This window comes from Labeo rohita, chromosome 6 (genome assembly GCF_022985175.1).
Source record: "Labeo rohita strain BAU-BD-2019 chromosome 6, IGBB_LRoh.1.0, whole genome shotgun sequence".
Lineage (NCBI taxonomy): Eukaryota > Metazoa > Chordata > Actinopteri > Cypriniformes > Cyprinidae > Labeo > Labeo rohita.
This window is the reverse complement of record NC_066874.1, coordinates 6,197,182-6,413,221: the sequence shown is the minus strand read 5'-3', so window position 1 is coordinate 6,413,221 and position 216,040 is coordinate 6,197,182. Positions and strand designations below refer to the sequence as shown.

Genomic DNA, 216,040 nt, shown 5'->3' with positions numbered 1-216,040 from the left:
CAACCGAACAATGACCCTTCGCACACAGCAAGAGTGGCTTATAGACAACTCTGTGAATGTCCTTGAGTGGCCCAGCCAAAGCCTGTGCTTGAACAAAATCAAACATTTCTGGAGAAACCTGAAAATGTCTGCCAGACCCCATCCAAGCTGACAGAGCTTGAGAGGTGAAGAGGTGCGCAAATGCAGATGTGCAAAGCTTGTCGCATCATACCCAAAAAGACTTGAGGCTGTAAAGGTGCTTCAACTAAGTACTGAGTTAAGGGTATGAATATTTATGCAATGTACTTATTTCAGTGTTTTATTTTTTAATAAATTTGCAAAGTTGTCACTGTAAACTGTCATTTAAAGCAGTTTAACAAGGCTGCAACATAAAACTTCAAACCTAAAAATTAAGGGGTATGAAATACTTTCGCAAGGCACCGTATATTTAAAAAAAAATTAGAAATACAAAAACATACATCTGTCATGACAGTGGCAAAGTATAATTAACGCGGAAGCAAAGCCTTTGATTAAAAAACAGGAGCTTATGTGGTCAGATTTGGCGTATTTTACCAGACTTTTTGTCTGTAAATAGAATTTGGAGCAGGAGCAAGATCACCTCAAAGCCACCTTATCTTTTCTTTTAAAATAAAACTAAAAATTTAAAAAAAAAATTTTTTTAAAAAAATTATTTAAACATATTACATATATTTCATTGGAATGTATGATAAAAAAAAATTGGGGTAAATAATAAAGTTACGTCAAACAAACAAAACCCTGGTATGACGTAAGCTTGGCCAACATGATCATTCATATTTTACCGCCTACCGCAAGACGGCGCTCCCGCCCATTTATTGTACTTCGACTTTGATTGTTTGGAGTTAAGTGGTGAGCGCGGCTTCGAGGCTATAATTATAAACTTGCTCAGGTGGGTTCAGTTAATTCTTCTGTTTGTACTAATAACTGATTTAAAACTAAATTACACTTTAGTGGCTAATATTTGAGCGTTATTCAGTACATTCTTGTCTGGCAGTAGTACACAGTCGTTGTTTTAATGTGCTAACGTTACCTATTGGTAGAGCAGGTCAGAATGGATCAGTTTCAACTGTTTATGTTTACAGTTGTTTCTAATCATATTTAAAACGATTCATGCTGACGGATTTTATTCCCTCATGTGTATGCAGTCTCCTTGCAGATAGTTCACATGGTTATCCAGTAGAGGGAAGCAGAGTTTCATGCGTAAAGGTAGGTTAGTACACTAATTTATTCCATATTGTCTGGCATCATCGGTCTGGAATTCATTTTTGGGATCCTGGAAACAAATATATACGGGTTACCTCATGACTACTTCCTAAAACAACTAAATAAATTATTTTACAAAAGTAGCTCTGTTAAATGAGACTTAAATAAGACTCCAAATGAGAAAACAAGACTCCGTTTTCCATGAGAGAGAGAGAAAAAAAAGCTTTAGCTCACTCATCATCATCATTTACAGTTCTTACATTATTTCAAACCTGTATGACTTCTTTCTTCCATGCAACACAAATAAAAAAAGCAGGATCCTCACTCACTTGTATCCTTCTTAATGATTTTTTTATTGTTTTATTATACAAAAAAGAACATATGGATCATGGAACACAAAAAATATTTATTATATCATGCAGGAAGTCCATGCCGCTCTTTTCCATGTAAAGAAGATGAACGGTGAACAGTAAATAAACAGTAAAAGTCTAAAAATAATGAAACTTTTTGACATGTACACTATATTTCAAGTCTTATGAAGGCATTAGCTATCAGATCTCATTCAGATTCGGATTCGGATTATTTCATATCTGCAAAACATAACTGGAGTGAGTCACAATGGTCAACTAACCAATGATGATTAATCATCCAGTCCTCCAGCAACCAAGTTTGTTTACTAGTCTAAATTTTTCCCCCTACTTTTAGTTTAACATATTTTAAATACTTTTGGGTTTTTTAGTTTAAATTTTACATTTTTAACATTTGTTTTTCAAGGTTCATGTCAGGTTAAAATGACAGCCAGCTGTTTTGTTGGTATATATATATTATTTTTGTTTACACAAATGAATTAACCAATCCAAAGACTAAAAATAGTCATGTATTTGAATGGGATCCATTAAGCTGGAGCAGTTGAATCATGTGGGTTTTTTTCATTTAAGAAACCCAACCATATCCTTCTCCGGCACATGGCGTCTCATCTACAGGCGTTGCTTCTTCACGTGATATTTTTCCTTGCCTCTCCCTCCCTGTTTGACCCAGTAACCCAAAGAGAAACAAGAAACATACTCTATCACTGCCCATGTCCTGATGCTGTTGATTAACCTACTTAAATTATCCCATCTCTCCGGTGTCACGCCTGGACATGATACAGCAACTGATTGGAAACACACTGCTTAGATACTTCTTAGAACTGTTCTATTTTAATTCAGCGCCAGAAGGCGTTTGAAACGAATTGCAAATGAAAGAAAAAGCCGTCTTACAAAGTGCAAAGGACGGTGTGTGATATTAAAAAAATTTAATTTTCATGCTTTGCATTATGAGTCATGTAGACTCATATTTTTAATTTGCTCATATGCTGTTGTCATACATGATGATGTCAGTATAAAAATAAACACTTGGAATGTTGGAAAGCACTCGCCACACGGTCAAGTGCGGTTAGTTTACAGTTCCAGTCAGTTTGAGAGTCCCGTTGGTCTTAGTGAGCGTGTAATTATGTGTTGACTTGTGTTACCTTTAGTTTTGGAGTCTGTTCCTCGGCTGACTCACCCTCACGCAGAGCGTCTGGCCTCATGTGAGCCCTCGGTCACATGTTTGCACCTCCCAGGTGTTTGGATTAGAGCGAAAAGAGCAGGACGGTTTGGACTGTGGGCGGGAAGCGCTGGAGAGGATGAGAAGAAGATGTGGGCACGGGTGAAAGAGTACTGTTGTAAACAGCCTTCTTTTGTTGTTCCTGTGATTCAGAGAGCTTCCTTCCAACAGCTGCCGGCCACTCTAGGCCCTGGGTTGTGTTTAGTGGGTTTGTTTGGCTGCAGATGTGAAGCTCTGTTACCCATTATCATGATTCCCTGAGTCACTTGTGAGACAGCACAGCTGCCCTTAAAGAAATGCCTTATTTGGCCTGCTCTGAGTGTGTCTGAGTGAACAGAACGTGCAGACGAGAAGTGGATAATATGGAACAAGATGGTCTCTAAAAGACAGTTTACAAAAATACAGACCATTTGACTGGCAGGAAAAGAGGAAGCCATATGAATATTTAGATTAATTGATTTTACATTTCTTTTATTTGTTAACTTGCATTTCCATGGTATGCATTCAGCTAACAAAAATGTTCTAAGAACATTTATACTAACATTCCCATTAAGTTTTAAAAAAACATTATTTTTAAATGTTTAAAATGCAGTTTTTTAAATGTTAAAAAAGTTTGCCAAACATTCCATTTGATCAGTTTGCAAATATTATAGGAATGTTAGCTTTGCATGTTCTCGGAACATTCTGAAACAGTTACTTAAAAAAAAAAAAAAGGTTCAGTGGATGATGCATAAATATCGTTTTTATGCTAATGTTTTAAGATCATTATTATAAACCAGGTAACTTTGAACAAACATTAATTAATGTTAGTAAAAGAACATTTGTTCATAACTTTGAGAAAACATTGCTAGAACATGAACAAGTTGTGAGAATGCTTACTGTTGGCTGAGTAGCTTAATATTTAGGTAGTTGACAGTTTTATGGAAATGTACTTTATTTTTTGCAATTTCAAGTTTGTATCTTACGATTCTGATGTTCTTTTTTTGCAGTTCTTGCTTCACAAATTCTTAGATGTAAACTGACAATTCTGAGCCCAAAAGTCATAATTTTAAAATATGAATTCACAATTACTCTACCAGTCAAAAGTTTTTGGACAGTAAGATTTTTTAATGTTTTTTTTTTTCAAAGAATTCTTTTCTGTTCACGAAGCCTGCATTTATTTGATCCAAAGTACAGTAAAAACAGTATTTTTTTTTTTTTGTTTACAATTTAAAATAACTGTTTTCAATTTAAATATATTAAAAGTTATTCCTGTGATTTCAAAGCTAAATTTTCAGCATCATTCGAATATTCTGATTTGCTGCTCAAAAAACAATTATTATTATTATTATTATTATTTTGAAAACAGTATATTTTTTCAGGTTTCTGTGATAAACAGAAAGTCCAGAAGAACAGCATTTATCTGAAATAGAAATCTTTTCTAAGAATGTAAATGTCTTTTTCCATAACTTTTGATCAATTTAAAGCATGCTTGCTAAATAAAAGTATTAACTTCCATAATTTCTTTCTCTATATATATATATTTCCTATATATATATATTTTAGCTTTTGAATGTTATAGTGTATAATGTTGCAAAAGCTTTTTATTTTGGATAAATGCTGATCTTTGGATCTTTGTATTCCTCAAAGAATCCTAAAAAAATGTACTCAAATGTTTTAAATATTGACAATAATATAATAATAATTTAATAAAAAAAAAAAGAAAATTTAAGAAAAAATAGGTAGGCTATTCGTCGTAAAACTGGTTAAAGATTACATGTAAAATTGTTCAATAGTTAGTGGTTAGTTTAAAGTTTAGTGAGCACTGGAAGACGGCGAAGGTAATCTAAAATATACAATTAGGGGAAATGAGCTTGTACAATTAAATAGCCAACACTGGCAGATAGTGAGAAATGAATTAAAAATAAAATCAAAAATTGTCAGATAACTGATATAATACTAGTATATTGTGCATCACAGCTTTTTAGCAGTTCACTTAAATCGTGGTGTGCCAAATTATTTTTAGAAGTCTTTCAATTAATATTAGGTCATAAAAAGTTTAATGTCAACAACTCATCTGGAAACATGTAGCCTAAATATTAAAAATCAAAGATATTTGAGTTTTCAGTCAAATACAGTAGTCAACTTTGTGGATCAAAAAGTTCATCAAAGTTGTCGTAAGACAAGAACAGGTATTGTTTCCGTTTTAGGACAACTTTGATTAAAGATGCACTTCAAATGTTGATTAGTATAGTTCTCATTTCATGTTTGCTCAGATTTGGATTTTCTGTCATTTCCTTTATATTAAGAATACTTTAAGTTTGCTCTCTTCCTCATTAAATCTGTTATGGCTGAAAGTGCCTGTGCTCTAAAGAAGCAGCTTACAGTTGTAGAATGGTTCTACAAATCAGCATCATGTCTACAAGATTAGAGCGTTTTTCTGTTAGCATGTGCATGTCTGCAAGAATGTAGGTCAAGACTGAGCCTTATAATAGACTAGTGTTGTGCTGGGCTGTACAAGGGGATCTGACAGGTTGTCGGCTGCAGGTAACTGGACAGAAGGAGGAGACAGATGCTTATCTAATGGATAATCGGGTTAATGTGTTTGTGGCACTACTGAACTTTAGCTAGAATGTGACTAACACTGTCTAGTTCCAAGGGTAAAAGTGACCTCAGAGAGATTTAAATAGGTGTTTGAATTAAGGGGAGCTAGTGGGGCCCGAGCCCCCCTAGTTCCAGTTATAGCCCCTCTGTTATCTTTAAAATGCAGGGTGAGGGGGGCTGCTTTACTGAACATTGGAGTGTATTTTAAATTTGTTACTACAGCAGGAGGCCAACACCGCCATGACGTTGGACTGTGATCGGTGGTTTTAAGTACTAAGTTCACATTACAAATTACGCAAGTTTAAAGTTTCTTTTTCAAGTAGCTTTTTCTCATTCCTTTACTAGCTCCTCTCCTGTCCCTGTGTTGAGAGAAGTTGGAGTGATGTGCAGAAGCAGAGGTACTTCCTTCAGCCTGAGGCTTATTAATTACACTTTTGCTGTGAAGGGCCTTTACAGTTTCCAAAAATATAACTTTTGTTTTTTTTATTATTAAAAATAAATAAGCAGCCCAAGCTCAGGTGACAAAAAGTAACACAAAAGTAAAGTAATGCATTACTTTCCATTAAATGTAAGCAGTTATTAATTATTTACTTTTTTTATGGTGTAACGCAATATTGTAATGTCATTTTAAAAGTGTAAAATTAAATTTCCCCAATTTTGCTGATTCAATAGGGCCCTATGATTTCTGTAATGCAGAAAACCCTTACGGAATAGCGGAATCCAGTCATAAAAATTGAATTGAATGTATAACGCGGAATGTCACGAAATTTGCCAAATTTTGGACAAATGAAAAAACGTATGTGTGACTAATACATGTGAATATTACGATGCAAAAGACTATTTAAATATAAATCCTTCATGTTCTGTGTGTGAATGAATCACGCAGATGCACAGTTTCATGTACTACACAAGTAATGAAGCGTGCACGTTTTCAACATCTGTATGCCAGTGTATGAGTACACAAACACACGAAAGTTACTTCATGAGCATTTTACTGTTTCTTTTAAGAAGATCAATTGTCATATGACATAGAAACGTAAACTTCTTCACATCAACCCTTTAAATAAAAGTTTGGTTTAACTTGAAGAAACTGTGACAGGAATATGGCTTAATGTAATGATAGTACTACTACTACTAAAATTGTTTTTAAAATATTATTTTTAAAGGAATATTTAGTAGAACATTTGTTTACCAGAAAATACCACTAAATACACAACACAGTATTTTCTGGGAAATAAAGAAATAAAATAACTATATATATATATATTCATATAAAAACAATTAATTAGAGATGCTTTGATTATTAAATTTAATGAAACCATTAAAATGGAATCCAGAAAATTAATGGAAAACAGAATTTGGTAAAAATAAAACTAAACTAAACAAATGTTATTTTTGTAAAACCTTTAATAAATTTCTGTGAAATTGTGGAAGTTTCATGATTTCAATTAATTATACATGCTTTCTGATTAATAAAATGTAATTTAACCATTAAAACAAAGTCTAGAAAAATTAAAACAGAAAAACAGAATCCAGAAAAATGAGAACGGAAAAAAATGAATTTGGAAAAAATTCAACAGAATTTGGGGAAAAATAAAACAGATATCATATATAAGGCCCTAGTTTAGTTTAAACTTTAGTTTTAACTTAATATATTTGGAATTTTTTTTTATGTTTTAAAAAGACGTCTCCTGTATGCTCACCAAGACTACATTTATTTGATTAAAAAACAAACAAACAAAAAAAACAATAAAAACAGTAACATTGATTGATTGAATGTTTGTAACATAAACTCAGTTTATTCATTAAATATATTATAAAATGTATATTTAGAAATAATAAATTAAAATACATATATATATATATATATATATATATATATATATATATATATATATATATATATATATATATATATATATATATATATATATATAAATGTATTATTTTTCAGTTGAAATTTTTTAATATATTTAATGAATAAACTGAGTGAATAATAAAAATAAAATAAAGTTTTATCTAGGCCTCACAACATTATTATGTAGAGAAAAAATTATGTTCATTTTGAGACATGCTAAAGATTACATTAAACAGTGTTATTGAATTATTATGTAATAATTGGAATTATTACAGAATAAAATAGTGATTTAGCATTTTGGAACTCTTCTTAGAATGAGTTATATGTGAATAATTATTGTCCATCTGTGAGGAAAAGGTTTCATATGTAAACTCCTGAAATAATTGCGATCACATGGCGATAATTCAAGAGGAAAGTGGTCTGGACTTTGTAGAGCTGAAGTGCTGCTCTGTTAATATGAAGTGTCCTTGTAAGTGGAATATTGATGCAGAAACTGTGTGTGCACAATGTTTCACACATTCTGGGTGTATTGATTTATGATTACAGAATAATGCTTATTTAATGAAGTGCTTTTATTAGAGCAGTTGGAACATATTTTGTTGCCTTTCACATTTAAACAATAATATGCAAAGTAACACAATCTGCCTACAAACCTTATGGTCCTCGGCCTCACACTGAAGGCAGCTGTTCCATCCCAAGAACATATGTCAGTCATGTTCTCACATACGCAGATGCGTACATGCAAAACAACCTCCCCCCTTTCTCCATACCCGCTCCTTCCCTCATACGCACACAGTGTGGCAATACCCCGAGTGCTCGCATTGCATAACTCTGGGCTGACTCATTGCTCTAGTGGCCTAATTCATGCTTCGCATTTAATGGATGAGCAGAAATCTAGTCCTCACTTACACGTCTGCCCCACTTTCTTTGACTTTTTCAAAGTGTAACCTCAATCACGCACTTTATTTACAATCCCAGCCTCTTTCCTTTCATTATTTCAGGACTGAGACATTCTTTTACCCATTCTTTTATGGGAGTTATAATCTTGGCCTTGCTTAGATAATGCACTGATCTGATGTTGTCTGGTGTGCATGACATAATAAAGAGCTGCTATTGAGGCTGGCGCTTTTATTGATGCTGATTATGTATGAAGCTCAAATGGCGTACAAGGGCTCTTATGCATTTGCAGTTTGTCAAGGTTAGGTGTGCGCTCGCAACCTCTTATACTTAAGATAGTTAAACATGGCAATACATTTACTGTATGGAATGCTTAAATCAACAGTTTTATAATATGTAGCCCTGATCTTTTTAATTAAAAGGACCTGTATTACCTTGTAAACGGGTGCTATATATACCTTGAAAGTCACCTCTGAGAACAATTTTCTACTCTTGATAGGAATGTAGAAATGTGCATTTTCTGTATAGCTGCTATAAAATGATACTTATTGTGAAAATTGGGACTTAAATTGAGCTATATATCTCATGCTGGATAATAGGCACTGATAGACATCTCTTCTTTCAAAAATAACAATTTAAGTCACTGAGTGCAGCTGTCTGTTAAGACTACAGCTCCTTTAACTCACTGTTGCATGTAATCTGCTGAACACAGTGGGTGATGTGTTGCTATGATAGGAACATTTCTCAATAGGGCATCCGTCAATATCATTTCATTCTTTGTTTGGGAAGATTTGGGTTTGATTAACTGATTACAAAAGAGAGGATAATGACAAGAATTTGGCATGTAATTGGTGATTGTGCAACAGGTGCAGTGGAGGATGGAGACTGATTTATAAAGAGTCAAAAGAGTGAGGATGATCAAGCGAAGTGATAAGATGAACAAGATTTTTACCATTTCTGAGGAAAATGTGTGTGGTGCTTACAAGTCACTGCCAATATACTGGTGTCAAGGATGTTATGACGACATTACTGCCACTTGTGATATTTTTAGCATGTTGCTATGCAATTGTTAGTGTATTTTCAGTTATATATATGTGACCCTGGACCACAAAACTAGTCTTAAGTAGCACGGGTATATTTGTAGCAATAGCCAAAAATACATTGTATGGGATTTTTCTTTTATGCCAAAAATCATTAGGATGTTGAAAAAAAGTAAAGATCACGTTCCATGAAGATATTTTGTAAATTGCCTACTGTAGATATATCAAAACTTAATTTTTGATTAGTAATATGCATTGCTAAGAACTTTATTTGGACAACTTTAAAGGCAATTTTCTCAACACGTAGATTTTTTTTTTGCACCCTCAGATTTCAGATTTTCAAATAGTTGTATCTCTGACAAATATTGTCCTATCCTAACAAACCATTCAGCAATGGAAAGCTTATTTATTCAGCTTTTAGATGTATAAATGTCATTTCAAAAAAGGGATGCACCTTATTTTTTCTATAAAAGTGGGCACGGCCATTTGCTAATTTGATGTGTCTGGCTTCTGATGTCATCTACTTCCAGCTGTTTTTGGTTTAGTTTTAGTATAAGACAGTTTTGTTTCTTACCATATTATTTTAATGCATTGTCTTAATTATAAACACACCGGTTTATAGCGCAAACAATTTTACCATTTACTTTGTTTTTGTTACTTCCCTACAGCGGCTAATAAATTTGGAAGTCTTGCACATTCACAGAAAATTTGCATTGAAAAGTAAGGTGGGTACTGTATATTTTATTAACCAATAACCTAAACCAACCCAAAATGCGCTAGCAGTCAAATATCTTAGGATACAATATCCTGGTACCATATTGGTTATCAACTGACGTTTTAATATTTCAGTATTGGCTGATGCTGTATATTAAATGTTTGATTGTGACCCTGGACCACAAAACCATCCTTAAGTAGCGCAAGTATATTTGTAGCAATAGCCAAAAATACATTGTATAGCTCAAAATTATTGATTTTTTCTTTTATGGTAAAAATCATTAGGATATCAAGTAAAGATCATGTTCCATGAAGAGATTTTGTACATTTCCTATACCGTAAATACATCAAAACTTAAATTTTCGTTAGTAATATGCATTGCTAAGAACTTCATTTGGACAATTTTCTCAATATTTTTTATTTTTTTTTTTTTTTTTTTGCACCCTCAGATTCCAGATTTTCACATAGTTGTATCTCGGCCAAATATTGTCCTATCCTAACAGACCATACATCAATGGAAAGCTTATTTATAGATGATTTATAAATCTCAGTTTCAAAAAATTGACTCTTATGACTGGTTTTGTTGTCCAGGCTCACAGTTGTTAATTATAATTTAATGCTAGGGGTGGGCAAAATACTGGTAGACACAAATAACCGGTAGAAATCTGTCAACAGGTAGAGATTTTGGACTATTGTCTCTATTACAGTTACACACGCACATATAGCTGTGCTCACAAAAACACATCTTTGCACATGTTTTTAAGCATTGCCATTTAAAAACAAGTGAATTCATCATGTTAATCAAACAACAAACAAAACAAAATCTCTTACTTATCTTGACTAAATCACTTTTGCAACTTCAGTAAGAAGAAATACATATTTAATTTACACAGTGAAGAATATGCAGGGGTTTTTTTTAAATACATTTGATTATACAATGTATGTAGCATTTCTTATTTGTTCTAATGTATTTTATGTTGCAATGTATTTCTATTGCTTGTAATTAGTTTCTTATTCTTTTTTTTCATCATTCTTCAGTGAGCTTGATTTTTATTTATTTATTTATTTATTTATTTTTCTAGTAATTTTTTTGTGATATTGACACTGGTGACAAGAATTATGAAATATCAAAAATTTTGATATTATAAAGACCTTATTCAAAGAAAAAATAACTATATTGTGATATAGATCGTTGCTGTGAAATAAAATTACTTATATTGTGATATAAGATTTTGGTTATTTCGCCCACCTCTATTTAATGCTTGAAATTAATAATAAAAAAAAAAACACTCTTTTTTTTTTAGAACACTATTAAATGTACACTACCGTTCATACGTTTGAGGTCAGTTTTATATATATATATATATATATATATATATAATATATATATATATATATATATATATATATATATATATATATATATAACATATATATATATATATATATATGTATAATATATATTTAACAGTATGCTCACCAAGGCTTCATTTATTCGATTAAAAATAGAGTAAAACAGAAAAAGACATTTTTACTGTTTTAATATTTTTTAAATGTTATTTATTGATGGCAAAGCTGAATTTGCAAAAGTGTTTACTCCAAAAATTGCATTTATTTGAAATTAAAATCTTTTCTAATATTATAATTTCTTTACTGTCACTTATATGAATATTAATAAAAGTATTCATTTATTTAACAATGAATTAAATGAATAAATATTATTATTTTAATAATGACAATAGAAAAGTGTAAACAGTATACAGTGTCAGTTATTATTTATTAAACACTTATAAAATTGTCCCAGTAAGCACTGAAGAGAGCATAAAGATTAAGATAGTGAATGAATGTCGAATGACCTGAGGGCAAATAAGAGAGAACAAAACTGAGAGGGTCATACGCATTAGGATTGAGGGAATGGGGTGTGGGCAGGGCTGGCTGACCTACATTTTGCTGCCCTTTCACTGATCTGCCTGTGTGAATCACACTACCTCTTTTAAACTCCAAAAGTTATTAGATACTCACACATACTCTCATTAATACACTTCCTTTGTTGCCGTTATGTATGATACCCACCTGCTTATACGCACGCAGATTGTTACGTTATAATGATTACTGTTCCACATGACGCACGTACTCGCTCAGATACTTCTTCCCTTGTTTGCGCTCTCTATTTTTTGACCTACATCTTAGGCAGCTCAGTTACGTAACTCGAGTTATGTTGTGCTCTGGAATCCCAGCGCTCCTGCAGATGTTCGGAGACAAAACATCTTCTCTTCCCACTACATTCCTCTCTCTGGCCTCTTTTCCTTCTTGTTTTTCCTCTCCTCATTTAACTTTTCCTTCTTCCCTTCTCTGCCTGCTTTTTGTTCTAGTTTTCCTGCTTGTTCTGCCTTTTTCATTTATTCATACAGTGGGCTCCAAAAATCTGAGTGCATCTAGGTGCAATCTAGGATTCAGAATCTAACTAGAATGTTTTCGTAAACAGCCATAAAATGAATAAGAAATGGTTTATAATTTGCATTATTTCTAGGTCACCAATTAAATGTGTGACTGTATGAGCCTTTGTACAAAAGGTCAGATTTTCATGCTTCCTTTGAAGCATAAGATGTTCTTGGAAACATTCTCAGATAACATGGATCATCAGGTTTTGCACAAACCTGTGGAGTTCAATACTAAGCCACAATACAATAAAACAAAATAAAATAGTTTGGACCCCAGTGTGCAAGGAAATGTATTATTATATTTCATTATTATATAATTTGTAACAAAAAAAAAAAAAAAAAATAAAATAAATAAAAATTTTTGGACACCAATGTGCAAAGCACTTTTGCAGGAAATGTGTTATTGCTTTATCATATGATTTATAACAAAAAATAAAAATCAAATCAAATCAAATCAAATAAAAAGACCCCAATGTGCAAAGCACTTATGCAGAAAATGTATTATTATATTTCATTATTATATAATTTGTAACAAATAAAATAAAATAAAATAAAAAAAGACCCCAATGTGCAAAGCACTTATGCAGAAAATGTATTATTATATTTCATTATTATATAATTTGTAACAAATAAAATAAAATAAGATAAAATAATTTGGACCCCAATGTGCAAAGAACTTATTTAGGAAATGTACTGTTATATTGCATTATTAAATAATTTGTAACAAATAAAAAATTTAATTAAATTAAATAAAAAATGTGGACACCAATGTGCAAAGCACTTTTGCAGGAAATGTGTTATTAAATTGCTTTATCATATGATTTGTAACAAATTAAAAAATGAATAAATAGAAATAAAATAATTTGGACGCCAATGTGCAAAGCACTTATGCAGGAAATTTATTATTATATTGCATTATAATATGATTCATAACAAATAAAATCAAATAAAATAAAAATGTGGACCCCAATGTGCTGAGCACTTATGCAAAAAAATTTATTATTATATTTCATTATTATATAATTTGTAACAAATAAAATAAAATAAAATAATTTGGACTCCAATGTGCTAAGCACTTATTTAGGAAATGTATTATTATATTGCATTATTATATGATTTTTAACAAATAAAATATAATAAAAATAATTTGGACCCTAATGTGCACAGCACTTTTGCAGGAAGTGTATTATTATATTGCATTATTATATGATTTTTAACAAATAAAATATAATAAAAATAATTTGGACCCTAATGTGCACAGCACTTTTGCAGGAAGTGTATTATTATATTGCATTATTATATGATTTGTAACAAATAAAATAAAATTAAAATAAAATAAAATAAAATAAAATAATAATTTGAACCCCAGTGTGCAAAGTACTTGCGTAGGAAATGTACTGTAAAAATAAATTAGCTTTGCCTTTCATTGATTTCTCAAAGCCTCCAATGAATTTTGAGCATTAAATGAGCGTTAATGATAAATTATTCTTGTTTCTTTCTATATTATTTGCATTATGTATCATTTTCTATGCAAATAGTCTGTGTTTCCTTTAAATAAGGTGTATGAGTCATTAAAGGACTAGAAGTTAATCATTAAAGAATTCTTTGACGTTTCTCAGCACTGCAGCACTTAAATATGTGTGTTTTTGTTGTTCAGTATTGAATTGAATAGTGTTCAGGCTTGCACATGTGTGTAGTGTTCAGTTATTAATGAGATCACAATGCAGCTTTCTGCTTACTCCTCTTTAAGCTCTCTGCAGGCTGGATGACGTATCTGCACCTCCACCCTCTCTCTCCTCCCCAACCCTCACTCTCTGAATTCCCCTTTTCTCATCCCTCTCCTCCCCTTCACACTGACCTACTTTTCCACTGACCTGCTTTCGTAAGGTTCCGCATACTCCGAACAAAAAAAAAAAAAAAAAAAAAACGAGGGAAAGAGGGGAAAAAAGACAAGCGAAGAGAACAAAGCACTGCAGCTCTTGCTAAAAGTCACCTTGCTTTTGTTCTTGCGTCGGCTCTCGCTACCGTAGCAACCGGTAGTGCGGCACAGTTCGGTGCTTGTTTTTATGTGATGTCATCAACATACGCACACACTGAATTAGACACCTTCTAATGAATTTAGTCACAGCAGATGTCTGTTTTGACATGGCCTTTCAGTTGTAGTTGAAGAACAGGTAGTACTTAGATGAAGGCTGTACAGCAGGTTGTGTAAGTGCCATTCATATTACTTAGGGTAAATGATATAACTCTCCGTCTAGCAGGAGCAATGAATTAATATATGAATGACAGGTAATCGTTAACGCTCGAAAATGAGAGACGTAGTAGAGTATTAGTGAGATGTAATTTCTTGGGACCGGGGAAGGGGGAGATGTTGAAAAGATTGGATTATGACCTGCGCTTCAAGCGCCTCTTTTTATAACGTCAGTTGATATCAGAACAGTTACATAACTTGTTTTCTCCTCTGGTCTATTTTTTTTCTTTGAATTAGTGCCTGCACTTTCAGTATATTTTCACGACCAGTGAACAGTGCGACCAGCTACATCATGTTCCTTTCCAGTTATCACATGTTCCTTCAAATTTGGTATAATTTGCTGCTGACGCTGGTAGTTTAATCCATCAATGCATATTTGGAAGAGAGAAAATGAAGGCATTTTTATGTGTACTTCTATGCTGCGTGTGTGTGTCTGTCTTTGGGCTGTGACACAAGTGCTGTGACTTGGCCAGTGTTACATCATATTGGATGACTCTTGCGCCCTGCAGGAGTACAAAGTGTCCCTATGCATTCAAAGAGCTCTCGTTTCAATTAGTTTATAGTGCTAGGAGAGGAAAAGTCAGAAGCTGGAACCATAAAGTCTGTTTGCTTTTCCGTTGGTCTGGTTTTCAATCTTGTGCAAGTGCAGGCTGGTATTGTTTATGGAAACAGTTTATTTTGGGGCATTAAGGCTTGTGTGGGCATAGCTAAGAGGTATAAACAACATTAGGCAATGTAAATTGAACATACAACATGTTTTATTTTGCTTTCCACTCCTTTAGTGTCATTCTGAGCACCTGGATAGGCACGCCCACCTCTTTTAACAAACATCTTTCTTTTTTTTTTTTTTCTTAAAACTTCAGTAAATACCACACAATTACACCAGGGTACAGAGGTGAAATAGATGAACAGGACATGAAAATACATACATACTGTATCACATTGAGGTGAACAGACAACAGACACGAGAAATATTAACCCGAAAAAGAATAATAGCATTGGAATATAAAATAAAATATTAATAATAATAATAATTATTATTATAGAATGCCAAAATAAACTTGATACAAACTTAAAATACTCAAAAGAGAGAATTTGTCTGTACACTTTTTACATAATGGCCAGTGCCAGGCACCTGTTTGGGAACAATAAACACAGACTGTATAAAATCTGATGAAAAAAATTCAGTGCAGAAGCAGCTTTCAGCTGTGGTAAATTCTACAAAGACAACTAGTGGGACTGAATTTGTGTCTAGGTAACACTTAGTCGTGTGCTGCAGCATTTTACCGTGTGTTAACGTTTATACGCAACAGTTAATGGGTGTGATGATGCAATGGGCTACACGCACCAAAGGAGAAACTCTCCAGTTCTACGTAACCTCAACCGTTTCTTCTCATGAGGTAGCATGTGAGGCGTCTCTGAAACCTGACCACAACGACCATCTTGAGACGGCAATGATGTATCTTACACTTTGTACAGTTCGCATATTAATTCGGCCGCCTTGACGTTTCCGAAAGGGCTTTTACTCTAATTTGGCTAAATGTCAGGTGAACGTTTTCAAAAAATGATTGGTCACAGTGACCTTTGGAGAGGGTCGATCCATCAGGCTCCTTTACAGTGATACAATATAGTAATGTGATGTACAAAAGGTGATTTTTCCACCGGTTAACCTTGACCTATGAATGAAACACTATGAAGAGAACGTTCTCTCGAACGGTGTGATACGGGGACATAAATACGATGATTTCAAAAATATAATGGAAGCATCAGATATGAACATTAGGAAAGGACTATACAGTAAGAAGTAGACAGTGTTCGTAGTCTTTCTCCCACTTTTCTACTCCTGAAGATTGACATGTCACCTTTTTCATAAAATATATTGAAATATGATATGTTTAGTCATGTCACAGTATTATAATAATCCAAGTGCTTCAATAATGCTAAAGTCTGAAGGCAGAGGAGAGAGACAGGCATAAATCTGCTGAGGTTTTTCCTCCTGAAATCAGTAGGGAGATGAACTCCATGAACTTGTGGCGCAAACTACTTGGGCTCAGAGACTACCCATCGATTTAGCTACGAAACATGTAAGGTAAATTCAAAGGTTGCTATACAGAGTTTTGTAGGTTTGTTTTGAAAGAGGAAAGAGATCATTTGAAAGAGCTCAGTTTCCTCTTCGCAACTTCTTCGAGTTACATTTAAGTGCTTATGAAAGAGAGTAAGAGAACAGAGCTGCATTAAAAGGTCACAGAATTGCTCTTGATAAACAGACCAAGAACACAACGAGTTACTTTCTTGTTGCTGATGTTACGTATAAGCAATAGACTTTCATGCAATTGGTACCGTTTTCATTTTTCTTTCTATAAGGATGGTAAGGTGACATTTATCAAGTCCCGTCTTAATTAAAGGATTTGATGTGCCAGTTTCAGTCACGTTTCTTGTTTCTGCTACCTCGTCCTCCTGAGCTCCTCTTCCCACTTTCCTTCTCTCTGGAAGGAGACTGTTGTGTGCAAAGTTCATCTGTTGTCTCGCTCTCCCCCTCCTTGCTTCCAGAGCTGCTGCCTTGCTGCTGGTTAACCTGCGCTAGCGCCAGGTAGGGGTGCTGAGGCAGAGCGTGATCGGGTGACGTAGCGGCCGCCGTAGCCAGGACGTCTTGGGAGCCACCATTAGATAGTGCTCTGTACTTGAGCCTTAGCTTGTGTGGCAGAGCAGTGCCTTTCATTTCACCTTGGTTGTCTCCGTACTGGTACGCATCACTGGCGACCATCGTGGGTGAGGATGCTGACTGGTGGATGGCGTGATATCCACCGGTATCAGAGGAAGAGGATGAGGGGGATTCATCATCAGTGGAGGCTTCTTTATCCGAGCTGCGTGGGTCTCCATCGCTAGAGGAGGTGTCCTTGCCTGAGGAGGAGTGCTCTTGGTAGAAACCATCTGCTTTTGGGCAGCCTTCATACGTTAGCACTGGTGGCTCCTCGTTTAGAGTGCCGAGGTAGGGATTGGACCGCTGGTATACGTGGGCTTTTCCAGCCTCGTTGAGCAAATCAGGAGCAAAAGAGTTTGGAGTGCCCTCTTGAACCTGACTTCTACTCAGGTCTTGTTGCTGTATGACAAACCTCCTGCTCTCCCCGGCATCCGCCTTGAATTCGTAGTTTGGTGAATCCAAAGACCTCCTGGCTAGCTGTTGTGCAACCTCTGAAAGAGTCTCTAAACCATCAGGTCTGATTGGTAGATTGCACCCTGTTTGAGTAAAATGAGTGATTTGGCCATTATGTTGCGTTTGGGCAACCTGCTGCTCCATGTCCTCAACCCTTTGGCTCTCAACCGGGTACGAGCTGCTTCCGGAACGAAAGAGGATGACGCTTCTTTGGGGCGTGGCGGACGGGGGCGCTGGGCTGTTGACACCTTCGTGCTGCTCCATTTCTTGCGTTTGGTGATTCTCCAGTTGTCTAAGACTTTGATGGCCATTGAACATGCCATTAAGAACACTTGCCTCAAGCCTGTTAATGTCCATTCCAGAGCTCTCGTGTTTGATGTCAAAGTTGATAGGTTCAGGACTGTCCCGTGAAGATCCGTCAGACATGTCAGACAGTGAGCCACGCGGGGAGTACTTGGATAACGTCGTGTGGCGTTCGCTCCTGCTTGGCTGCTCAGCCTCTGAGGAATCAGAGTTCATCATGACCTGAGAAGCACTGGAGTATCCACTGCTTGAGTAATATGGATTTCCGGAAGTTGGCCCGGTACCATTAGCTCCATTAGTCGCTGCCTCTGAACTACTGCTGATCTGCTGGGTCTTCTCCATGTAAGACGCAGAGCTTATAAGTCCAAATCTTAATTTCAACTGCAGGAGTTCCGTCTTCAGCCTCACGTTTTCCTCATTCAGTGCTATTACCCTGTTCTCCAACACCATGTCGTTGAGCCGGCGCTTCTCCCTTGACCTTTTGGCAGCCTCGTTATTCTTGCGTCGTTTTTCCCAGTAGGATGCATCTTTTTTTTCATCTGAGATGAACTCCCGCTTTCGCCGACAGGTCGTGTTGGGTTTTGGTTTTATGAGTCGGCCTTGACGTGGAGGGCTGGTCATTTGAGGTGATGGTAAACTCTCACTGTAGTTTGAGAATGTCTCTAATGTTTCCAAACTGGAACCGCTGTTTTGGGTAGGAAGATTCAGGCTTTCCATTGTGGTCCTGTTAAGGCCAGTTTGTATAACTGGCACTCAGTGGACATTGAAAAATGTTGTAATACTGAAGAGTATTTGTTTCTTCCAAATCACACGTAATTGTCAGTATGCTCAATGACGTATGAGGTTCTGTTTTTTTTCCTCCAAAGAGGAACTGTATGTATTTCTGATTGATGCCTTTTTCCTCCTACTTTAATCAGCCTTCAAATCTTTCAAGTGTCCAGATTGGTCAAAAAGATTAGAAAAAGATGAAAGGCAACAAAAACAACCGTCATTGGACAGATGTGATAGAGCTTGCTTTCAGTTCTTTCCGATTTTAGACAGTTCAATTTGTTGACTTGGCAAATCTCCTCGTTTTTTTTAATGGGTGAGGTGGCAGTGTAGGCTGGGATAGCTGTTGAAGAATGAACTTTTTTTTCCAAGCACCTTTGAAAGATGTTGATCATTCATCAGATCCGTCTCAGCTCAGTGTTTTATCCAAGTCGTTGTCGATCTGTAAAGACAATGAAACAAGATGAGTTTACTGAAAATGTGTCTAAAATAAAGAATAAAACAACTGTGTTAAGGTTAAAGGTAACAAGACTTTATCAATCTACTTGTGACATTGTCATTTCTTTATTCTTTTTCTTTACTCTGTTTTAGGTTTGAGTATGTGGTTTAGAAGTTATTTCAAATCCCTTAAATTAGAACAAGCATTTAACTTTAATTTAAGGGTTTTGTGAATTCTCCCTTACAATTTGCATTCAAAGGTATCTACTTTGATAAATATCATAGATGAATGTCAAATGACGCAACAGCAAAATGTATTCTCAACTATTAATTTAGAAACATCCCAGTGTTCCATTTCCAATCTTGGCAGCAGCTGAATTGTTCTGCTTATGCTCTGTCCTATGAGCTCTAGAGAAATGTAGGTCAGTAGAGTAGCGTAGCACAGCGAGTAGATCACGCCGTGCTGCAGTAGGACACTTATTGTGTAAGATACTGCACTGTCACATAATCAGAGACACCTGACTGACTGCCAGGACTGCAGGCGAAGGAAGCACCATAGAAGGGAACTAAAGGTGTGGAGTATCCGGAATAACCCTCATTCTCTTTTTATCATTTATTTGTGATCCAAACATCATTTATTGACATTGTAACTAAGAACAGTTGGCGTACTAAAAATAAGTGTACACAATGTACACAACTAACTTTTAACTGACTTATTGTGCTTTTTGTTCCTAATTTGTTAGCTCATCCAATTTTGCAGCTTATCGTGAGAATCTGAAGTCATGTTACATAACCACACGTAGCTATTGCGCCATTGCTTAAACACAACCTCAACACCAGGCATTCTCACTAAAAAGAGGAAGAGGAACAAAAATGTACAATACAAACAGCCCATTGTTCTCAAAAGTAAACACAGAACTTTGCATACGCCTGTTTTGTTTAAGCCCGACTGAATTTTCCCTTATCTTCAACCACACGAGTGAGTATTACTACGTATTTCTACATTTGTGGACAACTTTGTCCATTGTGGTAAGGCTCAGAACACTGAGGACCGAACATCCTGAAAACATGGAAGCACAAAGTATTTGCTCCATGCATGATAATTTTTCCGTAGGAACGCAAACGAGAGCACGGGGGAGGGCGGTGGACGTTGCGCGTGTGTCCCACTGACCTAGAAACCGGCTGCTCCGTAAACACTGTGCGTGCGCGCGCTGGGTCCAACGCTGTGCTGTAAAATAGGTCAGTGGGGCGGCAACGGTGTGTACGTGCGCGGGTGTGTGTCTGTGCGTCTGAGCAAGTGGGGAGGAATTATAGTGCCTACCAAAAATAGTGCGCTTGGGTGAGGGAGGAGTTAAGGATTCCAATTGGGGGACGAGACAGGAATTTACCAGCACTGCAGAGGTACGAAAAAAGAGTGAATACGTCAGCATCAGAATATTAGATTAAACCAGGGTATGAATCACACCAGTGATGCACTGAAGTGCATCAAATGCACTAGCATTTTCACGAAACGCAATGAAAGGGAGGAAGATTTAAAAATTAGGGATTCTGCTCAGATGTGGTCCAGCTTTTGTAATATCACTCATCAGCCATGAGGTACTGCACAGTTCAGATTGCAGGTTGTGGCTCGATGCCAGATTGTTATCACAGTCCAGGATCATTTTAGGACATGCTGAGCTAAGTTCAGCCACTGACGTTACTATAAATATAATTTCTGTAAACCTTTTAATATATGGTAGATTATTGATTTAAGAACATAATGGTTTTCAAAGAACAAGACGAAAGACATAACCGCCCTACAAATATTTAGACCACATGCACATTTGTGTTATTGGTTCCCTCAGCTTGTTTACTTTTCCTCTTCCAAGAATGAGTCCACAATTAAGAAAAAAGAGCTTGAGGTCCAGTCAAACACAGTTATGCACCGTTCCACATGGATAGTGTTTACAACTGGAAGCCTCCCTGCATGTGTTCGCCCAGTCACATGCAGGCAAAACTGTTACGCCTCCAAGTCTTCCTTCCAACCTAAAGGCCAAGTAGGCCAGTAAGGCTGTGAGACAGTGTGTTGGCTAGACTCTTAATTACAGGGGTTAATGCTGAAATCATAATAGCTGTCTATCACAGTTGAGTTGTCAAAGACTACGACACTCTTTAGACAAGATTATGCTGTGTGCATGTAATATGTTTTTTTTTCTGAAACAAAAACCTTATTTTGTTTAAGGAGTGATGCTTAGTATTGTGAGAAGTTTGGGAGAAATGTGAGGCAGTTTCAGATTCCTGGCATTGCTGAATGGGGAGTGGTTGAATTGTTAAGGGGCAAAGTGTACTTGGTTAGAGAGTAGGTCAGCCTTTATGAGCGGAGTATTGCATCACAATGAGTTATGATAAATGATTAAACATTTGGAAGATTTGCACATTAGTTCTCTAGTATTGCTTGTGACTAAACCTGCCTCTGTCTTTCCCAACCAAAAGTTTTACGTCGCTTCGCATTGCACAACAACCTACCAGACACGAACTCACATGACAAGAATTTAATTCGCTGTGATTATTATCGAGCATCTGAGGAAGGTCTGTCTCTGTTCGCCACTGAACATTGTGCAACCCCTCGCATGGCATCGGAACGCATTATCCTATCGGGATGCAAGTCGCCACGCGTTATTTTACAATCGTATGCTTTGTAAGAACGCTGACTCGCAACTTACTTATTAAAATGCAAGCGGGATGGTGGCACCGCAATGCACAGACATTAACTGACCCCACAGCCACTCGTGCGTTTGGATTTCGTAATGATCACCACCTCCCCCACGCCACGACCGTCTCGCCTTGACATTGAATGTGAATATGTATGCAATGCACAATGCGAGATAATCTGTTGCTACCTTACAGTTGACAGTTTAAAAATGAACAATAAAGAAGAAATCATTGAAAAACAAAGAATTTGTCAGTCAGCGAAGCATTTGAGAGTCATGCCGACCCCGAGTCCGTTTCCATGTGAACAATAACATGCCCTGACCACGTTGCAAGGTAAGAGCCTAGCCTACAACTGCTTAGCCTGCTACAAGCTGTGTAAAACACAAAACATACAGCACACATTGTGAAATATTACATGATAAACCGACTGCGGTTGAACTCACCTAAGTGAAATAGCGCATTCCTTTCGTGAAACGAACGAATCCTCTCGTATTCTTCAATAAATCGCTCCTCCGCACCTCTAGATGCGGTTTCTCGTCCCGATTCTGGTCTTTCTTCCTTTTACAACTTCAGACTGGGCTGAAAATGTCCCGCGTGGGTCGTGATCCACTCACCGGCTTTGTGTCGATTAATGTGACTCCCTGAATGTGCTGCTATTCGCCGTCTATCTCTCCCTCCCTCTCCGTCCTTATGTTATGTCGGAGGCTTTGCTCCAGTTTTCCTCTCTTACACACACGTACACACACACACACTTTCTCCTCTCGTCGTCCTCGAATGTGTGTTAGTAGGTCAGCGGTTGCATAACACGGAGCTTTGGGTGCCTAGTCACGTTTTTGTTCATCATGACGATACACAAGCCTCCGCTCCTAACGAAATGACCGAACAGGGACGGAGCTGGTCAAAATAGCTATTCTGCCGTTCACCGTAACGACACTCACCCCGTACACCGAGCACATATACGGCAGCAGCAGTGTGCGGTTGCTCCAACACGCCTCTGTGTACTCAACACTTCAGCTTCTGTAGAACAAGGAGGTTACGAGACTGTTAAACTGTTGCGTAAATATTCACAATTACATAAAAGACACTTTGGCTTAGAGAAAAGTCTCAGTTGATTACAATCTACCTCACCATGTTTTTTGAAAAGTTCTTTTTGTGTTCTTTCTTTTTAACATTCTATCAGAAAAAAATAAGATATTAAATTGGACTGTTCCATCTCAGACGTTTTATTGTGCTTTAAAAAAAGTTACAGGGTTGTTGTTTTTTTATTAATAATAATAATTATTAGCAAATTAAAATTGTAATCTTGAGAATATGTATTATAGTAGTGTAATTATATATAAAAAAATAGTAGTTACTTTAATGTAAGTACAGTGTAACAATATGCACATTTTAATACATTAAGTAGGTAGTAGTTAATCTAACATTGAATTATACTTAACTGTAAGTGATAAGTCTAAATAAACACTTGCGTATGATTTAGTTTATTAAGTTCCGCATCGTGATTTTTAATCGCCCAAATATGCAGTTCATTGCTGGCGGAACAGCTTGTTAAGAAGAATGTATGTCTGGTACATAACCTGTCTCTTTCAAAACATGATACAGGCCAAGGATACAGTCCCAGAACAGGAAGCCACGTTAAAGTTACATTCTTACAAACTAACATTCTGTATGCATTGCTGCATTTACTCACATTTCGGTTATGTGTACAGTTCTCTGTGTGTGTGTGTGTGTGTGTGTGTGTGTGTGGTTTTTTTTTTTTTTTTTTTTTTTTCCCCCAAGTCATTATTACACAACATGAATCAGTAGGTTCTTCCTGTTTTACTCTAAGTTCTTTGACCTGAACAATGTTACGGGCAGCAGTACAGTTCCCAGAAGGTGCTAATTATACCTAAACAAACTGGTAACGTAATCTCTTCGAGAACAACTGTAGGGTATTCCAACTGATTGCTTGGTTTGAATCCTTACTTACCCGATTAAGTAATCACCTTAAACATGTAAATGCACTTTTGTTGGAAGCTTGTTCAAATAAAATACATTCACAACCTCAGTTCCCTAAAGGAATTGTTCACCCAAAAATGAAAATTTGCTGAAAATGTAATCAGGCTCTCAGGCCATCCAAGATGTAAATGAGTTTGTTCATTCAGAAATTTGGAGAAATTTAGCATTACATCACTTTGAGTACCAATGGATGCTCTGCAGTGAATGGGTACCGTCAGAATGAGAGTCCAAACAGCTGCTAAAAACATCACAAGTAATCCACACCACTCCAGTCCATCAGTTAACCATCAGTGAAGTGAAAAGCATGTTTGTAAGAAACAAATTGATAATTCGGATGTTTTTAACTTCAAACCCAGCTAAAATACGAGTCCTCTATCCATAATATTGCTTTCTCCAGTGGAAAAGTAATCTAATTTGAATCAGAAGAGAAATATGCACTGATCAAGCACCGTTTACAAGCTGAAACAGTCCAGAACAGTTCAAGTAGTTCACTAGAGAAAGTGTTATTATGAATTATGGATTCATATTTTGGCTAGAAGTGATGGTTTAGGGTTGAAAACATCCTGAAAGATGAAAAATCATTGAACATTGAATTAAGGAGCTTTTGGTACAATACTTAACTGTACGTGCATTTTTACCTGTGGCACAAATAATGTCATACTTGTGACCTTTTGCCCTGTCTTAAACCATGCTAGAATGTTGAATCCTAGTGAAGTGCTAGGATCAAGAGGGTCACGGTAAGAGACATGTCAGTTTTAGGCCTCCGCCGGCAGCCCGTGTGCTCCCCCTTCATCTGTTGCGGTGCTGACGGACACTACGCAGACTGGGGGTGTTGGCCTTGAACTTGCCTTTCCCTCCCCCTCCGCATTCTCCCCCATTCACTCACAGCTGCGTCTGCTACAGTTCCCTAGGCAACCGTTATGCTGCCTGCCTAGCAACTGGTTTTCCCTCCCCCCTCCCTCCTTGCAGATAGAGAGGGGTTGATGAGGGGTGCTGGGAGAGACAAAGAACCCAATGTGTGTTTATCTAATGTGGATCATGGAACAGGAAGCAGCGTAGGCATCCTCTGTGGAGCTGTATTGTCTGAGCAACCACACTCGCCGGTCCACTAGTAGATCTGAGATCCAAGGGGAGCAGATGTTAGTAGTTATGAGTGGGGGCAATATTTTGATATCCTGCCACATCTTCATTCATAAAAGCAGAATGCCTCATAAACATTACACCTCTGTTTACAAATCAAGACCAGCTTTAGATTGTAGAAGTGCATATTGCTTAGTGGTATGTTTGTAGTGTTAAAGTAGAGGATGCAAAAACACAATTTATTACATCATAGTCAACAGCCAATCAATAAATATATAAACAAAGTGTGGTAGTGCCCCCACATGGTAGTAAGTGTTTTAAAGCAATAGTTCACCCAAAAATGTAAAATGGAGAATGTATTCACATTGAGGTGATTCAAGATGTAGATGATTTTGTTTCTTTTTTAGAACAGATTTGAAGAAATTTAGCATTACATTACATTACAATACACTTGCTCACCAATGGATTCTCTGCAGTGAATGGGTGCTGTCAGAGTCCAAACAGCTGATAAAAGCAACACAATAATCAACACCACTCAAATCCATCAATAAAAATGTCTAGTGAAACAAAAAGCTGTTTGTAAGAAACAACGTCAAATGACAAAACAATGTTTTGTCTGAAGCAGAGAAGAAATATGCACAGATTGAACACTGTTTATGAGCAAAAACAGTTCTAAGCAAATACGTCTATGGATTTAGATGTTAGGGGACAACATGGGATGGACTTTTTGACTAGAGAAAGTATTATTATGGATTGAGAACTGATATTTTGGCCAGAAGCAATGGTTTAAATTTAAAAAAAAAAAAAAAAAAAAAAAAATAAAAAAATATATATATATATATATATATATATATATATTTTAATTACAAACATGCAGTTTTTACTTCACAAGATGTAAACTGATGTACTGGAGTCATGTTGATTACTTGTGGATTATTATGATGTTTTTATCAGCTGTTTGGATTTTCATTCTGACGGCACCCATTCACTGCAAAGGATCCATTGGTGAGCGAATGATGTAATGCTACATTTATCCAAATCTGATGAAGAAACAAACTCTTCTACATCTTGATTGGCCTGAAGGTAAGTCCGAAACTTACTTTAAATTTTGTTGATTGAGAATAATATTAATAATTATTTACAGACAACAATAACTGGTAAATAAAAGTTTTTATATTGTATATAAATTTATAAGAATATATTATCATAATATTTTTCTTAAATATATACATGCATGTGTGTATTTATATTTACATAATAAATATACACAGTACACACACATATATTATGTAAACAGAAACTTTTATTCTGGATGCAGTTAATTGCCATTAATCATTTGACACCACTGTTAATTTCCATTTTACACTTTTCAGATTGACCTTTTGACCCCTCCACCCCCTTTTAAAAATGCTGCTTGCATATTAAATTAATAAGTGTATTCCTGCACAGATAAACCAAGCACAACCTGCAAACATCTGCCCAAAAGCCATGATTTTAAAATACAGAATACAGAGCAGAATTTAGGCAGCTGAGCCTGTAAACCCTTTGTTTCGATCTGCTGCTGCTTGCCTGTGTCTTTTTGCATTGCTTGCATGTTTAACGTTCAGCATAAATGCATTCGTGAATCAATAACTTTGTCTCTCGCAGCCTAAAATAGCAACAGAAGTGCTGATGTTGACATTGAACATGTAGCTGCGATAAACTGTCTAGCAGACAGTGAGACTCTGGGAATCTCTAGAGGAAATAAATTCAGAAATTGTTGTTTCTTTCTGCTCTACTACTCACTCCTCAGTACAAGAACACCATTCCCTGCAGAAAGCCAATGTTTCTTTTAGCTTGTATGTTGAAGTCACACCTTACTATAGGGAATCAATGACGTTCACTCTCACATCTTTAAATAGCCGTTTAGGTGCTGACGCTGCCGTTGAAGTTGTTGCTGTAATCAGCCACTTAGTCTTCAGCACGGTGAGAGCCAAATATACTGTTGCCCTGCTGCTTGTGATCACGCAACTACTGAGTATATGAGAGTCATGTGTTTTGTTTACCAGAATTATATATTTAAAATGACAAAAATGTATTTCACTATGAATATGTTCAGTTCTGCAAGAGGATTAGTCTAAAAAATGAAAAAAAATCTAAAAAAAAAAAAGAATATATTTGAAATAGAAATATTTTTTAACATGATAAATGTCTTTACTGTCATGTTTGATCAATTTAATCTGTCTTTGCTGAATAAAATTATACCTTTATTATTCGTTCATCTTCAGAACACATTAAGATTTGAAATCAGAGAGCTTTCTGACCCTGCAAAGACAGCAATGCGACTATGTAGTAAGGATATCCTCAAAATAGTCTAGGGGACATCAGTGGTTCAACAGTAATGTTATGAAGCTACAAGAATATTTTTTTGTGCGCAAAGAAAACAAAAACAATGACTTTATTTCAACGTATGCTCATAATAGTACCACAACTATTGATGTCCTTACTACCTTTCTGGCCCTTGAACCTGTCAGTTGCGTTGCTGTCTGTGCAGGGTTAGAAAGCTCTCAGATTTCATCCAGGGTTTTGGCGGGTCCTTAAAAGGTCTTAAAGGGGTCATCGGATGCAAACTTCACTTTCTCATGTTGTTTGAACATTAATGTGTGTTGGCAGTGTATGTACAAATGTACCCTATAATGATAAAAATCCATGCAGTGGTTTTTAAATTATCTGTAAAAATAATATCCCTTTTTCAAATCGAGCCATTCTCAGATTCCTGTCGGTGTGCCGTCACACTAACAGAGGCCGCTCCCACGATAGTTGATTGACATGAGCTCTTACCTCAGACCAGCTGTCACAGTCCAGTAACTTTCCTTGTTTCGATGCCAAAGCAGGGATGTAAGTTAGACAAGAATATCTCAGATTGAGCGTTTGAGGTGTTGTGTTGCTGGATGTAATAATGAACATAGTGGTCGTCACTTACTCCCGACATCTGAGCTGCTGAAGATGCAGTGGATTACATTTGTTTGTGAAGGGAATGCGCCTCCCGATCTATATATATCCGTCTATGTTTGCGCGAATCATTCGTGATCTAGCGTCACTTACAGCAGAAGTGAGTATAAGCGTTTTTCATGAATCTTTGTGATCGCCTTTCCTTATAATGTGGTAGTTGGGAAGTTTAGCGGCTAAACGCGGCTAAATGTGGCTAATGTAAACAAACTCCTCATTCCACAGAGAAAAGAGAGGGGCGGGCCGAGCAGAGCTCATTTGCATTTAAAGGAACAACCCCTCAGAATGAGATGATTTTTGCAGAGCTCATTTTGACAAGGTAAAAAGGGTGTTGTTTTACAAAACCATTCAGAATTTTTAATCAAAGTATATTAGAGACTTTTCATCAAGACCCTAAAGAATCTTATCAACTTGTGGAAAATGGGCATCTGATGACCCCTTTAAATTGTACAAATTACAATTTCAAGAGGTCTTAAATTTGGGGAGAGAAAGAACAGAATTGCAGTTATGGCTCAATGTGACGATTAAACTTCAAAAAGCTATGAGTTCGTTGAATATGAGCTGAATATGAAAATCATTATATTCCTGCTGTTTCTAAAGCGCCACCTGCTGGCAGGGAATGAATATGCAATTTCAATAAGCCTGTTTTCGTTCAGACCAATGCAAAAATGAACCAATGTTTTTATGCTGCAAACACGTAGAACTGTAAATGTGAACTGGCGGATTGATAAAAAGATAATGGATTATAAAAATCTAAACAGTAAAATGTATTTATATGTTATTTAAAGGAGAAATCCGCTTCCAGAACAACAATTTACAAATAATTTTCTCACCCCCTTGTCATCCAAGATGTTCATGTCTTTCTGTCTTCAGTCGTAAAGAAATTATGGTTTTTGAGGAAAGCATTTCAGGATTTTTCTCCATATAATGGACTTCATTGGTGCCCCGATTTTAAACTTCCAAAATGAAGTTTAAATGCAGCTTCAAAGGGCTCTAAACGATCCCAGCTGAGGAAGAAGGGTCTTATCTAGTGAAACAATCGTCATTTTTTTCGGAAAATAAAAATTTGTATACTTTTTAAGCACAAAAGCTTGTGTAGCACTAGCTCTGGGATGCACGTCCACTATGCTACGTACTATTGAATCACGTCGAAAGGTCACGCGGAACGTAGGCAGAACTAAAGACCCAGTGTTTACAAAGTGAACGCGCAAAGATTAAAGAAGTGCAAGTAGGTCAAAAAGTCTTTAAAAAGTCTTAAATTTAAGCTAAAAATCCTGCAGAAACCCAAAAATATCTTAATTTGTGTTCCGAAAATGAACAAAGGTCTTATAGGTTTGGAATGACATAAGGGTGGGTAATTAATGACAGAATTTTAATTTTTGGGTGAACTGTCCCTTTAATTTCTTTAAATCTTACAGATTTTTGATACTGTATTTTTGGTACTGCAGGTACACTAACAGTATTTTGTGTGTGTGTTTATATTAGCTTCAGGCAGCCTAAATAATAAAAACACATTGATTATGATATATATGATATATTTTTGTTCTTAATTTTGAAATGACCATCTTAGAGATTCTGGATATTTTATTTCTGAACAGAACTATATACAGTGCTTTAAAATGTTCAGTTCATTCTCTGTTGAGTTTTATAGATGATAAAAATGGAAGCAGATGTAGCCTTGGTTGTAAAGAACGTGGGTTTGTATAGAAATCAAATATCATCATAAAAATCCTCTCGTATGTCATTGTGGACTTTTGTATGTTATTCTACTGCTTTCACCAGAGGCTTTTTATCTCACATCTTTTAATAACAGGCCTGAGATATAACATTTCACTTTCATTCCTTCTGGGTAAAAAACAAAGAAAGTCCACACTTATTTATGAAATGAGAGCACATATTTGTGCCAGATGTGTAAAATTAATGTGAAAAAAGAAAAATACTTTGAACCCCAAGTGGATTTAAACAAACTGGCAAAACCAAAACAGAGATTTAATGAAACATAACAGGCACTGAACAGAAAAGGTACACAAAAAAGGTTTAGATTTAATTACCATTTGCAAAGTCTCAATATGACCGATGCCACTTAGCTTAAACAAAGCACCATACAACAGTAGACACAGAAGACAGCAGAGCTTTTCACAATATTTTTCATTTCATTCAGCATGTAATGAAACAGTAGCGGAGCAGACGGCCATATGAAACTTTAACATAAATTAAAAATCACTTAGATTGCCAGCTGTTCCAGAGAGCAACCAGCTGGCTTCTTATATTTGTCTGTTGTAATCAGAAAAATGGGCCTCTTTCTTTGGATAGGTCAGAAGACAGGTGGGACAGATTATTTCAGTTCACTTTGGAGAGCTGATGCTGAGACAACAGTTTTTTGAGCTGGGCCACTTCTTCAGTCAAAGCGCTGATCTGGAATCTAATAGCGCTGTGATTTTCTGTATGCCTGTGAATTGAAGAGTTATTCTCATTTGCCGTTGAATAAACTGATGATGTTTGTGGCCTCCATAAGCCCTCTGTGGACTGAGACTGTGATGTGTTCTCCACTGGATGAAGGACCTTCAAATCAGCACCTTCAATTCCACATGGCGTTTTAAAACGCAGTTTATGAGGAAGACCTTTCATGTTGTTCGCTTGCCATCCTAATGAATCTGTCTCAACTGCTGTGGTACCACTTGGCTGTTCGCCAGGGGATTTTTGAATATGTTCACCTCCAGCATCATCTGAAAGCTCTGGGCTCCCAATGCTTAAACCTCCAGGCATGAAGAACCCATAGTTTTTACCATTTGGACCGCTATGATCTGAGATCAACAACGGATGATTAAAAGTAGATTGTGGGTTTGTATTAGAGCAGTTGTAGCGTATTGCTGGAAGTGTTTGGTTATGTGTACCAAAGGAACAGATCTGTGATTCTGTAGGATCTTTGATCAAACCGAATTTGAACTTAAGAGCCAGTAGCTCAGCTTTCAGACGTGCATTGTCTTCAAGAAGAGCCAGAACTTTGTTTTCCACCACCTTGTCGTTGATGCGCCGTTTCTCACGCGAACGCCTAGCAGCTTCGTTGTTCTTTTTGCGCTTGTCCCAATAACCATCGTCTTTTTTCTCGGCAGGTATACACTCACGTTTGCGACGCAGAGTGATGCAGCTGTCAGTCTCAGAGCTTTCTTGGTCTTTCAAACTTCGGGGATGGATAAGAAAAGAGCGGGCCAGCATGCTGCTGGACGTTAATATGGACACTGTTTCTTCTGTGAAGGATAAAGCTCTGTCCTGACTGACTGGGTCAGGTGTTTCTTTAGGATACATCACTCTCTGTTCTGCCAGCGTGATGCTTTGGTCCTTCATGCTTTGAGTCAGTGTGTGAAATAACAAGACACACTCACAGTAATGTTGGCACTCAAACTCGTTGCTGCCGTCCTGAAGACTGTTGGCTCCCTCTAGTGGATGAGTGTGGAAATAAAATTGAAGAGTTTATGTAGGTTCACATATTACATAACAGCGAAGCAATATGGCTGCTATAGAAATAAAGGAATGCTGTATAATACGTGTGAAGCTAAATTATACAGACAATAACGTTTTAACATTTTATACATAAATCCATGGTAATTCATTATGCAGATTTTAAGTTCTAACTAATTAAATTTGACCCTGGACCACAAAGCCAGTTGTTAGTAGCACGTGTGCATTTGTAGCAATAGCCAACAATACATTGCATGGGTCAAAATGATCGATTTTTCATTTATGCCAAAAATTATTAGGATATTGAGTAAAGATTATGTTCCATGAAGATATTTTGTAAATTACCTACTGTAAATACATCAAAACTTAATTTTTGATTAGTAATATGCATTGCTAAAAACTTCATTTGGACAACTTTAAAGGCAATTTTCTCAATATTTTGAGTTTTTTTGCACCCTCAGATTCAAGATTTTCAAATGGTTGTATCTTGGCCTATTGACCTATCCTAGCAAACCTCTAATACATCAATGGAAGGCTTATTTTTTCAGCTTTCAGATGATGTATAAATCTCAATTTCAAAAGTTTACCCTGGTTTTGTTGTCCATGGTCTCAAATAATAGTTTCTGAAAGTTGTGGTTTAAATATCACTTTTAAATTTAATAATTAAATAGAAAGAAAACTTTAATATAGGCCAATCTAAAATAATTCAAATTACAGTTGCATCATAAAATAATAGGCTACTTAAAAAAAAATCTTGATGGCATGACTCAAATTTAAAACAAACATGTTTCAAAGAATTTTATATAATTTATATATATATATATATATATATATATATATATATATGTATATGTATGTGTGTGTATATGTGTGTGTATATGTGTGTGTGTGTGTGTGTGTGTGTGTGTGTATGTGTGTGTATATAATGTGTATGTGTGTGTATGTATATGTGTGCGTGTGTATGTCAGACATTTTGCGTCTCTCCATTGCAATTAGGCTACATTAACAGTAAGCTAATTTTTATTTTTGCACACGTACACGCTGTTGCTGAACGTGTCCTGGTCTTTAAAGCGTGCTTACTAAAGAATGTTTGCTTTCCGTGATTATTTCAAAGTCTGATGTTTTTTGCAAGTAGCTGCTACGTGCAGATATACCGTCGTTCACGGTCAATGAATTTATTAGATCTGCTTACCTTCTAGTAAAACGCTTAATGGTTCACTTTCAAATCACCCGCTGCAGCTGCATGCCTGGAGAAAGTTATGCGGCGATGTATTGTAATAATTACTGAATTATACACCGCATTGCTGGCGTGCTGCTCCTCCTCCTTGTAGCGAGCTCAGGAAGGGGTCTGTGGTCATGTGTAGACCGCTGCACATATCTCTCTTCCTCTGAAGGGTTCAGCTCGGGTCGCGAGGTCAGCTGGTATCAGTTCTGCGTCAGACAGCCGTGCGCTTAAGATGCACAACAGCGCTGGATTACACACAAACACGCACTAGATGCAATAAATATCTTCGTTTCGAAAAATCGTACCACAGTAGTAAGGGCAGCAATATACAGTTGTTCAAATGGCGGCAGTGTTTTCATTACAGTAGTGTTGAATTATTTTGTGCAGTTGCTTGTGAATGCACTGTATTGCTGTTGTAGTTAATTATGACATAATATGTAATAGTCTTACGCAATAAATATTTATGGTCATGCTGATATACTTGGCTATAACAGAAGCAATTTAACTCGTAGACCAGAAAAGATTATGCTGGATTTAATACAGATTGTTTTGCGTGTTTTTTTTTTTTTTTTTTTGTTTTTTTTTTTTCTTTTTAAAAGAAAAGGAGGGTCAAGTTACAGTTCTTGTTTTGGTTAATGCACTATAACAGTACAGGTTAACTTGTACTGACCCTTGAAGATTCTTTTAACTAAAAGCTTGTAGCTGATCTTAAATTCTGAATCGGTCGAGCCTGCAGTCACAGATCTGTTTTACAGGGCGTGTTTGTAGTTTTGGTTTTCTGCAAAATGTTAAATATATGTGACCCTGGACCACAAAAACAGTCATAAGGGTAAATTTTTTGAAATTGAGATTTATACATCATCTGAAAGCTGAATAAATAAGCTTTCCATTGATGTATGGCATTAGGATAGGACAATATTTGGCCAAGATTTTACAATCTGGAATCTGAGGGTGCAAAAAAAAAAAAAAAAAAATTTAAATATTGATAAAATCACCTTTAAATTTGTCCAAATGAAGTTCCTAGCAATGCATATTACTACTCAAAAATAAAGTTTTGATATATTTACGGTAGGACATATACAAAATATCTTCATGGAACATGATCTTTACTTAATATCCTAATGATTTTTGGCATAAAAGAAAAATCTATCATTTTGACCCATACAATGTTATTTTTGGCTATTCATACAAATATACCCATGCTACTTATAATTGGTTTTGTGGTCCAAGGTCACATAAGTGCTGGAATATCTGGAAAACACCCTAATCTGCATTCTTAGCTTAATTGTTGTTATAGAGTTCACCCACAGTGATACAACATCACTTTTTTATGTTAAAATCTTTGTTTAAACTCAATGAACCTGCATTTGTGATAATAGCCATGCTGAATGGAGAAAGTGACGGCAAGACAGAAAGCTTAGGAGCAGCGATTTATCTGATGTGTAATCCTGCAGAGCTCCTTACCGGCCATTCTGTCTGCATTTCATAAACTGTGACATTATGTAACAGGACATCCCTGGTCTGTCTCCCTGTCCACTATGGGTCCTTGACCTACAAATGTCTAATTGGGAGTAAATTAGAAAAATATTCTAATCTAGAAAGGACGGCTGTTAGAAGTTAGGAAACATTACGATTTTTAAATGTTTTTAATGAAGCCTCTTATGCTCTCAAGGCTGCATTTATTTGATTAAAAATATTAAAAAAACAACAATATTGTGAAATATTATTAGAATATGAAGTACCTCATTTGTATTTGAATATATTTTAAAATGTCATTTATTCCTGTGATGCAAAAAAATTTTCAGCATCATTGCTCCAGTCTTAAATGTCACATGATCCTTAAGAAATCATTCTGATATGCTGATTTGCTGCTCAGTTATTATTGCGGCTTAGTTTTTGGTGCTTCAAATATTGTGGAAACCTTTTTTTCAGGATTTTTTGATCAAGAGAAAGTTCAGAAAAATAAAATTTATTTGAAATAGAATCTTTTGTAACATTATTGCTAAATGTTTTACTGTCACTTTTCAGTTTTATGTATATTTGCTGAAGTAGAGCATTTATTTCTATTAACACAGACACACATACACATAAAATTGTGGTAAATCATGGTTTCTGCATACACATTAAGCAGCACAACTGTTTCCAACACTTATAAATCAGCAAATCAGCATATTAGAATGATTTCTGAATGATCCTGTGATCCTGTGATGTTGAAAATTCAGCTTTGGATCACAGAAATTTGTTGCATTTTAAAATATATTGCAATAAAAACCAGTTACTTTAGATTGTATTACACTCTTTAAAAATAAAGGTTCTTTATTAGCATTGATGATTCCATGAAGATCCTTGAACATCTGTGGAACCTTTGAAATGCAGAAAAGGTTCTTTATAGTGGAAAAAGGTTCTTTAGTTTTTTTAAATGTTCTTTAAAATGGTTCATTTAAAAACTGTGAACTGAATGGTTCTTTGGGGAACCTAAAATGGTTCTTGTCGCATCACTGCAAAAACACCCCTTTGGACTCTTTATTTTTAAGAGTGTGCTATTTCACACTATCAGTGTGTTTACTGTATTTTTAAGCTCATAAATGCAGCCTTGGTAAGCATAAGACATCTTTCCAAATTTTTGACAAGTTCATATATAGTCTTGCATAGGGCCTGTCTTGGAAAAGAAATGTCCTTAGGCAGTTGAAGATAAACATCATAAAGTCCCTTTGTAAAGCAGTCCTTATTGAGTTACTGCTGTAACAAAATGTACAATGAAACCTTATTTCTCAGTCTCCCAGTCAGACACAACTATTACTGTATTTCTTTCCTTAAAGAACCTTCGCCCTTAACTAAAGGAGTATACACATGCAGCCAATTTAATCTGATGAATCAGAATACGTTGCCAAAATATGCTGGAACAGAGAAATTTTTCATAGAGTTGCATTCTTTTCTCTTCTTATGCAGTATGAAGGCCAGTTAGCAATTTTTAGTGTTATAAAAGTGGTTTTATTACTGCAGTTCTGCATAATAAGGACAAACACATGCTCTGGTGTGGTTTGTGACGTCCACTTCCAAATATAATGTACTCACCCCCTTGTCATCCAAGATGTTCATGTCTTTCTTTCTTCAGTCGTAAAGAAATTGTTTTTTGAGGAAAACATTTCAGGATTTCTCTCCATGTAATGAACTTCTATGGTGCCCCCAAATCTGAACTTCCGAAATGCAGATTAAATGCAGTTTCAAAATGCAGTTGTAAATGATTCCAGCCGAGGAAGAAGGGTCTTATTTAGCGTAACGATCAGTTATTTTCATAAAAAGAATACGATTTATATACTTTTTAATGTCAAACGTTTGTCTTGTCTTAATCATCCTATATCGCCGTTTTACCTTTTTTGTTAAGGGTGTTTGATCTTCTTTGCATGTTCACTTTGCAAAGACTGGGTCAGCACTTCTGCAGCGATGTAGGATGATTTTGAAATGATTTTTGATGATTTTCAACATACCCTAACTGTCTTGAGCCAGAATACACAGAGTTCAAGGAGAGTAAGGCAAGACGAGCATTTGTGGTTAAAAAGTGTATAAATTGTATTATTTTTATGGAAATAACCGATTGTTTTGCTAGATAAGACTTCTCCTCAAAAAGCATAATTTCTTTACGACTAAAAAAAGAAAGACATGAAGACCTTGGATGACAAGGGGGTGAGTACATTATATGTGAATCTTTGTTTTGGAAGTGGACGTCTCCTTTAAGGCAGTTGCTTAAGTCTGAGTCACTGAGACACACACGCACACGGATATCACAGGGTGAGTTGAGGACAGACTGATGTCAGCACTTACTCATCTTCCTCTCTCTATCTCTGTCCAGTTTTTAGTGAATGGTGCATACTGTGTAAGTCTGCTAGTTGTTGTTTTGAAGAAACTTAGTCTGCTTAGTCTGGTTAATCTGCACAAATGCATTTCATCATAGAGAGCAAATGCAAAGTAGCAATTAAATGCAAGCTGCTAGTACCCTTTAATCTCCAATGTACAATATGTGGCTTAGTTTACTGTTATTAAAATATTGAAAAATATTTCACTACTTTCAAATATTCTATGTATTAAAACTTTCCTGGCTGATTTATGAAAATGTACATGATATGCAGCAAAATAAGACTAAAGAAGGGAATTGTAAATAATGATTTTGCATTCATATTTCTGAATGTTATTTTGCATTCAGTGAGCTGTTGTGCTTTCAGAGCCTGTAAAGCAACCTTAATTCTTTATGCCTCTCATCTTTCTCCCTGTCTTTCATTATGCTGATCCTTGTATAACATCATTTTGTTCACAAAGGTCTTATTAGGCCACTATATTGTTCATATCTAAATTGATGTGCTATGTGACAGAGCTGAGGACAAGATGTTTTCATTTTTTTTCTACTAACATAAACTATTAATGGTTAACATTTCCACTGGAAAAATATCAGAACATACTAACTGAGAACATACTGTAGACAAAGAGTCATGTAAGTACACCCTCTTAGAATTCTATGATTTAAGTATCAGGACATAATAAAAACAATAATCTGATCCTTGGCAGATCTTCAAAACCTCAGATGTCGGTGAAGATAGCCGAGCGGTTAGCGCATCGACATGTAGTGCAACTGCACCTCTGGCGACCCACAGTTCGAGTCCAGACTTGTGGTCCTTTGCCAATCCCATTCCCAACTGTCCACCGCATACATTCCCGTCAATCTCTACTGTCCTGTCAGTTAAAAAGCATGAAAAAACACAGATTAACAATACGCAGCATGATACACTGTGTCATCATTTAGCTAAATATGGAGAAGCAATGTGTGAAAACCCTGATGGCTCAATAGGATTTAGCGATAACATAAATTGTTTTTTGTTTTGTTTTGTCTCACATCATTGCAGAGGAATTTTGACTCAGTAAAGTGTTGCTTAAGTTTTTTGAGGTTTGCAGGCACTTGTTTATGCACCACCTACTTAAGGTCCCACCACAGCATTTCAATCGGGTTGAGGTCTGGACTTTGACGGGGCCATTGCAACAGCTTGATTCTTTTCTTTTTAGGCCATTCTGTTGTAGATTTGCTGGCTGTCCTGTTGCATGACCCAATTTTGACCAAGCTTTAGCTGTCTGACAAATGGCTTCTCATTTGACTAAACAGAGAAGTTCATAGTCGACTCAGTGACTGCGAGGTGCTCAGGTCCTGAGACTACAAAGCAAGCAGACCATGATGAAGTTTTTTATTACGTCCTAATTAGGGCTGTCAGTCGATTAAAATTTTCAGTCCAATTAGTTACATGATGTTTCAAATTGCAAACTAAATTTGGTTGTGAAAATACCCACAAAAGATTATTTAAAGCTATTATTGTGTTAAAAGTTTGAAAGTAGCAAGTAGACATTGCAAATAGTAGCTTTAGAAAGAAATATTTTATTCAGCATAAGATTTATTAACATAAACATTTAGTCTGCAATGGCCTAACGTAAACTATGAAACATCATTTTTGAGAAACATCTCAGTATTTTTTTTTTTTCATTCAATGAAAGTCATTGGTAACCAAAGCAGCTTTGTTAAAACACCTTCTTTTATGTTCCACAAAAAGACATGAGGGTGAGTAAACAATGACAGAATTAAAATTTTTTGGGTGAACTATCCCTTTAATGTTTTTATTATTTTTATTATTATTATTATTATTATTATTATTATTTTATAATGAAATTATACTCTAAATAAGAAACTAAATCTGCCAGCAGGTGGCGGTAAATGTTTTCATGAGTCATTCATTCCATTTGTTAAAACGGCTGATTGATTCTCTTTATAAATGGGCCTTTGAATCATTGATTCACACTATTCATTCAAAACGCGGATTCATTCAGTAACTAAACACTGCTGTGTTGCTCGGAGATATGCAATAATTCTGCTATGGCAATAATTCTGCTGTGGCTTCAAAGGTAATATGTTCTCTGCAAAGTTGAGCAAAAACACAATATTGTGTTTAAAATATAACACAGTATCAACTTCTTATTTACTGAACTGTTGTATAAAATCACATTTAAACCCGTTATAGATCTGGATAAAATCAGCACTCGTGTCATATTGTGATATTGATATTGTGTGATATGTGATTATATATAAATATGAGACAAAACACATACAGGGACATTTTTTTGCACCAGTATCTTCCATTTTAGGGCATAACTGCATTTGTGGAATTGTTGCCCTGCATCATATTTTCCAACAGTCAACTATATGAAATATAACATGATATACAGGTCTGGGGGTGTGGCCAGCGTGTTCACTGCGTTAAAATATTTTAATCGCATTATTTTTTCATAACTAATTAATGAAGTTAACGTGTTAAACTGACAGACCTAGTCCTAATACATAAAACCATGTGATTTAAAGAGGGTGTAACATTTTTTTCACATGACTCTGTATGAGTTAATTGAGAATGTCCTTAAATGTCTTGAAAGGCTGGTTTGATCAGATTCAGCAAACTTCTAGGAATTAATTTGTCCCTAAAGTATAAGTCAATTAAAAACGTTTTTTCATTAACAAGACTTTTCTTATCATTTTATGTACAGTATGTGTTCTGGAGAGGAAGTTAGCTATGCTAAATTGGTATGTGGTAACAGTCTGCTGCCTTCCAGCTTCCATTTGCTGTGCCTCTCAAACAAGCGTAATATCTTCTAACCAGATCCACAATGCACCGTGTCCTCAGATGGCCCCTTGCAGTGATCGCATAAGTGCATGTGTGACGTGTGTCTGACGCTCAAAACATAACCCAGGATAATCCCAGACTGCTTAATCTCAGTTGTATCCCCCCAAACAGGTTTAACCAAGTAAACCGACTAGGGCCAATAAGTCTTGTGGTCACTGTGGGTCTTTTTGAGGGTGTTTTGTCAGGTTTCTTCTTTTTTGCTTTAGCTTTTATATAATTTGGTATATATAAAGTGATAAAACGTCAAGGTATTTCTCCAGGGGTCCAAAATAAATGCTATTAAATCTAATAATAATAATAACATTGATATTTTGTCCAGTGCATTGGAGCAGTAGATGCACATATAGTGTTGTGCATTAGTTTGCCATCTGTTGGTTAGAAATGAGACTTACAGAAAGTGCAGGTTTGCAGTTGCTTTATTAGTGAATAAGATCACATAAATAGATGATCATATATTCAGTAAAACAATATATGCTTCACAAAAACATTAATATTAGCATGAAAGGCAAAATATATTTATTTTTTATCTTGATGGTATCCTTTTATATAAATAGCAAAATTACCATTACCCATGAAGACTCTTATGACTTTTGGTAACATTTAAAATGCCAAAGAACTCCCACACAATAAGGACTACAGACAATAAATAAGAAATAAGATCAAAAACAAAACAATATAAAATAATACAAAGCACACCGCTGACCTGAACAGCAACACATAATTCTTTTTTTGTCATTTTCTGTAAAAACCACACTTTTAGCTACATATATCTCTGCATATTTATGTACATGAGCTAATTCCAATTCATTTCGGGAGTTTTCTTACATTACAGCAATGAGAGCGTTTCACGCTGCCCTGCCTCTGTCTTTTTTATTTTTCACAGTAACCCATTTTTGATGGGTGGGTTCCAATAATTTCTTTACCGTTTTCCAATTCATACAGTTTAGCTAAAGGGTCCAGATTGGAAATAAGTCTGATGTTTTTACTGTCAGTAACCACAAATTTGGAGCTCTTGATTTTATCGTGTAACCTACTTATGATTATAATTTCATTTGAAAAAGAAAAAAATGACCAACTCATCCCCTTTGTCATATAATGTACAGTATGTACATGTCAGTTGTATGTTTATGCAATAGTGCTTTATGTATTAACAATGTCCAGCACATCACCTGCTGAACACAGGTCCTCTCAAAACCTCTGAAATGCCCTCACGGACTAACCTCAATGTGTGGAGTGTGGACTGATTTGGTTTTTGTGTTTTGTTTATGTTTGGTCTCACACATGTCTCTTCATGTGTAATGCCAGGTGGTCGGACCGGCTGAAGGCTCTGTGGCAGAGCATACACTCATATGGCTTCTGTCCCGTGTGTTTTCGGAAATGCCTCGTCAACTCATCCGAACGGGCAAACTTCCACCCGCAACCTTCCCACGTGCAGTGATACGGCTTTTCACCTGAGGACAACAGAAATGAAAGAAGGTAAAGACATGGGCTGCATTTCTACATAGTCTCAGCCTCTGCATATTCTGTATATAGTTTTGAATGTTTTCAGCATTTTTTACATAATAGTCTGTTGTGGAATAATCTACTTGCCCCTAAATGGCTTATAAAAACAAAATGAACTGTGATTAGATGGTTTACAAGTGATTCAGATGTTCTATTTCTTTCTACAAATGCATTTAAACAAGGCTTTGTGCATATGAAATTTGGACACCACAACAAAGTAGCAATCAGCAACAGGATATGTCACATTCTAGGGTTTGCATGTGTCTAAATGGAGACAAATGTCCTGCATTGCGGTTATTGTTAATTAAACTAAAACTATAAAACATTGTTTAGTTAATTGAAATAAAGCTAAAATAAAACAAACCAAAAAAAATCAGATGATGTTTTTAAAAGTTGGAAATTGGCAGCTAACTGAAGTACTGAAATTACTAAAGTTTATTTTAGTTTATTAGTTTATTTAGTTAAAGTTTATTAGTAAGTTAATTACTAATAAATAATATAATGTATAAATGATTCCAAATTAACTAAGATAACTGCAGCAGATTTGCAGTAATAAACATGCCATTCTATAACATTCAGACCCTAAACATAGACATATGACATATGCACCCTGCACATGCTTTTGTTAAAAGTGTGTATTCAGATTACCTGTGTGTGTTCGGAGGTGTGCTTTGAGATGAGAGCTCTTGGTGTAGGTCTTATGGCAGCCTGGGTATTCACAACTGTGAACCGTGGCTTTCCTCTTCAACACCCCCCTCCGTATGCGCTTCCCTTCCAGACCTGCAGGTGGCACTGTGGAGTCAGGCACCATGCTCTGTGTGGATTGATAGTGGCTGGCCTGCTGCCTGTGCACGTAGTTCACTTGCGGTTGGTAGAGTCTGGTGTGCGAGTAGTTTTGGATGAAGTTATAGTGATGGTGTGAAGGAAACACCAAAGCGTCCATGGCGATCCCAGACGTCTGGACGAATTTCGGGGAGTCGGGGAAGGGTATCAAAGGTGCTGCAGGCTGAGGATAGTGTCCAAAATCCCACGACTTCATCTTCCCCATGTTTCTCTCGTTTTCTCTGTTGATGTCATTAGCAATAGGGAAACCACTGAACTGATGGGGGTTTTCTGGTTGGGTGAATGATTTTGCAGTTTGCTGCTGTTGCAGCTCCAGATATCCTCCATTAAAAAGGTCAGGCAACGAAGAACTTAAAGATGCTTCTTGAGGAAGCAGCTCAGCCAGTGAACTTGTAACGGATGTTTGGTGTCTATTTGATCTTGGACCATTTAATCCATTTGGTCCATTCAGCTCCTGGACCTGGTAAAGATCAGGACTGTGAACCTGGTCCTGGAGCGGCGGCCGCTGGGAAGTGTAGTTTTGAGAGTTGGACCGTTCAGGTGATGCACTGTCCCAGTCAGACAGCAGGAACTCCATATCCCAGCATCCCTCACTGCCATCATGGTGTTCATCTGACAGAAACTGAGAAGGTTTATAGCTGCCGGTGCTTTGGTGTAGATCCTTGGAGTCCAGATCCAAGAAACCTTTTTCAAACTTCCAAGCCTTTGGAGTCATCAAAAATTTTAAAATTGATTTTTAAATTTGAATTCTGAACCATTTTTGAATTTTAAAATCAAACATGTTTGTTTATAAACAACCGTATACAAAGACCTCCCTTCAGTTTTATTTTCTGAAGGGAGATTACACATTTAGTATGAAACTAGCCAACGGTTAAAAGAGATTTTATACGATTAAAGTCACTATCAAAATGAACAGTTGTAATTACCTTAAAAATAGTAATTAATCCAAGTTTGCTAAGTTAAAATAACTGAAACAAACATACCTTCATGTTTTCGGAGGCGTTGCAGAAGTTCGAAAATGAAGGCAGTACGGCTTGAGTCACAGCCATCCGTTTGGTGCCCTTTTAGCATTTATTATCGAAATAACTTATAATATGTGTCGTCTTGTCCAAAAAGAGTCTTGGATGTGCAACAGACAAAGGGCAGAAACCCAGAAATTAGTGTTAAATAAAAAAAATATTTACAAAAAAGTTCACAGTGGCATTAGTGCTGGTTACCCTTTCCCTCTCTTTCTTCCCCCCTCTCTTTCTCCCTCTCTTTTTCTCTCTATCAGTGATAAACTTACGTTTAAGACCCCTGACAGTTGTGATTGTGGGTGGAGTTTAAATTTGTGTCCAAAAATTTAAAAGTGCATTGGAGTCAAGTTAAACTCAACCAAAATAACAGCAGAATGAAGCAATGTGGATAAACATACTAAACAGAATTTTGGTATCAAAACATCATTTATTTCTGCTGAGCCATTTGGAGAGGGCAAAAAAAAACTCACTCTGAACTGTAAAAATATTGTTTGTATGACTGTTTACTCTAATATTTGTTTATGAGAGAAATTTGTATTTATTTAAAAAAATAAATGCAGTTATTAATAAATTATACATGCAATTAAAGTCATATTTAAAAAATAGTTTTAGTAAAACAATGTTGAAATAAATATATTATGCTTTTAATATACAGTACTATATACAACTATATGTGATGATTTTGAAAGCTAAGATGTGTGGAACACTGTTTACGAACAGTATCAAGGGTGTTAAGTGAGAGGAATTAGAATATACAGTGTCTACATTTGTGCTCAGAGCTCTAATTTCATGCGATACATCTCCTGTGAAACGTATAAATTCACTTAAGTGTCTGTGTGAGTGTGCGATTCTCAGAAGGCCGGTGTTCAGTAGGTGATTATGTTCTGGAGAGCGGTTATCAGCGTGATTAGGCTGATGACAGGCCTCCTGTCCTGTATGAGATAATAGAGCTCTGGGTCCCTCTGATGCCTCTTACCCTGCAGATAACAGCACACACATACATTTACACCGTCAGACCTCGCTGCCGAGTTGCCTTTGTTGAAAGCCACTGCGCTGACTCATTTGAATGAGAACACATCATTTTCCTATGCATTTTTACCGTGCCTGCGTGGGTCCGTGAGAGCAAAATACACAAACAGATCGGGTAAGGTCACTCAAATGAAGTGGCTAAATAAACACAAGCAGATCTGCAACGTCAAAATGTCTTAAAATCCATTTGCATAGTAGTACCTGAAAACAAGCCTGAAAGTAAAAAGTAAGTCATTCTTTAGTCACTATGATTACACACAACTGACTTATTTTACTATGATTATTTAGAACTTTTCATTAGACAAAATAAATATATATATTATTATTATTATTTATTTATTTATTTATTTTATTTCTGTGTACTCTAATGTTTTTATTCTGTGAGTCAATTTTCTTGCATCTCCTTTCTTGTATCTCCTTGAACTGATGAAAAGCGTGGCAGACAATTATGTAAAAATAAAATATATAATTTAAATTTGATACGGGTACTACAAAAAAACCCAACTGTTTTCAACATTGATAATAAGAAATGTTCCTTGAGCAGCAATTCATCATATTGGACTGATTTTTGAAGGATCATGTGATGCTGCAGACTATGCCACTGAAGGAGTAAAGGTAAAGAAGTGCTTAGGCACCTATTGTATCTGTTTGTCGTCTTTTAATCTCAAATGCTCGTCTTGCCTTGCTCTGAATGAACTCTGTGTATTCTGGCTCAAGACAGGGTATGTCGAAAAACTCCAATCGTATTTTCTCCCTCAACTTCAAAAATCATTTCAAAATCATCCTACATCGCTGCAGAAGTACCTACCCAGTCTTTGCAAAGTGAACATGCAAAGAAGATCAAACACCCTTAACAAAAAAGGTAAAACAGCGATATAGGATGACGTTGAAGTTGAGGTAAAACACATGAGATGGGAGTTTTTCGACATACACTAACTGTCATGAACTGAAAAAAAAAACAAACAGTCCAGGCAGAGTAAGACAAGACTAGCGTTTGACATAAAAAAAAAAAAGTATATAAATTGTATTATTTTTAAGAAAATAACCGATCGTTTCACTAGATAAGACCCTTCTTCCTTGGCTGGAATCGTTTACAACTGCATTTGGGATCGTTTGAAGCCGCATTTGAACGGCATTTTGGAAGTTCAAAACCGGGGCACCATATCAGTCCATTATATGGAGAAAAATGCTGAAATGTTTTCCTCAAAAAACATAATTTCTTTACGACTGAAGAAAGAAAGACATGAACATCTTGGATGACAAGGAGGTGAGTACATTATATGTGAATCTTTGTTTTGGAGGTGGACTTGTCCTTTAAGTTATCTGCATGATTGCAGGCTTTTAGCCTAATCCATTACTTCATATTTTCTGTACAAGTGGCATCTCATGAAGTTGGTTTAGAGAATGCCTAGTGCTTGCACTGCTGTGATCTGTGCAAGAGTGGCTGCATTGCAGAAGCTAAAATATAAGGCAGTTTTGCTTTGTATAACATGTTTTGGTCAAAACAAAATCCCCACATTTCCATTTGTGTTATTTCATGTTTATTAAACACTTACTCTAATTTTAAAATGAGGAATATAGAAATTTCAGAGGATGCATGGATGTGTCCAAACTAGTACTGGTACTATTTTTATTTACAGCGGAATGTTTTAGAAACGTCCCACAGAGTTCTCATAAAATGTCAGTTCCCTAAAATAGTTTCAGGATATCACATACAAAGTAGCCAGTATGTATTTATACAGTATACAGAAAGGATGTTGTGCCATTTAACCTCAAGACTAAAAAGATTATTTATAAAAGTTATTTTTAAATGTATCTGAGTATTACTATGGTATTACTACTGTGGCAAACAAATTCTGATGGTTATTATGATAAAAGATAATGGTGCTTGTTGATTATGAAAGTTTTATACGAAATTCTGGAAGTAACACAAGACTGATGAGTTACATAGGTTTGAATTACTTAAACTTTGGGTCAAAGGTCATTTTTAGGTGGTCTCTCCTAAAGACAATTCACAATATATGGATCAAAAAAGCTCAATGCTCGAAGATTATGAAAAGGGAGAAAATGCACAAGACAAGAAACAGAAATGTCAATATTTGTTTTCCTGTCCGTGTGACACTGACAAAACAATCAAATGACCACAGTTCCTCCCAGCTGCAGTAAACATGATGTTAGAGTTAAAACACAGTTCCTGCATTACTATCTTAACCACATGTTCATGGTTGAGAGGAACACAAAAAGAAACAATATTGGTCCATATCAACCACTAATCTGAATATTGGGTGGATGTGTCATCCTTAGTGGCCAATTCTGTTTTTAGGGTGAGAAATGGAGGACGTACACACTCAGAAATATCACATTTAAGGTGATTTGGAAACAGAGGACACACAGATGAGTGAGTTTTGCACATGAATACATCAATTTCCTGTCATTGTCATATGTGGTATTAGCTAACATGGGCCACTCGTGGGAGTGTCTTTCTGCCTTTCTTCTTTGCTGTGATGGAAGGATGTGGTTTTCTTAAACATATGAAACCTGTTCGTTGGCGCTTTTCATGCGTGGATGAGGAAGCTTGCGCAAGTGAATGGGAAGGGAGGTTCAGATTTTACACATCTGTCTGCCACTTAATCCACAAGTCATAAAGACAGATGCTTGTATAAATATATACACAGACTGTAAGACTTTCTGAAGCTCTAATAGCTGTGAAGAAACTGGACTTAGGCACTGGAAGAATGCCATTTTGTGGTTATTTCCTCACAGCTTTGATCATCCTCAAGCTGCATTTTAGTGGTAAGTGTGTGGTTTTTCCACATTTATATTTCTATATGAGCACAATATCTATCTCACTGTAATCTATTGTATAAAAACAGTGTAAACAATATCTAAATATGTGTCTTTAAAGTTTAATTTTAATATTAAGTTGCTTTTGGACCACTTATGGTTGAAATCCCTGTTCTTATGAATATATTTAGATGAACAGGACCACAAAACCAGTTTTAAGTTGCACGGGTATATTTGTAGCAATAGCCAACAATACATTGTATGGGGCAAAATTATCGCTTTTTCTTTTATGCCAAAAATCATTAAGATGTTAAGTAAAGATCACGTTCCATTAAGATGTTTTGTAAATGTCCTATTGTAAATATAATTTCTGATTAGTAATATGCATTGCTAAGAACTTCATTTGGACAACTTTAAAGGTGATTTTCTCAACATTTAGATTTTTTTGCACCCTCAGATTCCAGATTTTCAAATAGTTGTATCTTGGACAAATGTTGTCCTATCCTAACAAACCATACATCAATGGAAAGCTTTTTTTTTAATGTATTCACTTTCCTTGATGTTGCAGCTGCTGAATATTCTGCCCCACCAGCTCCTACACTTAACCAGACAGCCGTCGGAGGCTCATCTGTTGAGTTGGTGTGTCAGGCTCCAGAGGGTTATGGTGGACTTGTATTTAAACTTTACAAAATGCAACAGCTAATAGATAAGGTTGAGCATCCAAGCGAACAGCAAAGGGCTCACTTTATTCTTAGGGGAAAGGATACAGAAAAAGAGAACCTATATTGCTGTCAGTATGACAGAAGCATGATCAGTTTCTATATGCAGCCAGAGCCAGAAGGTGAGTGTTTCTTTATTATATTGTTGTGTTAAGTACACACACACACCCACACACCCACACACATGCAACACTGGTTTTTATGTTTTATGGGGAGATTCCATAGACATAATTGTTTTATACTGTACAAACTGTATTTTCAAACCCCTTACCTTAAACCTACCCCTCACACAAAACTTTTTGCATTTGTAAATTTATAATTTATGTATGATTTATAAGCTTGTTTCAAGAAGACCAAAAAAAAAGTCCCCACAAGGTCAAAATGTACATTTGATGTATATACAGTGCTGCTTGAAAGTTTAAACCCTTTAGAATTTTCTATATTTCTGCATAAATATAACGCAAAACATCATCAGATTTTCACACAAGTCCTTAAAGTTGACAAAGAGAATCCAATCAAACAAGACAAAAATAATTTGTCATTTAGTTATTGAGAAAAATGATCCAGTGTTAAATATTTCGAGGTGCAAAAGTATGTGAATCTTTGCTTTCAGTATCTGTTGTGACCCCTTTTTAAAGCAATAACTGCAGGTAACATTTTCTGTAACTGCTGATCAGTCCTGCACAACGACTTGTAGGAATTTTAGCCCATTCTTTAGTACATAAACGCTTAAACCCTGAGATGTTGGTGGGTTTCGACCTAAGAACTGCTTGCTTCAGATCCTTCCACAATGTTTTAATTGGATTGAGCTCCGGACTTTGACTCTGCCATTACCTTTGTTCTTGTTTAACCATTTTTTGGTAGAATGACTTGTGCCGCATGACACACTTTCTCTTTAGATTTTAGTTCATGGACAGATGTCCTGACATTTTCCTTTAGAATTTGCTGGTATAATTCAGAATTTATTGTTCCATCAATGATGGTAAGTCATCCTGGCCCAGATGCAGCAAAACAGGCCCAAACCATGATACTACCACCACCATGTTTCACAGATGGGATAAGGTTCTTCTCATGCTGGAATGCAGTGTTTTTCTTTCTCCAAACATAACACTTTTTATTTAAACCAAAAATTATATTTTGGTCTCATTCGTCCACAAAACATTTTTTCACTAGCCTTCTGACTTATCCACATGATCTTTATCAAACTGCAGACAGGCAGCAGTGTTTTTTGGAGAGTTGTGCCTTTCACCTTGCAACCCTGCCATGCACACCATGGTTGTTCATTATTCTCCTGATGATGGACTCATGAACTTCAACATTAACCAATGTGAGAAAGGCCTGTAGTTGCTTAGAAGTTATCCTGGGGTTCTTTGCAACCTCGGAAAGGAGTGATCTTTGTTGGTCGACCACTTCTGGGGAGGGTAACTGCGGTCTAGAATTTCCTCCATTTGTACATTTGTACATCTGACTGTGGATTTGTGAAGTCCAAACTCTTTAGAGATGGTTTTGTAACCTTTTCCAGCTCTTTTTCTGAGGTCCTCAGAGATCTCCTTTGTTTGTTGCCATGATTCATTTTCACAAACAGATCCCTGTTCTTTAAATAAAACAGGGCATAAACTGACACCTAATTGTCATCCTACTGAAAACATTTCTGAACAAACAGATTCTAATTTCACCTTCAAATTAGGTTCATCCTAGAGATTTACATACTTTTGCAACTCACAAATATTTAACGCTGGATGATTTTTCATAATAAATAAATGATAAAGTATATATTTTCATCTCATTTGTTTAATTGGGTTCTCCTTGTTTGAAAATCTGATGAACTTTTTGGTCATATTTATGCCGAAATAGAAAATTCTAAAGGGTTCACAAACTTTCAAGCAGTACTGATTTTTTTATATATATATATATATATATATATATATATATAAAATACAGCTAACTAACACAATTAAAAAAAAAAAAGTTATCTGTTTTTTGCAAATATATATGCGCATGAATCTCTGTTGGCTGAGGCACAGGTTTAGGCAGTTTGCACTGCTGCAGTGAGAAGTGTTTTGAGGTCACAATGGTGTGACGGTTAAAGAAACAGCCATCTACAGTTGAAAGCTAGTAACCACTAAACCAAACTACTCCACCCTGCAGTGCTTTACGTCTTTAGTGTTGTATTTCAATCAGTATGTTAGTATTTCTGTCACTTAGCTTTTTTTCCCACCACACATATATTCTAAAAACACTAAATGCTGATAACTTTCTTCTTCTTGACGTAGTCTCTGTCAGTCCCCCTCCATCGCCTCACTTGATGGTCGAGCCCTCTAGTGGGCATGTCAATCCTGGTGAGACGCTGTCATTCCACTGCCAGGCTCCACCTGACCCTCAGAAGCAGCCTCCTGAGGCTTTCCTCTTGCTCCGGAGAGCCAAAGGAACACCAGGCTCCATGGTTGCTCCAGCTCAGCTGGTGTCTCAGTCCCATGAAGCTCATTTCAGTGTGAAGACAATGGGACGGGAGGACGGTGGGGAGTATGTCTGCCTCTACCAACTCAAATCTGCGAAGACAGGACAAGTGAACTCCACAACCAGTCAGCCGGTACACATTACTGTCATAGGTGAGGAGACAATTGTCGGATTGATGTGCATGCTATTCTGATTACATCTTGTGTGCATATCACATGTTTATCTTGGATTTTATACAACTATTATACAACTCTTATACAGCTATGTCCAAACACTATAGTATTCATAAAACAGTAGGTGTAAAATACTCAGATGACCTACTGCTAATATTGTAATACATCAGGTAATCATGACTATTCCAACATGGAGTACATATCATGTTTGGATTGTATTAATGTTTACACGCATGCATACTTATAGAACATAATTATAGTATTGATAAAAATAGTTTAAAAAAAAGTGCACTATATGTATTGGTGTACAATATGTTTTTTACACTTGGAGTTGTTAACTTGGCAACATGCTGTCATTGGTCTGTGAATTTTGGTGAACAATATCCACTCATTTTAATAAAAAACATGGGATTTTATGTAAGCATTTTATGTACGATTTTCCTGCACAAATTTCACGTCTGGTTGAAGTGAGCCATACTGCAAATTTTAGCTGAAATTTGCTGCATTGACCAACCAAAAGCTGCTTGATTTAAGTGACTTCTGTGCATGCTATGTTTCTTACATCACAACCCTAGTGACAATAGACAATGGACATTTTGCCCATTATATATCATAGAAATGTCTCTAACATAACCACACCTTTATGAAGTTACATGATTTGTGATGCTGCCTATACGTACGGTCAAATTTGCCATTGCTCTGCAATATTTCACAAGTGAAATCCAGCCATTCCAGTAGGAATCCCCTTGATCAGGAGTTAGTTCACCCAAAAATGAAATTTTGCCATTTACTCACTCTCATGTTGTTCTAAATTTGTATAAGTTTCTTCTGTTGAACACAAAGGAAGATATTTTTGAAAAACAGCCTCTATAGTATTTTATTCCATACTATGGAAGTCAATGGCTGTCGTCAGCTATTTCTTCAAATTATCTTTTGTGTTCAAAACAAGAAAGAAATTCACACAACTTTGGAATGTAAGGTGAGTAACTGGTGACAGAATGTTCATTTTTGGGTGTAGGCAGTATAAGACATCTCACTTTGATGTGTAACTACTCTTGCAAATTTGTTCTATTAGGCAAATGTTCTCACGTCACTATATGTGTTTGTGTTTCCTCTCTCAGAGCTCCCAGTCCCCACTCTGTTCTGGTCCCGACACAAAGGTGAAGTTCTAGAGTGTGTTGGGTCACCTTCATATCCGCAAGGCTTCTTCTATTTATATCGTGTGGGCAATCTGTCACCTGAGGTGACTCATCAGGCTTCCCTAACCCAGCACAGTGCTAGATTTCCTGTACCCACCCATAATGAACATGGTGGACAGTATCAGTGTCAGTACAGCGTGTCTTTGGGCAACTCTAAGGTGTTCTCTAAAATGAGCTCACCAGTAAATATCCCATGCATTACAGGTACTAAATGTATTATACTGAATGTGATATGATATCTCATAATGTTACATAAATAAGACCTTAAAATCTGATTTACTGTATATTTTTCAGGATATCACTCATGCACATCGACCTCTACAGGTAACATTTAAGTCTCGCTTTGGATTTGCAAGCAAATCAAATATTCTGGTATCTAAAAACACTCTTTGTTTTCATTTATGTCTGTGGAAATGCAACACAGACCTGGCTCTGATTGTTGGCTCGGTGTCTGCCGGTGTTCTGTTCCTCATAGTGGTGGCAATCCTTGGCTTTGCCATGCACAGACATAGTGAGTATTAGATATCCGGTCTCTTATTTTAGTTGCTCGTAAGTTTACATTAGTTAAGTCTAGTCTCTAATGAACTATAATACCCAGTGGTGATTATCTTCTCAATCCATTTAATTAAATACTGGAAGAAAACAAAGTGAAAACACCCGTTGTTTGTTTTTCATTCATGCATGTAATCCTCATTAATATAAATTGAAATGCAATCTCTATCCATTTATTTGCAGTCAAAAACATGGCAGAGAGAAGGAGACAAAGGTGAGACACAATACTGAAGACCGTACCTGATATTTGATCAAAATTGCAATTACGTTTATTTATTGGACAGACATTTTTATCTCAAGCGACTTGCAGAGTATACATTATTACATCACTATCTGTTCCCTGTCTATCATTGTGCTCAACTATTTAAGTTACAATAATAATAATTATCTAAATAATTTAAGTATACACTACTCTTCAGTATTATATATACTTTTATTCAGCAAGAATTCATTAAATTGATCAAAAGTGGCAGTAAAGACAAAATTATTGATTTTTCTTATATGCCAACAATAATTAGGATATTAAGTAAAGATATTTTGTAAATTTCCTACCATAAATATATCAAAACTTAATTTTTGATTAGTAATATGCATTGCTAAGAACTTCATTTGGACAACTTTAAATGCAATTTTCTGTTGTTGTTTTTTTTTTTGCACCCTCAAATTCTAGATTTTCAAATAGTTGTATCTTGGCCAAATATTGTCCCATCCTAACAAACCATTTATCAATTAAAATGGAAAACTTATTTATTCAGCTTTTATATTTTTTATTTATAATGTGTTTTGAATAAATACTATTTTTTGTAAGTTTTGTAACTTCTATTAATCAAAAAATCCTAGAATTAAAATAAAAATATTAAATGATTTAAAAAATTAAATATTAAAATAATTTCTGAAGGATCACGTGACACTGAAGCTGCTTAAAATTCAGCTTTGCCTCACAGCAATAAATTACATTTGAAATAATATATCATACAGTATAAAAGTTATTTTTAAATTACAATAATATGTCACAATATGAAATATTTTTTATATATTTTAAAATTAAATTTTAAAAATTAAAAATTAATAAACTTTTGAACCGTAGTGTATATTTCTATAATTATTTTAATATTCTGTAAATATTTATATAGATATTTTAAACACTGATTACATGATTATATATTATATTAGATGATATTATTAATTATATTAATTAATTTATATTAATTTATAATATTAATAATGTTAATAATTAATTTGTAATTAATGTTAATTTTATACATTTAAATTATAAGTTATTTTAATATTGTAGTACACTCCTAAAATGATATAAAAGTTATAAAATAATAATAAATATAATAAACCTCTTTCCACAGAGATCAAGAAAAATTTTGGCAGCATGTTCATGCCAGAGATCATATTGTTGGTAAGTGATTGTGACAATCTCTTCAGAGCAAGTAACATGTCTACATCGCTACATACATCTCCTATCATTATATAATAATAAAAATAATAAGTATTACAGATTTGAGTTTGCGTTCAAATTTATTGAGTCTCTCTCACTATGACTTATTTTTTCATCAGACCTCACTCTGCAGCGTGTTGATACTGAATCTGAGGTAAAGATGCAGCATTTCAAACCTTCCCTTTTCAAAAGACCCCACTACAGTAGTATCTTATATCTCGTTCTAAATACTGAGGTTACCAGTATGCTGATTTCTTTAGACAAGAATGACAGAGCAAGAATAAGACCATGGAATAAAATGTCTTTGCATCATACAGTGTTTGCCAACATCCTCAGCATGTTGCATTATGTCCGCTATGAGAAACTTGTATGACTTGTTACAGCTCTTACATGATTTTAACACGCACGTGTTTCCCATTTACAGGACAACAGACAAATGCTTAGAGGACGACCCTCATTTTCAGAGCCCATCTATGACACTCCCATGGCAACCTTTAAGAACCCCTCACTTTGCTGATATCTATCTATCTATCTATCTATCTATCTATCTATCTATCTATCTATCTATCTCTTTGGGTTAACCAGATGCTGTATTTTGTGCTACATGTACATTTTGTTTGACATATTCTGTATATTGTGATGTTAATTTAAACACTGAAACATTTTGTATATTTGTGAATTAATGTACGAGTAAACAATCTACTGTATAGTTCATAGTATTTGTTAATTAAGATATGTTTTTTTTTTTTTTTTTTGTTTTTTTTTTCTGTCAGCAGGGGGCTCTGGACATCTAGATATTATGTGAGATTGATATTTCAGTGAAGCACTGGCAGTTTTGCATGTTGGATATTAAATCTTTACAATTCATTTTAAAGATTTAATCACCTAAAGCTGAAAAGTCATAGCTTTTATTTGCACTTTTTGTAATGTCTTACTAATGTTACTTAGTTCAAGTGGTTATTAAGAACTTCTTTCAGTTCCTCTTTGCTTATCATGAAACTTTTTAAAGGAAATTCATTTGACAGTCATGCCAGAGCTACATTTTTCGTAAGAAAATTAAACATCTATTAATTGATACTAGTTTTTTAAAGACTTTATTTTGTTCATATTTATATTTTCACATAGTCTGAAACTATGTGAATTCTTACCATAACTTATTATCAAACCATAAACCATTTATAGCTCTCTTACAGCTGGAGATAACCGTAATTGACCTTAGTTTAGCTGCTTTGTCCTGTAAAACACAAATGAAATTCTGTCATCATTTACTCACTCTTCACTGCTCCAAATCTGTACGACCTTCTTTCTTCTGAGCACAAAATAAGATATTTTGAAGAATGTTGGTAATCACACAGTCGACAGTAGCCATGATCCCCTTTCACACAGTAATTCTAGTAAATTGCCGTAAAATTACCGGAACGAATTTACCGGTAAATACAAAAATGTGCTGTTCTTACAGGCAGTGGCGTATAAAGTACCTGAAAGCCATACTTCAGTAAAATAAATTACCAGAAAATGACTTTGGTGGAAGTTGAAGTCACAGTTTAGAATACTACTTGAGTAAAAGTCTTAGTGTGTGATGTTTATTGTACTTAAGTACAAAAACTAGTTTTTAAATCTTAAAAGTACTCAAGTATTGAAAGTAAAAGTACAAGTAATGCAAAATGGAAAAGAAGCAAATAAATATATATAAAATGTTCATACACAGCTTAAGTAGCAAGATTGTGTTCAGTTTTAACTCTTCCTTTTATTTTGTATTTTTGGGTAAGAATAAGAAGCACTTCATCCGGCACTTAGTGTTTTTCATTCCGAAGAAAACATTTCTGGAATCTGCATCTGAAATTTAGATGTAGGCCTGTTGACACAGTTTAATGTATCTCAGAGGGGACATGGATGCATTTAAACTACAGTTACAGATGCATAAATAGGCCTGATGTTTTGTTTTTAACATAAAATAAATACTGATATTTGAAATTATTTAAGTCATGAAAAAATAGTCAAAATGTGACATTAAAACCACCAGTAGGTGGCAGCAAGTGTTAATGAGTGAATCATTGAATCATTTTTATCAACCGATTCGTTCAAAAAGGTGATTCATTCAATAAGGAAACACCTTACATTGCTCAGAGACGCAAAACAGTGCTGTGATCTTTGTTCGGAACTATTTTCGTTGGCAAAAACAAGTAATATGTCTAAAATGTAAGTCACTTATTGTTTTACTTAACTAAAATGATTATTAAATGTGTTATCATGCTGATATCTGCAGAAAAACGGTACTCTGTGTGATATAGATTGTTAAATTATATAAATATGCATAAAGCATATAGAAGCATTTTTGCCGACTACAATTTAGAATGCTTGAATTTTGAGTTTTGAGTGTCAGATAGCACATCATAACAACAACACTTACCATATTATGGCAGACGATATACTGTATATCGCACCCCAGCCTCGACTTAAGTGGAAAATGAATCATCCGCCGTTGTGCTCGAACTTGTTCGAAAAAAGTAAATGGCTGCAAAAGGTTATTGCGACTTATCTCACAATTCTGACTTTTTTTTTTTCTCAGAATTGTGAGATACAATTGCGAGTTATAAATTCGTATAAAGTCGTAATTCTGAGAAGTGAAGTCAGAATTGTGTGATATAAACTCGTAGTCTTTTTTTTCTCCTCATAACTTGACTCACAATTGCAAGTTTATATATCATAATTCTGAGAAAAAATGTCAGAATTGCGAGATACAAAGTCGCAATTGCGAAAAAAAAAGTCAGAATTGCAAGTTTATCTCGCAATTCTGACTTTATTTCTTGCAATTGTGCTTATATCCCATAGTTCTGACTTTATATCTAGTAATTCTGACTTCATAATTTGCAACTGTGCATTTATATCTCACAGTTCTGAGAAAAAATGTCAGAACTGCAAGTTTATATGACAATTCTGAGAAAAATTCTGACTTGCGAGATGTACATTTGAAATTGCGAGGAAAAAAAAGTAAGAATTGTGAGAGAAGTCACAATTTCCTTTTTTTATTTGGCGGAAACAGGCTTCCATAAGAAACTCATACACATTTGGAACAACCTGAGGGTGAGTAAATAATGACAGAACTCAAATCATTTTTGAGTGAACTGTCCCTTTAACCCTGTATTTACATAGAAACGCTTAGGCTGGAACAAAACAAAGCTTGGTCACTAGAATACTGTCAAACAAATAGCAATTAGATGTTTTGCCAGAAACTACCCTTGTGTCACTAATCATATTTTTGTTTTCCTAAGAGTACTTGTCACAGAAGTATTGTTTATTGGTCTTAAAGGTCATTTGGATTAGGCTCATTGAAATCTGAAAGCAATGGGCAGCCTTTCTCCAGTAGTATCGATGCAGCAATATTTGAAATGATCATTCCCATGCAGCCTTGGCTAATTGTGCTGAGAAAGAGTGAATGAATAATTCACAGGCAACTAGAGGGTCAGTAAAGCGTGCTGCGTGTGTGTGTGTTGTGATCTCACTCATGACTAATCTCGCTCGGGCTCGGACGTTTTCTTTGTACCTTTCCTACAGTACCATCATCACCATGGTGACAAATTTGAATGCCCACTGGCGTGTTGAGTCACGGCAGTCGAGTATTCATACCTCACAGCACGGGCTGAGTATGCAGGTTAGAATGGACTGTGATGTCATTGAACAAGCAAAGGGCTTTGAATGTTAGACCATCGCCCTCATTAATTGTTATTTTGAAAATCTCACCCATTGATATGGCGTAAACATTACATCCTGGTCATTGTGCCTGTTGTGAAGTCAGTTATCTAGTTTCGGACCTCGAGGGCCAAACCTTTATCATAATACTAACAATGAGTCACATTCAGCAGTTTGAGTCTTCGCAAATAAAAAGAAAAGCTGATTAACACTTTATTTATTTGATCATTTTTATCATATATGCATTAATAAAGCCATTTCCCAGTATAATTTAGCTTTTCTACTCAGTAATGAAATATCTATCCAATAATGTTCATTTAAATATAATTATTTTATAATCTTACAGTATTCCAGTGTGTTTTATTACTATGAGATAAGCAGCTATGTTAACTGATTATACATATCTGTATAACTGTAAAGCAGAGAATTACACTGACATAATTATTACATTTGAAATCATTAGAGCCTATGTAACAAGAATAAACACTGCCATGCCTACTACCATTAACACCAGTTTGGCTCATTTGTTATTTACACGGTGTGTTTTGTGGAATATCAGATTGGATAACTATAGTCTCTTTTCTGAGGCAATTGATGCTCTTTATCCACCCGTAATGGCACGTGGTACTCAAACTGGTTTCCTTTCGGATAGGTTTGTGGGAAAACTGATCATTTGTTCGTACGCTTTACTTTAGCCCAGTGTATTTAGTTGACTGGGCTTCATGTTGTTTATATCAGGATGCTGTAGTTGGGTTTCATTCTCAGTCGTCGTCTTCCACATGGCCGTTCACCATCCCTGACTCCCAGCGCTCGAGTAATGGATTTCTCTGCCTTGGGATCTTTACCGTTTTCTGTATTTATCAGAACATTAGAATAAGAACATTAGTAAGTGAATTTGAAATTGAGCACCTTTAGCTTACGTAACATACCCCTAGTGAAAAACTAATATACTAAAATGTATTTAAAATACATTTATTTCATGCTAAGTATACTATGAATACATATTATGTGCTTAATAAAAATACCCTGCAATTGTACTTTTAGTATGCTGGAACAACTAATTTTGTACTTATAATGCACTTTAATTGTGCAGACATAGTGCTGAAGTACAACTAAAAACATACTTCAGTATATTTAATTGTGCTAAAGTGGAACTACTGCAAGTATACTTTAGGTACACTTTAAATATTTTCCATTTAAAGACCGATATTATTTAAAGATCACACAGCCCTCAACAATAGTGACATTAAAACATATTTTAGGCTTAATATTACATAAAAGATGAAGTGACGGAAGAGCGCGGTGCAAACGAAATGTGCATTGTGCACAAGTAGTACTCCAAATAAAGTTTAATTACAGCCTTTTTTTATTGTTTTTGTATCAGTAACCCCAGTGAAAAAGTGAAAGAAAAAAAAACTATATATATATATATATACTACAATTTATTTAAAATTAATTTAATTCATGTGAAGTATACTACAAATACATTTACTTATTGTGTACTTAATAAAATTCCCTGCTGTTGTACTTTTAGTATACTAACCTGGTATATTTAAAGTCTGCTAACAACTAATTTTGTGCTTAATACACTTGAACTGTGCGGAAGTAGTACTGAAGTCCAACTAAAGATTACCTAAGTATATTTGATTGTGCTAAATTGTAAGTATACTTTGGGTACACTTTAAATATTTTGCATTTAAAGACCGATATTATTTAAAGATCAAACAATCCTCATACGCACTGACATTAAAACATATTTACACGTAATATTAAAACATGTGCACTGTACACAAGTAGTACTCCAAGTAAAGTTTAAAACTTTTATATCAGTAAGTCTCAAGAAATATGTCAGTAAATATACTTAGTATAAAATAAATGCGTTTTAAATCTGTTACTTTTTACTAGGGAGCCTCTCATAAAAAAAGGTACAACAGCTGTCACTAGGGCGGGTACCTTTTTGAAAGGTATAAAAATGTGCCCTTAAGGTACTAATAAACTTAAGGTACTAAAATGTACATTCAGTGTACTTAAATGCACCCCTTACACTGTAAAAAAAAAATTTTTTTTGAGTCAACTTAAAATAATTTGTAACCTGGCTACCTTAAAATTTTAAGTTCAGTCAACTCAAAAAAAGTTTATTCTACTTGAAATGTTAAATTATACTAAGTGACAACTTAGATATTTGATTTGAATCAGCTTAAAATTTTAAGGCAGCTGGGTTACTTACCCATCTGTTAAGTTTAGCAAACACAAATATCTAAGTTGTTACTTAGTACAACTTAACATTTCAAGTTGACTAAACTTATTTTAGACTGAACTTAAAAATTTTAAGGCAGCGGGGTAACAATTTATTTTAAGTTGACTCAGTTGTTGTTTGTGTTTTTTATTTTTTACAGTGTAGTGGTAAATAACGTACAAGTATGTACCTTTTGAAAGGGTACTGCCCCAGTAACAGCTTTTGTACCATTTTTTTTGTAGGCTTTTTGTATTATAACTGACTAAATCATGCATTGTTTTAAACACATTTGACATTTTTCCTTAATGAAGGAGATATTCTGAAGAATCTTTTACAAACCAAATGACAAAACACATTATTAAATTAGTCTTCTGAAAGCAAACGGAGTTGTTATTCACTGAAAACTGTCTCAAATATCATCCATATTTGTGTACATTCAAATATGGCATATCGAAATGTCACACAAGATTTGATGTCAGTGGTGCCATATTGTAACTGGTTTTCACATGCCACGTAAGTGATCACAACACACCAAATTTGAATATGCGTACATTCAAATAAGTACATTTGAGTTTGAATTGAAAAGTGAATGCATTTGACTTTTTACTGAATAACAATGTAAAGGTAGCATAGAATGCAATGCACAAACATAATTTTTTTTTTCTCATTTTTGTAGCCCCTGGTCACCTTTTACTTGTCTAACATCTTTTTGTATTTGACAAATGAGGTCATAAAAGTTTACAAAGACTTTAGGGTGAAGGAATGATGACAGGCTTTTCATTTTGGGTGAATTATTCCTTTTAAATGGAAACAAACACAGGAGCAGAGCATGCAATTTTAACTTCGTCATACATCAAGGTAGGCACTTTTCTCTAAGCAAACAAGACCTGAGATTAACTGAAATACAGCCTCTTCAGATAAAGCCAGTGTTCACTTGGCAACACCTATTGGTTTTGACTGTGCTGGTTACATTATACTTTCCTGGCTGAGGAGAATGATTCAGTGGTAATAGTGATAATACAGTCATGACATAATCTTGATTCTAAAGAATGCAGCTAGTATGAACTCTGCTCTCAACTCTCATTATACAAAGAAAGATAAGCCGCTTTTCCAGCAGCGTCACATTTCTGTGTGGTTGTATTTGCACAGGGTGGGTGACTGAAACTTTGATACTCTTTGATTACCGTTTGACGGTTATAAAGAGCTTTGGTATCTGTTTATTGTTCAAGTAAAACCTCAACTCATAGTCTACCGAATTCAAAATTTGAACCTCAGACCTTTGGGTTGCCACCAGCCCAAAACTTTCACCATAACAGAAGTCTAACTGCACATTTAGTATCGGAAATTAAGAACACGATGGCTTTTAAAAGTGTTTCAAACAAAAAGTAATTTACCTCTGACTGTTGTCTTTGTCCTTCGTCAGATTGTGGTGGTGGCCATGTTAGGTCCAGTTTTCCAGTGGATTGACGCACTATAAGCAGAAGACAAATGTTTATTTCAGTAAATGTACTGTATAATCCATGAATGAACAGGACAGTCTCATCCTTGCATAATGATCATTGAGTGAGAAAACAACAAAGTACAGACAAGTAGGCACATATCTTTCTTAGTATTATTTTAACATTTCTCTAAAAAACTTATTTCAAGTGTTTAAACATGAAGTATCTTCAAATACAGCAGAATTTCACACTATGAAGGGCAATGTAAAAATAGCCGTACTATGGCATTTTGGCAGAAATATTGTGCTAAATAATTTTATAGGATTGCCCTTGTGAATAAGTATTGTTTTTTTTTTCAATTAAAAATAAGTCAGATGCTAAAGTGAAAGTAGATATGAAAAAAAAAGCTTAAAAATTACTCGGAGGTGATTTTCGCTTCCCCCTCAGTTTAATACTAAATCTGAGTCAGTAATTGTTAGCATAAATGCTTGGATCATTTCTCTATATGATGACTATCAGGCATTTCAACAACTTAATAGTTAAAAATAAATTCAAGAAGTCACAACATGCTAAAAAGCACACATGCTGTATTTCACAAATGCATTATCTGCACCTTTCCAGACCACAGTACTTTTAGTCGTACTTTGCTAAAGTCAGAGCATTTGACTAATAACACAGAAATTTCAATATCCGGTTTACGTTAGTACTGGTGACGTAACCCCATTTAGCATTTTGGCTATTTGTTTGTTCACTGCCATGGTGAAGCACAAACTACCAGCATCCAATCAAATCAAATGTTTATGATCATATACACCCACAATAAAGTGTTGGAGTCACACTATTTAAAAATAGCTCAAATTGGATAGTATTGGTTTGATTCCTAAGGAATGTATACATATATCTTGAATGCAATGCAAATCATTCTGGATAAATGTATAGCCTTTAAATGAATAGTTATTTTTTAGAATTTGTTACAAATCTCATGTGTTTGCTGCATATGTATCCTCTGTTTAATAAACAGTAGTGTGTGGTGCTAGCAATGCAATAATTATGGATTTGTTCACAGGAATAAGGATGAACTGATAAAATGTATAATTTGAATGCAACAGAATTTGAATGACAAATGCTTCTTTTGTCCAGGTTGAGCATGGTGTTAGAAATGCAGAAGTCATTTGTTTGATTCCCAGGTAATGCATGAACTGCATCTTTGAGTTTTCAGTTACGTTATTCATTTATCATCCAATGCATATTATCCCTACCTTCAATATGTTCTGTTACACCTACAAACTTCAGAGCACCAATGGTGTGGACTTCTTCAGTTGACTTGAACTGCTCTGTGAACCGAAACCAAAATTTTACATGCTGCTTACGATGACTCACCTGACGTACTAGTGGTGATCGTCTCTGTTTGGCGGCCTGCTGGAGTCAAATTTGTCCGTTGAGGTGGGGGACTCTCTTGCCAAGAGTTTTCCCTTTCCTCGTTCACTCTAATGTCTGTCCTCAAATCCATTCCTCTTCCTTCTTCTGTATACATGGCTACTCTTCCATAAAGACTGTTTCTCTGTCTCTGTAGTTCTCGTTCCCTCTCCTTAGCCTCCTTAATGTCCAGCTCCACCTGAGACTGCAGACTCATAGAAGAGCGGAGCTTGAAGAAAGGGTTCTCCTTCACTAAACTCAAATCTTCATCTTCAGTCACTTCTAAATGTGGGCTTTGTCTTGATCTAATAGGCTCGGCAGAAGAAGCCCTCACGTTTGGTGAATTCACCGCTTTTGCAGATCCTCCTTCTGTCCATGAGGTGGTCTTATAACCTCCGTTTGGTCCTCCCATAGTTATGGGAATAGTGTTGGCCTCTATGATGATTATCTGGCCCTTGATTCCCTCAGATAGACCAGGTCCTCGAGCGGCAGGAGGGCTGCCGTTGGAGCCTCCATACTGGGCTGGTGGCGTGGGAGACGTTTGTGAGAAGTGCGTTAGGCGTTGTTTAACATCAACAGCAGAATCAACTTCTTGTAATCCAGCCGCAGACTCTAAAGTGGGAGATCTTCTGCTAACAGCTATCGCTGATTCCTTCGGCTCTTGGAATGACTCAAAGAGCTGCTTTTTTTCTTGAAGCTGTACCTCTGAACCCTTGTCATAGAAGCCAGGTAGTCGGCCCAGTTCAACCAGAATCTTCTCCCTCTCTGTCTCCGCGCTGATTTCCTTCTGCATCTTCTTTCCGGCAAACTGCCGGTCTTTGCTGTGGCTTGGGTTGGGTCTCATCTGGAGGTCCTGGGATAGAATAGGCCTTCTCAGTGGAATTTCCACATACTCGTTAGTCCTGTCAGTGGTGTCGCCCAGTCCTCGAGAACGCCTTAGACTCTGCTCTCTCTTCATGGTCAAACGGATCTCCCTCTCAATGGGAGTTTCGTTAGGTGGAGATTCAGACGGCTGAGGAGCATCATTATCATGGCCCTCCAAGACATCTGCTATACTGTTAGGAGAGAAATCTGCTGATACGCCACTATCGCTCTGGCTGTCATCAAAATTTTCCACCTGCATTCTGTTGACTTTCCCTTCTTCCAGATGAGGCTTTGTGCTTGACTGGGACTCTGCTCTCTGTCCGTTGTTTTCCCGTTCCTGTCTTTGATCTTTAACCTCCCCCAGCTGCTTCCCTTCAGTCCCACCTGTTTCTGTGAAACACACTATTTGCTTTCGCTCTTCACCTGTTTCACTACCCTCCCTTTTACTGTCCCTCCTCCCCTGTGGCATTATCAATGGCTCTTTTACTTCACCAGAGTTACCTTGCTCTGGATTGGCTGGATCGCCTGCAACTGTTTCTAGGGGCGGAGCATCACCACACACCTGTTGTACCACCTCATTCTCATTCAGATCGCTTGGGTTGTTTACCTCAGGCTCCCCCTGCTGGATGCTCTCCACATTAACCACAGCTTCAGTTGTGGATTTACTTGATGAAGGTTTGGCCTTAGTGTGAAGGCTTTTTGAAGAGCTCTTTGAATACGTCAGGTTTGACGGTTCATCGCGGCTGTCCCGTCTCACCCACTGCTCTCTGGTGGTGGCATAGTCCACCGGTTTGCTGTCTATGTTTTGTTCTTCACTGTTTTCTGACAGAAACACAATTGAGTCAGAGTCACCATGTGATTCTAGCTCATGTCCCTCGTCTTCATTGGCCACCTTTGGTGTTTGCAATGAGCCTTTGTCTACCTGTGTTATGGTAACAGGTTCTTCATTCTCAGTTGTCTGAAAATCTTCACTAGTTTCAGTGTTTTCCTTCACCTCATCCTGAAACTCAGTGGCCTGACACTCATTCCTCTCTGACTGGATGTCTTCTTCTAGTCCTGGCACTGGTGGCCACTCTTGATCACCATTCGACTCACTTTCAACTGTACTGCTCAAATCTTCCATTGCCTCAATGGCTACATCTGGTGGTGAGGAGGTGGGATGATCGTGAGGTTGAGGAGGGAAACTGCTGTCAGGTGTTTCTGTCTTTTCTAACCCACTAATAGCTTTGCTGTCCTTGTTTTTAATATCTTGTGGGTCTGCGGCTGTATTTGCTGCTTCCCTATCATCATTGATGTGGATTTTTCCTTGTTCACTAGTGCATTCATCGTGAGATTCAGATTTCTTAGAGCAAGTCACAGAGTCTGTTTCCATTCTGCAATAGTTCTGTATGAAATAAATGGCAAACTGTGTTACAGAATAACAGAATGACAAACTAGAAAGTTGTCTCTTTCTTCCCAGCCGTGCCTTACAGATCTTCATCGCTCTTCATTTTTATGGCATAGAGGTGAGACCCCCGAAGGCCTTTTCTTTGTTAAGGAAACACTTATAGCTTTTTTGCTGATTTAGGAAACTATAATCAGCTTATGTTTCAATCCCAGTAGCTAAAGCTCATACTAAATTGAGTTATAGTGTGAGTGCATGGAACCTTTTTCACCGTTGCAGTCGTTGCTTTTGGGTTTTGGTTCACTATTCTTTGACCTCTGTCTAAATCAAATTCATTAGGTCATTTATTCTTTAACACCCATGCCTCCGAGTCAGATTAGTGTCTTTTCACATTAAGCTCACCTTGAAGTTGGTCACCTAAAACAATTATTTCTAATATTAATTTTACATTTTTTTCCTTTGCACCAGTCTATAGACAAGGCATTTTTTTTTCTGTAACTCTTGTCTTGTTTTGCTATAATGTCATTGTCCTGCACATTGATCTGTACTGTTTTTATATATATATTGGCACATGTGACTTTGAATGATTAACAAAATAACATGAGTGGAACTTTTTTCACCTTCACAGTCGATGAAGTTTGTCTCTATTCTTTAAAAAGTAAAAGTTTAACCAGGTCTTCTGAGAATCACATTTACTTGTATACAAAATCAGATCTCCATGTAATTCATGTCATAATTTTTTTGTTGACAGTGAGTTGGACTCTGTATTGCATTTTCCACTGGACGTAGAAGAAACTCAAGGACTTAAATGTGTGTCATAGCATAATGCTAATTACACAAGGAGCAGATTAATACCGTAATCAGATTATACTGTGGACATGAGTGACAAAACAACATGGAAAGCCTGATTCAGGAATAATACAGCAATAATAGTGAAGTATTCTTAGTGTCCTCATAAATTATAAAACAAACAAAGTTTGTGAATGACTTTCAAAAGGATGGAAAAGATTGTTGTAAAATTGAAACATTAACTATATAAACAAACTGCAAGTAGCACACATCTATCTTTAACTACAGTATGTTGAAAATTTCTTTCAGCTTCTATAAATCTCAAGACACCTACAGTATCACTAAACATGGATAAGGGCACTTTTTGCACTTGATGTGTTTCTATGTAAACTAGTAACATTAAAGGCTTTAGATGAAATAATCTTACAATATTCTTTTGATGAACCCAAGCTGCAATTCCTGATATTGTAACACATGTATACTACTGAGTTAAAGAGCTACATCTATTACATGACTCATAAAATAAGGAAAATAGGCCTACCAGTCGATGAGATGAAAGAAAGGATGGAAGGTCACCTGAAAGACGCAAAGAACTGAAATCGTCCACCTGATACACCAAGAAGTGTTGAAATCTGTCCTTCTCACCTTCTTACCCTCTCCTTCTTCCCTTTATTTCCCTGGTTTCATTCTCTCTCCCTCTGTACCTCCACCCCCTGCTTAGTAATCAAGGTTAAAATCTGTGCAGTTCATTTCTCTCCTACTTCCACACAGCACTAAAGCTGTTGAGTAAACCACGGGCCTGCATCACTAATCCAAACAGCTCTCAAAGCTCTCATGAACAGGGGATCTCTTTATGAATAACTTTTAGATTCAGCCACAATACTGCAAGATCTATGTGTAACTACTTTACAATAACGTTACATTAGGTGAACAATGAACAATAATTTCACAGCATTTATTAATGTTCATTTATGCATATTTTAATATCAGTTATCAGCATTATTTAATGTATTATGCATGAACATGAGTTCACAATGAATGATGGCAAATTTAAGCATAATTACCATTTTATTTGCACTGAATAAATGCTTGTTCATGGCACTGAATTCATTAACTCATGTTGATGACTTAAACCTATTGTAAAGTGCAATGCAGCAGCATAAAAGTTAATTAAATATTTAAATATAAATATGCAAACAGTCCAAGCTATTGAATATTCAAAGAAGTGGCACTGCACCACTGAATATATAATATTCTTTTCATGTATCATGATAAAAGGATTGTTGCCATTGTTTTTTAAAGGCATTACTATTGGATTCCCTTTATACATTTGTACATAACTTACAAAAGAATACTGTTTTATCTTTACATGGACAGTATATGTAGTCAAACCAAAATTTATTCAGACACCTTCAACATTTCTCACGATTGCAGTTTATTCGCTATAGTTTAGAAAATGGTAATAAAATATGACAAGAAATCGGAGTTAAGCTGTGTCAGAACAAATTCATGTTGATAATTTCAGATAACTTTGATAGAAAAATATGTAATGGCTTACAATCAACCAAAAATTCAGACAACTGTTAGTATGACAATATTTACACAACTATCAATACTTTGTTCACCAATTACCAAGCAATGTTTAATTTTGTTCAGTCTGTGGTGTAAAAAGGTTACATTAGCAACTAAAAAAACTCTTAAAGGGGTCATCGGATGCACATTTTTCATAAGTTGATATGTTTCGGTAGGGTCTTAATGAAAACTCTATAATATACTTTGGTTAAAAATTCTCAATGGTTGTGTAAAACAACGCCCTTTTTACCTTGTCAAAATGAGCTCTGCTAAAAATCATCCCATTCTGAGGGATTGTTCCTTTAAATGCAAATGAGCTCTACTCGCCCCGCCCCTCTCTTCTCTCTGTGGAGTGACAAGCTGCTCTGAGAGATTGTTTACTTTAGCCGTATTTAGTGCGTTTAGCGCTTGCTAACTAGCACGTTATTAGGAAAGGTGATTGCAGAGATTTATAAAAAAAAAAAAAAAACCCTTATACTTACTTCTGCTGTAGGTGAAGCTGGATCATGAATGATTTGCGCGAACATAGACGCATTTATGTAGATCGGATCGCATTCCCTTCACAAACAAATGTAATCCACTGCATCTTCAGCGGCTCAGATGTCGGGAGTAAAAAAGACGACCACTATGTTCAATATTACATCCAGCAACACAACACCTCAATCGCTCAATCTGAGATATTCTTGTCTAACTTGCATCCCTGCTCTGGCATCGAAACAATGAAGGTTGGACTGTTACAGCTGATCTGAGGTGAGACGCTCATGTCAATCAACTATCGTGGGAGTGGCCTCTGTCGGCGTGACGCCACACCAAATTAATTAAAAACCACTGCATGGATTTTTATCAATATAGGGTACATTTGTACATACACTGCCAACACACATTGATGTTCAAACAACATGTAAAAGTGAAGTTTGCATCCAATGACCCCTTTAAGCAAAACATGGTCAGGTCAAAGTGTCTGAATATTTTTTGGTACCAAATTTTTATCAATTTTACTGATAGTCCACTGAAGAATTTTTAGGTATAATATGTATCAGTTCACTTTATTTTGTTATCCTCAATTGCATAAACGAACTATAGTGTCCTGCACCCACTAGTAAAAAAATATCAAAAATTATATCTAAATAATTTTTCGTTTGACTGTATATCCTAATTTTATACCTCCTCAATTATTTATTGTTTTAACTTATTTTAAGAAAAAGAAAACAGCCTTTGATTAAATTTCTTCAGTTTATTAATCCTGCAGCTCTTCCAATGTAAGCTTTCTGTACAAAATCCTCGCCGTTTCTCATTCAGCTCTTTATTTAAACTGTACAAACAGGCACTCAGTTAAGGCACTGAGAATTTACATCAAACTTCCTACTCTGAAAAAAAACATGTTCCTGAATCCAACTGAAAACTTTGAATAGCATTGATTACACATGATGGTATGAATTTTAAATCGCTGTCACGCACAACTGAAACAACATTAACAAAAGACAAAAGGAGCAGTCCTTATAGAAATGTCAGTTGAAGAATGAACCTAAAATTGCTAATATTGATAAAGCAGTTTATGCTGTATACTGTATACTGGTCAGAAGTATATTAAGTACTGTTCATAGTGACACATTAAAGGGATAGTTCACCTAAAAATGAAATCATCATTTACTCACCCTCATGCCATTCAAAACATGTATACGTTTCTTTCTTCTACAGGACAAAAATATCTCTTTTTTAATCATAAAAAGCTGTTTTGGAACTCTTCAAAATATCTTTTGTGTTCTGCAGAAGAAAAACACTTTTCTTTAGAACAACATGAAGTGATTTTCATCACAGACATGTCAATTTTGGGGGAACTATGCCTTTAAGGTCTAAAAACACTTCTGTCGGGTAGTTGAAGGCACTGTAACAATAAAAGCAATCAAACTGAAACTCAGTTCACATCAGCAATAAAAAAAAGAAAAAAACTCTGAAGATGTTACTGCATGTATAAAATCACAGGTAACCATTCCGTCTCTTTGTTTTGATTGATAATGAAGGCACACAAATGGTTTACAATTGAGAACGCCACAACTATTGCAGTTTGAGAATTATTAATTGCCCACGTGGGTCAATTCCCACGGCGCTGAGAAAAACAAAATATTTTTATATGGTAGTGTTAAAACCGTCAAGGCCTCTGTGGGTCGGCAGCCAACACTCTAGAGTCGCCAGACATAAAAACAGGATCATAATCAGACACCAGAGGCTGGGAATGCAACCAATGGTGACACATCAACAACAACATGCACACTGAAGCCTTTTCCAGTCCATTCCTGCAAGGCAATGTGCTTTTCAAAGCTTCTTTTTACACAGATACGAGTTTTGGAAATCCAATTCAGTGAATGCGATGAAGTCTTTAAGGCTTCAGCTCATTATAAACACTTTGTGCTTTGATGCCACTGCAAAGCAGCAAGTCTACTGTGGATGTGAACAGCTGAAGATCAAAATATGATGTTATGAAATACAAACTCTATATTCAGAGTAACAGTCGAGATGATAAAGTATGGAAGATAAGTCAAACGTCAGCAGATTGTTCACATGATCGAACAGCATTGGCAGGTTTTTCGTTTTGGTGCACCTGCGTCCTCTGCTCGATTTGCGGCGCTGGTATCCAGCTGAGCTGCTGTTTTGGAGACAAGTAGAGGCTCTTGTTCAGCTTGCTGTTTCTCTGTTTCTGCCTTGGATTCTGCCGTTTCTCCAGTGCCATCCAGTGGAACCTCTTGAAATTGGCTGAGCGAGAGGCGTGTGGGGGGTGTGATCTCCTCGTCTTTTGGGGTTTGAGATTCTGTTGTGTTCGCCTCATCTTTCGGCCTGATGTTTGGAGATGGTTGTGTTGTGGAATACACTGGAACCTCTGATGCCTCAATAGCACCATCTACTATCACATTCTGGGGTTCGACTGTATCAGTGGAGTCGGGAAGATCTTTCTCCTCTTTCTCAAGATCTTGAAGATCTTGTGTTTCGCCTTCCACTTCTACATCTGTTGCTACAGTCTCCTCAGCAGGAGGATCTTCATTCACTTCTGCTTGCTCTGGTTCAGCAGAAGCTTCCGGAGGATGGTTCTCCATCTTCTCCTCAGCACCATTTTCCTGTGTTTCTTCAGAAGTGTCTTCATTTGTAGCGTCTGCAGTAGGTTCTTGAGGAGTTTCATCATCCTCCTCTGGGATTTCCTCCCCTTCGTCTGTGATGATGACTCTTTGTGCTCGGATAATTTCTCCAGCGTCATCATCCTCATTCACTCCCTGCCCAGGCTCCGCCTCCTTGAAGCCAAGGAAGGTCATAGTTACGCCACCAGCACCTAGTCCTTCAGCAGGGTGGCTGTTGAAGCCGTTAGCAGAAGCATTTTCGTCCTCTTGTGGAGTATTGTATGATGATTCTCCTTCCACATTTCCATTAAGAACAACTGAAGTTGCTGTGGTCTCTGTTTCTGTCTCAACATCAGTAACTGGTTCTGCTTCTTCCACTTCATGATTCTCAACATGCACAGAATCATCTGCAAGAAAAACCAATACTATGAATCTAAAGTCAGTTTTGATATTCATACATAACAGGAATTCCAACATTTATTACATAAATACTAAAGTTATTAAAGGAGAAGTCCACTTCCAAAACAAAGATTCGCATATAATGTACTTACCCCCTTGTCATCCAAGATGTTCATGTCTTTCTTTTTTCAGTCGTAAAAAAATTGTTTTTTGAGGAAAACATTTCTGCATTTTTCTCCATATAATGGACTGATATAGTGCCCCGATTTTGAACTTTCAAAATGCAGTTTAAATGCGGTTTCAAACGATCCCAAATGCAGTTGTAAACGATCTCAGCCAAAAAATAAGGGTCTTATCTAGAGAAACGATTGGTTATTTTCATAAAAATAATAAAATTGATATACTTTTTAACCTCAAATGCTTGTCTTGCCTTGCTCTCCTTGAACTCTGTGTATTCTGGCTCAAAGTCAAGACAGTTAGGGTATGTCGAAAAACTTAGATCATATTTTCTCCCTCGACTTCAAAAATCATTTTAAAATCATCCTACATCACTGCAGAAGTACCGACCCAGTCTTTGCAAAGAAAACATGCAAAGAAGATCAGAAACCCTTAACAAAAAAGGTAACACAGCAATATAGGATGATTTTGAAGTTGAGACATGACATGGAAGTTTTTCGACATACCCTGTCATGAACCGGAAAAAAAACAGTCCAGGCAGAGTAAGACAAGACGAGTGTTTGACATTAAAAAGTATATAAATTGTATTATTTTTATGAAAATAACCGATTGTTGTGCTAGATAAGATCCTTCTTTCTCGGCCGGGATCGTTTACAACCGCGTTTGAAGCCGCATTTAAACTGCATTTTGGAAGTTCAAAATCGGGGCACCATATCAGTCCATTATATGGAGAAAAATGCTGAAATGTTTTCCTCAAAAATTTCTTTACAGCTGAAGAAAGAAAGACATGACCATCTTGGATGACAAGGGGGTGAGTACATTATATGTGAATCTTTGTTTTGGAAGTGGACTTTTCCTTTAAAGGGATAGTTCAACCAAATATAAGAATTCTGCCTTGTTTACAAGCAGACGAAGACACACAAATGTGTTGTGGTACACATAAAAAAGGAAATTGTTAGTCATTATTTTTGTTTTCTGAGTGCACAAAAAGTATTCTTGTAGCTTCATAACATTGCAGTTGAACCACTGATGTCACATGGACTATTTTAACAATGTCCTTACTACTTTTCTTGGCCTTGAATATGGAAGTTGCATTGCTGTCTATGCAGGGTCAGAAAGTTCTCAGATTTTATCAAAAGTACCTTAATTTGTATTCCAAAGATGAATGTAGATCTTACGGGGTTGGAACGTTTGGGTGAACTATTCCTTTAAGTCTTTGACTGGTGAGGCAAGGCTTTAATTCTATAATTTATAGAATATTTAAAAAAATCATAAATATGAAACTAATAAGGGAAAGAAAGTAAAGCAGACAGAGACCGAAATGAGTGATAGTAGGAGAATGTGTTGGTGGTGTTGTGACTAAGTTTGATCATTTAAGGCCAGTTCACACTGCACAAACAAATGCAGACGAACAAACAACAGACATTTACTTGGTTTTGTCAGATGGTGTGCTGCATTGATCTGCATTTGTTTTTGCCAATTGAACATGCTGAATCTGCGTTTGTTGGGTTTTGGAATATCTGAGAAGTGACGTACTGTAATCTGATGACTGACGCTGCTGGTCTGTGTCTGTTGGTGCAGATACCAAAGTTCATAGAGAGAACAGTATATAGTAACTGATATTTTATACCTTTCTTTTCTTCTTTTCCGTTCTCCACGATAGGTCCATTGGGGGCTGTCTCAACAACTTCTGTTTGATTAGAAACATTTATGACTGATTAGTTCAATATATCATAGTATTTAGATGAGTTCCTTCTGTTAATTTGTTTTAAACATTTTTCATTGCAAATGATGTTTTAAAATGGATTTATAAACTAATTAAGTCTAAAAGAATTTGGTAACACTTTACAAAAAATTTAACATAAGGAAATATGAATAAATTAATATTATTGTGATAAATACTAATGTTTTTGAAAGAAGTCTCTTATATGCTCAACAAGGCTGTTTATAAAAAAACAGTAATATTGTACATTTTTAAAATAATTTTAAAATAAATAGATATATTTTAAATTAATTTTATTTATGTATCCATGTAATTCCTTCCCATGATGGCAAAACTGAATTTTCAGCACCATTACTCCAGTCTTCAGTGTCACATGACCCTTCAGAAATCATTCTAATATTCTGATTTGCCACTCGTGAAACATGTATTATTATCATCAATGCTGAAAACAGATTATTTTCCTTTTCAGGATTGTTTGATGAATAGAAATTTCAAAATGTATTTATTTTACAGCACTGATTTAATTAGATTTTCTTTAAATAACAAAATGCATCTCTGCTGAATAAAAATATTAATATTTTTAAAAAAATTAATGAACTCAAATATTTAAATGGTAGTGTATATGATATACGTTTTATTAAATTAAAATGTTATTGTAAATTGATTATTGGTGATTTATCAACTTGTTAATTCATCAATGTTAATTTATAACTTCAGAAATTTTAAATAAACATTAAAGGAATAGTTGACCCAAAAATGAAAATTCTGTTAATAATTACTCACTCTCATGTCATTCAAAACCTGTAAGAACTTTGTTCATCTTCAGAACACAAATTAAGATATTTCTGATGAAATCCAAGAGCTTTCTGACCATGCACAGAAAAAAAATGCAACTGAAACGTTAAAGGCCCAGAAAGTTAGTAAGGACATCTTAAAGCTAAAATAGTCCATGTGACATCAGGGATTCAACCATAATATGAAGGTATGAGAATATTTTTTGCACGCAAAGAAAACAAAAATAACTTTATTCAACAATATCTCACAAGAGTACACGATGCATGCGTGTGCATTCCTCTGCTTGTAAACAAGGCACGTTCTACATCAGATTGCATGGCGGAGACTGACACGAAAGAGAAAAAATTGTAGCTTCATAACACTGTGGTTGAACAATCAATATCACATGGACTTTTATTGATGTTCTTATTACCTTTCTGTGTCTATGCAGGGTCAGAAAGCTCTGGAATTTCATAAAAAATATCTTAATTTGTGTTCCGAAGATGAACGGGTTTGGATTTAATTAATAACAGAATTTTCATTTTTACGTGAACTAACCCTTTAACCTAGATCAATAAATGCTGTAAATGTGTCGTTCACTGATAGTTGATGATCTCTAATGCCTCAGCTCATGTTATCAATCTGAACCTTCCTGTAACAACTGAATTTACCAGGAATTAATTGAACACAGAATCACCACTATTGTTTTGTCACGGATTATACTCTTCTGTGTAAGCAATAATCAAGTGTGGGAAGAAGACAAGCCTGATGCTGTGTAACCGAAACAGACAGGCAGATGGTAAGCCTGAACGCAGGTGCGGCACAGAGAGCGGACAGGTGGCACACACTCACCTGCTCCCACTGGCTCCACCACGGCCTCTCCCTATTGGACGAACAAAAGAGAAAAGGTCAACAGTCATCCTTGGAGAGGACACACCACAGTCTTTAGCTGTTTAAATTAATTCTGCTGGTTAATATTTCATTCAAGGCCATGGAACATTTATGGGTGGAAAAGCTCGTCTCTGATCAGCCTCCATTCTACACTAGAGAAGTTTCCTTTCGAAGTTCATTAACATGCACACCAGTATCCCAACCATCTCCCAAATACTGCAGCATTCTGCTTACAATGAGATTTAGACAAACACCATAAGCCATTGTACTAAGCTATTTTTTCTCAAGTTTAACACACAAAGAAATGAGATATATTTTATATACATGAGCACTACGCATTTTAAATATAGCAAACATTTGCTCATGGAATGAATTAATCATGGCTGATGGCAAATAGAAAATGGCATCTTAAAAAATGACTAAGTGCCCATTTAGTTAAATCAATTAATATTAATACCTTATTCAGAACATTAAAAAAACATTAAATATCTGTATGTGATAGTTCTGACATGATCTGAAAATGACCAAAGACTCGTTTCAGGTCTGTAGCATTTGTGTTAAATTTGTGTGATTATAATTTATAACTCACGCTTCCTTTATTGTTGTAAATACCAGCGATCATCTAATTCATGTGAAGCTTTCCCATTTAACCGCTAATACTTTTTCACTCACTCTGATTGTATAATTAGGGGTGATCTTTCATCAACTTTAGAAAAATATGTCTGTGTTGCCAGATTCATTTACCATCAGCTTTAGTTACCACAAGGTGGAGTCACGCCAACACTATATGTTACATATTCAGTATTCAATGCAGGCAGTATTTAATGAATGCAAAATTGTAGTCACAAAAACACAGCATTGAATACTGCATGACCTTTCTTTGAGTCATCATGACTTTTTTTTTCTTGTGAGTATTTCACTTTTAATTCTTACTTGGTGTCTCTAGATCTAAAATGCTGCTGTTCAAAAGTTTGAGAACAGTAAAATTTGTAATATTTTTAAAGAATTCTTCTATGCTCATCTAGGCTGCATTTATTTAATCCAAAATACTAAAAAAAAAAAAAAAATACAGTAATATAGCAAAATGATATTTTCATATAAAATAATGGTTTGTACTTTAATATACTTTAAAATATAATTTATTCCTGTAATGCAAAGCTGCATTTTCATCATCATTACTCCAGTCTTAAGTGTCACATGATCCTTCAGAAATCATTCTGATATGCTGATTTATTATTAGAATTATCTATTTTGGCAACAGTTGTGCTGCCAAATATTTTTTGGGAACTGTGATACTTTTTTCAGGATTGTTTGATGAATAAAAAGTTAAAAAGAACAACATTTATTCGAAATATAAATCTTTTCCTAACAATATAAGTCTTTCCTATCACCTTTTATTAATTGAACACATCCTTGCCAAATAAAAGTATTAATTTCTTTCAAAAAAAGAAAGAATAAAAATGTGCTGACCCCAAACTTTTGAACGGTGGTGTATATTGTTAGAAAATATTTTTATTTTAAATAAGTGCTGTTCGTCTTAGCTTTTTATTCATTAGAGAATCCTGAAAAAAAAAAAAAGTATCACAGATCCAAAAAATAAATAAATAAAAAAAAAAATATTAAGCAGCACAACTGTTTCCATTACTGATAATAAATCAGCATATTAGAACAATTTCTGTAGGATCATGGGACACTGAATACTGGAATAATGATGCTGAAAATTCAGATTTGATCACAGGAGTAAATTAGATTTTAATGTATATTCAAATAGAAACGTTATTTTACATCATAATAATATTTCACAATATTGCCTTTTTTTCATATTTTTGATCAAATAAACACAGCTTTGACAAGCATAAGAAACTTCTTTCAAAAACATTACAAATCTTACTGACTAGACTCCAAACATAAAGTCAGTAAAGTCAATCTCAACAGAACATCGGTTGGATTCGTGTGGCAGTTTGATTTTATTGCTTTAGAAGTGAATTTGCCTCGAGGAAACGCATACAATATTAGACCAAGGCCCATCTTAAAAGAATAGTTCACACGCAAATGTAAATTTGCCAAAAACTGATTCACCCTCAGGCTATCCAAGATAAAAAAAAAACAATCTCATCTACATCTTGGATGGCCTGAGGGTGAATCAATTTTCAGCAAATTCATTTACATTTTATGTTCATTTTCTGGTGAACTATTTCTTTAATTAGAATAACTTCAATCCTATAATATAAGCAATAGTTTCACAGCAGCCCATCACAGCAACTCTGATTCAGCAGCCTTCAGTGTGTGTTTTTAAATTCAAAATAATGTGTTTACTTACAGTTCATCTGACCTCCATACAAGGTTATTTGTTGTGATGGTAACAAGTATAAAAAAACAACCCTGACTTGCTGCTACTTATTAAACGGCTCATAATGATTTCAGAGAGTTGTGCATCTTACAGTAAACTGTGAACATGAAGTGTATTGACTTTCCATGATCCTTCAGAAATCATTCTAATATTCTGATTTGGTGCTCAAGAAATATTTTTTTTCAATGTTGAAAACATACATAATTGATGCATTTTCTTTAAGAACAGCTTTTTTTTTGTAACATTATAAGTGTCTTTACTGTCTCTTTTAAACAATTTATTGCATCCTTGCTGTATAGAAGTACCAATTTTTAAAATATCTTACTGACCTCACACTTAGTGTACACTAGAATGAATAGTTTGAAAAATGATTTACGAGGTGCAAAGCTCTGACACGAGCAGACGTGTCAGCAGCAGATGCGTGTTCAGTGCGATCATGCATTCAGACATGGTGTCTCACTTTATGGTGTGTCTCAGCATCTGTGCCAGATTCACTGGAACCGTCTTCAATGAGTTTCTTCAGTTTCAGTTCTTCTTCTGCCAACTGCTCAGATGTCTCCTGTAATCTAAAGCACATACATGCATGTCATTTTTATAAGGCTGTTATGAAAGCTTCTGTTTTAAGCCAATAATACAAATTTTACACTTGACATTTCCTATTAGAAACTGTTTTATTTCTGGGAAAAGCAGGCTAGTGCAGGAAAAAGCAGGAGCAGTATTAACTTACAGTAACTACATTTTCTAGTATCATTCCAGCTGTATACAATACATAGTGTTTTTTTTTTGTCCACTCTATCAGATGAAGTCCTAAATGTCTTATTAATTTTGTCCAGTTGGTATGTTTGGACATTTAAATAAGCTGGTTAAAAAAAAAATCTTGTACGGAAGCCCATTTCTGCCACAGAATAAAAAATAAAAAAAGTTTACATCTTGCAATTCTGACTTTTTCTCAGAATTGTTTCAGATTTTTTTTTCTCAGAATTGTGAGATATAAGACTGCAATTCTCACGACTTCTCTTAGAACTGTGTGAAGTCAGAATAGCGGGATATAAACTCGCAATTGTGTGAAATGAAGTCGCAATTCTGGCTTTATTTCTCACAATTTCGAGTTTATGTACAGCTATTCTGACTTTATAACTTCCAATTTTGAGTTTATATCACACAATTCTAATTGTAAGAAAAAGAAGTCAGAATTGTGTGCTTATATTTCAAAGTTCTGACTTAATAACTCACTATGTGAGTTTATATCATGTTATAAAATTAAGAATTGCGAGTTTATATTTATATTTATATATTTATAAATATATTTCATTTATTTTGGAAATATAAAGTCAATATCTGACGGGGAAAAAAGACTGACATGTTCTCAGAATTGCGAATAACTTCATAACTTGCAATTCCAAGTTTTTAGGTCATAATTATAAGAACAATGTCAGAACTACAAGTTTGTATCACACAATTTTAATAAAAAAAGTCAGAATTGTGAGATAAGAAGTCGGCAGGAAATAGTGTTTTATATGCACACTTTAGTTTGGCAACCAATTCCCACTATTAACCATGACTTTTGCCTTAGTAAACTCCTAATTCACTGTATATTAATTTGGGCTGCACGATTATGACAAATCATAACTGTTGATTATTCCCTTGAAATTGTAATTACGATTATTAATTACGATTTAAATTACCATTGTTTGAAGCAACTGCATGCCACATTTTTATATATAGTTTCTTCTTTAAATATATAAAAAAAGTAAAAAGTAAAAAAAAAAAGCACTGATGAGGATTCATCAGTGCACAGAATTCCAAAGCAATGATTCAATTAAAATGTAATAACTTGTTCTTCAACTGAAATTATAAACACAACACTTTTGTTTTTGCCCCCATTTTTCATGAGCTGAACTCAAAGATCTAAGACCTTTTCTATGTACACAAAAGGCCTATTTCTCTCAAATATTGTTTACAAATCTGTCTAAATCTGTGTTAGTGAGCACTTCTTCTTTGGCGAGATAATCCATCCACCTCACAGGTGTGGCATATCAAGATGCTGATTCGACAGCATGATTATTGCACAGGTGTGCCTTAGGCTGGCCACAATAAAAGGCCACTCTAAAATGTGCAGTTTTATCACAAAACACAATGCCACAGATGGCGCAAGTTTTGAGGGAGCGTGTAATTGGCATGCTGACTGCAGGAATGTGTTGTGTTTATAATTTTGGTTAGTGTATGTAGGCACTGTTTAAGCAAACTCTCATTCAGTCTGATCTGATCGATTCCTGTGTTGCTCTCCTGTTTCACTCAGAAATACATTATGGAAGTAAACTGAGTTGTGAACCACAATTAACATTGACTTTAAAAAAAGTTTTGATTTTACCCCTCTAAATGGCTTCAATATTCACTTTTTATTAATAGTTTTATTCACTTTCGCTAAAGTGTAGTTTGCCTGTAATGATGATTGTTCTGACAACCTACGATTTCAAAGGAGCTTCCCCAAAAGTTCCCAAAATACACTGTACTGTAGGATTTACTATCAGACAAACAAGATGCGCAAGTGAGCCTGCACTCACGTGGACTCATTTACTCAATCGCAGTCCTCTCTGGAAATCACAGCATGCTTTATAGCTATATAAAACTGCATTGTAACAAATACAGGCATTAAACGAATCACTCCTCATAGGACGAGAGGCCTCAGACGGCTGTTTACACACCATGAAAGTCTGTTCCCTATAGGGCTGTGAGCAGCTTATTACTGCCAAACTTTGCTCTGACTAATTAAAGCCCTGCTTCAACACAGAAGAACATCTCAGCGGCCGGCTTATTACAATAATCACCATCTCCTTCAGTCAAGCAAATAAATGCTGATCTGCAAAGCAGGAACATCAAATACTCCTTCTCACTTACACACAGAAATAGAAAGATATTTTGGGGGATAAAAACCTATCATCTGCTTGGTGCTCCACTACTTTGGCAGGAGTAATTAGTAGTGTGTTTGCAAGGGGAAGCAACATTATTACTACTGTACATACGATTTCAACAAAAGTATTAAAAAGTATTAAACTTTAGTGTGTAACTGATCTCATACGGCAGTGTGTAGATGCAGTTAATTGCTCATGGAAGCTGTTTCTTAAGAAAGGTCAGGGATTTAGCAGTTGTAGTCAGAATTATTAGCCCCCTTGGTAAATGTGAGCAAAGATGACTGTGAAAATAAATCTGCATTGTTTATGCTTTTGATCTTTTATTACAAAAATCACAAAAATCTAACCTTTCATTAAAGTTAAACAACTGAAAGTAGAGTAAAATTACATTATGAAATAAATGTTTTTCTCCAATAGTCGTTGCCCATTATTAGCACCCTAGAATTCTTTATGAATTGAATGTCTTAAGTATATTTCATATTTTCATTTTTTTAGCACACCACGGTAACTAGGAACATGAAACTGTCTAGCTATGACTTCCTGTTTCACAGGAGTATAAATGTGAGTGAACACAAAAGCCAAATTCCCTCAATCATCCATCACAACAAGTATACCCAAAAAATATATGGCAAGCAACCATCTAAAACACACAAGCAATGCACTAAAACACTCGGAAAAACCCTTGCAACTGTAGAAATGTGCTAAAAATACTTCTGTAAACTGCATGTGAGTGGTTCAGCAATGTGCAAGAAACAATTCAGATCACCTCAGCAACCACACATAAGTGGTAACCATCCACAAGCTCAGTGTGGAAAAAATATGATGAAAAAACCCATACTTGTTAATATTTGTCTCTATCTCCTGAGCCTTAGAGCCCCAGAGGGGCGATCGAGGTCCCGCACTATCAGGAGATGTAGGAGGTCCTTCCATCAGCCACTGGTCTCTAAGGGACTTCCTCTGTGAGAGAAACAGGGAAAGGAGGAAGATGTAATTAATGCGGCCAACACATTGTTTAAATAGATTTCTTATCAGCGGTTCACACTAACAGCCAAACAAAGGCATTGCAGCACACTGGTTTCTGGAGCTTAAAGGCCTATTCACAACAAAAGTTTATATTTGCAATAACAAAAATAAAAAAATGTGATTGAATTGAAAAAAAAATTCATTCATACACCATAGTGCACCATACTGGGAAGCCAACAGGAAAATATGAGCAGGATGTCAAGGTTATGCTTAAACTTACTAAATAACGTCTTATTTATTCAGCTGTTTTTGTGATGTTGCTTAATTGTTGCATGGTTTTTATTGTTCAAGGCCACATGAAATCCAAATCTGATTCGTGTGGCTTTTAATCCATGTATTTTAATCTCCTCTATATGTTTTCTAAAAGTTGACAAAAACTGGCAGACAAAATTTGCATTCTCTGCTGATAAAATTTGTGTATACAAATCTTTGTCTAATAATATCTCTTAAATAAGTGTCCCTCCTGCCCACAACTCTCTAGCAATAGCAGGAAGTATATTATGGTGGTTTGTTATGTGTGTAATATGAGTATGAGCATAAGCGGAACCAAAGACACCGAAGAAACCATACTCTGTCATTTAGGGTACATCTCGCGTCAAGAAAAAGCAATATGTGACCCTGGACCACAAAACCAGTCATAAGGGTATTTTTTTTTAATTGAGATTTATACATCATCTGAAAGCTGAATAAATAAGTCTTCCATTGATGTATGGTGTGTTAGGATAGGACAATATTTGGCCCAAGATACAACTATTTGAAAATCTGGAATCTGAGGGTGCAAAAAATCTAAATATTGAAAAAAAAAATCTTTTTGTTCAAAAAGTTGTTCAAATGAAGTTCTTAGCAATGCATATTACTAATCAAAATATTATATATTTATGGTAGGAAATTTACAAAATATCTAACATCCTAATGATTTTTGGCATAAAAGAAAAATCAATCATTTTGACCCATACAATGTATTGTTGGCTATGGATCTCTCACATTTACGGGTTTCTCATAGCGGAAGTGGTCATAGTTGGGTAAAATCCCAGAGCAGCGAATGGGAGAGTACCACAAATATATTTTTTGCATTCCCATTTGCTCAAATAACAAAAGAGACTTTTAATCAAAGGAAAAAAATTGAGAGGGACTGATATCGGCGGTCAGAAGACTGTTGTCAAATTTACCGTAAATGCGGCATTAGAAACACCCTTAAATTAGCGTTAACTAGTTTTTTGTAACTTGATGAAAAGGTGATATAGTACAAAGTATAGTGTTATAAATGTACATGCATTTTTAAAAAAAATCAAAATATGAAAAACTTTCAAGGATTTATGATAATGATGATTGTTGAAACATGTCATCACAGTCTTGTGAAAAGGGTCCATTGCTACAAACAGCTGTTGGTTTCAGTTTATATATTTTATTACTGTAACTTATCTGCCATTTGCCATACCTAATCATTAAACACTATTTTAATATTACAGAGAAAAAGATGCTTTCCCTGATGGTGGGTTTGTCAAATATGTTGCAGATAAACCGTATGGCTTTACTGGTAACACAGTTGACAATCATAAACTCATAATTTCTATAGCAGGCCTTGTCTGGCCAACCAGATCTTATTTTCTTGATCAGGTTAATATGTATTTGAATTCAAATCTTCAAAATATTGTAAACCATAACAATGTACCCAACATAGTTGACAGGCAGTTAATACATTTCTTCACAGAAGGTCACTGAAGATCATATCATGTATGTGGGTTTATTTGTGTCTGTATTGCTTTTGTCCATGGTACAAGCTGTCAAAATGAAAAAAAGCTGTTTGATGTGTTCCACCCCAACTTCCTGTTTCAGCAGGAGACAATACAAAAAAAAAGAGAAAAGTGTTTGTCTAACCATTTCGTGGGGTCTTTAAATGAACAAAAATCTTAAGAAAGTAGAAAAGCTACAGTGCACTGAGAGTGAATAATTCTGCTGCAAAACATCCTTTATATAATTTAGAGAACGGCAAAAGGTTAAAGTCTAAAATGAGATTTCCTGCTGAGCGTAATGTACTTTCACTCCTCTGTTAATTCCACTTCCAACAGCAAAAACAAGTAACAACACATTTCTGAAAGGTTATATCAGGACCATCTAGTGTGTATTTCAAAAATAATAAAACGCAGCAGTGTCTATTCTGACGTGTAGATCGACGGGGAATTCCAAAATGTGCACGAAAGTGCAGCCACCAGCTGCCACACAGGAAGTCATGCGCACCATGGAAACTGAAAATGTATGAGGACTAATGTAAGATAATGCAAGACAACAGTAGCTATGCGATAAAACTTTATCTACATGCATGATTTTATTGTGATTATAAACCCCAAATATAAACCCTACAAACACATTTTGCTTTGCTTATCCTGCTTATCATATAGCCGTTTCTTGCCCAGTGGGTGCTTTTATGTTCCAGTGGTTGGATTTATGTAATACTGAGACATTTAGATTTTATTGTGATCACATTCACATTCCTAAATTTAGTTTTATGTGTATATTTTATAGTTGTCCCTGACCCAGACCTTCAATCTTTAATATTTTAGAAGCTAAAATAAACAGTGAAATAATCTTCAAGGGGTCATCGGATGCTAAGTTGACTTTTACATGTTGTTTGAACATTAATGTGTGTTGGCAGTGTATGTACAAATCTACCCTATAATGATAAAAATCCCTGCAGTGGCTTTTAATTAATCTGTAAAAATAGTATCCCCTTTTTCAAATCGAGCCATTCTCAGATGCCTGTCGTCACACCGACAGAAGCCGTTCCCACGATAGTTGATTGACATGAGCGTCTTACCTTAGATCAGCTCTAACAGTCAAACCTCCTTGTTTCAATGCCGGAGTAGAGATGTAAGTTAGACAAGAATATCTCCGATTGAGCGATTGAGGTGTTTTGTTGCTGGATGTAACAATGAACATAGTGGTCGTCATTTACTCCCGACATCTGAGCCGCTGAAGATGCAGTGGGTTATGTTTGTTTGTGAAGGGAATGCGCCTCCTGATCTACATATATCGGTCTATGTTCGTGCAAATCATTCGTGATCCAGCTTCACTTACAGCAGAAGTGAGTATAAGGGTTTTTTATGAATCTTTGCGATCGTCTTTCCTAATAATGTGCTAGTTTGCAAGTTTAGCAGCTAAACTCGGCTAAAGTAAACAGGCTCGTCAATCCACAGAGAGAAGCGAGGGGCGGGGCAGGAAGAGCTCATTTGCATTTAAAGCAGCCTCGACCAGAATGAGATGATTTTTGCAAAGCTGATTTTGGCAAGGTACAAATGGTGTTGCTTTACACTACCATTGAGAATTTTTAATCAAAGTGTATTATAGACTTTTCATTAAGACCCTAAAGAATCATATCAACTTGTGGAAAACAGGCATCCGATGACCCCTTTAAGACATACTGATATTTAATTAACTGGTAACACGTTACAATAAGGTGTCATCTGTTAAAATTAGGTAATGTATTAACTAACATGAACGAATTTTGAACAGTACATTTATTTACACTATTTATTCATTTTTGTTGATGTTAGTTAAAAATATACAATCAGTTTATTCATGTTAGCTCACAGAGCATTAACTAATATTAACAAACACAACTTGTGATTTTAATAATGCATTAGTAAATGCTGAATTAACATTAGCTCTCATTAATAAATGCTGTTGACGCATTGTTCATTCTTAGTTCATGTTAACTAATATAGTTAACTAATGTGTAATAGTAAACCTTATTGTAAAGTGTTACCAAATAATTTTTACACATATTTCATGTCTAGCGATTTTGCTACAGATAATGTTTAATCAGAAGTTAGTGGACTCATCTGGCACAACAAATGTGTGGAAGCCCATTTCTGTCACATAATATTAAGACTATGATTAATTATGACATAAAGTTACAATTATTATTAAAATCATAAGTCATAATACATAATACTTAGTAAGTATTTTATCATTTCAATTTTCTCATCATTATTGTTTATCAAAACATGATGTAATGTAAATAGGGTTTTCATAACAGTCAGTGAAAAGCATAAAATAAAATTTAAGCTGTCAGAAAATAAGTCAACATAAATAAAGCTGTTGATTTTTTTTAATGATGTAAAAAGTGTGAAAATATTACTTGTATATTATTTATAAATATTATGATTTTTAATTTGATTACTATAATCTTTATCATATTTGATTTGAGATGTGGTGGAAATTATTGTAATGCTTAAGAAAAATGATGCTGTCAGACATGCATGACAGTATGGTGCATTATATACAGTTGAAGTCAAAAGTTTACATGCACCTTGCGGAATCCACAAAATGTTTATTATTTTACCAAAGTAAGAGAGATCATACAAAATGCATGTTATTTTTTATTTAGTACTGACCTGAATAAGATACTTCACATAAAAGATGTTTACATACAGTACAGTCCACAAGAGGAAATGAAAGTTGAATTTATAAAATGACCCTGTTCAAAAGTTTACATGCACTTGATTTTTAATACTGTGCTGTTACCTGAATGATCCACAGCTGTGTTTTTTGTTTAGTGATAGTTGTTCATGAGTCCCTTGTTTGTCCTGAACAGTTAAACTGCCCGCTGTTCTTCAAAAAAGTCCTTCAGGACCCACAAATTTTTTGTTTTTTCAGCATTTTAGTGTATTTGAACCCTTTCCAACAACTATATGATTTTTAGATCCATCTTCTGACACTGAGGACAACAGAGGGACTCATATGCAACTATTACAGAAGGTTCAAACACTCACTGATGCTCCAGAAGGAAAAACGATGCTTTAAGAGCTGGGGGTGAAAACTTTTGAACTGAATGAGGATGTGTACAATTTTCTTATTTTACCTAAATATCATATATTTTTTCCATTTAGTACTGCTATTCAGAAGCTACAGAAAATAGTTTCCCATGTTTCCCAGAAGACAAAATAAGCTAAATTTACCCTGATCTTCAAATTCAAAAGTTTTCACCCCGGCTCTTAATGTATTGTTTTTCCTTCTGGAGCATCAGTGAGTGTTTGAACCTTCTGTAATAGTTGCATATGAGTCCCTCAGTTGTCCTCAGTGTGAAAAGATGGATCTCAAAATCATATAGTCATTGCTGGAAACAGCTTGTGGATCATTCAGGTAACAACACAGTATTAAGATTCAAATGTATGTAAACTTTTGAACAAGGTCATTTTTATAAATTATTATTTATAATCAACTATTATTTTCTTTTGTTGACTATGTAAATGTCTGAAAATATCTTATAACATCTTATAACATCTTATTTTGTATGATCCCTCTTATTTTGCTAAAATAATTAACATTTTGCAGATTCTGCAAGGTGTGTATAAACTTTTAACTTCAACTGTATATTGTTGAAAATTATTAGTGGATGTGAAATAACTAGTAGTGAGAGTGTGAAAAGTTTGCTTTAGGAGTTTTTTTTTTTCCCACAAGGACAAAAGGGCTCATAGCTGAAGAAACACCCATAAATGTACACACACAGACACACAGTGTATAAAAAATTTGTCCTGGAACCAATAGAGTAAGAAAACAAAGGAATAGGAAGAGGGAACGCCAGTCTGGAAATGTTATGGAAACAATGGAGAGAGAGAGGGAGGGAGAGAGAGAGAATGTACACACTCACACAAACACATCATGTCCGTGTGTGTGTGTGTGTTTGTGTTTGTATACACTGGATGATCTTGCGTTTTACATGTTGCTCTGGTGTGTTTTTGTGTATGTGCATATAGGCCTACATTTGTGAAATTCCACTCCATGACGCAGCCTACTTAACACAAACGTGACCTGACGTGTCCGGCTGCAAAACAGGTCACAGGTCGTGCAGGAGAGCGTGTGTGTGTGTGAGGTCACACCTTGAGCTGCTGAAGTCTCAGTCTCTCATCCTCAATCTCTCTCTTGGCTCGCTCCTGTTCCTCCTGTAACCGCCGTTTCTCCTAAAAGCAGAAAATATCACAGACTTGAGGTATACTTAAAACACCCTTTCAGAATATTCACACAACCTAACGCGTTCCTTCCTACCGTATACCGACACCTGCTTTGCTCTAATGCGGCTTCCCGCTATCTTGATACATTTCAGTTTTGTCAGGGGACGTCACATCTACCAATAGTTTTTCGTGATATCTTATTTCCTGCACTCTTCAGTCTGTCACACAGACTGATAAAGTCTTCAACACTGATAATGTTAGAATGATTTCTGAAGGATCATGTGAAACTGAAGACTGAAGCTGCTGAAAATTCAGCTTAGAATCACAGGAATAAATGATATATTCAAATATATTAAAATAGAAAACAGTACTTTGAAATGTAAATTTGTAATGTTACTGTTTACTGTATTTTTGATCAAATAAATCAAACTTCTTTCAAAACCATTAAAAAAAAATCTTGCTGACCCCAAACTTTTGAATGGTTTATGTAATTTATTTTTTAAATAACAAATAGGTTTTGGTTACATTTTGTTACATAGCCATGACAAAAAGAAAGTATGTAATAAAATATGAATCTCCCATACACTGTAAACCACACCATAGTAAAAGTAATTTTAATATGCAAATAAAAAAAAAAAAAAAAACTTATACGAAGAAGCAAGTGTGCGTGTCTGCTGAAAAGTATCATCTCTCCACCTGGATTGTATTTCTGAACATAGTGTCGTCCCGTGTAACCAAAAGCTTTCAATATTGGTAATGCATGTTTAAATGTTGAATTTTGGACATAATCAACCACCCGACTGTCATCATGACTTGAAATAAATACTAAACTGCATTTGGAGAACATGAATATTTTGTATGTCAGCGAGCAGGTGAAGAGGCTCTTGTGTAGAGCGTCTTTGCTGTTGTCTGGTGTAGTTTTACCTGGTCTGGACAGACTCCATCACACTTAATAATTTAGGGACCACAGAATGAGTCGTGAACACATCTAACACCAGTTTCCATGCCTGTGCGTGTGTTTGTGAGAGACATGCTGTACACTCTTAAAAATAGTTCTTTGTTGGCATCTATGAATCCATGAAGAACCTTTAACATCCATTGCACTAAAGGTTGTTTGTAATGGAAAAATGTTTTTAAATGATTAAATTGTTCTGTTCTGTTCTGTTCTGTTTGAAACTGTTATTTTTATCACTACTGCTAACAGTCTATTTGTTATCATGCATGCTTCTATTTAAAGCACAATTCATAACGGCTACCTCTGGAAGTCCACAGGTACTGCAATAATAAGTGTTGTCAAACAGCAGCAGACTCTAATATGATGGATGTGTCTGTATGTTTCTGCGTGACACTATTTGCAGAGCTTAAGCGACGCTGTCATTTAAATGGTAAATTGTTCCACTGCACGATGTTGACAGGTTCGGCTTGTCATATAATGATATATGAAATGCAAACGTAGCTTCTGTGGGACGTACCGCTATAGCTTTCAGCCGCTGCTGGTACTTCTCTGCTTCATGTTCCATCCTGGACCTGGAATATAAGAGACGTTGGTTGCATTATTTATCCCAGTAAATAGATTTCATTTTAAATTTGAAAACAGTTACTGTATACAGAGAAATAAACATTGCATGAATTACTTAAAATGGCTAAATAGTTCTATATGTCCAGTATACATGGCTGATTATAATGTAATAAAAATGGTTTGTGGAATCTTTATGAAATTAATATATTTTTGAAAGAAATTAGCATTTTTATTCAATAAGGATGCAATTTTATAAAAGTTGCAGTAAACACATTTGTTACAAATTACTTTCTATTTCACGAATGCTGTACAGCAAAGACAGCTGTGCAGACTTTGCATGCAACGAGTCAGTTTATGTTGATATTCAGATGAAATTTCATCTTGCGCTTTGTTTTGCAGGGCTTCTCATAAAGTGCTTTCACACAACAGCTCACTTAGTACTATGCAAAGATGAATAATAGTTTTTCTTTAAAAGCATGTACCAGCAGATCTTTATGTTCTTTTGCTCATTTTAATTTTCTGATCAGTGTCAGATGTCTTGTTTTGTATCAAAATCTCAGAGTGTTCTGAGGACGCTGGAAACTCAGTGATGACTCAGTGAAGCTTCTGCTGTAGCTGACTTTGATATATCTTCATCTTGTTGACATCCACTTTCTCTCTATATTCTGTTTAGATCATCTTTGTTGTTTTTTTCCTTTCGAGATTGTAGTGCATGGAAAAAATAACATGACAATGCAGATTTGGCAATTTCTAAAACCACACTTTGACTTGCAATGAAATGCACAGTACTGTTCATAAGTTTGGGGTCAGTACTTTTTGAAGAAATTACAACTTTTATTCAGTTGATTAAGTATAAACACAAGCATTGCCTAGAGTGTCCGTGATCTGCTCCGGTGGCCGTGTCAGACGTGCAGTGTGTGGTAAGAGATTTATTCATCATACAATGCAAATAGCTTCACTTATAACGCAAGTGTTTTTTAAAATGCACAGACTTGCACTAGACGAGACTAGGCTAATCAGTGATGATGTTCTTTGCTTATTTTCTGTAGCTGCTTTTTGAATATCTAAGGAAATATAAGCATTATAATTAGTAACTTACAATGTTTTTATTCAATTGCTGTCATGTTAAATACAAATTAAGTCATATTAAAAACATTAGGCTGCTTTTAACCTTATGCTGGAGCTGGTTTTGGGCAGTGAAACTAAGTATGTAATTAATTAAATAAATTAGCACGATAGTATCATGTATGGGCGATCTCGCAGGCTGAGGATAGGACCCATCACTACTGTAGTGCCAACTATATCTTAATATTATCCTTAACTATAATGGAGCAGACGGAACTTGCTGCTTCGGTAAGGGGCGTGGCAGTACTGAAACGCCGTCTAAGCTGTTCGCCAGTCAGAATGCACTGGGACAGCTAACCAATCACAACACATTTTGTTTTTTCGTAAGGCGGGCCTTCATCAAACCTGGAACTAATCGAGCCATTTGTGTCAGGCTGGGGAGAAAGGTATTGTAATAATGTAAAAAATAATGCATTTTTCGAACCACCAAGCATGAGAGCATGTTCTACTACACCCCCAAAACAAAATCAAGACTTTGTAAAAGTCTTTAAAATGTATTAAAGGTGACAAAGGTGACATTGGATTCAGAATTCACTTTTACATGATGTTTGCATATAAATGTGTGGACACAACCACCCTACAATGCTAAAAATTATTCACTTCACCAAAAAACATTTTCAGTTATCAAGCTTTTTTGATTTTCTGTGCAGTATGATGTCACAACTGCTGACAGACACACTGTCCCGTATTAGTATATTTCCACCCTCAGCAAGTTTCTCTGCGCTTGAGCAGCTGTAGTGACAACATCTTGTAAGCAGTGCAGGTGTTTTGTAGTCGGATGTAAAAGTGAACATGCAAGTCTTCATTTGTACCTGACATCACAGCCACTGAGGACGCAGTGGATTAGTTGTTTTTTGGTGGTAACGTGACACTGAATACACAAAATATGGAAGAGGGGGCGGGGTGAGCAGAAGCTCATTATCATTTAAGAGACATGCAAAACGGGTTGCAGTGAACAGAGCTGTTTTTGACGAGGCAAAAAGGTGTTGTTTTATTCTATATTTGAATAAACCCTTGTTAATATAGTCTAAACATCAGAAAAATATTAGTCTATGCATAAGTTGTCTAGGTTAATTAAAGGGAAAAAATCATGCATTATAGATGACAAAAAAGGACAGTTTCTGAAAGACTACATACTTTGTAGGATTTCTGTGAATTAAAATGCACAAAACACACCATCCAGCTTGATTTTGACAGTCCCAGTACTAAAACTACGAATAGTACTTCCACATTTTGTATCTCCACTCTTAGCTAGTCTGATGAAGCCCAGTGCATTGTGGGTGTTGAAGTTTTCCCACCTTTTTCACCAGAGCCCTTTTTCTGTTTTCTAAAGTCATAAAACACCAAAAAAAAAAAAAAACATGTTTCTGCTCCACAGACCAAAGCCAACTTTTAATAAAACCCCATCTTGCCAGCAGTGAATTAACCCTTTAACTGACTGACTTGTAAGGCATTTTACCCAGGAATCAAAGCAATGAGCAATGAGCAAATGTGAAATGTTTTCAGGAAGACATTTCATCATCTTCATAGCTATCATACAGGCCTGAAGCGTTAACGGAGAACACGGTTTAACGCAAGGATTTTACTTTCAGCTTTCAGTGCTGAGAACAGAAGCTGTGTGTTCCCTTCAGGTCACGTTAGACTCGGCATACATGAACTCACACAGACTGGGTCGTTTGATCCTTGTTGATGTTCGTACCTTGAACACCCGCAGGAGAGGGTCTGTTTCTTGGGGAGGGAAAAAATATGGGTGTGTATAATAAATATATGGAAGTGCAAAAGCTAAACAGAATAAACCCACCTTTGTCTGAGTTTGTGCCAACAAATACAGCCAGACCAGTAAATACAGGAAGATTAAACAAAACGCTTCTCTTTTCTTTCTGACTGGCTTGTTGCGGCGCTTGTTTTAACACAGGTTGTGGAGACCCCTGGGTTTTTATGGCAAGGAATCACAGGACTTATAAGCTCTTATGTCAAATGAGGCCTTGACTGTGACAAAGAACCTTCCTGTGTCTCTCATGCGCTTTGCGAGTGGGGAGAGATATGCTTTTACCAAGAATGAAAGTGTTTACTCATCTTCTTCCCCAAGGCTAATGGGTAACTTCCAAACTGCCGCGAGGGGAACGGGCTGTCTCATCAGAGTTCTGGAGACAAACTTTGCCGAGAATAGCACCGAGGAATAAACAAAAACGAGCCTTTGATGATTCACTCTCTTCAGGTCTCAACAGAAAGTTCGATGCTAATTAAAATGTGGAGCTCTGCGTATCCGTCAGGCACAAATAAAGAAAAGAGGGGAAAAAAGAGAATTAAAACGAAAAGGAAAAAAAATGCAAGAGAGAAGGCAAGAAACAATGGGCTTCTCTGCTTTCTCGTTCACACCCGTTATTATCAGGTGTGTCCACCCAAGCTGTTGCTATAGCAACGGGCTGCCATCTATAAAGGTGCAATGACACCAATGACACCCGCTTAATTACTATTATGACCGAGAAACTCATCAGGAAAGCTAAATTATGATTATTTAATATGCTAAACGTTTCATATCTTATAAATCTCCTGCTGCAAACGTAAGCCTTATGTATTTATGTTGTGTTTTATAGAGAGAGAAAAAAATCTTGATATCCTTAAAACAAAATACACTGAAGTGAGGGCAAATAAGATATTATTAGACTTGATTTTAGAAAATAGTTTGAATTAATGTCTTACCCCAGTGGCAAAACAGATCTTGTTTTAACCATAATCCTCACAAGATTTTGTTAAAAAAAAATAATAAACTAGATATGTTGTCTGAAAACAAGTCTTAATATCTTAGGGGCCATTTACACAACACCATTTGCAACTAAAAACAGAAAACTTGTCTTTATATGTTCTTTTTATACATTCTAAAAACAAAAAACATTTTATACTTGGGCTTTCATTTACACAAAAATGCATTTTAAAGGAGTAGTTCACTTCCAGAACAAAAATTGACAGATAATGTGCTCACCCCGTTGTCATCCAAGATGTTCATGCCTTCGTGAAGAAATTATGTTTTTTGAGGAAACATTACAGGAATTATCTCCACGTAGTGGACTTCAATGGTGCCTGTGAGATTGAATGAAACAAAATGCAGTTTAAATACAGCTTTAAAGGGCTCTAAACGATCCCAACCGAGAAAGAAAGGTCTTATATAGCGAAACATGTCATTTTCTAAAAAAAAAAAATAAAATTTATATACTTTTTAACCTCAAATGCTTGTCTAGCTTTGCCATGCACATGTGTACTCTGTGTAATCCGGGTTAATACAATTAGGGTATGTCAAAAAACTCCCATCTCATTTTCTCCTCCAACGCTAAAATTGTTTAAAATCACTGCGGAAGTACCAATCTGGTGTTTACAAAGTGAACATGCAAAGAAGGTCAAACGCCCTTTACAAAAAAGGGTAAAACAGCGACGTAAGACAATTTTTAATTTGGAGGAGAAAATGAGATGGGAGTTTTTCGATTGACCCGGATTACACAGAGTACACATGTGCATCACAGAGCTAGACAAGATGAGCATTTAAGGTTAAAAAGTATATACATTTTATTACATTTTTAGAAAATGACTGATTGGTTTGCTAGAGCCCTTTGAAACTGCATTTTGGACATTCAAACTCGCGGGCACCACCTAAGTCCACTATATGGAGATAATTCCTGAAATGTTTTCCTCAAAAAAACATAATTTCTTTACGACTGAAGAAAGAAAGACATGAACATCTTGGATGACAAGGGGGTGAGTACATTATCTGTAAATTGTTATTCTGGAAGTGAACTACTCCTTTAAGGGCCTAGAAATGTAAAGTTTTGAAAAATGGGTTACAAAGTGAATGTTTTTGAAAAATGACACCGTTATTGTCTCTGTGTTTGTGAAAACTGGTGAAACTGGTGACATCGTGTGCATGCTTATTTAGTCTTTGTGTACAGTAGTGTTTCTTTACAAAGTGACACCGCCAACTACTGGCCTGGCATGCGTAATACAGCATTTTTAGTCTTTTTTGTGGATCTGTGTGAACAAGATTGTTTGACAACTTTGTCAAAATCAAAGCACAACTCTGTTTTAAGGACGTTTATTTAAAAGCAAGGGGAAAATAGTGGTTAAAAAATAATTGTTTGCACTGTGAAGACTAGAACAAAAATGCATTTTTTTAGCATGTTTATAACAATTTTAATTATTAAGTAATTTGAATTTCATAATCGTTTTATAGGGTGGCTTTCTGTCCTGGGACTACAGCTGAAAAAAAACTTTTTGTAGTAATGTTTCTTAATGTGCACTGTAAAAAAAAATTCTTGACAAGACTGGCTTTCCGAGAGTGCATATTTTGGCTTACTGCACTGGAAGATTTCCTCCCTTTTTTTCAAGTATAATGGACTATTATAGTTTTAAGTATAAACAAGTTAAAACAAGTGGGGGAAAAAACTGCCAGTGCAGTAAGAGAAAATATACTTGTGTTGAAAATGAAATCTATTAAATTCTTAAAGGGACAGTTCACTTAAAAATGAAAATTCTGTCATTTATTACTCACCCTCATGTCGTTCCAAACCTGTACAGACAGCAACGCAACTGACACATTCAAGTCCCAGAAAGGTAATAAGAACATTGTTAAAATAGTCCATACTTTTTGTGTGCAAAGAAGACGTCTTCGAGACACGTTCATGAGATTACCACGATGAGAGTACTGTTGCTGTCTATGGAGGGTCAGAAAGCTCTCAGGTTTCATCAAAAATATCGTAATTTGTGTTCTGTAGATGAACTGTCTTATGGGTTTGGAATGACATGAGGGTGAGTAATTAATGACAGAATTTTCATTTTTGGGTGAACTATTTCTTTAACAACTCTAAGCATCTTATGAAGTGTTGCTTCTGAAAATGTGTATCTTGTAAGATTTATAGATTTTACTACAAATACTAGATATCAAGTCAAAAAAATAAAAGACTAATTAAGGAGTCATTTTGTGTGTGGGTGTGCAAAAACTACTCATGACTGTAGTCTTCAAATGAAGTCATGCCGCAGAGCACTTGTAAATACAGCATTGAGCAGAAATGACATGGTTTTAGGTCAAATATGTGTGCTGGGGCCGGTCGGACGGTATGTATATTTACCCTGCTGGAGACCAGGCCTGACTGACTGACATACCCCACTGGAAACCGTGAGAGATGAATAGAGCGTCAGGGGGAAGGGGATCATGGGAACTGAGATGAAACAGTCTCTCACCTTCAAATGCACACACACACGCAAACACTGGCACGCCCTCCACCACTAATGTTCACAATTTTCAAACGCTTACATGAAGGAAGTCTGCAAATGTAGCAGAAAATATAATAATGTGTTTTTCATCATAGCCACACTGTTGTAATCTCCACTACCCATTCTTTGAATTATGCACATTCATGAGAAACCGCAGTAAACCCTGAGGAAACACAAAGCGAGTCAGCACCGTCTTTGTGTATTTTCTTTAAAAGTTCTCTCCTTCTCAAGCCTGGCTCAATGTCAGCTGCACATAGAAAGAAGCTGTTGAGAAATTAGCAAAGCTTTAATATGCATCTTCGCTATACACACAATCACTAACGCTCCCACATGTTTGCCAGGGCAGTGCTACAATATGTGGTTGCTAAGGTATTGAGAGTGGTTGTGAGCTCATTACTATGTGGTTGCTAGGGTATTTTGGATGATTGCATGATGGTTACTTGCTAGTCAAAACAGCCCACCCACAAGTCTTTCTGATATTCTGTTCTCTGGATAAGGCTCTGCTCTCAGTGTAAGTCTATTGTTGTTGGGTTTTTTTTTTTTTTTGTGCCCAAAAATCTTGAAGGAATATCATGGAAGTCTGTTTCTGCCACTAAATAAAAAAGTGACTTTTGTGACTTTTTCTCAGAAGTGCATAATATAAACTAAATATAAACATTTTTTCTTGCGAATGCGAGTTTGTATCTCCCAATTCTGACTTTTTTTCTCGCAAATGCGAGTTTGTATCTCCCATTTCTGACTTTTTTTCTCAGAATTGTAAGATATAAACTCACAATTGTGAGTCCAATTCTAAAGGGGGAAAAGTTTCAGTTTAAATTCAGACTTAATGACTCTCAACAGCATGTTATAAAGTCAGATTTGTGAGATATAAACTCAATTGTGACTTTATATCTCACAATTTTTTAATTTCTCAGAATTGCAACTTTATTTCTGAGAATTGTGAGTTTAATTCTGGGTTTTTTCTTGCAATTGTGAGTTTATAACACACAATACTGACTTTATAACTCGCAATTGCGAGTTTATATCTCACAATTCTGAGAAAAAAAGTCAGAATTGCGAGTTTGTATCATGCAATTCTGAGTAAAAAAAGTTGCAATTACCCTTTTTTTATTCAGTGGTGGAAACAGGCTTCCATAGAATACTCCCGGTTCAGTAGAAGTAAAGCTCAACAGCATGTGGGACAATATTGATGCTACAAAAATGAATTTGATAATTAATAACACTTCTATCCTTTTCTTCAAAAATCTGGATTACAGTGATGCACTTTAAGGGAAGGCCAATTTGTAAACATTACACTGTAAAAAAACAAAATAAAAAAATACAGGTAGAACACCTATATAAAAAAGGAAAATTCCTTCATATTAATGCAGTACTTTTTGTTAACAAGGAAAATATAGTGACAAGACATAGACAATATGTGTTAACATGGTGTGGAAAAGTTATATTCAACTTTACACCATGAGTCCTAAAACAACAATTATTTCTATGGCTTTAAAGCTGTAATAATACAATGCTGAAAAATGTTTTAATAAGAATATGAAATTACAAGCTTCACATTTCTGCTTTTAAACTGCCCCCATTCAGCTTGATTTTTACTTCATTTAAAAAAATGAAGGACAGTTAAAAATAATTTGTTACAATCAACTTTCAACAATTGCTTAGAAAAAAATTGCACCTCTCAAAAACAACTTTATGATAATAACAGCTATTGTTCATGTCTGTAGCACAAACTGTACTGGACAGGTTATGCCTTAAAATGTAATATTTAGGGTCAGAAGTTGTATAAAAATCCCAAACCCTTAGTATTTTGTTTTGACCAACAGAAACAGTGATACTTTCTTTAGCAAACGAGACTAAAATGCAACATAAAGTAAATATTCAATACCCTTCAGGTGAAATAGCTGTAGTTTAACTGCGAATCATCTGTATATTTTCTGCCTGGGTAACTTCTTTATTCATGATGCGTTACTAAATGTACAGAAATCAAGCTAATAACATGAGCCGTCAGCAAGCAGCGAATGACTAATGTGACAATCCAAACAGCAAGTATAGAGCAGCCACGCGGATGCCACCGCCATCAAGCGTGTGCCTCTGGTGCAGTGTGACACACTTCCCCACACCACCCTGCATGCTTTCTGCTCTCATACTCTTCATTTTCATGAAGCGCTGTGAGTTTACCTCATTTTAGCCCCAGATGACTGAGCAGACATCCTCCACAGCTGTGCTACGACCCAGTGCTTGGCTGAGTGAGCTGTCAGCCACGACTGCACTCTGTGGCGATGAACCCTGTTTATCGATAATGCTGGGAATGGTTTGGTAGCCTTAGCAACAGCTGAATGTAAAAATATGATTGTTTACTGCTGAGATGCACTTAAAGACTCTTTAAGCTGTTAACCAAAGCATTTCGATGTTTCATAAGACAACTCATGGAAAACATGCCTCTACCTACATTACTGCAAAATTCTAAAAACGTACCTATAGATAAATAAAGTAAATTTTCTTATGCAGTTCCTTGCATAAAACAGTAATCTCAAAACACAAGTAAACTAATACATTTTGACAATTGCATCACATAACCAGCTCCACATGTATGGCTTTTCTAAAATAGTAAACTTGCTCATTAGCTTACCTGGTAAAGCACTGAAGCCCTTTAAAATGTAAGACTTTTTTCAAAGACTTTTTTTAAGAATGAGTAAAGAAAATGTAAGATTAATCTAATTAAGATCCTTAAATCAAGATACATTTACTGTAGATGCAAAATAACATAAGAAGAGCAGGGCTGTCAAATGATTTATTGTGATTAATCGCATACAAAATAAAAGTTTGAGTTTGCCTATATGTGTGTGTACTGTGTGTAATTATTATGTATATATTTAAGAGAAATGTGTTATGTACAAAATATGTTTATTTACATATAAATTATATAAAAAATTATAATAAATACATATACTTGTAAATATTTCTAAAACATATACATGAATGTGTTTGTATTATATATATATATATATATATATATATACATAATAATTAAACACAGTACACACACATGTATTACGCAAACTCAAACTTTTATTTTGTATGCGATTAATCACGATTAATCATTTGACAGCCCTAAAAATAAATAAATATTTTCTAAAACATTTATCAGAATAAAGTAAGTTGATTATAACAAAAATCTGCCAATGGAATCGGAAAAATAAAGATATTCATTTTTGCATTGAATGCAACATTTAATACCACAACTTTATGAATTTAAGACTTCCTGCTTTGATTTCAGGCCTGAAAAGGTGAATTAAGACTTTTAAAGACCTTTTTAAGACCCACAGAAAACCCTGCATAAGTCACAACACTCAATAAATGGCTGAAAGTCTTCTAAACTGGTATAGTTGCATCAGCAAATGCACTTAATCACATTAGCTAGTGTATGTTCAAATGCAATAGAGTATTAAACATTTACCGCCACTCACTGAACAATTAGTTTGATGCATTTTATTAATGTGAACTGCAGCGATACATACAACCAACGTAATGAAACACTCCCAAATTCACATTGATCTTTTTCAATTTAAAATATCCACTCAGTAAAGGCATGTTCAGTACACTTTGGAAGTGTTGCAAACCATGCAAGAAACAACATAAAATCATTTTGCAGAAAAGTCACAGGCATTTTTTCCAGCATGCTTGGGTTGTTATCTGGACATTAAAGTCCACTTTCTAGAACAAAAAATTACAGATAATGTACTCACCCCCTCGTCATCCAAGATGTTCATGTCTTTCTTCAATCATAAAGAAATTTTGAGGAAAACATTTTAGCATTTTTCTCCATATAATGGACCTCTATGGTGCCCCAAGCTTGAATGTCCAAAATGCAGTTTAAATGCAGCTTCAAAAGATCCCAAATGCAGTTGTAAATGATCCCAGCCGAGGAAGAAGGGTCTTATCTAGTGAAACAATCGGTTATTTAAAAAAAAAAATAACACAGTTTATATACTTTTTAATGTCAAATGCTCGTCTTGTCTTGCTCTGCCTGAACTCTGTTTTTTTCTGGTTCATGACCATGTATGTTGAAAAACTCTCATCTCATGTTCTCCCTCAACTTCAAAATCGCCCTATATCACTGTTTTACCTTTTTTGTTAAGGGTGTTTGATCTTCTTTGCATGTTCACTTTGCAAAGACTGGGTTGGTACTTTTACATCAATGTAGGATGATTTTGAAGTTATTTTTGAAGTTGAGTGAGAAAATACAATCAGAGATTTTTGACATACCCTAACAGTCAGAATACACAGAGTTCAGGCAGAGCATGACAAGATGACGCTTGAGATTATAAAGTATTTAAATTGTATATTTTTTTAAAATGAAAATAACGATCATTTTGCTAGATAAGACCCTTGTTCCTCAGCTGGGATCGTTTACAACCACATTTGGCATGTTGGAAGTTCACACTTGGGGCACCATATCAGTCCATTATATGGAGAAAAATCCTGAAATATTTTCCTCAAAAACTCTATGACTGAAGAAAGACAGACATGAACATCTTGGATGACAAGGGGGTGAGTACATTATCTGTAAATTCTTGTTCTGAAAGTGGACTTCTCCTATAAGCTACCAATTCGTTAAAAGCAGCTATCACACCGCTAGTGTCAACTACCATGTTGAAAAGATGCCTAGCAGGAATTCTGACAGCCGTACTAGAGCTCACAAACCGATGAGAAATCTGTCAACAGGGCACCTGGAGCAGGGCACGCAGCCCTCCGCGGGGAGAGGAAACACATCTGCGCTCAACTAGCCTTGAAAATCGACGGCCGAAACGGCAACAGGAAGCTGCATTGATGCGATTGCTGAGTGTTTGTAGTTTTGACCTGGCTGCGTGTTCATTTCCCACATTTGTGCATGCAGAGAATTTCAAACACAGCATTAGCCACTGGCAGCTTAATACCAGCAGTCTACTGTAATAAACACTTCCCAACAATAACAATATTTTCAGATATCTCTATGGCAACTGCTCATTTCTTCTCCAACCTAGAGGTTAAATCCTGCTGATACTGATTGTACTTTTAAACTCATCTGGACTTCAAGCAGTTCCAGACATCTAGTTTTAACGATGTCTCTCTTTGCTATCAACTGTATATATATGAGGACATTGAAACACCTGAACTTGTTTAATTGTTGATCTGCTGACACTTAATGTTATGTCTTGCTGTTTTTCACTAGACTATGTACTGTACCTCAGATCCACTTCCACTGCAGTACATTTGCACTGAGAACATGCAAGGCTTGTTTGCAAACTGTCTTTCAACTTGACGTGCCAATGTTACGTCATGGCTTGTCTTTGACTAATAACCAGTTTATCTCTTCCTTGCAAAGTTGACATGCTCTGCATTAGCATGACATCAGTATGTAACTGTTGTTGAAAGCCCGTTCCCTGTATGTCATTCCTTACACCCCACATTTAGGTACATGTTGAATGATCTGACCCGATTCTTGATAACATAGGCGTATTTATCAGATTTTTCTTGGAGTGAAGAACAAGTCTTTTGAGTTCTACTGAGAGACACCAAAAATGTGTTTCTTATTGTACTGCATAATCCATATTGTCTAGTTTGAATGCCAGTGGTTGTTTTGTGCGCCAGCAAAAGCAAAGCTCTTTGTGGAGGCTTCACAAAACAATCTAGGAGTCCAACGGACTGCCATTTATTACAGTACAATGTCTTGTGACCTAAATGAGGCAGAGATTATACAGTGTATACAATAGCGGGAATGTGGTGCGTATGAATGCTCTGTGATTATGTAAATGCAAAGCATGTTATAACAAGGATATATCTGTGGTTAAAACAGTGAATGCTTTTTGCGCATCGTATGTTTTTAAATACTGTATTAACAATAAAAGAAAACTAAGAGACACAAGACAAAGAAAAGGTTAACTGTCATGAGAGAGTTACTTTTCAAAAATGTACAGATTTCTTTCTGTACATTTATCAGCATTAATGTTTTTCTCCCAAATCTTAATGCAGGCCTTTTTGCATCCTATCCAGCTTATTTTTAATGTGAGAAAAAGTGCAGACATTTTTAACTTGAATGTGCGAGGCCTCTAGTCTCATCTGCTTCCAGTTATTTTTGCTGACAGTTTTTGACAGTGATTTCAAATCACTGTTAAAAAACGACCTAAATTTCTTGAAAGCAATAATAAACTAAAATAATTCTGTCAATAATTCTGTACTATGTACATATCAGGATTTTTCTCTTTAAGAAACTAAATTTAGGTTTGTTCATTGCAAAAAAACTTTTGTATGGCTTAAGAATATTTGAAATATACAACACAGGGTGTATAGATCACATTTATGGTGCTTTTTTCGGAGCTTGACAGTGTGAATTGCTTTTAAATTTAAAGAGCAGCATGGATATTCTGGTAAATAATATCCCCACCAGTGTGTGAGGATGAGTAAGATATGAAAATGAGTAAGTAGTTCATTTTCAAATTAAAATGTTGTCATTATTTACTCACCCTCGTGTTGTTCCAAACCTGTATTAATTTTATTTTGAAGAATTCTGGTAAACAAACGTGTATAGTTGCTGCTATAACCATTTACCTCCATAGTATTTTTTTCGCCGTACTGTGGAAGTCACTAAGGAACATCTACTGTTTGATTACCAACATTCTTCAAAATATCTTCTTTTGTGTTCAACCGAAGAAAGAAATTTAGGTTTGGAACAACATGAGGGTGAGTAAAGGATGACAATTTTTTTATTATTTGTTTTGGCTTAACTACACCTTTAAGGCGTAATACAATATGAAATTACCATATTACATGATTAAACATTCATAACAGTGAAACATCAAATTAGCTCTCCATTTTAAACATGCTTGCAGTGGTTTGTGTCACTCTCTAGTCTGAGTGAGTTTCGGCTTTCTTTGCATTTACTTCATCAGCAGAGCCCTGGTTCATATTTCTGACTTTATTACTTCTCTGGGGGCAGCTCTTCTACGAGCATCGATTCACTGCGGCTGTTTTCTGCAGTCCTGCCCCGTTTCGATTCTCCTTAGGCCAGAGACACCAAAATAGTGTTTGTGGAATTTGACCGTAGTACTGCAGAACACAGTGCTTTTGTGTGTGAGTGCGCATAAATGTGTGTGTGTGTTACACTGGGGGGTATGAGAGGAATTTAAAACGTTTAGTGTGGCGGTTGTAACAACGCTGCCAGGTCTTTGACTGAGTGACACTGTAAACGGGCAGCGTATGAAAACACAGGATTCTGTGAAGTCTGTGCGTAAATCCAAAGACAATATCAATGTGTGAATGTGTGTAAAGTGACAAACAGTGCAAGACTGCCCTGAGGGCAGATTCCAAAAGGTGATATCACAGGCCATGATGACATGTGCGCCTGGAAACAATACAAAACAGAAATAATGTGACATTTTCTCACACGGCTGTATGTACTGTAAACCAGGTTTGAAAATGAAGGGGGCCTGGGGCAAAAATGCCATCGGAATGAACAAAATTAAACCAAATTCCACAAAAACTATTCTTGTAGTTTCATAAAATTACAATTGAACCACTGATGTCACATGGACTGTTTTAACAATGTTCTTACTTCCTTTCTGGGACTTGAACGTCAGTTGTGTTGCTGTCTATGCAGTGTCAGAAAGCTCTCAGATTTCATCAAAAATATCTTAATTTATGTTCCGAAGATGAACGAAGGCCTTATGGGTTTGGAATGACATGATGGTGAGTAATTAATGGCAGATTCAAAATTTTTGGGTTAACTATCCCTTTAATGCAAAGTACTATCATGAAACTCTAGATGGCGTAGGCCAATATAATCACATAATCATTCACATGGCGCGTCTGATTGCCTTTAGTTGCATTAGCAGCCAATGAGCTTGCTGCTTAACATTCAAGTACTTGGATAGTGTTTGCTGCAGCACTTCAGCAACCCTTCACCTTCCCCAGCTCCACCTGTATAGGCCCGATACAGGGTATTTCATGTATGGGGGTAATTTCATGCATGTTATATGTGCAGCAGCATTTCTTACATGCTCACAGCAGCATGTCTGTGGATATATTGGCAGTAGCTCTGCAACAGCAGCATATTTCACAAGATTAAACTCATTAACATTGCTATATTACCATGTTAAACTTTCAATCATGACAGAGTTATCATGACAGTAATAAGGCCCTGTTTACACCTGGTATGGACACCTGGTGGTGGACAACACTAAGTACAGATGTAAACGGGATGTAAAATGTTTTGAGCTTGTCCACTTTCGACCACATCCAAAGGTGGTCGAAAATACATTCGATCAGATTGCTGTTGTAGTATAGATGCACATGTGGTCGGATGCGTTCGAACAGCTGCTACTGACCTAATACGTATTCACTGCGAGATGTACAAGGACGCACGCTTATCAGATGGGATTTAAACACTGATGGGCCGAAACAAAACTAAAGCGGCTGCTCTCCGCATTTTCTCTTGTCTAATTTTGCGAACATGTGAAATTAGTCTGAGCTTATGTCTTCCATTGCTCTGAAATACTTGAAAAAGCCCATACATATACATGAACAAAACTTTGTGCAGCATGTTTGCTAATAACACTAGCAGCAGTAAGTACAAGTGCATGATAACTTTAACCCTCCTGCTCCTGTTTTGACGCCGACAGAGGGATTCACTCATTTACCCTCCTCTTGATGTAATCAGCACCACGGAGGGAAATGTGGTCAAAAGTGGACAGAAGAGACGGATTAAAACGCAAAGTGTAAACGGCTATGTGTCTCCATTGTCCACTTGTGATCCGATCGACCAAAACGCATCTTAATACCCAGTGTAAACAAGGCCTAAAAACTGTCCTTAGAAAAGTAAAAAATGCCACTGGAATCAAATCCAGGGGGAAATACTCAGCCTTAATGGAAAAGTTAATTTCTGACCCTGTTGTTAACTGTCCTCTTGTGCAATTGCAATTTCAGTCTGAACTCATCAAAAAAGTATGTTATAGTAATTTCCGTCACAAGCCGACTTCTTTTCGTTTGACCCTCTGGCCTGCAACTTCAGTCTAGCCACTGGTGTAATAACATTTCTCAAACCTCTCTAGGGAGGACCAGAGGTTGCTGGCCAGCAGACAGCTGACTGTGTCGGCCTCCCTGGGCGTCTCTCTTTCTTGTTTGGGATGTTATTGAGCTGCACCGGGCTGCTAGAAATGGATCAATGGCCTCTCTGTCAGGTGCTCCTCTGCGCTAAACGTTAGTAGCCCCTTACAATAGAGTCTCTGTTCAGACAGGAACAAGCTCTTCACAACCTCCAAAGCTCTCCATCTGTAATATCCTCTGCATGGCTCCACACCCAGCCAAGACTCAATGAAACTCATAATGGCGATATCGCACCTTCATAGAAGCTCGAAAACATGTTTTCGAACACTGGAGTTCAGGCACCTCCACTAACCTTAAAATGGAATGCTTGGAGAGGAGGGAGGGTGTGTGTCTATTCACTGCCTGCAGGATGGGCTCATGACCATGATCTAATGAGTCAGATAACCTCACGGTGTCATCAGACCAGCCGCTGTTTTTGGTAGTGTTTGGTTTAATGTTTGTTTAATAAGAGTCTCAGGCTGATGGCACACCCTCGGACCTCCCACTGACCAATCGCTGATGCATACTGCACACAAAAATACCAAAAGCTTTCTCAAACTAAGTCAGTTTCGCTGGCACAATTTCAGTGAATCATGGTGTACAAGTTTTCATCAGTCCACCAAAGTTTGGTTTAACAAGCTCGCTAGGTTGGAGCTCTTTTTATATGTCTGTCGTAGTGCAAAAATACATTTTGGCAAATCTGCAAAATGTTAATTATTTTACCAAAATAAGAAGGTGTTATTTTTTATTTAACGCTGACCTGAATAAGATATTTCACATAAAAGACATATACATATAGTTCACAAGACAAAATAATAGTTGAATTTATGAAAAATGACCACATTCAAGTTTACATATGCTTGATTTTTATTACTGTGTTGTTACCTGAATAATCCAGATGAGCTGTGGATTATTCAGGTAACAACACAGTATTAAGAATCAAGTACGTACAGTGTAATTTTTATAAATTCAGCTGTTATTTTCTCTTATTCAGGTCAGTACTAAATAAAAAATAACACGCGTTTTGTACGATCCCTCTTATTTTGGGAAAATAATTAACATTTTGCAGATTCCAAATCTTTATGGCTTTTTGTCTTTTCCTTAACACAAATGAAGATATTTTGAAGAATGTTTTAACTGTTTTTGCCCCTACAAAGGAAGTCAGTGGGGTCCAAAACAGCAATTATTCATATTGACTTTCACTTTATGGACAAACAACACATTTTTCCAAAGAAGAAAAAAATATATACATGTCTGGAATGACATTAAAGTGTGAAAATCATCTGAAACATTTTTGGGTGATCTATCCCTTTGATATCTTATTCAGCGTTGATTTACAAGTATGTTTACCTTGTTCCAAAGATTTTCAGATATTTTAACTGGAACATTAAACAAAAATACTCACTGAGGATTGGATTTATGCAGTGGTGTCTGTCTTTTCCTGTTGGGCTGTTTGTGTTCAGCATGTAAATGCTCTGAAATGTCATACAAAAAACAGCAAATACAACAGTGGTTGGTCTTTACCTGCTGGTAAAGTTCCAGTACAGACAGCCAAAAATCTGACATTGTGAGACTACTTGGGTGTCATCAAAAGTACCTAAAGATTTTTGGCTGGTAGTAAATCAGAAACTGGGTTCTTGCACAAGCACTAAAACAAGATGAGTCAATAAGTCATACAGTGAGCTAATCATCAAGCTGGGATTCTCACCACTAAGTCTCTAGATACTGCAAGCACTGCAATCCATCAGCTTAACAGGAGAGCCGGTGAGATTTTAACATGAGATTTAACACTGCATGAGTTTATTTCATGGTGGATTCCAGGTGTCAGATGGAATATTTCTAATATTCTGTCACTTGCACTATGTCTAAGCAACCTTCGCTTAATCAATTTAGGATGTTTGTCAAAGTGCAGAGGAAAAAAAAAATGAAATGAAGGCACATTAGGAAAGGTCAGCCTTCATCAAAATGCATAAAACGACAGTTCAGCTAATTATAAACTGGAAAAGCCATCAAATCCTCTGATTCATAAGAGGATTTCAAATTTAAACAGTGCAACCAAATGCGCTTTAACGTTGCTGCAAGTTGTCAAGTCTCTGGCAGGTTCTGCAAAATGTCACCTTCTGGGCTGTCTATAATCTTCTGAAGCCATGCAGGATAACTTCACTATCAATTATCATCGAAGATTATTTTTAGAGACTCCATGTTCATTTTTCTTTATCAAGCCAAGCCTCTAAGCTCTGTTTGAACAGCTTGCGAGAAACGCGGCCATGTGCGAGCAAAGGCCACGGATCGAGATGCGACTTCTGAGTCATGGCTAGATAACCACAAAACACCACTGCAGGCACAGCGTGCAACATGCATGTTAGCACCATGCTATGTTACCACGACACCTGTCTTAAATGAATGATAAAAGGCTTGATTAAGTTTCTCTAATGCACATGTTTACAGAATTGTTACGTTTTTGAAAACATGCTGCAAAGGAATGTCTCAAACATTTGTTATGGTACTAACACGCTTGTGGCTTCGAAGGGCGGAAAAAGGAGTGTTTCGTGCTTTTTATTTCCCTCTTTCTAGGACACTCACAGACACACACACACACATTACAGAGGAAGGGAAGAGCCCTTGTCAAGGACAGGAATGCGAGTGCTTTGCCCTCTCTCTCTCTGGTGGAGTGCCCAGATTCTTTATGCTTTTTGGTCTGTTTTTAATTCAATCCTCTAAATCAAAAAAACACCTCCAAGCTATGTTTCTACCAAGCTTATTTTCAGTCAAATGTTTTTCTTGTTCTTTTTTTAATGATGCAATTAAACTGGGCATTTGAACAGTCTGAGGAGATTTCACAAAACAGCTGCACCACTTTGTGTGTTGCATTTTACCACAAAAAATGTTCTTATTATTCACTAACAACCCGCAATCCAGTTTATCCAGACATTACTGGCATTGCAGTGCACTATGCAAATTATAAAGTCAATGTCATTATTTTCATGCAAACACATCTCCTTTCTGTGTAAATTAGGCTTCGCACCTTACACTAAAAGGCATACATTAAAAAAATGTTTAGCACACTTTAGGCATATTAAAGAAGTGGTTCAAGTACCTGGAATGCAGGTTGCTCAGAGGTTCTTAGTTCAATTATGCACAAGCGCACACTTTGTCAAGTATAAACACGTTTCAGATGTTTGCTCTAAATTTCCTCAAGAGAAATAAAAATAGACACACAAGAGTCAATTGTTGACAACTGCAGTAAAGTTCTTCCAGGATGTAGTGAGCTGCCAATGTAGGCAGCATTTCAAAACATTATAATGCAGGCATGTTCACAATGCATTGGTTGTTTGTAAAACTTGACATGATAATTATGCAGCTCCCTAAGATATCTTAACCAGCATCACACACAATTTTCACAAAGAAAGCAATCCCAGAGTGTACAGCTAAGCGCTCAGTAAAAAAAATGGTGGACAAAGCAATAAAAATGTTGTATTCCAAGTATGTATGTGCTATATTTTTCAGCTTATTAAGTCATTGCATCGATTTGCTTTGTGTCTGACAGACTAATTGTTAGCTTGGCAACAAGCTAAGTACTGAAGACAATTTTGAGTCAAACTGGATATTAATTCAAATTGTTCTCACTGAGGCCTTTTATAGAAAGACTTCTATTACTAGTCAAAATTGCAATAATTATGATGTTTAATGTTTTTAAAAGAAGTCCTTTTTTGCTCACCGAGGATGCATTTATTTGTTCAAAAATACAGTAAAAACTGTAATATTGTGAAATATTATTTCAATTTAAAATATCCATTTTCTTATATTTTAAATTGTGATTTATTCCAGCGATGCAAAGCTGAATTTTCAGCAGCCATTATTCAGTCTTTCAGAAATCAATCTAAAATGCTGGTTTGCAGGTCAAGAGACATTTCTTTTTTTTTTCATGTTGAAATCAGTTGTTTGTAGTAACACTACCATTCAAAGTTTGGAGTAAGTTTTTAGAGTAGTAAAAGTCCTTGAACGCTGAGTGTGAAATTTTCATGTGTTTTTTTCGGATGCAATGTTTTTTTTTATGACTGACAAAAGTTTTGGAGGCAGTGCGTAGATGTAGTTGACACAACGTGAGATTGTATTTATTCTTTAACGTGCAAAAAGTTCGGACGAAAATTTCAAACTCAGTGTCCAAGGACCTTAAGAGTAATATTTAAATAATAATAAAAAAAACTTTTATTCCGCAAGAAAGCATTGAAATTGACCAAGCTTTTAAAATATTTCTATTTCATATTTTACTGTTATTTTCAATTCATCAAAGGATCCTGAAAGATGTATCATGGTTATATATTAAGCCTGCAAATATTAAGCAGCTAAAACGGTTTTCAACATTGATAATATAATACCACTAATGAGCACCAATAATAACTGAGTAGCAAAGCATTTTAGAATGGATTCTGAAGCATCATGACACGGAATACTAGAGTAATGATGCTGAAAATTCATTTTTGTCATCACAGGAATAAATTACATTTGAAAATACATTAAAATAGAAAACAGTTATTTAAAATTGAAATAATATTTCACAATATCACCATTTTTACTGAACTTTTAAACAAATAAATACAGCCTTAGAGAGCAAAAGAGAGGTTTTCTTTTAAACATTAAAGGAGAAGTCCACTTCCAGAACAATAATTTACAGGTAATATACTCACCCCCTTGTCATCCAAGATGTTCGTCTTTCTTTCTTTTTTTTTTTGAGAAAAACATTTCAGGATTTTCTCCATACAATGGATTGCTATGGTGCCCCGAGTTTAAACTTCCAAAATGCAGTTTAAATGCGGCTTCAAATGATCCCAAATGTGGTTGTAAATGATCCCAGCTGAAGAAGGGTCTTATCTAGCGAAGCGATCGGTTATTTCATTAAAAAAAATACAATTTAAATCTCAAATGCTCGGCTTGCTCTGCCTGAACTCTGTGTATTCTGGTTCAAGACAGTTACGGGATGTCGGAAAACTCCAATCGTATTTTCTCCATCAACTTCAAAAATCATTTCAAAATCACCCTAAATCGCTGCAGAAGTACCGACCCAGTCTTTTCAAAGTGAACATGCAAAGAAGATCAAACACACTTAACAAAAAAGGTAAAACAGCGATATAGGACGATTTTGAATTTGAGGGAGAACGTGAGATGGGAGTTTTATACCCTAACCATCATGAACTGGAAAAAAACAGTTCAGGCAAAGTAAGACAAGACGGGCGTTTGACATTAAAAAGTATATAAATTGTATTATTTTTATAAAAATAACCAATTGTTTCGTTGGATAAGACTTATCTTCCTCAGCTGGGATCGTTTACAACCACATTTGGGATCGTTTGAAGCTGCATTTAAACTGCATTTTGGAAGTTCAAACTCAAGGCACCATAGAAGTCCACCATATGGAGAAAAATGCTGAAATGTTTTCCTCAAAAAACATAATTTCTTTATGACTGAAGAAAGAAAGACATGAACATCTTGGATGACAAGGCACAAGGCAGTACATTACCTGTACATTTTTGTTCTAGAAGTGCACTTCTCATTTAAAAAATTGTAATTATTCTAATAGACTTTTAACCTGTTGTGAAAAAAAAAAAAAACTGAAGTACTAACATGAGCGTGTCACTCATGTCAAATCTATGTGAACAAAACATTATATATTCAGAATTTAAAATCTTGAAGTTTACTAAGCAAATTCAAAGGTGAAAAAAAGCAGGTAACAAAAGACACCCAGATGGTGAGGCACCTGTTCTGACGGGCCCTGACAGCGCCTTGGGGCTTTAGGCATTAAGAAGCACGTCACCTCTCTGTAAAAACAGCCGACATTCCACTTCTGCTGCACATCACCTAGATTCACAGGAACAAACAACTCTGAAACTGAGCCTGAGAGCATAAAAATAAAGCTTTTATTTATTTATCACCTTAATATTGCAACATATTCAGCATCACTGTTGTGCCTGTGCTCAACCAGTTTATTGCTGATACATGTGCTTAGATGACAGCGGTTTAACAGCACCGTGTTAAAGTGAATCTCTGTTTCACCAAAACTTTTCCGGACATTGTCCTTTACAAACACACCCAGTAATATTGCAAAATTATAGTCTTGGCCTGAGACAGCGTGTCCACATACCAAACGTTCCAATCTGATTGGCTGGATACTTTACAATTTCAGACAAGGTGCACAGGACTTGAGAAGTAATGGTAAGCTGATAATTATTGTCATTATGAAAAAAGATAAATGACCAATATTGAAATAAATAAAAATATTTAAAAAAAACACTTAACACTGGTAACACTTTACTTACATATACACTGCCGTTCAAAAGTTTGGGATCAGTAAGATTTTCTAAAAGAATTCTTTTATGTTCATCAAGGCTGCATTAACTTGATTAAAAATACAGAAAAAAACTATAATATTGTGAAATATTATTACAGTTTAAAATAATTGTTTTCTGTTTTATTATATTTTAAAATACAATTGTTCTTGTGATGCAAAGCTGAATTTTCAGCATCATTACTCCAGTCTTCAGTGTCACATGATCCTTCAGAAATCATTCTAATATGCTGATTTATTACTTTTATTATCAATGTTAAAAATAGTTGTTCTGCTTAATATATTTTTTTGTAAACTGTATTTTTTTTTTCAGGATTCTTTGATAAATAAAAAAAAAAAGAAAAATCTTTAAAATCTTTTCTTTTCTTCTGTAAGTCTGCAGTATAAGTCTGCTATCGTTATATAAATTTAACACATCCTTAGAGAATAAAAGTATTAATCTCTTTCTTATTATGCACCGTATGACCTCATGAATAACTTTAACCACAGTTACAAAAAATTATAATACTTATCTATTCATTGTTACACCTTAGGAAAGAATACTGCATTAAAACACAAATGACAAACAACCAATTTCAGATGTAACAAGGAATCTTGAAAAAATATAATGCATCATGTACATTATGAATACCTTGATAATGCATTAAACATAAAGGAAATGTTTATTATAAATAAGAATAAAAAATAAATCATTTTAAATACTTTAATTTAACATTGATATTTGCTAACAATTACTTCTAATAGTCTTATTAAATTAATGTTTTCAAGATACTTTTTTCAAGATTTTTTACTTCAAGTCAGCATTAGATTATCTAAGTGTAAAAATATGGTAAACAGTTACAACCGAATATCCAATATTGACTAATACAATAAATAAAAAAAACACTAATATTGTGCATTAAACAATAAGGCACCAATATATAGTAAACTGTATCAGTTTGCCAATAAACAAAGTAATTTTTAGTTTTTCCTTGTCAATCACAAGGTCCATGACCAGAACATGCTGCAATCTGCAATCATTTATGCCAAGTCAACCGGATTACGACATCTCAGGTCAAATAAGGATTTTAAACACAATAACCTTCAGCACACTGTGAATATCTACATGAAGATAAGTTACTAATACCGCTATCTGACATTCATCCGCGCTTCTTTTAAGCTCCGGTGTCAATTATTCATTTTGACTTTAATGAACACAGACTCAGTAAGCCACAGTCAATGATTAAACATCTCTTTCCCCAACGGGAACTCAAAGCACACTTTCCCTCCTGCACTTTCATAATGAATCATTTCAGGATATTCCACCAGATACTCTTGTGATCACGGCAGGCAGGCAAAGTGACATGTAACGGCATGTTGCTGTTGTTGTCTGGGATTAGTGATTTTTTTAAACAGGTTTAGGGAAGAATGTGAGACCAGCCTAATCCTGCCTAAACCAAACGCGCTGATTGCCATCAGCACACTTTAGCACCAGGACGCGGGGAACATACTTCAACCATGTCATTATACTCTGTCAAAGTGATTATTGACCTTCCTCACATACTTGTGTCCACCTATAAATGGCCTTGTTTCATTTAAGCAGCCAAAATTGCAGCTGTGCCCCTGTTTTCCTGCAGTTAAAAACACTGTGAAGACTGAGTGTGCACCTACTTGTGCAAACCAAACTATGCATTCGACTAATACTCCATTAAGTAATAATTATGTAGCCCATTAGATGCCTATATGAAACATTTCTGAAGCGATTAAGCAACAATTTGTATAAGACCTTATGCTGAATTAAATGCACATATCTGTCTGCTCTGCCGATCCAATCAAACGCAGTAATGAGGTGGTAATTGTGGGAAATTACAACCGAAGATGGAAATGCCCTTCTCCCCTTTATGAGTGTTCAAAGTCAACATGAAATCAGAATTGATCCTATTTACTTTCTTAATGTTCCCAGTTTTACAGTTTTATGATTTACCGGTGCAAGTTATTCCAAAGAAAGAAAATGTTTGTCTTTGTAATCTTTCAGTTTTTTTTTAGCTAAAGTAACCCAGCCTTTATAGGCTATTGGTTAATGTTAACCAATAGCAAAAATTAAGATAAAAGCCTTCTCAATCTGTGTAGTATTTCATGTAGTATTTCAGAAAGCAAAACCTATAATCTAATCAATTCCTGATGGATAAAATCAATTTCTGACCTTTTATTCTCACTGAATATCCAGCTCTGCTCAGATATGCATCACAGCAACACAATGCCGTTTCATGTTGACTTTAAACCTGACTTTGTAGTGTATGTGTGTGCAGAGTGCATGTGTCGCTCTATTCTGTTTTTATGTTAAATATGAACTTTTTCTGTCTATCAAAAAACATGTCTGCCCTTTAGAGTCCAACATCACTGAGTCATTGTTTTGTCTCAGTGGATTAAATGTCTAATGTTTAACAGACACGTGCTTCTCCGCTGCCCTTGAGTTTGCTTTAGCAAAGACAAATCAACCATCAACACAAAGCTTCGCTCAAAATATGATTATAAAGTGTTGGGAAAGCAAAGACTCATTTTAAGACCTCTCCAGCACGTTTGAAGTTCTTCCTGCTTTTCCTAAATAAACATAAACCTGTTTTGCTCTTCTGGTTGAATCCTGTAAAGTGCTGCCTTTGGACATATTTCACCAAAGACTCTAAAGGAAAAATCTGACATTACATTTTAGAGATCATCAAGATTTCTCTGCATTGTGACATTATGCATTATGAAAATTAGGCACATGTTGTCCCTAGTAAAAAAATAATAGATTTAAAATGCATTTATTTTAGTTCCACTTTAGCACAATCAAATATAAGTATATCTTTAGTTGGACTTCAGCTCTACTTCTGCACAATTAAAGTGCATTAAGTACAAAATTTGTTTTTCCAATTTAGTAGACTTTAAATGTACCAGTTTAGTACACCAAAAGAACAACTGCAGGGTATTTTTATTAAGTACATAATATGTAAATGTATTTGTAGTATACTTAGCATGAAATAATTGCATTTTAAATATATTTTAGTACATTTTTTCTTCCAAAAGGCTCTCTCAATTCTCATTACTTCAGTGACAAAAACTCATCCTATGTTAAAATCAGCGTAAATTAATGTCAGTGGAACAGACACTACCATAATAGGAAAGGTTTTTACACATGTAAAGCGAATAGTTTTATGTTGTCTTTAATTTTACAATGTCATCGGTAGTCAAAAATCACTTTTGCAGGATGCTACATTGTACTGATATTATATATCTTTATTTTATTGCATTGCAGTAATGAGAATGAGATTTTTGCATTACGGTGGGGTACTGCAAAGTTCTTCTTTACCTCTGACTGACAACACTGGCTAATTATGCCTAATGGCTCAACCCATTTTACAGGGTAATTGAAATCAAACTACACTGCGTGTTTAAAGGCTTTACAACAAACTACTCGTGAACTTGGATGTCTAAAATGCGAGACAACATCTCATAGGGATATCCTGCAAATCTATGTAGCATGTCAGCAAGATAATCGGGATAAAGAGGTGCTAGAAAGGTCAGAAAACATTGACGGGATTCCACATTCAAGTCAATAAAGCAGCTGAAGTAATCAACTAAGCAGATAATTAGTGGGGAAAGAGTGGACATAGGAGTTTCCTGGCATGAAAAATACAACGGTTTTAAGATATCGAACAAATTAGCAGACAATATCAATATCCGTAGAAAACAAAGCATGCAAACCAGGTGCAACAAAGGTTCATCCAATACATTTCACAGCATTAAATTAGAGCGTTTTAAGCATGTCTTTAACAGCACCAGCTGAATATAAATCATAACACACTGCTATTCATAAATAATTACAAGCATCCCTATCTGCCCTTCATGCAGGCAGAGGAAATTAATCAGGTAGCGTTCTAACAGCAAGCCTGCTTTCAAAATATTCATAGTTTTCATTACTAATTCCCAGCTCCATACGGCAAAGATGACAGAAGTGCTGTGACCTCATATCCTTCACGCACTGCAGGGTATCTGAGCATCTGCTGGGTTCAAAGCCTCATCATGAGACCTATTCATTGCATTTTTTTGCGTCAAATTGTACAGTTCAAGTGTCTTTTGATCGGTCTCTGATAGATCATTCTGGGTAGGATACTTTATGGTTGAGTATTTAATTGCTATGGTCAAACTGTGCAGAAGTGGTTGGGTTCTCCTAACTTCTTCCTGGAGATCTATAATACCTGCCTGCAGAGTTCAGTTCCATCCCTGATCAAACACACTCTCTAATTATCAGATGCACTTGAAAAATCTTAATGAGTTGGTTCAGCTGTGTTTGATCAGGGACAGGACTGGACACCCCTGTCTCAACTAGTCAACTATTATAGGTTTTCAGTTGCTGATGCTTGCACCAATATCCAGGGCCATAACCATAATCATAAACATTAGTGAGGACATGCAATCCCCCATATTCAGAACAGCTATTAATAAATATGGTATTTCAATTACCAATTCTTAAAGGGGACCCCGGGTATTAGGACTTGTATGGCTTAATGACATAAATGATGTCTCTTATTGAAATATGTAGTAGAAAAGCCATAAAAGACGAGCTACTGGTGCTACCTGTTGCTATTTTTACCGCAACACAACTAAATAAAAAATAAACACAAAATAAAATACTGATACGATGACCACAGAGTGTACAGGTGGAGATGCATATAAGCGTAGGCTTAAACCAAATGCTGTACCATCAATTTTTGGATATTGAGTGAAATCCACGCTGAGAAACTCTTTCAGTGGCTGCAACATCATGACAAGTGTTGGCATGTTTACATCCTGCCAGGATGGCATCTAGCATTTCTTGTCTCTGCTGTTTGCAAGCATTTTCATTAGCTATGGTCTACTAAAAGCCTCAAAGGCATCATGGCTAAAGTGGAGAGAACAAAGACCTGGGTCTTCAGGAAGTTTTATAATAATTTTATATATTATTTTATATGGCATTGTATCAGTATTTTATTTTTCGAGTTGTGTTGCGGCAAAATAGGTAGCGTCAGTAGCTTACTGAGTGCATCCATTTCACGTCACTGAAATAATGGCGCCCCCTATAGTCCAAAATGTGTGTAAAATAATGTACATTTTTAACATAAGGTCAATCTTTCATGGGTTTTCAACTACATATTTCAGTAAGAGACATAATTTAAGTTATATTAAGCCATACAAGTTTTAATACCCGGGGTTCCCTTTTCTCACAATATTTGTTTGCATCATTGACAACATCTAAAAATCAAAGCGAAATAATAGTGCTAACGCAACTAAATATAACAAATGAGTCTTGACATTTGAAATGAGTGACTTATGTAGAAAAAAAACACTGTAATGACTTTCAGAAAAACTCCTAGAAGTATTTCATATGCACACATACAAGTTTCTTGTGCACATTAATGTTTTCTTCAAATGTCACTTTACAGGCTCCATATATTTTACACATTATTAACCCAAAATTTACTAATAAATTAGCCATTATAATTATCCTTTGACAAAATTATCATCAAAGGAGTCACTCTTTGTCAACGCAGTCATGTTCATTGACTGATGAGATAATTTCCAGTATCTCAAATGGCAAAATATTGGTCTAATTCATAGGTGTGACTGACACATCAGTCTATCAACACTTTAGCCCAAGGCTATATCAGAAGGACTGTGATAAGTTTATTTATAAAACACTGTTAGTATCTAGAAAAAAAGTAACAATTTTTTAATGGAACTATGCAAAGTTATAGTCATGTTAGGTCCAATTCACCAAGATTTGCTCACTTATAAAACTAACACAGCACAGAGCAGAACCTCTGGGCCACTGAGACCACCAGTAAAAATAGACAGAGGTGCTCAGTAAACTTCAGATTTATAACCTGCTGGCCATTGAGAAGGGTGTGTTAGCTTCCTAAGGCCCAGCAGCTTCTCTTATACGAGATAATAATAAGCTCTGAGTGACAGCGAGTCCAGTGGAGATGTGATGGCACTCCACATATTTTCACAGTGAAATTAAAATGGGATACAGGCAGTTTGATTTTACTAGCTTGGCCTCACCCTTGATCTACACTGAGAAAACATTAAGAAGAAGGAAGACTGTAAACAGAAATTCTGCAATAAACCATATTTCAGTTTCCAAACATGACGTCTCTGACAAAAGACTATAAGAGGCTACAATTCTCCTTTTGTATTCCAGGAAAGAAAGTCATGCAGGTTTGGAACAGCATGAGGGTGAGAAAACTGTGGCAAAGCTTTCATTTTTGGGCTAACTATTTCTCTAACAACTTTTGCATGTGTGTACAAGCAAAAAATCAGCGGTGTGATGTCGTCTCATTGTCCTCCTGTGGTTTCCACAGTGGTTCCCCATCAAAAGTAAACACGTCTCCAACAGCTAGCCAATTCTTTAGCCAGCAGGACGCTGTGAAACGGTCCAAGCGCACACTGAGAGATGAGTACTAAGACAGCAGCGAGGGATGATGGGGGAAATACTCAGTGTAAAATTACACACTGAGCAACAGCGACTTTGGCCTTAGGCTGTTTTACAAAGACATTCTCTGGAAGACTGCATGTATAAACAACAATTTAGCATCCAAACTGATATGCATCTAATAGCATGGCACAGTTCTCAAAGCAGATCTGTTCGCACCATCCCATGTGGGAAAAAAAAAGAAACAAAGGCTTTTAAACTCGTAGACAGGTTGCCTCCAGAGATTTCTGGGTTATTTTTCTCTGATTATGCTGACTGTGTACCTTTGGGGGTGCATTTAGATTGATTGTAGCCTTCTCTTATCTCTCTTAAATTATCCTGGCAAACATACAAGTCCAACGCCTACACACCAACCTCAAGAGGAACCCAAAGAGCTGGAACATCTCACCAGCAGCAGCACCATCCTGTAGCCCTCCATCTGGATTTGCATATCACAGATTTCACACCAATAAACATCAACACATCAATTTTGTTTTGTTAGGATTTCGATGTGCCACGTCATGCAGAACTACTGACTTATATATAGTCTTAAAAATAAAGGCAATGTCATATTACAACCAATTTGGGCTCCCCAAAGAACAGTTCTCAAAACCATTTTTATGTCAACTAAAGAACTTTTTCCAACTCACATTTTCATAATGCCACAGAAACATAGTTGTCTCTTTTTTTCTTTTTTTTTTAGCAGATTTTAATACTTTAATGTAAAAAAAAATACAAGCATTAGTTCACTCCTGAATCAAATTTTTCTGATAATTTACACACCTCCATGTCATCCAAGATGTTCATGTCTTTCTTTCTTCAATCGAAAAAGAAATGAAGGTTTTCTTCATATAGTGAACTGTATGGACAGTGGGGATCAGCTGGTTAAAGGTTTCAGTGCAGTTTCAATGCAGCTTTAAAGGCCTCTACACAATCGCAGCCGAGGAATAAGGGTCTTGTTTAGCGCAGTGGTTCTCAAACTTTTTATACCAAGTACCACCTCAGAAAATATTTGGCCCTCCGAATACCACCATAATGACCAACATTAAAATACAGTAGCATAGTAGTATTCAGCTACAGCTCTGCACAGTTCAAAACTAAAGCAGTTTTATTCCTAACAAGAATATTTATTGTTGTCAGCCACTTTTACATTGTAAATACACAGTTTGAACATTACCACTGCACAGTGCTTACAAACAGGTAAATAAAAAACTGAAATAATGATTCAATTAAAATTTGTTGTATCTAAAATTTAAATAAAAACAAACAAAAAAACAAAACAAACAAAAAAAAAACTTCACTCAAATTAAGATTAAATATATTGTGTTTTAACATTAATCTATATTTAATTTAGTGATTCGTCTGTGTATCACTAGAAGGAGCCTGAGTACCACTAGTGGTACTCATACCACACTTTGAGAGCCACTGATCTAGCAAAATGATTGGTCATTTTCTAAAAAAAAATTTTTTTTAGATATTTTCTAACCACAAATGCTTGTCTTGCACTTGCTCTGCAGTGCATGTCTCCAACTTAACGCTTTACATAATCACAGACAGGTCACAAGTGGTTACTTCTTCATCTGTGTACTTTGGCTCAAAAATGTGGAGTAGTGTGAAAAACTCCATCTCATTTTCTCCTCCAACTTCAAAATCACCCAACATCGCTGTTTTACCTTTTTTTGGGTAAAGTGCATTTGACTTTCTTGGCACGTTCGCTTTGTAAACACTGGGTCGGTACTTCCACCTACGTCACACGTGACCTTTCCAATGTAACTACGTAATGCATGAAGTCGAGTTAGTGCAAGACGTGCATTTGTGGTTAAAAAGTATATAAAGTTTTTTTTCTTAGAAAATGACCAGTCATTTCGCTAGATAAGACTGTTATTCCTTGGCTGGGATTGTGTAAAGCCCTTTAAAGCTGCACTGAAACCCATTGAAGTCCCATTGAAGTCCACATGGAGAAAAATCCCAGAATGTTTTCCTTGAAAATCTTAATTTCTTTTCGACTGAAGAAAAAAAGACATTAACATTTTAGACAACATAGGGGTGAGTAAATTATCAGGAAATGTAAATTCTGGAGTGAACTAAGCCTTTAAATGTTTTTGTTTTTTTTAAATCACTAGAGAGAAGCAATTAATAACTGTCTGTTAAAGTGTGTCCCCTACTTCAAATCCAGAGCCAAATCAACGCTTCAAACTGCATAGGTCATTTTTCTTGATAGCATGGTGACTCCATGGCAATGAGGAATTTCCCTTCAGCAAACTGAACATCCATCATCTAGGGGTCTAGGAACCCTTCAAAGCACCTTCACCCGGACACGATGGCCAAGCTCCTTCTCTATACCACTCAATTTTCTTTTGCTGACTGTCTACACTTTTATTTTCATTTTTTAAATCTCTGTACTTTTCACTCTGGTGGACCTGAACTGCACTTTAAAGTTCTTCCCTCCATGGGTGGAAGAGCACCAGATGGAATTTGTTTCAATCACTTGAACAGGTTGCGACAGCAATGACAAGGACGGTTTCCAGCTCTGCTAGCGGTTGTTTTAGGCCTTTTCCAGATAAAACCTCTTTTTGTCAATGGTAAGCAGTTCTTGGACAGACAAGCAAGCAGGCAACTTGAGCAGTGAGGAAAACTTGAGGTGGATTCTCTTTTTTTCTCCAATCATTCAGTTCAGTGAATTCTAAGAGCCCCATTTTGCTCTTAATGTTGAGACATTCTTACTTACAGTGTCCAAATACTGTGCGTGCATGCTTTTAAATATGACTGCAGCATGAAATTAGGTTGGCAACTAATCCTGGAAAGTATCTGAAAACATATTCTTACTTTAAATGTGGAATATGTAAACTTGCTACTTATTTACAGGTTATACTACTTTTGTTCTGCTATGGATTACACAGACAGAATAGATCCAGAATCTAATGTTTACTGTATGTACTGATCCTCGCATCAAACGACAACTGATAGCCTGTGAAAAATAAAGTGATGTATTTAGTTCTGTTTCCACGTAGGCTGATGGGATTAACAGCACAGGGTGTTGCAAACTCTTGCTTTAAACATGGAGACACCTGCTCGGCACGTCAAGTTAAATCAAGCCATGTGAGATTAACTTTAAACAAAGTATTATCTGTGCATTGAATATTAAACAGAATAACCATGATCTCAATGACAACAGGGTCTTAAAAAGCATGCCTTTTAACACTTTTGTAGTTTTACTATAGCTCAAATGACTGTAGTGTTATTCAACTCGTTATAACACTGCTAGTGTTACTTAACACTGTCAAGCTAGGTTTCATATACATGCTTTAGGCAATTTACAAATGTGTATGCAATATGAAATTGCAACTATCAATGACTGTTTTTTATTTTTTTTTATTTTTAAAAAACAGTTTACGTTTTTTGTCAGTGACATGGCACTATTATTATTATTATCATCATCGTTTATCTATTTCACTACTTAAAACAACATTAAGAAACGTTATCATCAAATATATATATATATATATATATATGTACGTACAATTTTTATTATTATTATTATTTTAATAATTTCGTCTGCCACCTCAGTGTGACCTAACTAACATGCAAGTAAATTAATAAAATTAATTAATTTATTAAAAAAATTAATACAAAATAAGATGATCCCCTATGATGGTGCATCTAAAGGTCAATAAGTTAATAAGTTCTCTCTTTCTCTTTTCTTTCTCTCTACATGTCATACATTTTGACAAGGTCATGTAGAGACATGTTTTGTATTTAGTAGTTTTTACTTAATGGTTACACCCCTTGACATTTTTAGAGCCATACATCAATAATGTCTATAAAATTATATATATAACATTTTTCAAAAACATATGAAACTGACATGCACAGATTACAGTTATAACAACTTTCCAAATGTCTTTTAAACTACATTTAAGATCTCAGGCATTCTTATTTGTAATTACACGAAGTAATGATAATTCCTACAGATGATTGTCTATGACTGATCATAAACCCCGCTTTAAACGGATGTGCTTTTTTATATCCAACGTAGTACGTGTTCGAAGGAAAAAATCGTAAAACCATTAAAACGCTACCTGTTGACTAACGTGAATCAAGTAACAAACACCTCTCAACAGCTTTAAAACGTCCTTACCTGATGCACTGGTCCGTAAGTCCTTCTGAATAGGTAATGAAGTGTTTATATACAAACAAACGGAAAGCGGAACTAATATAGTTCAAGTGTAGGCAGGAGTTTGCATCGAATGTCTACGCCGAATGGACGAAAACAGCAAACTTTAGCGCGTCTTCTGCTGTAAGAACAAAACACCTGAGGAGCTTCGCCAAGAGCCAAGGAAGAATATGGCTCTAATTCAACGTTAGTTGAAAATCGGTTAGTTCGAAACTGCTGCCAAGCGACATAAAAATGACATAAAGTAAAAGAAATAAAGTTCAAACATCCACTGCAAACTTTGTGCTTCTCTCACCGCGACGCACTTCATGCGTTTCGTGCATACAATGAAGGAGCGGTTTCTGGTTACCTGACTCTTTTAGTCTCTTAGTTCCTGTTTGTGAGGCCAACCCACTCGGCAAACGGTTTCCTTTTTTTCTATTAAAAACTCCCAGTCTTGTTTACATATGTTTTTGGACTTGTTAAAAATTAACTGCTCATGTGGTGCGCAGTTAAGCAACTGCTGACCCGTTTTATCAGCTGAAGAGGCTTCTGATATCTACTGTAACGTTGTATTATTTCAGATTAACAAGTTATACATGGAAGAGAGCTGTCATCCGAAAGCTTTCATGATCTGCTATGTTTCTAGATAAGCAAAAGCAAACCTTTCCAGAGGACCTTAAGTGGAATTCATTTATTTATTTATTCTTTTTTTCTTTCTTTCTTTCTTGTGGTGCAAAGCTGAATTTTCATCATTTGTTACTCCAGTCTTCAGTCTGACACGATCGTTCAGAAATCATTTTAATTTGCTGATTTATTAGTAATGTTGGAAACAATTGTGCTGCTTCATGTTTTTTGGAATCTGCAATACTTTTTTTCAGAATTCTTTGATGACTAAAAAGTTAATTTTTTTTTTTAAAAAAATAGAAATCTTTTGTAACAATACACGCTACTTTTTGAAAGTTTAGGGTCAGTTTTTTTTTGTCTTTCTTTTTTTTGAAAAAAAAACAACAACTTTTATTCAAGGTTAAATAGATAAAAAGTGATATTAAAGACTTAAATTGTTAGAAAATATTTTTATTATTTATTTTTAATTTTAAATATTATTATTAAATATTTTTTTATTTATTTTTATGAATAAATGCTGTACTTTTTAACTTTTTATTTATCAAAGAATCATGAAAAAAATATTACAGGTTCCAAAAAAATGCAACTGTTTCCAACATTGATAATAAATTATCACATTAAATTTAAAGGGCCTTAATGATGGATTTGTTTCTTACTAACTTGCAGCTTTTTACTTCACAAGACATTAATTGATGCACTGGAGGTGTGGATTTCTTGTGAATTATTGTGATGTTCTTTTCAGCTATTTGGACTCTCATTCTGACGGTACCCATTCACTGCAGAGGATCTATTGGTGAACCAATGATGTAATGCTAAATGCCTCCTGCCTCCTGTTCCGATGAAGAAAGAAACTCATCTGCATCTTGAATGGCCTGAGGGTGAGTATATGTTCAGCAAACTATTCCTTCAGAAAGCCCTGATTTTCAATGTCATTTCAGAGTTTTAGACTACATGTTTAATATTCTTGTCTAGCTCATTCCAACCTCTTTTTTATTCTTTTTTGTTCCATTTTTAAAAATGTATAAATTATCCATGGCTGTCCAAAATTCCACTGCCGTTTTCTTAAAATTGAGTTGGCCACTGTCCACATGACATAAATCAGGGTGTGAAAGTTTAGGGCGACCTACTTTGAATCTCTGCTGCAATGCTCTGGAGGATCCCTGTTGAGAGTCCTAGATAGGGTAAAACCTGTGATGTATGTGTAAGAATTGTGCCACTTCCACAGCATGGCAAGAGTTTCAACCTCCTGTCATCGAATCAATTCTCCTTCTGTTTTCAATGTTTATCATCTGATAAAGATTGAATGGAAGGAGGGAAATGACAGCACAAAACATTTAAAGTGGTATGGGAAATAGAAGTGGCCGCTTTCAAATCTACAGGCTGGAAACAGGCCTGTGAAGAGACTTTTACACTGTGGCATACATATTTTTCAATGATTTATCGACAGTGGGCTGTTTAATTGTTAAAATCAAATTTTTATTGTAAAATAATAAATCATTGTTTATTGTTTCTAACTTTGGCACCTGATTGACCCTCCAATTAGTGCAGTAAATTCCAGGGACATGTGCAAAGGACGAGTTCAGATCCGCGAATGTGCTTGAGGCTAGAAATTGTGGGCTGCATAAGCACAGAGCGAATGAACTCTGTTGATAACGAATTTTACATCACGTGTTCCATGAGCAAGATGTAGCTGCAAACAAACAGCAAAAACATACTTGTGCCTTAAGGCAGCATCCTAAGCATCACGGAACCTCATAAATGGCTGATTTGGAACGCTCTACATAGGCAGCAACTCAACACATCACATAAATACTCCACACAGGAGCTCAATTCACAGCTGATTTCAATTTTAAAAAATTTGCTGTTGCTGTTTGCTATAAACTAATAATGTCATACTATAACAAAAAATATTAAACGTTGATCCAATTTTATTTACATTTAAACTATTTTTTATTTATTCTTTTTAGTATTGAATTAAATATGAGGTATGCTGTATTTATCTACTGGATACATCACATGAAGTGGGCCAAAAACGTGGTATCTTCAAGAGATAGTTTACCCAAAAATAAAAATTCTGTCATCATTTACCTTGACGGTAAGGAAAAACTGTTTGCACTATAAGCCAGTGTGTTTATAATTAAGATAATACATTTAAATAATATAGTAAAACACATCAATTTGCAACATGAAATAGCAAAACGAGCTGTTTTGTACTGGTAAAAATAGCTGGATGTGGATGATACTGGAAGCCAGACCCATAAAATGTACAAAAGTCTGTTTCCTACAGGAAATGGCCAACTCTTACGGGAAAAATAAGGTGGATTTGACTGACTTACTTGAAACAAAAGACATCTAGAATTTTTTTTTTATTTTTTATTCATGCACTAGCTGCACTTGGTATGCAACCAAATAATCTTTAAGCAACTAGATTGACACCATAATCTAACTAAAAAGCCTTCATGTAAACACTGCAGTATCCGATTGAGTTGAGTCTGAATTAAATTTAGATAAGATTGAAAGGAATCTGAAATACTCTGATTAATAGGAAAAATGCATGTGAACACATGAATCTGACAGTTTTCTTAATCTGATTTAAAATTTCCTTGCACACATGCGCAGTGCCGTGATGCGTACAATTACATACATTTATGTCTCGCAAACTGGTCATAGGAGGTGACTGAATATTTATAACATGAATGTGAATATATTTATTTTACTAATTAATTGCTCTCCAAACATATGTCAGCTTTTTATATATGTCATCAAGGCAAAACAACGATTTTACTCAGATTGTTCTCCATTTTATTATTGTGACTTTCTCTGGTTCTGAACACAGCCACTGAGCACAGCACAAGTACTGAATACTGAGGTTTTTTTTTTTTTTTTTAAGAATACATGCAATCAGAGCTGGATAGATTGCTTGTAGTTAGTTAGTCAGATTACAGACATGATGAAAACTGTAGTTAGTAATGTAATGTAGGTTACTCATTTTAGGTAATGCAGTATAACTACTTTAGATTACAAAGAGCTATAAACACTTCACTCAGAGATATTTCAAGTTAATATTTCATGTCAAAGGGGTTTGGTTGACAAGAAACGTTTGGGAATCCCTAATGAACAAACATCAATAAAAATGAAAACAACAACATTACATGCTCAGAATATTTCACAATCAATAAATAATTAATGATTTACTGCCATTGTGTGAATAATATGGTAGTCCATAAAAAGGTAACTGTAAACTGATTGTGAACAATGAAATGTAATATACTCTAATTGCGAGCACTTGATTTTTGGAATCTGATTATGTAATCCAAATTACGTGTAATCAGTTACTACCTAGCTCTGCATGCAATGCACATGTAAATGAATATGTGAATCCATTTTAGATAAAAGTTCAGAATCTGAAATCGGAGTAGATTCATTCTTATTCATAAAAATGCATGTAAACATAACAAAAGTCAGTGGGGTCCAGTGCAGTGTTGGCAAGTCAGTGGTTTTCCCGTGGAATTGGGCTTCTTTAACACTGTTGCCGCGGGTTGTTTTTGATGTCCACAGGTTAAATCGACCCCAGCAATGTCATATTTTCCCCTGAAATGTGAATTTACCAGGGGAACCCTGACAAAAAACATGCACCCCCAGATCACAATTTTTAATGGGGGACCCCCCTCAAAACACGTTTGGGCTAGTTTTGGGCGAGTTTTGAGTAAAAAAAAGGGTGGGTTTTGTTGTGAAAACCTGGCAACCCTGGTCCAGTGTTTCATGTATGGACAAAAACAGTTCTTCAAAATATCTTCCTATGTGTTCTGCAGCAGAAAGAAAACATGCATGTTTGAAACAACATTTCTAGTTTTTAATTTTGGGTTATGATGCAGACAGAGCATATTATTAAGGTTTTGCACATTATAATGTTTGTTGTTGTAAAATTATTTTTTTTATAGATTTCACTTTTACGTTTAGTTGTTATACTAAATACTTTTTATCTAAATTAAATTAAATACTAAATGCTGTGATGGCCTACAGCTTCATAGGGTTAAGTTCTCATCAGTGATAAGGCTTCATGCAGTAACATTCTAGCTCATGGGTCATGTCTGGCTGTGGTTGTGTTCAGACTAGTTTAGAGATTACCTTTGACCCATTATCAGCACAAAGCTTGACACAAATATTACCAAAACGAAGGCAATCAGAAAACCTTTTGAACCAGTTCTAGATATAAAATAACAAATTCAGTTCAATTAGTTGAGTCAATAAGGGATTGACAAAAATATTTAAAGCTGAAGTATATTAAAATACCTTCTTCTATCTCAGATAAATATACGAGACTTATAACAAGTAATTTATAGATGTTTCCCACAGTGAGTTTCAGTTTGGAGAAGGACTATCTGAGTGTTACACACTTCTTTAAATGCATGCAGTGTGACTATGACCAATATTTGGTCTTTGTAGAACTTAGTCTATAAGCAGTAGTTATTTGGTTGAGATTTACATTGATAGTTTAGATTTAAATTAATTTGCTTAACACATTCTATACGTGCATTATTAAAGCATTGCTCTGCTTTGTTTAGCTTGGCTGGTGTTGACCCGAAACGTTGTAATTTTCTCATAGATCGTCTAAGGGATCTGTCGATGTTAAAGAGTGTAGGGAACGTCTCTCTCGTGAGGCATGGTGCCTGAGTTTCCATGGGAACTGCAAATCTACCTCCCGCCCTACATGTAGACCTTGTGATATTTTTTAACAATGTCATGCAGCAGAACTAGCTCACTAAAAGCAGTGGGTTGATCATAGTCCCCTCCCCTCTCTCTGTCTTTTATTATTCCCATGCATTTATTCACAGCTTTTCTGTTTGATCTTTTTTTGTTTTATCCAGCTACTTAACACACCCACAGCACATGCAAACACATTAAATATCAAGCATAAATGTGTATTTATGTCAAGGATCCAATAAGTTCTTTAGACTGTGAGGCTCAGTAAATACTGATGATAATGTATTTATCTAATGCATTAAGCTGCAAAGCTTTTTGTAATCTGTAATCATTAGCAACTTTGAAATACTGCACCTTAATGAGCGTTTTTTTCCTGACCTGACTTTTGAAAAATATTTTTGTTCTCACCACCGAAGCACATTTTTTCATTAAGTTACATGACATTTCTTACATGCACACCAAAAAGCATTGCAAATGATTGGTTTTTGGTGAAAATTACAGGCATAAAATGTTTGCTCTTTCTTTTATTTTCTCCCAGCGTCTTTTGTTTGCTTTTACCTCTATTGTTTTTCACTGCATTTCATCTATAATTGCCTCTCAGACTCTTAATGAATTAGCTTGATCTTTGCTCTTGAACGCTGGGACATCGGTCCAGCTTATTCACATTACATCTCTTAATGTGGAGTGGGGTGGCGCTGATGCCACCGGCAATGTGTGTGTGTGTTGAGAGAGAGAAACAGAGTGAGAGGAGGAGAGAAAAGAGAGAGAGAAGTGTGGCAGTATGCCTCTGGTGAAGAGACAGCCGCTTACACGCAGAGAGAGCTGAGTTAAGCAGGTGCTGCTGTTTCATTCACACACTTCCAAAAGCACTTGTGTTCACGTCCAGCCAGAATGGCTGTAATATAGCACCTTTACTTCCATCACTGCTACAACCATTAGAGGTAAGCACTCTCTCTCTCACACACACACTCTCACTCTCGTTGATGTGTTTATAATGGTAAATGTGGGCTGTGGGCAGGCATTTGGGCGGCTCAATAAGCCGGCTGTAATGGATTCAATGCTTTTGAATGCGAAGGCAACAGAGGCGGTACTAGATCAAGGCTGTTGCGGGGAGAAACTGTGTTCGGGCTCTGACCCACATCAGCGAGTGGTAGCGCAGTGGCACTGTGTGTCGCACAGAAAGACTTTGTCTTTTTCTCTGAACAAAAGTGACAGTGATGTAAATGTAAAGTTTTGCAACTGACTTAAGAGTGCATGTTGTGCTTTTTTTTGTATTAGTTTGTCAGTGTTAGTGTCTATGGCATCTACTATGGTTCAGTGAACCTTTGCATCCATGGAATCTTTCTATTGCATTAAAGCTGGAAAAGGTTCTTTTAAGAACTGTTCACTGAAAGGTTCTTTCAACATCCCAAAATGGTTCTTCTATGGCACTGCTGTGAAAACCCCCTTTTGGGACCTCTATTTTTAAGAGTGTACTGGAGATAAACTATTTGGCTAATTATGTTAGGGCAGGTATTGCTCTGGCAAATGTATACTTGCGCTGTTTTGTCAGGATCTGCAGTATGCAATGATGAATACTGCCTGTTAGTACTGCATAAGCTCACTGTGTGTATGTGTGTGTGTAAACTCGAAGCCCTAATGTAATCAGAATGCTTCATCCCTAAATTCGAGTGTCAGCCTCAGACGACACACCCACGTCCCGCCCACAGTCTGTTCGCTGACCGCCTGATCCGTATTGCACTTAAACCTGACAAGATCAATCCAAAAACCAGTTTATTTCAATATAGCCTATCAGGTGTAAAGAATCAACTAAATCATTAACAAACTCTTTCTAAACTTTTTTATGAAAAACTTAGAACTCACATTTTTTAAGTTGTTGCCATGTAGCTCGAACAACAGAGCGTGGTGCTAGCCATACCAAGGTCATGGGTTCGAATCCCAGGGAACGCAAGAAATTATGAAATGTGTATGAATGCAATGCAAGTTGCTTTGGATAAACACGTTTACCAAATGCATAAATATTCTTGTGCATGACTAGAAATATACAGTGCATGTTGGGCAAGAGGTAGAAGTACACTATGTAAAATGGCCCAAGTTCAATGCATGCTGAAGTAAGTCGTTTTTTTTATACTTCATATAAAACTGCAACGCTATGCCAAAAGATGTATACCAGGAGAAGGATCCCATTTCGTTTCAATAAAAATCATGATTTCATTGACTTAATTAGATTGACCTCAAAGCAGTATATCTTGTGTAGCAGATTAAACCTAAGCATGCACTACGGGTGATAAAATTAAGCATCTGCTACAGTGATGACTGTTGCAATTTGTATTGAATGAGCAATTCTGATTTTTTTTTTCTCAGAATTGTGTGATATAAACTCAGAGTTGTGAGTTATAAAGTCAGAATTGCATGATATAATGTTGCAATTCTGACAACATATCTTCTGAGAAAACGGTCAGAATTGTGGGATACAAACTGGCATTTGCTAAAAAAAAGTCAGAATTGTAAAATGCAAACTCGCCAATGCAAGAAAAAAAGTCAGAATTGCAAGATGCAAACTCGCAATTGAGAGGAAAAAGTCAGAATTTCGAGATACAAACTCGCATTTGCGAGATAAAAAAGTGAGAATTGCAAGATGCAAACTCACAATTGCGAGGAAAAAAAGTCACAGTTGCGTGATACAAACTCGCATTTGTGAGAAAATATTGGAATTGCGAGATGCAAACTCACATGTGCGAGAAAAAAGTCAGAATTGCAAGATACAAACTCGTATTTGCGAGATAAAAAAGTGAGAACTGCAAGATGCAAACTCACAGTTGCGAGAAAAAAGTCAGAATTGCGAGATGCAAACTCAAATTTGCAAGAAGAAAGTCAGAATTGCGAGATACAAACTTGCATTTGTGAAAAAAAAGTCAGAATTCGGAGATACAAACTCACATTTGGAAGATTAAAAAAGTCTAGATCAGGAGATACAAACTTGCACTTGCGAGAAAAAAGTCAAAAATGCAAGATGCAAACTCGCATTTGCAAAAAAAAAGTCAGAATTGCGAGATGCAAACTTGCATTTGCTAGAAAAGTCAGAATTGGGAGATACAAACTCGCATTTGCGGGAAGAAAGTCAGAATTGCAAGACACAAACTCGCAGTTGTGAGAAAAAAAATCTGAATTGTGAAATACTCCAAAAAAACGTCCAAAAAAATTGCGAGAAAGTCATAATTGTGAGTTTATATCTCTAAATTCTGACATTATAACTTGCAATTGCCAGTTTACATCTCACAATTCTGAATTTATTACTCGCAACTGCAAGAAAAACGTGGCAATTATCTTTATTTTTTATCTTTTCTTTATTTATGTATATATTTTTTTCAGTGGTGGTAACGGGGTTCCACAACTGTGTGGCATATTTTGGTCTGTTTAAAAAGTACTGATTCCAAAATTCTAGGTTCCAATATCATGTTATATGAATTTTTTTTTATCACAAAGTCTGCACATATTCCTGCTAGATTGATTGTGTTCTCTGCAAAACCGATGTGCAATTTAAACACAAACTATTCTAATATAATTGCTTTAAACCTGCCGCTAAATGGCATGAAATGGCACATAAAAACAACAAACTGTAGTAGGTAGCTTTCCCAACAGTCAAGTGGCCCTTTCCTGTCTATGTAGGTGGTTCTTGGCCAGAATAAGCTACAATCAACATGAACCAGACTTAATCCCACAAGTCAAAAGCCATACCCGAGACTACGTGGATTCAGTCAAAGTAATTAAATCAGAGTGCGTGGACGTGTCTTGGCTGTCATGCAGAGGATAAAGCAGCCAGTCAGCAGCTGGTACTGAAGATTTCTGCACTGCGAGTGACACAGAGACCCACATGCCCTCTTTTCTCAGTGAACACAGAGAGCATGAAACATCTGAGCACTGTCATAACATTCATTCTTGAACTTCAGATCAGACTGGATGAACAAGGGCCATTTTCCCTGTCTTTGAGTCTGCTGCTTGTTTGAAATGCAACAGAGCTGAAAGATAGCAGCAAATCACTTGCAAGTGATCTGATAAGCATGCATCTCTGGTGTTGACAGTTACAGCATTTGGTTGACAAATAACGCACTGTACTGTGCTTTCACACAGTAGGAGGGACAATATTGGGCTTTTTACACTTGGAATTAATCAATTAGGGTTCACTTTTTTGTTCTTGTGTTAAAATATTCTTATTATCTTGTTTCATGTTTCACACTCTGAAGTCAGGTTTTGAATTTCAAAGTGTTAATGAAGCTGATTGTTAAAAAAAGTGTTGCTTAAGTTATGAAGCTTAGAGACATTAACATGCATAATGAATTTTTCAGAGTAAATTCTTATGAAACCCCATAAGAACAATGTAATTGCGACTTTTTATCTTACAATTCCTTATGGAACCCCATTTCTGCCACTGAATAAAAAAATAAAACAATGTAATTGTGACTTTGTAACTGCAGAAATGCAGGAAACAAATTCGTAATTGTGAGGAAAACAGATATAAACTTGCTATTGCAAGAAAGTCAGAACTGCAAGATGTACAGTAATTTCTGAATTTTTTTATGCAAGTGGCAGTTTATATCTCACAATTCAGACTGCTTTCTTGCAATTCTGACTTTTTCCCTCAGAACTGTAAGATATAAACTCGCAATTGTGAGTTATAAAGTCCAATTCAGAGGGAAAGAAGACTATTTTTTTACAGTTGCGAGTTTATATCTTGTGACATAAACTCACAATTCAAAGAAATAAAGTCGCAATTTTGACGAATAAAGTCAGAATTGTGACTTTATTTCTTTGAATTGTGTTTATATCACAATTCTGACTTGCGTAACTCGTTTTTATCACACAAGTCAGAGAAAAAGTCAGCATTGCAAGAAAAAAGTCTGTCGTCACCATTCAATATTTTTATCTGCTTCCCTCAGATGCTTAACATCACAATAGTATGTGAAGGTTTTTGGGGCTGTGCAAAATGTATGAATATTTGATGAGGCTATATAGGATTTGTTGTCTGTTGCTAAACAATTTACTGTTACAAGCACAAATTTTTTTTACTTAATTTTTTTAATATAAATATATTTGTGTCATTGCAGTTTGGGCATGCGAGCCTTTACTGGGCTTTTGCTTAATTGCTTAATGCAACATTTTATCTCAAAGTTAAAAATGAAGATGCCTTACTGTAGCATAGTGTAAAAAGCTCTTTTTAGTGGCAGAATGTTTCTTTTATTGTTATTTTATTCAGGCATAGTTGTGCAAATGGCTTAAAAGTAAACAATTTCAGTTGATTTGCCAACTTCCTTATCCAAAATGCTGTCTTCCAAAGACATGCTAGCCAACCTGATATAAGCAAACCGAAGGTTTTTGTTGGTTAGCATGGTTCAGATATCCTCTGCGGGTAGACATAGCATAACTACACAATTATGGGAGCAAACAGCATCTTCCTCCATTGGCAGCCATTCAGAAGGTACATGCATTCTGACAAATAAATCACAGATATTTCATTAGTAGATGTTTTAATCAGTGCCCTATTTCTGAAGTGCTCTTAAAAGCGTGAAATGGGCTTATATTTATCTGCTGCCTTTCACGTCACAGCTCAGGACAGTCACTAGAGTGGGATTTGGGACGTGTGCCTTCTTATGCTTCCATCAGCCAATCAGCGAATTAGATATTCTTTAATACTAGTAAGCAGTATCTAATAGCTACAGTAAATGACCTGAATTCTAGTGGCCACAGCCTGAACTTGTTAATGTTTTAAAATGGTTGATCAAGGTCAGGTTTAAAAACCAAATAAGCTACTTTTTAAGATACAATGTAAGCTCTTGCTTTGTTGTCCTTCCTGTCCCTTGTGCTCTCCTTATTGCTCATGTGCTCCAAAGCAGTGACCTGAATTTGTCTTTCCTTCTCTCTGTTGCTAAGAGTGTGTGTTTTAAAGAGCTCAGAGGATAGACATATCAGGGTGCCTTAGACTTCCCTTTGAAGATGGATTTCTTAAGAACGTACACCTGTGCTCATTTTTCCTGTGCTGTGTGTTTGCTGTAAACGCAGCGCCCCACTTTTCAGTGTGGTGCGAGATTTTATGATGCGTGTCAGTGGTCTGTCAGTGTATTGTTAATTGTAAGAGTAGCGCTCATTGAGGTTCTGACGGTTCACTTTCAAGAGTTTGAGCGGTATAAAGTCATTACACCTACTCAGCCAAATCAAGCTTTTAGGAATACAGGATTATCCAGATGCAGCTGGTCCTCAGGACAAAACTATAATGCGTTAGTGCCGCTGTCACTTCAGCAGCTAGTCTGCGCAAGGCTTCAAACAGAATTTTAGACATGAGAACATGGCAGATGTGTTTGAAATTGTTGTTTGATTTAGCCCAGTTACAGTTAGCCCAGTAAAAAAAGATTGTCCTCTATTAGACTGCACTGTAATAAATGGCAGTTTTACCTGTTAAAGTAATGTACTGTAAATGCAATGGTTAAAAACCTGTAAATGGTTGTGGTTAATGGTAAGTTCCCTTACAGTACAATGAAAAACTGTTCACTGTACAGGAAATGGGTTACACTTTAGTTTGATAGTCCACTTTAGACATTCTACTAACTATAAGCAAACTTTGCAAAAACATGTCAACTAATTCTCATTATTTTGCAACTACATGTCTACTAACTCTCAGAGCAGACTTTTAGGTAAGGTTTAGGGTTAGTAGAATAAGTTGACATATACTTTCAAGTTTAGAAGTGTGTTAGAAGATATTAAGCAGACAGTCTACTAATACTCTAATGACTAGTTGACTACTTGCAGTTGCAAAGTTACTTACTGTTAGTAGAATGTCTGAAGTGGACTATCAAAATAAAGTGTTACCAGGAAATGTACAGTTTTTGGAAGTGAAAAAGAACAATTGTTCTTATCCACCTTTTTCTTCAATACGTAACTAAGCCTATGGACAAGACTTCCGGTTCATTAGCCACAATATAGGGAAATAACAAGAAGAATAACAAAGTGCAGTAAACGGTAAAATTGTTTACAAACCAGTGTGCTCATAATTATGATAATACATTAAAACAATATGGTAAGACACACCAGTTTGCAATATCAATCAGCAAAAAAGCTGTTTTGTACAGCTAAAAATAGCTGGACGTGGATAAGACCGGAAGCCACACCCATAAAATTTACACACCCACAGATTTACAAATATTCTTCCCATTCTTATGTGAAGAAAAAAGTGGATAATTCACAGTGAACATGATCATTTTACATTCCCAGAATTCTCTGTGACACTTACCATTTGAGCTTTTCATTAAGTAATATGTTTTTTTTGTCAAATGATTAATGGCTATTAATTGCATACAAAATAAAGGTTTGCCTAATATATGTGTACTGTGTGTAATTATTATGTATATATAAATACACACAAATTAATGTATATATTTAAAAGAAATATGTTCTTTATGTACAAAATAGTTCTATTTATATAATATAAATTATATAAAAATTATAATAAATACATATACTTGTAAAACTTTCTTAAATATATACATGAATGTGTTTGTAATTATATTTACATTTATTATTATTAGGCAAGTAAAGAATGTGATAATACAGAATCCCTTGGACACATATAATATAAGAAAAAACATAGGCTAAATAAAGCATCTGACAATATTTACATGTACATAATAATATTTATATATGCATAATCATTTCACACAGTACACACACATATATTAGGCAAACTCAAACTTTTGTTTTGCATGCAATTAATCACGATTAATCGTCTGACAGCCCTAGAATTTTTGGTATATGTAGTATATTACATTATTTCAGTTAAGGAAATATTAGGCTTTGGACTATAAATTTAAGTAAGTAGACAAACATAAATTGTTTCTACCATATGTTTAGGTTATAGTGGAGTTCTTGGTTTTGAATTCTAAATGTCCTTAAAGGGATAGTTCACTCAAAAATGCAAATTGTGTCATTAATTACTCTCCCTCATGTTCTTCCAAATTTGTAAGACTTTCTTTCATCTTTGGAACACAGAAAAATCTGAGAGATTTCTGTCCCTCCATTGACAGCCTATACAACGACCACTTTGATTCTTCAGAAAGCTCATAAGTTTACATTTTTTTTAGGAAAAATGATTCTTAAACATCATTTAGTTTTAATTTTGAATAAATAAACCTGGCTCTTGCTCTGAAGGTAGCCACAGAAGATGTTAAAAAAGAGACTGTAAAACTAAACCATATGAATTGTGATATAAAATATGATGAACAGTTTTTATTTAGACTTTCATTCACATATAAACATTAATCAATGCACACATCAGTTATGGGTTTAAAACGACATGAGGTTGATTAAATGATGACACAATTTTCATTTTTGGGTGAACTATCCCTTTAAAACCCTTGTTAAAATCTCATTAGTCAGTAGTCTGTAATAGTTCTGTGTGAAGAACAGGACAAAATGTATTATTCAATGATAATTTCTCCCTGCCTTGCCTCAGTTGGGTTGTACCAGATTTAACAACACTGATGCCAAAACATTAATGTTTAATTATTAATTTACGGAATCAAATGCAGCTTTTTATCCAAAGAATACAAGTACCACAATACAGAGTTCCAAGTTTGTTTGGAGAAGTGCAGACTTGAACAGAGATGCAAGAAGTGAGAAAATTGTTAAAGAGAATAGTGAAAGAGTTATTAATGAGAACACCATTGTCAGACCAGCAATAACCAGCTTGGTCCAGGATAGAAATTGGAGAATCTGTTGCCTGACCAAAGAAGAATCCCAAAAGGTCTGTTCAGGGAACGTTTTGACAAGCTAAATATACTTGGTAACAATGGAAGCTACATTTTTTGTAGAAAGTGTTTTTGTAGACTGTCAAAACTATAAAAACTTTATAGCACCAATAAAGAGCACAAATATCTTGTCCCCTGTTTTAACTTGGTAGCGTTGCAGACCTAATTTATTGCATTGTAATTGGTGCATAAAATCACTTTTGTCCTTTTTTCAACTCAAGCCTCACCATTTTAGGCGGTGAATTCTAATGGCTCTGTGTAGACAGTGACAGCTACAAGATGTTTGTGGTGTTGCGTTTGCTGCTGGGCCTGAGGAACACAGCACTAAAGACAGAAGCTAAACCTCATGTTTTATTCATCAGTCTTTATTCATCTCTCTCCCCCTCATTATGTAACAATAGTGGAGAAAACATAAAAGTGATCTCGATCATTACAGAGTCTCAGAAGAGAGCTTATATTCGTATTGTTGGTCTCTTTACTAATGCGTTCCTTGTTGGGGGCGACATGTACGTGAGCCTGTGTTTGTGACCTACGCGTGAAATAAGAGAATTCTGAAGTGCTGAACTAAGATTCTAATCTCAGATTTCAGCCCCTCATTCTAAAACTCATCTACTGTTCGGCACAGTGGGAATTTGGTTTTCTTTTTCTGCGAGTCCCGGCTGCAAATGAAACGAGCAGTCGCTGTGCTGATAATGCTCTTGATGCTGCTCTGCTAGACAGGATTTCAATTTGATGATACGGAGCTGGTGATGGAAAAATTATTGTCAATGCATAATAGTTTTATGGATAATATCATGCAGTGGTGCCATTGCTTATGGAATAGCTGCAGTAATGTGTCAATTTATTTTGCTGTCGTTTTCAAATCCATGCATCTGGACACCCAGTAACCTTCAGTACTGAAATAATGCATTGACGCAGTACAATTCTCTGATTACTTTTTCTGTCAGTAAAAGTCTTATCTTTAATCATTTTAGGCCAGAATTTCACATATTTTTAGAAGGATAATATTTGTACTTGTATTTGTTTTCAGCAAAAGTTTAAAAAGTGCATGCCACTCGTGAGCTGACGGTGCACTTTTCTACACTTTTTAAAAAGATTTTACCGTAGTTTTGCATGGAAAGATTTGAAAACAGGAAGTAGAACACTTTGTCATGGTAGGACCTAACTACAGTACAGTAATTGCACATTTTTATCTCGCAATTCTGCCTTTTTTCTCCCAATTGCAATTTAGGTTTTTTTTTTCTCAGAATTGTTAGACATAAACTCACATTTGTGAGTTATAGTCAGAATAGCGAGACATGAAGTCAGAATTGCGAGTTTATATCATGCAATTCTGAGAAAAAAAAAAATCTGAATTGCAAGTTTGCATTTCAATTCTGAGAAAAAAAATCTGAATTACAAGATATACTGTAATCTTGCAATTCTAACTTTTAACTCGCAATTGTGTTTATATCATGCACTTCTGAGAAAAAAAGTCGGAAGTGTGAGTTTATATCTCGCAATTCAGAATTTAATTCTAGCAATTTGTGAGTTTATATCCCATAATTCTGACCTTTTTTTTTTCTGCAATTCTGACTTTATGACTCACAATTGCATGTTGTTTGTTCATTGTTCCTTTTTAGATGCTTAAGTCATCATCTAGCTATAGAAACAGGCAGATACACCAGTAATACACCAGTGGCAGAGAGAATCTGTAGTTATTGTAAGTTAACATCAGATATTTCTTTGATAGAAGATGAGAAGCATTTTTGTATGATTGCTCTTTGTATGTGGATCTGTGTAAGAAATATTTAGTTGATCTGGTTCTTGGTGATGTTTGTAGTGATGTGTCAAGTGTTTGTGATTCGGGGCATGGAGATTGGCACTGTATATATCTCATGGAATGAAGAAAAGACTCTCTGCCATGTGATGATGATGATTTTGTGGAACTTTGGGCCGAGTGGTATCCCTGAAATAAATTTGAAACTTGAAACTTGAATTGCACGTTTATATAAGATGCACTTCCGAGAAAAAACGTTTGTATCACACAATTCTTAGGAACTAATATAAAGGTCAGGATAACCATGAACAAAGAAGTGGCATTGGTTATAGAGATAAAAAAAGAATATATTTGCGGTTTCCTGATTGCACAGCAAGTAAGCAGCCTACAATGGCTGTACTGAAGTAATGACAAATTGACATGGAACTCACAGTGAGTCATATGTTGTCTGAGTAGCAGCTCTGACAGTTTCAGGGATTTCTGTAAATCTTTTTGAAAGATTTATTAATAACCAGTTCATTGCAGTCGTTTTTGAATTGGACTGTACAGATTGTGCTGTATTTTTATTTTATTTTTTTTGCATGCAGTGTGTGAGTACAGACGCAGACCAGCCTTGCAGGAAACACTGAGGTTTGTGAAATGTGTCATGTCAGAAGTGTTTAAATGCACTTTATGTCCTTCAGTTTAAAAACTGCCAAAGAACCTTTCCACACTGTAAGCTCAACAAGTAGTTTATCAACACATGAGAGGATGTGCATCTCAAGAACCTTCACAAATGCACCATAGTCTGTCAAACATACATATACTTTGTTCTTATATCATTGTGTGGACTCTTCTTTGACTTCTTTTCTTTTGTACTGAGGTAACAATATTTTCTATCCACTACCCTGAACCCAATCCTCATACTTGCACTGTATTTATACAAAAACAAGAAACTTTGTACATGAGTAGATGTATCAAGAAACATTATTAAAGTGGTCATCGGATGCAAAGTTCACTTTTACATGTTGTTTGAACATTAATGTGTGTTGGCAGTGTATGAACACATCTATGCTATAATGATAAAAATCCATCCAGTGGTTTTTAATTAATCTGTAAAAATAATATCCCCTTTTTCAAATCGAGCCATTCTCACACCAACAGAGGCCGCTCCCACAATAGTTGATTGACATGAGCATCTTACTTTAGACCCGCCCTAAATCAGCTGTAACTGTCCGACCTCCATTGTTTCGATGCCGGAGCAGGGATGCAAGTTAGACAAGAATATCTCCGATTGAGCGATTGAGGTGTTGTGTTGCTGGATGTAATAATGAACATAGTGGTCATCATGTACTCCCAACATCTGAGCCGCTGAAGATGCAGTGGATTACGTTTGTTTGTGAAGGGAATGCGCCTCCCGATCTACATGAATCTATGTTCACGCAAATAATTCATGATCCAGCTTCACCTAAAGCGGAAGTGAGCATAAGGGTTTTTTTATGAATCTCTGCAATCACCTTTCCTAATAACCTACTAGTTAGTGGCTAAATGCTAAAGTAAACGATCTTTCAAAGCACAGCTCATCACTCCACAGAGAGAAGAGAGGGGCGGGGTGAGCAGGACTCATTTGCATTTAAAGGAACAATCCATCAGAATGAGTTGATTTTTGCAGAGCTCATTTTGACCAGGTAAAACAATGTTGTTTTACACTACCTTTGAGAATGTTTAACCAAAGTATATTATAGACTTTTCATTAAGACCCTAAAAAATCATATCAACTTGTGCAAAATGGGCATCCGATGACCCCTTTAATAATTCAAAGGTTACCCAAAACTGGTAACCTTTAACCTTTGTGGTTTGTAATGCATGCTTTTGATTTATTCCATATAGAGTGCTGCAGGGGTTACGTATTTTTGTAAGCCAAAACCTGGAAACAAGTAAGCATTGTAGTACTTCCATCATCCTGAAGTCATTAATCTGTTGTTAACACAAGCTCAGTATTATCATATTTTATTATACAACATAAGATACAACACCTGCTTTTGATTTTTAAAGCTTTTACTTGTCTTGAAAAAAAAAAAAACTGTTGGTAACAAGTGGTTAAATGGAACTACAGAGGTTTTCTGGGACATTAAACAGGAAAACTTTGTCTACTCCCTATTGCACTTTCACAGCCCGATTTTGTTTATAGTCATGCTCTTGCAAACTGTTGTAACTCAGACAATCAGTCAGAAAAGTATTTTTACAGTACATAAAGTCAGAAAGATTTGTCAGTTGCTTAATGGTGGTGACAGTGAAGTCATGCAATCGTGGTATGTGTTTGATGTGTTGTGTTTGTATTCATGCTTCAATATTCATAAAAGCTGTATTCATTTGTGATTGTCATGATAAACAAACTGTGCAAGAATCGTAAACCTTGGCTGGTGACAGAGCTTATTTTCGGCAACAATTCAAAAGCTAGTGGAAAAATCCTATTGGGAACCAGGGTGATGCGAACTTGATGTTAATATAAGTGCATTAAAAGTGCATATTGTCCATGTGGACCACATGGATCCAACTGAATGAGTAAGATGAATTAAATTACTATTTCATGTCTGCTTTTGTTCCAGGTGTCTGACTGATATCATAAAGACAGGAGAGATGGACAGAAGAAGGATTGTGGCGAGGGGAGGAGTTAAGAGGAGCAAATATATAGTGCCATGCTTCCTGTTTGTAGAGGTGAGTTGTACACTTGATTATACTGTAGCTTGTTCACTTCTCAGTCCATCCTTCCATAGGCTTCCATATTCACCTTTTTCTTTTGGTCATGAATGTTATGCTCTGCCCTCTAGTGGAACTAAAAGGAATTTAAAACTTGAAAGTCTTCAAAGGGATTTCATGCATCCTCTTGGCTCATCTTGTTCAGCGTTTCATTTGAGATTTTATCTTGTCTTTGTAGCTTATGAAATACCATAGTAACTCTCCAAGTTGGTTGTGTCTACATAAAAGCATGAGGGCTCTCTATGGGAATACTTTAAGAAAAGTTTCAAGGAATAGTTAACCAAAAAAAATTTAATTCTGTAGTAAGTAGCTCCATGAAGGTTTGTCAAAATGATCTTTGTGTATTTCACGGAAACAATGAACAGAATACAGGTTTGGAATGACATCTGGACATGCAGATGAGTAAATAAAGACTGCTTTTAGATGCTTTTTAAAAGTGTTCAACGTTCCTCAGTAAGACAGAGAGGAGGTTTTTTGCTTTTTCTAACACTCCACCTGAGACGTGCACTGCCATTTTCAATAATCTGTGGAGCGGAAGTACATTAAACTGTACCTGAAACTCTGCTCCCCTGACTGGCAGCTCTAATAAATACTTTCAGAACCGAACACATTAGAGTCGCGCAGTATACCTGACTGCGACGCATGAGTCACTTAAGATTAGCATGAACAGTGCCGTCATCCTTTGAACTCAGCCACAGTATACTGTCAGTCTGGCACAACTCCATGACCTCTTTACTCATCTGTGATGTTCTCTTCCCACATGCCTTTATTCCAGCGTCCTCGTTGGCTCCTAGGTCTCAGAGGCAAATACCCTCAAAAGCGCTCTTAATTAATCCTGCTAATGAGCAGAGTAAGCATACACAGCGCCTGATTGCTTCAATCGCTTTAGGCCCAGCGCGGAGGCAAAGATTCTAGCCAAAAACGTTTGCATCAGTCTTAGATAGAAATGTAATGGGACTTCATTATTCGCAGGCTCCAAAGTAGCCAAATGTACATATTAACAGCCAAAATACCCATTTGTGTCCAATGGTTTCTCAGCTGGTTTTGCTTCATTTGACATCAAGCAATGACCCCACAAAGTTGTTAGTTTTTTAAATGAAAAAAAAGTCTTGAATTGAAACATTGAAATATATATGACACAACTGTTTCTTTCTTTCTTCAGTGGAACAAAAAACAAGACATTTTAGGTCTTGTCACACTTGAAAAAGAAATTTATCATCATTTATTTCATTGCATTTTCCTTGCAATGAACATTGGTGTCATACAAGTTTGGAACGTCAAGTTTTAGACTGAATGAGTAAATTAACATTTGTTTTGTTTGTTTGTTGGATTTCTGTTGTTTCTGGCTCTCAACCCAGTTTACTCTCACTGAGTATTTATTTTAATCTTACATACTATAGTTTTGTTCAAGGTTTTCAGGACACACCTGTGATGCATTTTTGGTAGTAACACATCTTTTGAGAACTACTGTCCTAAAGTTGGATCTAAGGAATACATTTAATGGGCTTCAATGAAATGGCAGGAATGGGCTTTAAAGGGGTCATCGGATCCCCAAGTTGATATGATTCTTTAGGGTCTTAATGAAAAGTCTATAACATGCTTTGGTTAAAATTTCTCAATGGTAGTAATAAAAAAAACCTTTTTTACCTTGCCAAAATCAGCTCTGCAAAAATCCACCTGTTCTGGTCGATGTTGCTTTTAAATGTTAATGAGCTCTGCTCGCCCTGCCCCTCTCTTCTCTCTGTGGAGTGACAAGCCTGTTTACTTTAGCTGCGTTTAGCCATGAAACTTGCTAACTAGCACGTTATTAGGAAAGGTGATTGCAAAGGTTCATGAAAAAACCCTTATACTCACTTCTGTTGTAAATGAAGCTGGATCACGAATGATTCGCGAGAACATAGCCGCATTTAGATCGGGAGGTGCATTCCCTTCACAAACAAAAGTCATCCACTGCATCTTCAGCGGCTCAGATGTCAGGAGTAAATGACGACTACTGTGCTTATTTAATACATCCAACAACAGGGTGGTTGTGTTACACACACTGCCAACACACATTTATGTTCAAACAACATGTTCAAGTGATTTCCGACGCATCTTTGCATCCGATGACCCCTTTAAAAAATATTTGAAAGATAGTCAGTTAGCATAAACTCAACACCTGGCATTTTGCAGATGCTGTTCGTCTGACTTTTTAACATAATGCATAGTGAACTTTCAGACAGAGTCTGAGATTGGAGCTCTTGTAGCCTTAGTATCAGTGGCCCATCCCCAGACCACCTTCAGTCCATGCACAGACCATCTGCAAATTTCACACTAAATTAATTTTGAAAAAATAAATTAAAAAAGTTATATCAGATTGGCTGGCTGCTGTACAGTTTCCACAGGTGACCAGACTTCTGCAGTGAGTATATGATTCAGAGGAAGATTTTTTTCTTCTTGTCTCATGCAATCTAATATTTTAAATATACAGTATGAAGAAAACATTCTCAGAACTTTGGCTAACATTGTGACAATGTTCTCTCAAAGTTATGAACAAACATTTCTTCAGTAACATTAATAGAATTTTAATTGAAGGTGACATATCATAAAAATATGATTTTTTTACACGTTTAAGTCCTATAAATGGGGATCACAGTGAAAAAGAACAACCCAGTAATATTTTTGAACCCCTTAGCTGTCACCCCCATTTTTGAACATAAATGTGAAAGTGCATTAGCCAAACTTAAATTGTTATAATGCATGGATGCTTTTGAAAACAGACCTAAAGTTTGGTCTCTTTTTAAAGGAGACAATCAGCAGATTACTCAGTTGAATTATTTTAAAAAGTGAAACTATAAAAAGATGATAGAAGTTTAAATTTAATGGGGAAAAAAATGACTGTACTATTTTTTTATATAAAATAAATATTTTACAAAATAGTTTTTAATCCAAAATGCCTATAAAATTAAAGCCCCCTGTTAGGATATAGATTTTTTTGATGTGCACACTTGTTGTAAATGAATGTATTACTGTTCCTACATAATTTGTAAGAAAAAACAGTGGTAAAATATCTGTTTAGGAGTATTAGACCTTTTCAACGATGTATAGTTTGTCATGATTAGATTTACTTGTAATATAGTGAAGGCATCCCGCTAGCGGAACAGTGACAGTTAAAGGGTTACTCCACCCCAAAATAAATATTTTGCCATTAATCACTTACCCCTATGTCGTTCCAAACCCGTAAAAGCTTTGTTCGTCTTCGGAACACAATTTAAGATATTTTGGATGAAAACCAGGAAGATTTTGTCTGTCCCATTGACTGCCAGGTAAATATCACTGTCAAGACCCAAGAAAGGAGAAGACGAAATGTTGAATAAAGTCATTATTTTTACTTTCTTTGCATACAAAAAGTATTCTTGTCGCTTCATAAAATCCAGATTGAACTACTGATGGCAGATGGACTATTTTGACAATGTCTTTCATACTTTTCTGGACCTTGACAGTAGTATTTACCTGGCAGTTAATGAGACAGTCAAAATCCCCCGGTTTTCATCCAAAACAGCTTTTACGGGTTTGGAACGACAAGTGGGTAAGTGATTAATGGCAAAATTTTCAGTTTGGGGTGGAGTAACCCTTTAAGGGGTTAAGGTAAAAAAAAAAAAACAGCCTCAGATTTCGCTCCTCCTGTGACATAGAAAGGGGGTCTTATTATTGTAGCAGCTCATTTGCATTTAAAGAGCCCTGCACGAAAACAGCATGTTTCTGCTTGATTGAATAAATGATCTGTGTGGTATTTTGGAGCATTTAGAAAGTAACATTGCCATAATGTTTGCAAAATAATGCAATGGAATGTTCCCTTAACATTCATGTAAACAAAAAAAAACATTTTTAAAACATCAAGAACCTTGGACACTTTGAACGTTCAGAAAACATTCAGAAATAGTATTTTCATAATGGAAACATTAGAAAAACATTCTTAGAACATATTTTTGTTAGCTGGCCGTTTTATTAGCATTTTTTACATTTTTGTTATCATATATGTTTATAAATTTTAGATTTACTTAAACTCTGAATCCACAAAAGGACAAAAGGATGTAGTGTGCATGCTATGCACAGTTAGTTAATTACAGCTGTAATCTCTATTTTGACTCATTATTTGATCAGAAGTTAAAACAATCGTTACAGAAAATTAGGTCTTTAGTTGATATATAGACGCCACTCATTTTGAACATTAGGAAGTCAGCTGATAATCCATAATATTGCTTCATGGAATGCCTGCTTTTTCACAGCAAGTAGTAAGCTAGTATTCCAAACACAGCCAGAGGTTGGTGGTAACCAGCCTCGTACAACCTCCTCAGTGTCTCCAGCATGCTTTCATGTAGCAAAGTAGCGCTCTCTGCTGGAATCCAGCTCTCCCTCGTGGCCTATAATCCTTTGTTCTACATTTGCATCTCATTATCAGTTGCATTTGGTAAAATTGTCTCAGGCATTTTTCTTACCCCTTTCCTTGATGCTGTTCCAGCTTTCATTTTGTGCTTCGCCTCATCACTGTGGGACATAATGTTATCTGCACATTAAAAGCTTGAGGATCTCTCAGCACTGACGAGCTGTATCAGTGAACACTTGGTGTGGCTTAACAGACTTTCTTCCATGAAGTCCAAGCTGTGTTCATGTCTGCAAAGAACATTGAGACATGGCAGATACCAAACTGATTGGTTTCTTTTAGAGTTAATTAACTTTCCAACTTCCCATTTAGAAAGTGATTTACTATGGCAGTTAACATAGCTGTTTAATTCCTTTCCATATGTATTTTATACATATGTTAAGTTAATATTGCTTCTCAGATTGCACTGTAATTACTCAAATAATCTTTTTTTATTTACAACTTTACAATTATGCTTTCAAATATATTATCTATGTGCATTTACTCTTCCAAGGCAACTTATTGTATATCTAGCGCAGTGGAGACAGATTCATTGTCTAAATCAGGACTCTTTCATTTCATATTTGAATTGCAACCTTTGGATTATTCGCCCAGCTCCTCATGAACTGCCACCACCCAGCGTTCTTGTAATCTGTTAGACATGTTTCGTTAGGGTTCAGTTTTTGAAGTCCCCGCTTATGTCCCCCAGAGGAGATAACTCATTCCCGTGTTGGCGTTCAGCAAGCGTGTTGCTGGAGATTAGATAAGACCAGAGATAAGAGGCTAATTCTGAACTTCCACAGAATAGCAGAAGTGGGCGGAACACGTGGAAGTGTTCGCCAAGAGGAGAGATCGTTACTTTGATCACAATTTGTCTTAGTTCTTTGCAGCCCAATCACAAAAGCAAGTCAAATTATATGAAGAATGCAATGTGTTGCATGGAAAATATGTAACTTAAAAAAAATAATTCACTGGAAAAACATATCTGAGAAGAGAAACAGCACTGCTCAGTAGAAACTAATAAAATGCTCATACAATAGAAGAAAATCTGTGACATCAAGCAAAGTCTATCTATGAATAATGAATTTAGCTTGCTGAGAAAAAAAAATTGAGCAGTTTGCGCACACACACACACACACACACACACAAACAAATCTCTGAAAACTAGGTCTCTTGTTTTCTACTTTTTGTAATAGTAAAACTTTCACTAATGCATTCTCTTGCGTGCAAAAATACATGGGCAATCGTGCAGTTATTTCACTGAATAATTGGTAGACGTGCATCTATGAATTCTCAATTCAGCATTCATTTGGTAACTTGCTGAAACAAACAACAATATAATCATACAAGAGAGTTCTATTCAAACTTTTTCCCTCTGAGCTTTACAGACCCAATTTGTTATTTATCTCATATCAGTTATTTTCACCGTATGTGGGCATCATTGAACATCCTACATGAGCATCTGTGAGCCAGTTTTATGATCCCACACCTTCAGTAGCTCTGCTGCTTTATTATTTTCATCTATAGAAAAATAGATTGTCATCAACAAATTGTAAAACCTAAATGTCATGCAGCCTACACTACAAGCAGAATACAGCAGAGTCATTTCTGCACTCAATACAGCAGTGTAATTTCCCCAGGTGCAATAGGATTACATAGCTGTTGTAAAAAGTAGCTTACCTCTCAGCTAGTGGCTCTTGGAACAGGAGGAATAAGAGTAATAGGAATGATCCACTTCTGAACAAAGTTTTTGTATTTGTGCTTCTATAAATAAAACACACAAACTTTTTGAATAGCATGCCTACCATCTGTTCGCCACGGTTTCGCATGTGGCGCTAAAGTATTTTTTCCATCACTCTGCATAAAAGCATTTGATAAATCACTTGTGTAGGGGATGTGTGGATGTGTATGTGTGTTTATATGTGTGTATGCACACACACACAGAGTTTATACAGTTTTATGCAAAAGTTTGGGAACTGTGACAAAATAAGAGAGATCATACAAAATGCATGTTATTTCTTAGTTAGTAGTGTCCTGAGTAAGATATTTTACGTAAAAGATGTTTACATATAGTCCACATGACCGAAAAATAGCTGAAATGATTAAAATAACCCCCTTCAAAAGTTTGGGAACCCTTGGTTCTTAATACTGTGTGTGGTTACCTGGATGATCTACAACTGTTTTTTTGTTGTTGTTTGTTTGTTTGTTTGTTTGTTTTGTGTTGGTTGTTCATGTGTCCCTTGTTTGTTCTGAACAGTTCAACTGAGCACTGTTCTTCAGAAAAATCCTCCAGGTCCTGCAGATTCTTCAGTTTTTCAGCATCTTTTGCATATTTGAACCCTTTCCAGCACTGACTGTATGGTTTTTAGATCCATCTTTTCACACTGAGGACAACTGAGGGACTCAAACACAACTATTAAAAAGGGTTCAAACATTCACTGATGCTCCAGAAGGAAACACGACGCATTAAGAGCCGGAGGGGTGAAAACTTTTTTGAATTTGAAGATCAAGGTAAATTGTACTTAATTTGTCTTCCAGGAAACATGCAAGTATCTTCTGTTGCTTCCAAAGGGCAGTACTAAATGGGGAAAAAATGATACTTCAAAAATTTGGACATTTTCATCCTGTTCAAAAGTTTTCAAAAAAGTTTCAAAAAAGTTCTGTTCAAAAGTTTTAATCAGCTATTTTTGGTCTTGTGGACTACATGTAAACATCTTTTATGTAAAATATCTTACTCAGGACAGTACCAAATAAAAAAATAACATGCATTTTGTATGATCTTTCTTATTTCATTAAAATTATTCTCATTTTCACAGATTCTGCAAGGGGTTCCCAAACTTTTGCATAAAACGGTAACATTGTGTATGATTCAGCAAATTGCAAAGTAGCCGTTTCAGTGACAAGACAACCATCATGTTTTTTGTTCTCTGTCAGCTGATTAAAGAAACCCTCTTGGATGAAAGGACTGCCCTTGAAAATACAGGACTGCCTTTGAAATACAGTATGTGAACAGCAGAGGGCACAGTTATCCCATGGTCTGGTTGGGAAGATCCCTTGGATATTTTTTTAATTTAGGTGAGACTATTAAACTGTTATATTGCTGTTAATGTTTAATAATTAGTTTCAGGATAAAAGATTTTTAAAAGTCATTTGTGACCCTGGACTACAAAACTTAAGTATAACGGTATATTTGTAGCAATATCCAAAAAAAAAATAGTATTGTATGGGTCAAAATTATTGATTTTTCTTTTATGCCAAAAATCATTAGGATATTAAGTAAAGATCATGTTCCATTAAGATATTTTGTAAATTTTCAACCTTAAATATATATCAAAATGTAATATTTGATTGGTAATATGCATTGCTAAGAACATCATTTGGACAACACAAGGTGATTTTCTCAGTATTTTGATTTTTTTTGCACCCTCAGATTCAGATTGTATCTTGGCCAAATATTGTCCTATCCTAACAAAGCATACATCAATGGAAAGCTTATTTATTCAGCTTTTGGATGATGTATAAATCAGTTTGAAAAAATGACCCTTGTGACTGGTTATGTGGTCCAGACATTTGTCAAAAAAACTTCTTTACTATTAAAAGATTCACAATTAGTGAGCTGACAAAGCTGAAGCTGGTTTGGCAAATCAGTCAGCTGGTCCACAAACCCATCTAAAACCAACATAACCAGCATGGTCAGGCTGAGAGACTGGTTAACCACCCTAGGCTAGTTCAAGCTGTTTTTTCCTCTTTCCTGTGCATGAGGGCTACCGGCATGAGCTAAAGTTAGCCAAAGACATTTTCTTTTTCTCTGTCAGCCTCTTGTCAGTTTTTGACAGAGTGGCAGAGTTAGCATGACGCCTGAATTTTTATTTGCTGGCACAGCAGTTAAAAATTCAGAAAGACTGAAAAACTGACTAAGCAGTGGACTCGCTCTAAAAATGAGGCCACAAAGTGGGACCGTGCTTTAAAAGTCCCATGTTTAATCAAACACATTTGTGACATAGGCCTATTTCTCTCATCAAATAAACAGAGAAATGTATTTATGACATTTGCAGCACCCAAGATATGACAAAACCTCATTTCTTGGTTGCATTTATAATTATTTCTTGTGAAAATGTTGGGTTCATTTGACTTGTGCCCATCTGTCCTGTTATGTGGATGCATGACCTTTCTTCTTCAGCATTGCTAAACAAGGGCACATGCCTTCTGTTCGCAATTAGCACGTCCATTGAAAATGAGATAATGAATTCAATTCTGTCACTCCTGTCAGGGCTTTATGCAATGCGTTTTTTCCATGCTTATTTATCTTGACGGAGATATTAGCATAAACTGAGTACATTATATAACAGACCTCCACATTATAGTTAAACATGCAGGCTACTGTCTTTAATATCAGAGATTGTTGTTGAATACATACACAGTATGCAAAGCCACATCTGCTTTCATTTTCTATTAAATGTGTGCAAACAGAGCAGTAAAATTGCTTTATTCTTACAGGTCCTGGTGATAATTTTGCATAAAACTATTTTGAGCTTTAAAACAGTAGTGATAGTACACATGGGACATTATAATACAATATAGCACACAACAGAGTTTAGGATTCTCTTGTGCTCGCCAAAGCTGTGTTTAAATATTATTACAATTTAAAATAAAAAATAACTTTTCTATTTTTGCTATTTTATTTTTATATATATTTTAAAATTCCTGTGATGCAAAGATGAATTTCCATCAGAATGTGTAAAATTAATATTACAGAAAATATGTGGCATAACAGTACTAAGAATTAAAGAGTAAGATATTTTACATAAAAGATGTTTACATATAGACAAAAAAAAAAAAGTTGAAATTATTAAAATAACCCCCTTCAAAAGATTGGGAACCCTTGGTTCTTCAATACTGTGTATGGTTACCTGGATGATCTATGACTGTTTTTTTGTTTTGTGATGATTGTTCATGAGTCCCTTGTTTGTTCTGAACAGTTAAACTGAGCACTGTTCTTCAGAAAAATCCCCCTGGTCCTGCAGATTCTTCAGTTTTTCATATTTGAACCCTTTCCAGCAGAGCAGTGACTGTATGATTTTGAGATCCATCTTTTTAAACTGAGGACAATTGAGGGACTCAAACACAAATATTAAAAAAGGTTCAAACATTCACTGATGCTCCAGAAAGAAACACGATGCATTAAGAGCTGGGGGGTGAAAACTTTTGAACACCACAAAAAAAAAAACTTAATATTTTTATAAATGTTTGGAGTTGGAATATTTTGATTATTTTGGACATTTTTATAGATTTTATCTCTCTGTTATCCAGATTTATTCCAAACCAGTTTAGAGAGGATTTCTCTAGGTTATGTTAGTATTAAGTATTAATAAGTATTATTATCTTTAAGCAAATTGTTAATTGCACACTAAAACTGTCTGTATTAAACTGTTTGTGTTTGGGATATTGTAATTAACACAGGATTTGAGGCATGAGTGAATTATTATTCAAAGCCTTGTGTCAAAATTGAATTATTTCATTTGATTAACTGTCAGATGAAGCCATCAAAATTGTTAGCTGTAACCTACTTTACAAAGGATTGTTTTTAACCCTGTGACACAGGACTGTGTTAATATGGCAGGATTAAAATTAGGTTTTATCTTATGTTAGTCAGAATCTGCAACAGAATCTTTAGATAAACTGGTACATCAGACATATGTTTTGAGTTGGTGAGTTCCTACCAGGAAGGATGTGAATTTCAAAAATATGATTTTCATCTGTAAATAAATTAATTGTTAGGCTTTTCTCAAGAACGATTCTCTATGGTTGGCCAGGATTGTGAGTTGGCTCGTGACAAACAAGCTCATGTGTCTCATTATAGGGGGAAAATACTTAATGAGTCTTTTTCACCCACAGTATTGTTTGTGATAAATAGTACTTTAATTAAATAAATCGTATTGTTGAAAGATACCAGGTGTAATATCGGTTAAATCCGTTTCTAGTTTGGTGCTGATGAAAAGCTACTGATGCGGCTGTTGAGTTACCTATAATGAAAAAAAGGTTAGGAAATACTGTGAGGGCTTACAAAGCAGACTAAAGCTGGGTGCAGAACTCTGTTGATAGCTTTTAGATGAGTGAGAGCGGAAAACTCATGTTCGTGTTCATGTGGGATAGGAGCTAGAAATAACATGAAAGCACGCACAGCGGGAGGAGACAGAAGCAGTCAGCAGAAAAGATATTACTGGAGCAGAACAAGAATGAATTTTTACAAGAGCTTCATGGGTTTTCACAATTGTTTATTAGGAATTCAAGCACTCATGGATGATAGAATTTGGTAATTATCATCTCTGACAATGACCCCAACAAGACCAGGATGAGACCAGATGTAGAACTAGCCATCTGAATCATTTCAAATGTTTATGTCTGACCAGGGGCTGTAAATACCATTTTTTGAGGGACTACCATAGCAGGATGAGTTTTACAATTGCCAATTATTGGGTTTCTGAAGTTGCATGTTACAGGAGTTGATGATCAGTGCAAAAATGTCTTAATAACAGGTTTAGCAAATAAATTTATGTGCAGCACACCCCATTATCCCCGTCGATATTCTTTCTTTCTACCAAGAACAGAATACTTTGTAAAATTGGATCACTGTGGTGATTTCCACAACATTGAGCTACTGATATGTGTTATTAAAAATGTAAAAATTATAATTAAATATGATGTTAGAAGCAACAAATAGTGGGAGAAATCACAAAATAACTGGGTTGAACAGAAAGTAGAGCAACAAAGACAAATTCAGTGTTTTCACAGCATTGGAAAACAATGCCATTGTGATTTCAATACAAGCCATTTCATTTTTATTCAACCCAGGGTAATATTAATGAATGGAATTGACTGTCAAAATTTGCATGTTAACGCAGGCGATTATTTTTCCAGTTTAACAGGGTTAAATACATTTAACGCAGAGATGGGGCAAGGTTTGGCCACCCCACTCACAACTGCTGCTTCAGTCTCTTTTTTTCTTGACAAGAACTGCGTTAATTTAGACACACATCTTTTCAGATGCATACTTTACAGCAGACGCTAGTCAAATTCAGCAGTGGCAGCTCTTAAAGTAATAGCAGCCAAAATAACCTAATAAAAAGATTAAAAATAAATATACTAAAATGTATTTTAAATACAATTATTTCATGCTAAATATACTACAAATACATTTACACATTATGTGCTTAATAAAAATACCCTGCAGTTGTACTTTTAGTATACTAAACTGGTATATTTAAAGTCTGCTAAATTAGAACAACTAATTGTGTACTTAATGCATTTTATTTGTGCAGAAGCAGTGCTGATCAAACTAAGTCCAACTAAAGATATACTGTACTTAAGTATATCTGATTGTGCTAAAGTTGAACTATTGCAAGTATACTTTAGGTTATCTTTAAATATTTTGCATTTAAAGATGGATATTATTTAAATATCATATAGTCCTCATCAATAGTGACATTAAAACACATTTTAGGCTTAATATTAAGAAATGTGCATTGTGCACAAGTAGTACTCCAAAATAAAGTTTAATTACTATTTTTATATCAGTAAGTCTTAAGCAATATGTCAGTAATTATGTCAATAGACTTGAACTATACTTAGTATAAAATAAATGCATTTTAAATCGATTACTTTTTTACTAGGGTAACTTTTGTAGCTTTAAGGAATCATTTATATTTCATTTAAAATTTAGTGTTTGATAACTTTATTCTGTATATTTCCTACTTGCAGAAGGGCACAGGTAAATAATGGGTTTATGTGAAGATTGTTTTAAGTGCACTTAAATTAGAAGTTGTTATTTTTTATTTGTTAAAATTGATAGCTCTCAATTGTACTGTAATGTCAAATGTCTATAGTCAATGGTTAAATATTAGAGAAAAAAATGATTTCCTAGAGACGTCAGTAGTAATGGTATCTGTGGTACTCACCTTCAGTCATAAAACGATGCCATTAAACAAAAACTGTTCTGTCTTTATGTTGTTGCTACATTCATTCTAAAACGGAATGTGAAATTATTGCAATATAAAAGTATATTTAAAAACTTTAATGTTAGGTGGGATTAATCACAATTAATTAAAAAAAAAAAGTGTGATTCAGTTTTTGAATCGATTGACAGCACAAATTCAGAATAAATATTTTAATTTCATTAAAAAAATTTTGCAAAACAATTACAAAATAGGTCTATTATCTATATAGTTTAATTTTAAATTACTGAAAAAGGAGAAAACATTGGCTTTAATAAATAGTTTTGGAACAGAGCGATGAAGAGAAAACCATTTGATTAGTGTTTCCAAACATCAGCTGCTATAAGCCTGCCCTGAACTATAGGCTGTTAATGTTTCATAGGACATTAGTGGAAGCACTGACATAAGAGGGTTATGGATCCAATGTCATTGCAGTTGCACACAGGTGCACCTACACATGCGTGCAAATACTTTTTACACTCCAGCAATTTCCATTTCTCTCCCATGCTCTTTCTATGGCTGTCTATTTTCCCATTTCTCTCCCATTCTCTTTCCATGGCTCTCTGTTTTCTCACCAATCATATTTAAAAATGCTAGATGATGTCACAATGAAGTGCGATTTATGTGTGAAGGTCTCAAGACACTTGTCAGTTAGAGGCACAAAACACTGTGTATTTGTAGTAAGAACTGCTAGATTAGAATCAGTTTTGTTACCTAAATACTGCTACCAAAAAGTTGTGGAAAGAAAGTTAATTAGTCAATTAGTACATGACAGTACTCAAAAAGTTTGGGGGCATCCCACCTTATGGCCAAAAGTTATAAAGAATTTTTAAAAAACGCTAAGAACAGTTGATTAAATTGGCCTGTTGTAATGAAAGAGATCTCGGTATATTCCTTGGGTCATGCCAAGAACAGATACCAATTTTGCCATAGTCAGCCGAACTTCCAGTCCACCATTTTTATTCATGTTGAAAAAATACTTTTTCGAGCTCCTCCTAGACTGTTGGTCCAATTTTCACCAAATTTGGCTCAGATCATCTTCAGACCATGCTGACAAAAACTTGTGGATTTCGTGTCGATATATGAAGCGGTTATTGTTTAACTCATCAACGAATTTGCTGGAATTATGCCAAACAGTGTCTGTGGCTGTATCTCTGCAAAACTTTGAAATATTTGCAAACTTGGTGTGTACCATTGTCACCTCACACTGACCACGCCACATCAATTTGGTAACAGCGCCACCTATTGGTTAGGAGTAATAAACTGTTCATTAATAATGAAATTTTCAAAAATCCTAATAACTTTTGATAGCATTAGTCTTCTGTAATGAAACTGGTCTTTAAATATTCTTTGGGTCATGCTGACAACATACATACCAATTATGCCATAGTCAGCTGAACTTCCTGTCCGCAATTTTGACTTATGTTGAACACATACATTTTAGAACTCCTCCTCAACAGTTGGTCCAATTTTACCAAAGTCGATTCAAAGACTGTGCTGATATAAAAATTTATGAATTTCGTGTTGATAGACAAAACCATTTTTGTATAGCAATGCAACAAATTTGAAACATGATGCCAGACTACGTCTGAGGCTGTATCTCTGCAAAGCTTTGACATATTGACACCAAACTATGTATGTGCCATTGCCTCCTTACACTGACCAGACCACATCGATTTGATTACACTGCCACCTATTGGTCAAACGTTATATCCCATTAAATTATATTACTAGAGGTTGAATTTATAATTTTTCAGCCATTTTGACTAGAATTATCCTAAAATGGCTTGAATTGCTCATTGTTGCAGTTGGTCTGCCGCTCCATGCCATGCTTAGCTCCTTATTTTGCCTCTGATTGTGCTTGATGCCTTAATTGCTGCTTGCAGCTATATTTCCTTATGTAATCTTCATTAAATACAGTTTGCAAACTTAAACAAAAACATACTCTATGTACAGCTAATATAATATTTAGGGTTGTCAGTCAGCGTTTTCCAAAGATTCTGAAAGAAAGCATATAATTTCACTGACCTTTTGTTGAATAGAAAGCAATTTTTTTTTAGAGTTTCAGGCCCTGTTTGTACCCAGAAAAGTGACATTCCATAAATTTTTGTAATAAATGGCATGCTATTTATCTTTTCTGCCTAAAAATCGAAAAGAACTGCATGTTGTACTTGTAGCGATGTACCCATTTCCTCTCCCGCTGTGAGCACAGATGCACACGCCCCCCCCTCCTCGCTCTCTCTCTCTCACTCTCTCTCTCTCTCTTCCTCCCAGGGTTTCTGTCTCTGTCTCATCCCTCCAGTGCTCCTCTCTCTCTCTTTCGCTCTACAACATTGCCATCTCTTTTCCTCCTCCCCTATTTTTCTTCTCTCCCTTGATCATTCTCATTTGCTTGTTTTCTTTTCTGTAAAATGCCTCTCTTTCTTTATTTGCGTCTTCCATGCGTCTCTTTTTTTATTTCTATAGATAGGCACAGCTGAAGAGATTCTAGCCGTTCTCTCAGCATCCTTTCATGCTGTCTTCACTCATTCACGCCACAAAATCTTCTGTCACTTCTTTTACGGGGGAGAATCATCTTTTTTTATTTTCTTCTGTTTGTTCCTTCACTCTGCTGAAGATTCCGACTGCAGCTTGTGTTTTATTCCAGAACGCCAGCGTCCACGTATTAGAACGGATTTTCTATTCTAAACTGGAATCATGTTCTATTTCCAGCTGGTGATCATGGCAGGAACGGTTCTCCTGGCATACTACTTTGAGTATACGGACACGTTCCCAGTGCACGTTCAAGGATTCTTCTGCTTCGATAAAGCCTTCTCCAAGCCGTATCCGGGACCTGAAGATGACAGCAAAGCTCCTCCAGTGCTGGTGTACTCGCTGGTCACCGCAATCCCCACCGTCACCGTAAGAGTTCTACTGCCATTCATAAACTTACACTTCTCTGAGGTGCCACACGTGCGTGTACGTCATTGTGTCGGTGTGTGGGATCATTAATGAGTGTTTTTGAATGTGAATGTGTGTTTCAGTGTGATCTTATGCATCTAATTTTTAACTCATTTGTTAAAAATCTGGATAATATAATGAGAAACACTAAATGACCTGGTATATGTAATGTTAGTTATTAGGGCAAGGTTTGTTTCTGCATGCTGATTGGTCATATGAATGAAGCTTTTTGACCGACATAAAGCTGCTTGGTTTGAAAATTAGCTGTGTGAGCAGTTTTAGATGCATCACTACACTTTACAGTGGAATAATGACCTTTTCACTCACAAAATTTCACTAATGTGACCTTACCTTAAGGGATGTGAAAGTTACTGTACACATTTTGTCTCTTTTGCTTAACAAGACTGCATTTATTCAATACAAAATACAGTAAAAACACTAACATTGTATATATGTAAAATGTATATTTTAATATATTTAAAAACTTAATTTATTCCTGGGATGGCAAACACTACATTCTCTGTATTCATTATTCAGTGTCACATGATCCTGCAAAAATCATTCTAATATGCTGATTTAATGCTTAAGAAACATTTTGGTAACACTTTACAATAAGGTTCATTAGTTATCATGAACTACGAATAAACAATACCTCTACAGCATTAATAAATCTTAGTTATTGTAAATTTCAGCATTTACTAATGCATTATCAAAACCACGAATTGTGTTTGTTAACATTAGTTAATGCACTGTGAATTAACATGAACAAATAATAAACAACTGTTTTTTATTAACTAGCATTAACATAGATTAATAAGTAGTGCAATAAATGTATTGTTCATTGTTCGTTCATGTTAGTTAATACTTGAACTAATATTAACAAATGACACCTTATTTTAAAGTGTTACCAACATTTTTATATTATTATCTATGTTGATAACAGTTGTGCTGCTTAATATTTCTGTAAAAACCATGATGCATATTTTTCAGGATTCTTTAATTGATAGAAAGATCAATTCAACAGTAGTTATTGAAATATATACAGTTCTTTTGCAAAAACATAACTCTGTTTTTATCAATTTTCAAAAATCATGTTTTTTCATTGTACATTCCAGTTAATCTCAATCAAACTGCAGTTGGGTTATTTTGGTTAAAGGGGTCATCGGATGCCCATTTTCCACAAGTTGATATGATTCTTTAGGGTCTTAATGAAAAGTCTATAATATACTTTGTTTAAAAATTCTCAATGGTAGTGTAAAACAACACCCTTTTTTACCTTGCCAAAATCAGCTCTGCAAAAATCATCCTGTTCTGGTCGAGGCTGCTTTAAATGTTAATAAGCTCTGCTTGCCCCGCCCCTCTCTTCTCTCTGTGGAGTGACGAGCCTGTTTACTTCAGCTGCATTTAACTGCATTTAGCCGCTAAACTTCCTAACTAGCATGTTATTAGGAAAGGCAATTGCAAAGATTCATTAAAAAAAACCTTATATACACTTCTGCTGTAAATGAAGCTGGATCACGAATGATTCCCGCAAACATAGATGGATGTATGTAGATCGGGAGGCGCATTCCCTTCACAAAAAAACGTAATCCACTGCATCTTCAGCGGCTCAGATGTCGGTAGTAAATGACGACGACTATGTTTATTATTACATCCAGCAACACAACACCTCAGTCGTTCAATCAGAGATATTCTTGTCTAACTTACATCCCTGCTCCGGCATCGAGACAATGGAGGTCGGACTGTTACAGCTGATGTAAGACAGGTCTGAGGTAAGACGCTCATGTCAATCAACTATCGTGGGAGCGGCCTCTGTCTGTGTGATGCCACAACGACAGGCATCTGAGAATGGCTCGATTTGAATTATTTTTACAGATTAATTAAAAACCACTGCATGGATATTTATCATTATAGGGTAGATTTGTACATACACTGCCAACACACATTAATGTTCAAACAACATGTAAAAGTGAACTTTGCATCCGATGACCCCTTTAAGTAAAAATAACAAAAAGTATAGCTAACACTGTAAAACACAATAAAAACATTATAACAATAAAAAACATATTTTTTTATTTTAAAAAACTGAATTATCTGTTTTTGCAAATAAACTCTTTATATAATTTACTGTGAGTAAATAAAAGTAATAATTTCTTTAAAAAAAATACTTTGCAATTTTTGTGTGGCTGGAAGCGTTCATGTACTTGGGTAGGGCATGTTTTGAGCCTGTTCTGTCTCTTGTTTGGATGTCAGGGTTGGGACATCATGTCTTTATTATTTAGGTCAGTCCCAACATAAGTGACATTAACAAGGTCAGATGTCTACAGTGTGATGCAGCCCAGTGAATGGAAGCTATATGAGGTTAACACAAGAGTCTTGATTCAGCTAGCCAGGGAAAAATACAGTTTTCCCCGCGGTATCAAATGATCCATTATCAGAGGGAGGGTGAATTAATGTCTGTCTCACCCAACATCACAGAAACAGATGGTGAGATACCACAGATTCAAACATGAGAGAGGCTTTCTTCACTTTTGAGTATTTTTACACACGCTGCGCACACACACGTACACACGCATTCCTCATCTGTGCAAATGAGAGCAGAAGGTGAAAACCATCTTTTCTTCCTTCACATGGAGATGATGGCAGCAGTGTGCACAGACACCTGAGGCTCCCTGTGTGCACTGAGAGGCACCTGAGGTTTAATTTGGGCAAAGCTGTGTGGTTTTTTGCCATGTGCATCTAGTGTGTTTGAATATGAAATGATTTTAGTTATATATCTTTTATTTTGTGATGTGAGATTGGATTATACTGTTATATTTTATTTGTGTTGTATTATTTTGTTATATTTGATTATTTATTTAATATAACATAATAAAATATAAGCATAGGAGTGCTTTTTTGTTGTTTTGTTTTTTGTCTAGGGCTCTATGTGAGCATGTGAAGGGTAAATTATGAAATGTCCAGGTCATATTTCACTCATAAATGGGACCAGAATTGTTTTTGCAGTGTGACATTATTATTCATATACAAAGGCTTCTTTTTCTTAATGGGGTCATGAATTGCATTTTTTTCTCTGAGGTCTATTTGTAATGTTAGCAGGATTTTTACGTAAAAAAAAAAACACAAAATAATTTAGAAATAACTTTAGAAGTAACGGTTTGACATATCGAAGCACATGTCGTCGCCTTAGAATTATAGGGTTCTATCTGACATTTTTGTCAAAATTGAGTTATTCACATTCTTATTCGGTGACAACTTATTTACATTATGCAATGTTTCTTTTGTAAGCTGTGTACATTTTGGGCCTTTTATTAGAAAACAAAAATGGTTCTATCTACAGAAATCTATGGAACACAAAAAAAAATTTGAAGCTCAATATCTTAAAAATGCTCAGAATGCAGACAGAACCTTATAATTCTAATGCGACGATTTCTGCCTCATAAAAAAATTGAAAAGGTCATTGCGACTTTTTCTCACAGTACATCTACATCCTGCAGTTCTGACTTTTTTTCTCAGAATTGCGAGATGTAAATTTGCAATTGCAAGAAAAAGTGAGAAAAAGTCGCAATGTATCTTTTTTATTTTTTATTAAGTGGCGGAAATGATTTTTTTTTCGGAGAATTGCATGATATAAACTTGCTATTGCGAAAAAACCCCTCAGAATTGTGAGATTTAAACTTGCAATTCTGAGAAATAGTTTACTTTTTGCAATTCTGACTTTATAACTCACAATTGCGAGTTCATTATTTGGTCAAGATACAGCTATTTGAAAATCTGGAATCTGAGGGTGCAAAAAAATCTAAATACTGTCTAAATCGCCTATAAAGTTGACCAAAAGAAGTTCTTAGCAATGCATATCACTAATCAAAAATTAGGTTTTTATACAAAATATCTTAATGGAACATGATCTTTACTTAATATCCTAATGATTTTTGACCTAAAAGAAATACCGATAATTTTGACCCATACAATGTATTTTTGGCTATTGCTACAAATGTACCCATGCTACTTATGACTGGTTTGTGGTCCAGGGTCACATTTTTGTGGAGGCACATAGTGTTTCTTCACAAAGTGACATCGCCACCTACTGGCCTGGCATCAGTGTGGCCAAGTCAGCGCCTTTCCCACTGAATCTGGCTCTTTTAACACTGTTGCCACGGGTTGTTTTTGATGTCCGCAGGTTGAAGTGACCCCAATATAATCATATTTATCTGAAATACGAATTTACCAGGGGAACCCCGACAAAAAAAAAAAAGTGTATTTGGGCTAGTTTTGGGCTAGTTTTGAGTAGCAGCTGGATGGCTTTTGTTGTGCCTGGCATGCATAATACAGCATTTTAAGTCATTTTGCAGATATGTGTTAATGGGAATCGTTGCTGCAGTGGTCATTTTGTTGCATCCAGTGTAGTCTGTTGGGGTCGCATCTAGTGTAGACATTTTGTGAGGTTTACAAGGAAAGCAATGTAAAAACTGCCTCTCCACAATTTGGCTTTGCACAGCTTCTTGCAATCCTCGGAGGCATCTCTATCATTTTGTTGCCTGAGTAATCCTGTGTTTGTGCCTCTCTCATTTTTACTCACCTCCTACTAAGTGTGCAAATTGGTGGGTGGGGCTAAAGAGGCAATGATGTTGAAGTAGGTGTTCTGCAGGTCTTTCATGGCACTGACATCATACTGAGATAAAATATGAGTGTTTTGGCAGCTTAGTTTCAATAAAAGCTGTTTTTGGATTTGTAGTACAATGATCTTTTCATATGTCATGACTTCTTATTTTGATGTTGAATTGAAACATGATTTAGACAATCTTCTGGACGTTTCTTGTCTTTCATCCACAAATGAACGTATCTCTGTAGGAACACTGTGTGCATGTGTGAGCATGCTCTCTTTGTGTGTAACTGCCTTTCTTTTTGTCTTGAGGATAGTGAGCGTTTGCATCTGCGCCCTGCATGCGTGAGTGCGCACGTGTGTGAATATGTGGGTTCTTGGAGTGTGTGTGGGCGGTTAGAGGTTTCTATCTTTTGCTGAGAGTAGAATCTGGAAACGGTGATAGTGAAAAGGAAAAACTCTCCCGTCAGTTCTGGCGCCTTAAACAAGGCTGCTTTTCCCGTTATAAACACGTGTTTGAACCCTGCTGAAGGGCTTAATTATTGAGACATGCTGCCTCTCCACATCTGAAGATGTCAAGTGGCTCTCTAATTCACAGCAGTCACAGACGTTTGTGTTCCCTAATGAGTGGAGTGCCACTGAGTGCTGGATCGAGGTCAGCTCCATTTCAGTACAGATAGTTTAACACGGAGGAGTGAAATTCAGTTTACAATGCCTTAAAATTCTCCGAAGCAATAGGTCACCAAAAAATGAAAATTTGTCAACATGTATTCACATTATTCACTTTTTCTGTCAGAATTAGTTGGCAGAATGTCCAGGCTGCTCTTTTCCATACAATAAGAAAGGGGCTGTCAAGCTCCAAATATAACTTAAATAATAATAATAAATTAATAACTGAATGTTCACCTTTGTAGTAGCTTTCACAAAAAAAAAATTGTGCCAGGTTTTGAATTTGTATGTGTCTCTCACCAGTTGCTGTTGAAATCGAATAAATATTTAGATTTTAGAGCTACTGTACAATGTAGGATACAGTTTTTAGCTGGTAAGGGCTTAAATTTCATACACAAAGATATAATATGTTTTCAGAGGACTTGGAATATAATGCATAAGCCTACGTCTTTATTGTCAAGGACTTTTATTGGAAGGAATAAAAGAAATTTGTTTTCAAATCCGCCATGGTGTTGCAGTCACAAACAGGAGCACATTAACATGAAAACCCATCTGTTTATTCAGCAACCTGACACATCCTGATGAGCTCTGATGGAGAGTGAAGTAAATGAAATGAATCATAATGCAGACAGTTAACAGAGAAATATTGAAGGTGCAATAGTAAAAACAGCCTGGTAAGGGTGGAAGAGTAGGTGGGAAATGGACATTTAACACCTAATATAGATAAAAAACATAAGAACACAGAAGAAATATGTGTAAGATTTGTCTAACATCAAGTGCATTTAAAATAAAATTGTAAAATGCTGGACTGAAATAAGGATAACAGTTATGACTAGTGATGTTGAAGGCATCAAGCATTATATAATGAGTCGAGAAAAGGTGGTATGATAAAGGGTCCTTACAAAACTTCACAAACCCACACCACAACCAAAAATACTGATAGAACAAAATTTTGTTACATAAGTACTTGTTGCTTGGTGTTGCTGTGAATATCAATTTGAAATGCACTTTTTTACTGGAAAAGCATGACTGTATACATTTCAGCAAAATTAAGAAAACATACCTATCCACCTTATGAGTGTGTCTTACCATATTATTTTATTGTATTATCTTAATTATGAACACACTGGTTTGTAGTGCAGTTTTACCATTTCCTGCACGTTGTAGGTGGATATATACAATTCACTGCAGTTTCCAGCTGAAATTAATATTAGTGGCAGTAAAACTCTAAAACTGCAATAACTTTTCATGCCAATTACAGGGTCAGATTATTGATTAATAAAAAAACATGCTTATGTGGTTCCTTGCACAATACCATCTTATGACCTCAAAATACTTATACTTTGTAAAATCATGCATTTTGATGTTTACATCACATAACTAGCTCCATACGGATGGCTTTTCCGACATAGTAAACTTGCTCGGTAGCTCACCTGGTACAGCATTAAACTAGCAATGTGAAGCGTAAGCAATGTTGATGTATGAATTTGGCAGTACATCCAACCGGCCTCACAACCACAGACCACGTGTAACCACACCAGCCCAGGACATCCACATCCAGCATCTTCACCTCCAAGATCGTCTGAGACCAGCCACCCGGACAGCTGCTGCAACAATTGGTCTGCATAACCAAAGAATTTCTGCACAAACTGTCAGAAACCATCTCAGCGAAGCTCATCTGCATGCTCGTCGTCCTCATCAGGGTCTCGACCTGACTGCAGTTTGTCATCGTCATTTGAGTAGGCAAATGCTCACATTCGATGGCGTCTGGCACTTTGAAGAGGTGTTCTCTTCACGGATGAATCCCGGTTTTCACTGTACAGGGCAGATGACAGACAGCGTGTATGGCGTTGTGTGGGTGAGCGGTTTGCTGATGTCAACGTTGTGGATCGAGTGGCCCATGGTGGCGGTGGGGTTATGGTATGGGCAGGTGTATGTTATGGACAGTGAACACAGGTGCATTTTATTAATGGCATTTTGAATGCACAGAGATACCGTGACGAGATCCTGAGGCCCATTGTTATGCCATTTCATCCATGACCATCACCTCATGTTGCAGCATGATAATGCACGGCCCCATGTTGGAAGGATCTGTACATAATTCCTGGAAGCTGAAAACATCCCAGTTCTTGCATGGCCAGCATACTCACCGGACATGTCACCCATTGAGCAAGTTTGGGATGCTCTGGATAGGCGTATACGACAGCATGTTCCAGTTCCTGCCAATATCCAGCAACTTCGCACAGCCATTGAAGAGGAGTGGCCCAACATTTCATAGGCCACAATCAGCATCCTCATCAACTCTATGCGAAGGAGATGTGTTGCACTGCGTAAGGCAAATGGTGGTCACACCAGATACTGACTGGTTTTCGCACCCTCCCAATACACTAAAACTGCACATTTTAGAGTGGCCTTTTATTGTGGCCAGCCTAAGGCACACCTGTGCAATAATCATGCTGTCTAATCAGCATCTTGATATACCACACCTGTGAGGTTGATGGATTATCTCGGCAAAGGAGAAGTGCTGACTAACACAGATTTAGACAGATTTGTGAGCAATATTTGAGAGAAATAGGCCTTTTGTGTGCATAGAAAAAGTCTTACAACTTTGAGTTCAGCTCATGAAAAATGGGGGCAAAAACAAAGTGTTGCGTTTAGAATTTTGGTCAGTGTAATTTTTTTACATTTAGTACTGCCCTTCGAAAGCAACAGAAGATACTTGAATGTTCTCCGGAAGTACAATTTACCTTGACCTTCAGATTCAAAAAGTCCTGAGTAAGACATTTTACACAAAGGATGTTTAAATTTAAAAATATCATGCATTTTGTATGATCTCTCTTATTTTGTTACGATTATTCACATTTTCACAGATTCTGCCAAGGGGACATGATAATACATTGTCAGATTCATGTTCAACTGTTTCAAGTAAAACTGAATGCAATTTATCATCACTCCCTTTTACTTGTTGCGAAATGTGCAAGAAGCGACATAATGTAATTTTGCAGAAATGTCACAACAGGCACTTTTTTTCAAATTAGTCTGGGTTGAAATCATCTCATACCACAATATATATACCAGGATGTAACTGTCCAAATCAAAAATAGTTTATGCTTTGTGTTATTAGTTTTCTGATGCAAACATCACTGTTATTATCGCTCATACTTGGGGCTAGTAATTTAAACAAACAAAAAGCACTGACCTTCAGCGCTTATGTTCTATAGTGTTTTGTGCTACAAACATGAATGAAACCTCAGATTGTGCAAGTAAAAAAACACTTAAAACCAAACCTTCATGAAAAAATTCATGTGAAAAACTCTTTTTGTGTGTGTGTTTAATAGAACCAGTAACAACATGCAGGTTTCAAACAACATGAGAGTGAAACTAGTCCATTAATGGTGCTTTAATCTACAAACGCTGACAAATACATCTTAAATTATTCATGCTGCTATGTGAGTTTTTGGCAGCCTGTTTTTCTGGTAAATATGGAAGCTATGTGTGTTTGATCTGAAGTAAGCTCTGGCCCAGCAGAGATATACGGCGTCATGTAGTTAGAGGCTGCAGCTGGCTGATGTCACAACTCTCCATTCATGATGGATGTTTGGGGACCATGTGCTCCTATATGCCAGTGCTGTGGGTTTGCCATAAGTGCATTTCTGTGACCTCATTCTGTTTGTCGAGGAGGCTAGTGGAAAGATATATTGGAGAAAGAGAGAGAGACTTATTTATTTAAGCAATATCAAACAAGAAACCATGTTATATCTTCATATGCTCTTGTCTGGAATGCTGGGAACACAGAAAATTAAAGTCATAGAAACAGTTAAATGTCTCTGTATGGGAACTAATTGTTTTATGCGGGTGATACTCTTACAATAAATTTTACAATGAAACCTCTGAATCTGAGCAATTCCAGTAGGGTCCTTGCACCACCCTAATGAAATTTATGGTTAAAAATGGCAACTGTGATTGCTAAACTTTACTGTGAAAAATACAGCAGAGAACTTTTTGGTTTTATGAATTGAACTTACGTTATTTCACAGTATTTAACTTATTATTTTACAGTTTATTAAGTTTTAAATATGGATATTTTTCGTACGCAAATACATTTGCTTCAGAAAGCCTTTATTAAACCCCTGGAGCCGTGAGGAGTACTTTTTATGATGGATGGACACAATTTTTGGGGCTTCAAAATCTCAACACCCATTGACTGCCATTATAATGCATTTTTTGATGTAACTCTGATTGTATTTGTCTGAATGAAGAAAGTCATGTACCTATGGCTTGAGGGTGAGTAATCCTGATGTAATCATGGTGTAATTTTCATTTTTGGGTGAACTATCCCTTTAAATTTACAGTTTACAAAAAATGTTTTTCATTAACTGATGTAATGTTAATGTTAATACCTAATGAAGTACGAAAATCTGCTTTGTAACTTTCTAATATACTGACAACCATCAGAAAACAGTTGGTAAAGAGACACACTTGACACTAAAATAGTGCAATAAATATTAATGTGACAACATAAGATGTAACAAAACTCACATCAAATGTGAGCTAACATATAGGGAATTCAAATGTCAATTTGAAAATTATGAGATGACTTGTTCTGTTCCAAAACTGGAAATGTAACAGTATTTTTCTGTAATATTACAAGAAATGTCCCATTAGAATTATTACTGTTTTTCATCCATATAGAAACAAACTTACCAATGAACATATCTTTTTTACAGTCTAGTAATTAATAATTACAACCATTTTTATAGATACACATAAAAGTTGTACGAGTTTTAATGGGGTTGCATCAATCCATTTTTCATCTCTAATAGATGTTTGAGGGAGGTAGAAAAATAGAAAACACTAATGGAGGATAGGGTGTAAAAGAGAAATAAGGAAGAGAGAGAGACACGTTAAATATGATATTCTCATTGAGAGCCGTGTCATCCGCACTCAGCTCTTGTAAGTGTACACCAATGCCCAGAGGATGTGTTTAACCTCTCTCTACAGAGACCATCCACAGCCTAATCTTAGTAAGCCTTAGATTAAGGCATCAGCTTTTGTTTAACACTCCTACTCAGCCTTGGGAACACTGGGAGTTGGCCATGTGAGCATGGAGCGAGAGATGTGCTGAAGTAAAAAGAGAAGCAGGACTAATATTTGTTGATGGAAATATGAAACATGGGGAAAATGAAGGTTCTTTCGCATGACTTGTGTCAGGACTTGAACACACTGCTTAACACAAGCATCGTGCACCGCTGTGACCTACACATGAAAAGCATCACGGAAGGACAATTCTTCAAGGTTGCTAGGTAGCAAGAAAGCAGGAAGTGTGCACCATGAAAATATGTGCTTGAGTTTAAAATGGAAAGGAAGTTTTTGGTGAATAAAAGATAGCTTACCCAAAATGAAAATTCTGTCATTAATTACTCACTCTCATGTCATTCCAAACCCATTAGATCTTTTTTCTTCTTTGGAACACAAGTTAAGTTCATTTTGATGAAATTCAAGAGCTTTCTGACTCTGCATAGACAGCACTACTGACACGGAAAAGAAGAAATTGTTGAATAAAGTCTTTTTTTTTCTTTGCACACAAAACGTATTCTAGTAGCTTCATAAAATTACACATGGACTATTTTAACGATGTCCTTACTACCTTTCTGGGCCTTGAACATGTCAGTTGCATTGCTGTCTATGCAGGGTCAGAAAGCTCTCAGATTTCATCAAAAATATCTTAATTTGTGTTCCGAAGATGAACGAAGGTCTTACAGGTTTGTAACGACGTGAGGGTGAGTAGTTAATGACAAAATGTTCATTTTTGGGTGAACTATCCCTTTTAATGACGTAAACTAGCATTAAAAATATTTTTTTCTAATTTAAAAAAGGAAAATGTTTGCAGAAAGAACAAATAACTGTATATTTGTATTAAAATAAATTAAATAAATAAAATGCTTAATGAATTGTAAAGTTAAAAATGAAAAAAAAAAAAGTTCATAGGTTTGGATTCTTTTTTATTAAGAAATTAAAATTGTATTTTTAATACGTTTTATTCAGCAAGGTCATATTACTTTAAATTGATCAAAAATATACACTGTTACAAAAAATTCCATATCGCATAAATGCTTTTAAAAATATTGTCTTTTTTCGGCAGCAGCATGTTTTTAACATAAAAAAATATATATATTTTAAGCAGCAAACCAGCATATTAGATTGATTTTTGAAGGATCATGTGATACTGAAGACTGGAGTAATGATGCTGAACATTATTATTGTTAATTATTGAAAATTGTTATTTTAAATTGTGCTAATATTTTTCAGAATTACTGTTTTACTGTATTTTTGATCAAATAAAAATAATTGTATCCTTAATGGCCATAAAAGACTTACCAGCCCCAAACTTTTGAATAGTAATGTATTTTAATCAACAATTGTTGAAGCAAAATATAAATCTCATTATAGTATCAGTTTTTCAGAGTTAAATAGAACACTTTTTTTGAATGGGAAACAATTAGATTGACATCAGCCAACAGGTCCTAGTCTGCCCCTGCTGGTAGATGGCGTAACTACATTAGTCTGCAAAGACCATCTTTCTCCACTGATAGCCATTTAAAGGCATCTGTTTATTAAAATGCATTGTATATTTTTGTAAGTGTTTCAATATTTGTGACCCTGCATGTGATACATTGCATGTGTCAAAATTATTGATTTTTCTTTTATGCCAAAAATCATTGGGATATTAAGTAAAGATCACGTTCCATGAAGATATTTTGTAAATTTTCTAGCGTAAATATATCAAAACTTAATTTTTGATTAGTAATATGCATTGCTAAGAACTTCATTTGGACAACTTTAAAGGTGATTTTCTCAATATTTAGAATTGTTTGCATTCCAGATTTTCAAATAGTTGTTTCTCAGACAAATATTGTCCTATTCTAACCAACCATAGCCTTCTGGGCTTCAGGTGATGTATAAATCTCAATTTCAAAAAAATGACTGGTTTTGTGGTCCTGGGTCACATTTTATTATATACACCAAATACAAACAGGGTAGTGATAAAACATATGATTTATATGTGTTGTCACTACCCTGTTTGTATTTGGTGTAAAATGCTGTCTGCTGCCTTTGATGGATTCACTAATTAAGGGTTCGCGTCAATTCTCATGGTGCCATCAGCCAATCTCATGTTGCCAGTCATGATGTCATTTTTCTGCAGCTGCAAAGTGAATAGTCACTTGGCATTTATGGCTCAAAACAACCTGGCTGCAGATCTAAGCACCCAGAATTTGGCAGATTTTGAAACATGCACTTCCAGGTGGTCTTGCACCAGCCAAGCAACTTCCACTGAGATGGGAATGCTAACAGACAGCACTCGCTACGTATTTTAGCTCTGCCATCACCAAGGAAAGTCATTTCAGAGGAGGACCAAGTTATTGCATTTTGATGAAAGATTACAAGACTAACATTTGTTTTTCCTCGCAGAACTGCGCACTGATGAATCATCTTCAGTGGGGCTAAAAACATGCTTTTGGAAAGTAAATGGGGTCAAATTTGATTTCATGTTGACTTTAAAGAAGAGCATGAGAAATGAAGACATTAGAAGGAAAGAGAGAGGAACTGGTGGTGGGTAGAGAGAGACAGAAGGATGATGCTAACCCAGTTTCCCTATACGGTACTTGGAGAGATGCCCGCAGAAAAACAGAAGGACAAATCCCAGAAATCAGAGATGACAGAGTGTGAAACCCACAAAAAGGGCAAGAGAATGGAATGGCTAGATGAAAGAAATAGAACAGTGGACACACATTATGGACCGAAGAGATCAAGGCTAACACACTGGTACTGATATCTCTGTTTGCAGTATTCAAATGACAGCTAAAAATCTGGCTGACAGCATGTGGAAGTGAATGTGATCTGTGATGTGCTTCTGTCTATTTGTGATCTGTATTGAATTAGCAAGAGCATGAGTGCATCAGCTGTCATGCTGATGCCATGGTAACACTATCACAACAGATATTCGCCTGTGTCCTCAAGCATGTCACCCAGATAAGATCCTAAGTGGACTGTCAGTCTTGGGGAGAACTGGAAAGTCAGCTGAGCAAACAGTTTCTGTGTGTGTTTGAGCAGTGCATCATTTCCGAGGAAGCTTATGTCCAATTTGTTCTTCTTTTCTGTTGCATTTAATTACCTTCATGCTGCTCCAGACCCAAATGACTTTTTTTTTAAGAGAGTATTAGTAGTAGAAGGTTGATGCTGCTGCTTTTTGTGTGGAAAAAACAAATGTGAAATGAGAGTTTTGGATATGGAATTGACATTTCATGAGCAGCAATTTAAATTGGAGCTGCTATTTTCCCTCTAGAAACAATGACCTTGCTTCTTTTTCAAACAACCCCTTTAAGGCACATGATGTATGATGAATTATTAATATGGTGCTATGTCACTATGGACTGGACAGTATATTATAAATACCCAGTCCACTGAGAGAACTGGTTTGGCAAAGGAGAAGTGGGCCAACGCCTGGGGCTCTGCGCTGCCACTGAAATGTCCAGTACTGTTGGTGGTGTGATAAAATCCTGCTCTTAAACCACAGTTGTTCCAGGTGCAACACCTTGGAGAAAAGATAAATCATTACAATATGGCTGGTTATCAGCAGAGAACACTATTTGGTGTGATTCATGCCAGGCTCATTAACAAGCAAGCTTTCTTTGGTTAACCAGCTTTATCAGCCCAAAAGCTAGAACAATGCCAAAATAAGCAGCATGGAAATACATATTGATCTAAATCTGTGGACAGTTACATAAATTGCATTATTCTTTTAGCATAAATTAAAGGAATAGTTCACACAAAAATTTGCTGAAAAATTCACCCTTATTTCATCAGTAATGTAGATGTGTTTGTTTCTTCATCTGAACAGATTTGAAGAAATTTAGCATTACCTGACTTGGTCACCAATGGATCATCTGCAGTGAATGGGTGCCATCAGAATGAGAGTCCAAACAGCTGATAAAAACATCACAATAATTCGCAAGTAATCCACACCAATCCAATCCATCGAAAACAGGGTATGGGTTTTATCATTGGAGGAAGCGTTATTATGAATGATGTATTTTAGCCAGTGACAGTTTAAAGTTAAAATGCCTTAATGGTTGATTTGTTTCTTTCAAACATGCAGCTTTTCACTTCACAAAGCATTAATTGAAATATTGGAGTCATGTGGATTACTTTGCTGGTGTGTTTATCAGTGGATCCATTGGTGAGCATGTGTTGTAATGCTACATTTTCTCAAATCTGTTTTGATGAAGAAGCAAAATCATCTACATCTTGGATGTTCTTAGGGTGAGTACATTTTCTGCATATTTTTAGTTTGGGTGAATTTATCCTGTGCATAAAAAAACAAATCTGGGCTAATTTGAATCTGAGAAATAAATCTGATTTCCTCTTGTGTAACTACTTTTGTCAGATTAGTTCTGAAGACAGTGTTAACATCGTAGTTGTGTCGATGCAACTGGCCCTTGGTCTTTTCAGTAAGGTCACTTATGTTTTTGGTTGTTTTTGTTTTTTAGAGCTATTCAGGTGAGATTAATTTTCTCATAAAAGGCAGTGTAAATTTGGCAAACATACTTTAAGACTTAATCAAACACGTCTGTGTTTTCCTCTCTCAACCACGGTAAAAATTACAGAGCAAATTACCTCCTGTTTTTTGGCTCAGGTATCATCTAAGAAATTTAATTTCTGTAAGCAGTATTTTTGCAATGCTTCTCCTCATTTAATTTGACCTTTATCAAATGCCGTAATTAAAGTTAATTTTGTCCTTGTGCACAAATCTTCTGGCTGCCTGCTGCACCTTCATTATGGATTTAGATCCTTTTGCCAACTTTCTGGGTAAAATAACAGTTGGTGGTTCAAGTACTGCTGGCATCCCATCTGATGTAAAAATGCCATCCCATTTTTGGTCAATAAGACTTAAGACTACACACAATTAGATAACAGTATGCAGAACAGCAGTAAACATATCAGTATATTTATATACCATATGTAAATAGATTTTTAATGTTTCTCTTACACTCAAAAAGACTGCATTTATTTGATCAAAATTACAGTAAATCAGCAGTATTTTGAAATATTATTACAATTTAAAATAGCTGTTTTCTATACCAATTTCTATACCAAGTCTTTTAGAAGTAATTTATTAATGTGGTGCAAAGCTGATTTTTCAGCAGCGAATACTCCAGTTTTCAGTGTCACATGATCCTTCAGAAATCATTTTAATATTCTGATTTGGTGCTCAAGAAGCATTTTGAAAACAGTTTTTGCTAGGGTAAGGTTTAAAGTAAAAAAACAAAACAATAAAACTTAAAAATTGAAACCTGTTATTTTAAATTGTAATAATATTTCACAATATGACTGTTTTTACTGTGTTTTTGATCAAATAAATGCAGCCTTAATAAGCATGAGAGACTTCTTTTAAAAACATTTTTAAAAATCCAAATTATTCAGAAATGTTAACTGGTAGTGTATGTTTGACTATACATGAACAGTTTCATATTATAATACTGTTGTTGACTTGATTTGATTCAGTGATTTGCAGTGCTTCTTCGTGATTACATTTGTTTTCTCAACACCTCAAGGCATTCTGAGGTGTTTGTGTGGTTTATTTTTTGACCGACAGGCTGACACCCACTATAGACTCGAGAGGTTTTTTTTGACATCACTAAGTGCCTGCATTTTTTGGTGCTCTACTTTTCTACGAGAAGCTTTTGATTTGACAGCATCCCCAGCCGCCACGAAACGTGTCTACAATGTTCACACACTGTATGATTTCCTCAGGAAAGACATCCCTACCCTTCACTTCAGCCATCATCTCTCTTTCCGCTTCTATTTCTCCCTTTTTCTTGGGTTGATTTCATTATCGATCTTTCTCTCTCTGTTTCCTTTTACTTTGAACTCCTTGTCCCCGTACCTCCCTCCGTCTGTCTTTCCTTCAAAGTCTTCAGAGTCAGCAGAGCCGTTTCATCAATTAAACATGTAAGCATTTCACTTCAACAACTTCCATCAATCCACTCTAAAGTCCATGTTTTTTGTCCTCTCCTCTGCTACAGCTACAGTTAAACCTTATGTCTTAATTTATATGACATGACAATGACAGCTCCATCTCTGTTTAGTGAGGATGGTGTGGCCTTGGGGGGTTTGCTGCTGGTGCTGAATGCTGAGCATGTTTTGCTGCTTTATCAGTTTCATTCTTATTATCTATGCCAAAACTACAGCAAAATGCTTGCTGACAATGTCACTGTTAGAATAATTGTGGCATATCAGTTCAAACAATGAATTGAACAATTAAAAGGATAGTTCACACAAATATGAAAGGAAATGTATATTATTTAGGATCGTTTGTTATATATAGTGACTTCCCAAGTAAAGATTTCATAGTATAAAACCTTAAATTATCCACAAATTTAAAGGGAATCCTGGGTATTAAGACTTGTATAGCTTAATGTAACATAAATGATGTCTCTTAATGAAATATGTTGTAGAAGGCCCATTGAAGATTTATGTTTTTTAAAAAATCCACATCGTTTTATACATATTTTAGACTGTGGGAGGTGCCATTATTACAATGACATCAAATGGTTGCACTCTGTGAGCTACTGGTGCAACCAGTTGCTATTTTTACCGCAACACAACTTGGAAAAAAATATACTGGTATGATGCCACATTGTGTGGCTTTTGGTTGTAATTTTCAGTCAGCGGGCAGGAAGAGAAACAATGCAAGTTTTCACTGCTTTCCTATAAGAAGAGGAGAAAAGAATAGGAAGACACTTGTTGACGAATGAACTTTCCTAAAGACCCAAGTCTTTGTTTTCTCCACTTTAGCCCGGATGCTTTTGAGGCTTTTAGTAGACCACAGCTACTGAATGGCAGAGACAAGAAATGCTAGATGCCATCCTGGCAGGATGTAAACATACCGACGCTTGTCATGACGCCGCAGCCACTGAAGGATTTTCTCAGCATGGATTTCACTCAATATTCAGAGCATTTAGACTCCTTGTGGGGAAAAATCGTTTGTACGCCATTTGGTTTAAGTCGCCACCTGTACGCTCTTTTAGTAGCTGTGGTCATTGTATCAGTATATTATTTTCCGAATTGTGTTGCAGTAACACAACAGGTACAGTAGCTCAGGAATTGCAACCTTTTTACATCGTCGAAATAATGGCGCCCCCTATAGTCGAAAATATGCATAAAACAATGTGTATTTTTTAAATAGCTTAAATCTTTCATGGGTTTTCTACTACTTATCTTAGTAAGAGACATGCTTTGTTATATTAAGCCATACAAGCATACAAGCCATACATTACCCAGGATTCCCTTTAAGAGATTTTTCATTTAAGTAAATTAAGCAGCATTCTTGTAACTGGCATACAGTTGAGGTCTCCCTTTCAGAATCTGCAAAATGTTACTTATTTTACCAAAATAGGAGGATCATACAAATTGCATGTTATTTTCTTATTTAGTACTGACCTGAATAAGATATTTCACATAAAAGATGTTTACATATAGTCCATGAGAAAATAACAGTTGAACTTATAAAAATTCCCGCCGTTCAAAAGTTTACATACACTTGATTCTTAATACTGTGTTGTAACCTGAATAATCCACAGTTGTGTTTTTTTTGTTTAGTGATAGTTGTTCATGAGTCCCTTGTTTGTCCTGAACAGTTAAACTGCCTGCTGTTCTTTAGAAAAATTTTCAGGTCCCACAAATTCTTTGGTTTTTCAGCATTTTTGTGTATTTGAACCCTGTATGATGACTGTATCATTTTGAGATCCATCTTTTCACACTGAGGACAACTGAGGGACTCGTATGCAACTATTACAGAAGGTCCAAACACTCACTGATGCTCCAGAAGGAAGAATGATGCATTAAGAACTGGGGGGTGAAAACTTTTGAACAGAATGAAGATGTGTACAGTTTTTCTTATTTTGCCTAAATATCATATTCTTTCATTTAGTACTGCCCTTCAGAGGCTACAGAAGATAGTTACATGTTTCCCAGAAGACAAAATAAGTCAAATTTACCCTGATCTTCAAATTCAAAAGGTTTTCACCCCCGTTGTTTCACCCTATCTTGTTTCCTTCTGGAGCATCAGTGAGCGTTTGAACCTTCTGTATTAGTTGCATATGAGTCCCTGTGAAAAGGTAGATGTCAATATCATAGTCATTGTTGGAAAGGGTTCAAAAATGCAAAAATACAAAAATGCTAGGAAACCAAAGAATCTGTGGGACCTAAAGGATTTCTGAAGAACAGCAGACAGTTTAACTGATTAGGATAAACAAGGGACTCATGAACAACTATCACTAAACAAAACAACAGCTGTGGATCATTCAGGTAACAACACAGTATTAAGAACCAAGGGGATGAAAACGTTTGAACGGGTTATTTTTATAAATTCAACTATTATTTTTTCTTGTGGACTGTATGTAAACATCTTTGTGAAATGTGAAATATCTTATTCAGGTCATTTTGCAGATTCTAAACTTTTGACCTCATCCGTACATCACCAGAAGGTTGTCATTTTCACCAGAAGGTTCAGTTATGACTTTTTGATTTCATCTTTTTTTAAATAAAACAAGATGGAAGGACTTGCTGTTTTTGAGCTCTGACCCCGTCATATTACTGTTTGGCCCTTCTGAATGTTGCTCATCTTTTTGCTTGCTCATTTTTCCTGTTTCCAACTGCCTAATATATATCCCACCCCTTGATAGGTGCTATTGTAACAATAAAATCAATGTCATTCACTTTACCTGTCAAAAGCTTTAATGTTGTGGCTGATCAGTGAATAGCTTTCAATATTGAAATGAGCATTGATTGTGTTTTATTAAAAAAGGAAATTCTTACGAGTTTGATATGAGGGTGAATAAATGATGACAGAATTATTATTTTAGGGTGAAGTATATTTTTTAATGACTGAACCACTGAATGTTTTTTACTCTGCTTTATTTTACACAGAACTAACCAAAGCAAAACAACCCTAATGTATCTGTGTGAATGTGAACTCTATTTGACTAAGAGTGCTTTGAGCTCCTTTAGTGTTTGACACTGAGGCATTCATTGAACTCCAAATGCTTTATCTATTTGTGTGTGTGTCAGTTTTCCTGAGTTTTGAAACTCTTCAGAGCAGGTGTGTTGTAATCGTGATGTGTGTTAAGGATTTAAAAGCGTCATGACTGCCAGTTTCACTGCTGCTTCAACATTGCGGCTTCAGAGCACTTCAGATATGTCAAGGGTGTTCTAGTGAAATATTCATTCTGTCTTTTTTTTCCACTCGCTTTCTCTTCCTCTGTCTGTCTATTTTCACCTTTTTTGTTATACCACAAGACAAGAGCCCTCAAAACACCACAATATGCCCCACTAAATATCATCCATGGAACATCACTAAACATTTGAAGGTTACTCAGAAATTCTGGCTTGTATGTCCCTCAATAATTTCCATTTTCCCTCACTGAGAGGGTTAGAGTGGCATTTGTGAACTCATAAAAATTAGGCATTAGTCAAAGGATGAGATCTTTTAGCACAGGCAACAATGCATAATAACAAGCAGTGCTTTTACCACACACTGACCTGGATCTTCGTGTCTGTGGAGGTTAAATAGTTAAATACACTTTCACTTAGATTAAGTAACTGTTAAAAAGGTGTCTCGGAGATATTCAGTGCCAGACTTCTGCTGTTTGAGATAGCACCAATCCTTTTCACAGGTGGAACTAACTCAGACACTGAGCTCCATAGCAAATTGTGCCTTTATAAAAGCAGTCAAAGTATTTTCTGCTTGTCCAGTGAGGTGAAAATGACTGTTTTCTATTGATATAGTTTGTTTTTCATTGTTTGCAATTGCTGAAAATGACTTGAAAATACTGCATCTATGATGAGCATGTTTTTAATTTCTCATTTTGCTATTTTTTAGGAGAACATATGCTAGAAAAGTGATACTGTCCAGATATTATAACAAAGAAAAAAGCCAAAAAAATAAATATTTTATAATTATTTCTTCAATATTTGAAAATTTTCTTCTTCAAATCGCAGTTATGTGGTGTGACAACCATGTTCAGGTGGTGCAACCAACATGCAGAAAAAAAATATTCAGGGAGTATCTTAAAAATGATAAAACTTTATTTAATTACAAAATTACAGAAAATCATAATTCATGATATTTGTATATATATAAAAAAAAAAAAACTTTTACATTAAAAATGCATATTTATAAGAATAAAAATCAAGATATACGCAAATATATTTTATTTAATAGTTACACCACATACCATTTAACCTTTCTTGATGATAGTTCTCAAAACTGAAAATTTCAATTTTTTTAAGTCAGCATGTGATGTTGCTTTCCAATCTGTGTGCACTCATGTTTTATGAAAGCAGTCCCATTAGTGCATATTGAACGTAACCTATCTCAGCTGTGCTGGTGCATTTAGCATTTATACATGTATGGGACTGAAAATGAGATTCTCTCATTCTCATGATGTTGAAAAATTCTGATGTTGAGATCATGAAATTCTGGAATTGGAGCACGAGCAGTCTTGACAATGACAAATGTTTCATTGCACAGTTTAATCAGTTTAAGAAAAATATTGTGGTTCCCCCTTAAGCGCTGTTCTCTGTAAGCTATGTGCACCTGAGAAATCTCATTCCTACGTCTGTCTGCTGCAGATTCTACTGGGGGAGCTTGCATCCTTCTTCACTAAACCTGAGGCCTCGCAGGAGAAGACAATTGTTACGGCTGACTGCTGCTATTTCAACCCGCTGCTGAGACGCATAGTCCGCTTCCTTGGTAAGCAATGCTTCAAGTTTTTTTGGAAGTCTTATTCAAACTGGTAATCTTTTAGACACGTAGCATCAAACTTTTCCTGCTACTTTACAATTTTTGGGAACAAATCTGTGTGTATGTATGAAAACACCTAATGTTCAGATATTGAAAAGGCTACATTTATATTTAATTATATATATAATTACATTTACATATAATTTATATTTAAAACAACTGAAAATTTGCTGAACGCTTACTCTCCCTCAACTATCCAAGATGTAGATGAGTGTGTTTCTTAATCAAAACAGATTTGGAGAAATCTAGATCTGGATAAGTCATTACATCACATGTTCACCAATAGATCTCCTGCAGCGAATAGGTGCCGTCAGAATGAGTCTAAACAGCTGATAAAAAACATCACAATAATTCACACCACTCCAGTCCATCATTTAATATCTTGTGAAGCAAAAAGCTGTGTTTGTAAGAAACAAATCCATCTTTAAACAACCATCACTTCTGCTCAAAATACTCAATAATAACACTTCCTCCAGTGAAAAAGTCCATCCTTTGTTGTTCTCTTACATCAAAATCCACTCACATGTTTGTTTAGAAATGTTTGGACTGTTTTCACTTGTAAACAGTGCTTGATCTGTGCATACGTCTCTCCTGATTTAATGGAGATTACTTTTTCACTAGAGAAAGCCATATTATAGGACTTGTATTAAACCCAGAAGCAAAGGTCTGAAATCTTCTTAACGATGGATTTGTTTCTTACGAACATGCAGATTTTTGGTTTACAAGATGTTAATTGATGGACTGGAGTAAGATTGTAAGGTTTTTATCGGCTCATTCTGACGGCACCCATTCACTACAAAGGATCCACTGGTGAACGAGTGATGTAATTCTACATTTCTCTAAAGTATAGACCAATTATAGGTTTGTAAACATTCGGGATGCGCACGCATCATGGTTGCAGAAAACCCCGGAGAGATAGCCTTTATGGCTAGAGAATTACACGGATACGGTACAAAATAGTTAAATTTGAAAGGATTATAGATTATATGGATTTGATGTAATTTTCAAAATGTTCTCTGCATACTACAAGAGCTTGTCACCCAGCACTGTTATTCAACAAAATTGGCATTAGATAGTGGATTCGAAACAGGGATGACGTTTTATGTGGTCGGAGCCTGTCTGGTGGCATTAATTGATGCTTTTCATGTGGCAGTCTATGGAGCCATGGAATAAAAAGAATTTAAAAAAAGGTAAATTTGATTTTATATTTCAAATTCTGACTTTATTCTTGCAATTCCAAGATTATATTTCACAATAACTAATAAGGAAAAACAACTCGTCATTTTTTCTCTTCCCCTCGGCTCAGAATTTGTAGAGTTTATATCCCACTGCTTTTTTCCCCCTCAGAATTGACAAAGTTACATTGAGTTATAAAGTCTGAATTAGGAGATATAAACTTGCATTTGTGAGAAAAAAGTCAGAATTGTGAGATAAAATAAATGTTACGTAAAAATTTTAATAGTAATAGGTTTATATAATATTTCATGCTGCAACTGTAGGGCTAATACAAACAGTATATGTGAATGTTATGTAGACCTATTGTTTAAATCAAATTTATGCTTTAAAAATAGAGTAGTCATAGCAGTTTTCATCATAGTATGTGTTTTTACTTCATAGTATGTACTTTTAGCTTCAAATGGCGTCTTTGACGACAGTATTCTATAAAAATTATTTGCATTCCAATTTTGACATCAAAAGGCACAAAAATTGTTTTTTCTCTTCCATGGTTTTTACCCGTTTACCTCCACTTGTTACCACTGTTTTTTTGCAACCACTATGCGTGCACAGCTGCAGGTTGCGTAACTGTGACATCTACTCCAAACTGGTCTATATATCAAACTATTTTATATGTCCAAAAGTATGTGAAAATCCTCTTATAATTATCAAGTGGTTGATCACACGATTTCACATTTTCCCCCTCTTCGTCTTGTTCTCAGGTGTGTATTCCTTCGGCCTCTTTACCACCACCATCTTTGCCAATGCAGGGCAGGTAGTGACAGGAAACCAGACACCTCATTTCTTGTCTACATGCCGTCCAAACTACACAGCACTGGGCTGCCATTCACCACTGCAGTACATCACAGAGCGGCGAGCATGCACAGGGAACCCTTACCTCATCGCCTCTGCCCGCAAATCTTTTCCCTCCAAGGACGCAGCGCTGAGTATGTACTCAGCTGTCTATACGGTGGTGAGTACATCCAGGACAAGAAATCAAACATGATGCTGCATGCATAGAAATCACTGTCATTTACCTGATCAGACATGTTTATGTTTTTGGAAGAAAAGTATCACTCTATTCACCAATGTGTCACAAAACCAGTCTTAGGTAGCACGGGTATATTTGTAGCAATAGCCAAAAATACATTGTATGGGTCAAAATGATCAATTTTTCTTTGATGCTTAAAAATCACATCATATGATTATATATTTTGTACATTTCTTACCGTAAATATATCAAAACTTTATTTTTAATTAGCAATATGCATTGCTAAGATCTTCATTTGGACAACTTTAAAGGCGATTTTTTGTACCCTCAGATTCCAGATTTTAAAATAGTTTTATCTTGGTCAAGTATTGTCCTATCCTAACAAACCATATATGCATGAATCCTTATGATTGGTTTTGTGATCCAGGGTCACATTTAATTAATCTTTTTTTTTCCCAATGTTTTTACAATATTTACTATATTACATTTTTATTCTACTTATTAGTGTTTAAAATATTTTATATTTTTAGATGTTTTTTAAAATTATTTTTTGCTGTGATGGCAAAACACAAATTGCATTATAATTTCTTTAGATTTTATGTTTTCAAAAGAAATTCAAAATTCTATTCACCAGTGTAGCATTTAATGAATAAAAACACAATACAAACGTATATATAGTAAATACAGTACTTAAATATAGTAATTATTAATGTATAAAACAACATTACAGTATCATTTCTTTAGACAAGAAAAACATAAAAAAACATAATTCTATTCACTCTATTCAACAACGTAGCATTTAATTAAGCGAAATACAATAAAAATGTAATATAGTAATTAATATGATGTAATTTCATAAGACATTTTATGTTTTTGAAAGAAATTCATAATTCAATTCCAATTTAGTATTTAATGAATCAATATATAATAAAAAAATCTATTTTTAGATATTTATTTTATGTATTATTATTATTTTATTTTTTTTTATTTATTTATTTTTTTTAGCTGTGATTGGCAAAGTACAATCTGCAATGCAATGGCAAAGCCATTACTCTAGTGCACTGAGAAGTTTGTGTTATATAACCCTCAAGTAATTATTATTAAATGCTGATTTAGTACGTAACATCTATTATTAGCACACTTGAAAATGATTGTGCTGTTTAATGAAGTATGGAGAGAGCAGTGCAGTGTCTTTTGCACTTGCTGAAGTATAGAGTACACTTGTACAGTAGCATGTTTAGGCACCACACAAACCACAAATTGCGTGGGGCCCCACAGTCCTGGGGTCCCAAAACTCTAAACATGCACCCTACACTTGTATATCTTGTCTTTGTAAACTTTTATGTTTCAAGTTAAATTTCGATTTTGAAAATGGCCAAAAACTAAAAATCTTTTAGTTCCATTAGTGCTGTTCTTTTGAGGGTTGAAGTCTATTTCATAAACTACTGGATCTAACCATCACAGAGAGAAGTGGATGCCCTGACAACAAGATGAGGAGAATTGTCTCTAGTTTGAGAAATGGCTAAAAGCTCTATTGAGCAGCACACATTAAGCTCCGGCTTCATCTGCAACAGTGAAGTGAAGAGATGCTGCTGGCCTTCTGGCAGCGTTTTGAAGTAACAACACTTGGCAAAGAAAAATAAGCTGTAGTTTAGTTGTAGTGAGAATGCTCTCTGTAAAAAGCACCCTATAACATATACAGTATATATTGCATTATGTTACTGTGTACAGATGAGTGAATAGTCATAATAGATGTGAATTAATGTGTACAATATGTGTTTTGTGTTTTCTGCAGATGTATGTAACTCTGATATGGAGGACTAAAGGCACAAGGCTGACCAAACCAACTCTCTGTCTGACGCTCCTCTCATTGGCTGTTTTGGTGGGCATTGTGCGTGTAGCTGAGTATCGCAACCACTGGTCTGATGTTCTAGCTGGATATCTCACCGGAGGAGCCATCGCTGCTTTTCTGGTGAGAATCGGCCAAATGTCATAGCCAGGCAGTTCAATGCATGCCCATTCGAGAATATACACTACCATTCAAAAGTTTGAAGAAATTAACAATTTTATTCAGCAAGGAAGCATTAAATTGATCAAAAGTGACACAAACGATTTCTGTTAATAAAGCTGAAGTCAAAAGTTTACATACACCTTGCAGAATCTGCAAAATGTTAATTATTTTACCAAAATAAGAGAAATCATATAAAATGCATGTTGTTTTTATTAAGTACTGACCTGAATAAGATATTTCACATAAAAGAAGTTTACATATAGTTCACAAGAGAAAATAATTGTTGAATTTATAAAAAATGACCCTGTTCAGAAGTTTACATAAAGTTTTCAGCATTTTTGTATATTTGAACTCTTTCCAACAATGACTATATGATTTTGAGATCCATCTTTTCACACTGAGGACAACTGAGGGACTCATATTCGACTATTACAGAAGGTTCAAATGCTCACTGATGCTCCAGAAGGAAACACAATGCATCAAGGGCCGGGGGGTGAAAACTTTTGAACAGAATGAAGATGTGTAATTTTTTCTTATTTTGCCTGAATATCATATTTTTTCATTTGGGACTGCCCTTCAGAAGCTACAGAAGATACTTACATGTTTCTTAGAAGACAAAAGTTCAATTTACCCTGATCTTCAAATTCTAAAAGTTTTCACCCCCGAATGCATCTTGTTTCCTTCTGGAGCATCAGTGAGCGTTTGAAACTTCTGTAATAATTGCATGTGAGTCCCTCAGTTGTCCTCATTGTGAAAATATGGATCTCAAAATCATACAGTCACTGTTAAAAAGGGCTCAAACACATAAAAATGCTGAAAACTTTATGAATGACTGAATGACTATCACTAAACAAACAAACAAACAAACAAAAACACAGCTGTAGATCATTCAGGTAACAACACAGTATTAAGAATCAAGCGTATGTAAACTTTTGAATGGGGTCATTTTTATAAATTCAACTATTATTTTCTCTTGTGGACTATATGTAAACGCCTTTTATGTGAAATATCTTATTCAGGTCAAAACTAAATGAAAAATAACATGCATTTTGTATGATGCCTCTTATTTTGCAGAGTCTGCAATGTGTATGTAAATGTTTTACTTTAACTGTAAGTGCTATTAAGAAATGTTTATTGAGCAGAAAATCAGCATATGATTTCTAAAGGATCATGGGACGCTGAGGACTGAAGTAATGATGCTGAAAATTCAGCTTTGCATCACAGGAATAGATTACATTTTTAAAATATTTGAAAATAGCAAACAGGTAGCAGCTGTACGACACACAACCTTACACACTATTTAGGATGGATAGAGTATAAATTGGGACACAGCCAAAACATCACGCCATGTCAGAGGGTGAAACAGGTCATTACTTTGAGCACATACCTGTTTAACAGCTAATACTAGTACTCGGATGTTTAGTGAGTCTGTAGCTAATCCACTGGCTTTGGACTCCGTCCTTCATCCTCTTAAATCAAGTCCAATCACAGCCATGCCAAGGCTGAACATGCTCTGGGCATGAAGCCTTAATCCACAAGAGGCAGATCCTGCATTGTCATACTGTAAATGCACGTTTTTGCAGTCATTATTAACCCTTGCTCTTGGTTCACCTCCAGGTCACATGTGTGATCAACAACTTCCAGCAGACCCAGCCTCAGCTGCCACCCTTACCGCCCCCTGTGCATCCTCCGCGCCCGGAGCCCTCGCTCAACATGCCCATGGTGGCCATGCCCTGCGTAGAGAGTCCACTCGAAAAGTTAAGTGGCCCTCAGGTAAGGGGTGACGGGTGGGTGCATTGTTGGACACCAGGAAGGCGTGGGAAATCTAAACAAGAGCTAACAGCTAACTGTACTGTATAATAATGTACCTATTCTTCAGCTGAATGAGGTCTGCTGCCCACATACTTGTGCTTTTTAAATAGCCGTGAATAATGGGATCATATATCTAGGATGTGGTAATACTGATTTTATTGGCTCTAAAGAGAAGTTTAGTGCATTGATGCATTTTTTTCTCATTAGCTTGGTAGCAAAAACTAGTTAGCTGGCTACCTAGACATCATTTTAAGGCATCATAGGTGTGCTTCAGATGTGAAGGCTGTCCTTGTATTAACCAAATTCTAAGCAAGCATTGCAATCAGGGTCTGAAATTAACTTTTGCATCTGAAATTGATTTCCAGTCATTTTTTTACTTTGTAAAAAGTAAAAGTCTTCAATATTATAGACCAGGGGTTTTCAATCTGTGGGGCCAGCATTCGTTAAAGAGGCATTAAAGAGTGTTGATTTTTGCAAAATCCACTAGGGGGCGATTTGACTAGTCTCCCAGCTAGTCAAGCGAAATCTTTATTGGCTGTGGTTACTGCAGATTTGGCGGATTGAGTTCAAGCAAAAGCAAAAAATAAAGAATACCAGTGATGGTAAAATGGTTAAACTGACTGTAAAACAGACTCAGCTGTCACTAAATTTTGGTAAGATGTTTATATTTTTAATGTTTCAGTATAACTAACACACTATCTACACCAGATGCAAGTGGTACAACATGACACAATGAAAGACGGTAAAAATCCCATTGTAATCAAGTGACACTGGATTGTAAAGTGAAATTAGATGAATGTAGGGGGTGCAAAATCCTAAATGGTTAAAAACCCCTGTTATCGATAAAAAATGTTTATCAACATCAACAAAAGCCATATTTGTACTGTGGATGTGGAACAGAAGCTGCATCTGACTTGGCGTTTATGTTTATTTATTAATTGTTTGATGGGATAGTTCACCCAAAAAATTTTAATTACCTCATGATTTACTCACCCTCAAGCCATCCTAGGTATATATGACTTTCTTCTTTCGGACGAATACAATATATAAGAGTTATATTAGAAAATGTCCTGGCTCTTTCAAGCTTTATAATAGCAGTGAACATAATAGATCTGAACATTTCTTATTTTTGTCACGCATGCAGACCTGTGGACCACTTATGTGCACCCCTGTTAATATTCAATAGTCCAATAGAAGTCCAATAATGTGCGTCCATCAATCATAAAAATAGTTCTGCCACATCCTACATCATATGCTGGAACACCACTCTCTCGTGTACATGTGCAAGCTTTATGTTCTAAATATGGATTTTTTTCTTACAAAAATGCATTGATTTGCTTTTTTATAATGGATGGATGCACTTTACTGAACTTCAAAATATCAACACCTATTCAACGCTATTATAAAGCTAGGAAGAGCCATGACTTTTTTAATATAACTGATTGTATTTGTCTGAAAGAAGAAAGTCATATACACCTAGAATGGCTTGAGGGTGAGTAAATCATGGGGTAATTTTAATTTTTTTTTTTGTGAATTATCCCTTTAATGCTGCTCAAGGAGGCATATATGCATTTACACAAGCATAGTTTAAATACTTACAAAAATATGCAAATGATAAAATTAAAAACAGCAACTGTTATAGAGAGCAGCTGCAGTATTATGACAAAAAAAAAACATTTTGGTGTTGGGGAAATGGCACATCATTTTGGCTACACAGACTATAAGCAAGCTAAGAACAGTTTAGGAATTAGTTTACTGCTTTATACACATTTGAAAATCAAGACTTTGCACTGTTTTTGGTACAATGAAAACACAATGGTTTTCAAAATGGGAATAAATTATGTATAATTATTATGTATAAAATATGTATAATTAAAAATATTAAAGCAAGTGAACATGTTCGCCATCACTAAAGCGGTCCATGACTTCAATCTAGTGTGAGTTATGCACTCTCTCATAATAATCAGTAAAGCTGTCAACACTTTAAAATAAATCTCATGTATCTGCACTTTGTAGTTTATGATGAGAAAAAATCATGAGCTCAAAAGAAATGTGTGGAATTGGTTAAAATGCTCAGCGCTGCAAAAAAGTGATCTGATGCAACTTCAGCAGATTTAAATGTAATGCTGCAACTGACAATTTTCATTAAATGTTCACATTTCACTTTAATTGGAACAGCAGTAAGATTAAAGGATTAGCTCACTTCCAGAACAAAAATTTATAATTTACTCACCCCCTTGTCATCCAAGATGTTCATGTCTTTCTTTCTTCAGTCGTAAAGAAATTATTTGTTTTGAGGCAAACATTTCAGGATTTTTCTCCATATATTGGACTTTAATGGTGCCCGCAAGTTTAAATGCAGCTTCAAAGGGCTCTAAATGATCCCGACCAGGGAAAAATGGTCTTATTTGACGAAACGATCGGTTACATTTTAAAAATGAAATTGACAATTTATATACTTTTTAACCTCAAATGCTCATCTTGTCTAGCGCTGCATGAACTCTGTGCATTCTGTGTCAATACAATTAGGGTATGTCGAAAAATTCCATCTCATTTTCTCCTCCAACTTCAAAATCGTCCTACATCGCTGCAGAAGTACCGACCCAGTGTTTACAAAGTGCATGCACAAGGAGGGTCAAGCACCCTTTCCAAAAAAAGGTAAAACAGCAGTTTAAGCCAGGTTTTGAAGGGTTTGAAACAGCAATTTTGAAGTTGAAGGAGAAAATACAGTGCCCTCCACTAATATTGGCACCCTTGGTAAATATGAGCAAAGGTGGCTGTAAGAATAAATCTGCATTGTTTATCCTTTTAATCTTTCATTCAAAAAATTCACAATATTCTAACCTATCATTTAAGTAAAACCATGGAAAGCAGGGGGAAAATCTCTTTATGAAATAAATGTTTTTCTGTAGTTCATGTTGACCACAATTATTGGCACCCAATTATTGCAATGTCCTTTATTCAAGATAACAGCTCTGTGTTTTCTTCTTTAATGCCTGAAGAGTTTGGAGAACACCTGACAAGAGATCAGAGACCATTCCTTCATACAAAAACTCTTCAGATCCTTTAGTTTCCCAGCTCCATGCTGGTGCTTTTTCTCTTTAGCTCACCTCACACATTTCCTATAGGGTTCAGTTCAGGCAACTGGGATGGCCATGGCAGAAGCTTCATTTTATGCTCAGTGACAGAACTTCTAACAGATGCAGTCAGGTTTAGATTTTTTATCTGTTGGTATTTGCTAGAATCCATGATGCCATGTATCTGAACAAGATGTCCAGGACCTCTGGCAGGAAAATAAGCCCACAACATTAAAGATCCAGCAGTATATTTAACTGTGGGCATGGGGTACTTTTTGTACCAAACCTATCTTGAGTGTTTGCTGCCAGAAAGCTAATTTTTTGTTTCATCTGACCACAGAAGCCATTCCCATTTGAAATTCAAGTTGTGTCTGACAACTGAATATGCTAGAGTTTGTTTTTGGATGAGCAAGGAGGATTTTTCTTAAAACCCTCCTGAACAACATGTGGTGACGTAGGGGCTGTTTGAATTTTGTTTTTAGTCTTTTGGCCCCAAGACTCAACTAATCTCTGCAATTCTCCTACTGTGATCCTTGGAGAATCTTTGGACACTTAAACTCTCCTCTTCACCATGCATTAGGACGATATAGACACACGTCCTTTTCCAGGCAGATTTGTCTTTAGTTTAATTTGAATTCTTAATTATTGTCCTAATGATGGAAATTGGGATTTTCAATGCTTTAGCTCTTTTCTTACAGCCATTTTCTATTTTGTGAAGCTCAACAATCTTGTTCTGCACATCAGAACTATATTATTTGGTTTTATTCTTTGTGATGGATGATTAAGGAAATTTGGCTTTTGTGCTCCTCATATTTATAATCCTGTGAAACAGGAAGTTATTGCTGGACAATATCATCCTAGTGTGCTAAATAAATGCAAATATAAATGGGAATGTACTTCAGAGATATTTTACTCATTATAATTTCTAAGGGTGCCAATAATTGTGCCCAACATGCATATGAGAAAAACATTTATTTCATAACGTAAGTTTCCCCCCACTTTTAATTGTTTCACTTCAATGAAAGGTTAGCATTTTGTGAATTTTTTTAATGTAAGATCATAAAGATAAACAAAGCAGATTTATTTTCATAGCCGTCTTTGCTCATATTTACCAAGGGTGCCAATATTAGTGGAGGGCACTGTAAGATGGGAGTTTTTTAACATACCCTAACTGTATTGAACTGGAATACACAGAGTTCACGCAGAGCTAAATAAGACGAGCATTTGAGGTTAAAAAGTATATAAATTGTAATCTTTTTTAGAAAATAACTGATCATTTTGCTAGATAAGACCCATCATTTTTAGCCCTTTGAAGCTGCATTTAAACTGCATTTTGGAAGTTCAGACTCGAGGCACTATATAAGTCCACTATATGGAGAGAAATCATGAAATGTTTTTCTCAAAAAACAATTTCTTTATGACTGAAGAAAGAAAGACATGAACATCTTGGATGACAAAAGGGCGAGTACATTATCTGGAAATTTTTGTTCTGGAAGTAAACTACTCCTTTAATCACAACAGCAGTAACAGATTGAGTTTAGGGTACAGGGACATTTTTTTTTACCCAATGATCTAAAATTTGGGAAGCTTTTTTGTTCATTTTTGTTGCATTTTTGCCCCAGCCTACATTAATTTCTGACCCTGATTGCATGCAGTGAAATGTCACCTTGGCCCTGTTCTCTCGCTTCTGCACTCTTTCAGAAATGCTTTGTTTTCTGCAGGTTCCAGGGGTTTTGTACACAGGCATCACATGACCATCAGCCATACCTGGCCCCCGCCCCTCCCGATGTCCTCATCCACTCACGTCGCTCCATCTCCAGCGCAGTCTAGACATGCCTTCAGAATATTCTACCTGCGCTCGCCCTAGACCCTCTCTCACAAGATCATACTCCACTCAGGTCTAGAGGCTCCCCGTACTCACCTCTACTGCCCCCTACTGGCTGACAGAGACAATGACAGCAATAGCCACTCATTTCAATCGGGATTATTTTGTAATTACAGCGTTTCATGTTTGTCTGAACCCTCATAGTATCTGTCTCATCTTTTGGATGGGAATTTTGTATTACTTTTATTAAACGAAAATGACTGATAATAATCTTCCATCTCTGTAAATTTGCAGTGTATTTCCATTATTAATGCCAGACATTGACATTCTGTGTACATTCTAAAAAGATTTTCTCATCTAACAGCCATACAGAAACTGAATATCAACTGTGAAATTTAAGATTTAAATTAACATCTGACATTTAAGAGTGAGAGGAAGAAAATCAGCTCTATTTTTGGAAATATAGATTGGTAGGATGTAGCAAACTACTAGTAAGCGTATTTGAAAGATATTAAATAGATTATTAGCACTATTTTTATGGCTAAGTATTTAATTTAAGTATCCATGGAGCAAAATACTGCATTGTTCAGAAATAGGCTTATAGAGAATTAAAAATATAGCTGTACAGAGACCATTTTCAAGCTATAATATATTTAAGAAAATTTCAGCACCAGTTAGGTGGGATGTAAAGGAGAAAAATATGTACAGGATGTAGCAAATGTTTTATATCTTACATTGTATAAAATGTTAATGTTTTCCCTTTAAATCCTTCCTTTCCTGTTTAAATTATTGGCAATTTCGTGATATAATCCAGAACCAAAAATACAGAGACTAGGAATTACCTCAGGTTTTATCCTAAGGTTAATAGGAGACATCTGCCAGCTGTCTGTGTCTCGCCACAAGATTATATAATTTTTGTAAATAACTCTCTTTTTCAGATTTTTTGGCATTTTACATACAAATTACTGTGTTATCATTAAACAACTTCAGTCTGTAGAATTTACCAACCGTGTTCAAGAGACATGAAGCACTCATTTGTGATTTTTTTGAGAGAGATTGTGAAACTGAACAGATGGAAATATTCTGTAAAGCTTGTTGTCTGACATTTTGTCTATTGATGTTATAGGCTATTTTGTAAGCCAGCATTTTTCTACATAGTACATCCACTGAAGGAAGTGAGATAAAGCCTCTGTATGTTACATGGTGCTTGAATGTGACTGTTCAGGTATAGCCCTCCTTACATTTTTTTTACAAAAAAAAAAACAAAAACAGAAAGAAAGAAAATGAAAAGTTTAATATGAGAGTAGATGATTCTTGCAGATCAGCTGATTGTTAATTAAACATTTAATTGAAAGAAAATGGCTTGTTTTTTTTTTTAAATTGCAGATCTCCCCCTGGTGGTGCGTGAGAGAAACTTACAGTTACTGATGCAGCTGGTCCTGTTATGTAATTGTGCATTATGATTTTACAGATTCAAAACCTTATTAAAAACAGTATACACTACTCCATACACCATCTGTTAAAAAGCATGTAATCTTAAAACTACCAGTCAAAAGTTTTTGGACAGTAAGATTTTTTATGTTTTTAGAGAAGTCTCTTCTGCTCACAAAGCCTGTATTCATTTGATTCAAAATACAGCAAAAGTAATATTGTGAAATATTTTTACTATTTAAAATAACTGCTTTCTATTTTAGTATATTTGAAAATATAATTCATTTCTGTATATCAAAGCTAGATTTTTAGCATCATTACTCCAGTCTTCAGTGTCACATGATCCTTTTGAAATCATTCTAATATGCTGATTTGCTGCTCAAAAAACATTATTATTATTATTATTATTATTATTATTATTATTATTAGCAATATTTAAAACAGTTGAGTATATTTTTATACTTTGTTCAGGATTCTTTGATGAATAGAAAGATCCAAATCTGAAATAAAAAGCTTTTTGTAACGTTATACACTATACCATTCATAATTTTTCAATTCATTCATCCATAATTTTTTTTTTAATTATAGAAATTAATACTTTTATTTAGCAAGGATGCTTTAAATTGATAACCAAGACATTTATAATGTTACAAAAGATTTCTATTTCAGATAAATGCTGTTCTTTTGAATTTTCTATTCATCAAAGAAACCTGAAAAAATTATGCTCAGCTGTTTTCAACATAATAATAATAATAAATGTTTTTGATCAGCAAATCAGAATATTAGAATGATTTCTGAAGGATCATGTGACTGGAGTAATGATGCTAAAAATGTAGCATTGAAATCACAGGAATAAATTACATTTTAAAATATATTCAAATAGAAAACAGTTATTTAAAATAGTAAAAATATTTCAAAATTGTGCTGTTTTTGCTGTACTTTAGATCAAATAAATGCAAGCTTGGTGAGCATTTCTTTAAAAAATATTTAAAAACTTACTGTTCAAAAACTTTTGACTGGTAGTGTATGTTCACCAAGGCTGCATTTATTTAATCAAAAATAAAGGAAAAAAGTACAACTGTGAAATATTATTACAGTTTAAAAAACTGTTTTCCGTCTGAACATATTTTGAAATGTAATTTATTCCTGTCATGGTAAAGCTGAATTTTCAGCATCATTACTCCAGTCTTCAGTGTCACACAATCCTTAGGAAATCATTATAATATGCTGATTTGAGATCAAGAAACGTGCTTCTTATTGTCAATGTTGAAATAGTTGCTTCCACTGCTTAATATTTGTGTGGAAACGGATACGTTGTAAGGATTATTTGTTAAATAGAAAGATTAAAGGAAACTTTATAAATGTTTTGATCACTTTAATGCATCCCTGCTGAATAGAAGTACTTTCTTTTTTTAAAATTATCAGAAAAAGCTTTTTAAAAGTGTTTTAGATGCAGTATAGCAGACATTGCAAAACACTACTGTGATGAGTTACGTCATCTCAGTTGTCTCTTTCCCCCTCTGGGCCTATAAACGACAGGAAACTGCATCAGGCTGAAAAGTAGCTGAGACAATAGCATAGTTTAGCGACCAGCCACCTTTTTCACTTCATTATCATATCCAATAACGCAGCCTACGTATGTCTGGTATTCATACTATGGATAAGATTACAGATACCACAGTGTACGTGAAGCAGAACTCAACTGAACAATGTGCAAACATGAGCAGGGTTTAGAAATCTCATTTGCTGTCTGCTTATCTGGTGTGTGGTCATGTAGCGACAAGCCTTTTCTTGAAAATTATCTCTTCATCTTTCATGCCTCTGAGTATTTAAAATGAAGATGTGGAAGAAGGAAAGTAAAAAAAAATGGGGTGGGCCAGTGGGGCTATGGGTAATGCAAAACCACCGCTGCTTAAACTACAGCCCTTCCTTTCGCTATGTGCTTGCTTCATACCATATAAGGAAGAATCAACCCACCTGGGGCCAGGTATACTCATACTTATACTTGTCAGGGTGCTTAAGGACTCCAAAACAAGTTGTCTTGCTGTGTGCCTCCATTTTGTTAATTTCCATAAAATAAAATGATATGCCACAAGTCAATTTCACACCTGGATGAATCTGTCTGACCTTTGTGACCTTTCTTGAACTTTGACTTTTTGATTTTTCTATAAAGGAGGCCTGTTTACTTTGTTGACAAGAATCAATTCACATATCTGACAACGCTGATTGACACAGAGAAAAATGCAATATCTATAAACGCCCATACAGATCATGTGTCAGTAGTTTAAAGACCACCTTACGACAGTGTTTATTGTTTTATGATATCCTATAGGTGACTTATAGCAATATAGGTTCACTTTAGTCTCCTGCTATCTTTCTCAATCCTTACCTCCACCGTACGACTCTTTAAATATACTGAGGGAAATCACTGCAGGAATGCAAGTACAGACAAAGGTCTGCATACCTTCACTAACAGCCTCCACAAGCAGCCTTCCTCCACTTCAGCTTCCTCCAGCATTTATGAAGCATTTAGGCTAATATTCTGTAACCCTCCTCTGAACTACAAGGGATACTGTGATTTTTTTTTGTGTAATTATATAAGTAATTTAAGTAATAAAACACGTCGAATCAAATTAATGATGTTTTTATTGTAATCCTAACACAGTGCTAAGTGGAAATTTGTAGAAATTCAGAGGTTTCCGATGTAAAATTGATGAAAAAAAGCATTCAAAATACTAACTCTTTGTTTATTTCCGGAGTTATCTATAATGAATCCCATATTTTCAATATTATTCTACCTTTTCTTGTAATGCACTGCACAGATTTTAACCGACTTTAACTGAAAACTGAGTGTTTACTATTGTCCTTTTGCATTATCGACACACTATTTTCCTGTTTAATACTGTAAAGCTGCTTTGACACAATCTGTACAGTAAAAATAGCTGTATAAATAAAGGTGGCTTGATTATAATTATATTTTAATGTTTCATGTGTTTGTAATAACTACAATCTGCTTAATATGTTTGTTTTTTGTTTTTCAAAATTTGCCTTATTTTAGTATAAAACAAAAATTAAATTAAATTAAATTAAATTAATTTAAGTAATAAAACATGTCGAGTCAAATTAATGATGTTTTTATTGTAACCCTAGCACAGTGCTAAGTGGAAATTTGTAGAAATTCAGAGGTTTGCGATGTAAAATTGATGACAAAAGCATTTAAAATACTAAAACTTTGTTTATTTCCAGAGTTATCTATAATGAATCCCATTTTTTCAATATTTATTCTACCTTTTCTTGTAATGCACTGGACAGATTTTATTTGAAATGAACTGAGCTTGGACGATTACATCACTGAATCGATAATAAACTGACTTTAACTGAAAACTGAGTGTTTACTATTGTCCTTTTGCACTATCCACACACTATTTTCCTGTTTAATACTGTAAAGCTGCTTTGACAAAATCTGTATAGTAAAAATAGCTTTATAAATAAAGGTGGCTTGATTATAATTATATTTTAATGTTTCATGTGTTTGTAATAACTACAATCTGCTTAATATGTTTGTATTTTTTTTTTCAAAATTTGCCTTATTTTAGTATAAAACAAAAATTAATTAAATTAAATTAATTTAATTTAAGTAATAAAACATGTCGAGTCAAATTAATGATGTTTTTATTGTAGTCCTAACACAGTGCTAAGTGGAAATTTGTAGAAATTCAGAGGTTTGCGATGTAAAATTGATGAAAAAAGCATTCAAAATATTAAAACTTTGTTTATTTACAGAGTTATCTATAATGAATCCCATATTTTCAATATTTATTCTACCTTTTCTTGTAATGCACTGCACAGATTTTAACCGACTTTAACCGAAAACTGAGTGTTTACTATTGTCCTTTTGCATTATCGACACTGTTTTCCTGTTTAATACTGTGAAGCTGCTTTGACACAATCTGTATAGTGAAAATAGCTGTATAAATAAAGGTGGCTTGATTATAATTATATTTTAATGTTTCATGTGTTTGTAATAACTAAAATCTGCTTAATGTTTTTTTTTTTTTTTTTTTTCAAAATTTGCCTTATTTTAGTATAAAACAAAAATTAAATTAAATTAAATTAAATTAAATTAAAGTAAATTAAATTAAATTAAATTTCAATGTTGTATCAGAAGTTTGGACTGTATATGAGACGTAACAGCCTTACCTGAGATCCCTTTTTCTGAAGATATAGCCAATCAATGAAAGCACATCTTTTGATTGACACGTCTAAAGAAGCGCTCAATCATTATAAATAGGCGGGGCATAGTGTTTGTCGACGTTGTATAGCCACGCCTACACAGCTGATTTAAGAGTCAGAGGGAGTTTGCTTAGAGAAGTGAGAGGAAACCAGAGAGCACACCGCCGATGAGCAAACAGGAAAGTGTCACAAACTTCAAAGATATTCGGATAACTTTGTCGCATCAGTGTCAGTCTCCGTGAAAACAGGAGATTTGGATAAAGCAGATCTTCTTAACAAACAACAAACAGGTGAGCTAACATTTAGTATTCAGTTACACTTCAGTTCTCACCTGAGCGCGGAAGGGCGCACCTGTACCTGTTCTACACAATCATCCGGTGCACGCGAGTAAAACTATGCTGCTCGACGAAGTGATACTATTCTGTCGTATTAGGAAAAACGAGTTATTTTTTTGTCTTAGTTTAAGGTGGCTTCATGAAACGTGGTCAAAATTAGAACATCATGACATGTTTATTGTTCTTATCATTTTATTGTGCTGCTACCCAAAGCATTGTAGCCAATAGAATGCACCAAAAACTCCGCTATCTGTAACATCTCAGTTCAGGTGATCCGACTACTCTGTGCAACACGCCCAGTCTGCTTTGAGGCTAGTTTCTTGCAGTAGTCACGACCTGAATTGCACAGCCCTGAGGACATGCATTCAGACTCACGCTCTGAACAAAATGCCTTAACGCTTATGTCACAATGCCAGTTGCATAAATGTCTTTATTTCTTTGTCTTTTGCACTACAACTGTTTCACCTGGCCCTGCTTAAAATGATCACTGTGTGCCATGGTGTCTCCTGTATTGCTGTTGTTGACTTCCTCTCAGAGCTGTTGGCATTTGAACTATAAGCAAGGATTGAACAAAAGCCAAGATCAGTGGGATGAGAGAACGTGCTGATGGAGGGATAAAATAAGGCATGGCACTGCAGGTGACCACTGTGAAGGCAGGACAGTCTCACACTTCTTATAACATGTCCCACGTTAAAAAAATACATTGCAAATAAAGACAGCACTTTTGCTATGTAAATCTAATGTTGAGCTTAATCTGATCATGTTTTAAAACTTAGTTTAAAAAAATGCAATGCTTTTATTTTGCGTCAAATTGCTATAAATGATTGCTATAGATGACAAATATTAAATGTAAATAGGGTACTTCACATTAGATATAAAATGTATATATGATAGAAATATTATATATAAATATTTATTTAGATTCTTGAAATAACTGCAGATTCAGGCTGTTTTCTGCAGTTCTTCTGTTACGGTTTTTAAATTCAGACAGCAAGCTCTAACATGTTGCCTTCAAGGTCTTGCATTAATGCTTCAAGCTAGAGGAAGTGTCAGTGTGGTGAAGCAACTTTTCAATATCTACAAGTTCCAGAAACCGTTTTACTGTTTTGTTCTGTCGCGGGTGGCTGTTTGTTCCTCATTGCTAAACCATGATTGTCCAACTCTTTTGTCACTTGCATGTACTGTAATTCACTCATAGTTAGTTCCTTTTTTTTGTTCTTGTATAATCGGATGACAAACCATTGTGGGGCAACCCAACAGTGGTGCCTGTCATGTGCAAGCGCATGCACTGTCATCTGCATTTAATCACAAAGACTGTATTTGAGCTGTTAATGAACTTGCAGACAGAGATGACACCCTGCTAATCTCCTTATCCCTCTTACACTCACTCCATCTCAACAGTATGCTAAACCTATGCTGTTGTCATCTCTTTTCACTTTTAAGATACCCCTCTGACGCTCTAAGTGGCATCAGTGGTGTCAGTACACATCATTTAGCATCTTTTTTTTTTTTTTTTTTTTTTTGGCCCTCTCTCGCTCTTTCTTTCTAGTTAGAAATTGGCAGACTGAAATGACTGTAGAGGTTGCTGGCAGAAAGTATATTCAATGTTTGAATAAGCAGATAACTTTGACTCCCAGAATCCTCTACTTTCCTTGCCCAGGGACAGGTATATGTAGGACACTGGCATATGACTCACCTTGAGTCATCAAAGTGAAACTGTAAGGCACTTATTCATTTTATTCAGTAACAATATTACAAATGCCAGATGTTGTGAAATGCAACAAACTCTTTTATAACTGGCAATATTAGAGGTGGGGTGCACAGATGTTTTTTTTTTTTTTTTTTTTTTTTTCTTTTATTCATAGAATTGTTACAATGGTAACTGGCTGCAAATCTTGCAGTATTAATAATATACTTGTGAATTAATAATATACAGTACTTTACTAGTATATTTTACTAAATATACACCCAAAATCTGTTCAGATACTCATACCGTATTCAATAATGTGCTATATAGACACCCCAAAACTGCACAAATTGTCCATTTTTAACGGTATTGAGCTGATTTCTAGTAAATGTCTGCGGTTAGAGATGTCTACTGCTAGATCTTTAACAGCATTTTGCTTTTAAATGGATCCTTTTTAACTAAAATTGGTCTATTATTTATATTATGCGTATTAGGATTTAGCCATTTAGATTCTGACAGCAGAGACTGTTTCTTTTCCTTTCCAGAGGACCTTTGCATAATTTATCAAACTCATCTGATGTTTCTTATTTGCCCTCTGAATATTTTTTAAGTGGGCTCTTGTGATACAGTGATTAAACATTTCTGAACATGCACAGCACTGTAAGCCGTTTAGGCCATATTAGGTCACATTTTTGCCCTTTTTGGCAGAAATAAAGGTGTTATCCTTAATTTCAGCGCTCTGGAGCCTTGCACAGGGTGTGGCAGATAATGAAATTGCCTTTGTCCAAACTTGTTTAGGAATTACTCCTTCAGAACAGATGTTCCTCCACTTCAAAGTAATAGGAGCTTGTGTCTTGTGTATGTTTGCATCAGCACACAGTGTTTGGTAGATCCTCTGTAAGAATGCCTTAAGGTGCAATCCAACCGAAAAAATGTGTATTTAAAGTCTGTATTAATGCACATTAGCATTGTTCATTACTGCTGTATGTCACTACTATTTATTTATCTCTTTTAAGTCACATTGATCTTGCCATAAAAATAGCCTTGGATGCAATGCAATACAAACAAATGCACAAAGTAAACATGGCATGACACTGTAAATGTTATAGTTTGAAAATGGTGGGTCTCAGTCAATAATAATTCCATTCTTGCTGCATTATTTTGTGCACAAAATTGTGCATAATTATTTTTGTTTTTTTATTTTAGTTATTCAATTCTGCAGTTTGAAATGTTATGCATTCAAAACATTGAATTCAAAACATTATAGATGTATGAATTATAAAAAAATAATGGTTTTAGATATCTTGGACTTTTTAAATGGTTCTAAGTTGTATCTTAAACTGAGAATAAATGGAAACTTTTGTTGAATCATGATTTGTGCATGATAATGTTTAACATGCATACACACCCAATTATTGTTTGTATTTATCACCTTCCAGGTTAGTCAGACTTAGTCAGCCATAGAAAAAAAAAAAAAAAAAAAAAAAAAGAAACACCTTACCCAGTACTTGAATTTGGTGATATGAATTTTTAATTGGTAGGGTTAAGAAATGAGTGTAGGAATTTATAGAATTCCTATAATTAGGGATAGTTGTAGAAATTTGACTCTCTATGCAAATAAATAGCGAAAGATAAGGAAACGAAAGAGTTGGCACAATATCAGCCAGAGGCCTACAGGTGTGGTTGTCAAGTATTATAGGACAATGTTGACACATACTGGAGTCAGATGCTTGAACGAGTCACTATGTAGATGTCTGTGTATGATTGAGGAACTATTATTATTATTTTTTTTTTTTTTCCCCCCAAGACACTGTCATCATGCTAGTTTTAATTCTTGGATCCTCTTTCTTGAACGTTTGTCATCTTATTTGGTTATCCTGTGAAACTTTAAAATCACAAAATTACTTTTGTAAATCCACAAAACCATAAATGCTTTCACTTTCTCTCACATAGCCAAAATGTCAGACGCAGAGAAGTTCCTCTATGCTGACCGCAATACTATCAACGACCCTTTGGCCCAGGCCGACTGGGCCTCTAAGAAGCTGGTGTGGGTTCCCTCAGAGAAGCTCGGCTTTGAGGCCGGCTCCATCAAAGAGGAGACCGGAGATGAGTGTCTTGTGGAGCTGGTCGACTCTGGCAAGAAGGTCAAGGTGAACAAGGATGACATCCAGAAGATGAACCCACCCAAATTCAGCAAGGTGGAGGATATGGCAGAGCTCACCTGCCTGAATGAAGCCTCTGTTTTGCACAACCTGAGGGAGAGGTACTACTCTGGACTCATCTATGTAAGTTTCTTTGAAATGCGTATGTTTGTGGTGTTCAAGTTTAGAAAATTATGCACATTATTGTGCATGTTCTGGCAGGTTAACAATGGACATGCTGACTATGCAGAAAACTTGTGGAAAATGCACAATTGTTTCATGTTTCATGTAATGTTGGGATATTTGTGATTGCTAATTAAATTGCTAAACAGTAAGTGTTTAGTCAATGGGCCTGAAACAAATGTTTTTCATGATGAATAGCATGTGTAAATCATTGTTTTCAGACCTACTCTGGGCTCTTCTGTGTGGTAATAAACCCATATAAGCATCTGCCTATCTACACGGAAGAGATTGTAGAGATGTATAAAGGGAAAAAGAGACATGAGATGCCCCCTCATATCTATGCCATCACAGACACTGCCTACAGGAGCATGATGCAGGGTGAGAACACCTACGGTGTGTCTGACACCATTATCTGTGCCAAAATGGCACTCCTATTCATGCAATAGTGCACTGTTAATTCATTTGTCTTGATCTTTTTAGATCGTGAGGATCAGTCCATATTGTGCACGTAAGCTTGACTTGGAACTTGTGAAATACTAGTACCAAAATGGAATATAAAAATGACCAGCATTGTGTTATTTCAAAACTTATTCTATATTAACATTTCCACAGGGGTGAATCTGGTGCTGGAAAAACTGAAAACACCAAAAAAGTCATTCAGTACCTTGCATTTGTAGCATCATCCTTCAAAACAAAGAAAGATCAAGTAAGTACAAAAACCCATTTTAAATGTGAAACCAGGCATTCACAAACAAAAGTTAATTTGCGTGGGCAACTGACAGATAAGAGGGGTGCTGATTGTCATGACAGAGCTGTTCATAAATAAATAACCACATCCATTTTTAACATCAGCTATTCTGTCTCCACCCCCCCCATCATAAATATTTTGTTGATATCGGTCTTATCTCTTCCTGTTTTTCATCCTCCATTCTTCCTGTCAAAAGTCTTTCTCAGTTTTTCTTTATGGATTTGAAACTTCTCTTTCTGTCATTCCTTCTCTCTCTCTCTGTCCTCTCTGGACCAGGAAGTCAATATTCAGTGTTTTCACATTCCTGTATCAGGCCTAGACCTGTTCCCTCTGGATCTCCAATGACTTTGTGAATACCATCCTATTTGTTCATAGTTGATAATACACTAAAACCTTTAAAAAAAAAAAAAAAAAAGAAAAAAAACACTACAAGCATCCCATTGAATGTTGAGCTGTAGCATTAAGCATGTTTGAGTCCCCCTTCATTTTTGTGCCTGTGTTTTGACACTTTTTCTCTTTCTCATCCTCCAGAGCAGTGTCTCCCTATCACATGTGAGTTATACACCTCCCTCATTCTTTTTTCTTTTTTTATTTATTTATATTTTTTTTCTAGCCTCAAACCCTGCTTCAGCTAATGCAAATTCTAACATGGGTGTGGAACAAAGTTTAATGCATGGATGGATTTTAGCCTTATAAATGTAGTGGATGTACTCAACTGCAAAAATAGGCATCAGTTTTCAGCCTCAAGCTAAACTTTCAATTGCAAATAGGTGATCTGGGTCTTCTATGTATTAATGGTTTGGGAACTTAGTTTCAGGATGTAGTCTTTGTTTCACTAATCACTAACAGTTCCTGCAGTTGAAACTTTAAATGCCCTCTTAATTCCATCTAATCAATTCTTTGTCTGCCAGGGAGAGTTGGAGAAACAGTTGCTCCAGGCTAACCCAATTCTGGAGGCCTTTGGCAATGCCAAGACTGTGAAAAACGATAATTCTTCTCGATTTGTAAGTGCACACAGACAAAAATCCACTTGATTCCTCTTAAAAGTTCCCACAAAGTGTCAGCATGAATCAATATGAGCTGTTCATTCACAGGGAAAGTTTATCAGGATTAACTTTGATGTCAATGGTTACATCGTTGGAGCCAATATTGAAACATGTATCCTTTATTGACTGAAGTCACTTAGGAAACTGAATTATTAACAAGCTAACAATTTATATTTTATTGTTCCCTTGCATAATGTATTCAGCTTACTCTGTTAAATCCCTAACAAGCATTTTTCAGATCTGTTAGAGAAGTCTCGTGCAATTAGACAGGCCAAAGATGAACGGACCTTCCATGTTTTTTATTACTTGCTGACGGGAGCAGGAGACAAATTACGTGGTGAGAAGAACCATTTCATGTCAAAGTAAAATATTCTATATGATGCATGGAAAGTCATACATGCATATATAGGGCTGCCCCGTAATAGTCGACGAGAAGAGGCTTGGTCGACCAAAGTTTTATTAGTCACTTAGTCTCAGAAAACAAAAAAAAGTCATGCAGTCCATGATGGACAGATCATTAATGGCTGGTCTATGTGGTAGCAACTTCATGCCAGCCACATGCCAGCGAAATCTAATGTTAACCTAGAAAAATGTGTGCTATTCTTGGGAGTGTGGAAGCTGAATAGTAGCAGGCTTACTGCATAACAGATGGAGGTGCCAGTACGCTTACTTGTTCTTAAAATACTGTCATTTTTGGTCATACAGTTAAAAGTAATACATCTTTGAAATTTGTAAAGAGACTTTACGTTTATTTGTATGCAGTGAGAATAATAACAAAACATTGCGCTTTTGTAAAATAATAAAAGCAAACAGGATGCATTTTCTGCCATCTCAGTCTCTGTGAACTTGAGTGCAAAACTTCAAAACTCTGTAAACTTGATTTACAGACATGGAAATATACATCTATAGTGAGCAAAATGTCTACTTTCAAATGAACCAATTCAAATGGAAAACAAATATTATCAGATTATGTAATCCGTGTGAAAAATTCAAGCAAATCCACTGCTGCGGAGATGAGTCAGTATTGCTAACTTCATCTCTTAAGCCTAAAACAAAGCAAGCACTAGTTTATCAACAGATTATTAAAACATTAATGCGGTCTCCTTGCTGTTTTTCCCTGACACATTCATAATTATATCTGCCGTTGTACTGTAACAAGATTTATGTGTGTGCTTGAGCACTTATTAGGCCATGTAGGCAAATAAAGGATAATTTTAATGATTTGTATGGTTTAATAAACATTTGACTAATAGTTGACTAATGCTTAAAATGGATGACTACTAGTCAATCAGAAAAATCTTTAGTCAAGGGCAGCCCTACACACATATGAATGTGAGATTGTGTTTTGTGAATGCACACCAGGTTGCAATACCCTTGAGACTCTAGCAATAATCTCTATGGAAAGTTTTATAGTTTTTTTTTTTTTTTTTTTTTTTTTTTTTTTTTTTTCCCCTCCACTCTGTAGCTGAGCTGTGCCTAGAGGACTACAATAAGTACCGCTTCCTGTCAAATGGAAATGTAACTATCCCTGGACAACAGGATAAAGAATTGTTTGCAGAAACCATAGATGCCTTCAGGATTATGGGCATCCCTGAGGAGGAGCAGACAGGTATGGAGACTCAAACAAGGCACTCATTCATCTGTAGTTCTTCTGCACTTTGTTTAATCGCCTAAAGGTGTGACGTCTTTCATTTCTCATGATGGACTCGTTTGAACTATGCAGTGTAGTTATTGTATTATATTATCTGAATTTGAAGTTTGGGGGTTATCTTTCTGAGGCGTGGTGTGTTTGTTGCTGCTTATGTCTGTGGAAATGTAATATGTGTTCGGTTATCACATCCCAGGTCTTTTGAAGGTGGTATCTGCTGTTCTGCAGCTGGGAAACATGAGATTTAAAAAGGAACGCAATTCGGACCAAGCCTCTATGCCTGATGACACAGGTTTCACTTTCTTCATTAACATGCACTACAAATGTGTCCCTGTTTGGTTTCATTTTTACATGTTATGTCTAATGTGTAGTCTAGTGTGAAATCATTCTAAATGTCCATTTTCTCGTTTATCAGCTGCCCAGAAGGTGAGTCACCTCTTGGGCATGAACGTGACCGATTTCGCACGTGCCATTCTCACGCCACGCATCAAAGTGGGCCGTGATTATGTTCAGAAGGCTCAGAGTCAGGAGCAGGCTGAGTTTGCGGTGGAGGCCTTGGCCAAAGCCACGTATGAGAGACTGTTCCGCTGGTTGGTTATGCGCATCAACAAAGCTTTAGACAAGACCAAGCGTCAGGGAGCATCTTTCATCGGGATTCTGGATATCGCTGGATTTGAGATCTTTGAGGTATGAAAAGGTTGTGGAAAAGAATTCGAATTTTCCATACATTTCAATTTTTTTTGAATGCCTTCATTCTAATAGATACTTTTGGTTTTTAAAATGCAATTTCTCTCTCCGTAGCTGAACTCTTTTGAGCAGCTCTGCATCAACTACACCAACGAGAAGCTTCAGCAGCTGTTCAACCACACCATGTTCGTCCTGGAGCAGGAGGAGTACCAGCGTGAAGGCATCGAATGGAGCTTCATCGACTTTGGCCTTGACCTGCAGCCCTGTATTGAACTAATTGAGAAGCCTGTAGGTTCATTCGTCATTCTTCAAACTTTGTAGTATACATTTCTGGCCTCAAACCGTCCTTCATTCCTTGACCACCTTTTCTGATTCCTTGGTCTTTTTTTCCTTTCCTAAGGCTGGTCCTCCAGGAATCTTGGCTCTTTTGGATGAGGAGTGCTGGTTTCCCAAAGCCACAGACAAATCCTTTGTGGAGAAAGTTGTCCAGGAATTGGGCAACAACCCAAAATTCCAGAAACCCAAGAAGCTCAAAGATGATGCTGACTTCTGTGTCATTCACTACGCTGGCAAAGTAAGCGCCATTATGGGTCTTAAAAACTATTTGAACAAGATCAGTTTCTCATGTTTGTAACGTAATTGCTACTGTGGATGTCTGTAAATTTATCATGAAGTCATACTGGATAAACCGGGTCTGTGGAAATTGCTGAGGTGGGCACATGAACTCATCATAATGTTATGATGCTTGGTATTAAAAATGCATTTTCATTTCGACGTTCACATGCTCTAGAACACTATATATTCCTCACTTCCCTGAATAAAACTAAAAACAAATAGGGCTTAGGAGGAGATACCTTGGATATTGGATGTTCTTTGTAAAAGCTTATGTATTTGTCTGTCTGGTCCTCTACAGGTTGATTACAAGGCAAATGAATGGCTTATGAAAAACATGGACCCTCTGAATGACAATGTGGCAACTTTACTCAACCAGTCATCGGACAAGTTTGTGTCTGAGCTCTGGAAGGATGGTATGAAACTTTGAGAAGATGATTAACTAGTAGATTGATGTAATGCTTGGTAATTTGAGTATGATTTCAGATTTTGCTATTGTCTAACAAATTTTGACGACAATCCACCTGCTACATTGAGCTTTTGTTTGTCAGGCTTTTAGGTCGTCATAGAGAAAAGTGAGTCTGCTTTTGCCAGTGTGTAATATGCAGGTGGTCTGCTACTGTTCATCCTGGACGCTAAAAGACTCTACAGTTAAACATGAAAAGTTGTCTTAAAACTCTTTTGCTGGTTTCCTGTGTAATGTTTTGTTTTTCATTTGTTTTCATTAGTGGACAGAATTGTGGGATTGGACAAAGTGGCCGGAATGTCTGATTCCTTGCATGGAGCCGTCAAGACTCGTAAGGGAATGTTCCGTACAGTAGGACAACTGTACAAAGAACAGCTGACTAATCTGATGACCACGCTCAGAAACACCAACCCCAACTTTGTCCGATGCATCATCCCCAATCATGAAAAGAAGGTATGACGAGAGAAATCTTCATTTGTACAGCCTCATAGCTAGGGCCCTATGATTTCTATGATGCGGAAAACATGGATCGATTTTTGCGAAATTGACGCGTTTCCATTAGGCGTATTTTTTTAATTTCTCAATTTAAATTTGCACATCTTGAAAGGTAAAGGAAATGTGCCTAGTGACAGACATGTATTACTTAATTTAATGGTAGTAGTAGTTCTACTACTACTACTAGGTTCTGTAAGGATTATTTACCAGAAAATTTTATTTATTTATTTACCTGAATTTATTTACCAGAAAGATGTAAATACACAGTAACACAACACTTTAAAAAAAAAATATATATAATATAATATAATATAATAATATAATATAATATAATATAAAATTTTATTTATTTATTTTATTATTATTATTATTATTATTATTATTATTATTATTTTTATTTATTTATTTAATTTTTTTTTTAATAAAATTAACTAATTAGAGATGCTTGTTTGGTCAAACAAACTGAATTTGTGGATAAATAAATAAAATTTAAAATCTTATTTCATAGTCTTAAATTTTACTTTTTGCTAAACTTTTAATAAATTGGTGTTGCATTGTGGAAGTTTCATGATTTCAATTAAATAGACATTCGGCTTTTTGATTAATATTTTAGTTTAACCATTAAAACAGAGTTGAAAAAAGAAATTAAATGGAATAAACTGAATCCAGAAAAGGAAAACGGAATAAAACCGAATTTGGGAAAAAAATAAAAAATGGATTTCATAGTGTCCTGCGTGCTTGTGTACCTTTTGAGGCCTCTAACAATTTAAGTCACTGCTTTTCTCCTCTAGGCCGGCAAATTGGTACACCACCTGGTTCTAGATCAGCTAAAGTGTAATGGAGTTCTAGAAGGAATTCGGATCTGTAGACAAGGGTTCCCCAACCGCATTGTTTTCCAGGAGTTCAGACAAAGGTATTTGGGTTTTCATTTAATGCTAAGTATTTGTACTGCTTGTATACTATGAATAATGCATGTATAGCGTGTATAGAATTGCTTTAGTTTGATTTATTTAGTATCTCTAGACTTCCTTAGTCTCTAATTTATTCTCCATTATATAATTTCAGATATGAGATCCTCACACCAAATGCCATCCCCAAGGGCTTTATGGATGGAAAGCAGGCCTGTGTGCTCATGGTAAGAGTTAATGCACACCTGATGACAATTGATACTTTGTGTTAAAAATGTGCTTACTTGTCTATCACATGCATAATTTTTTCTCTCTTTCTCAGATCAAAGCCCTGGAGCTGGATTCTAACTTGTACCGTATAGGTCAGAGTAAAGTGTTCTTCAGGGCTGGAGTTCTTGCCCACCTGGAAGAGGAGAGAGATATGAAGATCACTGATGTCATTATCACCTTCCAGGCCTGGTGTAGAGGCTATGTCGCTAGGAGGTAGATAAATTTAGATATCTAAATTTGTACAGATCAGTCTCTCCTAGCTGTAGTGTTCTGGAAAACTGCTAAAATTACTTCAGCTGAATTTTTGGGGGGGATGCACCAATATTAAAATTCTGGCTGATACAGATAAGCTTATAACTTTGTAAATGATTTTGAAATGTCTTTGACAACAAATGACTGTAGATGTCTGAGGTGTTACTTGAAGAGGGCTGTTTGACAATGACAAATTGGGGTTTGATTTATGTAGAGCCTTTGCCAAGAGGCAGCAGCAGCTGACAGCCATGAGGGTGATCCAGAGGAACTGTGCGGCCTACTTGAAACTCAGGAATTGGCATTGGTGGAGACTCTTTACCAAGGTACATATCCACATCCATATCCATACACCTGTTTGTTTATTAGCTCAGTAAGAAATCTAAAAGCAATGCCTCTACTTTTCTCTTTTCAGGTGAAGCCTTTGCTGCAGGTGACCAGACAGGAAGAGGAAATGGTCGCTAAAGAAGAAGAGCTGGTTAAGATGAAGGAGAGACAGCAGCAGGCTGAAAACCAGCTGAAAGAGTTTGAGGCCAAACAACAGCAGGTGTATATATATATAGTGGTGAAGTTTTTCCACTACTCCAAGATGATGGTTTATTCTTTCTTGGTGTTCATAAACTTATCAGATGTTTCCCTGTGAAAGTTAAATGCAGAGAAGATAGCACTGCAGGAGCAGCTGCAGGCAGAGACTGAGCTGTGTCAAGAGGCTGAAGAGATGAGGGCACGTCTTGCTGCACGCCAGCAGGAGCTGGAGGAGATCCTGCATGACCTGGAGTCCCGCTTGGAAGAAGAGGAGGAGAGAGTCTCACAGTTTCAAACAGAGAGGAAGAAGATGCAACAGAACATTTCGGTGAGAGAGGAAGTTTGATAAATGAAATTGTTTCAGTGCTTTTAGAGCTTCAGTGTGAGATTTTAATGTTCACTTGTAATTAAAAAAACTAAAATCCTTTTCCAGGATCTGGAGCAGCAACTGGATGAGGAGGAAGCAGCCAGACAGAAGCTGCAGCTGGAGAAAGTCACCATGGATGCCAAGCTGAAAAAGATTGAGGAGGAAATTATGGTTCTTGATGACCAGAACACCAAACTTAACAAGGTCTAACAAACATGTTATGCTTTTCCATTCATCAACAATGAAGTAGTTTCAATTCACTATTTAGTAAGTGGAGGTGGGACTTAAAAGAAGTTTAACCTGCCTCTGATTTCACCATATGATTCTGGCCCAGGACAGTTTGTCTAATGCTACACAAAAGAAAAGTTGTATTAGTATTTAACTACCACTGCAATAACGTTCTCCTAAAAATGTTTAACTATGTGCATTCAGATAAATTACCAGTCTGCAATTAAGATGCAATTGCTGCTCATTTGAGACTTTTCTGAATAAGAACCATTTCTCATTTTCCAACCTGAATATACAGTTGAGGTCAAAAGTTTACGCACACCTTGCGGAGTCTGCAAAATGTTAATTATTTTACCAAAATAAGAGGTATCATACAAAATGCATGTTGTTGTGTGTGTTTTTTTTTTTTTTTTTTTTTTTAATATAGTGATAGTTCTTCATGAGTCCCTTGTTTGTCTTGCCTGCTGTTCTTCAGAATTTCTTAATTCTTTGGACTTTTAGCATTTTTGTGTATTTGAACCATTTCCAACAATAACTGGATGATTTTGGAAATTCGTCTTTTCTGAGAACAACTGAGGAACTTGTATGCAACTATTACAGAAAGTTCAAACACTCACTGATGCTCCAGAAGGAAAATCCATGTATTAAGGGCCAGGAGTGTAAACTTTTGAACAGAATGAATGTGTACATTTTTCTTATTTTGTCTAAATTTTTTTTTTTTTTTTTTTTTTTTTATTTATTACTTTTAATATTACTGCCCTTCAGAAGCTACAGAAGGTACTTGGATGTTTTCCAGAAAACAAAAGTTATGTTTACCCTGATCTTCAAATCCAAACAGTTTTCACCCCCTGGCTCTTAATGCATGTAAAGGGTTCAAATACACACACGTGCTGAAAAAAACAGAATTTGTGAGATCTGAAGGATTTTTCTGAAAAACAGTGGGCAGTTTAACTGTTCAGGACAAACAAGGGACTCGTGAACAACTATCACAAAAAAAAATAAAATAAATAAACCGCTGTGTATCATTCAGGTAACAGCACAGTATTAAGAATGAAGCGTATGTTAATTTTTGAACAGGGTCATTTTTATAAATTCAACTTACTTTCTCTTGTGGACTATATGTAAACATCTTTTATGTGAAATATCTTATTCAGGTCAGTACTAAATAAAATGGCATGCGTTTTGTATGTTCCCTCTTATATTGATAAAATGAACATTTTGCAGATTCTACATGGGGTATGTAAATTTTAACCTCAACTGTATAGACTGACCATCTCTACAACCCATGTCTGGAGAATGTATGAGGTGTCCATTTATCTGCTGCACAAACTATTCAGTGCTTGTTCTGATAGTTGTGTCTGTGCTTGCAGGAGAAAAAGCAGCTGGAGGAGAGAATTTCTGAATTCACCACTAACCTGGCTGAAGAGGAAGAGAAATCCAAGAGTTTGCAGAAACTCAAGAACAAACATGAAGCCATGATTACCGACCTGGAGGGTAAGTGTTTTCAGTACCTTGAAATAATTCTTAAAAGTGCTCTGTCTAAAGTCAGCCCAAAAATGCAGATAACAAAGTCTTTGTATTTGCAGCAACAAAGATGTTGCAGTTTTCTCCTGTCTCCATCTCCGTACATCTTTGCTTCTATTTTCCGATTTGTATGCTTTCTTTGATGCATTAAATGTGCACTCTCTTAGATCGTTTAAGGAAGGAAGAGAAGATGAGGCAAGAGTTGGAGAAGAACAGGCGGAAGTTGGAGGGTGACTCTACAGAGCTGCATGATCAGATTGCAGAGCTGCAGGCTCAGATCGCAGAGCTCCGTGCCCAGCTGGCCAAAAAAGAGGAAGAGCTCCAGGCTGCACTTGCAAGGTAAGTACAACTTTCAGCAACAACAACCTATGAGACGTTACTGGAGGATTAGCATTGAACATCCCATTTAATCTGTCCATTACTTACACTTTTGTCATTTAACAATTTAATTTAGGACCATATTTTCATTTCTAGCTACACTTTTGTATAAATTTATTTATTTTTATTTATTTATTTTTTTTCCCCGCTGTAGGATTGAGGAGGAAGCTGCACTTAAGAACGCTGCCCAGAAGAACATTCGTGAGTTGGAGGCCCAGCTCTCAGAGCTGCAGGAAGATCTGGAGCTCGAAAAAGCTGCTCGTGCTAAAGCAGAAAAACAACGCAGGGACCTGGGAGAAGAATTAGAAGCTCTGAAGACAGAACTTGAGGACACACTGGACTCTACTGCTGCTCAGCAGGAACTCAGGTCAGCCATGAGGAAAACTGGGCTAGTGAAGACCTGATTTCAGAGCTTTTGCTTTATTAAATAATCTGTTATTGGCTGGTAATTACGGTTGAATTATCTTTCTCTTCCTATCTGAAGGGCAAAGAGAGAGACTGAAGTGACTCAGCTGAAGAAGACTTTGGAAGATGAGGCTCGTTCACATGAACAGATGCTAGCTGAAGTGCGACAGAAGCACAACCAGGCCTTTGAGGAGCTTAATGAACAGCTTGAGCAGTCCAAAAGGGTGAGACCATGTGCCTCTCCTAAACCATCAAGGCTGTTAATGATGCTAGTTTGAAAATTAGGAATAGAACCCATTAACTGTCACCATCCCGCTGACGGGACGCCTAAGTTTATATACGTATATTAGAATTAAATCCTGATCTAATCATGACAGACTATATGTCGTTGGAAAGGTCTAAGACTTTGTAAATAGATATTTTACCACTGTTTGTTGTAAATGATGTAGGAACAGTAATAGATTAATTTGACGAGTGCACCTCAAAACATGTACATCATAACAGGAATTCTGACCTGTCACACATTCTTTTTCCATTTGCTTTTTATCCATCACATGTTTTAGTAATCATCATAAATTATATATCATTTGAAAGCTTACAACTTCAAAAGTCATCCTGTGTAAACCATTTTGAAATTGGACAGTGCAATACCATGGAAATGGTACCTTTAAATTCTTTTAGCAGGCTCCTCCCCCTTAGTGCGGGTGTCATATTACAAAATGTATTTCGGTCTTTTAGAATCAACTTTTTATGATCTTGACAAGTACATATTGCTGGAAAGGTCTGCGTCTCAATATTCCATATTTGGTGGTTTTTGATAGAAGTGATATTGAGAGAGAAATGTATACATTTGTCACAGAAAAATGCATTCATTTCAGTTGAGTTAGATGGCAAATTAGCATAGGAACTTCAGGGGTTTTTTTTGTGTGTGGTAACTTCAAATGTGCAGCACAACTTATTTAGACATGGCTTTAGTTGTATAGTAATTCTGGATTAAAACCTATGTTGTAAAACATTTATCTTATATAATATAAAATAAAAATAGCACAGTGCATTTTCTTTACAGTAAATTTTAAACTTCTATACTTATTTATGCATTTATTTATTTTTCCTTAAATCCTTTGGGGAAACACACACACACACACACACACACACAAACACAAAGAAGTGTACTTTTTTTTTTTTTTTTTTTTTTTTTTTTTTTGTTTGTTTGTTTTTTTTTGTTTTTTTTTCATCCACAAATGCAAACTGTGCAGAAAGTTGTTCACTAACTCTCACTGTTGGGTCCCTCAGAATAAAGCATCTGTGGAAAAAGCTAAACAGGCTCTGGAGAGTGAACGCAATGAACTTCAGATCGAACTTAAGTCACTGACACAAGGTAAAAATGAGTCTGAGCACCGCAGGAAGAAAGCAGAATCTCAGCTCCAGGAGCTACAGGTCAAACATGGAGAGAGTGAGAGACAGAAACAGGAACTGGCCGATAAAGTGTCGAAGATGCAGGTATTGAAACTATAAAAGTATCTTGTAGAGATTTGTACACTTTGATACACTTGGATAATTGCAAAAATGTAGCAAATTTGTGCCTACTTCAAAATCTTATTTTATGTATCAATGTTTAGGTGGAGCTTGAAGCTCTTCAAGGCACCCTGAGCAAGGTGGAGAGCAAATCCATCAAAGCTGCAAAAGATTGTTCTTCTGTTGAATCTCAACTTAAAGACACACAGGTACAACTGAACTATTGTGCACAATTCACACACATCTTCATCACTGAAGGTTGTGACTACTGATGGTCACAAGTAGGGTTCCTAGTCCTGTTTGCCTTAGCATTAATGGTGGACTTTCAGAAATCTGATTGCAAATGGAGTTAGTTCATATATTTTCTCTGTGGTTAGGCGTTACTGGAGGAGGAGACCAGACAGAAGCTTGCTCTCTCCACTCGTATTCGGCAACTTGAGGATGAACAGAACAACCTGAAAGAGGCACTGGAGGAGGAAGAGGAAAGCAAGAAAAATGTTGAAAAGCAGCTGCACACAGCTCAAGCTCAGGTGCGTGTGCCATTGAGTCTGTGGACACAGTTTTATAGATTATAAAGGTGGTCTAGGAACAGTTTGTGTTTGAGAGTACTGTTCTTAATTTTTTTGCTTTTGTTTCTCAGTTGGCAGATATGAAGAAAAAGGTTGAGCAAGAGGCCCAGAATCTGGAAAGCATGGAAGATGGGAAAAAGAAATTGCAGAGGGAGGTGGAAAGCATCACGCAGCAGTTGGAGGAGAGGAATGCCGGCTACGATAAACTGGAGAAGACCAAGACACGTCTGCAGCGGGAGCTAGATGATGTCCTGGTAGACCAAGCTCATCTGCGCCAGACTGTTCAAGAGCTGGAACGCAAACAGAAGAAGTTTGACCAGGTAAAGAAGGGTGTTTGCTACTTCTATGTTTTTTGAAGTTTAAGAACTGTCACATTTAATCACCTTTACAGTTTTGCCGTCTTTAAGTAATAAAATGCTTTAATTTGTGCAGATGCTGGCAGAGGAGAAGAACGTCTCTCAGAAGTATGCTGAGGAGAGGGATCGTGCTGAGGCAGAGGCCCGTGAGAAAGAGACCAGAACCCTGACTCTGACTCGAGAGTTGGAGGCCATTACTGACTTGAAGGAAGAACTGGAGCGGGTCAACAAGCAGCTCAAGACTGAGATGGAGGACCTGATGTCATCCAAGGATGACGCTGGCAAGAGTGTATGTTAAACTCAAGCATTACATGTCTAACATGCATTTTAAAAGGAACCCCAGCTATTAAGACATGGCTTAATATAACGCAAATTATGTTTCCTAGTGAAATATGACCCTGGACCACAAAACCAGTGTTAAGTTGCACAGGTATATTTGTAGCAATAGCCAACAATACACTGTGTGGGTCAAAAATGATCTTTTGATGATTTTTTGAAATTGAAATATTTTTTTTTTTTTCCCCTTTAATGCCAAAAATCATTAGGATATCAAGTAAAGAGCCAAGAAGATATTTTGTAAAATTATTATTATTATTATTATTATTATTATTATTATTATTATTATTATTATTATTATTATTTTGTACATATTTTGGACTATGGGGGCGCCATAATTTTGCTATGTTTTGCTATAAATGGTTGCTACCTGTTTGTTTTGTTTTTTTTGTTTTTTTTTAACGTGTTGCCATTTATACACAACTTGGAAAATAAAGTACTGATATGATGCCACATTAGTAGACCACAGCTACTGAAAGCATTTACAAACGGCAGAGACAAGAAACACTAGATTAAATCCTGGCAGGATGTAAACATGCTGGCGCTTGTAATGATGCCGTGGCCACTAAAGGAGTTTCTCAGCATGGATTTCACTTCATATCAGGGCTGAAGTGGAGAGAGACAAGACCTCTTTAAGTCTTTAAGTTTTATTGATCCACAGGCATCTTCCTGTTCTTTTCTCCTTTTCTTATCGCTAGGAAAGCTTGCCCTTCAACAAAAAATTGCAACCAATAGCTGCGCATTGTGGCATTGTATCAGTATATTATTTTCAGAGTTATGTTGGGGTAAAAATGGCAACAGGTAGCACCAGGTAGCTCACAGAGGGCACCCAATTGACATAATCAAATTATTTTCATTTATTTATTTATTTATTATTATTTTTTTAATAACGTAACTCTTTCTTGGGTTTTTTACTACACATTTCAAGAAACATTTTCGTTATATTAAGCCATACAGGTTTTAATACCTGGGGTTCCCTTTAAGACCACAGCTTTGTTTCAAAACCCAATAAGCTGCCAACCTAGACAGCCATTATCTTAACTGTATTGGAACAGAGCTAATATTGTCTACATTCCATTACTAAAACATCTGTTAATCTGTTAATAAGTCTAAAGATGTAATTCATTAAAGATTTTGTAAGTGAATATGAATTATGAAGTCATCTGCCCTGCATTAATAGAAAGTGTACAATCCCTGAAGGTCTTGTTCATTGTGTAATTGCCATGTTGTAAGATTAATTACAAACAATTAATTAAAAATGTGGCTGGCGGGCAAATATGACTTTATGCGGTGTGCTTGAGCAGCAGTTTGATAAAAATGTTGGTCATGATTTATTCTCAACCCTTATCTTAGTTGTGCGCAATCTTTCGTTCTTTTCTTTTAAGGTGCATGAGCTTGAGCGGGCCAAGCGAGGAATGGAACAGCAGTTAGCGGAAATGAAGACTCAGCTGGAAGAGCTGGAGGATGAGTTGCAGCTCACAGAGGATGCCAAGCTGCGCCTGGAGGTCAACCTGCAGGCCATGAAGGCTCAGTTCGAGAGAGACCTGCAGAGCAGAGATGAGCAGGGTGAAGAGAAACGCAAGCAGCTAGTCAAACAGGTATGCGCTTACCTGCCTGACTATGAATATTAATTCATGAGATGTTGATGCATGTTGGAAAAGTGAAAGATAATGTATAACTACTGATGTTATGCTTGAATGTGTCAGGTGCGTGAGATGGAGATGGAGCTTGAGGACGAGAGGAAGCAGCGGGCTCAGGCCGTATCTGTGCGCAAGAAGCTTGAGCTGGATCTGTCGGAGTTGGCTGCTCAGATCGACAATGCCAACAAGGCTCGAGATGAGGCTCTCAGACAGCTCAAGAAACTACAGGTATAGACGTTGTACATTAGCAAGGGCGTCGCTTTTGGATTAAAGTGGTGGGGATGCATTTTTGGTTTCAATAACCAGTGTTGCATGTGAAATAAAAGTACAGTTAGAGGCTGGTATCCATGTCATTTCCTCTCTTGCTTTGCAGGCCCAGGTGAAAGATCAGATGAGAGAGTTTGAGGATCTGCGTCTGTCCAGAGATGAGGCTCTTAACCAGGCCAAAGAAAACGAGCGCAAGATCAAGAGCATGGAGGCTGAGATCATGCAGCTGCATGAGGTTTGTCTTGTTTGTTCAGGACTGTGCTGAAACTAAGGTCAATTTGATTTTGTTAGTTTAGAAGGATAGGATTCTTTATAAAAAAAATACTAATGTGGAAAACATTTCCTGTTTTTGTCTTTGTAGGATCTGGCTGCTGCTGACAGAGCAAAGAGACAAATCCAACAAGAGAGAGATGAGCTGCAGGATGAGATCAATAGCCAGAATGCCAAGAAGTGAGCTATCTGTTGTTATTGTAATATATTCTCTGGTGTATCCTGCACTGGTCCTACAAAATCGAAGTGTTTTGGGTTTCTTACTGTGTTGAGTGGTTTAAATAGTGTTTTTTTTTTTTTTTTTTTTTTTTTTTTTTTTTTTTTTTTTTTTTTTTCTCTCTCCTCCATCAGCTCGCTGAGCAGTGATGAGAGGAGGAGACTGGAGGCACGTATTGCTCAGCTTGAGGAGGAACTTGAGGAAGAACATCTCAGTGTGGAACTGGTCAATGATCGACTGAAAAAAGCAACACTGCAGGTAGAGTATTGAGAGCTTCATGAGATTATAGCTGAGATTGGGAACACTTCATGATTGTGTGGCTTTATTTTGGTTCAATATCAGGCTGAGCAGGTTACAGTGGAGTTGACTGCAGAGCGTGGCAATAGCCAGCGTCTGGAAGGTTTGCGCTCTCAGCTGGACCGCCAGAACAAGGATCTAAAGCAGAAGCTTCAGGATTTAGAAGCAGCTGTGAAGAGCAAATACAAGTCCACCATTGCTGCCCTGGAGGCCAAGATCCCACAGCTCGAAGAGCAGTTGGATATTGAGATGAAGTGAGTGATCGTAGAGATGGTTTATTGTTATTGCCAGCACCTTTCTAATTACTGCTGGGTGATATACTGGGAGACACGATTAACTGGAAATTTGTCAACCAGTAGAGATTTTGGACTGTCGTCTCTATCATGGTTATGTGGTCATGTGATGCTGCAGTGCTCCGTATATATATATATATATATATATATATATATATATATATATATATATATATATATATATATATATATATATATATATATATATAAAGGTTTATATATATATATATATATATATATATATATATATATATATATATATATATATATATATATATATATATATATATATATATATATATAATATATATACATATACCTTTATATATATAATAATAATAATTAATAATAAAGTTATTCATATGATATGATTTTGCTCATACCGCCCACCCTTCTTTCAAACACACACAAGTACTGGCAGAATATACGGATATCATTATGGACTTGCACAGCATAATTACACCTCAAATCCCACATTAACCTTTCAGTTGTCAGCTTGTGTTGTAAGGGCTTTATTATTAGTATGTTAACATGATGCAGCTTTCCTCAGTGACTGTCAGTGATTAAGGGTTCAAGTGAAACGCTGAAACCCTATTATAATTATTAGAATGGCCAAGGATGAGCAATCTCCAGGTAAAACTGATTGGACAGACCAGACTGCAAGTTGTAAAGCAGGGGTGCCCAACCCTGTTCCTGGAGAATCTACCTTCCTGCAGAGTTTAGGTGCAACCCTGATCAAACACACCTGTCTGTAATTATTAAGTGCTCCTTCGGATCTTAATTAGTTGGTTCAGATGTCTTTGATCAGGGTTGAACCTGAACTCTGCAGGAAGGTAGATCTCCAGGAACAGGGTTGAGCACCCCTGTTGTAGAGACTTGAAACTTAGTACTCGCACCATCTACAACGTCACCAGGGTTCACCCCAATCAGCCTGACAGGGGTCTACAGCAATTAAAAGTACTAAATCGCTCATAACTCCAAACCCGTTTGTTGTTTTATTATTATTATTATTATTATTATTATTATATATATTTTTTTTTTTTTTTTTTTTTTTTTTTTTTACCTACTTTTGTGAACTAGTCCTAGGTTTTTCACTTGATTAGTAATCAAACCATTGCAGGAAAATTCTCTTGAGAGTGAATATCAATAATTATCAAAATTAAATTGAACTTTCGACTCTCCGTCGCATTTTTCAAGGGTGTTAACGATTGTCTGTTGCATGGTTATTCACATATACACACAATATTTGTATCATACAATAGACCTCTTCATTCTGAATAACTTTCCTTCTAGAACCACTGCTGTAAATCAAACCATTTGTTAAATGATTGAGAAAATGTTAAAAACTTACATTTGTAAACTAGGCCTAGGTTTTTTGCTCAGTCTGGAAAAAACACTACAGTACAATTCTCTAGATTCTTTAGGTCAATAATTATTAAAAAAAAGAAAAAAAAAAAGATGAATTATTTTTATAGTAAATTACCTAGATTTGCTTTTTTTTTTTTTTTTTTTTTTTTTTAAATCATTGATTTAGCTGGTTGCAGGCTTGTTAAATAGTATGTAATGTCTTTTTTCATGTGTTTAAATGCTTTAAAGCACTTAAACCCTGGTAATTGCTGCTATATTTTAATTGTCTCTCTAAACCAAACTTCATTTACTTGTCAGGGAGAGGCAGCAGTCCACTAAACAGGTGCGGCGTATGGAGAAGAAACTCAAAGAGATCCTATTGCAGGTTGACGACGAGAGACGTAATGCTGAGCAATACAAAAATGAGGTAGGTTGTGTGAATAACTTATAATACAGTAAGCCTGTTCAAACAATTGCGATTTTTAGAGAATATATGTTCTTGATCTATGGTGATTTGATCCACTTGTACCTGTACAGCTAATTAAAACTGTTATAACGCTGTATTTTGAATGCCGTTCATAACGAAATCTTTCTCTTTGTCAGACTGAGAAGCTGAACACTCGTATGAAGCAGTTGAAGAGGCAGCTAGAGGAGACCGAGGAGGAAGCGGCTCGTGCTAACGCCTCCCGCAGGAAGCTGCAGAGAGAGCTGGAAGATGCCACAGAATCTGCTACTCTTATGAACCGAGAAGTCAGCACCCTAAAGACCAAGCTCAGGTGTGTACTCTGCTGCTTTGTGATAATCATGGTAGCCACAAATGTTGTTTTTAAAATGAGGACTTGCTGACAAATCAGTCTGAAACATTTCTGTAAATTTGTATGCCACATTTTTAATGTTATGTTTGTCTTCTCCAGGCGTGGAGACTTTACTGTCAACGTACGTCGTACAACTGGACGCTCGGGTGTGGATAGTGATGAGGAGAATGATCTGAAAAGTGAGGGGTCAGAGCCAACTCCTGAGTAAATTTCATCATATCAGTGCTGATCCTATGGATGTCACAGATGAGGATCTGTGAGGATTTGCCACCAAGTTTGTCTTGTTCAAATGAAATTTGTATGCTTTGAGGGCAACTGTATCCTTAATGGGGTTTTCGCTACAATTTTGCAATGTTTTAAAGCAGATTTTGAGCCAAAAATTATTCAAGCCATAAGAGTAACTTTGCGTCCAAGATATACAAAAAATAAAAGATGGTTTAGGAGGAAGAAGAATCTTTTGTCTTGCCACTCATCAGACTTTCATTTTTCCAGTGACTTTGAGTAATCTGTCTTACCCTGTTGATAACTGCCTTACAATGCATTTGAATAAATATTGGCTATTTATATTTTACATGGGAGACAAAGTATTTATCCATTTTCAAAGTAAATTAAATGTTGGGAAATTTTTATAATGGATAATGGGAAGAAATTTCCTTATGCAATAAGTAATCCAGCAGCCAAAGAGATTATTCTTACAGTTATTTGTTTCAAGAGCACTTCAGCACCAATTAAGCCTTTTTTCCTAAGTTTCACTGGCACTTTTACACCTCTTCCACTCATGTTTTAAAATTAAGACTGTTTGCCTTAATTACATAATATATTGTTAATGTTTTTGAGAGTTCTTACTCAGGATTTGTACACCATTTATTACTGCAAACTAAGTTCTTTTTTTATTTTATTTTATTTTTTTTTTTTTTGAAGCTCACACTTAAGGTGGTGGGTTGTGTAAAAGTTTTAATTTGTACCCAACTGTTTATTTTTGGTATTTGCAATGTATTTGCTAACATGACTCATCTGTCATACGGTATTTGTCTACATTATATTCCCTTTTTTTTTTTTTTTTTTTTTTTTTTTTGTTTGTTTCTATCTAACAATCATGATAGGCCTATAAATTGTTAAACCTCCAGTGCAATGGTAGTGGACTGACTATTTAGAAAAGATTTTCCTCTCACTTTTAATGTCACATACTGTTCCATTGCATCTGATTAAAGCTTTTTCTTTTGTACCCTCAATTACAGGGCTCTATGCTTGCTTATTTAAAAAAAAAAAAAAGTTTATTAAAAAATGTATTATATATACGTATACATATACACACGCACACTAATTTTATATTATATAACTTTTTAAAAATTGAAAAAATATTTTTATATATGTGTTAGACATACATGCTTACATAGTTACGCTCATAAATTAACATACCCCTTGCAGAACATGCTAAGCAATAATTTTACTCTCCTGAATAAACTATTTCAAATAACAGCTGTTTATATATACTCCACAAGACAAAATAACTGAATTTACATAATTGACCCTGTTCAAATGTTTACATACCCTTGAGTCTTAATACTGTGTCATTTTCTGGATGGTCTATGACTGTTTTTAACTTTTGTGATAGTTGTTCATGGGTCCCTTGTTTGTCCTTAGCAGTTCATCTGCCTGCTGTTCTTCTGAAATATCCTCCAGCTCCTGCACATTTTTTGTTTTTTCAAACTGA

At 35.7% G+C, this 216,040-nt stretch overlaps 8 protein-coding genes across 18 annotated transcripts; 3 read left to right on the top strand and 5 right to left on the bottom strand.

Moving 5' to 3' along the window:
* Positions 1-15,328: 15,328 nt before the first annotated feature.
* Positions 15,329-22,963, bottom strand: nfil3-5 (nuclear factor, interleukin 3 regulated, member 5). Its single transcript, XM_051112651.1, has 2 exons — positions 22,390-22,963; positions 15,329-19,259 (listed from the first exon to the last, which is right to left on the bottom strand). Exon 2 carries the CDS (start codon positions 18,764-18,766, stop codon positions 17,015-17,017), a length of 1,752 nt encoding a protein of 583 aa, XP_050968608.1. The 5' UTR covers positions 18,767-19,259; positions 22,390-22,963; the 3' UTR covers positions 15,329-17,014.
* Positions 22,964-29,965: 7,002 nt separating this feature from the next.
* On the bottom strand, positions 29,966-32,963 carry nfil3-3 (nuclear factor, interleukin 3 regulated, member 3). The gene is made up of 2 exons (XM_051112673.1): positions 32,664-32,963; positions 29,966-31,449 (listed from the first exon to the last, which is right to left on the bottom strand). The coding sequence occupies exon 2, from the start codon at positions 31,355-31,357 to the stop codon at positions 30,353-30,355; it is 1,005 nt and encodes a 334-aa protein (XP_050968630.1). The 5' UTR covers positions 31,358-31,449; positions 32,664-32,963; the 3' UTR covers positions 29,966-30,352.
* Positions 32,964-39,803: 6,840 nt separating this feature from the next.
* Positions 39,804-43,026, bottom strand: klf1 (Kruppel-like factor 1 (erythroid)). Its single transcript, XM_051112660.1, has 3 exons — positions 42,733-43,026; positions 41,555-42,452; positions 39,804-40,854 (listed from the first exon to the last, which is right to left on the bottom strand). Exons 1-3 carry the CDS (start codon positions 42,796-42,798, stop codon positions 40,679-40,681), a joined length of 1,140 nt encoding a protein of 379 aa, XP_050968617.1. The 5' UTR covers positions 42,799-43,026; the 3' UTR covers positions 39,804-40,678.
* plppr2b (phospholipid phosphatase related 2b) lies at positions 40,755-188,133 on the top strand. 7 transcript variants are annotated; one of them, XM_051112666.1, is made up of 9 exons: positions 40,755-40,879; positions 121,183-121,318; positions 138,287-138,395; positions 153,543-153,731; positions 174,736-174,856; positions 176,845-177,095; positions 178,909-179,085; positions 180,742-180,881; positions 185,735-188,131. In XM_051112666.1, exons 3-9 carry the CDS (start codon positions 138,318-138,320, stop codon positions 185,841-185,843), a joined length of 1,065 nt encoding a protein of 354 aa, XP_050968623.1. In that variant the 5' UTR covers positions 40,755-40,879; positions 121,183-121,318; positions 138,287-138,317; the 3' UTR covers positions 185,844-188,131. The 7 variants fall into 7 exon arrangements, with proteins under 7 accessions (XP_050968623.1, XP_050968624.1, XP_050968627.1 ...); XM_051112667.1 differs by lacking the exon at positions 40,755-40,879 and having other exon boundaries at positions 121,173-121,318; XM_051112668.1 differs by lacking the exons at positions 40,755-40,879; positions 121,183-121,318 and adding an exon at positions 125,906-126,085 and having other exon boundaries at positions 180,742-180,897; positions 185,735-188,132.
* LOC127166939 (uncharacterized) lies at positions 43,513-54,200 on the top strand. Of its 2 annotated transcripts, XM_051112658.1 has the most exons (12): positions 43,513-44,020; positions 44,369-44,409; positions 44,856-46,587; positions 47,147-47,419; positions 49,571-49,906; positions 51,049-51,330; positions 51,421-51,450; positions 51,551-51,637; positions 51,862-51,892; positions 53,037-53,086; positions 53,245-53,279; positions 53,550-54,200. In XM_051112658.1, exons 3-12 carry the CDS (start codon positions 46,530-46,532, stop codon positions 53,640-53,642), a joined length of 1,275 nt encoding a protein of 424 aa, XP_050968615.1. In that variant the 5' UTR covers positions 43,513-44,020; positions 44,369-44,409; positions 44,856-46,529; the 3' UTR covers positions 53,643-54,200. The 2 variants fall into 2 exon arrangements, with proteins under 2 accessions (XP_050968615.1, XP_050968614.1); XM_051112657.1 differs by lacking the exon at positions 43,513-44,020 and having other exon boundaries at positions 44,224-44,409.
* On the bottom strand, positions 49,714-65,734 carry misp3 (MISP family member 3). Of its 3 annotated transcripts, none has more exons than XM_051112644.1 (4): positions 65,485-65,734; positions 61,871-64,154; positions 60,446-60,522; positions 49,714-49,846 (listed from the first exon to the last, which is right to left on the bottom strand). In XM_051112644.1, the coding sequence occupies exons 2-4, from the start codon at positions 64,140-64,142 to the stop codon at positions 49,841-49,843; spliced, it is 2,355 nt and encodes a 784-aa protein (XP_050968601.1). In that variant the 5' UTR covers positions 64,143-64,154; positions 65,485-65,734; the 3' UTR covers positions 49,714-49,840. The 3 variants fall into 3 exon arrangements, with proteins under 3 accessions (XP_050968601.1, XP_050968600.1, XP_050968599.1); XM_051112643.1 differs by lacking the exon at positions 49,714-49,846 and adding an exon at positions 56,402-57,666 and having other exon boundaries at positions 65,520-65,734; XM_051112642.1 differs by lacking the exon at positions 49,714-49,846 and adding an exon at positions 56,404-57,666.
* palm3 (paralemmin 3) lies at positions 67,797-120,220 on the bottom strand. Of its 2 annotated transcripts, XM_051112653.1 has the most exons (9): positions 119,799-120,220; positions 91,450-91,547; positions 87,295-87,349; positions 85,751-85,831; positions 79,687-79,805; positions 76,397-76,502; positions 73,548-73,578; positions 71,829-71,888; positions 67,797-70,029 (listed from the first exon to the last, which is right to left on the bottom strand). In XM_051112653.1, exons 2-9 carry the CDS (start codon positions 91,458-91,460, stop codon positions 69,071-69,073), a joined length of 1,422 nt encoding a protein of 473 aa, XP_050968610.1. In that variant the 5' UTR covers positions 91,461-91,547; positions 119,799-120,220; the 3' UTR covers positions 67,797-69,070. The 2 variants fall into 2 exon arrangements, with proteins under 2 accessions (XP_050968610.1, XP_050968611.1); XM_051112654.1 differs by lacking the exon at positions 91,450-91,547 and having other exon boundaries at positions 119,799-120,219.
* A 3,476-nt stretch (positions 188,134-191,609) lies between the features above and the next one.
* Positions 191,610-215,558, top strand: myh9a (myosin, heavy chain 9a, non-muscle). The gene is made up of 41 exons (XM_051112184.1): positions 191,610-191,792; positions 195,478-195,809; positions 196,070-196,226; positions 196,329-196,356; positions 196,461-196,554; positions 197,128-197,148; positions 197,508-197,600; positions 197,691-197,754; positions 197,881-197,979; positions 199,108-199,251; positions 199,487-199,582; positions 199,706-199,977; positions 200,092-200,265; positions 200,378-200,551; positions 200,891-201,005; positions 201,318-201,508; positions 202,342-202,463; positions 202,616-202,685; positions 202,781-202,941; positions 203,195-203,303; positions 203,393-203,524; positions 203,624-203,830; positions 203,936-204,073; positions 205,468-205,591; positions 205,789-205,960; positions 206,154-206,366; positions 206,484-206,628; positions 207,698-207,904; positions 208,024-208,128; positions 208,297-208,449; positions 208,560-208,808; positions 208,921-209,133; positions 210,566-210,778; positions 210,887-211,048; positions 211,194-211,322; positions 211,449-211,537; positions 211,709-211,832; positions 211,917-212,125; positions 213,830-213,938; positions 214,115-214,287; positions 214,426-215,558. The coding sequence occupies exons 2-41, from the start codon at positions 195,483-195,485 to the stop codon at positions 214,532-214,534; spliced, it is 5,886 nt and encodes a 1,961-aa protein (XP_050968141.1). The 5' UTR covers positions 191,610-191,792; positions 195,478-195,482; the 3' UTR covers positions 214,535-215,558.
* The last annotated feature ends 482 nt before the right edge of the window (positions 215,559-216,040 follow it).

Excerpts from the sequence above, each read along its gene's own strand:
- nfil3-5 (XM_051112651.1), bottom strand. The coding sequence starts at position 18,766 with ATGGAAAGCCTGAATCTTCCTACCCAAAACAGCGGTTCCAGTTTGGAA.
- nfil3-3 (XM_051112673.1), bottom strand. The coding sequence starts at position 31,357 with ATGAAGGACCAAAGCATCACGCTGGCAGAACAGAGAGTGATGTATCCT.
- klf1 (XM_051112660.1), bottom strand. The coding sequence starts at position 42,798 with ATGGCTGTGACTCAAGCCGTACTGCCTTCATTTTCGAACTTCTGCAAC. Across the intron at positions 42,453-42,732 it reads ACGCCTCCGAAAACATGAAG|GCTTGGAAGTTTGAAAAAGG; the intron begins GTATGTTTGTTT and ends ATGACTCCAAAG. Across the intron at positions 40,855-41,554 it reads ACACCTCCGAACACACACAG|GTGAAAAGCCGTATCACTGC; the intron begins GTAATCTGAATA and ends TGTTGTCCTCAG.
- LOC127166939 (XM_051112658.1), top strand. The coding sequence starts at position 46,530 with ATGCCATTTTGTGGTTATTTCCTCACAGCTTTGATCATCCTCAAGCTG. Across the intron at positions 53,087-53,244 it reads TGCCAGAGATCATATTGTTG|ACCTCACTCTGCAGCGTGTT; the intron begins GTAAGTGATTGT and ends TTTTTTCATCAG. Across the intron at positions 53,280-53,549 it reads GTGTTGATACTGAATCTGAG|GACAACAGACAAATGCTTAG; the intron begins GTAAAGATGCAG and ends TCCCATTTACAG.
- misp3 (XM_051112643.1), bottom strand. The coding sequence starts at position 64,142 with ATGGAAACAGACTCTGTGACTTGCTCTAAGAAATCTGAATCTCACGAT. Across the intron at positions 60,523-61,870 it reads GATCACCACTAGTACGTCAG|TGCGTCAATCCACTGGAAAA; the intron begins GTGAGTCATCGT and ends TTCTGCTTATAG. Across the intron at positions 57,667-60,445 it reads GACAAAGACAACAGTCAGAG|AAAACGGTAAAGATCCCAAG; the intron begins GTAAATTACTTT and ends TGATAAATACAG.
- palm3 (XM_051112653.1), bottom strand. Across the intron at positions 85,832-87,294 it reads AGCGGCTGAAAGCTATAGCG|GAGAAACGGCGGTTACAGGA; the intron begins GTACGTCCCACA and ends TTCTGCTTTTAG. Across the intron at positions 73,579-76,396 it reads ATGCTGAGACACACCATAAA|GGAGAGGCCGTGGTGGAGCC; the intron begins GTGAGACACCAT and ends TTCGTCCAATAG.
- plppr2b (XM_051112666.1), top strand. The coding sequence starts at position 138,318 with ATGGACAGAAGAAGGATTGTGGCGAGGGGAGGAGTTAAGAGGAGCAAA. Across the intron at positions 177,096-178,908 it reads ACTCAGCTGTCTATACGGTG|ATGTATGTAACTCTGATATG; the intron begins GTGAGTACATCC and ends TGTTTTCTGCAG. Across the intron at positions 180,882-185,734 it reads GTAGAGAGTCCACTCGAAAA|GTTCCAGGGGTTTTGTACAC; the intron begins GTTAAGTGGCCC and ends TGTTTTCTGCAG.
- myh9a (XM_051112184.1), top strand. The coding sequence starts at position 195,483 with ATGTCAGACGCAGAGAAGTTCCTCTATGCTGACCGCAATACTATCAAC. Across the intron at positions 196,357-196,460 it reads GATCAGTCCATATTGTGCAC|GGGTGAATCTGGTGCTGGAA; the intron begins GTAAGCTTGACT and ends ACATTTCCACAG. Across the intron at positions 206,629-207,697 it reads AGCTTGAGCAGTCCAAAAGG|AATAAAGCATCTGTGGAAAA; the intron begins GTGAGACCATGT and ends TGGGTCCCTCAG.